The 238,909-nt window shown below is 34.3% G+C and overlaps 35 protein-coding genes and 1 long non-coding RNA gene across 66 annotated transcripts; 12 read left to right on the top strand and 24 right to left on the bottom strand.

The window, feature by feature from the left end:
* Nucleotides 1-5,697: 5,697 nt before the first annotated feature.
* Nucleotides 5,698-9,151, bottom strand: LOC140835922 (root phototropism protein 2-like). Its single transcript, XM_073201337.1, has 5 exons — nucleotides 8,912-9,151; nucleotides 8,732-8,801; nucleotides 7,626-8,003; nucleotides 6,741-7,466; nucleotides 5,698-6,335 (listed from the first exon to the last, which is right to left on the bottom strand). Exons 1-5 carry the CDS (start codon nucleotides 8,971-8,973, stop codon nucleotides 5,856-5,858), a joined length of 1,716 nt encoding a protein of 571 aa, XP_073057438.1. The 5' UTR covers nucleotides 8,974-9,151; the 3' UTR covers nucleotides 5,698-5,855.
* Nucleotides 9,152-14,006: 4,855 nt separating this feature from the next.
* LOC140813405 (uncharacterized) lies at nucleotides 14,007-15,338 on the bottom strand. Of its 3 annotated transcripts, none has more exons than XM_073171895.1 (4): nucleotides 15,023-15,335; nucleotides 14,866-14,944; nucleotides 14,628-14,797; nucleotides 14,007-14,582 (listed from the first exon to the last, which is right to left on the bottom strand). In XM_073171895.1, the coding sequence occupies exons 1-4, from the start codon at nucleotides 15,047-15,049 to the stop codon at nucleotides 14,211-14,213; spliced, it is 648 nt and encodes a 215-aa protein (XP_073027996.1). In that variant the 5' UTR covers nucleotides 15,050-15,335; the 3' UTR covers nucleotides 14,007-14,210. The 3 variants fall into 3 exon arrangements, with proteins under 3 accessions (XP_073027996.1, XP_073027995.1, XP_073027994.1); XM_073171894.1 differs by having other exon boundaries at nucleotides 14,008-14,797; nucleotides 15,023-15,129; nucleotides 15,232-15,338; XM_073171893.1 differs by having other exon boundaries at nucleotides 14,008-14,797; nucleotides 15,023-15,331.
* A 3,484-nt stretch (nucleotides 15,339-18,822) lies between these two features.
* Nucleotides 18,823-26,602, top strand: LOC140835916 (probable LRR receptor-like serine/threonine-protein kinase At1g06840). Its single transcript, XM_073201328.1, is given in 22 exon segments — nucleotides 18,823-19,056; nucleotides 19,150-19,481; nucleotides 19,986-20,133; nucleotides 20,267-20,338; nucleotides 20,459-20,530; nucleotides 20,798-20,817; nucleotides 20,820-20,940; nucleotides 21,088-21,159; nucleotides 21,241-21,312; nucleotides 21,764-21,838; nucleotides 22,134-22,202; nucleotides 22,571-22,639; nucleotides 22,719-22,790; nucleotides 22,957-23,043; nucleotides 23,141-23,209; nucleotides 23,336-23,838; nucleotides 24,078-24,233; nucleotides 24,376-24,659; nucleotides 24,990-25,041; nucleotides 25,140-25,390; nucleotides 25,503-25,637; nucleotides 26,011-26,602. Coding segments are annotated over 21 exon segments (2,856 nt in total). The 5' UTR covers nucleotides 18,823-19,056; nucleotides 19,150-19,369; the 3' UTR covers nucleotides 26,356-26,602.
* Nucleotides 26,603-27,689: 1,087 nt separating this feature from the next.
* On the bottom strand, nucleotides 27,690-32,915 carry LOC140835909 (KH domain-containing protein At2g38610-like). Its single transcript, XM_073201321.1, has 7 exons — nucleotides 32,611-32,915; nucleotides 32,416-32,504; nucleotides 30,687-30,853; nucleotides 29,250-29,366; nucleotides 29,040-29,156; nucleotides 28,460-28,603; nucleotides 27,690-28,186 (listed from the first exon to the last, which is right to left on the bottom strand). Exons 1-7 carry the CDS (start codon nucleotides 32,901-32,903, stop codon nucleotides 28,043-28,045), a joined length of 1,071 nt encoding a protein of 356 aa, XP_073057422.1. The 5' UTR covers nucleotides 32,904-32,915; the 3' UTR covers nucleotides 27,690-28,042.
* Nucleotides 32,916-40,653: 7,738 nt separating this feature from the next.
* On the bottom strand, nucleotides 40,654-42,580 carry LOC140835905 (uncharacterized). The gene is made up of 2 exons (XM_073201317.1): nucleotides 41,289-42,580; nucleotides 40,654-40,783 (listed from the first exon to the last, which is right to left on the bottom strand). Exon 1 carries the CDS (start codon nucleotides 42,241-42,243, stop codon nucleotides 41,572-41,574), a length of 672 nt encoding a protein of 223 aa, XP_073057418.1. The 5' UTR covers nucleotides 42,244-42,580; the 3' UTR covers nucleotides 40,654-40,783; nucleotides 41,289-41,571.
* A 1,244-nt stretch (nucleotides 42,581-43,824) lies between these two features.
* On the top strand, nucleotides 43,825-44,778 carry LOC140809123 (glutathione S-transferase T3-like). Its single transcript, XM_073166610.1, has one exon. The coding sequence runs from the start codon at nucleotides 43,825-43,827 to the stop codon at nucleotides 44,776-44,778; it is 954 nt and encodes a 317-aa protein (XP_073022711.1).
* Nucleotides 44,779-47,174: 2,396 nt separating this feature from the next.
* LOC140835899 (uncharacterized) lies at nucleotides 47,175-53,111 on the bottom strand. Its single transcript, XM_073201312.1, has 6 exons — nucleotides 52,826-53,111; nucleotides 51,029-51,199; nucleotides 50,599-50,724; nucleotides 49,319-49,522; nucleotides 48,463-48,627; nucleotides 47,175-47,856 (listed from the first exon to the last, which is right to left on the bottom strand). Exons 1-6 carry the CDS (start codon nucleotides 53,069-53,071, stop codon nucleotides 47,470-47,472), a joined length of 1,299 nt encoding a protein of 432 aa, XP_073057413.1. The 5' UTR covers nucleotides 53,072-53,111; the 3' UTR covers nucleotides 47,175-47,469.
* A 958-nt stretch (nucleotides 53,112-54,069) lies between these two features.
* On the bottom strand, nucleotides 54,070-56,280 carry LOC140835884 (protein YCF54, chloroplastic-like). The gene is made up of 3 exons (XM_073201297.1): nucleotides 55,911-56,280; nucleotides 55,129-55,373; nucleotides 54,070-54,400 (listed from the first exon to the last, which is right to left on the bottom strand). The coding sequence occupies exons 1-3, from the start codon at nucleotides 56,115-56,117 to the stop codon at nucleotides 54,214-54,216; spliced, it is 639 nt and encodes a 212-aa protein (XP_073057398.1). The 5' UTR covers nucleotides 56,118-56,280; the 3' UTR covers nucleotides 54,070-54,213.
* A 257-nt stretch (nucleotides 56,281-56,537) lies between these two features.
* On the bottom strand, nucleotides 56,538-58,990 carry LOC140835891 (large ribosomal subunit protein bL17c-like). The gene is given in 3 exon segments (XM_073201305.1): nucleotides 56,538-56,812; nucleotides 56,814-57,148; nucleotides 58,697-58,990. Coding segments are annotated over 3 exon segments (609 nt in total). The 5' UTR covers nucleotides 58,896-58,990; the 3' UTR covers nucleotides 56,538-56,737.
* Nucleotides 58,991-59,381: 391 nt separating this feature from the next.
* On the top strand, nucleotides 59,382-62,040 carry LOC140835877 (bifunctional bis(5'-adenosyl)-triphosphatase/adenylylsulfatase FHIT-like). The gene is made up of 5 exons (XM_073201291.1): nucleotides 59,382-59,657; nucleotides 59,756-59,866; nucleotides 60,745-60,891; nucleotides 61,623-61,721; nucleotides 61,798-62,040. The coding sequence occupies exons 1-5, from the start codon at nucleotides 59,484-59,486 to the stop codon at nucleotides 61,918-61,920; spliced, it is 654 nt and encodes a 217-aa protein (XP_073057392.1). The 5' UTR covers nucleotides 59,382-59,483; the 3' UTR covers nucleotides 61,921-62,040.
* Nucleotides 62,001-64,350, bottom strand: LOC140835867 (calcium uniporter protein 5, mitochondrial-like). Its single transcript, XM_073201280.1, has 2 exons — nucleotides 63,697-64,350; nucleotides 62,001-62,934 (listed from the first exon to the last, which is right to left on the bottom strand). The coding sequence occupies exons 1-2, from the start codon at nucleotides 64,102-64,104 to the stop codon at nucleotides 62,449-62,451; spliced, it is 894 nt and encodes a 297-aa protein (XP_073057381.1). The 5' UTR covers nucleotides 64,105-64,350; the 3' UTR covers nucleotides 62,001-62,448.
* A 1,553-nt stretch (nucleotides 64,351-65,903) lies between these two features.
* On the bottom strand, nucleotides 65,904-70,334 carry LOC140835850 (uncharacterized). 4 transcript variants are annotated; one of them, XM_073201264.1, is made up of 11 exons: nucleotides 70,249-70,266; nucleotides 70,101-70,169; nucleotides 69,904-69,949; nucleotides 69,656-69,784; nucleotides 68,137-68,225; nucleotides 67,914-68,049; nucleotides 67,378-67,452; nucleotides 67,072-67,193; nucleotides 66,908-66,983; nucleotides 66,672-66,731; nucleotides 65,904-66,206 (listed from the first exon to the last, which is right to left on the bottom strand). In XM_073201264.1, the coding sequence occupies exons 4-11, from the start codon at nucleotides 69,767-69,769 to the stop codon at nucleotides 66,069-66,071; spliced, it is 810 nt and encodes a 269-aa protein (XP_073057365.1). In that variant the 5' UTR covers nucleotides 69,770-69,784; nucleotides 69,904-69,949; nucleotides 70,101-70,169; nucleotides 70,249-70,266; the 3' UTR covers nucleotides 65,904-66,068. The 4 variants fall into 4 exon arrangements, with proteins under 4 accessions (XP_073057365.1, XP_073057362.1, XP_073057373.1 ...); XM_073201261.1 differs by having other exon boundaries at nucleotides 70,101-70,330; XM_073201272.1 differs by lacking the exon at nucleotides 69,904-69,949 and having other exon boundaries at nucleotides 70,249-70,327.
* Nucleotides 70,335-72,809: 2,475 nt separating this feature from the next.
* Nucleotides 72,810-77,121, top strand: LOC140835835 (ubiquitin carboxyl-terminal hydrolase 2-like). Of its 4 annotated transcripts, none has more exons than XM_073201247.1 (6): nucleotides 72,810-72,956; nucleotides 73,200-73,244; nucleotides 74,449-74,495; nucleotides 75,747-75,793; nucleotides 75,887-75,989; nucleotides 76,076-77,121. In XM_073201247.1, the coding sequence occupies exons 2-6, from the start codon at nucleotides 73,214-73,216 to the stop codon at nucleotides 76,847-76,849; spliced, it is 1,002 nt and encodes a 333-aa protein (XP_073057348.1). In that variant the 5' UTR covers nucleotides 72,810-72,956; nucleotides 73,200-73,213; the 3' UTR covers nucleotides 76,850-77,121. The 4 variants fall into 4 exon arrangements, with proteins under 4 accessions (XP_073057348.1, XP_073057352.1, XP_073057355.1 ...); XM_073201251.1 differs by having other exon boundaries at nucleotides 72,832-72,907; XM_073201254.1 differs by having other exon boundaries at nucleotides 72,834-72,893.
* Nucleotides 77,122-77,354: 233 nt separating this feature from the next.
* On the bottom strand, nucleotides 77,355-95,593 carry LOC140835823 (phospholipase SGR2-like). Of its 2 annotated transcripts, XM_073201236.1 has the most exons (21): nucleotides 94,732-95,592; nucleotides 93,419-93,519; nucleotides 93,064-93,255; nucleotides 87,226-87,381; nucleotides 86,444-86,515; nucleotides 86,210-86,362; nucleotides 85,590-85,640; nucleotides 84,473-84,643; nucleotides 83,248-83,397; nucleotides 82,379-82,444; nucleotides 81,735-82,268; nucleotides 81,603-81,657; nucleotides 81,370-81,500; nucleotides 80,602-80,674; nucleotides 79,658-79,760; nucleotides 79,488-79,581; nucleotides 79,305-79,367; nucleotides 78,526-78,574; nucleotides 78,315-78,418; nucleotides 78,120-78,166; nucleotides 77,355-77,996 (listed from the first exon to the last, which is right to left on the bottom strand). In XM_073201236.1, exons 1-21 carry the CDS (start codon nucleotides 94,934-94,936, stop codon nucleotides 77,768-77,770), a joined length of 2,799 nt encoding a protein of 932 aa, XP_073057337.1. In that variant the 5' UTR covers nucleotides 94,937-95,592; the 3' UTR covers nucleotides 77,355-77,767. The 2 variants fall into 2 exon arrangements, with proteins under 2 accessions (XP_073057337.1, XP_073057341.1); XM_073201240.1 differs by lacking the exons at nucleotides 77,355-77,996; nucleotides 78,120-78,166 and having other exon boundaries at nucleotides 78,314-78,432; nucleotides 94,732-95,593.
* Nucleotides 95,594-97,231: 1,638 nt separating this feature from the next.
* On the bottom strand, nucleotides 97,232-100,131 carry LOC140835810 (CBS domain-containing protein CBSX3, mitochondrial-like). Of its 3 annotated transcripts, none has more exons than XM_073201218.1 (6): nucleotides 99,980-100,131; nucleotides 98,696-98,958; nucleotides 98,499-98,580; nucleotides 97,789-97,862; nucleotides 97,641-97,701; nucleotides 97,232-97,517 (listed from the first exon to the last, which is right to left on the bottom strand). In XM_073201218.1, the coding sequence occupies exons 2-6, from the start codon at nucleotides 98,951-98,953 to the stop codon at nucleotides 97,375-97,377; spliced, it is 618 nt and encodes a 205-aa protein (XP_073057319.1). In that variant the 5' UTR covers nucleotides 98,954-98,958; nucleotides 99,980-100,131; the 3' UTR covers nucleotides 97,232-97,374. The 3 variants fall into 3 exon arrangements, with proteins under 3 accessions (XP_073057319.1, XP_073057324.1, XP_073057330.1); XM_073201223.1 differs by having other exon boundaries at nucleotides 99,985-100,129; XM_073201229.1 differs by having other exon boundaries at nucleotides 99,884-100,024.
* A 1,672-nt stretch (nucleotides 100,132-101,803) lies between these two features.
* Nucleotides 101,804-104,602, top strand: LOC140809114 (protein FAR1-RELATED SEQUENCE 5-like). Its single transcript, XM_073166600.1, has 4 exons — nucleotides 101,804-102,696; nucleotides 102,890-103,966; nucleotides 104,063-104,127; nucleotides 104,202-104,602. The coding sequence occupies exons 1-4, from the start codon at nucleotides 101,804-101,806 to the stop codon at nucleotides 104,219-104,221; spliced, it is 2,055 nt and encodes a 684-aa protein (XP_073022701.1). The 3' UTR covers nucleotides 104,222-104,602.
* A 2,391-nt stretch (nucleotides 104,603-106,993) lies between these two features.
* On the bottom strand, nucleotides 106,994-112,933 carry LOC140835805 (mitochondrial import receptor subunit TOM40-1-like). 2 transcript variants are annotated; one of them, XR_012118953.1, is made up of 12 exons: nucleotides 112,661-112,933; nucleotides 112,465-112,546; nucleotides 112,281-112,380; nucleotides 112,101-112,196; nucleotides 111,974-112,024; nucleotides 111,730-111,795; nucleotides 110,873-110,974; nucleotides 109,401-109,469; nucleotides 109,218-109,301; nucleotides 107,465-107,560; nucleotides 107,241-107,355; nucleotides 106,994-107,124 (listed from the first exon to the last, which is right to left on the bottom strand). XR_012118953.1 is itself a non-coding variant. In XM_073201213.1 (11 exons), the coding sequence occupies exons 1-11, from the start codon at nucleotides 112,797-112,799 to the stop codon at nucleotides 107,299-107,301; spliced, it is 942 nt and encodes a 313-aa protein (XP_073057314.1). In that variant the 5' UTR covers nucleotides 112,800-112,933; the 3' UTR covers nucleotides 106,994-107,298. The 2 variants fall into 2 exon arrangements, 1 of the variants encoding a protein (XP_073057314.1); XM_073201213.1 differs by having other exon boundaries at nucleotides 106,994-107,355.
* Nucleotides 112,934-114,045: 1,112 nt separating this feature from the next.
* On the bottom strand, nucleotides 114,046-114,504 carry LOC140813394 (uncharacterized). The gene is made up of 2 exons (XR_012113933.1): nucleotides 114,437-114,504; nucleotides 114,046-114,326 (listed from the first exon to the last, which is right to left on the bottom strand). It is a non-coding gene; the product is annotated as an uncharacterized lncRNA (long non-coding RNA).
* Nucleotides 114,505-116,965: 2,461 nt separating this feature from the next.
* On the bottom strand, nucleotides 116,966-123,988 carry LOC140835796 (auxilin-related protein 1-like). The gene is given in 9 exon segments (XM_073201206.1): nucleotides 116,966-117,397; nucleotides 118,059-118,235; nucleotides 118,431-118,520; nucleotides 119,347-119,412; nucleotides 119,538-119,635; nucleotides 119,731-119,869; nucleotides 119,976-121,331; nucleotides 121,333-121,672; nucleotides 123,029-123,988. Coding segments are annotated over 9 exon segments (2,874 nt in total). The 5' UTR covers nucleotides 123,598-123,988; the 3' UTR covers nucleotides 116,966-117,358.
* Nucleotides 123,989-126,124: 2,136 nt separating this feature from the next.
* LOC140835777 (cytochrome b561 and DOMON domain-containing protein At3g07570-like) lies at nucleotides 126,125-129,258 on the bottom strand. Its single transcript, XM_073201187.1, has 4 exons — nucleotides 128,904-129,258; nucleotides 128,406-128,808; nucleotides 126,611-126,900; nucleotides 126,125-126,514 (listed from the first exon to the last, which is right to left on the bottom strand). The coding sequence occupies exons 1-4, from the start codon at nucleotides 129,093-129,095 to the stop codon at nucleotides 126,284-126,286; spliced, it is 1,116 nt and encodes a 371-aa protein (XP_073057288.1). The 5' UTR covers nucleotides 129,096-129,258; the 3' UTR covers nucleotides 126,125-126,283.
* Nucleotides 129,259-130,011: 753 nt separating this feature from the next.
* On the bottom strand, nucleotides 130,012-136,013 carry LOC140835784 (uncharacterized). Of its 2 annotated transcripts, none has more exons than XM_073201193.1 (7): nucleotides 135,582-136,013; nucleotides 134,911-135,010; nucleotides 133,868-133,933; nucleotides 132,687-132,834; nucleotides 131,930-132,012; nucleotides 130,982-131,043; nucleotides 130,012-130,561 (listed from the first exon to the last, which is right to left on the bottom strand). In XM_073201193.1, exons 1-7 carry the CDS (start codon nucleotides 135,827-135,829, stop codon nucleotides 130,456-130,458), a joined length of 813 nt encoding a protein of 270 aa, XP_073057294.1. In that variant the 5' UTR covers nucleotides 135,830-136,013; the 3' UTR covers nucleotides 130,012-130,455. The 2 variants fall into 2 exon arrangements, with proteins under 2 accessions (XP_073057294.1, XP_073057300.1); XM_073201199.1 differs by having other exon boundaries at nucleotides 132,720-132,834; nucleotides 135,582-136,010.
* Nucleotides 136,014-138,224: 2,211 nt separating this feature from the next.
* Nucleotides 138,225-141,801, top strand: LOC140835770 (large ribosomal subunit protein uL18-like). Its single transcript, XM_073201181.1, has 9 exons — nucleotides 138,225-138,350; nucleotides 138,960-139,029; nucleotides 139,115-139,206; nucleotides 139,750-139,876; nucleotides 139,959-140,038; nucleotides 140,177-140,293; nucleotides 140,818-140,952; nucleotides 141,095-141,267; nucleotides 141,480-141,801. Exons 1-9 carry the CDS (start codon nucleotides 138,348-138,350, stop codon nucleotides 141,589-141,591), a joined length of 909 nt encoding a protein of 302 aa, XP_073057282.1. The 5' UTR covers nucleotides 138,225-138,347; the 3' UTR covers nucleotides 141,592-141,801.
* Nucleotides 141,802-145,826: 4,025 nt separating this feature from the next.
* Nucleotides 145,827-150,571, bottom strand: LOC140835763 (GPN-loop GTPase 3). 2 transcript variants are annotated; one of them, XM_073201174.1, is made up of 10 exons: nucleotides 150,506-150,571; nucleotides 149,716-149,954; nucleotides 149,436-149,544; nucleotides 149,286-149,367; nucleotides 149,048-149,133; nucleotides 147,997-148,100; nucleotides 147,783-147,913; nucleotides 147,607-147,700; nucleotides 146,989-147,044; nucleotides 145,827-146,197 (listed from the first exon to the last, which is right to left on the bottom strand). In XM_073201174.1, exons 2-10 carry the CDS (start codon nucleotides 149,758-149,760, stop codon nucleotides 146,104-146,106), a joined length of 801 nt encoding a protein of 266 aa, XP_073057275.1. In that variant the 5' UTR covers nucleotides 149,761-149,954; nucleotides 150,506-150,571; the 3' UTR covers nucleotides 145,827-146,103. The 2 variants fall into 2 exon arrangements, with proteins under 2 accessions (XP_073057275.1, XP_073057278.1); XM_073201177.1 differs by having other exon boundaries at nucleotides 149,716-149,781; nucleotides 150,506-150,555.
* Nucleotides 150,572-150,763: 192 nt separating this feature from the next.
* LOC140835738 (uncharacterized) lies at nucleotides 150,764-154,972 on the top strand. Of its 6 annotated transcripts, none has more exons than XM_073201155.1 (5): nucleotides 150,764-150,921; nucleotides 151,682-152,035; nucleotides 152,543-154,524; nucleotides 154,633-154,682; nucleotides 154,766-154,972. In XM_073201155.1, the coding sequence occupies exons 2-3, from the start codon at nucleotides 151,690-151,692 to the stop codon at nucleotides 153,814-153,816; spliced, it is 1,620 nt and encodes a 539-aa protein (XP_073057256.1). In that variant the 5' UTR covers nucleotides 150,764-150,921; nucleotides 151,682-151,689; the 3' UTR covers nucleotides 153,817-154,524; nucleotides 154,633-154,682; nucleotides 154,766-154,972. The 6 variants fall into 6 exon arrangements, with proteins under 6 accessions (XP_073057256.1, XP_073057253.1, XP_073057248.1 ...); XM_073201152.1 differs by having other exon boundaries at nucleotides 154,607-154,682; XM_073201167.1 differs by having other exon boundaries at nucleotides 150,765-150,921; nucleotides 152,543-153,672; nucleotides 154,340-154,524; nucleotides 154,607-154,972.
* A 1,356-nt stretch (nucleotides 154,973-156,328) lies between these two features.
* On the bottom strand, nucleotides 156,329-160,090 carry LOC140835732 (ribonuclease 2). The gene is made up of 9 exons (XM_073201141.1): nucleotides 159,757-160,090; nucleotides 159,134-159,162; nucleotides 158,847-158,920; nucleotides 158,128-158,229; nucleotides 158,021-158,024; nucleotides 157,804-157,895; nucleotides 157,253-157,414; nucleotides 156,932-157,031; nucleotides 156,329-156,633 (listed from the first exon to the last, which is right to left on the bottom strand). The coding sequence occupies exons 1-9, from the start codon at nucleotides 160,059-160,061 to the stop codon at nucleotides 156,578-156,580; spliced, it is 924 nt and encodes a 307-aa protein (XP_073057242.1). The 5' UTR covers nucleotides 160,062-160,090; the 3' UTR covers nucleotides 156,329-156,577.
* Nucleotides 160,091-164,238: 4,148 nt separating this feature from the next.
* On the top strand, nucleotides 164,239-168,254 carry LOC140835723 (uncharacterized). Of its 2 annotated transcripts, none has more exons than XM_073201131.1 (2): nucleotides 164,239-164,692; nucleotides 166,706-168,254. In XM_073201131.1, exons 1-2 carry the CDS (start codon nucleotides 164,451-164,453, stop codon nucleotides 168,078-168,080), a joined length of 1,617 nt encoding a protein of 538 aa, XP_073057232.1. In that variant the 5' UTR covers nucleotides 164,239-164,450; the 3' UTR covers nucleotides 168,081-168,254. The 2 variants fall into 2 exon arrangements, with proteins under 2 accessions (XP_073057232.1, XP_073057237.1); XM_073201136.1 differs by having other exon boundaries at nucleotides 164,469-164,692; nucleotides 166,747-168,254.
* Nucleotides 168,255-168,679: 425 nt separating this feature from the next.
* Nucleotides 168,680-171,645, bottom strand: LOC140835716 (acyl-coenzyme A thioesterase 2, chloroplastic). The gene is made up of 5 exons (XM_073201124.1): nucleotides 170,998-171,645; nucleotides 170,507-170,684; nucleotides 169,591-170,054; nucleotides 169,321-169,449; nucleotides 168,680-169,082 (listed from the first exon to the last, which is right to left on the bottom strand). Exons 1-5 carry the CDS (start codon nucleotides 171,379-171,381, stop codon nucleotides 168,936-168,938), a joined length of 1,302 nt encoding a protein of 433 aa, XP_073057225.1. The 5' UTR covers nucleotides 171,382-171,645; the 3' UTR covers nucleotides 168,680-168,935.
* Nucleotides 171,646-174,273: 2,628 nt separating this feature from the next.
* On the bottom strand, nucleotides 174,274-179,507 carry LOC140835710 (asparagine synthetase [glutamine-hydrolyzing]-like). Of its 2 annotated transcripts, XM_073201115.1 has the most exons (13): nucleotides 179,182-179,507; nucleotides 178,268-178,406; nucleotides 177,017-177,112; nucleotides 176,742-176,883; nucleotides 176,447-176,637; nucleotides 176,197-176,358; nucleotides 176,031-176,111; nucleotides 175,712-175,933; nucleotides 175,495-175,629; nucleotides 175,335-175,415; nucleotides 175,153-175,239; nucleotides 174,738-174,845; nucleotides 174,274-174,636 (listed from the first exon to the last, which is right to left on the bottom strand). In XM_073201115.1, exons 1-13 carry the CDS (start codon nucleotides 179,259-179,261, stop codon nucleotides 174,391-174,393), a joined length of 1,770 nt encoding a protein of 589 aa, XP_073057216.1. In that variant the 5' UTR covers nucleotides 179,262-179,507; the 3' UTR covers nucleotides 174,274-174,390. The 2 variants fall into 2 exon arrangements, with proteins under 2 accessions (XP_073057216.1, XP_073057219.1); XM_073201118.1 differs by lacking the exons at nucleotides 178,268-178,406; nucleotides 179,182-179,507 and adding an exon at nucleotides 177,339-177,481.
* An 11,348-nt stretch (nucleotides 179,508-190,855) lies between these two features.
* Nucleotides 190,856-197,880, top strand: LOC140835702 (cytosolic enolase 3). Of its 2 annotated transcripts, XR_012118952.1 has the most exons (13): nucleotides 190,856-191,168; nucleotides 193,104-193,278; nucleotides 193,460-193,531; nucleotides 193,615-193,731; nucleotides 193,812-193,892; nucleotides 194,286-194,362; nucleotides 194,427-194,530; nucleotides 195,131-195,229; nucleotides 195,348-195,433; nucleotides 195,670-195,756; nucleotides 196,165-196,362; nucleotides 197,340-197,581; nucleotides 197,691-197,880. XR_012118952.1 is itself a non-coding variant. In XM_073201110.1 (12 exons), exons 1-12 carry the CDS (start codon nucleotides 190,909-190,911, stop codon nucleotides 197,406-197,408), a joined length of 1,425 nt encoding a protein of 474 aa, XP_073057211.1. In that variant the 5' UTR covers nucleotides 190,856-190,908; the 3' UTR covers nucleotides 197,409-197,880. The 2 variants fall into 2 exon arrangements, 1 of the variants encoding a protein (XP_073057211.1); XM_073201110.1 differs by having other exon boundaries at nucleotides 197,340-197,880.
* Nucleotides 197,881-199,034: 1,154 nt separating this feature from the next.
* On the bottom strand, nucleotides 199,035-208,484 carry LOC140835677 (uncharacterized). Of its 7 annotated transcripts, none has more exons than XM_073201080.1 (5): nucleotides 208,313-208,484; nucleotides 203,842-204,077; nucleotides 203,631-203,722; nucleotides 201,209-201,753; nucleotides 199,035-199,478 (listed from the first exon to the last, which is right to left on the bottom strand). In XM_073201080.1, the coding sequence occupies exons 2-5, from the start codon at nucleotides 203,879-203,881 to the stop codon at nucleotides 199,259-199,261; spliced, it is 897 nt and encodes a 298-aa protein (XP_073057181.1). In that variant the 5' UTR covers nucleotides 203,882-204,077; nucleotides 208,313-208,484; the 3' UTR covers nucleotides 199,035-199,258. The 7 variants fall into 7 exon arrangements, with proteins under 7 accessions (XP_073057181.1, XP_073057184.1, XP_073057186.1 ...); XM_073201083.1 differs by having other exon boundaries at nucleotides 203,842-204,041; XM_073201085.1 differs by lacking the exon at nucleotides 208,313-208,484 and adding an exon at nucleotides 204,622-204,735 and having other exon boundaries at nucleotides 203,842-204,041.
* A 2,645-nt stretch (nucleotides 208,485-211,129) lies between these two features.
* LOC140835667 (ras-related protein Rab11C-like) lies at nucleotides 211,130-213,694 on the top strand. The gene is made up of 3 exons (XM_073201067.1): nucleotides 211,130-211,405; nucleotides 211,564-211,786; nucleotides 212,946-213,694. The coding sequence occupies exons 2-3, from the start codon at nucleotides 211,622-211,624 to the stop codon at nucleotides 213,426-213,428; spliced, it is 648 nt and encodes a 215-aa protein (XP_073057168.1). The 5' UTR covers nucleotides 211,130-211,405; nucleotides 211,564-211,621; the 3' UTR covers nucleotides 213,429-213,694.
* A 692-nt stretch (nucleotides 213,695-214,386) lies between these two features.
* Nucleotides 214,387-216,415, bottom strand: LOC140813368 (metal tolerance protein B). 2 transcript variants are annotated; one of them, XM_073171892.1, is made up of 2 exons: nucleotides 216,265-216,415; nucleotides 214,387-215,928 (listed from the first exon to the last, which is right to left on the bottom strand). In XM_073171892.1, the coding sequence occupies exon 2, from the start codon at nucleotides 215,797-215,799 to the stop codon at nucleotides 214,675-214,677; it is 1,125 nt and encodes a 374-aa protein (XP_073027993.1). In that variant the 5' UTR covers nucleotides 215,800-215,928; nucleotides 216,265-216,415; the 3' UTR covers nucleotides 214,387-214,674. The 2 variants fall into 2 exon arrangements, with proteins under 2 accessions (XP_073027993.1, XP_073027992.1); XM_073171891.1 differs by having other exon boundaries at nucleotides 214,387-215,799.
* Nucleotides 216,416-218,579: 2,164 nt separating this feature from the next.
* Nucleotides 218,580-220,903, top strand: LOC140835672 (DNA-directed RNA polymerase II subunit RPB7). Its single transcript, XM_073201075.1, has 6 exons — nucleotides 218,580-218,848; nucleotides 219,002-219,167; nucleotides 219,240-219,290; nucleotides 219,732-219,797; nucleotides 219,914-219,982; nucleotides 220,554-220,903. Exons 1-6 carry the CDS (start codon nucleotides 218,733-218,735, stop codon nucleotides 220,617-220,619), a joined length of 534 nt encoding a protein of 177 aa, XP_073057176.1. The 5' UTR covers nucleotides 218,580-218,732; the 3' UTR covers nucleotides 220,620-220,903.
* An 836-nt stretch (nucleotides 220,904-221,739) lies between these two features.
* On the top strand, nucleotides 221,740-225,789 carry LOC140835653 (D-xylose-proton symporter-like 3, chloroplastic). The gene is given in 15 exon segments (XM_073201053.1): nucleotides 221,740-222,187; nucleotides 222,299-222,375; nucleotides 222,909-222,987; nucleotides 223,057-223,116; nucleotides 223,201-223,267; nucleotides 223,357-223,481; nucleotides 223,582-223,683; nucleotides 223,769-224,146; nucleotides 224,329-224,376; nucleotides 224,479-224,541; nucleotides 224,653-224,733; nucleotides 224,844-224,942; nucleotides 225,095-225,232; nucleotides 225,326-225,337; nucleotides 225,339-225,789. Coding segments are annotated over 15 exon segments (1,671 nt in total). The 5' UTR covers nucleotides 221,740-221,968; the 3' UTR covers nucleotides 225,462-225,789.
* Nucleotides 225,790-226,123: 334 nt separating this feature from the next.
* On the bottom strand, nucleotides 226,124-228,751 carry LOC140835657 (transcription factor PCL1-like). Of its 2 annotated transcripts, XM_073201063.1 has the most exons (3): nucleotides 227,682-228,751; nucleotides 227,546-227,582; nucleotides 226,124-226,430 (listed from the first exon to the last, which is right to left on the bottom strand). In XM_073201063.1, the coding sequence occupies exon 1, from the start codon at nucleotides 228,648-228,650 to the stop codon at nucleotides 227,769-227,771; it is 882 nt and encodes a 293-aa protein (XP_073057164.1). In that variant the 5' UTR covers nucleotides 228,651-228,751; the 3' UTR covers nucleotides 226,124-226,430; nucleotides 227,546-227,582; nucleotides 227,682-227,768. The 2 variants fall into 2 exon arrangements, with proteins under 2 accessions (XP_073057164.1, XP_073057159.1); XM_073201058.1 differs by lacking the exon at nucleotides 227,546-227,582.
* Nucleotides 228,752-230,552: 1,801 nt separating this feature from the next.
* Nucleotides 230,553-238,003, bottom strand: LOC140835637 (pumilio homolog 2-like). Its single transcript, XM_073201051.1, has 10 exons — nucleotides 237,856-238,003; nucleotides 236,350-237,087; nucleotides 233,750-235,281; nucleotides 233,531-233,672; nucleotides 233,293-233,400; nucleotides 232,853-233,065; nucleotides 232,638-232,748; nucleotides 231,928-232,122; nucleotides 231,324-231,498; nucleotides 230,553-230,957 (listed from the first exon to the last, which is right to left on the bottom strand). The coding sequence occupies exons 2-10, from the start codon at nucleotides 236,980-236,982 to the stop codon at nucleotides 230,911-230,913; spliced, it is 3,156 nt and encodes a 1,051-aa protein (XP_073057152.1). The 5' UTR covers nucleotides 236,983-237,087; nucleotides 237,856-238,003; the 3' UTR covers nucleotides 230,553-230,910.
* Nucleotides 238,004-238,909: the final 906 nt, after the last annotated feature.

The raw sequence follows: 238,909 nt of genomic DNA, 5'->3' as shown, positions 1-238,909 counted from the left end.
TTTTTTTGTTGCTGAGTTTTGATGATTTCAGGGGGTTGCTTCGTTTCCAGGCACACATGGCGACTTATAGGCATGATTTAGAGTGTGTTAGGTGTTATTGGTTCATTGGTTTACGTCCATACACCCACAAACGAAGTATTGACAGCAACAACTTCATCAAGTTACAGGTTGTGTCAAAATTGTGTTATTTGGTTGGTTACAGGGGGTGTTCAAATCCTGGCTGCCCTAAGAGCCATAGACATGGTTAGAACCCTACCTTAACATGTCAAGGGCGTGACCAAATCATCCTTTCAAAGTTTGGTTCACGGCTTCATATTATTACATTTACATGGCACATGTCCCTCGGTTTTAAAGTTTCTGAAATCTGTAGGAGTGTGTTTCGGTTTTGGGGGTTTGAATGGATTATGGTTGGCTTCTAGCCCATAGCCATAGTTCATAAAACACTTCATCATGTCTAGATCGAGCCTTGGTCAATCAAATGGCCACTGGAACGGCACAAGACAATAGAACAATTCGATACATCTCATTGCACAGGATTGAGTTCTCGGTTGGTATGGTTCTGTTGTCCTAGGTGTTGGCTTGGGATGTGGTTAGCTTTTAGCCCTTAGCCATGGTCTAAGCCATGCCTTAGGATGATGGTAAGAGTCTTTGGGTGGCGGTTCAAGCCCTTGGTCATAAAATTTCAAAGTTACACCTCAAATACACAAGTTGCTCCTGCTGCACGTTGACAACAACTTTGGGTCACGTTTGTGGTGCTTGTTTGAGTTCTTGGTTGGCTTTTAGCCCATGACCTTGGACTGGAAAGTACCTTAATGAGTTAGGAAAGTCATGTTTTTGGCAGTTCGTGATTTGGTCGAGTTTAGAGGTCGTACGAGAATTTACGGCGAAAGGTGCCAAAATGACTCTCGAAAGAGCGTTTTATGTTTTTGGATTCCTTTCACCTATTTTCGTTTTTACAGTTATTATGCATATATTTTTTTCAGTAGGTTTGGGGTATTTTAATCGTGGTTAAACGTCGGTTTAATGTTGGTTTGGGTTGGTACAAATCCATGGTTAAAAATCAAGATATTGGTTCTAATCGTCTCGTTTTTGGTTTTATTGTTAAGTTTTTGTCAAGTTAAGATTTATTTCATGTGTCACATATTAGTAGTAAATCGCAGCAAGCCTGGGAGCGATCCAACTCATCCGGTAAAAATAAGGTTATAATTATATTACATGCATAAAAATATAAAATGTTTAATTTTGAGATATATGCTATATGTCTTGTGGCCACCTTATGCTTATGGGTTTGGAAGTCGGTAGGAACAACCGAGGACCTCTCCGCCCGGTGACTTACGACCGGTTTATGATTATGTATGGGTACAGACATCCAGTCCAAGGGTTGTGATTGATCTCTACCGCCCAGTATACTGTGGTTTAGTCTGATCAGACGCTTACGCTATGTCTACCAGAAAAATTATGATATGTTATGACAGAGTTCTATTGAGCAAAGCTTTTACGTATGAGTTTTCAGATATGCACGTAGTTATAATTATTCATGATATGATTTTCACCGTACGCTCTACGATACTTTATTTTTATGATGCATGCGATTTTATGATATATTTACTTGTTATTCACGATATATACATGTTGAGTCTTTAGACTCACTAGACTTGATTGTTGTAGGTATTGATGAGGTCGAGACCGCGGGCGGAGACCAGTGAGCGATCTTGGGACAGCAGTAGTAAACCCGAGGACCTCATGATTTAATTTATACACCTTTTATTATTCAAACTCATTTTTACATAATTTCCTTACGAAATAAAATCATTCAATTCGACTGACTAAAATTTCAAAACAATTGAACAAAATAAATACTTTTAAAAAGTTTATATTTAATTTTTTTATTTATATTTAATTATCAGATCGTGTGGTTGTAGTTTGAAGTTGTGGATAATTTAAAAAGTGAGTCAAATAATTATCATTATATTCGAAGTGAGTAGGGTTAGGGTTCCATTTTATTTTGGCGTTAATTTTTTTTTCGAATTTAATTTGATAGATTATATTAAATTTTAAAGCTTTTAAAAAAATTTACGATAAAGTTCTATACAAGTGATACGATTATTTGACTTAAAATTCAAAGATATAGATACAACTAATTTTTTTTATTAAGATATGATAGATAGATATTTTGTAATGTATCAATATAATAATTTTTTATTAATATAATATTTTGTAATTTATCAAATTTGATTATTCTAATCCCCTCAACTTTAATAATAAAGTAAGTATAGTATAATATAGATTTTACATTTTTTAAAAATTATTAAATCTCTTATTTTTGTCGATGACTTGTAACTCATTTGACATAAATATCTCAATTTTGTGACAAAGTCTCAAAATCGAGCCTCAATTGTAACAATCGCGTCTAAACTAAAAAATATATTCCTTATTTATATATATTACATGGAGAAAATTATATTTTTTTATGCAACTATTATATATAAAAAATTAAAATGTATATTGATTTATCAAACACTGTACATTTACATGTAATAAAGTATATCTATAGAGCTATACGTACAAACGCGATGTTACGTCCATTGGTTCTGCAAAATTGTGGAAAAATATGAAAGAAAAAAAATCGAATGATAGGTCTCCTTCTACTTGACATTTTCCAGAAAAAAGTCAATCATAGTTGAAGATAAAAGTTTCGGGAAATTGGTTTTCAGTCTCCAGTCGTCGTTTTTTTTTGTGTTCAGTCCCTGGGTATTTTTTTAGTACCATATTTCCACATGAAGTTTACCACATTTCCACATGAAGTGTACCACATTTTGTATGACATAGTACCACAATTTTGTGGGTAGAGAGTGAACCCAAAGAAATGTTTTGATTGAGGATTTTTCACCAACTTCCCTTAAAAGTTTATGACTTTTGAACATTTTATTCGTCTCAATTATATATATATATATATATATATATATATATATATATATATATATATAAACTTTTGAACATTTTATTCGTCTCAATTATATATATATATATATATATATATATATATATATATATATATATATATATATATATATATATAAAAGTATCAATGAGATGACTCTAATTTATTTGATGTGTAATTTTTGTATATTTTATCATATCTAATATATATATAAGTATCGATGAGATGACGCTAATTTATTTGATGTGTAATTTTTGTATATTTTATCATATCTAATTTGTGAATGATAATTCATTGATGTTTACGTAAATATACACGATGATATAAATATATATATATATATATATATATATATATTGTTTTAAAAAAAATTATATATGTATTATAAAAGCTATGTGCAGAAATTTGACTTGTCGGTGACGTACCGCACATTTCGCCCTCATGACAATTCATGCAAATCATTGTTCATTATTATTGTTGTTCTCCTTTGCTGGCATTTGCAAGGTATTTTATATTTTTTTAATACGAAATCATTATTTAAGTTAATCACTTGTAATTGGCAAAAACATTTTAAAATTAAAAATACATGCATGATTATTGATTGACTTTTTATAAATTCGTGATTTATAAACTTGGAGATATTTTCACAATTAACTAAATATAATTAATTCTTATTATTTTCTTTAAATGAAATTTCTCAAACACTAATCTCTTATGGATAGCATATGTATACAATTAAGACAAAAACTTGTATGAGACGGTCTCATGGGTCGTATTTTGTGAGACGAATATCTTATTTGAGTCATCTATGAAAAAATATTACTTTTTATGACAAGAGTATTACTTTTTATTATGAATAACGGTAGGGTTGACCCGTGTCACATATAAAATTCGTGAGACCGTCTCACAAGAGAACTGCTCTACAATTAATGCTTTCTTCTGTTTAATGCATGGTCAAATTCGTCATGCCAATAAATTCAAAAATTAAACAAATTTATAGAGATGGTAAAAAAAACTTAAAATAAATAGAATGAAAAGGCTAAAAATCATGACAATAATTATTGGAATTAAATATAATAGTAAATGCTTGTGATTACATGGTCAGCCGAATCTTTCAAGGCCCCATTATTGGATCTCTGATCTCTACATTTCGACCATTTTCCTTTTGCATTTTATATTCCAATCCCTTCTGGACACAACGATACCTGCCAGAAAATGAATTCTTAATATATATATATATATATATATATATATATATATATATATATATATATATATTTATAAGGACTTTATAAGTTTTAGCGTATTATAAAATGATTAAGACACGATTCCAAGTAAAATAATAATAAAGTAGACGAACGTTTGACAAATAAATATGAGATTGATTCCTTTTATTAATATTGAGTCAATCGCATATGATTTATCCAATGTTGTTTATTCGACTAACGTTTGGTTTACCTAATACAGCAGAAAGATTACTGGTTCATACATCATAATATATATATATATATATATATATATATATATATATATATATATATATATATATATATAATTACTCGTATTTAAATAAATTTCACATAAGCATTTGCATGCAATTTTGTATGCAATTAATCCATAAAACAAAATCAGGCAAGCTTGTCTTATAGTTGCTGGATTGGGACAATTGCGGACCCCATTTTGTTACTTTTTTTAAATATATATATATATATATATATATATATATATATATATATATATATATATATATATATATATAAAGTATTTTTCCTTGTATTTAATGGAATATAAAGGTCCAAGCCTCCAAAAGCATGCATGCATGCATGCATGCATGGATAATGGATGCAGGGTTGAACTAACCCTACTAAAACAATCATATTCATGTTTTGTATTATTTCTGATTTTGACGTGTTCTAAGTTGGGAGCAAGACTTTTTCCCGTTTCCTGTTCATAAACACAACATCCCTTCTCAGACGAGCTAGCTTACCATTTATATCTCGGTGATACTCGTGGATATTTAATTTTCGTCTTGATTTGAGGCCAACAATGAATGATATATTATCTATTTTTTTGAATTTCGATCTGAATTGAAGTGTGTGTGTGTGTGTGTTTTTTTTTTGTTCATAACATCTATTTTATTTTTGTCCATACATATTATAACAACAAATTAATTTAAACAGAACGGTTTCCTCTAATTTTCCCTGTACTCCTTCCAACAAAATGTTTAAGCAGCCCATATATGCTAAGATGTAAATGGGCTGCAAGGCTTTCTAGAAAATGTGACCCCAGCCCAACTAAACATTTGAAAAAACAATGTCAGGCCCAAATACGCATGCACGTCCACAGTGACCCAATGTTTAAACCTTAAACAGCAAGACAGTTATCGACTTCTTGTCATTTTTCAAATCGCTTTCACTTTTCACGAGGGCAAACCCAAATAATCGAAACTGGAAATCAAACAAAGCATGAATGAATGGCACATGCATGTGCTGTGTCTCATTCTGCCCTCCTTGTTTTTTCTGTCATTTCTAGGAGAGTGTGTGTGTGTATATTTATTTTATTATTTTTGAGTGTTTTTAGTACAGTGGTTGATTTCTGATCGTTACCATATTACGTGAATAAGAATTTAAGCATGCGACGCTTTCTTGATTTATCAAAAAATATATCGAGAGTTTTAATTCTGGAGCAGCCTGGATCATTGATGTGGTGCCGGAGGACGAAAGATATGTCGAGATTACAGGAAAATATTCAGCAGATAACAAAAGTAGGTGATCCACATCACAGAAGGGCAAGCCAAATAGTTTATACATTGATGTCTCATCCACATAAGCAAACAAACACATCAAACCCTTTACATAATTTCAACACGCAAGCACAATCCATTGACTCTGAAGAAAATAAAGGGTTCCCACACCTAAGAAATAGAGAACCTCCTCCTTCTAGGCTTGGTGAAATCAGCTGTTCCATCTTCGATATTCGAAGTATCCTTCGATCCATTCTTGAATGAGATCAATTTTCCGAGCGTCTTCGACATAGACGAGAAAAACGTACTCTTCTTCGCACTCCCTTTAGATGATGTCGTCCCTACAGTTGGTTTTTTCATATCTGCTATGTACATTTTCATCTTGAGCAACTCGGTTCTCAATGCTTCGTTCTCTTTGGCAAGTGATACATCCGCTTGTATTTGATTTCTCGTGGTTGTTGCATCCGGCATCTTATGTTCATCTGCACCACTTCTTAACTTGAGTTGATCATAGTAGAGTGCATGTAGGACTATTTGGACCGGCAAGCGCTTGTTTTGTGATGCATGGACTCGTGCTTCATAGGATAGTTTGAGGGCATCCATCACACTGCACGCTTTTTCCCTCTCGATTTCATCTAGCTGTGGATGAGCCTAAAATAACAAGTAGCAACAGTCAACAAAAAGCAGATGGATCAATCCTTAACTAGGATTATGCTAATAGTAAATTATCATGTAATAAGAATCGCTAACTTGTTCTATCTCAAATATTGATCATGACAAGAAGACACGGCCTTTTTACGCCATTCCCTATAGGCATCTTTTGGTAAAACATGGTTGCCCTCCTCTCGCTCCCCTCGTCCATCTTACTCTCATCTCCCACGAAATCATAGATTTCTTCCGTGATCTCAAGATGAACAATTTTACATTTGATGGTTCGAATGATCTTTATATCCAAACCTACTTAGAACGACAAACAAACTACAAATAAAATCATATATGCACAAGGAAAGCAGCAAAAAATTGGATCAGCCAATGTAAGTATAAAACTGTCCTGACCTTCAAGTAAATATCAACAGCCCGGTAAAGATCATCATCCATCTTTCTTGCTGCCTTGGGCACCAAATTTGCTATCCCATTAAATTTTGAAATACTCAGATCACCATATGTAGCAATCTCCCCAAGATAAGCATCAATAGTCTTGGCGACTCTCTGCATAGCTGTTGAACAAACTTCTCGAAGATCACCAGCATTAAAAACCGCAACACTCTTCTCTTTCTCCATGAATCCTGATATGATCTTCCTCACGCTCTCAAGATCGAAAAGCCTCTCACCATCATGGGTAAATGAGACAATTAAAAGATCATCCACTGTCACGTGCTCTAGGATAACTGATATCCTCTTTTCTAGCTCGTTTTTGCAGCTATTAGAAGCTTTCAAGAAAATGGCAGTTCTTAAGAGACAGCACAAGAAATTTATGGGGAATGCAGATTTATCCGAGGGCAAGATGGTGACTATAGATTCAAGGAGTTCCCGTTGGCGGGTTTTAGCATTAGAGTCTCCAGGATCAGATGATTTCATGCCATTTCCAGAGTGGTCGCGTACAAGATCGCTAAGTGATCTCTCGGCGTATGTGATTATAGCACTGGCTAAAGTAAGTCCCTTTGCTCCTCTAGACTTCATTGCTGCTATGATCTTTTGAAAGAAACTTATGTCCAGAATGGTTAGCTCCTCGGTCCACCAATTTGGGGGGGAACGGCTAGGAAAATTTGCCTCAACGCAAGCCTATCAGATAAAAAGTAAACCATATTTTAGTCAACAAGCATACCAGATCTAATAACTTGGCAAACGAACTTTCACCGAGCAGATCAAGCAGCCTCCTATTATTTGATCATACATGTCATAAAATCAAATTTCTAAAGCGCATAATTTTTGATGAAATACCTTGGCACTGACGATTTCAACACATTTTTGAACAATTTTGAGGTCCTCTGCCATAGGTAGAAGCTTTTGACATGATTTTAGCACCACAAGAGCACCAGACAAGCTCGTTAATGCCACTTGGGACAAGAAATCCTCGGTCCTCCCAGCAAGATTACCATCACAATACTTATCCGTCATTTGAAGATAATCAGCTGCGCATCGCAGGGCTGCCACGTTGTGCACGGTGATCTCAAAGTTCACACCATAGCAAAATTTTGCTGTTCTCTCGAAAATTTCAGGTCCCCCCGGTATGTCCGAGAGGTTTATTCTTGTTAGATCTGCTTCCTTAGATTCAATAATTAACTTCCGTATGTGATTGCTCTTAGCTACAAGCATGAACTGCCACAGCCAAAAACTAAATCAGATTCATCATGGTCACATTTGGAAGTCGGATTTGGATAGAAACATTTTTTCCTAACCATAGGCTCAGAACTAGATTCATACACCACTCAAAACCAAGTTATTAATATATAAATGGGATCACGCGCGTAATAGAGATTTGTATATGTGATTTCGAAACAAACTTGATTGAATATAATGAATAGCATATGCATGATTCCAAAGCCATGATCTCTGCCCTAACATACCTACAATTAAAAGCCATTTTCGCCAAAAATCGAGCTCATGTAAGTTGGACGAACAATAGTTTCATAATTTAAAATGATTCAATACCGTTTCCAAAACTTTCAAGACATCTTGAATGGATAGTGTAGAATATCATACAAAGTATTGTTCTTGAAAAGTGGCTTACAGATCTGACACTGATAACTGATTATTTCCATTTTGTTACAAAATTTGGATTGTCTCAAGATCATTGAATGATTCCATAAAAGCATCCACTTCAGCTAACACATTGCTATTGCAAATACTAGTAAATCCTTCGCTTAAGGTTTTTGTGAAACTCGTATACTAATAAAGATCTAAATTTTTACTTGTAGTAAACTACCACCAAAGATCTTTCATAGAAACAAAATTTCCAAGAAACAGATACCAATACAGAACATAAACTAACAAAAAAAACAAGAATGAAGGGAACCAACTTGTAAAAAAGAAAGAAATTTTCATACCTTGTGAAGAGAAAAGTTGGCTTCCCCAACCTCAACAATAACATCTGTAGGGATTTCTTGAGATAATACCCTGTATTCAGAACCAAAAAACATAAGAAAAACAGCAAAGCACCAAAAAAAAAAAAAACAGTACACAAAAGAATCCCACAAGTTTCGTGTAAGGAATCTTGGTATAATTACCACTGCCCAGTTCTCTCCATAGCAACCGAAACTCTACTATTACTTGTGATGGGCGTAGCCATCCAAGGGAGAATCAAGAATTTCAGATGATTGAAACAGCTTAAATGATTATATATAAAGAAACTAATTTTATTTTGAAATATCGTTTTCCATTCACACCCCTATTTTTATATAAAACTTTTGGACTTCTCTGGGGACAACTTTTGATAATTGCAGCAGCCTTGTTGGTTAATTATACAGGCTTAAATCCGTAACTTTTTCACGTAGTTTTCGAGTGAAAAAGATTCCAATCACTATTGTACCCTCAACCACTTTGATGTATTTTTTTTTAAGTATGTTCTGTAAATTTAGTAAACTTTATTTTTTTATTACAATATACTTTACTTTAAGTTGTATAACCTATAGTTTTGGAAGTAAAAAGAATTACTGGGCTAATTTAATGATTGTACTAAATCAACCTATATCAGTACTTGTAAACTTGGGGCTTGTTAGACTTGGAGCCTAATCTAGCTCTGGTATACATATGTATTCAAATACGTGACATTCATCTTTCACCTATTATACATTTTTTAAAATAATGAATAACGATCATAATAGAATCCAGTATAAAGATGATATCGAATCAATATACATTTATATATTGAGTGTACAATTTTTTAACTAAAAGTTAATCTGAACGAACATCTGTCAAATTCACATAAGTTTATGTTATATTGATAGCGCTTCTCCCTGTACTCCTATACCATTTGATCATATATGTCTTCCATATTTTTATAAAAGTTGATATATATATTGATCATTCAAGTGTTAAATTTTGATCACATCATAGAGAAATAAATACCTCACGTGTAAGATAGAATAATTTATCAAATACAATTAAAAACATTGATTGGTTAATTGAGATATTAAAAAAACTTGAAAGGTATGTAGATTTTGGAATATATTGAAAAATCTTAACAATAATTAAAAAGATCCAAAAGAGCTGCGTGTTTTCAAAATCAATGTAAAAATCCCGAAGTTAAATTTGTTAAAAAGGTGTTTTATCCTGTAAATGTTCTATACTTTATTTTTAGGTAAAACAAGTTATTTTTTATAAATGAGTTTTAAAGCGAGTCTATTGTGAGACGGTCTCACGAATCTTTATCTGTGAGACGAGTCAACCATACCAATATTCACAATAAAAAATAATACTCTTACCATAAAAAAATAATATTTTTTCATGGATGACTCAAATAAAATATATGTCTCACAAAATACGACTCATTAAACCGTCCTACACAAGTTTTTGCTAATGATTTTTGAGTCCGAAAAATTGTTTTAAATTTGAAATTTACGTAAATGTACGTGTATAACACAAAAGTGTGAACTGTAGTCCAACACAAGATATAAATGGAAATCATTTAACTTATACTTGTATCGATGAATTTCAAATTTATTTCAATGTAATTTTTGTCATTTTAGAGAAGAAATATCTTAAACATTATATTCGATATTTACATGTTTATATGGATTTTAAGTTCCCCAAATGATAAAAGCATCCGAAATCTATTCTTATTTTTTCAAATTTATTTCAATGTAATTTTTGTCATTTTAGAGAAGAAATGTCTTAAACATTGTATTCGATATTTACATGTTTATATGGATTTTAAGTTCCCCAAATGATAAAAACATTCGAAATCTATTCTTATTTTATGTAATTAATATATAAATAAATAACATATATTATTTTATTATTAATAATAAAAATATAGTTGAAATTAATTTGTCCAAATACAAACTTTAAATTTGACGACTTGAGAAATTAAACAAGGCTTGTGACTGGAGCAATGGAATTTGAAGTCATTTGCCGGGAGTGGATCAGATTCAGCCACTCAAATCACGTGGTCCAGATTCTCCCACCACTCACCAATTAAAATCTTGGTCGTCCGCATTCCACGTCATCTGCAGTCTCCCATTTTCTCGCCCCTTGTATTTCCAAGACTTAGATAATATATAATATAGGATAGATTTCCTGTGAAACTATCATTTTTGTACGTATTTATGAGACGTATAATTTAGTTTATATAATTAATATTTTAATATAAAAAATAACATTTTTTTATAAATTAAAATAAATATAAGATTAATTTTATAAAGTTGATATGTGAAATATTTTTTTTATAATGACTTTTGACAAAAACTTGTGTGAGACGATCTTACAGATCGTATTTTGTGAGACATATATCTTTTTTGGGTCATCCATAAAAAAATATTACTTTTTATTTTGAATATCGGTAAGGTTGACTGTCTCACCGATAAAGATCCGTGAGACCATCTCACAAGATACCTGATGAATTTTTATGTATAATATTTATATTTTATCTCGTTAAATATTTAGGAGTATGTCTCTTGTGAGATGGTCTCATGAATCTTTATCTGTGAGACGGGTCAACCCTACCGATATTCACAATAAAAAGTAATACTCTTAGCCTGCGTTTGGTTTGGAGGATAAAAGATACTAATGATTAGTAAGTAATGATAAAGAAATGATTGTTGTAGGAATGTAATATATGGTGTTATATTTGGTATGGTTTTTAAGTGTAGGATAATTTTGAATTTTTAAATGAAAGGACAAAATTGTCCTTTCTTCTTTTTTTTTCTTCGTCCACCCTGGCGGCGGCGAGGGCGACGACAACGGCGAGGTTCCGGCAACTTCGGTGCGGCCAGCAGTCAGGGGAGTCGACGGCTGCCGGCCGGCCGGAAGTTATCGGTCGGCGGCGACGGTCGGCGGTCCGGCGTCGGCTGGTTCTCTGCGGTTGCTGGTGGCGATCGGCCGGAGACGGCGGCGGTCGATGGTCGGTGGCGGGAAGTGGTGGTGAGTTCGGATATAGGAGAAGGGTAAAATTAGAAAAATAAGAAGGATTAAGAGTTGAATAAATAATCCTAGGGGGTGAGGATGTATTATTTTAACCCACCTAATATAACCTAATCATTCATAGGAGGTATTGACTTGGTTAAATAATCACGCGTACCAAACGAGAGATAACGTGGGTTAAAAAAAATAAAACCACCTTATCACCCCAACCAAACACTACCTTAGCATAAAAAGTATTACTTTTTAATAGATGACCCAGATAAGAGATTTGTCTCATAAAATACGACATATAAAATCGTCTCACACAAGTTTTTGATAATATTTAATATATAATAGTACATTTGTCACGACTCAAATTTTAATCCACTATTCTATTTTTATTAAACTAATTCCTTACAAAATCCCAAATCGAAATTGAATACGTATACGAATTAGTAATGTTTTAAATTTAATTTTTATTCTAAGTAGGAGAAAGAAAAATTGGTATGCAATCTTCTTTTTTCCTTCTTGATATGTGTTTCATTGGCGTCTCTATCTGATCATGATTTGCCATTTTATTTCCTCGCGGAGGCGTAATCCATCAGGCAAGTAGACAGGTTTGGCGGAAAGCTACTACAGATCCTTTGTGGCCAAAATGATTGGATGGTGCCATCTTAGCGTATCTGTTAAAACCACTTAAAACGCTTCAAAACACCCAAAAGTTAGGGGTGTCAAAATCCGACACAACTTATCAACTCGAAAAAAATAAAGTTTGGATTCGAGGCTTTTAGGTTCATGTTTGATCAGGTTGGACCCGATAGCTGACCTAAATAAAATAGTTGGGTTGGATTTGGGTCAAGTCAACCTGGGCTAACCCGAAAATTTATATTTTTAAAAAAATATATATAATTAATAAATACTGCCTATATGTAGAAACATTTTCACCTATAACTGATCAAGTAATTGATATCATTTACCCAAATTAGGTCAGCAACATAGGAATTGCGAAAGTAAGACCAAGGACAAGTTCAAGAGGGAATCGAAAGTGATATTTGAGCTAAAACTCAATAACCCCTTTGGTCCACTGTCCAAGTTGGTCGTGCTCTAACTATATCGAGTGGATGCAAATTAACCCAAATTCCTTTTCATGTGAATATAAAATTAATTATTGATGTCAAATCTAGTTTGTTTTAGGGTAGGGCCCTACCATTTGGTCCAATCCTTTTGTCCGTGTAACCTTGACACCGTTCGGTGGTCCGCCCTCTGTCTAATTGATTATGATTTATCATATGGGCTTTGCCAAGAAAAGAGTAACGTTTGAGGTTTTATTTTCACGTTTGGTTGCTATTTTCTGTATTTTCATTTTTTTCCCACTTTTTGATCCATTCATTCGAGATTTAATCAAATAAATAGTTTACGATTTCATTCGGGTCGAGATTATTAGAAAAACCGAAGTTGTTTTGGGATGATATCGACCAACTTATAACAATACAAAGTGTAAAATAGGTGTAGGTTTGAGGATTTGGAGCACATGTCATTAGTGGTAATTACAATCACAAACTTTATTTAAAAAATATATATAATTTAAAAGGAAATTAAATTTGAACATTTGAATTTCAATTGTGAAGAGGATTAAGTAATCCATTTATTGATTTTTAGTTGATTTGTTGTAAAAATTGAATCTTTTATTCGAGACCTTAATCATAAATGAACTACAAATCATCCGCTTTGAGTGATCCATTTCTCCATGTGTGTCAAAAAGCCAGTGTGTAATCAAATGACCAATAAAATTGTAATGGTTTGGGCAAAAGCTCAATTCTGCAGCTGGAGTATTTGGGCTCAAGAAGAATCCCAACCGTCCACGAGAATTATTCTAAGGGCTCCGCCCAAATTCTCCAACCAAAGATTCTCTGATTTTTCCGTTATTGTCTGTCGATTTTTTATTTTAAAAAAAAAACATCTGATTTTTTGTTTTTTGAGATGGGATTATGGATATCATATCTGCTATTTTATTTTTTTTTGCAATACACAGTGTTTCACCAATGATTTGTCACAATTCGTGAAGCATAGCCTGCATGTTATCATGGAATTGGAGTACTAGAAGTATGCATTAAAAGCAAACAATCGATACTCGCGATAAGCTACATATAAGCCACCGACATTGGAGTACATCTTGTGCAAGGACACATAACGACATTCAACTTATGTTGATAAAGCAAAGCCTAGGAATCTCTCTCAAGTCTTGTTTTTTTACTCCTACAAATTCAAACATCCAACTAATGTCCATAAAATTTTGGTACACGACAAGCTTAATAAAAAGACGTAGAATACATCATTACCGGTACCAAAAAGACATAATAAGAATGCGCCCAGAAGCAATTTCAAGCAAAAATAATTCAAGAACACTATTCTTGGATCATGTTTATTGCCATGCAACGACTAGAAACCCATATGAATTCATCACCGTTAAAACCCATAATCATAAAACCCAGGCATATACCCACCTGAACCGAAGCCGTGCGGCAGCGGCGGCCTCCGGTTGTATCCGGTGTGGCGGCCATAATGCTCCCACGGATTATTGGAGAAATGAAAAGGCGCATCCGAATTGTGAAACGGATGCCCGAACATTCCTGTACTCGCACTAGCAGGCACCTTATCGTGAAAAATCGCTCTCTGTTTATGCTGTTTGCACCAGAAATCTCTGCAAATTCGCCCGTCGATCTCTTGAGGCACGTAGGGTTCGCATTTATGCTCTTCTTCGTCTTTTTCGAATCTGTGGCCGTTGTGGCAAGGATTTCTGTGCTGTCGAGCACGATTTTCGGTGTCGTGCGAGCATTTTCCAGTCTCGTTTCGGTAATCATTTGATTTTTCGTGCGAGCATTTGCCAGTCTTGGATTTTTCGTAATCATTTGATTTGCTGCTCCGACTGAAGTGAATGATTTCTGCATATTTCCCTGTTTTCTCAATTGTTTTAACTAATAAATTTGAATCAACTGATCTGCCTTTCACCGAAACACGATCGTTTTCTAGATCTACGGAGACTGAACAAACCCCTGCATTTATGAAATTTTGAATAAAGATAAAATCATTGATAACGGATGAAAATAAAATCGCTAATTACCATCAAGTTTCCACAACTCTTCCTTCAGTTTCTTCTTATATGTTCTGCAACACATGCTGTTCACTTCCAGAACAATAAGCTGCGATGCAACAAGATTCAATCAAATGAAAATACAAAGCAGATTGAATTTCATGGAATAATAATCAAAATAACTCACGCTCGGAGGTGCACTGGAGCTTTCCATTGGAATCTCGATAGCCTAATGTTGTCCAGGTATGTTGCTTGCTCCGCCACACGATCGCTGTTTAGGGTTCCATGCTTTCACTGCACAATATCGTCGTGGAGATAAATTTAAATTTGTAAATAATGAATTAAAAATGGAAAACGGATTTGATTCTAAAGAGTGGATTTTTCTGGATTCTGTACCGTATCTGAGATTTTTTTGAGTGTGGGTGAGAGAGAGAGAGAGATGCCCACCATCCAACTTTGATATATTCTTGTAGTAACTTGCAATTGCCGAGCCCATATTAAATTGTTGCAAAACCCTAATTTTGGTTTTGTATGATTGCCTTATTTCTTTGCGTTTGATTATTATATTAATCAAATTTCAATTTTATCATCCTATTTTTGTTTATTTTGTTTGTGATGTTAGTAATTTTTTACTGACATGATATCTACCATGATATTATTGTCAAGGATGATCACATTTCACAATATAAAAAATCAAAATTGCAAAAGACATACTTACGAAACAAAAATTTGGAATTTCTCCTAAATTCACTTGTCCGTAAATCGATCTAAATGTTATATTAAAATAACGGGGGCGAGAGCAAATTCGAACTTTTTGTGTCCTAGAAGCTATCAAATGACTATTGAAAGTGTAGAAGTAGAAGTGATAGATAAGAGATAAATATGTATAATGTGATATGTATGACCCTTATTTTTTGCGTGCATTAAGTAACTGTGTACGTAATGGTGTACAAAATGATACACCAGGGATCTAGTAATTTAAAACTTTGAAAAAAATAATAATAGAAGAAGATGGGAACGAAATAATCCAAAATGGGGGTCAATCAGTGATGCAACCCGGCAAAACGGACGAGTCGAGTCGGGAACTCTACCGGGTATATTATCAAAATATGGAGGGAAGTACGAGTTGGACGTTTGGCTTGAATTTTATGACTCCTCAAGCGATTTGAGAGATCTGCGAACAAGAAAGTAACCACGTGAATGGGTGCCGGAAGGGTGTCCAGCGTGATCACTCCGATGCTTAAATTAGCAGGGTACTCAAGCAATAAAACCAATGTAGCAAGGTGATGGCTGTGTGATTGATGTGAAGAGTAAATGAGAGTATTAAATGTGAGAAGTAATGACTGAATAAAGAGTAAATGCAAGTAAAGAACCTGGTATTTATAGTAGATGATGCAATGATGACCTCGTTTTTTGTGTTTGAGCATTAATGATAATATGTTGGCTGATTATACCCTATTATTCTGACATGTCCCATCTCCCACTTGATTTTATCAACAATTAATGTCATTGTCAGATATAGGGAATAATCAGCCACCCTATTATCATTAGTGTTCAAATACAAAAAACGAGGTCATCATTGCATCATCTACTTTAAATACCAGTATCTTTACTTGCATTTACTCTCTATTCAGTCATTACTTCTCACATTTAATACTCTCATTTACTCTCCACACCAATCACACAGCCTCACTTGGCTACATTGGTTTTATTGCCTGCTGACTTAAGCATCGAAGTGGTCACGCTGGACACCCCTCCGGCGCCCATTCACGTGGTTACTTTCTTGTTTGTAGATCTCTTAAATCGCTCGATGAGTCGTAAAATTCAAGCCAAACGTCCAACTCGTACTTCCCTCCATATTTTGATAATATACCCGGTAGAGTTCCCGACCCGACTCGTCTGTTTCGCCCGGGTTGCATCAATCAGGTTTCCTCGTTATCTCTAAAACGAATGAGATGGAGTGGACATTGACCAATTTTAACAAATGGCTCCTCTAAATATATAGTGATCCTGAGGTGAGGTTGGTCACAGCTCAAAAGCTCCAATTTGTATGTTTGTGCCCAAGGGGTCAAGATATGAAAGCCCAATCAGTCGAGACCGGAGGTGGACGGATATCAAGGAGCTAGGTGAACTAGCTCTTAAGTGGTAGGTTCGATGCTACATGTGGGGGCACTGTCCCCACATGGTTTGGATGAACAAAATTTACACACATATGTGAATTTTAAAAAATTAGTGGACCCCATGTATGTGTGGCTAAATTTGAGCCCTTGATTCTATCATGATGACACTAACCCTACATGTAGGATGAAATCAACCCTCTTAAGTAAACAGAGCTAGGAGCCCGTCATGTGGATTTTAGGGGCCGATCTGTTCTAAAGAGTTCGAATATATATATATAGTGATAGATGAAAGTAAGACAATAGTTTCAAGCATAAACCAAATTTGTTATATATATATTTCAGTATTTGACTTGAGCATTGGAAGAGATAAGCCAGAGCACACCTCTGGCCCGTTTCTAATGTCTATTCTTTGGTTTTAGGTGACCAGGTCGTCCAAATCTCTTAGTTTGGACATTTGGTTCATCAAATCGACATCCGGTTCATTTGATGGTTATTCGGAACATTGACCCATATTTTCTCTGTATCATCATATACAATGATATAATATACTAAAATCAAGATGTTATTTGAGACCACCATTCATTTAAAGGACAATTAACTACGAGTTTTTGGAGCACAGGTTCTATATTTGCGCCATAGAATCTATGATATTTATAGAAAAACTATAATGTTGATTAATAAATATTTTTAAAATTTCAGCATTGGTTTATTATTTTATATGTGTTTTTTTTCAAAAAATTAGTCATTTTTCCTCATGTAACATTAAGTCGACGTCGACTCAAATCTCACATGCACAATACTTAATCGTATTCAACATTTATAATGAAAAAAATTTATATTATAAAAAATCTAAAAAATAGACCAAATTCAATTTTGACAATATATATAACTCAAATTACAAAGTAATAAACATAGAAGATGAAAGCGCCATTTCTCATTTTTAACAAGAATCAAAATCGAGACCGGCCAATTGGCCTAACGGTCTCACTATTTTTGCCTCTATTATACTGATTAAAGTTCAAGTCTTCCTTCCCTGAAGTAGAAAATTAAAAAAAAAAACAATATTTTAAATAGAAAATCGTTACTTTTGACACGCAACCCAATTTATTATCAATGAACCACGACTTTATCTTTCACATGATTTATTATATTTGTTTCATATATTATTATAATACCAATTTATAACATATTTATACGTGTTATTTTACTTTTCCCTCAAATGTCGTATTTAATGCATCAGAATCAAATTCGACAACTTAATAATTAGATATGGATAACGTCGAAGTCTAACCACAAACTTGGCAACATTCTTAAATAAAACGCGACTATTCTTCGACTAGTTCGTCCCGCGCAATTAAATACAAAAACTAAGGTGGCGTAAACAAACTAATAAACAAACCTAGTCACTTCTGTTAACATAATGATGTATAAATAACTTTGTCAATGATGAAATCTGCGACCGCTATCTTCGAGCTTGATACGTATTTGATAAACTTCATACTAACACATGAAGATGTAAATCAATCATGTTAATAATGTAAAACACCGTGGACAAATATTTGCGACCTTGTTGAAACTTTTGATTCATCTTCAAGTCGTTTTCTATAAATTAAGTGATTCAATGCTATCTTTTGTCGTAAGCAATTTACAGATCTAAACAAAATAAGAAGAAGTCAATAATCTAACCATTATATTATTTTGTATTCCAAAAAATAAGAATGTTTCCATTATTTTGTATTAAAAGAAAGGGTAAATGCAATACATTATGAAGAACAAGTCAATGAAGGCAGCCACTAGTAATTTTAAACATATTTTTTGTATTAAAAAAGGACCAACACCTGCTTGATTATTCTGTGTACATACATGTACATGGTCGTATATTACTGGTAGTATTCAACGTCGAAGCCTCGACAAATGAAAGAGATGGGTGCTGTTCTCATTATTCATCATCAACAGAGATATATATTCAATCTACGTGTTTACCCGCTCCGGTGACAGACCAGTTACTTGGGTTTATTTATTTATTTATTTCATACTGCTTTTCGTTTCATCAATTTTCAAACCCACTTTTCTGGTCCTACCAAAAATCCCACCTTCTCATGTAAGTATTTCGCAAGTATTTTTGCTTGATATGTTTCTTTTGTAGTTTGAAATTAATGGATTGTATATGATACCATTGGTTTTCTTTTGAAAGGTTGATCTGGTTCACTGGTTGGCTTGTTCGTCTTTCAAGAGCTGTTTTTTCTCTGCTGTGATTTGGAGCTTGACTAGTTTTGTTTTTGTTTATGAAGTGTTTGTGGTTTTGATTGTCTTATTGGAGGTTGTGTTAATTTGTATGTAAATTTTTTATTTTTATTGATTGCTATTTCAGGTGGGTGATATATGTTGTGGAAAATTTTGATAATATCTGATAAATGGCGAATCTTGGGATGTCCCAGTTAGCTTCTGCAAGGATTGGATTGAGTGTAGCTTTGTGTTTGTCTTTGTTTCTTATTGCTCACAGCCAATTAACGGATCCAAAAGAAGGTAACTTCTCCATTTGATATCATCCTTCTTGTTATATTCTTATCATATGTTCTCGTATTAGTGATGTATTCTAATTATATGTCCTGTGGTGGGTGATGTGAATCTCCATCCTATTCAAATTTATGCAATGGTTTTCCTTGATGTTGGCTTTTTGGTAAATGAGCTGGAGACGCTGCAATTTTACAAGTCTAGGAGTCTGGCTTTGTACTGTAGTAAATGTAAGAGTGTAGAGTAACTTGTTTAGGGATCGACGGTACGGTATATATTGACTGGTGGTAGTTTGATGTATAACCATTTAAAGTCCAAGAATTAAAGGCATTTGCATATCTCGTATGTTGCTGTTTATCTGTCCTGATGGTGAATGTCGATGTATAGTGTCATTTGTTACTATTTTGATCCTGAAACTCAGGATGATTCATGCTTTGAGTTAGTGACACCGGTGAATGTAGAAACAAAAAGTCATATAATATTTGATGAAACGATAAAATTTCATGCTTTGTGCAGTGAATGCATTGCGATCCATCAAGAATAGTTTGATTGATCGTGGAAAACTCGATAGCTGGAAGCGCGGGGATCCATGTACTTCTAATTGGAGTGGGATCAACTGCTATGATACGAAATTGGAGGATGGTTATTTTCATGTTAAAGAACTGTACGTCTAATAACTTTCCAGACCTTGCATTACAAATTCATGGCATCAAATGTTATCTTACATAATAGCTTCTCTTTCACATACTACCTTGCATTTCAGAGAATGTGTTACATGTTTTTATTATTCTGAACAGGTTCTTATTAAATTTGAATCTATCGGGAAGTTTAGCACCAGAACTTGGACTTTTATCTAATTTGACGATACTGTGAGTAAAATATTCACACCCCATTACGTTATACAGCACTTTAGAAATTTGGATCACTAAAGTTGGCATTAAGATAAGGCTCGTGAGACTTATAATAACTTTACGTTATTTCTATTGCAGAGATTTAATGTGGAACAACTTAACTGGTTCCATACCAAAGGAGATAGGCAACATATCAACATTACAACTTTTGTGAGTTGTAATGGCTCTTTGTTCAATGTTTCTTTTTCCCAGATGCACTTGTTCTGCTTTGTCCATGGTCTGATAGAGGGTCATGTAGACGAGTTCGTTTAAGTTTATGATGTGCCATAAAGACATATAATGTCAAAATCATATAAAAAGCACATCAAGATTCAAATCATGAAAGTTGTTCTGATCTGGGATTTTTAAAACCGTCCTTTATAAGAGGTGCGGATCAAATTTCATGTCTTGACTGTTGTTTCCACGTCATTTTTGCAGGCTTCTGAATGGCAATCAACTACAGGTTCCTTACCACATGAGCTTGGTAACCTTTCAAACTTGGATAGGATACAAATTGATCAAAATCAGATTTCAGGAGAGATACCACTTTCATTTGCTAACTTGAGCAAAGCAAGACACTTGTAATGATTTATTTCTTTTTGTTTATAATTTATGCATCATCGCGATGTTTATCTTCTCAGACCATTAAAACTTTTTGAGCGATTGAAACTGATGTGTGTGTTGGCTATGCTTTGCTTCTTATAATTCTTTCTCTGCATTCTGAGCAGCCATATGAATAATAATTTACTCAGCGGACAAATTCCCCCAGATTTGTATCGACTTCCCATACTTATTCACTTGTGAGTTGGATATCTGTTTATTCAATCAATGTTGTGGGATTTTGAAGATTATTTTACACATGTGCATGAAATTTTCTGCAGGTTGCTCGATAATAACAATTTATCAGGATATCTTCCACCTCAATTGTCTGAAACACCACGTCTGAAGATCATGTATGCATCATGTTCCTTGTAAAATGTTATTCCTCGTGCAACATTGCAGATTTTTTTTATCCAGCTGTCACTTGTCATTATGCTGTTTCGTTACGCTACACAACTAATGACTGATGATATGAATATTGTTTGTATTATCAGTAGTAAACCTGTATGGTCATCAAGTATTGTTTTGTTTCCTAATTGAGTATGGTACTTAGAGTAATGCCTAGCTCCAGAATTTGAATCCCTATTATCACCATGTAGTTCATGTTCTTTCTCATTACTGTCTTCTACTGGTCCTTCCTCATTTCACTTTTGTTTTTAATATTTCTGTGGTTAAAGAAAATGATTTTTACTCTCTTTCTGGATCTTTATTTGATGAAAAACTTGGAGTATAACTGAGGTGCATCATTTTCTATTTCTATGTTTACTTCTGTCAACCTTCTCTTTTCTTTCTTTCGTTTTTCAGCCAGCTCGATAATAACAACTTTGAAGGAAGTACGATACCTGCTACATACGGCAACATGTCTCATCTGTTGAAGTTGTAAGCGAATGAATGTGTTGCTAAATTTTGTCTGTGCTACACGTATTTTTATTGCAGTTGTTAATGGTACATGATCTCCCGGTTATTTTTACAATTTTCTGTAATTGGGAAAAAAAATATCTCGATTCAACTTCTCCAAAAGAGTCTAATGTTCAATATGTTAACTTGGACAACACATAATGTTACATTGCTTTGTCTTCGTTTCAAAAGATTTGATGCTTCTGAAGAATATGGGCACATTGAGAACTAGTGCAAGGTAATGTTGATAACAATTTGGTTTTGTTGGATATATCAGGAGTCTAAGGAACTGCAGTTTGCAAGGACCTATTCCTGATTGGAGCAATTTGCCTGATATTGCTTACATGTAAGTAGATATTCATTGAACTTGATTCCTACTCTGGACTTCGCTACTTTTATCTTGTAGTTTTGACCTGTTACTAACTTTTGGAGTCCTGCTGCAAGTGGCTCTCATATTGTTATAGGTTCAGAAGGTGCTAGTATGGTTTTCAAATATCTATTTGTTGGCTAATATGCAAATATATGAATGATTCGCCTATAAGAAAAAGCAGACTAGTTTACATGTTGTAAATAATTTGGTCCTAAGCCTAGTTAAATATTGATACCCATGTGGCTTATGGAGTTGATAGTGAGCATGGATCAGTACCTAGAATTATGACCGGAAAACTAAATGAGGTTTTATCTCTTTCTCTAATTGGGTGCGCTGAATTGCAGAGATTTGAGCTGGAACCAGCTTAATGATTCTATACCACCAGGTGCTCTATCTGAAAATATCACAACCATGTAAGCGACATTCACATTTTCCCTTTTTTAAGAACACGCAAATACTTTCGCTGTTGGACCTTTTTTTCCTACTCTGCAGTGATCTCTCGAACAATAAGCTGAATGGAACCATTCCTGCCAGCTTTTCAAGGCTTCCTCTTCTACAGAAATTGTGAGGCTTCATCGACTTTTCATCACTTTTCATGTTCTTTATTTGATGGAGTTTATCTTGAAAAATCTCTTGTTTTCTGGTCTACTTAGTTCAAAAATCCCCTATGTATCTCAGAGTTATCAATCTTGTTTTTACATCCTAAAATAATTTAACTTCTTGGGTGTAGGTCACTTGCAAATAATTCCCTGAGTGGTTCTGTTCCATCAACCATCTGGCAAAATCGAATTTTAAACAAGACTGAGAGACTTCTTCTGTAAGGCCCCTCCTTTGTATGACGATCTCTCTATTATCACTAGACTGAAAGGTATTCTTGGTTTTAATATATTAATGTGTACTTGCTGACATTGCAGGGATTTTGCGTTCAACGAGTTTTCAAATATTTCGGGCACTCTTTTCGTCCCTCAAAATGTTTCCATCGGGTTTGTCGTTTGTATAGCTTTCAAATGTTGAATCTTTATACCTTCTAAAATTGATGTTTTTCTTGAATTAGTACAAGTATAGAAATTTAAGGTTCCATTTCCATTTATACCGCTTAACAATTTCAGGCTTCAAGGAAATCCCGCATGCTCAAGTAGCAACCTGAGTCAATTTTGTGGGGGTCATGATGTAGATTTCAGCAATACCTCGGGCTTTGGAAATGTCAAAATTTGTGATCCTCAATCATGCCCACCTCCATATGAGTATGCGCCAGTATCTCTTACCAACAGTTGCTTTTGTGCTGGTCCATTATATGTTGGATATCGATTGAAGAGTCCTGGGTTCTCAGATTTTCTTCCATATGCCAAAGCATTTGAGGTCTACCTAAGTTCCGGGCTTGGGTTGAATATCTATCAGCTTGATTTCGATTCCCTTGCATGGCAAAAGGGTCCTCGTCTCAGAATGTACCTAAAGATTTTTCCGTTGAATATCAACAACAGTGTTCGGTTATTTAACAGGACCGAAATCCTACGTATTCGTGGATTGTTTGGTGGATGGATGATTCCTGATAATGAAGTGTTTGGACCTTTTGAGCTTCTCAATTTCACTCTTTCTGATCTTTATCCAAATGGTACGTCTGTTTTTCCAGCTACGATATGTTTTTAGACATTCAGATAATTCGAAGGCATGGATTCAAGAAATTTTGCCTCTGCTGTGGAATTGGTTTGATTGTTTTCTGATGAACTAAAACATTGTCTTAATGAAGTTAATAAAAGCAGCCATACTTTTAATATAATTAAGAGCAGTCATCTTCGCTTTCGTAATTTTTTAGAGCTGTTGCTTATTTCCTTTTTTGGTTTTCTTTCTCAGAGTTTCCCTCATCATCATCCGGCACAAGCAAGGGTGCATTAGTAGGCATTATACTTGGGACAATAGCGGGTACAATTACTCTAACAGCACTCGTGGCACTCCTTCTCGTAAGGCGGTACTTAAAGAGAATGCACGCATCTTCGAAGAGACGCTTACGTGAGTATTCCCTCTTTTTCTGTCTTTTTGGTCATGTTAGTGGGTGCAATGCTACCTCTGTTGAATTCGGGGAGAGAAGTTTTTGTGATTGATTCATTGCCTATATCATTTGACAACTAATCAATCATTGCAAACATTTCAGTTGCTAGGATCTCCAAAAAAATTGACGGCGTGAAAGATTTCACTTACGCAGAAATGGCATTGGCAACAAATAATTTTAATAGCTCGAGCCAGGTCGGAGAGGGAGGTTATGGAAAAGTTTATAGAGGTGTTCTTGCTGATGAAACAGTAGTGGCAATAAAGCGTGCTCAGGAGGGATCGCTACAGGGTGAAAAGGAGTTTCTGACAGAAATAGACCTATTGTCCAGGTTGCATCATAGGAACCTGGTATCATTGGTTGGATATTGTGATGAAGAAGGTGAACAGGTACCAAGTTCACGTTTTTATACTCACCAAACCTAGCTAACGGGCGAAAGTCCAGAGTCAGTTCGAATGTCCAATGAAAATTAGGAATTTTGAAGGCAGAATATAATTACTCGGGAAAGGCTTCTCCAGCTATAACTTGATTTCTTAAGTTTAGTAAAGTTAGAACCCAAACATGTAGACAACAGGATTTGGTAGGCTTAAGACCTACAAGTCTTTATTCATGTTCGCCAAGCTTTGTGATTCTCCTAGTTCTTTTTATTCATATCACAAGCTGTTAAATCTTTCTATATGAGATGAATTCTCATATTTGTTGTGCATTTCATGGTGCAGATGCTGGTTTATGAGTTCATGAGTAGTGGCACCTTGAGGGACCACCTATCTGGTAATTTATGAAAGTGGAGTTTTTGCTACTTTTCTGTTGATGCCACAATTACCTATGGTTGATTTTGCTAAAAGTTATATGGTGCCTTGATATGACAGGTAAGTCTAAAGTGCCTCTGAACTTTGCCACGAGAGTGAGAATTGCCTTAGCTTCGGCCAGAGGCATTCTTTACCTTCATGCAGAAGCCAACCCTCCAATATTTCATCGGGATATCAAGTCGAGCAACATATTATTAGACTCTAAGCTTATTGCCAAGGTTGCTGATTTTGGATTATCTCGACTAGCTCCATTACCGGAGCTTGAAGGAGCCATGCCTGATCATGTCTCTACAGTAGTCAAAGGGACACCAGTAAGAACAATTAGAAGAGCTAGCTCAAAGATATAAACACACACACACATGTGTATATATATTATTCGATCATATTCCTCATATATGTTTCGTCGTTGCCTGATTACTGCAGGGATACCTTGATCCAGAATATTTTCTTACTCAAAAATTGACTGACAAAAGTGATGTTTATAGCCTCGGGGTAGTCTTTTTTGAGCTCTTAACTGGGATGCATCCAATATTTCATGGCAAAAACATCGTCAGGGAGGTAATATGCCATTTCGCAGATTACAGTTCAAGGCATATAATGAAGAGCATCATTTATGTTGCTCAAGTGTTCTCCAGCATAATTGCTAGTGCGACATCTCACTGATTTGCTATTCATCCATTATTTTCTTTGACATGTGGTTGCCTGAACCTCTTTTCTCTTAGAAAAGTTAGAAACAATTGAATGTTTGTCTCACTTTTACGACGAATTTTCCGCCTTTGTGAAATTATAATTTTCAGCCATGATAGAACTTAAATTATCTTCCACACACTATCATTTCCACTTTTCACAATTTTCAACAGCCAAAATTATGACGTACAACAAGAATCTCATTTGTATGCACACACGCTAAGCATTTGCTCGTATGCATCAGGTCAACGTCGCATATAATTCGGGCGTGATATTCTCTGTCATTGATGAACGGATGGGATCTTATCCTTCCGAGTGCGTGGAGAAGTTCGTGAATCTGGCTCTAAATTGTTGCCGGGATGACCCTGATGCCCGACCGTCCATGGCGAAAGTGGTCAGAGAACTTGAGAACATATGGTATATGATGCCCGAATCTGACACCAAGATAACAGAATCCTTAGTCACTGATCCTGGAAAGTTCGAGACTCCGGCTTCTTCAGCTTCTTCCTCGAAAGTTCCTTTCTTCTCACAAGATGTCTCAGGTAACGAGCTTGTCAGCGGCGTCTTCCCCACCGTTATCCCGAGGTGACGACTACGGCTCCATGCCTTCTCCATGGATGGATTTTTCATTTTTACATAGCTTCATGTAGATCAATACCATCTAAATTTGTGTTGCCTTTGTACATCATCTGTAGCTTAGCTGTTTTAGTTTGTTTTGATGCTAATATAGGATATTGATTTCTGTGCTTAGTTTTGTGTTTCTCAAGCATTGTACACGGCCATCATGTTCGAACTCGGATTAAGTTGAATTCAGAAATGCAACATACAAGTTTACCATCAAATTTAAACAAATTTGAATGTGATTTCATAATAATTTTAATTTAAATAAACGATTTTATAATTCAGATACAATATCCAAATATCTTTTAATAATGGAAAGTATAAGTTTTTTTTGAGTAGGTCACGTGTGAGACGGTCTCACAAAAAATATCCAAATATTTTTTAATAATGGAAAGTATAAGTTTTTTTGTTAGCATTTAAAGGTTCACACATGCATGTTTGAGATAAACTTCAGATTACTTGTTCCTTTATCCCTTGATGGCTTTCTTGACTCGAATTTGGATATAGTTTACAAATTAATTGGTTTGGTAATATCTGATGGATTCCAGGAGTTTTCTTTGTTGTATTAGATGCACATGGCTGAACCCATTCTTCTTTGGTGTTCTTTCAAGCATTTAATAATTACGTTGATATATAACGAGCCAATGGTTCTCATTTTTTAGTGTTCCAAAGAGTCCGAGCTTAAGCTTGAAACACTGAATTAAGCTGATTAATTAAGTGTGTTTAAACATAATTAATTACATCTATTTATTTTTAATTTTTTTTTATTTTGAAGAAATGTTTTTTTATTTTAAAATAATAAATTAAGTTTATAATTTAGATATTTATTTTTTAATTTTAATTATGATTGTGCATGTTTGATAATGATTTGACAAATATTTAGTATTTTTTAAAGTGATGTAGTTGCAAAAACAAATAAAGATTGTAATTTTGAGATTTTTATGTTTTTATAAATATGTGAATTAATGCATCAAACTTAAATTTATCATATTTATGCATTATTTAATCTATTTATTGGTTTGAGATAATTACAATTACACTAAAGATAAAAAACGTTTTTTCACGTTTAATATGTACTAATCTCGCTTAAGCTTGATAAGCTTAGAGCTCGATATGCTTCAGAACGCTTCACGTTTTTTAGAACCTTGCATTTTTCCACCAATGTTTCATTGTGGGAGGAATGTGAGAAAGTGATGGTGTTGATTTCTTTCGGACAAACAAATATAATAGCAGAATATGATACACACACACACACACACACACACACGAGAAAAAACAAAAGGAAATGGAGAGGTCTAAAGATGCAATGGAAAATTCAATCAACCTTATAGGCAAAAGGCTATATATATGTAGCATAATACAGGATCATAGTTGCTAACAAACATCGCCAACATTGGTTTGGCAAAAACATTGGAACATAAAGATTAACAACAAATAAATCCAATAATCATCCTACTAGTCTACTTTTAACAATAATAAACAGCCACAGAGAAAGGCGTTGTTACTTCTAACCATTGTTTCTATAGTCTCATGTGATTCTTGCATCTGAAGTCCTTCGCCATATTGCTGAGCTCTGTTCAATGGCCGAAGGCGTGCATCACTTTGAAATGCATCAAGAGATTGCCGGCTTCTGAAGAAACTATAGCATGATGTCATTACCAGCCAGTTTTGGGACGCTTCAGTCCACCAGAATTGAAGGGAGATACACTCCCCGTTGGTTGGGGGCTCTCTTCTCTGATGTTGTTCAGCATGGCAAGTTCTCTAAGCTGTTGTCTCTTGTACATATCCTGAGACTCGTCCTGTAAAGGAAAATTCATGATTAATTTTTTTTTAAAATATTTGCAAACACCACCTTAGTCTTTTCATGTCATTTGACCAAAGGAGAAGTTGTATGTCATGGTATTCAATTTCATTGAAAGTTCGTTGTAGATTTTCAAAGTCCTGAGAGATGAAAGACCAATTTCGGCAGCTAGCTACGAGAGACTATGGTTTCAAAGATCTAGAAACTTATGATATTGCAGGACATTTAATCCTTGAACAAAGATTTATAAATCAATGAGCACTGGACATACCACTGGTTTGAGCAGCTCTTCAATAATCTCTTTTGCTTGTTTCAACCGCATATCAGCAATATTGGCAGGCAATTCTGCCTCAATTAAAATATGTAATGGATCATTCAAGTGTTCATATCCCGGCCTACCTCTCAGGCTCTCCTCCTTCAGTTAAAGCATAAATAAGAATTAATGACCATCAACAAAACACATACAAACTGATTACGAGCGGGGCCATATGCGGAAATAAATTAGTTAGAAGCAATGTTCTAAATGTCGGCTGCCTAGGCGCTAGGCAGTAATGTAGGCGGTCGAGATGAGATGGGGCAGGCTAGGCGGGCCGGTTAAGTATAAAAACATTCAACCGCCTAGGCACCATGGTAATGTAGGCGGCCGAAATGAGATGGGGCGGGCTAGACGGTAGGGCAAGGCGAGGCGAGGCGAGGCGGGAAGTATAAAAAATTCAACCGCCTAGGCGGGGATAAGAATAAAAAATTCAACCGCCTAGGAGCCACATGCCATTATTTTTTTGTTTACCCCCGACAGATTGATAAAAACACCCAACAGTTTCTGTCTGAATATAAACAGCAAAATTATTTACCTTGTCAGGATCCTTTATCGAACCTTTTCCCCTGATAAAGACGCGGCAACCAGTAGAAGCTTCTACACGCTTAAGAGAATTGCCTCGAGGACCTAAAAGTCTTCCAACAAAGTTGAACTGTTGTCCAAAGAGAACGTAACAGTCATTAGTTCTTAGCACTTGGTTCAAGAAAGCTGAACTTAAGTTCAGTAGGGGGCTCTCTTCACTTACATTTGGATATCTTTCGACTGGTATGTCTAAGCGTAATATCCTCTTCACGGTGAAAGAACTCGGACTTCCGGGCGCTGATTGCCAGTCTATGGTCATATCCTGTGGTCTACTTAATCTCTGCTCCACAAATAACACAATGACAGCATATAAGTATCATCAACCATGAAGAGGCATACTTTTCATGTCTTCGGAAGTTTGATCAAAAAGAGCATAAAAGTTGAGATATTTTAATTGACAAGTACGATCATGAGTTTAAATCACCAAGTAGCTTAGCTAGTATTCTTCTTTCGCTAGGTAACTTTGCTTCCTAAACCATGCACATGGCGATTTGATGAAAGGAAAAAAAATGGTTAATATGTCAGCTTCTGGCAATATCAGACTCAAAATTCTACTCGAAACATATCATGTAATAATCATTTATACTCCATAGAGCTGATAGAATATAGGAAAACCAAGTTAATATTCAGAAACTTCAGTAGTATAATATGAATACGATATAAAGAGGGTAAAAAGGAACATAGAACACTGCTTCATTTTCTTATCGGCTATCATTTAGTGATTGTTGAATTGCACAAATCAAATCACCGATAAACAGTCAAATGGGGTGTCAAATAGTTCTGACATCAAGCTAGACTTAGGAAACTGCTTATTGGTGGAGGTAATATGAACATGCATAAATGAGCACAATTTGATTCATGTACATGGGCAAGACATGCTGTCGATTTGATTAGTGACGTAAATTCTCCGAAATTGATGTCAGATTTCTTTTAGATGTACAATGGTAGCAAATTAAAAGTTATAGTACCAACGTCAATCAATCAACTTATGGAATATGGTAATAGGTTGGATGAAGAAAACAACCAAATAACCTTCACATTTGTATGTACCTACTATCTATTCTACACAGTATATTCGGTCAAAGATGTATGAAGTAACCACCGGGGTATGCCACATGTGTGTGCCAAAACACCCCGCATATCAATATCTATTGGACATCTATAACATATATCAAGCAAGGAAAAAACTTTAGCCCCTAACCATCCATATGTCGTACTTCTTTCATAGTATATGTTGTGAGAAATGATAATCATTGTGTCAGCATCTATTGCTGATTGAGGTGGAGCAGTAAACAGTTTTAACAATGCTTGTCTGGGCAGCCAATGTTTTGATTTCTACCTTCAAAGATACGTGCACAACAATAATGTTCCAACTGCACGCCATATCTATTCGTGTCAATAATGTGACATAAGCTCCAGAACTAATGTGAATAGTTTACATCAACTTGTTTAAATCATATAAAAGTAACATCAAATGTAACAAGGAGCCATCCACAGAATTAGTGAAGAACCAGATATTTCATAATGATGAAAAGTCATCTTTTGTCCAAGGAAAAAATGTGAGTATTTTAATTTTGACAGCAAACAAAACTTAGCTCACCTCATTCTGAATGCCGCTCCAGCCATTTCCATTCCAGCTACCAATACCTTTTCCACCAATACCCGGCATCAAATCCAAAGAGGTTCCCTGACTCGGGCTACCACGCTGTAGATTGTCATAGTCACTGAACCCTTGGTTGGAGAATCTTCCAGATACTTTTAAAATTTCTGTCATCAAAATGATAATAAAATTATAATACATCACATACATGAGAATAAAACTGAAGAATTGGTAACATTTCAGTGATCTTAAACTCGAAACAAAAATCTCATTGTCAATCAAATAAAGATCTCTATCTGAATGAGGAATGAAACTACCAACAAGGATCTCATATATTTAAGCAATGAGGAGTATTAGACGAGATTTAGAACTATACTTTGAGATTTACTTGGTTCTATACATTACAGGACTTCTTGTACTGAATTTTTGATGTCGATATGTGTCATACCATTGCAAAATTCGAAAATTGAACCCTCACCATCATCTCATAAATCTCAATCACAGTCGTTACAACTTACAATGATGATTTAACATAGTTAATTATACATCAACTCCATTTCCGATAATTTGGTACAATAAAAAGTGTATGAATTTGCCTAGCACTGCGCGAAGAGGAATAATAGACCACACTTTGCACTCCTGAATAACATTATTGTGCTTCAAAACATAAAAGAGTGTCTTAAGGATAATTCATTTTGACATAATGGAGTAAGACTCGAGCTCAATTTTTACTGCGCTCGAGCTTTTATATGATAAACCGAGAGCTCGTGATCGGGGTTGTGAGCTTTTTTTAACATCTTTATTTATGTATTAAATTATATAACATACATTGATGAGTTACTATAATGATGAAAATTAATGATATTGATGTTCATATATAATTAATCATATTTGTTAATAATATAACATATGATTCCTTCATGTTTCTTCGATTTTGATTATGATAAATTATAATTTAGTTCGTTGAGAAACTTGAGCTTGATACAGAAATTCATGGTCTTAACTGAGCCTGGAAATTTTTAAAAGTTCGATTTGAGCTCAACTCGTTCACACACTTAAACACACCCTGAGGTTCTGACTACAACACCTATAATTCTCAATAGGGAGAGGGAAAAAATGCTACCTCGTGAAACATGCCGCCTCCATTTTCTACAACTTCAGGCCATCAACTATGTGCCACTCAACCTACCATTCTCGCGAAACAATAGAATAACTCACGCATTGCTCTGTCACGTGAAGGGTGTGCATTCGTAACATGTATCACTATCACTATATTCTGTTGTTCACTATTCCTTGACACACAACAAAAGCATCTTACAATAGATGCTTTCCTTGAATTTCAATCGCACGTAGCAAATGAAAACAAATCCCAACACCAAAACGCCAGCTACCACCACCACCAATCCTTTCCATGCTAGTAACACTAAGGAATACGATCTATTAAAGCTAAGCAAATTGATGAATTGATTTGGCCAGCAATTTAAGATATAAACGTAGCTTGAAACATCATTAGAAATTCATCACATAACAATATTCAGCAAGGGTATGAGAAACTAATAACCATATGATGAGTCACAATCAATGCCACAATCCAGTTCAAAAAATTGAAAACAGGGGAACCCGATAGGATCATGCATACACATCAAAACACGAAAAATCTCAACAATAAGCCAAAATGAAATTCCTAAAACTACAAAACCAGATCCAAAAATCGATCTAGAGGTAAAACCTTGATCCAGGAGTCGACTGCATATAGGAACTACTTGCATAAAAGGTCCAAGCTTCTGCCTTTCTGCAAGAAGCTCTGTCAAGTATTGGCTGCAATCAATCGACAACACAGACAAAACAAAGAATTAATAAATTCCCAACAAGAATCAAGATTCGAGAATCTTTCAGCATAAAATATGAAGAGAAAAATAAATACTTGTCAACATCAGAATTGGTCCTTAGAAGCGGAGAAGGGATTCTTCGAGCAGGTGAAAAGTTCAAGTTTTGATGGTACAAACTGGACATGACGGTAAGGAAAAATGAAATGGTGGAGCGAGATGCAACAAGTGTACCGAGGAAGGGAAAAAAAAAAAAGAAAATGAGAGAAGGTTTGAACTGGGAAAACAAAAACCCTAGGGAGAAAAACAGTAAATTGAGTGGCTCTTTTTTCAGTTTTTGCGAAATTGTGAGTTGGAGAATTGGAGGCTTGCATTGGTGTGGGGCATTCATATGTACACGTCTGGCTGGCTTTTGTTCATTTGCGGAGACTGTAAATATATTTACTTTCACAGCAGAGGAAGATGTGGCGGCGTCATCATCTCCTGGAAGATTCCTTAGGTTTAAGCCATTAATCTATTACATTTAAGTCAACCTTGTAAAATACTATGTTATAATTCTTTTTATATTTTTTATGAATTGCGGACTCGTTGTCGTTATTTTCAGATTTACATTGAATAAATCATTGGACTATGTTAGCTAAGTAAACTGTCATATTTGACAGATTCGTCGAATAATATGTTGATATAGAAATCGAACTTCTAATCACTATTAACACTCATCTAATTCACTAATTCAAACAATGTCTTAAGTGACGATGTTTTATAATTCTAGTTGGAATAGATGTGCCTATTATATATATGTGTGTGCACTCACACACATATTAATTTATATATTCGTTTGTGTTTTTGATATGTGAGAGATAAGCTCTATATAAATATGTAATATTTTTTATATAATAATGTTTTTTAATAATAAAAATATTTTAAGAAGTCAAAATATATTGTACAATAATTTATAATTTCATGGGTTTAAAAAACGATTAGATGAAAATAATCAAATTATTATTATAATTTTATATTTTTCAATAAATTAAGTCATTTTAGAAAATTTGAAAATGATTTACATGACATTCTATACATTTAAAATATGTTATTATAAAAACATATTCGTTAAACATAATGGATAAATAATCTATATTTTTTCAATATATACCTGTACTTGAGATTATTTATGTATCTCGTACTTTCTTATCATGTATTTATTAAATATTTGTCTCAAAATTATATTTCATTGGGGTACAATGATGATTTTTCTGCTATGGATATTGGGCATAGTGTTGGTTGTGCGATTTAAAATATATTAATCGCATTGTTATCGACAACTATAACATTTAGTAAAACGACAAATGATCGTCTTATATATTACAATTTACATAGTGACATGGTGGATAAACTCATTGGGTACATTGATATTATAATTAACACAAAGACAATTTACGATATATATATATATATATATATATATATATATATATATATTTGATCATTATATATATATTAATACAAATTGATCGATCATTTAAAATACGATAATTCGAATCAAAACGATTCTTGAAGAACAGAATACAACTGAAACTCCTGCATTCATTTAGATCGAAGGCTTAGAACCGAAAGGTAAACAACGACTTATCTAAAGAATTCATCTATGTTCTGAAGTCCAACCTCGAAGTCCTCTCCTCGTATTGCTGGTGCCGCGTGAAGGTATATGTATCATTTGATCATTATATATATTAATACAAATACATTTGTGTTCATTATTATTTTGTCACTCTAATCGAACTTTTGTAATAGGGGGTAGAGCTAAATTGAATGTTCCCATTTTCTTCAAGGTGGTTGCACGATTTAAACACTGGCAAAGCGCATTTAACTATTTACCCTGTTGACTACATTTACATGTATTTTTTTTACTATTCTTTATGAAATAATTAATACATACAAACATAAATTCAAGTTTTAATGGAGCAAATTTAATCCCGGTACAGAAGCTACAATAAATTGGCATATTTGACCAAGTTTTAAATGACTCAAGTTATCACAAACACGTACTACAAGAGTGTTCGAGTTAGGTGGAGTAGGTAAACGCTTAGTAAGTGATCACGATTTTCATTTCTTCTACCAACATTTTATCGTACGATTTCAATGCGATTTACTTGGCTAACACGATTTTGAAGTTACTACGTTAATCCGATGGATTACCAATACAGACCGAAAGATAGTGAATGTTGTTCGTAATAAGAATATAAACAAACAACTTCAAATTTGACACAAATTACATTTAGCCGATGTGAAAACCCAAAAACGCATATAATCAATCATCTGCATTAAATAAACATGTTTTAAAACAATTTGTTTATAAAAATAGACATCAAACCCCTAGCAATTTGTAATGCAGATTGTCAACCCCTACCTAATCCATTAATATATTTTTTTTTCGTAAAAATAGATCAGATCGACTCGTCTCACATATATAGATTCATGATATTGCCATATAATAAACTTACTGATTTTATATGAGATAGTTTGAAAAATGACCTTAATCAAACTTTTTTTTACCCACACTTTTTCTTCAATTTTTTTTTTTTAAATGACATTCAAACGTAGAGGAAAAACAAAGACCAAACAAAATTAGGAACATACAAGATTATATTTCAAATTCATGGTCGAACAAATGTCATTTTGTTAAATATTCCCCATTCTTCTTTTTTATATAGGGGATTTTATTTATTTTTTAAAATATTTTACAGTGGGTAAATGAAGTTTCCCCTATTGGATTTAAACTCCACTTCTGAAATCGCAAGTGCAAGTATTTGGTCTTTAATAATACAAATAAATGAATTGCAAACTCGATCATCAAATATCAATTTGATAATTTTACGAAGCATAAATACTAAAAAATTAATTACAAAACAAAGGATTCGGCATTTATATGAAAAGAGGTGGCCACAGATAATTTATTGGCAAAAACTTGTGTGAGACGGTTTCACGGGTCGTATTTTGTGAAACAGATCTCTTATTTGCGTCATTTATGAAAAAAGATTATTTTTTATGCTAAGAATATTACTTTTTATGGTGAATATCGGTAGGATTGACCCGTCTCACAGATAAAGATTCGTAAGATCATCTCACAAGAGACTTACTTTAATTTATTAACAACTCGATGTACAAATAGAACACGGATTTTGTTCATTAAAAAAAAACTCAATTTTTTTTTTTTAAAAAATGGGCAATGTTTGATTATTCCACTGAGGACCACGAATATCCGACCCGATTTTCAATATATTTCCGAGCATGGACACATGTTAATCATTGAAAAATATTCAAAATATATATTTAAATATTATTAAAAAAAATTCAAATATCTTGAAACTTTAATTCAAGACTCGTAGTATGTAAAATAAATGCAAACTCACACCTACATAAACTAATAATTACCAAACAGTTCAATTATAACAAACATATGGTCATTTAATTAAATATGAAATTGAAAATCCATTGACCAGCCAACCTGCTATTTGCTACATTTTGTACACACCACCAGCTATTGAGAGAGGCTGGCTGCACACATTGTATAAATAAAATCGGATATTTTGGCTTCTATCGTGGTATGGAATGAACTTATAATCATAATTTAAGATAAGGTGTCGTGTTGTCGCGAAATATATATTAAAATTTATCGCATGTTGAATATTTAAAATCGACTTGACGGCTACAAAATAATGTGGAATATGGATTATAATGTATAATGTACAATAGTAAAAAATTTAGTTTCATAACATGATCTGATGGTATTTGGACAAAAATCAATGAATTTAGCACTCAAAGAGTCGCGAAAATGGCGTAATTACATGTACACATTGACTCGCAAACTATGTAAATTTAAGGTTGTGTTTGTGTATAAAGATTTGGATTTGAGGAAATTATTTGAAATGACTCTATGTTGAGATATATTTAAAATCCAACACAATGTTTAAAAAAATAACTACCATGAATTGAGTGAGTCTCATGTGAGACCGTCTCACGGATATTAATTTGTGAGACGAATCAACCCTGCGGATATTCACAATAAAAAGTAATACTCTTAGCATAAAAAGTTATTTTTTCATGGATGAACCAAGTAAAAGATCTTTCTCACAAATATGACATGACCGTCTCACACAAATTTTTGCCTCAGAGAGTAGGTCTCATGTGAGACCGTCTCACGGATCTTAATCTGTGAGACGGGTCAACCCTACCCATATTCACAATAAAAATTAATACTATTAGCATAAAAAATTATATTTTTTAATGGATAACCCAAATAAGATATCTGTCTCACAAATACGACCCGTGAGACCGTCTACACAAGTTTTTGCCTCTTATGAATATGAGACATTGAGAATGACCATTTTCATTGGATCGAACATTCTCATTCCGATATCATACTAGTCATCATGAGCGGAGTCATGTGTTGCTCCGTTCGGACGGTAGTCCGAGTGACTTTTTTTCGATAGCTCGGGGTTTTATTTGTCCATAATAGCTTAACCATGATTTAAAAAATTATAGACCGAATAGAAATAAAAACCTGGCTCCGCCACTACTAGTCATGAGTATAAAGAATCTTACTTCCTTCTTTTCTATCAGACATGTCCTAGAGATTTTAGATCTTTTTTAAATATTAAAAATTAACTTGTGGGCCCATTGTAGGTCCAATAAAAACAGTACTTCTTTAAATAAACACGGGCCCAACCCAATTTAATTCGACCCAAATATTAACTGTATCGGGCCTAATTTGAGCTTCCGAGTCGGCAATAATATTCCAAAGACTCGTGTTATACATGTATATGCTAACGACCCGACGTTTCAAATAATCGTTTTAAATATAATTTTTTTTAAAAAAATGATGGTAAAATACAATAAAAATTACTTTATCAAATGTGTTAAAACTATGTTTGATAGTCATGATAAGAGAATGATTATTAAATAATCATTTTTTATCTTGTGTTTGATTCATTTTTAATTTGGTCTTCAAGCCCTTGATTATGATTGAAAGCCTTCACTAAACATTTATTTGTGTGATTAAATATTCATCCTCAAAGGTGTGATAATATATAATTCTTGAATATTAATCATGATAAGATTGTATATTGACCATAATACTCTTGAATTGTCTTCTTCAGTATAATATGAAAATTTAATAATTAATATAATATCTAAATTTTTATTATATTTTTATAAATCAATTTCATATATTTTTATTATTTTCTATTATTTTAAAAAAACAATAATATTATAATTATTATGAAACTTTATTCAACATTAACATCAAAATATTATTGCTATTTTAATTATTAAAGTAAATGCATGTTTACAAATTTATTTCTAATAAATATATTTAAATTGATTTTTATAAATGTAAATTATAATTATAAATATTTAATTATATATCCAATTATTTTAAGAATATATATTTAATTAGCATTTGGGATATTTTGGTCATTACAATAAAATTTACAAAATTAATCCATTATTTAAAATAATACCAAACACCATGTTATTTATCATATCATACTATTAATCCATATATCTCATTTTTTAATCGATTTAAATATTAATCATTTATTTATCCTATCACACGTACCAAACGGAGCCTAAGAGTTGGTCGAAAAAAATTGGGAGAAAGATTGATGAGATGCATTGATGTATAGTTTTGTATACTGGATAAGAGATATTGATAAATAATCCTCCTTATCCCACGTTTGGTATTTTTTAGAAAGTCCGTGATAATATCATGGGCACGTGATAAATAATTTTATACAATGATAACATATCCCTTTTATGAGATATGGTAATTTTAATCTAATGATAACAAATATCATAAATGACTTAATTACCCTCAATATATAAAATTCCTAAACCTATCAAATTTTTTTTTATTTATATGTATATATTATTAAAATAATGGTGTTTTGAACTCGAGATAATTATATAAATGATTTTTATAAATATTTAAAGTTTTCTGTTGTAAAAAACCTCTGCCTTTCGACCTTAATATAAAATTAAAGTCAAATAAATATTTTTATTTGTTTTTATATATTATATAATATGATAATTATATAAATGATTTTTATAAATATCAATAAAATTATTAATATCATTTGATTAGCCTTAAAAATTGATATTTGACTTGATTTACAAAATCAATGACTCAATTATCATATTTATATAATATATACAATCATGTAAAAATAAATAAATCATGCAAGCACTGTCAGCGTATGAACAGATAAGAAATATGAACTCAAACAACAACTTTGAAATTATAATGTTCGTTCTGATAAGGTTAATTTTGTCATTACAATCTAATATATAAATTTAATCACTCTTATTAAAATCATAACGAACATTAAATATAATATCCTATATCTTATTTATCTTTAACTTATCTTTATATTAGATATCACATGTTTATCCTATCATATGTACCAAACTAGGTCTGAAAATATATACTAATTAGTACATTAAATTAAATTTGTACATATATATTGTTTTGTTAAAATTGTAATAGCCAGACCAAAATGGTAACTCCAACGATCTCAGTAACCCGGGACACACGGTGTGTCAATGTATTTATATTTAATATTTTTTAGGTATCAATATACACAAAAATAGTTTGCTAAAGAGTATACAAATGTTAGATGAAATAAATTATGAAGGGTGTTGTTCTATTGTCACCAGAGAGAAAAATTGATGTCAATGTGCTCACTTATAAGCATTTAGTTAATCAGTAAGTCTTTTGTTATACGATCTTATAGATATTTATCCGTAACACGCGTTCTTGTGAATTGTTTTTTTTTTTTTCTGAAAAACACGACGTGCAAAAGTACGTGAATAATTGATTGAGTAAGTCACAACTCTCGTATCCTAGTTTCTCTTCTTTATAAGATATTTCCACAAAGAAACCTATTCCACAAAGAAAGTAAGAATTTAATCAGGAACAAAACTCTTTTTGAACACTGATATTACATCAAGATAATATTTGAATAATTATCTAAAAAGACAATATTTTATTAAATATTATATTCAATCAAATCAACAAGAAAAAAAATAATATTAAAAAAATCATTTAAATTAAGAAACTATACCACTCTTCAAGAAATATACATGAAAATGACAAAAAGGGTTTCCTCCAAAATAGCTTGATTGCCGGTTGGAATTTTCAGTGAGAAAAAAAGGTTGAAATTAATTATTTTTAAAAAACAAATTATGGGTAAATTCTTTTTTTTTTAGAGAAAAAAAATGGGTACGGTGTTTTGTTATATATACCCATAATATATATATATATATATATATAAATAAATATAAATATGATGAGCTGACATTCATCTATTACATATGATGAAATATAGAAAAATTGTACATCTAATAGGTGAGAGTCACCTCATTGTTGTTAACATAAATATGCATGGTGAAAGTACAATATATCAAAATTATGTATATATATTAGAAAACAAACAGTGGCCTACAGACTTCCATTTCCCTTTTACAAAAAGGGGTAAATAATACTAATTTTGAAAAAGAAAACAAAAAGTAAATTAAGTCAATTGAATGGTGGGGGTTTCACAATTCACACTTAGCATTTGATTCAAAAGTGTAGAATACGTTATAATCATGAGGGATGTCCCTCACCATTTGGAATCAGATGGTAGACACCTTGACATAAGTTGGCCTATTTGTTAATTATTTATTATTATTATTATTTTTCGTCTACCGACAAAATTATATCAACGCTCCTTAAAATTCAAAAAATATTAAAAAATTAATGTGTAAAATGAATTACATTTAATACTCAATTTAAAAAAGATGATATTATTATTGTTTTAAAAATTTTTAAAATTAATTTTGTACTTTTAAAAGGTCCGATTTCCCTAAAAGTTTTCCACTCTTATAAAAAGAGAGACATTTAAATCAAATATTAAACTTACCTCAATTAAAATGAAAGATTGACACTTTATAAAAATTGTAGTAGATGGCAATGCTATCGTTCAAATATTTTAAATTAAACAAACTCAAATACTATGTTTCGATTGCTATACTTGATATAAACAATTATTTCCATCAACACAATCTGATCAAAGTATCAATATCTATTTTTTCAGAGTAAATCTATATATTTCACAGTGTCGGCTTGATAATTTAGACATAATAGCGTCCAGCATGGGATTCAAGTATTTGTAAAGAATAATCCCTTTCACGTGCAGTGTGAATGCTACCCTCTTGTCCTAAAGTCGCCCTCTGCATCAGCAAAAATATTATATTAATAATATATTTTATTTATGCATTTCAGACCTAGCTATATATTTTCTAGCTGGCATTTTGGATTCAAGTATATCATCTTCTACCTTCACATTCCTGGCACAAACAACAGTAAGATGCCTACAAATTTTTCTCTCCATTCATACCTCATAAATTGCTCCACTTAATCCATTTTTCTTAATAACTAGGATGATTTAATGTCTTGAAAATGTATTCAAAGACATGCATTTTACCTAATATGGGTCGAACACTTGCTGTATCAACCATCTATATATCAATAATTGTGTTTATCTACGATTAATCACACTCAAAACTATCGACCAAAGTCCCGAAAAGGGATCATTATTTCCATCGAAATCCCTTTGGAGGGATGATATTTTTGAGTAAAATGCACAAGATACATACAAGTGATGATCAACACAAGAAAAGACTAGACTAGAAAGCCAAAAGAAAATTACACTCCCAATGAGGGAAAGAATTGTACTGAAATCAAATGGCAACCGGAAACCAAGAAAATGCAGCATCCTAACACAACTTGTAAGCGAATCCTCAAGGCACAAATTCAGTCTCCAGCGTTGGCCTAGTCCGTGTCTCGGACGCCACCGGCGCCTTCGTCGTCCCCACCGTCGTCATCGACAAATTTACACCCATGTCGGACGCCTTCTCCATTCGGCGAATCTCCTTTCTACGCTTACATTTCCTCACACAAAAGAATAGCAAAACCAATAAAACTAATACTAGTAATCCTCCAACCACAGAACCGACAATTATCCACACTTTTTTTTCCTCCTCTTTCCACCATTGCCGCCTCCTGCAGGCGCAGGTGCCGGAGGAGTAGCTAGTGACTCCACTACAATGGAAAAGTGGCCCTGGTTTCTAGTCAGACAAGTATTTCCATTCACCACATTGTCGAATCCGACCGACCCATCTAAACCAAAAAACACACATTTTGGCGAAGATCCATTCAACCCAGATCGCACATTCGAAAACCCGATTGAAATCGGATCGCCATAAGCCCGAAAATCAAGTTCGGATACATTTTTGGCAGATAAATCAGTGGCATCATAAGCTAAAAGTCCTAAAACTGGGGTTAGAAAGTTGTAACCAGGCAAAGGATAGTATAAACCTGACCAATTTGCCAGATTATGGTACACTAACACAAGCCTCTCGACATAAGGCTGCTCAATGACACCGACTGGAATACGAAACTCTTTGTACCTTTCCACTCCTTTCCGCCGCAGGCTGCCGCTCCTCAACCGCAGAGCCGCCACTCCAATGCCGGTGAAGTTGGAGGGCACTGTTGCATCATAAACAACACCAGTTCTTGGCCTGACTAAAGCCTCGAAAGCATATCCTTGAAGCAGAGAATCAAGCTCTCTACTCGCCTGAGCCGTGAACACTTGAACACAGAGGATCATGCACAGATATGCAACTTGCATCGAGAAGTAATCCCAGATTCAAAAAACCTCCTGGTATAAGAGAGAGCATAGCACTACAAGAAGCAAGAACACGAGAAAGAAAGAAACTTCTCTCTTGACAAAAAAAATGTCGGGCAACGGAATATGAGAAGATCTGTAGGGAATGAAAAGGGATTTTGGCAGAAGAAATTAGGCAACAAAATCAAAGGGACATTGTATTGTGCACTGGCAAAATATTTATTTTGTATTTATTTATTTTTGGTTAATTTTACGTGGGTTTTTACCAGGAAAATAAATGAAGAACACCAAACCACAAAATCTGTGCTAAAAGTGAAGACGCAAGACTCCACCGCTGTAGCCAATTATAAGACGACAGTTCAGATTCAAGATCAGACCACAAAAAGACAAATGGACGAAGCAGCCCGGATCAGATTCGGATCCGAAATAAAATATAGGCTACTTGAAGAATTCGAGTCCGGAATCCGGATCCGAAGAAATGAAAAAGACAGGTGGCCGAAAGGGTCGAATGGGAAGATAGACAGACAGCGGGCAGCGGCTTATAAAATTAAGTACAGTGTTTGGCATTCTCCTTCCTCAATTTAAATTTATTTAATTAACCCATTTATCAATAAAAAATTAAATACAAAAATATTTTTTCTAAGTATATTTTCATGGAAAATATTTAATGTATTTGAAAAAAAATACAAAAACAGATTGGAAAGTTAATATTTTGGTGAAATATTTAACTTAAATTTTTCTTAATTTTACGATTTTTTTATAAATATTATACGTGTTCGAACTAGAAAGAATCTATGAAATGGGGAAAAAATATTATTTAATTTTATTTATATCTATATTTCATATTTATATTTAATAAAAAGTGTATATAATATTTTGGTCCACTCTAATAATGGAGATATAAAAAAGGAATTGATTGGACTTGGCATCTGTCATCATTTGGGATAATTATTTAGGGCACCCACATTGGTTGGTTAATGGATGTTAATAACACCCATTAATTGGCAGCCAAGAAATTCATCAAAATGAACGGCGTTATTTCGAAATTTGCGACGGTTTTTCGTAAACCATCGCAACGTTGCGACGGTTTTTCGTAAACCGTCGCAAAGTGAAAAGCGTCTGTTTTTTTTAAAAAAAGGTCGCTATTTGCGACGGTTTTTTAACACCCGTCGCTATGTGCGACGGTTTTTCAAAAACCGTCGCTAATTATCACCAACGGCTATTTTCAAACGGCAAAATTATGCACCAACGGCTATATTCGAAATTACTCACTATATATACTAATCAATTTCTACAAATTCATCCCACAACATTTATCTTTTCATATTTTTAAGTCAAATGGGTGACAATAGTCAAAACTCACAAAATCGACCTCGATTTGTTTCTTCTACACAATATCCACCACAATTTCAAAATTGGCCGTTTGTTTCAAATTTCCAAGGTTATGAAAATCATTCGAATCATCCAAATTACACATCCCGAGCTCCGTATCCTCCGCCTACACCTGAATATTGGCAAAGTATAGGCAACCCAGATTTCATGCCGCCTTATTTTTATGGATAATATAATCCACAATCCACCAATATGCCAATCGAAAACGAGCCGCCAACTCCTACGTTTGTCCTAGAGACTCGGTTGTCCGACCGTGAAACACGAGTTGATCTCGAAAATGTGCAAAATACTGATGTAGATGTTGAGGGTACGAAGAAGCGAATAATATGGAAAAAGGAGGAAGACGAGCTACTAGCGAGATCGTATGTCACAATGAGTGATGACCCAGTCATCGGCAATGATCAGAAGGGGAATGATTTCTGGAGACGTGTTGCGGACCACTACAATGAAAATCGTCCCGCTGGTTCATCTCGGAGAGCTTTAAACGTGATTCGATCTCATTGGCACAATACCGTCCAAAAAAAGGTAAATGGCTTCAACGCAAATTATAATAGTGTTTACAATACTTATCGAAGCGGACATAGTGATGAAGACATATTGCGGTTTGCATATGAAAAATATCGTGATGAAAATAATGGAGTTGCATTTAATCTGGAGCATGTGTGGAGAATCATGAAAACACGTCCACTGTTCACTCCACAATCCGATGATCACTTGGTTGGTACAAAGAAAGCGAGAATCTCAGAGTCGGGGGCTAGCAACACCTCATCGAACAAAGATGCGAGTATTGATTTAGATATAAATGAAGAAGAGATTCGTCCAATTGGTCAAAAAGTCGCAAAAATAAAAGGTAAAAACAAAGCAAAATCATCGATGAAGGATTTGACAACCAGATACGACAGTTTGTTCGAAAGTTTTACTCAGTATACAGACATAAAGAAGAACGAATCTGAATGGAAACAAAAAGAACTTGCAATAGAGGAGATGAAAGCAAAAGCGGCTTTGAACAAATCTGAAGCTAAAAAGAGCAAATATTTGCTTAAGGAATACGAAATCCTTTCGAAAGACACTTCACAAATGACGCCGGAGCAGCTTTTAGTTCATGAACATATGTGTGACCAAATTAGAGATAAATGGAATATGTAATTTTCGATTGATGTAATTCTCTTTTCAATTATCGTAATTCGTTTTCTTTGTATTTTATGTTTTTTTTAAAGAGATTATGTTGAATAATATTTTAAATAAAAGAGTCCAACTTTTTTTTTCATTTCTTAATAATATTTTAATGAATATTGGAATTGAGTTATTTCTAAAATAATAATACTATTTATTTTTAGTAATATTTGTTGTAAAATTTTAAAAATATTAGAAAGATATTGAAATATTAAAAATTTAAAAAAAATAGTAAGTGGACAGTGAGACCCATAAATAATGAAAGTTGAAATTAAATGAACGTGAGTGTGTGTTAATAATGGGGAAGTGTTAATGTAATGAATATGTGGCTCGTGGACCCCATCATTTTTGATGAGATGGAGAGTTATTAACATGGATTAATTCCGACGGATGCGGATGCCCTTATAATAAGCACTTCCGGCCTTCCTTTATTTTATATTTGAAAATAATTTTATTTTTATTATTATTTATATAAATTAATTTTTACGTTATTTACATGTATTTTAAAAATCAAACTATTTTTAAAAGAGATTTACATATCAAATCATATTAATTGAAATTTTTTATAATAATTAGTTTATACTTCACAATTTTAACTATATAAGTAAAAAATGATTCTATCATAGTCATGCAATTTTATTATATATTGACAATATTCTAATTTATTCGATTATAAAGCATATATTAAGCAAAAAAAAGTTTGTTACAATTGATTACGTATAACTCATATTGCAGTAGATTTATTTTTTAATGATATTGCAATATATTTTCGTTTTAATTTATTTGTGGGTCAAAATGTTTCCCATTAAGATTGTATAAAGTTTTGACATTTTCCAATTTTAAATTGAGTTACCAATTCTCTTGAAAATGATGTCATCAATACAGAGGAAGTAATTGGCCTATTGGATGTATAATTAGGGTAGACTTTGGAAAAATACTTTTACCTTTTGTTTTTTTTCCCTCCAAAATTTAATGTGGCTATTATATGTCTAACTTGACTGAAATATATAAGAAAACTCCACAAACTCGGAATATAGATTCGTGAAATCATGTCATAATAGACATGTTTTTTTTATTAATATAATTGATCTATTTTTAAATGACAATACTAAGCTCATATCACTAAATAAAATAATGTTTAAATTATAATACTATCTTCATCCCACCAACAAATTAAATCATATTTTTTTATAATAAAAAATAACACAGTCTACAAAATAAATTAGCATATTATAATAAAATAATTATAAATATTTGTAATAAAAAAATCATAATTTAAATATTAATTTAACTATGACATAATTATTAATAAAGAAAATCATGGACAGAGTTAATAATTATTATGATTATTATTATTGGCTTACTGGGGCTCGTTAATTTATTTTTTTTTTTTTTTTGGTATTAAAAGGCTATTCTGTCTCAAATAAAATATTTCTAAGTATCGACAAGTCACTTAGATTTAGGAATGTTATTTTATTTTGATGACCGAATAAAGTTATCTCACAAACTTTTATATCCAATTTAATATTGGCTTGTTTGATTTTTAAAATATTTTCCCATCATGTCAGAATTTAGTAATTCATGTGTCAAACACTATGGATTTGGCTTGAGTACAAAACAACTAATTTTTTTTTTTTAAATGTCGTTGATCAAAAGATGCCATATAATAATGACAAAAATTTGTATGAGACAGTCTCACGAATCGTATTTGTGAGACGGATATTTTATTTGGGTCATCCTATGAAAAAATATTACTTTTTATGCTAAGAGTATTACTTTTTAGAGTGGGTCTCATGTGAGACCGTCTCACGGATCATAATCTGTGTGACGGGTCAACACTACCATAGTCACAATAAAAAGTAATACTCTTAGTGTAAATAGTAATATTTTTTCATGGGTGGCCCAAATAAGAGACACGTCTCACAAATACGACCCGTGAGACCGTCTCACACAAGTTTTTGTGTACTTTTTATTGTGAATATGAGTAAAGTTGACCCGTCTCACAGATTATGATCCGTGAGACGGTCTCACATGAAACTCACTCTAGAATAATTATAAATCAAAATTTCATACAAAATATATTTATTATATAGGTTAGTATAAATTAAATATATAAAATAAATAAATAAATCTTGAATATTTAACCATTATTTTTAAAGTTTAAATAAAACTTGTAAAATTAATTCATTCACTGTCGTCCTGTGGCATGTGAACTCCCAGTATCCGAAAAAGGTTCAAGTTCGAGATCCAAGAACCACCACATTCCCAGCTAGAAAAATAATATTCAATTTTTTTTAAAAAATACACACACACACACACACACACTTATGTATATATATATATATATGTCGATGATGGGGTTAAACATAAAAGCGTAAACTTTATTTGTCAACTACAAGACCAACCGAGAATTTCTTTATTAAATTACATCCCTTTTCACAATTTGTATGAAGCACAATAAGCTTCCAACCAATTGAGACAAAAAAATGAAGAAAAAAAGATGACATGACAAAGTGAAAGCTCACTCAATTTACTCCTCGGTCATCACTCCTCTCACCAACCTCTTTATATACTATAAAAAACATAAAACAGGTGCTTTGATTCTAAAACAAGTTCAAGCCACTTTTGTTAGGATGGAAATCACTCCAAAGCCATCAAATCCAGCTAATGCCTTCGTAAGTCTTCTGTTGGAGTTTGGATGTAAGGATTCACCGGATTGATAATTGGATAAGCCTCTCTGAGGTCTAGCCGCGGGGAAGAAACAGAAGATAAGTTCTCAGTTGTTACCATGACTGCTCCGTGCGGAATTGTGGGAGTTGGGGGGAGAGAAGTGGTAGTGAAAATGGATTGCATGCTGGTGGGAGTAGTTACATTGATGGGGTAAACCTCGGTGACCTCTTCGCTGCCTTCATCCAAGTAGACAACATCCTGCATGGTGAGCTGGTGGTACTCAACAATTTCCCTCAAGAAACGATTCTCTCGTGCATAGATTGAATTCTCTTGTGCGAGTCGAGCTTTCTCGGCCAAAAGGGTCTCAAGTTGAAGCCTTATCTGAGAAGTAAATGTCGACATAATGTTTTGTCGATTAGGTAACTTGAGAAAAACTTCGAATCAAATCTGTCATACTAGTGAATGGTAAACAGCCACACAATTGTACCCACTGTTCTCAAGCACACTCAAACATCTAAATGCACTAAAATATGTAAAGGGAGATAGCTTTCATGTAACTTTGCACAAAAATGGACCCTTGCCTGTGTAGATTTTATCGCAGGCCTAATTAGAACATGATTTAACATACAATCCCATCAGTCATATATCATTGTTGGACATTTAAATATTCTTTAAATAGGTTAATTTTTTCAAAATGTTTGACAAAAAATTATTTTTACTTTTTGAAATGTAAAATACATCATGTCAAAAAATTTAAAACACAAAAGTTTTACGTTTGCTGATTTTCACAGAAAAAAACCACATTAAATAAATTTATGGGTATAATGCACTACCAAACAAAAATGATTTACTGACGGACATATTTGACTTTGGGACTCGCATCAGAAACAATGTTGATGAAAGGAGCCACCTATGCCAAAATTTTCAGCTTATTTTATCTTAGTTGTGAAGGGAAAGGGTTTTGCTTTTCATAGAAGAGATTATTACCAAATCATCATCTTCTGGATTGCCACCTTTCTCACGGCTCTCCCTGAGAATTCTGTTTTCTTCTTCCAGCTGACCACAGCGCTCCTTTGCAAAAGCCAAGTCAGCCTTAATTGTCTTCAGCTCTCGCAGAAGAAGTTTCGCTTTTGCAGCCATAGCCATAGCAACCTGAAATTAAATAGATCTATCTCGCATCTCACATAAATGAGAAGTTTATCATACAATATTTGAATATGCAGTCATATCTTAAGCAGAGTGCAGGAAATGGCCATGAAGGCCACAAGAGCAGGCATATGCAACCACCATTCTGTCCCATAATCATATCTGCCCTACATAAAATAACCCACTGAAAATTGCATGGTTAAATCACAGAAACTTGAGAGTCCACTGATATTATTGGATTGCATAGGATTATTAGTTGCAACAGTGTGTAAGAATGCCCCCACAAATATGTTCAAAACAAGTTTTCTTGAAACGAGTCTAAGCTCTTTTGCAGTAAGACTCCATTTGATTGAATTTTCTTTGCTTTACTTTCGCCACATCCAACTTCTTATTCTGTTATAGAATGTTCCATTGACTATAAAATACTATTAAACCAAGTGAACCCATAAATCAACAAATTACCATTCTTTAGATACCAATATTTTAAGCATCCCTTAGGAAATCTTTAATCTTAAAATTATAGCCGAAATCATTGAACTCTTAATAACTGAATGTGTTATGTTGCTAAATGACTGTGATGGAAACATAGCACACGTTCTACTGTTGGATAAGAACTTAAATTGCAAAAGGAAAGCCAAAACAAAGTCACCACAAGCAAATAAGCTATAACACCACAACAACACAGTGGCCACTTTACATCTCGAGAAGCTTTCAGTTGTGTTTCCAAATCGGTGTGTGTCTGAGGCTGCTCACGAGTCTGCATTACAGGTTGTCGCTGCAAGCTACCAAGACTTGAATCCTGATTCTGTGATACAAGGTTACCGCTCTTTTTCCTTATTTGAATTTTACGAGTTTCTTGAATTATGCCTGCAGTACGGTTTTCAACAGCAGTGATACCTTCCTGCAAAGGAAAGACAGTAAACAAATTTGTTGTATTAAATAATAAGGTTAGTCTGGAGACTCGTGGTGATTGCAACCCAAGGGAAAAAGGACATACATAAAAATCTGTAAGTTTATATTCACTCTCATTATCACTATTTTCGTTACTTCTGGGGATTTCTTGATGATCAATGATGATGTGAAGTGCTGATATCCTTTTCCATTTCAAGATGGCTATAGAACAGGGAACTAGGGAGTTATTTACCAAACAAGCATCCCTCCCAACTCCCAAAATTATTGGTTTCAATCAGACGAAGAAAAATTTCCAAATCACCATAAGAAATCCTTCTATCCATGGTAATGCTACTCCTTCAATTAAGAGGCCTCCCTCTGATTAATTGGCAACTCTTGACTGGATGAAATGTCAAGTTCTCCTAAGGGGACTCAAGATACTCATTTTCCAAACAAAAATTAAATATTAGAAGTGTTATGTCACGACCCATGAACACATCATTTTACCAGAAGAAACATGTAAGAAAATAGAACTTCTTCACGTTTCACAAGCTAATTTTCGAAATTGGCACTCACAACTTAAGAGTGCTAGGATTATTTTATTTCTCTAGAAATCATGCTCAATCTCATAATAGCTGCTACGGAACTCACATACAGTATTTATAAGATCTAAACATGGCAGGAACTCTAAAATGGACGGGATTTGCTTGAAAATCATAACTTGCCAGATTTTGTACCAAAAAAGTATCTTTAAAATAAAGTATCTTTATGCAATTTTTTTGTACCAAAAAAAGTCCTTACTATATCCTTAACAAAATCATGCCTTCTTTCCATCAGCATTCAAGCTCAAAAGACTCAATTTTCTCATCACCTAAGATACTGCAACATTCCGCTCATTTTTAGCATAAGCCCGGCCGCATGTTATGCTATGAGATAATTTCTGAATACCTTATTGATCTCTAACAATCCCTTGAAGTTAAGATCTTTACCCAAGGAAACTAATTCGATTTAAAAGGTTTAAGACAATAAGTAATTACTACAACCCAAAAAATTAACATTGTTAAATAAATTCACTTTAAACCGTACCTCAAGAGCATTACCGATTGTACCACCAATAAAATTAAGTGATGATGCAATCCTATCTAGTCCTCTGTGTAGAGAAGGGCTGTCAATTTTTCGACGATTTTCTGGAGAGTTGTATCCGTTATGGTACTGAAAATCAAGAAGAATGGAAATCAATTAAATAATACTTTCGCGTTTCTGTGAACAAAACCTAGAGAATATTACAGCATGAGAACAGAACATTTATAAAACTAACAGCAGATAATTTACTGAACCTATAGTTCTGAAGAGTAAACTTGAGCTTTCCCAAAAATTAGGACTAGATATTTTAAAGCAAAAATGTTCTTAAAATATAATTGTTAGTCAAAACCCACTTTTGATAAATATAATGCACTATTTGATCAACCAGGTCAACAGCTGGAAACAACTTGATTCAATTTCAACAAATTCTCACCTGCCCCTTTTTGGTTCTATCAGATGTCTGAACTGTAGTTCCTATGGCTGTTTCTTGTGGTTGAACTACATTATCATCATCAAGAACTTCTTTAGCTTTCCGAGCCAGAACACCCCAGAATCCTTGTTTAGATTCACTCATGTTTGTCTTTGCTGTATAGATGGACAAGTCCTACATTCCACGATGTCAATATTACTCGAGAACAATAATATTTCTGGCCTAGAAAACCAGCATATTGCCCTCACAATCAAAATGACACAAAAACATTTCTAACATTCACATCAAAACAAAACAAATCAGTTTTTTTTCCCATAATTGACGGGAAAGTTCAAAGTATAATGAGCTATGTAAAATATAGGTGATAACTGCACCTATATAAACACTCAACATACGTGCATCATTAATTATGAAAGTAAATTAATTCTAAACCAATACTTTGATAAAATCAATTTTTCCTCCACATCAGGAAATGAGGCAATCATAAGACGGAGGGGGTGGGGGGTTTAAGGTGAAGATAGAGCATGAAAGGTTCCAATCCCTAAAAAGACGGCTAAAAAAATCCAGTCATTTGATTAGGTCATACATGGATTGGTGCTATCTAATTGCATTGGATGTACCAACGAATCCAAGTTCACTTCATCTCTTCCAGCAATTTGATAGCCTCATACATGATAAACCTTTAATGTTAAAGTTGATACAGAAATAAGTTATTAGTTGAATTGATATGATATTTAAATTAAAAGACCTTGGAAATCAAGTTTTTAATTGGTGGTGGCACCATCTATCTATACGCAAATATATCCTGCGTTCATTTAGGGCTCAAATGTATACATAAAAGCATAAACACACCAATGCCTACTGCATTTGATAGCTGCCCTCTGCCACATTTTAGCACAATGAAATTGAAAAATTCTTACGCCCTTGGTCCGTTAGTACCCAAAGACATCAATTTTTTTTCCATAGATGGAACACAAAATTTAGCAAAGTGAAGCTTTGATCCCAGAATTAAAGAAAAAGTTCTGCACAGGTTTGTAGTTGGTACATTTTTCTTCTAGACTGGTAGTTCTACAAAGTATGATTCATGTCAATTTACACAAGACACTGTATTATATTCTTCATGATGTAAATATTTACTCAATTAATGATGGCCTTGATTTTGCAATTTATCTCAACATCATCGATTGTTAGCACATCTTATAGATCATATACATGAATAAATCGCATCCTTTTGAAAGATCTGCATGGGACAGGGATAGAAAAATAATCCATTTCCGCCTTTATCAGTAAATCACTGCCACGACATTAAAATCTCAGATCACACCTACTCATATTCTCGGCTTTATTATCCAGATCTAATGCAATCACTCAAGAGTCAATGACAAATGTTATTACTTATTTAAACCTTCGTGATCGTACAAATCAAAGTAACTTACTTCTCTACCATAACCCGGTAAGCAGTCAATTCATTCCTCTAAAAAATACATGCTTGAGACTTAATCAAGCAATGTGGCAACCGATCCAAATGTTCTTTCACCAACTAATGGGAACCAACCCAAAACATTACACAATTCAATTGCGTTAGTATTTAAGAAGAAGGTCGTCCTTTCTGGCCAACGTATAGATTGATTCCCATGATCTATCACATATCAAAGAGAAAGAAAAGGCATTCAGCATGATGAAAAAAGCAACACAAAAAATAACCATCACCTTTCACCCACAAATAATAAAAAGCAAATGGTACTTGAACCTCGCCGACCTAATCAAACATTAAAAAAAATATCTAAGCTGGTACTAAACCTTAGAAGAGGAAGATGAGAAGTCGCGTGGAGATGAGAGAGCGGATTGTTCGTAGGCGGAAGATAGCGAAGAATCTCTGTAAGCCGCCGAAGCTCTGATCGCTTTCGTTGCCAGCGAGGAGGCTGAGGAATTCGACGACGATCTGCCATCCGCCACCGTATTCTGCAGCGGAGGATCGGAATCATAATTGTGGCTTGAAGAGAAGGCATCAGGCCTCCCACCTTGCTGCCTCCTCCTGTAAGCCATTTTCAAGTGAATTAATGCTTTCTTTTCTTTGCTTATGTTATGATTTAAAGATAATCATTTATTTTTAATACGTAAAATTTCCTTAAAATTTTCTCTAATCACTAAATATTCCATTTTTTAAAAATAATTTATTAAAATAATAAGGATCTCTAACTTAAATACATTGTAATTTCTAAGTTGATTTTAATCAAACACATTTCGAGTTCAAATTTTGTCATTTATATTGTTATAATAATAATTCTAACAAATTTCAAATTCATTCAATATTAAACTCGTTTAAAATCTATATTCCTAATACAATATTTTTTGTTCAAATATGATGCAATCCAAAAATTCGCATCCACTAAAATACCTTAAACAGATGATCACGAACTAATATTAATTTTTTCAATAAACCGAATCAAAACACTCCAAAAATATAACCGTAAAATTTGATCTAGGACAATGGATGGAGGACGCGGAGGAGCACAAGGCGTTGGCCCATACAACTTCGTCACTGAGATCCCGAATTTGCCTTGAGTGGAACGAGCCAACTTTCGCAATCGATTCGAGGAGACTAGTGAATCAAACACACTCGTCCGTGCATGAATCTGTGTAAAGTTATAGAATAAATCGATTTTTTCTCATAGTTCTCTTTTTAATTATTTTTAAGAAGGGAATTCACATTTACCGTGGAGGGAAAAAAAATGTTTTTTTTTTTTCACGAGAATCCGAAAATTTTGTAGCAGAATATTATTGTTATTCATAAATAATGTCTTAACTTTGGATGGACTTGTGGAAATGTCCTTGTTATTGGTGATCGCTTGGACAAACATGTCCATGAACGCAACAACTAAAAATCAAGAAATAGTACAAAGCTGACGAAAAGACGGTTTAATATCGGTTTCACGTCTGATCAACAAGGCTAGACATTGCTCCAAAAGGTGAAATAGTTCACCTTAGGCGCCCACAAGGCTAGACATTATAATGGAGTAGTAATAGTAAACAGAAGTTAGAGGTTGAGGGAAGTAATATGAAACAGATCTGAAAAAGTTTAAAGACATGCATTTCGTTTTGTGTCCCTGAAGACACCATCTCATCACTAACAATTGGAATCTACTGTAAAACGTACACTGTCACAAAAAGGGTAAATATATTGCTCTTCATACCGATGATGTCTTTGGGGGAAGGAACGGCTCCCACCACCCATATTCGTATTTGGTATAAGGAGCTGTCCAGTTTTCGGGCTTTTCAAACTCGAGATTAACAGGATTTGAAGCCAGAGCCTCTTCTACATTGTCAGCTTCGAAGCTATCTTGCAACACGCGGTCCAGTCTTAACTTCATGAACCTACATTCAAAACACAAAATCATTCACTCATTTTCACGTTGAAGTTTCCAGACCCAACCTGTTCTTGTCAAATGGAATAGCACAAAATAAGATAAAATGTTAAAAAAAAACCAAAGAGATGCACGAGTTTACACAATTAGGCTCAGTTAAAACCAGTGGCGAAGCCACATTCAGTATAGGGTGGACAACTGCCCCACGCGTAGAAAATCGTTCTTGATTTTTTTCAAAAATCTTCCAATTTTGGTTTGGTATTGTATTTTTCAATCTCCTAAAAATTGTGAAAATAGTTTATTAAAATTTTTTCCCCTCTAACCTCTAGGTACTCGGCTAAAGACCAAGCCAACAAGGAAATCACAGATTTCAATCTCTCAACCAAATCCTCACTCATACACCACCCAACTCTAGCAGCGTGTAGTCTGAGCATATGTAGATATCCACATGTCCATGCTGATCAGGCCGATTGCCTCCGTTTAGTGAACTAAAGCCCATTTATACTTCGGTTTCATTCTTTCGTCAGGGAACAGTTTTAGTCCAAATACACGATAATTCAACGTCTAAGCTATGCCACATAAAAAACGGAATAAAAATGTAGATGAATCTTAATCTAAGACGGACTTCACAATTCATGTTCTTTAAGCCAAAATTTACGCTAAATGACGTATTGACCATTAGATATTTCATGATATAAGGTGTACTGATCACTGCAGTTATTGAACTATCGTTCTTACTTAATCCAAGTGCCATTGGTTGAAACAAGAGCAACAGCAGGTCTCTTGAGTCTCTTGGTAATATTGGGGAACTTGTCCAAGAACTTAGGTTCAGTCACAAGCCAAAAATCTTGCTCTTTGTCCCTCTCCTCGTAAAGCCTGAGACGCTCAGCTAGAAGTTCCTTGAAATGCTCTTCCTCATCCAACATGAATTTGGCATTCGCCACAAGAAAATGATATGCTTTTTTCTTCTCAGCTTGTTCTTCCTGTTCTCACAAAAGCAAACCAACATTTATCTCAGTCAACACATATGACATAACCTTAGGCGATCCTAAAACCAAATATAACCATATCATTTCATAATTTTTCCTAAAAAATATTCACACTCACATTTTCAAAACTCACAACTTAGTCGCCATTTAGAAATCCAAATTTTCACTAAAACCTATTCAATTATTTTATTATATTCTAAACAATGTGCTTACACTTTTAAATTTTAAATTCTAGGTTCACAACAAAAAAAAATTAAATATCCATAAAGCAATATCACACCAGCTAAACAGATTTTCCTATGGCTTTACATCTCACTGAACACATTCCTTTGAAAACATATAGAAAATATATAACCCATAACACTGAAAATAAAACCATGACATTAAATCAAAACCCACGTCTCATTTTCCTAAAAAGAATTAGGAAGTTTCCAAAGCTACGTGCTTGGTCCACCCTGCTTTTACTGATCGACGGCATTAAATAAAGAACAAGAGAAGTTAAAATATCAAACAGGCAGAGAAATATCTAACCGCCTCAGTTGGATCAGAGGAATCAACCGCAGCCACTGCCGTTTTCACTGAGATTCTTGATTTCCAGCTGCTGATGGGTTTCGAAGAATTCAACAAGGGCAGCGGTTTCGTTGCAGGGATCAAGAAAGGTTTACTGGCATTGTGGACGGGAGCATTCAGCATCACGCCACCTAAACAACCCAGGTTCAGTGTAGTACAACCCAACATAGCTGCCAAAAAATGAACTTTACTTTTAACTTTTTTCCTATGGTAAAAGACACTTTTTTTTCGCTATTTCTCTTCGTTTCTCGGTTTTAAGCAACAGCTCTGAATCTGATTGGCAAAATAGCAGCGCAAATGCAACCAATCTTATCTGATGTAATCACAGTCCCCTTATCCCTCGAGTTTCCATCTCATAAACCCCTCCAGTTGAGAAAATTGCCAAATGCCCCCTCTATTCTTAACCCAAGTTTTTTGGGGTAAATTGTATTTATAGCGTCAAATCTATGTCTCGGATTTTTTTTGGCAAGTTTTCGTATGAATGCTATATGCTACTTGCCCCATGATTTTGATTTCATAAACTGGCCGGTGTGTTCTAAAAATAATTACAATTATTTTTTATATATTTTCTAGATATCAATACAATAATAATATTTTTAACATTAATTATATAATTTTTTAATATAAGTTTAGACATAGCAAACAAATATGAGAATAAATTCATATTCACTTTAAAAGCAAAGCCAAGGAAAGAACAATTAAGTGTATCTTTCACATATAAACAGAGTAGAATAATTTGTTACAAAAATTTCAAGAACTGTTAAAACAGACGAGGGTCCTCGAATCAATCAGACAAGCTCAATATAGGCCATGGGTGCATTGTCCCCTCGTCTGGGTAGAGTTCGGATTATCCTTGTATAGCCTACCCTGTCTTTCACTGTATCTCTCTGGGACCTCCGCAAACAAGGCATGAACAATTTGTTTTTCGTAGATGAAGCCAAGGGCTTGCCTTCTCTTGTGTAGAGAACCATCCTTTGCAAGAGTGATCATTTTGTCGACATATTTTCTCACTGCACTGGCCCTGGCTCTTGTTGTTTTTATACGGCCATGTTTCAGAAGTTGAGTTGTCAAACCTCGTAAAAGAGCACGACGTTGATCAGGGGGGCGGTTAAGTTTTGGCACCCTCCTCCCGTGTCTCATGGCGGAAACTCGTCCACCATTGTCAATCACGGTGAATGAATGGTCAAAATTTGTAGAATCTGCAGAAGTACAACTCATTACATGAATTAGAACGTGGAGAAAAAAATTGTCATTGTAGAATTTGGGCAACATTTTTTTTTTTAAAAAAAAAGGTTATCTCAAGGTACAATTTTTGACAATCATTTGACATTGTAGAATTTGGGCACCATCAAGAAAGATGATTTAGATTTGACAAGTTACAATTTTCCACTCTATTGTTACAACCTAAAACAAAACTTAAATTACAAGAGAAATTTGAGGATGGCAATATATAAATTATTACAAAAAATAGCTTAACAGAACACTGCTTATGCAGTTGGGTTCATAGAATATGAAAAAAAATTCGAACTTCATGATTTATTCTCACTCTTGTGAAAGATCCGTAATTAACAAAAGCCTTATTCTTCTTCAATTACTAAGATGCATCAAACAAATGCCCTGTTCAATTCAAATCCATTAAAAAAGGAAGGAGACTTGATGCTGAAACTGTGAAACGTGAAGGATAACACAGTCGCTAGCTCATGAAAAATGCTGCAAATTTAAGTCTATCTCAACACGGTATCTATTCTTCAATATTCCCAAGAACTAAAAACTCAACTAAATACTTCCTGAACCACTTTCACCATAACATAGATACAGAACAAGAAGAAACGATGAAAGAGCTCAAATATGGAGCCTTCTTCAAACAACTTGAATCAGAAGACTCTCACAGCATATTGACATGAAGTTAATTGGCACAACTTGTAGTATATAATCCAGCACTAACCAAATCAAATAACTACCAACAAAAGTAGCAAATTGCATGGCCATGCCCAAAAGAAAGCTAAATCCCAGAACGATTGATATCACACTTAACAATCACTAACACACTAACAAGCACATGGAGACAAACATTTCTTAAAGTTTTTTCACAAGTGGTGCTGCTAAATATGATATCCCAATTTATGAAATAAATATATGGACAGATTATGGAAAAGAACCAGTCATAGTATCATTGACCCAAACTACCTTGCGAGTTGCGAACAATATATTATATATACTGATAAAATATTCCTAATCTGTCACTCATTTCTTAATAAAATCTCAACTTCAATGCCATAAAATTCCACATTTTCTATGTTTTTGAGTTCTAAACTGATCAGCTAAAAAAAGTGGGGGAAGGAGTTTTCATCCACTTGAATCAATAGCATTTTTCAACACAACTCTGCCAATTCTGTGTCGTCGTTTGTATGAATACATATAAAAAACTAAAAATGACAGTCATCGCTAAAAATTTACATCCAATCCCATGTCTTAACACAACTGAACATCAAGAATTGCGACTACTGAACAAAGAATTTCAATGAGAAAGAACAAATAAATTCGAAAAATCACTAGTTCAATTAAAAGGCACGAAGTAAAAGGTAGCGGCAAAAACAAGCATGTAAAAGCATAAAACCCACGTCCTCTTCTATCCAGGTACAAATAACAATCCGGGGATATTCTCGAAGTACATGATAACATTAACTCTAGCATTAAAAAAAATCAACATTCAAACTCAAAACTACAAAAGAATGTAAATGCGGTACCTTGGGAAGAGAGGAGGGGGTGCAAAGAGGTGAGACCCACAAAAGAGTTGAGAGGTCTCGGGGCGGGTCTGGGCTTGGATAGCCCGAGGCGAGATGGGGTGGGCCCGTTTGGAAAGCAAACGGAAGGGCCCGAAGAAGAGGCATGAACAGAAGGGAGTGCAGCCCGAAGAGAACAGAGATTCCACGTACAAGACGCCATTTTTGTTTCTTCTTCCCCGCTCACGCTTTGCGAGTTTCGTTTCCTAGAGATCTGCAAATTGAGTGGCTGCTCCTCCGTCAGTAACTGGATAATTTCAATTCGCTCCTTTTATTTCATTAATATTCTTTTCTGAACCTAAAATATTAGCTTTGAAAAATTATATGAAATTAGTATATTAACAAATAACAGGAAATTTGTACAAGTAGTGATATAAATTATTGTCTTCAAAATTTTCAGAATTAATTATAATTCTTATCAATCTGGAAAATGCAAGTCTTTTGGTTTAAACCTTTAATCCATTTTTGTAATCTTTTAAATTTAAGACTTTTGGTTTAAACCTTTAAATAATTTAAATCTGGAAAATTATTAAAATCCACTGATTTAACAAATTTTTAAAAGTTTTTGTTTTTTGTTTTTTTTATATTTTGTCAATTTTTGTATATGAGTTGAATTTTAAATTTTATGAAGAATCATAAATGACAAAGAAGTTAATTATTCCCAAGCCACGACTTTACCATTGGTGTCGTCTTCTTGCCACGACTTTACCTCGCTAGTTCAGAGACTGCAACAGCGGCGTCGCCCACGCTGATGTTAAAGCCGTTGCCTTTGTTCTCTTCCCTTAAATTCGTCGTACCATTTCTACATTTACGGCACCCCTCCACACCCACGACGTTTCTCCTTCGTTCTACCGCTGCAACTCTCACCAGGGTTCCCTCTAATCTCACCAGAGCTTCCTCTTCCTTCATGCAACCGCTTACTGAGGTAAGTGTTGAGCTTTGACCTTTGTTTTCTCCGAGTACTGGAATGATTGTGTGTGATTGTTGTCTTGTTGATCTTTCTCTTGACAATTTTGTGCCCAGATGGATTCTGAGAGTTACATGTTTGGCCCATACAAAATCGACCCGAGGGAAGTGTTCTACTCAACTCAGCTTTCATTTGCTTTCGTGAATCTCCGCCCTCTTGTTCCTGGTATGCAAGTTTCATCTTTTATATTTGCGATGTCTTGATGATAAGAATATTTTTTTATTAGCCGATCGAAGTAAAAACAAAATCGAATTTTAAGTGAAAGTTTAATCCACCAATTCACGCACGAAATTCACGAGTCGTCGAGTCCTCCGTGTAGTCGGGGTCTAATTTTGTTTGCTATTGTTTGATGATATAACTGCTGTTTTGGCATCATGTCTTTGCTCTAATATTTATGAAAAAGAGAATGATTCTCTACGAGTCAGGGGCAAGAGCTTGAATTCTACCATCTTCGCAAATGTTTTCTGTTTAGAGTCGTTATGAGCTAAATTCATAGGCGTCAATGGTAAGAAAATGGAAAAGCATAAATTTTTATGTGGTCTGGAGTCTGGCATCATTGACATTTGCATTGAATATTTTATTCCATGTGGGTTTGCTGATTTCTTTTTCTGTTTCTTCACATTTCAGGTCATATCCTCTCGGCTTTCCATATTTGAATAGCGTTTAGTGGTAGAGTTGAGCTTGTAGTGCCATACACAGATTTAGAGGGTAGATATATGTAGAATAAATTGATCTGATGATACGATGAATTGTTGCTTTGTTACTTTGCCATTTTGTTTTCTTGAATGAACAGCAGAGTCCTGATTAGTTCTTGAAATGTGTTAGTTCAAGGGGTTGCTACTAGCTTGGGAAGTTTGTGGTTTATCAAATATGCTTCAACATCATAGCACAGCCATGTTTAGATTCTCCTTTCTATCAGTTTTCTTTTGATTTCTTGAACTCTGCATTTTATATCAATCCATGAAGCCATTAAAACATAATTAGATAATACAATATAACCACTCCAGGGTCGTGTTTCCTTATTTGGTTGACTTAACACAACATACACGTGCTTGTCTGCCCGAGGCGTGAAGTCAAACGCTTTCTTGATCTTAGTGCTGATGAGACCAGTGATCTATGGCTTATGGCACAGAAAGTGGGGAGCCAACTTGAGTCATACCACAATGCATCTTCACTTACGTTTGCAATCCAAGTAAGATCACAAATTATTTTATTGAGGGTGATCATTTGTTTTTTCTTCTGGTCTTCGTGTTTCTTCATCTGTTACGTATTAATTGAGTTGAGTAATTTTCCAATAAACCATCTAGTCAATTTCCTCCAAACTGTGACATTATCTAGTGAAACAAACCAAGTACTAGTTAATCCATTTGTTTGTGGCACCTACATGATCTTACCTGCAAAAAGTTAACGATATCATAGGAACTATATGTTGTTTGATTCATCTTCGTTTGAAATATTTGAGATTAAACTCTTGACATTTTGAAGGCATGTAAAGCATGCATGAACACAACCACATTACTGCCGTTCCTGCGATTTTATTTGAAAGAACTAATCTCTCCAGATTTTTCTCCTTTTCCCTTGTTCCAAGATGATATCTTATCTGAAATTACCTTGGACCTCAACATCTCTGACCACAACCTTCATGACAATTGGGGAAAAATCTCAAACACAAAAATCAATCCCAACAAGAAAGAAACAAAGAAAGAAATCAAATTGATATGTATTTTGAGATTCGGCATTGATATGTTTATATATTTTTAGCTGAAATCGACAATTTTTTATGGATACTTAGACGTAGTAGTAAATTCATTATGATTATGTATATGTACTTGTGATGAACCTAAAATTAATGAAATATTCCTTTCTCTAGTAGCTGTCTCTGCTCTTTGACTGTTACTATCTCCATTTTTATTGTGACCTTAGGATGGACCTCAGGCTGGACAGACTGTTCCGCATGTTCATATTCACATACTCCCCCGCAAAATTGGCGATTTTGAAAAAAATGATGAGATCTACGATGCTGTGAGATACAATATTTTCTTATAATCTTATTCATTTGCAAAAGGATTTTGTCTCTTGCTGCTAACCCGTCGTACAGATTGATTTGAAGGAGAAGGAATTGAAGCAGAAGCTTGATCTCGACAGAGAGAGAAAAGACAGAAGCATAGCTGAAATGGCTGAAGAGGCAGATGCATACAGAAAGATTTTTCTTCGAGTATAGTATCTTAAGTGTTGAGTTTATGGAAGTTCCCAGGATTTGGAGTTATTTATGATTGAATATTTTGCCGGTTAGAAGGTGGATTTTCTTTTGGTTTTTATGGCCAGATATGGAACTCTGTTATATGGTTCTTTTGTATTTCTTGATGCGCTATTGCTGTATACTCAGAGACACACAACCTACATCTTATAATAGTTCATATATATGTTGTGAAATAGCTCCTAGTTCATCACTTGTAGGACCAGTGAGCCAATAATTTCATGATACAAAATGTATACTTTGAGAATAATGTCGACGAAGCCGGTATACAAAATTATCTGTAAATAGTTAGAAGCTAGGACAAATAACCAGCATCAGAACATCTTTCCAAGTACTAGCAGAATAGAGTAACATATAATTTTTACTTCCGTTGAATAACTTTGCTGAGGCAACCAACAAGAATTTAGGCGCAATCCTTGTAAAGCAAGGAGCCTTTAGTTTGTGAGGTCAAAATATGCCTATAAATCAATAACATGGATAGATTGCGTGATGTCAGTGACCGTGTAAAAGGTCCTCTGGATCCAATTCCACCCCCGTTCGTCGTTTGATGGATGCACACGAATCCACCGGCAATTTGCATTTATTCTGTAACTCCAAAAACCTCTGAATATCAAAGTTATACTTCTTTATGAGCTTTCGCTGCCTTGAGAGGAAGAGTCTTTTCAGCAGATCTTGGTAGCTCGGATCTCTTGAAGTTACCAGAAAATAAGCATAGCCAATTATAATTCCCGTGGTGGTAGTGAAAAATGCAATTGGCTCCATCACATCCCAAGAAAATTCCCAGAATGTTAGACGAAAGAAAAATCCGACCTGCGCCACAGCAAGCCCCAATCCAGTCCACAAAATGCGGCGTACTTGCTTGTGTGCAAGCACGTCGATTTCTTCCTTTTTCTCCTGCAGCTTCTTGAGCTCATCCTTACATGGGTCGTCCCCAGGTAAAAGATCAAGAGGAACTGCCCTCCGAACCAGATCAACCACCTGAAGAGATACACATTGAAAGAAAAATGATGCTGTGCTCTTGGTATTCGAAACTAACCAGCAAGTCTACACAAAACACATGGCTATGATATTCTCAACAACAAAAAAACACATCGCTATTAACTGCTTCATGACTCTTAATGATGGCAACACACAATCGTAACTCGTTGGTTAAGAATCACAATCTCTTTCAAAAAAAAAAAGTGTACTTTCTGATATCTGCTTAACCAAAAGCTTTCTGATTTGGTTCTTCTGGCATTGAAACAAAGAGGCCTTCTTTGGTAAAGATGAAAAAGTGTTAAATGGTTTGTTTCATTTCATCCTGATATGATTGTTCGCCATTGATCAAACAAACAACTAAAATGATTTCTTGGGCATTTCAAACAATAATTCGAAACATCAAACAGTCCCTTTATATCTTACATCAGAAGCACGAGCTCAACTATTCTTTCCCCAATAAGATAGCATGTAACCTTTGACTCAATCTTTAATTTAAATAAACTCGAGGCTTTAGCAGTTCATCATATTACAAAACAATTATGACCCGGTTTCTTGTTAAGATATCATCGGAGATCAAATAATTCTTCCCCACTTTCTTCAACCCACATTCAACTGTAGGAATCCCAAAGTCTAAATCAAGATCATCTTCACAAAACCCGAGAAACCCTTATAAATAATTCCCTATTGTTGGAATTCAGCACCCCGATTCACATAAAAGTATATAACATATAATTAGATAAATAAAGAATGTGAATCTGATGCCTTATCTGGATGAAGATAAACTTTATCCCGGAACAGCAAAACGATGCCGGCCTCATCCAGAACTCGAGCGAACGCGGCGGCTTCATCCGCCGACTTGGCGACACCCAAGCTCTCACAGGCGCGCAACAGCTCTCTGTAGGTGATCACCTCCTTGTTCTCCATACCAAGCTTCTCCTTCAACGACTTCACATTCACCAACCTCATTAGCCTCTTCGCCTCCGCATAAGTCATCGTAGTTTCACCACAATAATCGTTCTCATTCACACTACCACCGCCGCTCACGGCGGAGCTACAGAATTGATAAAACAATGAACCCATCAACTGGGAAACGGGTCTGGGCCTGGAGCACCGGATGGCTGAATCAAATGCCCGTTTCAGTAGATTTGAGCCGGTACTTGTTCTCCACATGTTGAAATGCAATTCACTTTACGATGTTGAAGATTTGGTGGCGTTTGTGGAGTGGGTGGTGCAATTATATCACCTATATGTTACTCTTTCATTGAAAAATTTCTAAAATGAAAAGTGGGTGAGTGCTGGATTCTGCCATAGGCCATTGATGAATCGTTGAAAATTTTGAAAGGACGACAAATCAAAGGAAGAAAAGGTTATATATTCTGGGAATCCGGGACCTAGCGATCGATAGCGAAATCCAAGATATGAAGCTCAAAAAGTTCACTGAATAAAAAAAGTTTTATATCTTTATGTAAAAATCTCATGATGTTAGAAAGAATTTTTTTATAACTTTGTTTCTTCAAAAACGATGTAATTTTTGAAGAAAGCAACAGTTTGCTCAATATTTCAAGACTATGGGATTTGGAATTTCTATAGTTTGAGTAAATTATTAGTCACGAAGACTTCTATAAGGCTATCAGATCAATTTTATGAGATGAATATCCGACATGATCCCATTTATGAAATTGTATTAATATGTATTGTATTAATATGTATTTTAAATATATTTTCATTTAAGATATGGATCGAATCGATGCATCTCACATGTATTAGAGCTCTCAAACGGATTGGTCCTCCAATCAGCGGAGTTGGGAAAACCTCGACATGTCTCACTGCAAGCTGCAGTCAAGGCGGTTCTATCCGAAAAATAATAAAAATTACGAAAACAACACTAATACTTGAGATTCGAAACAAAAATATTAACAATATTACACATTAACATAACAAATAATAAATGTCACAACCAAACAAATCATATAAAACTTTGATATCAATTATTATACTTTGTATAAAAAATCACATACTCAAATAATATTAATAATATAAATAGAAATTTAATTACAAACAAATTAAATTCTAGTTTAAATTTATAGAAAAACATATTTTTTCTAACAAGCCGCTAAACCGTAACTCAACTTATCAATTTATCACGGCGAGACATGTAGTCTAATAGACCTAATCCGTTTTGACGGCTATAATAGATACAAATATAAATATATGAGATCGTCTTACAAGAGATCTCCTTATTGATAATTTATTATATCAATTGTGTTGTGTACAAGTTGTCTAGTAGTTTATTTTTTAAAAAAACTGAAAATCTTATTAAGTAATAAAATTTACTATTTATCAAGTTAACCCAAATAGATGCCGAGAACAACTATTTTCTGATATATTGTATTAATTTACGAAAATTATACCTTATTTTCCACAAATAAACTTATTAAACAAAACTTTATTTATTTTTTAATTAAAGTAGATAATGTGATTACATCCCTATAAATATGAGTTAAATTAAATTAATGCCTATTGCCCCCTCTTTAGTCGTATCTCTAACAAAATAGGAAAAATAATGGAGCAAACCCTCTTTGACCATTCTATAAACCTTACTTTATTACGCCTTTTGAAGTTCTTGTCAATAAAGTATTTGACCAAATCCCATAAATCAGTTTTGTAAGAAAAGCTACATTTTAAAATGTTGTAATGATGATCTAATTTACTTTTTCCTTAAAGTAATTAACAAGATTATCCGTAACCTTTTTTTCCCAAAAAGATGAATATAATTTTCTAAATATTACACAAATTTCTAATATATTTGTAAAAAAAAATACTCTTATATTATATTAATTAAAACTATTTTGTTACATGTATTTGAGACATTTTATTGCATAAGAACGATTGTAGCTAAATGCAAGAAGTTTATTTTCATGTTTTGGGATCCAATTAATTTTTTTATTAAAAAAATATCTGGAGAGCAATGACAATTATTGGTTGGGGTCGCCTCGTTGATGCAGCTAAACTCGAGCCCAAAATATTTATCTTCCTGAAGATACAATTTATATCTATATCACGAGTATATCGACGCTTGTGATGTTAATACAACACGCAACCCCGCATGCTAAAGAAGTATACCATGAAGAATGTCATTTGCTATGCCTGGCCTTGTTCAAGGTTTTAACCAAACCTCTAGCAATTTTCCAGAACCAGAACAAGTTCATCATTGTCAACACAGGAGGCACTGTAAGCAAACTGTAAAATCCCACTGGATACACTTTCTTGACCTGATAGAAGCAGCAAAAACCGAAATAAGGTCACATATCTAAGGCGAGCTTCGCATTTTGATGTGAACCTTAGAACACCACATAGACCATAGCAGACTCACCCCACTCCACAAAGTTTGGTGCGCGTGGATTTCAAGATCTGTGACTGGATACGAACCAGAATACAGTATTTGACATGGAAACAAAGTTTTACTTTGAACCCCACGTTGACATCTTATGAATAAGGGTTGTGCGGAACTAGTAATTTAGAAAGAGCAATTTCCCGATCACCAAGATTTCTTGTATAGACAGACTCACAGTGTTACCACATGATTGGCTAAGATCCCAAAAGTAATCCGGGACCAACTTTAACTGGGAGAGCAGACTTAGAGCAGCTAAAAATTTTGAGGTCCAAAATAATTCATAAAACTCCAAGCGGGAAAGCTATGCCTTACTAGCAAATACCAAAATTTAAAGTCAATTTACCTGATCAAAATGCATAAACATGTGGTAGAAAAAGTACACGAACAAGATAATCCTGGCAACCTGAATAAGAAAGTATACATGTTACAACAATCTTAATATGATGTACAACCATGGAAATATGAATAGGATTATATCCTTCGCATTCAATACATTTTACAATTGTGTGAATACTTTGCAAATACAGCGAGAAATTAAATTTCAATAATTTGAAAGCCAGTAAAAAGGACTGTACATACCAACCACCCAAAGAACAACGCGATGCCGTTGTAGGTGTAGAGTTTAGAATTCTTCAAGCCAGCAACATCAAGATACCTGAATGTCAGTTGAAACTGAATTAATATAATACCTCAAGAGACAAACTAAAGGAGGATATTGCAAAATTAACATCTCCTAATCTTACCATCTCAGATTAACAAATGGAGTCGTGCTTTCACTAAAGAGAACCATCAATATATAGATTTGTGCTTGACCGCTCAAAAGAGATTGAATGATTGAGTACATAGAGAGTCCATGATGCACCACCTAGCCCAAAAAAAAAAAACACCACATGAAAACCTCTCCCGTGAACTAAGTTACAGCAAACATTTAAAAAAGAGAAAGATATATCAAGACTTTCCGAGTACATAAAACAAGGCAAGATAAAATATTAAGATAGGCAATGATAACAAAAATGGAAAAGCGAATTTGGTGGGATTCCCGTACTTACATACTCCATTCCACCTAAAGTTGGAAAGTAGAAAAATATCATTGCCAAGTCTGAGAGAAAGTAGCCGATGGAAACCTGAATGTTAAAAATAAAATAAAACTGAGAGGATGTATCAATGAGAAATGGAAATAAGATCCACAAAACTTATAATCGCATACGAGGTTAATCTAATGCAAATGTGAAAGAGGAGAATGTTGTCTCAAGTGAGTCTGATAAACAGACAGTTTCATTTGATTTTTTTCAATTTAGTCTTTTTAGAGACATTCACTTAAATGCTGCTGCAAATCTATGTATCAGCACAGCACTGGGGAAAAGATATTTCCTCAAGGCAAGAGAACAGACTGCTATTACAATTATACACATTATTACAGCCTCAAGAAATTAAAAAATGATCACTTTCATGGCTCAACAAACTGACCGACATAAAAGACACATTTCAAGCAATATAGCAATGATTTTCAACAGCAAAAAAAAATCAAATTCCGGATCATATATTACCGTCTCAACTATACATGGTAGTTAACAATTAACATTACCCCCATTATAGTGTCGGATAGATTTGATGTTCTATAAATCATCAACTCGTTTTGTGTGTCAACAAAAAGATCTGAAACAGCCAACAGATATAGAGAACCAGCTGCTACTACAATTGCATGGAAAGTGGAGAATCCCCTGTATCATTATAAGTTGATCACAACAAAATTTGGGTTACAATAATAAACTTTGGGACAAATTGAAAAAGAATCGATTAATCATAACCTGTTGTTCCACTCTAGTTTCTGATTATTGTCAAGCTTGGGATATCCGTTAATGAATATACCGCTGACTACACCTGTTAGTTCATAGACCTTCAACACCAAAATTGTATCACTTCAAAAGGTAAGTAGAGATTCTTTTTGAAAAAGAAAAAGAAGTAGAGATGAGCAAAATACTGGTAGGATTCAAAAGTATAAAAGATCATTCGAATCCAGCGTACAGTGAATGTTAAATCATGAAAAAATTGTTCTTCCTCCAATTAATCCTATATCCTGTTTCAGCATTGGGAAGCTTCTGCTTCCCTTAAACAGAGGCGAATAAAGCTGCTTCAGGGCAATAGCATAAATGTAAATTTATTTATTTTTTCTATGATATTATCACAGCACCACACATTGGGATTTTGATAATAAGCTCAATTAAAAAACATAATAATAGAAGAATCTGTGAGCTCTCTAAATTCACGCCCACGCCCACACCCTCAGTTAAGATCCTCAGTGAAAACATTTCTTATTGACAGTGGTAGGCCATCATTAAACAATGTTGGTTTAAAGTGCATCCAGCACCTCATGAAACCCCCTATATAAAATTTATAGGCATTTTAGTTCCTATGTTTTTTAGAAAGAAGCTAATGCGTCCTACATGAACCCAATATGATATTTTTCATTCAGATTGATTATTTTATCATTTATTGAATATTTTACTTTTCTCATAGAAAAATGAATAACTGTCCCCCTTTCTTACCCTAAAATCCGAAGTGAGAGAAAGCTTATTTATTTTTAAAATCTATTTATTTATTTTTTACAGTTCCCGGAACATAAAATGTGATATAAGCAATACCAAATAAAAGTAGGCGCATGCATATGCAACTATGGATACAAGGTTGTTTGAGCTTAGGGGTTTCTATGCAACTCCAAAATTTCACGAGGAGGCTAGTGCACTCTACCCAACAATGTTGTGTTGATATGATTCCTCAGTGGTCCCACGGGAAATTCTGTAATAATTAATAAAGGTTGCAAACTCTGCCACCAATTACTCAAGTCTCTGAATTTGGACCAACTAATTGTTTAATATTGGAAAGGAAGAGCTATTTTGGGGGAGGCCAATCATTTAGTTGGCGTCGATTGAAACCCACTGAGCGCATCAGCTTTTAAAGGAGAGCAATGTCACGATATGAACTTGGTTTCACGAGCAACTGTCTTTTCGATCTGTACTCTCCTATAGGTGTTATGAGATAACATGTCAGTCCATCCATGTACTTCCATCTGCACAACTTTAGAAACCATCTCTGGGTAACCAGAGAAGCTAAAAGACCAGGAAGAACTCTCCATCTAACAAGCACAAAAATCCCCTCTAACTTTTCCCAAAATCAAATGGTTTCCTCATTCAATCGATATCAATAAAAGATACTGATATCTTATGTTACAAAACACAATGCCCATAAAAGAACCGAACGCAGATAAATCCAGTACAAACAAATATTATACAGGAAATGAGAGAAAAGGCAAGCATCAAACTAACTTACAATTTTGCACATCAAAATCCCAACAAAAACAGAAGACAACCAGTGTAACTGTTTGGTTGGTGTAGCATGTCCCGCGATGCCAATCAACCCAACTCCAATCCCCAAAAACCACATCCCTTTTCCTTTTTCCTGCAAGAACACAACAAGTCCACTCACTTCACAAGAAAACCATTACAAACCTCTCCCGGATAAGCATATGTGGTGCGTTAAGTCATCTATATCGCAAGAAAACAACAATTATAAGTTACCAGAATAATCGGAAGAAGATGATCAAACGCTGAACTGGGCAGTATTCTATTATGGAAGAAAAAAAAACACTGCTAATAAAAAGGGAGACGAATCCCATTTGTAGAGAAGGTGGGCCTCCCCGTCTCACTAACATTCACACAAATGGCATGACGCAGATATCGAAATAATTAAGGAAAAATCAAGAATTATCACTTACCGGGAGGAGTAGTGGCAGTAGTAGAAAAAAGTTCAAAATTGATCTTCTGGGCAACAGTCAGCCAGCAGACTGAAAATCAGAGCAATATTTTTTAAATTTCTATTGAAAAATTACTATCAATAAAGATTATACTTTTACAGCTGCATACAATAAATAAGGCTCCAACTCCCTTCACAAATCACAAGCAAGTAGCAATGTTGCCTACTGAAAATCTGTTCATAATTATTTGCTAGCGGCCATGAATACCAAATTTTCAACTGTTTTTATATGTTTTAGGTCAAAATTAATAGTTTATTTAAATGCTTCTTCCGCGTCAACGACCAAATTTATAATAATTTTGCTTAATAAATAATTTTAATAATGACAAAAACTTGTGCGAGACGATCTCACCAGTCGTATTTTGTGAGACAAATAAAAAATATTACTTTTTATGCTAAGAGTATTACTTTTTATTTTGAATAACGGTAGTGCTGACCCGTTCCACAGATAAAGATTTGTGATACCGTCTCACAAATGTACGAAAACATATAGATGTGATTATTTTTTAATTAATTTAATTTGATCCTATCTGAATCTAGCTATTTGTCAAAATAAATGCAATGATATGGTTGGGAGGTATACTGATTTGATACAACCCTCAACCCTCAACTAGTTGAGGTTGAACTAGTTGTTGACCATGGTGTCACTCATAAAATAAGAGGAATAATTATTTATGAAAAAATTAATCATTTCGTAATTTGTGAATGAAAATTTAATAATCATTTTTTAGAATACTTAAAGATTCGTGGCTACAAACTTGTAAAAAAAAAAGTTCATAATTAGTTTTAAAATATCTGCAAACACATCCTCAATTTGATGAGTAGGTCTCTTGTTGATGGTTTCACGAATTTTTATCTATGAGAAGGGTCAACCCTACTAATATTCACAATAAAAAGTAATACTCTTAGCATAAAAAGTAATATTTTTTTCATGGATGACCCAAATAAGAGATATGTCTCACAAAATACTACTCGTGAGACCGCCTCACACAAATTTTTGTCAAATATGATTATATTTTATGGAGTTTACTCAAATTTAAATTTATGGTTTATTTTAAAATACAACATATACATATTTTTTTTAAATACTATAATATATATATTTTATTTATATATATAAGTATTTTCACGTGACTTTCACTAATGTGACACCTTTTTTTTTTTTTTTTTTGTGAGGTGGGGTTTGAAATGGAGAGCATCTTCGTGTGCAAGTTGAATCCTATGCTATATGTTGAAAACGTATGTCCTGATTTGAAGGACATCCCAAAGGACAATTTACACGACAACCTAATTTCAACGAGCAAAATTAAGAACATTTAAGGCTCCTTTCACACAAGATAAGACGGACACAAGTTTTGATATTTGGGACGGAGAAAATACCATATTTATGATGACACTCAATTTTGTACACCTAAAAACCATAAGTAAATAAATGACAAATTGAATAAGGATTTGATTTATGAGTTAGTAGTTGTTATTGGAATAATGACAAAACTTATGTGAGACAGTGTATTTTATGAGACAGATCTTTTATTTGGTTCATCTATGAAAAATTATTACTTTTTATGCTAAGAGTATTGTTTTTTATTGTGAATATTGGTAGGGTTGACTCGTCTCATAGATAAAGATTCGTTATACCGTCTCATAAAAGACTTTCTCTGGAACAATACCATATGATTGAATCAAACGATCTTTATCCATTTTTACATGTTTGGATTCGAAAAAAATATGAACCTCATATATAAAAATAAACGTGGACGAAATTCATTCATGTACAGAAAATATATTGGTTTTTATTAAGAATCAAATAGGCCAAAAAAATATTAAAAAAATCAGTTAAATTGTTGTTAGATTATTTATTTTGAACCTTAAAAAAATGTATTATATTTTAAAATAATCGATAATAGTGAATTATTTGGTCAACCAACTGTTGCTCCCGTGAGTGGGCAGTCACACGCCTATGGGCTTCAAGCGTTGGGCTTACTCTTAACAATATCGGCCCATATTATTATTAGTCCATTATGATAAATAAGCTTACCACATTAGCGATGGGGCCTTTCATTACATGGGCCAACTATAAATCATTACTCGATTATCATCTAAATTGAACATATTATAGTTGTTCGGATAATTTGATTAAATAATTTTATATTATTACACAATCAAATCCACGAAAACAATTCTCACGTCCAAATTAAATCTAAATAATTTTAAGAATTTTTTTTAATTTTATCATATAATTTTCTATTTTTAGTAATATATACTATCTATATCTATATTATTAAACTTAACAACTCGTATGAACTAAATTTGGTATGCGAACTTGATATCAAAGTTTCTTTATAATTTTTTTTCGTAATATATATTAGTTAACTTCGATGTGACGTGAGTTTATTAGTAATTTTTGTCTATCTTTTTCTTATTTTCCTATCATTTATATCTAATTTATCTAAAAATTTAAATAATCTCAATAAGTCATATTTAATCTATAAGTAGTATTTTTAATAAAATTATATATATTTTTTACATAAAAATTATCAAATAAAAACAATTTATGCATGTCCGCGTGACATACAATTGTATTAACAATAAATTTGTATATTTTTCCCCTAAAAAACAAGTTTTAAATCCTTGTTCCAAAAAAAATTTAATTCGAAATATTTACTACAAATAAATAAAATTATAAATCAGTATTTTGTTATCCACTCTCCGTAGAACTCCAAGCAGCGTAGTAGAGCTTCGGCAACCGAGGCAGGTAATAAACGCGCCGTAAGTCGCCGCCTCTCTGACGCCATTCGCGGCCTCCCATCTTGAAGTGGTAGGTAGTCGAATAATCTATTATTTACTGAGGGACTTCGTATGTTTCGTTTCATATGGATTGACAGTGCGTCTTAGCGTATTTTTGTGGAAATTAATTAGGTTTAATTTTGTTATTGCGCGTCGTTGTGTGTGTTCAACGCTTTCCGCGTCTAAATTGCGAGCGTCGTTGAGAATCTGAATTGTATAATGCACAAAACTTGTGCTTTTATAAACCTAAGCTGTAAAATTTGGAATTTTGCAGTTGGATTAAACATCATGTCTTGGTGCACTATTGAGTCGGATCCTGGTATGTTTTTCTTTGGTGTTTCATCTTATGTTCCTATTTGTTGAAATGGAATGTCATGGCTAATCTGTTTTTCGCTTCAGTGGGAGGTGCCTGAATTTCACTATTTTTGGCGTTCAAGAGTCGATATTTTATAGCAAAAATTCTATTTTTTGCAGCTTTGATAGGAAAATCTTGATTCCTGACATATCCTTATTTCATTTATGTGTACAATGTGAGAAAGAGCTCTACTGAGAACCCAATGGTGTTTTTTGAGCTCTCTTCTATAAAGCCACAATTTAGTGTTCTAATACTTGTTTTGTTGGAGTGTTGAAAGGATGGTTAGAATGAAATCTGTACTCTTAAAGCTGTTTATTTTCATTATGCAGTTCTTGGTTTTCCCATACATTTTTTCAGAGTGATAAGGATGCATCCTCTTCATATCCTCCATTACATATCTCTACTGCTGTAAAGGATAATACATGGTTCTAATGTTTTGTTTGGACTCATTTGATCTTAAGTACTAAAACCATAAAATGTAGCCAAATAAATTGTTTTGATACTTAGGACCAAGTTTAGCAGCCTTGGTGTATAGATAAGGACCCACATGATCGCAGAAGTGTCATCCAAAAGATATACTAACTTAGTAAGCTACAAAGGCAAGTGATTTTGACTTCTGAATCACCAGTTTAGTAAAAGTAGTAAATTATTGCTCTTAAACCAATTGTGAACCATGTATTCAACCTAATTTGAACCTTCTTTTCTGTGAAAATTTGGTCCTCCGTTTTGCAAACACAGTTCAGCAATCTTCTGTTTATTCTTAAATTTTACAAATGAATCTTTTTATCTAGTTGGTAGCATTGGATCACCATCATCTTTGTAATTACTGTGCCAAACAGTGAATACATATTGCCATCTTGTACGGATTCTGTGCCTATGTGCTGAGAAACTTTTTTTTTCCTTTTTGGCTCTTGACGTTTCAGTGGAAGTTATCCCAGGGAGTGCATGCTTTAGCGCATCTTTCTAAATGTCCTCAATGAACTTGAGAAAACCTCTGTTATATTCCTTTCAATACTATGAATTATGCTAAAGTTATTTCTCCTGCATTTGTTTTGGCTTTTTCCTCATATTGACTCTGTTGGAACACTCCCTTGAGCTTCTATCTGGGCTTAGAATAGGAAACCCAAATTTTGCATTCCGTTGTATTGAGTTTGCTTTCTTGCTGCAGGAGTTTTCACCGAACTCATTCAGCAGATGCAAGTTAAAGGTGTTCAGGTATAGTTTTTGATGCATATTCCTCTTGCTAGGTGCTCTGAAATTGAGATTGTATTGCTTAGATACGCTATTCAACACCACCCACTATAGGATTTTCTTTTGTTTTGGTGAATCTTTTTCATTGAATTTTAGATTATTTAACTCGAATACTCTAGTTTAAGTAAACAGTTGGAAATGGGAGATTGGAATACATATGAGTTTCTGTTTTCTTTCTTAACTTGGGGGAATGATTGTAATATGGTCAGATTTGAAGAAAGAAAAGATTATTGCTGCAGTAAGGCATCTCATGTAACATCTGAAATTGCCCTGTGTTTCGCTGCAACAATTAGATGGGTTAAGCTGTTCTGCCTGTTGAACAGATATGACTAGATGAATATAAGTGTTTCCAGACTATAAGCTAGATAAGCTCAAAGGCTGTTGAGTAGTTGGGTTCCTGGGAAGATCCCTCTTTAGACTTGGAAAAAGGTTAATATGTTCACATCTGAAAAGATTATTGCTGCAGTAAGGCATCTCATGGAACATCTCAAATTGTCCTTTGTTTCACCGCAATAATTTCACACTGACTGCATAAATATTAGATGGGTTAAGCTGTTCTGCCTGTTGAACAGATAGGACTAGATGAATATAAGTGCTTCCAGACTATAAGCTAGATAAGCTCAAAGGCTGTTGAGTTGTTGGGTTCCTGTTGGGTTCCTGGGAAGATCCCTCTTTGGACTTGGAAAAAGGTTAATATGTTCACATCCTACTTTCTGGTGATCAGTTTTATTTTATTTCATGGTATTTATTAAATACCAAATCCAATTATTTGTTCATGTATCCAAAAGAAAGACACTATTTTTACCCTCTGGGAAGTCTCTATGCTCTGATGCTTAGAGCCTCAGCCGCAGCTTCAAAAGTCATAATGCTGAAGATTCTGGTAGTTATTATTTAATTTTTATCCCGTTAGAATTATCCCAAGGAAAGTACTACTATTTTGGTGTTGCTTTTACTGGGAGTAACACATAATTCAAAAGTGGAAGTTTGGAAAGTAAATTGGAGTTATCTCGTGACAAGTATTTTTTTCTTTTCCCAAACTGGTAACGATAATTTTTTGTTCTGGACACGACTGAAAAATTATTGTTTGAATGACTAGTTTGGTTTAAGATTGAAGGAAAAATGAAACTCTGTTGGCTGGCCGACTCAGTTCTCTCGAATATTTTAATTTTCTTATTATGGTTTAGCTTCCTTACTTCCTTTGCTATTCTCGAGCAGGTCGAGGAGTTGTATTCACTTGACCTCGATTCTCTAAATAGTCTACGGTAAATCGATTAATCCTAGTCGCTGTTGTAAAATTCTTTCGTCGTATTTTTTCTTTCATTTGTCAAAACTTTTTGGATCTTTCTGTTTTTCAGGCCAATATATGGGCTCATATTCCTCTTCAAATGGCGCCCTGGCGAAAAGGATGATCGTATGGTTATTAAGGATCCAAGCCCAAACTTATTTTTCGCCAGCCAGGTTCATGTCCATACCATATATTTTGGCAGATGTTTGGTAGTAGAATTTTAGGATAATGCAATATCAATTCTCTTTAATGATTACAGGTGATCAACAACGCTTGTGCCACACAAGCTATCCTGTCTATTCTGATTAACAGCCCTGACATTGATATCGGCCCAGAGCTGACCGCTCTGAAAGAATTCACGAAAAACTTTCCACCTGAGCTTAAAGGTTTGGCTATCAATAATAGTGAAGCTATTCGTGTGGCACACAATAGTTTCGCGAGGCCTGAGCCCTTTGTACCTGAAGAGCAGAAGTCTGCTGGTAAAGACGATGATGTCTATCACTTCATAAGTTACATACCTGTTGATGGCATACTGTACGAGCTCGATGGACTGAAGGAGGGACCTATAAGCCTGGGACAGTGCCCCAATGGACAAGATGGTGTGGAATGGCTACAAATGGTGCAACCAGTGATTCAAGATCGTATAGAGAGATATTCAAAGAACGAGATAAGGTTTAATCTGCTTGCGATAATAAAGAACAGGAAAGAGATGTACACGGCGGAGCTCAAGGAACTCCAAAGGAAGAGGGAGCGAATCCTCCAACAGCTTGCCGCCTTGCAGTCTGAAAGAATGATGGATGGCAGCAATATGGAATCGCTAAATACAACACTTTCAGAAATAAATGCTGGAATCGAAGCTGCTACAGAGAAGATTTTGATGGAGGAAGAAAAATTCAAGAAATGGAGAACTGAAAATATACGCCGTAAGCACAATTATATACCTTTCTTGTTCAACTTCTTGAAGATACTTGCTGAAAAGAAGCAGCTGAGACCCCTCATAGAGAAGGCCAAACAGAAAGCAACCAAATCCTAGATGAGTGAGCTGCAGTCATTGACCTTTTTGCTCGATGACAACTGTTAATGATTTTCAGTAATTGCTTATTATCTGGATATGCGTCATATGGAAGGCAGATACTTTTACGTATGGATTGGTATTTGGGAATGCTTCTCTCTCCTCTTTCTTTGTGCGTACTGTTTACCGTTCTCATGACAAAGGCAGTCGATGTATGAGATGTTTAATAAGCAATCTATAATATGATCGAGAATGAAGCATTTATTGTAACTTAAAGATTTAAATTGTGTTCAGAGTTGTTTCAAGTACATTTAGTTCCAGTTCTACTTATTGATGAAAATGCTCTATGAAATCTATATAAATAATATAAAGTAGATAAATGTGAATTGAGCTTGTGCAACTCCATTCATGAATTGAAATCGAACCATTTTCATTCTCGAGTTTGAATGATTTAACAATAGATTTGAGCCACAGGTATGATGGTATTATATTAGTAGAACTCAGTTCGAGAACAGCTACGTAATAATAAGAATCTGCCAAATAACATGATACGAAAGTAGCATTGGTAAAAATCAATTATACACTTAAGGAGAAGGTGAAAGGTGTAGTATCATTAACAATGTGCGTAACCGCATGTTGCCCTTCACACACTTTTTTTGTTTGCTTCACAACACCTAAATGTTTTTTTTTTTGGGGCAAACGAACTATAATTTTTTGATGCTGAATCCCACTTTCAATTTGCTGCCGTAACACTTCAGAAGAACAAAATATACCTAGCTGATTTCGACTGATCGAGCCGACATTTGTATGACACACATCAGTTGTTCCTTGTTTGTTCCACAAATTTCCTCTTACACATGGCTACAAATTTGGGCAAAGCTGAATGTATTGTCGAGAAACAAATTATTTCTGCACGTGACAGACGTGAAATGATATCGTTCAGTCACTCATAATTTTCTTTGCTCTTCGGGAGAAATTTTTTATCAGCACGGTATCACCAAAGGTCAAAGGGAGTTCTTCATCAGCCAATTCCCTAGGATCGGACCAGCCCTTCGTGATACTCTCGTCTTTTGGGTGTTGCTCACTTGGTAAGGAAGGTTCATCTGGTATATCACGATATAAGTGCTTTAACATGAAAAGAACGGTATCGTTATCTCTCCAATAGTTTCTGTGAAGAAATAATCATTCGAAGTTAAAAGTTCAGCACTCAGTACAACAAGCTGCCAAAGCACGGAACCCAACAGTGATCTAAATGAAATTTGATAGGTTATAATCGAAAAGGTGCGCTTACGTATGTGCCCCAATAGCCGATACATATGGGTGGCGAAAGGTTTTATCCTGCATCAGTAAAAGCCATAGAGAAAAAAATAATCAGCCAAGTAGAGAACATACCTGAGGTTTGAACTGGTATAATCAGCAAATTACAAAACATGCCTAAAGATGTAACAATTGCTCTAGAATATATAATCAAAGGAAGAGCACATACTTGTAAAACATGATCAATTTGCCCATCTCCACTTCCTGTTAGCTTCTCCATCATAATCGAGCCATATGATCTCTCTTCCTTCTCTTGGATATGTTCACCTTCCTCTGCATGAGATATTCTAAATCCTTCAGTGTATGAAAGTCTTCCAGCCTCTATTGCATGAATAACAGCAAACAATATGTAGGAATTGAACCATAGAAAGAATGCTTACCACAATGGGCATTTTCACTTCTTGATTGGCAGAGTGTAAGCACTTTAACCTAAGCAAAAATAAGACTTGTAGGTAATATAACAGTTAAGTCTATTTTACATATTAATCATTTACAAACAAAACAGGAATATGCTGACTTGTGACAACATGATACAATCCACAGAATGACAGAAAATAATAAAATCCGCTTGTATAATTGCACTTACCTATATACTCAAACACTAACGATGAGAATTTTACAAGCAATAATCTCATCAAGTCAAAGAAGAAACCTATTATTTTATGCCATCCAAAATCAGCTTTGTACTCCCCAATAAAATATAAGAAAGTATAATCACAGCAATTATGTCTGGAAAAGTAACAATTTATACGTGCTCTATTCATCCGTGTCGATTTCTAATTTATCACAAAAACAGAAGACTGCACAATTATTTGAGCAAGAACTGTTTCTCACATGTTCAAACTTTATATCGATCTTTAATGTTTTAAAGGAATATACACAAACAAAACCGGTTAATGCTTCCTAAATGGTTAACCAATTGAACAAAGTGGATTCCCCGAGTATCAATACCAGGCAGACATAATCTTTACTCCATATAAATAATACTGATGGTGATAACGTAACCTATATATGTGTGTGCGACACAATATATATCGGTAAGAGAAAAAAAAATTTGATTTGTTTCTACCAAGGTTACATCAGTCAAGAGGGGATAAAATACAAAAGGGAAATAACACAAATCATCATCAACGGAGCATCAATAGACAAATCTACCTACCTGAATAGCGCTCATGTGACCCACCATAGACTTAGAATGTGAAGCCAATCCTTCCCTGAATTCCTGAGTGACATTGTATCAGTACATCAAGTGGCATTATTAGTTATCAGTAATCACAACCTTTTGGTTTCATAATGAAAGAATGCAGATCATAAACCATTTCGGACTTTCTAATGCACCAACCTGAAACCCAACATACAGCCGCTTCCCACCTCTGTGGTAAGGGATAATAACTGCCCGTTTGTGTATAAATTCTTTACAGATCAGTGGTTCTATTCTGAAAGGAATTTAATTTATCCGATTAATTAGAATTTATTCATGAATAATCCTGTTCATAGCTGTACAAGACGGACCTATATGCCACAGGATCATAAGGATGAAAGATGTTAAACATTCGCTGACATGCTGGCATCTCCTCGTTTATGTTTTCCTCTCCCCAGTATTCTTTCCCTTCGCCTAGAATCCAAACAGTAGAAAGTATCTTACACAACAATCACAAGCTCAATTGATAAATAGAATGGACAAAAAACTAAAGAGAAATCAAGACATCTTCAAAAGTAGTTCTCTATTGATCAAACCAGTCTAACTTCAAAAAAATGAGAAATTAAGACAGCTTCGCTATTTTATCTACAACAATGTTTTCATAACCAAACCGGGCTACTTTAAAAAACATGGTTCAAGCAAACGGTCGGATCGAAACACTATTATATTATATAAAATAATAATATAATATATAATATATTTTAAACCAAAATATCTTAAATGTGTACATAAATAATAATTAAAAAAATTCCAAAGTTTAAAATCTAAATAATATACATATAATCAAATCATAATATATATATATATATATATATATATATATAAATATAAAACACCAAAAAACGAAATTTTAAATGTAAAAAATAAATTTTTTTGAAAGGGATATAAGAAATAATCAAATTCTAAAAAAAAATTTAAAGGTTGAACCGGTTGGACCGGTTTTTAACTGGTTCACATGGCCGGTGCGACCGATTTGACAGCTAAAACGATTTATGGGCTTGTTCTGGACCGGACCCATAATGGTTCTCGAACGAACCGACCGGATCTACAGAACAGAATCCAGAGAACCTGTATTTCATTCAATTAAGATCTTAGTTACTGCTTTTCCCTGCAACCAAATGGAGTCTTAAAAGATATTATTTTGAAGTAAGAAATGATTCTTTCCCAGAGCTTCAAGATTCCTAGCTCTTCAAAACATGGGAAAAATGACAAAAACTAAAATAGGCGCATGCAAGTATTAGGTCTTAGTTATTACCAATTCCAATGCGAATATTACGAAGGGAAAGAAACACTCCAAGAGGAGACCCAACAGCAAAAAATGTGTCAACCTGAAATAAAAATCCTTGTGTATAAGCTTATATAGCCTGTGCATAAGTTGCATAAAAAAAGAAAGATGATGGTGATATGATATTATAAAGAGGCATGTAAAGTGGGTGTACGACAAAATCATTGGTCACAGAGATATGAGACAAGAAGTTGTGGCTTATCCGCGAGAAACTAGAGTGATACTCCATTTCACATGAAATTGAAATGGGAAGATGGCCTACTTAATACTGTTTTGGCTAAGAAATCTTGTGCAAATATAGAATATCCAGCAAGGGGTGTAAGAGCCCATTTTCAAGTTTCACCAGCTCAATTTTCTTGCCTCCAATAGGATCAAAGACCAATGCCACAATAATAGATATCAGAGCAAGCAGCCTAGGACTTGTGGTAAACAAATTACTATGTGGAGTAAAGTGCTACAAAATGGAGAGCAAAGAACCCGAGGGACAAACCACCGAAGAGATCCATGGCTAAATCCCATTCACTGGAGACGGTCAAATATTGATGAGGCTTAATGTCTGAAGACGCATTGGATCTAAATGAAATTTTTACTAATTATAACTTCTGACTAAAATCCGACATGCATGGTGAATTAAGTGCTCCATATCAAATGCATTCTGTAGGTTACGATGCAAACTCGTGCATGGCTTATACAAGCTACTGACCAGATAGCAAACAACAAAAAATGAGAGAAATTTACCTCAAATTCTAACTTTGTGTATCTTATTAGAGGAGTGTAATTCTTCAAGGAATCTTCAAGCTCTGGCCGAACATTCTTGTAATCAGATTGACTCACAGCTGCGGTAGTCTTTTTAGCATTCTCTGGTAACTCTTTGCATCAGACACAAACATATAAACAATCAGAACTTCCAGAACTGAACAACTACAGTCCAAAAAGAATGTTTACATCATCTTCAATCACACAGCCCATACCATCATTAGCACATTCAGCTTCAATTTTTTTTATTTTTGCCTTTAGCAAACGAATCTGGAACTCAAGTGAGTGGCAAGAATGTCAAACAGTATACCAGAATAAGAAACTCAAAGAATAGTCAAAGGAACCACCTCTTCCTTCATTAATTTAATTGCTTCATCTTTATCATTATCAAAGATATCCTCATCATCTTTATCACCATCACACAGCACAACCTCACTGCTCATGATATTAGGGTCATCTACCATATAACTTTTATAGGAGCCCATGAGATTCGAATTGCCAAAAGAATAGTTAACATTTTCATCTGAGGACAAGGCATCATTTGTTTTCTGGTAATCAATATCTGTGGTATTGGATTCATCAGAAACCGATAATGCAGGAGGTCCCAATGGAATACATGATCCCTGCATAGATTCTTCCACAATATCTTGGTTATCCACATGGCCAACAATGCTCTCAATATCAACATTCTCAGATCTCTCATCCCCTATATTTGACATGAAATTACAGTCAGAAGATATATTATTCCTGATAGAATAATTTGCCTCATTTCGTCGTTCTTTGTACATCCACTCCATCGGGAAATTTGAATACAACTTTTCTTGATGACAAAGGATATCATAAGCTAGAACACTTCCCAAAGAGTGACCATACAGGGAAACCTACAAAGTAGATTTAAAATTGGACAATTCAGTCTAACAAAAAGTTTTAATGTCAGCTTATTATGCTCAAATTAAATTGGCAGCTTTCTTTTTGTTTTTTGCCTCAGTACCTTTCCATCATAACCAGGATTCCTCTTTAAGAACTTCAAATACAATCTATTAAGTTGATTGGATACCTGAACAAGATGCAAACACTTTACAAATTAACAATTGCCCTAGACACATTTGTTAACAGATATCATCGATCAAATAGAAAGAATAAGATGGTTATTTGACTGATGAAAAGGAATAAAAAATTTGAATTTTTTTGGCAAGTAATGATCTTGCCAGTTCAATGAGAACATGAAAATCAATATTTATGATTACAATCGTCAAGTAGCATGAAGGGGAATATGGGGACTGAAGGTGATGTGGGTGTGGGTTTCAGGGGGTTTTAGGATAGTACGGAGCACCAAGTTTTTAGTTATGGCACTCACATCCTGCTGTAAAAATAGACCCGGCCAACACTCATCTCCTTGTTTACAAACACACAAATTTATTATTTCCACCTTTTGGTTTTCCTCTCTTGCACATAGCCCCCTTACTGTCCGATTCAAATCAAAACAAATCCATGTTTTGGTGCAGAAAAAAGGGCACATGTATTTTAAAAGTAACATTCACCAAGCTAAAAGAAAATAAATATAAAATAAAAAGAGCAAACCCCTCATTTTTTAGGTTCTTGCTCAGGTTGGCATATGATTCATCAAACTAGTACCTTGACAAGTGATCAATGATAATTAAACAACCACCATGAAAAGATAGATATAACAACTCCTTATATGATATGACTGCAAGTGTGAGATCCTGATACGGTTTTCAGAGGATGAACAAGACAAGACTTTCAGATTAATACAAGAGTATCATCAAGACATGAAAAGAAATAAGAGACATTCAAGACTTGCAAGGTGCTACAAACAAAAGTGATTAAATGAGGGGGTACCGAGTCAATAATGTCCTGACAATGAACAGGGCTCATGTAGTATAATATGTCATGAACAGTCGCACTCAACATCGTACGCAGCCCTCGGACGCCATCTAAGGTGATTTTTTCAACTGAAGCTTCACCACCAAGCGTCAAGCCCTTCCGCCACTGGAAAAAAGACAAGGAACAAAAAGGAGCGCATGATGATCACGGAGTTGAATAGACACCATAAGATAAATCACAAGAAACATAAGTATTTAAAATACAGAACGTCAGCAAATTCCAAATTCACAGCCAGCAGCCCGATAGTTACCCATCAGGTAGCCAGTTAACACAAAATAAAATTCAACTGAAGTAAATAACCAGTAACGGACTTACAATAATCTCCACAAAGCAATGCCCTTGAATGAAACCTAAATCTACCTTAGTAAAAGGTTCTACGATTAGAAAATCCCTCCGCAGTAAATAAACAGCAAAGTCATGCACGAGAATCCTCATAAATGGCAGAACTTCTGACAACCCAATACAACTAGTGGTTGAGGGTCACCAAAAGAGATCACATTATTTACTACTTCACTACTTGAGATCAACAGCGAGAGGCAGCCAAGCAAGCATTTTCACCACTAAGTTATTTGGTTTACCTCGTTGACAATACCTTCTTCAAGTGGCCACTGATATCTTTTATTAATACCCCACAATAATCCCATTGCTTTCATAAAATGAAATGATCAAAGAATGAACAAGAATGTGGATTACATCTTAGCAGAGAAATCAGGAAATAATAATGGTATACAAAAGATTGATAATTCTGGTAAATACAGCCATTTGTCTCCCCAAAATACTTCTTTTAAGTTAAAAACAACTAGGTTTCTTAATCCTGGGCTCAGGAAGCTCTGACATTGAACTTTATAAAGACTGTTGCTTTCTCTCTCTCTCTATATATATATATTTTAGTATTACCCTCTGCAACACTGAAACAACCATCATATAGTCCTTAGTCTGATAACCCACTTTACCCATCATTACCATACTCTGAGCTTTTCGTAATAAAGTTTCTGTAGATTTTCAGCTATTGGCATCATGAAAATCCCAGCTGTCATTCTTCCGTTTTTTGTTCTGGGAATACATTCTAAAACTTGTCTTACATCAAAGGAGGACAAATGGAAGAACCATAGGACATACGCCAATCCATAAAAAACAAAAAGGTCCACATAACTTTACAATGTTATTGAGTGAACCAGACCTGGCATGGTATAAAAATGACTCTTTGGGTGCCACGTTGGTGAGAAGTTAGGTGTCTTTCGGCGAGCCTTTCCGTTACGTGTCGATGAGTTGCAACATCATCTACCAAATTAGACTTCTCCAGCCTTTGACCAATACCATGAATCACAAATACTAGATGTCGAACAGGAACCTACGACAAAAGAAAGTAGTTTACTACTCGTAACTTGGCAGGTTCTAACTCTGAAATTTTATAATCATCACTAAATGTGAGAGGAAATATAAAAGAAAAAAACAGGAAGGCTAGGTAACTGCCAGGTTGAAATCAGAATATACAAGAATTTTTATCAAACTTCAGAAAATAGAGCAATACACACCAAAGTCAAAAGCTCCAATATATTTACATTCAAATCTACAATTAAAGAACCATCAAGTAAAAAAAAAACAACTTCATTTCAGAAACACTCATGAGCAGACCGACAAGTCACAAGTAGCAACACATACCTAAAAAAATAATATGAGCCAATGATTTGATACACATTTAACTATTTTTATCAGCGTCTTTGTCTTTGAACAACTTGAAAACAGATCCAGCATGTAAAAAAAGTCAGCACAGACTGACAAGATACACATTATTTCTCATTTATCACCAAGTTTTTCAACTGAAGCAATTATCATCAGAAATTCTTGCCATCCGACTGTCGATGTTGAAAATCCTGAGAATGAGAATATAAGATAGCCATGATGTGAAAAAGGAAAATAAACTAAAAGTTAGAGGATATATGATGAGAAATCTGCCAAACTTCTCTCTAAGGTCTTTCAGTCTTAGAAGACACATCAGGGTAAAAGACAAAAGAGTCAAATTCAAAGATAATTTATCGACTCTGCTATTTCACAGTGAGAATAAGAATTTCAAGGACACAAAATGCAGCATACAAGAAGTGCAATCTTCACCACATAAGTCAATTCCATTAATCACCATGATAACTAATAATTCAGAGTAGGATGGGAACCAATAATCAATATCAATAGACTTTTAATTACCTAGTCCAGGAAAATCATTTATCTGATTGAATATACATCAGAACTATCAAAACATGTCAGAACATATAACTACTCCTCAACATTGTTTGGCGTACCTGCGAACAGTAATCGTCCATTTCCTCCTCCTTCTCTTGACGTAATTCATCCTGAAATATGGAAGACAAAATGCATGGTGCTTTTCATTTTCATTTCTGAGAACAAGAAAGAGGTATAAACTCAATTCATCAAGACATCCTATATGTTCACTTCTTACAAAAGTTATAGAGATGAAAAATTCTACTGTGGATTTTTAGAATGAAACTTTCTGACAGTTTTGGGAGTAAGAAACAGAAAAGCCAGCATAGTCAAAGATATCCACAAAAAGTCCAACACCTCTTTATAATGCCTCTATTTTGATAGGAAAAAAAGCTCACACTTTCACATTAATTTTATATCCATGCAAATGTTGCAAACTTGTAGTTCAGAAATAATATATAAATTTACGCGTATAAAATAACAATATCAAATATCTCAACTTTGACAAGTTTGTATTCGAGTTCATGTCGAATAATCAGATATGATTTAGTTCATTATATTACATTTAGTAATCACTAAAAGGATCGATGGTTGCGGTGATAAAAATGCTTCAATAATGTCCACTTAACCTAAGTTCTCTACTTCGCATGGAAATGGCATATTTGTTCATAAAACAACAGTTATAACTGCAAAACAATACTTGAGTTGGTTTTTTTGATTGAGGGGAAGCATATCCTCGTCTTAGCTTAATGTTGTTCCCTCCAAAACCTATAACACTTGAAATCCCGGAAGCATCAACATTTAGCCAAGATTCCCATGTGTCATCTTCCCCGGTGAAAATGGCGTGCAACCCCTGCAACCAGAAAGTGTGTAAAAGACAATTTCAATTTAATAACAATGAAAAATAACCATCAATAAATGAAGAGGATCGTACCGTGGTTGAGCCTTGTAAATCAACACGAGCGGCAAAGAGACCTGATGGTTGAAAGGTCCTTCTATGCCAAACCTGAAAACATGGCACCCAGCTTCATGTATTAGTCTTTTGAAAGTTAATACACCCTAATTCAAAGACTTAAAGCCCAAACCCAAAAATATGAAAAAACAATAATGAAAAACCACGTCATAAATTGATTGAAGGCTTAACACATTATCCCCGAAAGAAGGACAAAATCAGACGAAGACTCTTAGTTTAAAGGTGTGTTTTATGGGGTTGGTAAGATAAGAGAGTGATATATAGTCATATGATAAAAGGTTTGGTAACAAGTTAAGTAAATGTATGAGACATTTAGTCAACTGTTTGTTTGCATGATTAAATGTAAATCACATTTACACATTTATAATCATTCCTCCAAAATCTACAAATGGTTCCATGAGAAATAAAATGAGCGGAAGCCAAGTAATTTACCATTTAATTCAGTCTATTGTAGCTCCGACAAAAAACAACTCACCAATATGGTGAGATATTTTGTCAACAAAATATACAATTTACGAACAACAGCCCATGTATTTATTGAAGGAAATGAAAATGTGAAGCATACATGTGATGAGGGATCAGTGTTTATCTATCCTCCTCTTATTAGGTCAACAAAAAACGCCCTAAATGACAATAATTATGCTCCTGAACTCAAGAAACTCGAGAACAAGAAAGAAATAGGTAGTTGAAGAACAATAAAGAGGACCATCTAGTAATAGAATCAAAAGATAGAATTTTGGAACCTGACTGCGATATGCATATTCCAGTTGCTCAGAAATATCTTCACGTAGTGGAAGCCAGTCAAGACCACCTTTACGAGCAAACCAGTGACCTCGTAACACACGCCGATTCTCACCATTCCAATAAACAGGAAAACAATGTCTCTTGGCCAAATCTACCTGCAAAATAAGGCTATCAGAAATATTGTGGTTTTGACAGAGAGCTGATGCATACATGATGTGGGGGTCCTAGTTTGAAGAAAACAGACATGATCAAGGCTTGGAAAAGTATTGAGAAATACATTCTGAAGCACAGGAGAGAAGCGCAAGCAACTTTCTTCTGGAAAGTGAACTGAATGTAGGGAGTTCCCAATAGATTGCAAATACAAACACCTAGAAAATTCATCAACAGCTCGATTGTCATGGGCTCCTTGGCTTACCAAGAAGATTTGACTGTGGAAATCCAAATAAAATATGATTTTAAGCTGATTGATATCTTTTATTTGATTATTTGTAGGTTGAATGGATGAGATAATTCTCATAGGATTGTGAGTTCGGATACAGTATATTTTAGGATATGATTATCTTTTTATATTTAGTTAGGATAAGGTGATCTTTATTTTGGAGGATTGAATCTATTTATCTTTTAAATCAATGGATTCTCCTATATATTGAAGGATCGAATCAATAAAGGATATAAAAAAATTATTCACAATCTTGTCTTATAAGATCTAATGTTCTCTCCCAACGAGCTTTAAAATCAAGATATAAAGAGGATCTCTTTAACGAGCCTCAAATTTAAAATGTTCTGAATCTTAACAATCAACCCATCAGTCACCCCATTAAAGTGTCCATAATTTAGGTCATAACATTGGCTTCATACCAAACTATTTGCATCAAAAACAAACACAAGTTAATTCGATATATCAGGCTAGTGATGTCAGAAAATGTTAGTTATATTATTTTTCATTAACGACAACTAGCACATCCACATCTCATCAAAATGTGTGTATGAGAAAAAAATTTAGCAGGATCAATTATCTTGTGCGAGCCTTGACAAAGGCATGATGGTAATGGTATGACTTTCAGAAACAAAATTACCCCAAGATTTTTTCCCATGGAGTAAATAAGTTAAAACAATTTTTAGTAGGGTAAATTTTTTCTCGTGCAAGATAACAAAGGCAGAATATTACACTTAGTCTTAATATGCAGTAAATAAAAACCACGAGAGATTTTTGTTTAAAGAATACTGAAGACCAAGTATTTAATCTGGATATAGAATCCCTTCATCATTTGAAATGTCCGCATTGTTTCACCAAAAATACTAATTTACAAAATTCCTTCAACGATGTAGGAATTAGTCGTTGTTCATATAAAAGCTCGATAGGATATCCATATGCAAACAACACTCGAGGATCACTTATCCTAAATAACATATTGTAGTTATAACTTATAAATGCATGGTTAATGTTTCAATGACAAACTTCAGCGTATTGCAACATATTATACAAGATGAAAGCCACGTCCTTTTCTTGGATAATTTGATGAATGGAAAAGTAACGAGACTGGAAAACTAATAGTGCAGATGTGAAAAACTGCAGCAAGTTCAAATGCAAGAATCACAATGAGACAATAATACTATTTTCCAAACTAAATGTTGTCTAATACTAGCCCAGCTCTCCAGCCACATTAACTTTATTCTCCACAGTTTTAAGTATGGTTGATAGAAAAACAAATCATAGTTTGCATTAAAGTGCCTGATAGGAGAACTGTAAAGAATTGCATTATACTTAATTTTCTAAAAAAGAAGGATTGCTGTTATTCTTATCCATCAGTCAAGAGCTAAGATTTGATATCTCTCTCGAAGAGGCCCTTTACCTTTATAAAACTGATGAAATCTTTTAACCTTGAAATAACCTGTCCATTCAAAAAACATTGGAGAAAAACGAATGTGATACACTCGTCTCACATTAGTTGAAATGAAAGTTTAAAATGTTTTATAAGGGATAATACCCATTTTCGTCCTTTTCGTTAACCGCTTTTCTCATTTCAGTCCTTCATGATTTTTGACTGCTTAATTAATCCTTCATATTTTCAAAATATTCCCAAATTGGTCCCTACCGTTATCCTGATGTGAAAGTTAACGTTGACTTGACATTAGCGACGGGTTTTCAAAACTTCGTCGCTAATTAGCGACGGTTTAATATTTTCATAAAATAAAAAAAATTAATTTTAATAATTTAAAAAAAAACTTAGAATCAGACTATGCTAACAATATTAATGATCTTAACTAACACTTAAAAATTTACAAAAAATTAAAGCGAAAAAGTTTACCCTAAGTCGAAACTAAAATCGTGTAAGAGAGAAAAATTTTAAGTGTTGTGAAGTGGTGTAGATAAATGGAAAGAGAGTATTTTTATAGACAGTTTGCGACGGGTTTTGGTAACACCGTCGCTAATTGCGACGGTAATATTATTAACCTTGAAGTATAGACGGTTTTGCAATCACCGTCACTATTTTACCAAAAGCATAAAGCAAACTGTCTATAAATATACTCTCTTTTTATTTTCATACACCCCACTTCACAACACTTAAAATTTTTTTTTCTTACACGATTTTAGTTTCGACTTAGGGTAAACTTTTTCGCTTTAATTTTTTGTAAATTTTTAAGTGTTAGTTAAGATCATTAATATTATTAGCATAGTCTGATTCTAAGTTTTTTTAAAAAAAAATTATTAAAAGTAATTTTTTATTTTATGGAAATATTAAACAGTCGCTAATTAGCGACGGTTTGTAAAAAGTCGTCGCTAATTAGCGACGGTATTAAATAGCCGTCGCTAATTAGCGACGGTTTAATATTTCCATAAAATAAAAAATTACTTTTAATAATTTTTTTTAAAAAAAACTTAAAATTTATTTTATGGAAATAGCAGCGACGCTAATTAGCGACGGCTTTTGAAAAACCGTCGCTAATGTCTACCGTTTTTCACAAGTCAACGTTAACCTTAACGTGAGGGTAACGGTAGGGACCAATTCGGGAATATTTTGAAAACACGAAGGATTAATTAAGCAGTCAAAAATTGTGAGGGACTGAAATGGGAAAAGCGGTTAACGAAAAGGACGAAAATGGGTATTATCCCTGTTTTATAAAGATTACAACAGACTCCCAATTTAGTTTAACCATTTTCGTAAAGTAAGGACGGATACAATGTAATTGCTATAAGGGCTCATTGTGCAGTCGCACAAGTGCGGGCCTAGTCCCAGGGCTTGACAGTATGATATCAGAGATGACCACCGATAGCAAATAAGTGTGATGCAGGGTAAAGTGCAACGTAGCTGAGAACCATCTCTTGAACCTGTAGGGCAAGATATTACATCACAAAAGCCACATCTTGAAATTGTATGATCCATCTCTAGACTCTCGGCTCTAGTGGATTGAGGGGCAAGCCACGACGAGGACGTCGCGTTATGATGGGTTGGGAAGAATGGTTGACAAGGCAAAAAAAGATGATCTGGTACAAGGCCTTGAGGTTGGTAGACAAAAGGTCCATAGTACCATCAGTTTTGCGGATGATACTTTATTCTTAGCAAGGTCACTGGAACATTTGTTGGCAATCGTGGATATTCTCAATGGCTTTGGCCGTCATTCCGGACTAAAAATAAATTGGGAAAAAAGTGAATTGATGGGAATGAATATCTTGTGATTGGACGAAGGGATGTACGATCCTAGCCGAGGGCAATTTGGATGCAAAAAAAAAGTTGGGCGTGGATTATCATACTTATTGATCCTTTGTGTGATGGCAACCAGTGAGGGCCATGGAATTCGGGAGGTTTTTTTACACGGCGGATTGCTCTTTAAAGGATGGTACCAAAAATTTGTTGGCTGAGTTGGAACTAACTTTGTGTATAAAACGTTTATTCTTTCAGATTATTCCGGGGAGGTCGGCTTCATAATTACTTGGTGATAAGGACTCGTTCTTTGATCTGGTTCCATGCCGACCTATTATTTTATGTCGTTATAAGAGTGCCTAATCATGTGGCACTTAAGATTGGAAAATTATGAGGAATTTTTCTTTGGATGGGCGCCGATGGGGAAAATCATGTCATATAGTGAATGGGAGCAAGTCTGCAAACCAAAGGATATGGGAGGATTGGGAATGGGAAATATCAGCTTAAGAAACAAGGCACTACTAGGGAAATGGTGGTGGAGAGGGTCGGTGGAAAAAAAAACCCTGTGGAAAAAGGTTATTACCAGTCTTCATGGTTATCACGAAAACGGATGGGATTTGGGGTTGGCTGAGAAATCGACGTCCAGAAGTCCTTGGAAATGCATTTCTCGATCTTTCCCGGCTTTTCACCAATTGGTTAGAGGAGTGTTCAGAGAGGGTAACATCATTCGTTTTTGGGAGGACGAGTGGGTGGGGGAGTCTCCTTTAAAGAGCGTTTTCATTCTTTGTTTCTGATTTCTACTGTCACTAACAAGCCAATCTCTAATTTTCTAGCTGAGACTTTTAGTCTTGACAGCTCTGTCATCAGTTGGGACTTAAGATTTAGAAGAAATTTGAGGGAGATAGGTACTAGATTCGGTTAGGGTTCAGCGGGGTGTTGGGGACTTTAGATTGTGGTTGGGGGATTCCTCGGGTTTGTTTTCTGTACAGTCTTTCTATAACTCATTTTTCATTCTTCCAAATATTGAGTCTTTTTCTTTCATCCGGAATATCTGGGATGTACCTGTACCACCGAAAGTTCATGTTTTCTCGTGGATTGTGGCATTGGTGAAATTACAGACTTGCGACTCTGTGCAAAGAAGGTGGACAGCATGCGCTTTATGCCTGAATTGGTGTTGTCTTTGCCGGATGAAAGAGGAAAACCAGGATCATTTATTTTTGCACTGTTCATTCTCTTATAGCATCTGGCTGAAGGTGTTACAAGAAATGGGTTTTCTGTGGATTTTTCCGAAGCCGACAAAAGATATGTTTTTGTTGAAACCAAGTTGGCATGTAGGGAGAAGACACTTGAGATTTTGGTCTATGATTGTTCATTGCACATTTTGGTCGATATGGCTGGAAAGAAACTCGAGAATTTTTGAAGATAAGTCGATGTCGCTGGAGGAAGTACGGGAAAAAATAAAAATCAGGGTTGCAAGTTGGTCGGTATTATTGACAGAATATAAATATCTTATTATCTCGGATATAGTTAAGGATTGGAAATATGTTTGGTCGTGATAACGGCGGTGTTATTTTGTACTCTTTTTAATTAATCTGCGGATTGCTTATCCGCAATTGTAAACCTTAATTTCAATCTAATAAAAAGTTGTTTCTACTCAAAAAAAATCCGCGCTATATAAACACTGCTCTATCCAATGTGCTCATGTTCTACTCACTCACACGCTCCTCACTCACCCATTCTAGAGTTGTCTCAAGTCAAACAAACTTAATTTTAGAGTTTTTAAGTACTGAGCACTCGAAAAGAACATACACCTTGATAATATGAGTAGTACATGTCAAATCTTTTTAAGCCCCTCATTTTGGTATGGGGTATGACAACGAATGATATGCCCAGTTCCATATTTAAATTTGAAAAGCAATTTCAGAATTTAGTCTTGGTTCTGCAATGGAGCCTGATAGCCATCCTCACTCCAAGCTGAAGATAGAAGATCTTTTTTTTTTACCAGGTTGTTGTGTAGATGTGATTGTTTTAGAATACCAGCCAACATTCTCATCCCGATAAACAGAAATTTTAAAAATCTATTAGTTACTTTGACGAGAATAAGGAATGGTTACGGCTAAACGCTCTCACATTTCTCACTTTACCGGCCACCATTATACAGTAATACTGTAAGAGGACTACTGAAAACAGTACCTCGTACAACCCTCCCTTTACAGGGACACCAACTCTATCTTCTTCAGTTGCATACTGCTTCCATTTGGAACTCTCCGATGAAAAATGTTTCATCTGCATATTTGAACTGGAAATAATACTAGACTGCCCCCTTGGACCTTCACTACACTCAGCAAACTCTTTCCACCAACTTGAAAGCAACTCGTCCTCTCTCTGTTAAAACGCAAAAGAGCACCTCAGTAATTTTAACAAGTTTATTATAAATAATGAATGCTTTTGTATATTCTTTGAATACACAACATGTTTCCACTTTCATAAGTAAGAACTTGAGCAACGAAAACAAATGAAAAGAAGGAAAATTACATTACGGCATTACCTGCAAAAAAGATGCCTCTACCGCAAGAGAATCCCTCATACCAAATCGAAAATAATCACCTTTTCCCACAATTTCTGTTCGAGGAATTAACGCAGCAAGTTCTGCCACAGCAAGCAATAGACATTACACATAATGTTATACCACACATCCAAAGCATGTGCTTTTTTATCGTATGAATCTCATTATATCAATAAGTTAAGCATATGGATAATGGTCATAAGTAGTTTAGATTGGACACTCGAGGTAGTTGATCTAATAAAAGGTTCCTCCCGAGTAAGCATGCCCACAAAAGCAGGAGTTGCCTCAGAACCCACAATTCATAGCATAAAACACAATTTATTTAAAACACCACAGCTTCCTCCTTCTAAAGAATCGGGGAATTTCAAAGAGTACTTCATAGTATCCTTGTCCCATGTAAAGCATAAACAGCAGTCGGCAAGCCACAAGCTTAAAGTTCCTTAACCATGGCAGGGCTCCTTTTTCACTTGATTAAAGTAGAACTTGCTCCTAAAGCATATTAATAAAATCACACTTTCAGAATCTACTACTTCCTTTTGCTGCCTCCACTATTTCCGGCAAACTAGCTTCCAGCCCATGGATTTTTGCCTTCCTAACTCATGGGCTGACTCTAGATTAATTGATCAAAGCTCTTGATTTGTATAGTCTACATTTTTCATTCTTTCTTCTTTGCTTTTAAGAAGATAATAATTTATTATGTATGAAATATGCCTAAAAATTTAATTAAAATGGAGTTTCTACACGTCAGATGCTAATGCATGCCATTCCTAACTTATTTATTAGTTTAGCCAACCTACCACTATTTAAAATGATTGTTTGTTACAAGAAGAAATCCTCTTTACATATTAGGATCTACATAAATGAAGATCCCTGTGCTTATCACACAGACAAAGAAGCCAAAAAGGTGAAGGCAATCATGATAGAATCAACCAGAAACAGATACCATCTGCTTCATGTCCCTCACATCTCCCTCAACCCTTTTGATCTCCACAGGATCACAAGAAGTTCGTATAAGAGTACAAGATAAATTTGATATCTGTCATTTGATCAGCTATTCATGGGATAATAACATCTGAATATACTGTACACAATCCCTATGTCTGTGGCCACAATTTGGGATGCTCCAATCAATATTCAAATCTCACAAGCAACCTTTGTGGGATAATCAAGTAAATGAAAGCAGTAAAACTATAGATAATGCAGATTAAAAAAGATCCAAACACAATAACTTTCTGAGGTATATTTCCAGATAAAATAAGAGAAATTCCTTCAAAGTTCAATGAATAGGTGCTGACCATTTACAGCCAAAGGAACCTTGCAGAAGTACCACCGAACATCGCCACCATCGGAGGGGCTGTTAGTGCGAGCAAGGTATTTCTGCCTGCCTTCACATTGATCAATCTCATTAGCCAATCTCCTTATATTAGATGGCGTGTTCTTTAACATGTCCGGTGAGGTCTCATCAACCTCCCCAGCACCAGCCCCCACATTCAGTTCCATTATTTCCGTCTTTTTCACCTCAAAATAATCAAATTTATCATAGGTTTCACTCCATATATATATTATAAAAAACACAAGTACTACATTAACGTTGGGGATTCCTTTGCTTTATCCAAAATTCCTTCCCAAACACGCACCTTTTCCAGCTGACTCAACATATACCAAGAAAATAATCAACAACAAACGGAATATCAGCAAAAACACCAAACGGGATCCATCCGCTTTCCTTTTTTCTCACCGCTACTCAACAAATTTCGGATTTTAGACCAAAACGGTATGAATCATGCTATTCCCCCAAACTTCAATCCATAAAACTGGAGGAAATCGTCAATCGAAGTTATTTAATGAAGAAGATCGAGCAATCATAAATCATTTAACCTAAATTCCAATAATGGGATGGGATGATCTTCGCGACATGCATTGAAGAAATTCAATGCATGCTCAAACTATGATACTGTCAGGACACATTAACGTGCCGTAATCAAAGAAAGATTACAGGCCCAATGGCGAATCCAAAAGAAGAAAATCAATGAAGGGAAAACTTTTGTAAATTTCAAATCGTAAACATGGAAAAAAGATCGATAACGGGATGGGGGAGCGGAGCAGGTGTTGAATGTCAGGTTCCACGATCTCCAAATGAGAGTCTCAATCGCCTCATTCGGATTTTAATATATTATTATTTATTTATAATAAAAGACTAACTTCTTCCTAATACAAAATAAATTTCACATGTTCCACGCACACATTTTATTTATTTATTTAATTAATTAATGTCATGTAATAATAGGTTACAAATTATTTGCTTCGTTGACCAACAATAAAATGTGAGCATTTTAAGAGAGTGGACGTGTGACCTAACATGGACATCGCCGATCAGGTTCGATTTTTTCCAATTGTGAATTGACAAAATTAGTCTTTTATGTACAAAAATAAGACATGACGTATATATTTTGGTTTTTTAACTATGGGATCGAGAGAAATGGGAAAAGAAATTATTGACTTGATATTTCTATATTACCGCATCAAATTATTTATGCCAAATTAAAGCAGTTGACCAATTAGGTAATGGGTTGTATAAAAAAAGCAGTTGACCAATTAGGTAATGGGTTGTATAAAAAAGGATTAAGTAAGGTTGTGTTTGGGAGATGATCTGAAATCTATATATTTGGATTATAGTTTTATTGTTTATAATGAAATAATATATCAAATCTTAAATCAACATATTACTTATTTTACATATTAGTAAGACAAAGTAGAATAAATTTCAAATAATATTATTATGGATAATGGATTAACTTGAAATTCACCTATGATTAACATAAAATATTATAAAAAAAACATGCGAGAAGTAAATTTGAAATTTATCATTTTATTGCTCTACCAAAAAACAAAATTAAAATTTATAGATTCAAAATCCATCAATTGAAATACAATCTAACAGACCATCCATAATACCAATAAATTAATGGCAAATCAAAGGGATGTGGCCAAGAAAATTAACTAACTTTGACAATTTAATGTTTCTATATTTTCAGATTACGAAAATCAATAAAACGGTTCTGTTTTACTAACACAAAGCAAGTTTCTGAAAAATCGGATGTCCAATTGTTGGGTAAACTGGATGATTTTCAATCGGGTTGTTTTTATTTTTAGAATTGCACTTTATTCAATTTTAAATAAATATAACTAACTCTTCATATTTTGTCTCTTTTACTTTCTATGAGCTAGGCATCCCATCTTCCTATTCTCTATCATTTTTCAAAGTCTATTTTTTAAAAAATATTTTAGATAGTTCCTATTAAACTTGGAGAAAATACAAATACTAAAAAAGTCAATGGGGTTAAATATAAAAACCTCTCTCTTTTTTCACGGGAAAATTCGTAAATAACCTCGATCAACTATTTAATAAACATTAGAAGGTCATTTTCTTAATTAAATAATGACGGTGGTTAAAAAACAAAATACCCATTTTTTCCCACAAAGAATAAAGGGCCAATGTTTGGTTTCACATTGTACATAAAAAGAACGAGAAAGAATCACGTGGGATGAATTTGTAAGGTCAAAAACATATGATTGGATTTTCTTATTTGAGCAATTTTACCATACAACTCAAATTACTTGAGATTTTTTTTTGTGCCTATTTTTCAAATTTATACTAAATTTGCTTTGTGTTAGTGATATTAAATTGAAGTTGTAATTATGCTGGCAGGTAAAGAAAAGAAAGAAGAAAATAAGTTTTGAAGAATGAGAGCCACAGGTTCATATGAGGTTGTTTGTTGCTGATTTTGAGCATCATTGATCATTCCCAACACACAAGCATGCATCTTATTGCTGATAAAAGTTTTGTAGATTCCATCTTTATCCAAACATTCGTAAGACAAAGCTTGCATCAGACACATTTACAATATTAAGAGGTTATTTTCTTGGCCCTCGCCTCCCTAGTATCCTCCCTGTATAAACGCATTCAAGCGATTCAGTTCTTCCCGATGCTCGCTCACTACAGCACGGACCACATCTCCTATGGACACCATGCCCATCATTCCCGTTTCATCGATCACCGGAATGTGCCTGATACGGTTATCTGCGAACCAAGAATTTCATTTGTAAATCAGAAGTTTTTTTTTTTACTTCAAGAACCGTTTATGTGATCTAAATTTGCACTTTCTTGATTTTGTCATATGATAGCATGTGGGAAACAAGTTACCTGTCATGAGTTGCATTGCTTTCAGCACTTTGGTGTCTGGCGTTACCGTAATGAGTTTGTTCTGCGTGCAATTTACATATAACATGAGACTTGAGACGTGTTTCTAATTTTTCAACGAGGCTCGTTTCGACTTTCGAGTATACTATACCTCTTCGGTCATGATGTCCCCAACCTTTGTTGACTTGGATGACCGTCCTTGAACGATGATTTTCCTCAGATAATCTGAATCCACAGTAGAAAAAAGTATATAATAAAAAATAACTATGCTAGATTCAGTTCTTTGAAGAAATCTAGTGATCTTGTCAATGTAGAATTTCAAACCGGAAGAATCTGCCATACCATCCTTTAAATTCCTTTTTCCATCTACTTTAGCGATAAATGGCATGCAAATAACAAAGAGTAGAACAGAGATTACAAGCTTTAAGTATATTATGTCGAAGGTGAAGCTAAAGGAATCAATGTGAAATGGTTATATATGTCGAGAAAACAATCTCAACCTGTTTGTTTTTGTTTATCAAGTATACAATTGCATTGAAATACCATGGAATGGTTTATTACATGTCATCAATGAATTATCTTGCTTTACATAAAACAGTACAAAAGCATATGAAATTAGACAACTACAAGAAATTTAGAGGTCCCTCAAACCCAAGAATGGTCTCAGAGATCAAGTTCTTTGAGAGGTCAAACTCACATTTTTTATTAAAAAAAATAGATATAAAATTCTTTAAATTATTTTTGGGGGATGGTTGAATCTCTGCTTGAATCGGAGACCTCCAAAATGTAAAAATCTTGAGAAATGCCTCATCCACCGAGGAAGCCTTAGCATTTTGTAGCATTATAGAAATGTATATGTACCTCTTTCTGTGATGATTCCAGCAATTGACTTCTGTTCTCCTGGTTGAACAACCACCAAAGCTCCAACATTGTGCTGTGTCATCTGTAGTAGACTTGCGATATTCAGTCATTTTCATAATAAAGTCGACTGATAAAATGATGAAAATTTATGAAGAAAAGCGAACTGATACAAGACTGAAAAATTATGATACTCTCACCGATTTAACAGCATCATACACAGTGTCATCTGTCGTGCACCAAAGCCAGGACCCATCAGCGCTTTTTCCTTTTCCTTTCAGAATATCGGATATCGTGGTGCTTTCAAACCCATGCTCTTCCATACGAGCAGCCGAGGCTGATTCGTGGCGTGTTAACATAAGAGGCCGCATGACAGAAGGCACTAAACGCACATGACGTAGAACAGCATTCTTGAGCACATTCCCATGAGAAAATATAGCTTGAATTCCTCCTTGCATTGTTCCTATAATAAAAGAATAGAACAGTACATCTCCAAACAAATTAATCGCGGACATGGCATATCACGCAAAACATATGCTAAGAATTCTGGTCTGGTTAGTCTACATATCAGAGTTATATCCTAAGCAGAAACGTTTTAAAGAAGCCAACTAATCTTAAAAAGTTTCATATTATGACAGAAATGGATTCGCGTTATAGACGCCTATGGTATTCACCTCTAAGTGATGATGTCCTTAAATCCCACAATTCGTTAACAACAGTACATAACTTCGATGACATAAAAAAGGTTTAACTAAATATCATAACCCCGATTTGACTAGATAAATCTTGAAACTCATCTTAAACATCATTTCTGGCAAGTACACCAAAAGACTACTCTCATTCATATGCACATATCAGCAACAAATAGTGTCCAGTGAGTCTAGGCCTTTGTGTCCAAGACCAGTACTAAAGAGACCGAAGGAAGGTTCTCTGTTGGTGTTATGAAAGAAGATGGAAAGGCAATCCAAACGCTCAAGTACCTATATACGTTTTGTTCACTCCTTTCTGGAATCGAATCGAGAAATCTATACTCTTCGGGATAGTATCACGAGCTTCCGACAAATTGTTCATAGAAAAAGAGAATTTATCGACAACCATTATCGCAACAGCCGATGAAACTGGACGTCATCCTTAACCATCAACGTTCTTATTAATCTGTATCTCGGCGTATATTTTTGGGGGCATATATAAATACAACATGAATAATTTCTATCCAAAAACAAATACCACATTTAGCAAACCATTTCGACGTCAAATTTCTCAGCCTATCCCGCCGCAGCTATATCTCAATTCTCAGCATAAAATTATGAATGCATTCACTCAAGATTAACGAAGAATCCCACAAAAGAAACACTGCTTTTTCAAAAAAAAAAATTAAAAAAAATAACCTGATTTTCAAGAATCGCCAAAACAAGCAATCCCTTCGCAGATACACAAACACACAGACAAAGAATATGGTAAAGATTTGTGCAAAGGATCGGTACCTCACCCGTTGAAAGTGGAGTCACCTTCACCAGCTGAGTTAAAGTTGCAGCAGAAGTCCCCAGAAATAAAATGTAACCCTCCTTTTAGAATATTATTTTGAATAAATATGTAGCGAGAAGTTCAGTTGTCAGATACGGTTAGTAAAGCAGTTTTAAAGATACATGGAATATCAAAAATTTATTTTTTATTTTTTCGAAAATTAAATAGGTATTTTTGTATTTTAATATTTTATAAAAAAAATATACTAACATCTTTGCACCAATTAAAAAGCTAACGAGCTCAAATATTTTGATGATATTTAATAAATCAATTATGAAAATGACAAATAGACAAAATGATTAAAAAGAAAATTTAATTTGTTATAAGTCACATGTCAATCCGATGAGTAGGTCTCTTGTGAGACGGTCTTGTGAATCTTTATCTGTGAGACATGTCAACCATACCGATATTCACACTAAAAAGTAATACTTTTAGTACAAAAAGTAATATTTTTTCATGGATGGTCCAAATAAGATATATGTCTCACATTTTTGCTCAAACATATTAGACTAGTTCGGACGTTATATATACTAACTGGACATTGTCGATTGTCGTACACGTGTCATCCAGCTCGATCTTTTAGTGTCCAACTAGAATAGATAATGTTCGAACTAATCTAGTCGATATAAAATACGACTTAGTAACAAAATGAGTTTTTTTTCTAACTATTTTGTCCGCTATCATTTTGATAACTAGTTTTTAAAATATCATCGAAACATTTCAGCTATCTAAATTTTTTAACAGTTGTAAAAGGTGTTTGTTCAACTTTTATCGAAAGTTGAGATCTAGGTTTAGATAATGTGAATTTTCAACATTTTACTGTGATTATTGGTGGAAAAAACTCAAAAAGCATTTCCTTTTCCCATGATCTGACCACGACCCTTTCAGCGGACCATTTGTTTGTTTTTATAATCTATTAGAAACACGAATCAGATTATTATACCACCAGCAACTATTCTAAAAATATATATATATATATATATATATATATATAGGAAATTGATATCCCTGGGCGCCCTTTGGTGAGCGCCCAGTGGGCGACAGCTCACATGTGCAGTTTATTTTTTTTTAAAGATTTGACGTTTCGCGACGGTTTTACAAATACGTCGCAAATGGCGACGGATTTTAACAAACCGTCGCGAAGCCCACATGTGCAGTTTATTTTTTTTAAAAATTTGACGTTTTGCGACGGTTTTAAAAATCCGTCGCAAATGGCGACGGATTTTAACAAACCGTCGCGAAACGTCAAATTTTTTTTATAAAAAGAAAAAAGGGGACAGAGGGGCGTTCCCAAATTTCGTGTCCCACCTTCGCCCAACAGCCCTTCTCCCACCTACGCTCAAATCTTTACGTTAAGAAGATTGAGCGAACTTCTGGAGCTCTCGTGCGGGGAAATATTCCGACGACATCAGAAGGTAAATCGATGTAGTTCTAAATTTCATATTCCGAAGAAATTTCCAATTTATGATTTTGAAGGTTTCCGGTGTATTGGCATACATGTTCTTTAATGTTTGTGAAGTGTAAGTCTGCATATTTAATTAATTGCACTAGGAAATGGTGTTGATGATCTAGCTATTTATGTATCTGGAGTATTTATAAATTTATTCATTTCTAGTATGTTTTGTTAAAATATATTTTATACTTGATGTTGTTTCTCATATGATTATATTGTTACCGTCGCTAATCGTGCTCGGTTAATCCCCAGACAATCCTCGCCAGCACCTTACCGCCCGCAAAGATTTTCGAGCACCACCCCACGTCTGCCTAGCGCCACTGTAGATGAAATGGATCAATATAGTGGAGATGAACAATCGTACATCCCCCAAGTCGGTGATGATCAGAAACCCCAGATTGGTATGAGATTTGATTCGTTAGAGGATGCATTCTCATTCTACAACCAATATGCCCGAGAATCCGGTTTTAGCGCGAGAATGAGTAATAGCAAGAAAAGTAAGAAATCAAACGAAATTGTATGGAAGAAATTTGTATGCTTTAAAGAAGGGCATACAGATGATATTCGATGGAGCAAACAGACAAAAAAAGATCAACCAAGAAAAGAAAGAGCCCGTGGTGAGACTAGAACCGGATGTTTGTCCAAGATTTCAGTTGTCAAGGAACAAACAGGTCCGGGTTGGGTTGTCAGTACTTTCGTTGAAAGTCATAATCATTCATTATCGACTCCGTCGAAGGTGCATTTGTTACGCTCGCATCGCGGTATTTCTGCATCAAAAAAAATGTTGAGTCAACAATTTGCAGAAACCAATGTGCCAACTTGTCAACAAATGAGATTATTTGAGATAGAGTCTGGTGGGCCTGAACATGTAGGTTTCATAGAAAGAGATATCAGAAACTACGAGCAAAGTGTTAGGGATGAGCATAAGGGTATTGATGCAGAAACATTGGTCGATTTCTTCGAATCTGAGAAAGAGAAGAATTCATTGTTCTTTTTTGATTATGAGACTGACTCGGACAACAGATTTACCAGGTGTTTTTGGACTGATCATGTGTCAAGAAGGGCATACACTGCTTTTGGTGACGTGGTTGTGTTTGATACTACATACAACACCAACAAATATGGGATGATTTTCGCACCATTTGTAGGAGTTAATCATCATCATCAGACCATTCTTTTTGGTTGTGGATTGTTGAGTGACGAAAAAACAGATTCTTTTGTTTGGTTGCTTAATAAATTCCTAGAAGCCATGTGTCAAGGTGCCCCAAACTTGATTATCACTGACCAAGATCCGGCTCTGACGAAAGCCATATCACAAGTTTTTCCTCGAACAACACATCGATATTGTTTGTGGCATATACTGAACAAATTCTCTGAGAAATTAAACCCAATGACTTTCCGTGATCACTACTGAAAGCATAAGGAATGCCATTCTACATTCCTCCACAGATGAGGAATTTGAGAGTTCCTGGGAAGCTGCTATGTCTAATGCTAACTTGGAACAACATGATTGGCTGTCGTTGATGTTTGATTTGCGACATAAATGGGTGCCAGCATATTTTAATCATGTATTTTCTGCGGGTATGTCAAGTAGTCAGCGGTCCGAAAGTTCACATGCTTTTTTCAAGAGATATATATCTAGCAAGAACTCATTGATGGATTTTATCATTCGTTTCAATAAGGCACTCCGGCACCAAAGACACAATGAGTTAGTTGCAGATCATGTCGATATGAATGAGCGTCCCAAGCTACAGTCCAAATGGCCAATGGAATCTCAGATGGTGACGGTTTACACGAAAAAGAAATGGTTGGAGTTTCTAGAAGAAATGAGTCAGAGTCATGGTTATTACGTGCAAACAGAATCTGTGGGAAATGAGTTTGGGATTTACAAGGTAATGAATTTTCAAGCTTCTTCTTCTTCGAAACCAAGAGTGCTTACACATGTCATACAAGGGGATGATATATTGTGCAGTTGTATGAAATTTCAGTTTGAGGGCATTCCATGCAGGCATATGTTAGCATTTTTTCGTATAAACCAAGTCTTTCATTTGCCTGATAAATATATACTGAAACGTTGGACGCAAGCAGCAAAGAATGTAGAATTTTTTCCTACAGATGAGCCAAATGTGGTTGAAGCTCCAGAAAGATGTTTGATGTCAAGACATTTGAGGTTATCCTATAAAGCTTCTGCATTAGTTGATATTGCATCATTGACTGTTGAGGGAACAAATTTCTTGAATGCACAGTTTGATTATATTGGCAACAAAATGAAAGATTTGAATATGACTACAACAGTAAGCGGTGGAAGTCAATGTAGAAGAGCCACAGATAGGGCTGTTGATATCGTTGATCCTCAAAAAATTAGAACAAAGGGATGTGGGAAGAGATTAAAGTCATCAAAGGAGAAGGCAACCACACAGGGAAGAAAATGTCGTGGGTGTGGACGCCGAGGTGTGCAGCATGACAAGCGTAACTGTCCAAATTTGCAAGACGGGTATGTGTTTATCAACAATGTAAATTTTTAGTATTTTTGTATATATTTGGTTAATCATCAAAATTAATATATGGTGGCATACTCAACGTTCTTCAGGTCAACTATTAATAATAAAAACGAAGAAGAAAGCTCAGATGACGAAGATTTTGGATCGATAGATGGTAATTTAAATCTCTAAATATATGTTGTTAATCATCAATATTTTTTTTATTCATAACTGTTTTGAATTTTACAGGTTCTAACAACTGGATTTGATAAAGGTTATTATTTTATCAAGTTGAATATGTGCGATGGGGTAACCATTTTATAGTGCTTTATCAAACCTCTGTCGTGGATGAAACATCGAGCTTTGAGGTTTCTGTCACCATGAGAAGGATCCTCTGCTTAATTCAAGAATTAGCATTGTAGAATTTTCAAATTCAATATGATAACCATTCTCTGTCAAGAAATCTTGGTGTTTTAATTTTCCTGCTGCCATATTGTTGTATCGTTCTCTTTCATATGACTTATGGAACATGTATAAAAACCCGCTGTGGTCGACGTAAAACATCATGTTTGTGTCGCGTAGTAAATTATTTCTAATTTCCACCTGTCTAATGCATTTGTGGGCTGTTGGGCGAAGGTGGGACACGAAATTTGGGAACGCCCCTCTGTCCCCTCTTTTCTTTTTATAAAAAAAATTTGACGTTTTGCGACGGTTTGTTAAAATCCGTCGCCATTTGCGACGGATTTGTAAACCGTCGCAAAACGTCAAATTTTTAAAAAAATAAACTGCACATGTGGGCTTCGCGACGGTTTGTTAAAATCCGTCGCCATTTGCGACGTATTTGTAAAACCGTCGCGAAACGTCAAATCTTTAAAAAAAAATAAACTGCACATGTGGGCGACAGCTCAGCTGTCGCCCACTGGGCGCTCACCAAAGAGCGCCCAGGGTATCAATTCCCTATATATATATATATATATATATATATATATATATATATATATATATATATATATATATTTCGAAGATAACTACGTTCTGAATTTCTAGAATAATTAAAAGTTAAGTGATTTTTTAAGAGATGGTCAACCTTATATACAAAAAACAATTTCTTTTCAATAAATCGGATCAAATCGAAGATTTATCTCACAAAATTTATTTTCGATAAGTCTCACAAGAGTTCCTGTACATTCATATTATATGAGAGCATAAATAATTTATGTGATCTTGTTTCCAATATTTTAAAAGTGAACAATATTTGCTTTATAGATTAGATCTATAACTAAAACATAACATAAAATTGATACCAATACATAATATAAAAAGTAAATATCAGTCATACGAGTACTCGACTTGATTCATATTTACATGGAAAGATAATTTTTTGACGTGAAAGTATTATTTCTTACAATAAAAAGTAAATATCAGTGAGAAGAGAACTCGACTTGATTCATATTTACATGAAAAGATAATTTTTTGATATGAAATTAATATTTCTTACATGAATGAGATCAAAACTTCTTCTCACAATCGATAAGATGTTTCATGTGAGTTTATATGTAATATAAATCTTACTAAACATAGTATAAAAACATTTTAATAGATGTTATCTAATTTTTAAAAAAATTATATATATATATATATATATATATATATATATATATATATATATATATTTTCATTCAAGTATAGAAAGTACAATGAAAGTAGGGTTTCACTTTTTCAGTATATTATTATCATACACAGTGGAGGGGGAACAAGTTCGGATAAGGTGGATTGCGTGGAGCGATTTTTTAGGTAAACTGTCGGTGGGTCCGGAGGCATGGAGCGATATTTTCGGTGGTAGGTCCGGTAATTGATATCGACTAACAATCCAACTATATCGAATTAACTAAACTTAATTATTTTAACAAATAAAAAAAGAGTTAAATATTAATATTAAATTATTTTTTGTTCGAGTTATCATGTGTATTACGGAAAAATCAAAGCAGCGTTGAGTTAATACATTAAGCTTCTTCTCCAGTCTAGACTCTAATATCAACTTTACAATATATGAAGCTTGCATACGCAAATTATAGTATTATACTACACATTCTCACATATTTTTCATGAGTAGATTTTGGTGAGACGATCTCACGAATTTTTATCTGTGAGACAAGTCAACCTTACCGATATTTACAATAAAAAGTAATACTTTTAGCATAAAAATAATTTTTTTCATGGATGACCCAAATAAGAGAGCTGTCTCACAAAATATGACCCGTGAGACTGTTTCACATAAATTTTTGTCATTTTTAATATATAATTATTATTATTTGTACTATTTATTTTATATTATTTAGTTTGAGTTACTTAAAATAACTAATTTTGATGTCATGATCTATTTTAATATTAATAAAATGTTAAAATTTTAAAGTAAATTACCGTAATTTACTAGATAGAATCTTTATTGAGTAGGTTTCTTGTAAGACAATCTCACGAACCTTTATCTGTGAGATGAATCAAACATACCGATATTCACAATAAAAAATAATACTCTTAACATAAAAAATAATAATTTTTCATATATGACCTAAATAAAATATCTACCTCACAAAATACGACTCATGAAACCATCTCACACAAATTTTTATCATCTTTATTATCTAAACATTATTAATTTGCAAGTTCTATTCTTACTCATGTCTTTTTTCTTTTCTTTTTTATATTTATTTTTTTAATTCAAATGACAATCTAATCTTTCATTATTTTTTATAATTATATTTTGATTCTCATTTAAATATAAATCAAATAAATTATAAAAATCATTTTACGAGCAAGCGTATGTGGACTAGATATTTATTAAATATGTATAAATCAGAATAGAGCATACGCAAAGAGTAGACTCCTAAACAAGAGCGATGCACTAAATTTATTAATTTAATGTTATACGACGAAAATATAAGCGTAGCTCTAGCGCCCAGAGAAGTAATCAAACTCAAAAGGATGATAATGGAAAAGAAAGATTCAAGTAACGAAAACAAGGAATCAAGGATTCTCATTGCTGACCAAAACGCCAAAAAGCTTTTATTGATCCTACCACGCAAGTAACTGAATTTATGTATATCTTTACGCATTTTAGCAGAGGTGATGAAATCTACGGTGCCCCAGGAAACGAATTACACCAAAATTCAACCTGTAAAAATCAACTACAAACTGATTCGAGTCGATAACTGTTGCTGCCAGCGAATAATTATACTCAAAAAAAGCATGAAACCGATTCCTTAATTCTCGTAGAAAGAATAGAATCACCTGACCCAAATGACGCCCGCGACAACAATTGAAACTCAGAACCAATATGGTACCTATTCTATTCTCCAACAGTTAATCCGAATCCGAACTTGTAATCTTTCTTACGGTGATCTATCTGCAAGATATAGTAGCAGAACATGTTGACAATTGATGAAGTGACAAAGGGTAAATGGAGATAGATTCAAGAAAATAGAAGGAAGAAGTTGTCGCGTGTCAATCCTCACCTCAGCCGAAAGAAGAAAATTAAGACCCATACTAAACCGCTCTTCCAGCAAAGCAGCCACAACACCGTTGGAATCTATCTTCCCTCTTAAACGACACTGCCAAAGATACAAGATGTGTTAGTAGGATACATATGGAATTGTATTTTCTTTATCCAACGAATCTAAAGCTAGTAAACCGAAATATAATACTGTGTCATTGAAATTCAAAAGCCTAGATCGCATGAGTCCAGTCATGATTTCACCCTATTCTGATCTGACCAATCATTAAAGATGTAAAACATGTTGAAGAAAATTCAAAATAAATTTACATTAAATTGATATTAAGAATTGAATTGGGCCCATTGCAGACAACAATGCTATGCACAAGACTGATTGTTCTGCAATACAAGCAGTTCGAGTGTTTCTAGTCTAATATAAATTAACACGACAGATATGATGCAGATGCTCTCAGCTGATAGTATGAATGATAATTCTTAGACAAGGTGATGGTAGCAGAGGACCTTGGCTTAAGCAAAGTGTAAGATAATCTGAAATCATACACCAATATAAAAAGCAATATGCTCAATTTTTTTTAAACAAATCTATTTGACACAGCAAATATAACAAAATAACAATACAGTCATTGAAGTTGCATTGAGTAAACAGTATTAATCTCTGTTGAATCTACAAATTTCTTCCTCAAAATAAAATATATTCATTTTGATCTGCACTTGACTAATCTAACTCCATGGATTAGCCACCAAAATTATTATCAAAATAAGAGTGTCATCATAAGGTCTAGAAGTTCGCAAATAATTCAATGTCAGAAGCAACTAAGATTGAAGAAAATGCAATATTTGCTGCATTTGTTTAAGAAAACATGCTTCTGATTTATGTTACAAATCCAGACACCATAGTTTCTACACAAGTCCAACAAAACTTTCACATTAACAGAAAAAATCATTAGAATTTACTTGCCCGTAGGCATATGTAAAAAGTTGGCAATATAAAATGATAGAATAAGGTGATATTGCCCATACTCATAACATATTGCTCCTTGAAATTAATACAAAATTATGAAAGTAATCGAGCACTCTCATCAATAAAATAATTTAGTTAAAAAGGGATGCATGGTCATGGTAGTAAACCAGTAAACAGAAAGTTGCGATTGTATTTTAGATGTAAAATCAGATGCTAAGAGAATAGGAATATGTTCTAAAATCTCTACTACTCTCTCAATATGACAGGAATAGGGAGATATCCAGCATAAAAAATATACAGATGTTTCCACAACGCATAGGCCACAAGGTTGAAAAACCTTCAGGTGAGAGAAGAGAATGAAAGGAAACAAAAGCTACAGCACAAAAAGGTATCAATTGTATATCATATGATTACAAGCATGAAAGCTGGAATTCATCCTTAGTTTACCATGTAACACAAAAGAAATCATATTAACCATAGAAAATTAAAATACCATTATGAATAATGTGAGTGGTCTCAGTCTCACAATACTAATCATCAACCAAATAGCTGTAACACCAGAAAAATTCCAGCTGTCTTTTCATATGTTCTTGATAAGATTATCTATCGGATAAAGTATGCCTATACAACTTGGACATAACAGAGCCTCTTTTACAAGCACATATGCCATCGCCTTAGATAAGTCAAGATTATTATATCCACATACACCAAAAAAAGGAACTGAGCTCAGGAAACTAGCACCAGACTACAGAGTATTGAGTCACGAAACTTAAATTAGTAGAATGAGAATAACCTGCCGAAGGACATAATCATAACCGAAGCTAGCCGTGGCATCCCTGGACATATAGTTGTACATGAAATCCGATGCAAGAGAAACCTAAAAGCAAAAGACCAACGATGATCTGCCAGTAGCAAGAGACAAGCACAAAAAATTTAGACGTAAAAGCTTATGCTATGGATTATACGCTAATGTTACCTTCTCAGATACTTTTTGCACATAGCCTAGAGCAACCATTCCAGTGCTAGCAACTTGTCCGGTTGCAACCTGCATGAGATATAAGTTAATTACGCGCCCTGCCCAAGCATCACTAACAGAGAAAAACAGCAAGTAAAACTTTCCGAGTTTGGTTCTGTTCAACATATTGTCATTTTCAATATAACTGTGAACAACTTGGTAGTTCTTATCATAGTTGTCAAGGGTGCAAGGCACACTGAGGTGCACAAGGGTCATGGACCCAAAAGCGCAAAACTAGGCGCGTGGCTTACCAAAACAAGACGCACATTTTTAAATTTTTAAAAAATATATATTTATCTTAGAATAATTATATTAAAATATGAAATAGTTATGTCACATTGTGACACAAAACAAAAAATAATTAATAAATTCATAGTAATTAGTAACGTGATTAAAATTCTTCAATCATCCAAATTATGTTAATCTTCTTCGAACGAATTATTAGAGTACCCAGAACTTTCGAACTTATATTCTTCTTGGACTTCATCATTTTCTTAATCAACATCAATTTCTTCTTCCTCTACCTCCAAAAGATGTGAAATCACTCTTTTTCTTGTTGTTTTGGATGTAGATGTCATAACCTTGTTCTTCTGTTCACATCTATCTTCTTCTGATTCCGATGTTAGGGCATTGGGTTCCTAGGGTTTGGGTTTGGCTATATGTTTTAAACAAGTAATTAAAAAATGTTCACCAAGACGCGCTTGAACTTCCAAGGCTAGTCCAGGCGAGTGCATGGGCTTGCCTAGTGAATCGCTGCTCCTAGGATGACTCCAGGTGCAGGGTCCTCGTTTGGTAGTGCCTCTTTGACAACTATGGTTCTTATCAGATGAAATCCAGATTAGCAGTCCTAAGCATCTGTAATTATGTCTAGCAGTTCCAGTTGGCTGAAATTCTTTGATTATCATCTGCTTGTTTCTCCACCAATTCAACTGGTGCTTTTTATTTTAATTCACAGGGTCAGAGGCCTGTTATCCTGTTATTCTTGTTACTAGGAAGAATATCGATTCTTTATGATTTAAAATTCATTCAATTTCGATTTAAAAACAACAAAATAATGCATACTTCATCCAGGAACGTTATTCAGCTATTACACACACAGTATAGAGAAGCATTGCTCAATTATAGACAAGATACGAGAATATAGTTTCATGTGCAAGGCCACCTCACTTCAAATAGACACAAGTTTACTTATACGTAGGCAAGTGCTAATGTTCTCAGATTCGAGTTTTACTGTCCCTTCAACTCTGTTGAAAGCCTTTCAATCTACCGAATGGCATTTAGGACTGCATACTTCAGGCAGTAAATATAAACCAAGCTTCAATGAAACTAATTGGGAGACTACATGAAAAAAATGTTGGTAATGAAACTGAAAAGAAAAGTCCCGAACCAAAGCATGTATCTGAAGAAAGAGTGAAAGACCCAGTAAATAGTACCATCTTGTCGGTGTTGTAACGTGCAGCATAGCCAATGCCAGATTTTCGATGCTGACCAGCCCAGAATACTTCGCCACCCAATGATAAATGAGGAGTCACACTCTGCAAACATAATGATCGACTAAAATTCTATCCTCTATAAATGCACAACATCTTTGATATTTTTTATGCTTCAATTAATCATTGTGCTCACATAAAAGAGTCGATAGATACATCTGAGAGGACATGAACTTTCATCCTTTTTCTATAACATCCAATTGGATGCCTAATCTCAGTATGAAGAGATTACAGACATTAATTTAAGCTATATAGGTTGCCATCCGATTAATAAAAATCTAGATGGATTTTCTTTGAAATCATTGTCCAGTTGTGCCAAAAGTACAACTCATTTTTTCATGTTCTCCCATATAAGATATCAATCCTTATATTTCTTTAAATATCCAATTATTTCTTTCTTTCCATAGTTCCTTTTTAAAGTGCTAATATCACTATTTTATTTGGGATTCTCACTCCCAACATTTATTTCACAAACTGTTATTTTCTCCAGTAACAAATGAGTTTTCTAAGTTGCATCAACAATGATATATATATATTAGTATCCTTTGGCACACAATCTGAACATATATGTTAACTTTTATATAGAATATAATTTTAAGTGTGTTAAATTTTTATATAGTATAATTACATTGCCATAATTTTTTAAAATATTAATTTGAATTTTCATTTTATTATATTTAATTTTTGGGTAGATAAATTTTATTTAACCATTATTAAAAAAGCACATAATAGGAAACCCACATTTGGTGATCGAGAACACCACTCGTTCTTTATGTATAGTATAGAATCAAACCATTCACCTGGATGTAGCTTGCACCAAATAAGGCACCGTTTCCTACTTGAAATTGAGTCCTATAGTCAGATCCCTGCACATTATTCGGCATACTATTAGCATCAACTTTTTAATTCAACTAAACACTGGCATTTATTGTACTCTTGGCCAGTGATGAGTATGGAGTTGGACAAACCAAAATCTAAATCAAAACAATACACAACCACCGCCATCCAAAAAAAGGTACTCAAATGATCGATATGCCTATTTACCTTATAATCAAAATTGAACATGCCGTGCGACATATGCGGCTCATTCGTAAGCTACACAAAGAAAGATTGAGTATTACTTGACTTCGTGATATGAACAGATGAAGGAGAAAACAGCAAGTCTGCATACTTGAGCATTTCCCTTAAGTGTAAGGTTCTCAGACAAATCACACTTCAATCTTGCATTTAGTCTACCATCAGTCATCATCCTCCCAAAGAGCATCAACTGAGAAAAACCAAGTAACCTTCTCATGGTCATATCAGGTAATCTCGCTATAAACTGAAAATGTAGAGTAGATCAGTAATGCACCTTTGGGTCTATAAAGTTGGCACCAAATTCATAATGAGCGGTGGGGATTTTAATAGTTTCCGATGACTGAGATGGAATTTCTGTAGGTCCCATCATCACACTGATGGCAATTACAAACCAATTAGTAGTTCACAACACAAAAACAAAAAACAGAAATTCCGTAGAGAATAAACAACTAAGCCACCTATGACTGAGAGAAAATTTCTGGTTTAGTCCTTTAGTAAAATCAAAACGCATTCCCTCAAAAAGCTCTGGCTTCAAGGACACTGCCAATAACAATAAACAAGCTCAGCATTTTTAAAAACAGAATCTTTTTTCACTATTAGATCCGCCATCCAAAACACGAAAATTACGGATGAGTATGACAGTAAAAAACTGACTAAAAGCTTCGCGATGGATTTCCTCATATGGAATGGGGCAAGGCAAATCTAAGTAATCCACTTTCTTCTGCTCCATGGAGGTTGGATTCGACGGTGTCGGGGGAGCTGCGGCAGTCGGCGGAGGAATTAGAGTCGCCATAAGCTAAAATCTTTTCCTGAATAATGTATGAGAAGAAGATTGATGATTAGCTGATTCCTTCTCTTCAGCTGCTGCCGAGAGACCTCTCCCCTCCGCTGTTAAAACCCTAAACCCATACCCGATCAGGCTTTGGTCCACTTTACATATTTTTTATTTTATTTTTAAAAAATCAGTAATATTTTCATTCTTTTTTGGAAATGTAATATTTTTCATTTTATGCTCATCTTCTTTTCTTTCTTTTTATATTATTATAAATTAAACGAAAAAGAAATATAACTATAAAAATTTAATTTAATTTATTAAATTTATTAAATCTAAATTTGAGCACATTATGGCTCAAGAAATAGATAATGATAATTTAATACATAAAAATACATAAAACAATGAGTGTGTCTCATGTGATACCGTGAGACGAGTCAACACTACCGATAGTCACAATAGAAAATAATTATCCTAGCATAAAAACTAAGCAAAAACTTGTGTGAGACGGTCTCACGGGTCGTATTTGTGAGATAAATCTCTTATTTGGGTTATCCATAAAAAAGTATTATTTTTATGCTAATAGTATTACTTTTTATTGTGAATATGGGTAGGGTTGACCCGTCTCACAGATTAGGATCTGTGAGACGGTTTCAAATGAGACCCACTCTAAAAAGTAATATTTTTTCATGGATGACTCAAATAATATATCTGTCTCAAAAATACGACCCGTAAAATCGTCTCACACAAGTTTTTATCAAAAACAATTTAGTCAAGTGATTTCGTGGTCTTCATAGGTTTCATAAAAATAAAGGTTGTTATTTTGAAAAAAAAAATTGGTTTTTATCGATTCGAAACTTCTCACTTGAGAAGTTCTTCTATGATGTAACCGCATCACTTCTGGCCGAAATTTTTTAGCACAATTTCTAAAAATCTTACACATGGATGGATTTATAAATATGATATAAACCCCAACTTTGTTGATCTGAATCGATATATAATTTATATTTGTGAGATTTTAGATGCACCAAAAATTGACTAACAGCATAGTTTGAGAATGAATTTTAAATTATCAAAATTGTAATGTGGCCAATTCCATCCCTTTATGTATTCACCTCAATGTTGCAAACCTTCACTTATGGTTTTGGATCCGTAACCAGGAATGTTTTAAAATACTAAATTAAAGTGTTGAGAGGGGAAAAAAATTATGGATACAATGTTTAACAGAGAAAGATCAAAGCAAATATTTTGTAGCTTGCTTGACAGATTCTTGAGAATAAAACCCTCCATTAATAATATATATGCACATGATATGGATAAATATATTCGAGATTTGTGCAGATATATTACATCAGAACATGCAAAGAAGGTTAACAAGCAGAGAGACAAATTCTATGGCTCAAAGGCTCCTGAATCCAGCAAATTCAAGTTTATCACATAACAAATCTTCACTGGTTTTAGTGTTTGTCATAGCCCAGAATTTGCATTGTTCGTTGCCTGTTGGAGTTCGTTCGAGAAATCCCTCCGCAAACCACTCGAAACTGTTGGCTGCATTATATGAAACAATTAAACAATAATCAATACTACATGAGAAAGGGGATGGAGATTTTTATCTTCAGGTTGGAGTTGAGCGATTGCAAAAGTATGTTCCATCATACCAGATGAGGAAGAAAAGCTTGGCCCCAGGCTGATGCACTCTTCTTGTGTACAAAACTGGTCTTTCTAGGGGACAATAAAAAATTAAATACATTAAAACTGTAAAGATCTGTTACAGCCTCACAGGATGGCACTAGCTGAAATCTCAAATACGATATGCGGGTCTTAGGTTGGCAACAATTAAGCAAACCAAGGCTTATTTCCATGAATAGATGATGACATTGCAGTTATTCCATATCTCTACTTTGGCTTCTAAAACAAAGGCTTTTTATGATAAAAACATAGAACCTAAATCAAGCATGAAAGCCATCAACCTGGCCTTACTTTGAGGGTCAAGGGAAGACAGAGCTCAAGTTGGTTTATCAGTCGATTCTTTGAATGATAGCAGGAAATATTCAAGACACGTGTAATTCCAGTAAATAATAATTGAATGAAACATACGATTGTTCAAAAGCTGAAAAGTCTCACTGTCTGAGCATCCATGCAAAGGAATTAGTCTCGAGCAATGAATTTCACCAGAAAGTTTGTTGACACCAGCATCTCCATGATCCACCATAGAATTAGCTTTCGTAGAAATAATGTGGTTTTTCTCTCCATCATTAGCATATGTACTAGCCGGTTCTAGTCGATCCGTAGAATCACATCATCAAAAGTGTCATGAATGAAGACGACTGTAAAAGAATTTATCTACACAATTCTAGTTGGATACCACCTTGAATCATATAAACTATCCTTAAAGTTAGATAAATTACATTGTATTCTAATGCCATGTGATCCAATCAGTTTATCGTTTCAGAGTTATGAATGTAATGTTTTTTTAAACCCACCCAACCGACCCCAGCGGGCCAGCACTAACGGACATGGAAAACTAAAGCTATATCAATCTTGTTCAACCCATCAGAAAAGCCGGGTGCTGTCATGGAAATTAAGTAGTGTCTGTTCTTCCACAATTCAGTCGACTTAAAAAAAATGAGTTGCCGTTAGAATCCTCACACCAATTGCAGTAGTACCGAATAATAAGATGGTTTACAAAAAATATTTGTAAGTCTCAAAAGATCAAGCTCTACTTGGGAGAACTCGAAAACTATGCCACTTCTTCTTTTTTCGCATGGATGGATTCCATAACGGCAGCTTTCAGAACTTGAATTAAAAACAGGAAGGATGATCAATAAATAAATGACCAAAAGAAGAAATTTCCAAGTATTGAACATATGAAAGTTACACGCATCGGATTAAGATAGAGTTGTACTTGATCCCAACCTGGCGCTTTTTAGGACCGTCAGATGTACGGAATCCCCCGGCCCCGGATTGAGACAATGAAGACTATAATGACACTTGTACAAAAATTTCGTGAAACCTTAATCATATGGTTGAAAGCATGAATTTGGAGAGATTTGTGGAAATTTAGATTTCTAGATCTTGATATTATTCAGTTGGTTAGTTAGATTTTACAAATGGAATTAGATTTTAAGAAATTTGATTGGAATTTATTGTATATAAACAAATATTTTCAAAACTAGTAGAATTGATAAGATTTGGATTTGAATTAAACTAAAAAATATTTATGACAAAAAAATTTAATTATTATCTTTATACTATCTTTATTTATAATGGTTGAATTAAACGATAAATTTATTTATTTTTACATATTTTATTCTATGATAATTTATTTTTATATTTATAAAATTAGGAGTTAGGACGTGATTGAATATTTAATTTTGAAATAATTTTCGTAAAATTTAAATTTGAATATTCAGATGTTATGTTTGATTATTTTATTTTAATAATTCATTTTGTGTTCATCAAAATTAGTTAATTAATTATATAAGAGTTTATGTAATTTGTATAACACAAATATATAATTGAAATGATATAAAGAATAAATTAATTTTTCATTTTTTTGATAATGTGAATAATATATTTTAAATCTTGATTTTTGTAAAATATAATTAAGATTATTAAATAAAATTTTAAATTTTCAAATTCAAACCCTATTTTTTTCCAAACAAGAAATGAATTTTAAAATTTCAAACTAAATACAAGATGGAATTCTAAATCTATGAATTTCTAATCCAATCCTACTTTCAAATCCAAAATTTTAAGCATCCAAACACACTCTAAAATTTCAAAGATATTATGAAAAATAATAATTTTAAGTACTTTGTTTCATGGAACACTCAAGTTTCACAGATAACCAAAATTATATATATTATTTTATTTATATATTGATTTATAATCAATCTCACAATTCTTTCGGACTTATCGTGTGAAGGTTTCTTTTTCTTGAATTTTTCATGTGGTTTGGAAGTTAAGAAACCTCTGCCTCTAATGCATGAGTTTGTCAAGGTTAATGGTTTTTTTTTACCAAAAAATTCAGATTTACCGTGCATTATTAAGAAGCTTAAGAGAATTAAGCCAACAAGAAAGGTCATTGAGTAACCTATCTGATACAAAATTAAGTTGTGACATAAAATATATAGAGAGCAGCCAAACAAATACTGAAATCTGAATAATGGAAAAGAGCCACAACATAATAACCATAATATAATTTGGATTTCGATATTTCAAGAGCTAAAAACAAAACAAAATACAATCACCTCAGGTACATGAGAAGGGTAATTGAATAAATCATTACATTGTATCACAAGATATTTGGATAAATGCTATTTCGCGTAAGATGCTTCATATGTATCAATGGCATAGACAACAATATACAGTCCGAACACATGTACAAACCAATCAAATATATCGGCAGCGCAAAGGTCTCGATTCATAATCAGCACTTTCGAAAGACCAAAAATGCACAATATCCGGGTGCGGCTCATTGAAAGCGCATATATGTTTCAAATAGAAGAGTCCAGTGTTATTTCAATCAAACGGTTGGGAGGTAGCAGCAGTTCAAAGACGAGAGCTTGTGACGCCATTTAGAAGAGCTCCTCTGAGTTGAACTTATTCCAGGCCTCCTATTTTGGCTCAATATTAAACTCAAATTAATGAATCATTCCCTTAAAGGCGATGCTAATATATTGGCATAGAAAACTTCAAAAACAAGTAAAGTTTCAATTTTTTCTTTGTTTCTTCGGCTATATAATGTGTTTCAGTCCTTCATGTAAGTGATAATATGATTCACAATTTTAATCACATAGCAGTTCTCCAACAATCACCTTTCGCCCTTTTCACCAAAATATTTCCAAATTTCTAATCAAAGCATCCAATTTAGGATATATAGACGAAATAATTAATTTGATTACCATAAAAGAGTAATTAAAGTAAAATTGAAACTCGCATGCATTTTATTTGCTAAATTACGCCAACATTTTAAAGAGTAACATATGTAGAGTTTATTACAAATTCATATAAGATTTTCGATTTTGACTTATCATAATTTTTCAAGGGTCAATCCCTTAAATTGGAAAGATTATATTGATTTGGGATATATTCACGGAACTAAAATTGGCAATTGACACAATAAACTACTGAATGACATATTCCTATTAATAAAACTTTGCTGGAATAATATTCTCTCTCATTTCACCATGCTAGGCTTAACACTGAAAAAACCCACGTACGCATAATGAAGAATTAAAAATAAAAAAATTTAAAATTAAGAATTTGAAATAATACCTTGAGCAGGTCAAAAACCTTTTCGGCAATGTACTTCTGTTGGAGAGTAGCGCCCTTTTGCTGCACCTTGTCAGGATGAATGCAAAGAGTAGCTTTCCTATATACTTTTTTGACAGAGGCACCCATGATCAAATCCGTCAATGAAACAGGCTGCCAGCCACATTCAGGCCAGAGCACCTGTCCATCCAGGAAACAGTTCACGACTTTATAAGAGACGGGATGATTTAAAAAAAAAACAATGCAGTTTAAACCCAAGTTTGATTTCCCGGTGAAAAAATCACACGCATATATCTGTGAGAATGATAGCCGAATGAAAACTTGTGCGCCTAGATAGTGTCAGATTCTGTACATAAAGAAGAAAATTTGACGCACATATTGCAAAGTTGACAGAAGAGCACGTAAATTTCCTTCTTTGCCAGCAGCCCAACGCTTGATTTCACTATCTAGTGTTTCAGAAATCCTCTGTAAACAAGAAAGTCCCAGGTTAGACAGGTAAACAATATGGTCACCATATGAAGTACATTCTGATAAATCGACTGGAGCACCTTCAACTGAAAAAGAGATCTAAGCTGAAGCCTAAAATTATTTTAAATCCTGAGGCTAAACAATGTTTTATATTGCTGTTTTTTATTCCACCAAATTTTTTTTTACTTAACATCAGGAATGAAGATTTCTAAGCTTTTTTTTATGGCACGGCATAATCCACAATCTGAGTAAACCATAAGCTGAAGTTCAGGAAGTCCATGACAAGAAGAATAAATAGAACATAGTTTTCCTATTACCTGAACAAGGAGTAATACGCATCTGGTTTTCAACAAATTTATTTTGGTCAATAGACATAGAAACTATGAAACAAATAAGAATAGGAAGCAAAAAATAAATAAAAACAAAACAGATAACAAATCAAAATTCAATAATAAAACATATTATGTTATAAAATTCAAACCATCTAGCATGATCCCAGAGTTCGAATAAAAGAGTATCAATTTTACAATGAAGTCAAGTCCAAATCAACATCCACAAATGTATGCAAAAAAAAAGGCAACAAAAAGAAAGGGAAACCATAAAAGACAGCGTCAAAAGAAGCACTGTACAATTAGAATACAAAAGGGCAAAGGACAAAGAGGCACTATATGTGCAGGATGAAGGCATCAGCCTTCAAGTGATAAGTAATAGATGGTCTCACATCCTTCTCATGTATACAAACCAATAGAATTAAAGGAAAATATAAAATATCATTGCTAGCCAGTCATAACCACCAAGCATTGACCATTCTGCAGGAACTTACATGTCTTTCTTCCTGATCCCTTTGAGCTTGAATGTCCCTCTTATTCTTCTCAGCAAGTGCTTTAGCCTGGGCAAATGTGGATCCAGATCATATAATTGCAACGAAACAACACATATAGAAAATCAAACAACAGGAACTACTAAATATACTGGCAAAAAATAAAATTATCGTTTATGAGATGACAAACATACCGTTCGCTCCTGAGTGCGTTGTTCGCGCTCCGATCTAGCTCTTTGTCTTTCTGCAGTTTCCCCTTCGACCTCTTGGAATTCTCCAGATGATGGGGCAGCTTTGAGGGACAAATCATTCGGAGATCAGCACAGGAAATTAACAGCCACAGATGTTCCACAACATTTTAATGCTAAACATTATAAGTCAACATACCTCCAAAAATAGAAGATAGATCATCGATGATATTAGTAGTGGATGAAGCTCTCTTACTATTGGATGACACACCACTGGACATCTTCTTTGTAACTTCAGATGCTCCCTTGTTCGGAAATTGCTGATTGAACATAGAATCCTGAACAAGAAACAGAAAGAATAAATAACAGAAAACTTGATCATGTAGAATACAATCACATGAATTTAAAAAAAAAGTATCTCACAGTATCAGTACAGGCACTTACAGTTGGATTTTCGTGTGCCCTTGGTACACTGCTTGCTCGACCAGTGCCAAAAATGGAATCAAGATCATTATCATTCTTCCGCTGATTTGCTTTTGCAGCTGCAGCCCTTTCTCGGGCGTCTGCAGCAGCTCTCTCCCGAGCCTCAGCTGCAGCCCTTTCAAAAGCAGCCCTTTCAGCTCGACGCCTAGCTTCGGATTCAACCTTTGCTGCAGCAGCTTTATTTGCTGCTTCTTTTTCCCTAGCTTCAGCAGCAGCTGATCTCTCCCTAGCTTCAGCAGCAGCTGATCTCTCCCTGACTTCAGCAGCAACCCTTTCTGCTCTTTCTTTAGCTTCTGCAGCAGATGCCCTTTCCCGGGCTCCTGCAGCAGCCTTTTCTGCTCTCTCTTTAGCTTCTGCAGCAGCTCTTTCCCGGGCCTCAGCTTGTGCTCTCTGAACTGCTGCTCTTTCACTTTTTAGCCGTGCCTCAGCTGCTGCTCTTTCACGTGCCTCAGCTGCTGCTCGTTCACGTGCTTCCCTAGTAGCCCTTTCCACGGCTTGTCTAGCCTTCTCCCTTTCAATCTCCCTCTCCCTCTCAAGTCTCCTCTTTTCTCGCTCTTCCTCTTCCTTTTGTTTCTTTTCATGGTCCACCCTCTCCTGGGTTTCCCTGAGTTCTCCATCCTCACAATCTTGTTCCTCTCTTTCAATCTGCACTGATTCCTTACTTTTTGCAACCTTCGCGTATTCTCTTTCACGTACTTCCTTAGCGTATCGAAATTTAGCTTCAGCTTTATCCATAGCATCCTTCATAGCAGCTGCAGATGCAGCTGCTGTAGAGAAGGTATTTGCTTCTTCATTGGAATGAAGATTGGTGCTTTCGTCAAAGCTGTATCTGGAAAAACCCTTCGCAAAATCCTCAAGTTCATCAAATTGTGAAACTGTTTTACCCTGGGCAGCAGATGGAGTGAGCTTGGGACTTTGAGAAGACTGAGTGTAACTTGGAGGTGAAAAGAAATCACCATTCTTCTTGTTTGAACTTGAAGAAAAGTAACGTGTTTCCAATTTTGTACCTTGCCGAGGAATAGGAGGAGGAGGTCGTGATGGAGGCGGAGCATTTGTTGGTTGCGTGAAAAGGGGGATTTCTGATACAGTTAACCATATTTCATCATATTGTTGTCCCTGCCCTGATGATGAATAAGCCATATCAACCTCTGTGCCTGTTTCATGATATATATGAGATGAAGTAGTTTGACCAGAAGATTTCTGGAAATCAACTGAAGCATTTGGCACATCAAACAAAGGAGGTTCCTGGAAGTGGTCAAGAGGAACTTTCTTTTCCATATTTCTCTCTGAATTCCCAAAAGAGGAGTTTCCCTTCAGGTTCTCTGGTTGTACCAGATTGTGATTTTGTTGGTCTCGACGGACTAACATCCTTCCCTCCAATTTCCCTTTCGGTGGAATATGTGTGCAAAGAGTTTCCAAAATTATTTAGTGGATCTAAGTCATCAAATGCTTTACCACTACCAGATGAGACTTCAGCACTTGCACTCCTAGATTTTTCAGACTTATTGGTTTCCTTCAGTGGATCTGTAAATAATCTGGACGATGAAGAACCTTTGGCTGAAGTTGATTCCAAAATGACAAATGGATCATCCGCCACACCAGGCCTTTGCTTTGAACCAGCAGCAGGTACAGAGCCCCAAGTTGACTCTGGTATTGGTCTGTTCACATAATGTAACAGAAATGTTGACAGTTCTTTTATAGATGTAAAATACATAAAACATGAAATGTATTTTTGATTAATCAATTTATTCCTTCATCCGAAGAAAGTATAACTTCAACACTTAGGACTCGGAATTAGTTGTCTCCCCACTACAATTTCAAATGCACATAAAATGACGGAACAAAATATCACCAGCCAAACAAAATTAGAGAACTTACAGGCATTCACACTTAAATTAAAATAGTCGCAATTAGGTGGTTAAGAGATTAAAGTTTAGGACCCAACTGCAACAACATGAAGATGGATATTCAACTACACTCACTACAATACAAACATATCAACCTCGGACATACTAAACAAACATCTAACAATTTAACACACCATCAAATTAGTTGATTGCCAAAGAAGCGATCTTCTCGATAGAGAACAAATTTTTTTCTTTTGAATCATATCTCAAAATTCAGCCTCTTTGATTTCCTTCCTTCCAGCTCATATCACCTCCACCAGAATCCGGATTCAAGACCCTTAAGGCAGCAAGACCTGTTTTAATTTCCTCTATCATTACCAACTTGCTCTAGGATAGAAGCACACAGTACCATGGCTGAAATATGAACAAAAAATTAGCACAAGTCAACAGACTTGATGCTCAACAATCTATCCACCGACTTACAATACTTAATTCCTATGGACGTATCTAGTGGAGATCTACACCGTCATCAAATTACTATTAGAAATTGTAGAATAATGAGTTTATAGAACAGTGAATCAAAACATGGGTAAATTGATTGAGATCATATGTAGTTATCTCAGAACAACTTGGGCAGTTATTTACATGATAAATAGAGAAAGGGAAGGCAAGAGGCTATTTACTTCAATGAGCTCTAATTATAGACCTCAAACTCACTAGCCAGCAGTCAAGAGTCAAAAAATGTTACTTCTGAGCTGCTTAAACCATTAGCACAGGCACTATGAACGTACAACTTCAATGTGACAAAAGTATTTTGAATAGAGACCACAAAGATTTATATCACTAGTTCATGCATGCTACTCTCATATGATATGCCTTCGGGAGTGTCTTGCGTGATAATGCAAGAAGGGTATTAGAACTAATCATGAAGATCATTAATTCCATGACCAAAGATCTGTCAACCACTCTACATAAGCTAATGATAATATATTTGCATAAAGGCCAATAGCCATGTCATATACTAGTGCTATTTGTTATAGCCTCGTGTCGAACATTTAACTACATTTCCCAAACTAATACATATCAATTCAAGATCAGCATATTACTGATTGAAAAAAAAAACAACTAAACAGTTCATCATTAACCAGCACAACAATAAAATAATACCTGTCTCCAGTAGCAGAACTGCTGCTTCGAAACCTGTCTAACAAATCGTCAAAATTTTGTGAAGCTGAGGTTTTCTTAGCACTACTGCTTTTGTTGGTCTGCTCAACCTTTTCATTTCTCGTCAAGTTCCCCAATAGATCATCAAAATTCGTATGATGGTTTTTACTCTTATCTGTACCCAAAGAGTCGGTATCAAACATCGCCGTTGTAGTTGCAGGTTTGCTTTTCAACCCTGGCAACCCATCAAATATGTCATCATCGTATACCGGCTTATCATACACAGGTAGCGACGATTTCTTACTATTGTTATCGTTGCTCTTTTGCTCCGACGATTTGAAAATTGTATCATAATCGAAATCATTCATAGCCGATTGCTTGTTGCTGTTAGCATTGGACTTTAAGCTGGAGGAGTACTTGGAGGGGGCCCCAAAGACGTCGTTGAACAATGGTTCGTCAAAGGATGATTGGGCGGCAGGACGGGAACGATCGACCGGGTCGGACCTCATAGGGTTCGATTTTCCTCGAGGCCCAAACCCGAAATCTCGTGCCAGCATATCCAGGTCATCCATTCGTCAAATCAAATCAACACTACACCAGCAACGGTAGATCTAAGCCAAATATTGCCCCCAGCAAGCAGAGCAACCGTAGAGAATAACCGGATCCGAAATTTCGAAGGAATCGAAACAAAATATCAGTTCAGCTAAATCAATTTGAGCTCGATTACAACCGCCCAATCACCGAAATTTCTGCAACCTGGGTTATGGATTGTGCTATAAGAAAATGAATCCGAAATTATACGTGTCCAAACAGAGTGTGTAAAGGAGAAATATAGAATTCGGGGACTGTTATTACACGAAATTTGGAAAGAGAGGAGACAAAAATTCGATTAGGGTTTTCTAACTACATCCGTTCCCCGAATTCTTCTCCCTAATGGATTCCAACTTTTTCTTTTTCTTCTTTTTTTTTCTCTCGTTAAATTTAACGCCACATTTGATTGGCCACTTGTGTCATATTTGCATAAAACCCCTTAATTTCCTACATATTTCTAACCAGTCTTTAGATTTGTCAATCAACCTAAATATTCTACATATATACATATTTAAAATTTAAAGTCCACACGTTTCCCAGAATTCGACTTTTCTATTAAGATCAATAGTCTAATGACAAGATTCCTCGTTCTTGTTCTTGTTTTTGTTAATATCAAATTTGTCCATGTTATTAAAAAATATCTGAAACCGATTATGGCATCATATCAAAACGAGATGACGGGACGGGCCAGCCCACAACCCGCCATTAGGCGGGGCGGGGCGGGCCTCTAAATGGCCAACACAGCCCAATCCACCTTGGGCTGCGGGTTAGACAGGCCAACCCGCTTATTATTTTTAAAAAAAAATATTAAACAATATTAAAATAAACATAGAAGAAAAATATATTTCAGTCAAATAGTTTCATAAAAAACTTAAAAACATTGAAATAGACATTAAAAGCATACAACAATAAACATAATCCATAAAAAAATAAAGTACTTATTCTAATTCACACAAGATTTCATCGTACACATGTACTAAAAATTAACTCATGTAATATCACCAACCGTAAATAAATGAAACCTTTAAATGTGAATTCCAAATCTTTTTTAGTATACACTTTCTCTAGTTTCTTAAGGATTTGTCATCACAAGAAAACAAAAATTAACGATCTTAAGGGTTTGTCCGCACAAGACACCTAGCTCTTACCATCCACATTTTTTTAAAAATTGAGAAACATCGGAAGATAATAGAAAGTCGAGTAAACAGACGGTTGTAAATTTCGAAAATTTACTATATTATTTTGATAATTCTTGATTAGTTTGAGTTAAATATTAAAAAAAAAAAAGAGGAGACTGGAGAGTATAACATCTTCAAAAAATAATTAGAAGCATAGAGATTTTAACAGAGTGATTGAAGTTAGGCACATGAGAAAAAATAAGGAAGAAATATGAATTTTTATATAAAACTTAAAAATATAAAATTCTACCATAATTTGGCGGGCCAACCCGCAACCCAAACGGGCTCAACCCGTTTGGCCCGCAACCCAAACGGGCTCAACCCATTTGGCCCGCCTCCAAACGGGCTACTATTTATCAACCCAACCCGCTCAATTTTTATGGCGGGGCGGGTTGACCGACGGGCCTGACCCAATTTGACAAGCCTAACGATGATGTTGTCTAACTACTTGCTTGATTATAAAAATAGGCAAAAACTTGTGTGAGACGGTCTCACGGGTTAAATTTGTGAGACGGATCTCTTATTTGGGTCATCCATAAAAAATATTACTTTTTAGAGTGAGTCTCATGTGAGACCGTCTCACGGATCATAATCTGTGAGATGGATCAAACCCTACCCATATTCACATAAAAAGTAATACGCTTGGCAATAAAAAGTAATACTTTTTTCATGGGTGACCCAAATAAGAGATCCGTCTCACAAATACGACCCGTGAGACCGTCTCACATAAGTTTTTGCCTACTTTTTATGCTAAGAGTATTACTTTTTTATTGTGAATAGGGTAAGGTTGACCCGTCTCACATCCGTGAGACGATCTCACATGAGACCTACTCATAAAAATATTGTTTTTGGTTACTTGAGTTGAGTTTTTATTTATAACAGTATTTTTTATATGCTCGTCTTGGCAAAAAAATGTGTGAGACGGTTTCACGGGTCGTATTTTGTGAGATAGACCTCTTATTTGGGTCATCCAGACAAAAATATTATCTTTTATGCTAAGAGTATTATTTTTTATTGTTAATATCAGTAAGATTGACACGTCTCATAGAAAAAAACCGTCTCACAAATGACATACTCGCTCGTCTTATGCTGTGGCTCAGCCAAGTTGTTTCCAAAATATATAGCAAAATGAGTCTAGTACAATTTTTTTACAAAAAATATCAGCAGATTTAAGGTGTGGTCAACTTCCCGTGTACCCAATAAATTGATAAAAACAACTGCACTCATTGCAATAAATCAGTGTGTAGAGTGTCGGCTACACTCATTGCAAGAAAAGGTCTACAGTGTATAGACCTATGATATAATCATCAAATTTTAATATACGCATATATCAAGTGTCGATGATAATTGGTATTATATCGATCGCAACCACAAATACAAAACGAAATTGAAAAATGAAAACTACCAAAATTATATATTATAAATTGGTCTGACGATGCAAAATCACAAATTATAAAACAAAATAAATAAACAAGAAAGAAAGAAAGAATCATTTCCTCATGCAAGCCCTCAACTCTAGAATGAGAGTGATGATGAAAAATAGTACAAGAACACTAGCAAAACCAGCATTCCATCCTGCCCCAGCCTTTCCCAAATGTATGCCATAGAATACATTGACAGCCGCCGCAAATATCAAAACTCTTCCCACAATGAAGTGATACCAATTCCAATATTTCCTCACTTTGGATGTCTTGTCTGGCCTAGCCAAGAATGCAATCACCTGCACAATGAAGTAACAACTACTTCATGTAATTTTTCAAATAAAAATGGTAGCTAACCGATTGATATAAAAGGAACAATATCTGTAGTTTTAAACCTGTAGACAACCGAGTACGAGGATGAAAACGCCGATGCCTTTGTGCCGTTTAACCGGTGTTTTGAGACGATTTTGCAGGACGAAACCACAGATGACCCCGATGACTCCCAAGACGAATCCGCAAGATTGAATGGCGACATGAGAATAAAACCAAATGGGATCCCATTGTCTCATATATCTTGCAACCATTACGCCTATCGGCAACAGAATACCCCAACCCAACATGTTCAAGATTCCATGGCTTCTCCGGAGACTCGCTTCTGCGGTTTTTTGGGTACTCACAAATTGACCTGAAACTCGACAACAGTGACTCGATCAACGCAAGGAGATGTCAAAAGGTCGCATATTGTATGTGCAAGATAATGAAAAACTTGTGGAAATTCCTAAGTTGACCTTTTTCAAATTCAAGCCTAGTTTTAATTCGATAAATATGATGTCCAATCACGGCTCAATTTTGAGAGATGGATCTCTAATCCTACCTATGAAAATTTATGTCAAAAGTACTATTTTTCATTGTAGATATGGACTGGATTGAGTCGTTTGACTGATAAAAATTTGAAAGATCGTTTCAATGGAGACCTACTATGATATCTAAACCACGTGCTGATTGTATGGGATTGACTTCTACAACCTATTGAGTCCACAAATCCGTAATGAAGAACGTGACGTTTTTTCAAGCTTTGTTTAATTAATATTGAATAAATTACATAGATAAAAACTTACGTGAGACGGTCTTACGAGTCGTATTTTGTGAGACGAGTCTCTTATTTGGGTCATCCATGAAAAAGTATTACTTTTTATGCTAAGAGTATTACTTTTTATTGTGAATATCAGTAGCGTTGACCTTTCTCACAAATAAAGATTCGTGAGACTGTCTTACAAGAAACCTACTCTATTACATAATACAACCTAACCAACCTAATTTAATGCTATATTTTGCTCCATAAAACTATTTTATCCTCTTAACCCAATCGTTCCGTTGAATATATTTGGTACATTATATAGAATTGAATACAAATAATATCTCAAACCCCAATAACAAAAAATAAAGAAGTAAAAAAAATATATACTAAATATTTTAAAACCTAATCAACTTTTAGGTGGGTTAATTGATTAATTACGCAACTTTGGAAGTTGGGAGAGAAAAGAAAAGAAAAGCTGCTTTTTGTCTTATTTTTCATATTTATTTAGTATGTTAAGATGTAACGTTAGAGTTAAGTTTGGGAGAAAAAATTCATTAAATATGGTATCTATTGTATGATTAGTTCTTCCTTTATCATCTAATTATTAACTAACAACATTGTCTAAATCAAATTAGTCTTAAATATATACTTTAAATCTCTTAGCCCCTTCATACATATTTAATGAACCATTCTTCCATGATATCCTAGCAACATAATTATTTTATTACATGCCATCGACCGTATCAATTGAAGTGATATTATGAAAAGTGTATGTGACATGGACAAACGTCACGTAAAAAAAAATATATTAAAATTGAAATTTGATAACATAAATCTTAAAATCTCGATTTTTCCACCGTCACCAACTCTTTTTATCCAATATTATTTGTGAAATGATGTCAAGTATCCACATTCAATATTTAAGTAATCGACAATGCACTCGAGGGTATGTGACCATCCACCAACTCCCACGATGAAGCCAACCATACCTACTCCCACTAAACATTTTTCCCCACAAAGAATCAAGTCCCCCTTAAGATATCACTACCTAATTTGAATCACGGTCGAGTATCCCACATTTTCTTGAAATAAACAATGTTTGCAGTACTTACCTGTAGTGTAGTCCAAGGCAAGGGAGATCCTCTCTTGATGCTCGACGAGTGTGTAACTGGATGAGGCGGGCAACCGTCCCCGCGGCCCAAACGAGTATAGCAGATTCGTGGTGGGCTTGTCGGAGGTCACTTGAAAAGCCATGTAAATTTGGTTTTGTACCAGTTGGATTGATGAGTTTGAGATTTTTAGTCTACTGTCGGATGAGTCCAGTGTGACAGCATCTGATGATTGCCCTCCTAGATAGTACCTTTTAATGTTGAGTGTACCATCGGCTTCAACCCAACCAACTACGGCACTCGAGCCCACCATTTGCCCGTCGGGTGAGAATCCCATCGCGACGTATGAGTTTGGATTGGGCGCCGACAGCACAAAGCTCCATACGTTTGGTGATGCTTGCCCATACTGAAACGAACACACGAGACAATTAGATGGCTATGATTCTTGAACTTTTCCATCTGCCAACACCAAAAAAAAAGAACTTTGGAAGTGTGACTTACCCTGAGGACGAAGCTTTGAGCTGGCCACACGAGAAGACATTGGAGGGAAGAAGTGTCGAAAGGGAGTGGGTTTACGAGGTTGAGTGGAGAATCGCAAGAATTTGATGATTGTGAATGCGCATATAATATAAAAGAACATAGAATGAGGATTAACAAGAAGGGATTGTCCTTGAGACTTGCCATGCTCCCCATCTCTCTCTCTCTCTGTCTAAATTGCAAGTTGCGAAATGGGAAATAACATCGGATCAATGACTCATAAGAAAGTGGTTGACAAAGTCTGGTTGGTAATTGTGAACTAACATTGTGGATATATAATAAATGGGGAGTGGAAACAAACTACACACATCATTTGCGCTGGCCAAGTTGACCATTAATTAATTTAGTTCTCCTCGGTTGGGTTGATGATGGATTTGATTTAAAAAATGGATGATTTCGATTGTAAAGATTGTTCATGGGATTCTCCCCTCTAATATATCTGAATACAAGATAATCCACGAGTACGAATGATATTTCTTTAAAATCTTAAAATGACAAATATTTATACACGAACAAAAAACGAAACAAATCCACCCTTGATCATATGATTGTTTAGTTTAAAATTTTGAACGTGATTTCGTTTTAGATTAAGTGCACAAGATAGTTTTCTAATGATAGTTTATTTCTCCTGCTATGAATTGTTTATTAGATCCAAATTTATCGTGAGTCTAGTTTAAATCGAGCATTTTCTTTTTTGATCCCTTTATTGTGTTTGATTGGTATCTAGTAGATACGCATATACAATGCGGCACTACAAGTGTAAGGACGTCTTGTCGTGTCCCTGTGGCCGGCTTGCTCATGATCCGTGGCCCGCGACAGCCGGCAGCGACACCCTTCTAGGAACGCCCAACGTTATATACCCCAGACTTTTAATTTCTAGCACCTAACTTTTTACTTCTTTGTATACCAAATAATTAAATCCAAGAAGTTCAATATGAATGCTCAACTTAGGAATTCAAAAACAATCGGTCCTTTCAAATTTTCACAACTACCTAATTTAAGAAAAGGAAAAGCGAGAAAGTGATTTATTTGACCCTATCTTTAGGGCACATCCCACGCAATACATACAGCCTCCACAATCATAACCTTGTAAATTCTTATTTTTGTACAAGACCAATAAGAGCAGCAGCTACAAAATGTGCGTTGACCTAACAAGTATTGACACTAGATTCAGAAGTAATAATATTATTTCCTCGACAGCACTTCCGAAACTATTCAAGGACATACCCTAAATAAGTTTACAAAAACTAAAATCAGTTCTATGCTACTGAATGTAATTGGACGCTACAAAGGCTACTTCCTTGGAGAACTGAAGCAACTGGAAGAACGAAAAGGGAGAAAACAAAAGAGAAACAAGTGTACTAAGATAATGAAGAAACGAAACAACTTTAATGAAAATTTCAAGAGGACTTGAGTGGACAGTAGCCAACTTATTTGCAGTAGATGTATTTCAGAGGCCGAACTCGGTAGAGGCAGAATGATCATGAATCGAAGCATGCTAAGATGGACCTCGAGATTAATTTGGCTGGGGTGTTCGAGGAAGAATGGTATTAGCAAGATCTTCATTCAGCTTTACAGGAAGTGGCGGCATCTGCTTCATTACTTCTGGCATGTCACTAAAGCTGGAATACACAATTCATACAAGGATATTTAGAATATTATGGATTCAATACGAAAAATGAACTTAAGAGGTGCATTGAATGCGTATGCCAAAAGCATGTATAAGAGAAACCACACTCTTCTGAATTATTCTGGCAGGATTTAAAAAATACAGCAGATAGATTGGAAACAAAGAACAATTCACCACCAAGGACAAAAATATACAACCAGAAATCAATTGATGATTATTTATGGCAATGCATTCAAGATTCATTAAGTAATCAAGAGTATAAAAAGAACATCGCAAAAAAAATACAGCTGAGTAGTGAGGAAATATAGTAAACATTAGAAAAGTCCATAAATGCAGAAATTTTTGCAAATGATCGCACATAAATCAAAATGAATGAAAAGCTAAATATATAGGTAGGAAGTCCAGGACGTACTCATCTAAGATAGAAAGGATATTATTTCGAGCTTGACAGAAGAGATTGATGTTCTCATGAATCTGCAAGCAGAAATGAAAAAAAATTATGTCAACACAACTAATCATATCTAGAGATGAAGTGTCCAATGGTGGAAGCTAAGACAATGGCTGAGGAATGCCTACAGCTAAATTTGGATTGAAAGCAGAAATCAGTATCAGACAAATGTGTGATTATTATTACATCATAATCTCTGCATCATATAGTCGGGCATTTAAAAAACAGCCTTACTTGATTTCCTGTTAGTGGATATGTTCCGACAAAAAACTACTAAAATTTAGCCCTCCAAGACACAGCAACAGTCATGCAAAGCAGGAAACGTTTATTATTTATTAGGAACCTGTTTGCAAACACTTAAAGAAGGGCTTCTTCACTGACAAGTAATTTTTTTTTTTTTTTTGCATTTTGTTTGCAAACAGCTCCTAGGGTAACTCTTACTTTTTAGTATTTCAAAAATCTGTCCCGATGACAGAAACTGTCTCCTTCGTGCTTTTCCAACTCATATCCATGTTTCAGCAGTTTTTAAGCACACTCTGCTTGGAATAACAACCACTACAACTGTTTGATTTACTCACAAGTTCTACTAATACAGAAGCCCTTACAAATAGGCTCTAAAAGTAAAAAATAAATAAAAAATTTGTTAGGCCATTTGGAGTCCACCATGTGATAGCATTCATCATTCTAAGCATCCAGCGTCAAAATATACTATAACCAAATACATCAACCAAGTAAATTGTCATGGTGAATTTAACCTTCCATTAATGTGCACACAGTTGTTTACAGGAAAAATCTCTATTAGTGACAGAAATGTTGGTTCTCATCTCATCAAAATACACATGAAACTATCAAATAATTACCATCTCTTAGACCCTTACAAATAAAAAAATATGTACATGAAGCGGCTAGTACCTTGAAAGTAGCAAAGTTGGAAGAAATTTGATCCAAGGCCTGAGCATTTTGCTCAAGAAGTTGTCCACAGGAACCACCAATCACTGAAAACACAAATTTAAAGTTCTAAAAACAATAAATAAATAACAAACCATCCAGAAGATATATGTAAACTTTATGTAAACTTTGTCATTTGATCCAATCAGTTCTATACTAACAGTGTACTTCAGTAGTTTCAACAGTCTAGTTCATCATAACGGTATTATCTTATAAGTACTTATCCTTTTCATAATCATCTAAAAATTATCCGATGAACTACCAAGAACTTGTAGCATCAAGGAGCTAAGTTGGAATTGAACTGTAATTGAGGATATGAACTACAATGAGAAGAGACTATGATTTTTTCTAGACATGGGACTGTATATTGGATGCCCAGTTGGATTCTGAAAGTTGAGATCTCACGAGCAATATCCACATGCACCAAAACACTTTGAAGATCTTTAGTTACCCTTTTCCATCTCAAGTCATAATACAAAAAAGGTAATTATTCAGCCATATGTCATTCTCACAATCCATAAAAAAACTTAAGTTCAATTTATATTCATCATATTCGTGTGCAGCTGCAAACAAATATAAACTGAGGGAAAGTGCGCACTGAGACACATGATTTCAGGAAGATAACCAGGCAAAATAGAAATTGGCAGAGGAATTATTAACATAAGGCTATACAGAGAAAAAGGCAATAAGCATGTCATGTCATACAAAATACTTCACTTTCTTTCTAGAGTGAAATTCAAGATTATGTACTGACTCTTGTATGAGATTCCATCATCACTGTCCATCGACATCATTGAAGAAACATATGGAGGATCATTGGAGCGATTTGGAGCTTGAGAAGATTTTGGCAGTGAATCTGTAATCTTTTCCTGAGAAAAATTATTTGGATAGGATATAAAGTGAGATGGATATAATTCTCTTCGGTGTAGATATATCAATTTCTTAAAACCACTATAATGTCTAAATCTAAAATATAATATTTTTATTCAGCAATCAGCATTAAACAGTGGAATTGAAAATAAAGCACACGGCAGCACTGTACTTTTTCAAAACTAATTACTTGCACCTCTCTCTTATTATTTATTTTAACCAAGACACCATTAAACCACTTATAATTTGTTTTTGGACCTTTATAAACGAGGAAAGATTCTAAATAGGATATCATAAACTTAATTCTAACACCAGTGCAAATAATGTGAGTCATCATGATAGATACTAGTGTCCAACTAAAGCAATCACAAGATTTTGTAATTATTTGGATGCACATTCAGAAAGCTCTTATTTTTTAATAAGTAGGAAATGAACATGTCCAAGAGAAATTTTTTTCCCTCCTTCGTTTTCTGTTTCGTTTTTTTTTCCTCGTTTACTCTCAAACCAAAGTACCAAAGAGAGATATGGGAAAATAATCACAATTGAAATGAAATTTTCCATTAGAGAAACATCTTTTGGCAGTAGATGCATCATATGACAGCTGAGGATTTCTAAGGAACCAGACAGATCACAGAAAATTTTAGACATCACCATCACTATTTCTTATCATCACTGGCCCATTAGCTACAAATGGCTATACAACCACAAAATATATTGCATCAAGTGTTTCATTTCTTATCGCAAAAAATCTGCATATGTTGTTCAAATATGGTTAGACTGAAGAATTCTCATTATCTAATCATCAAGTGATTCCTGCCTGGGATTATTATTTGTTCTGCTCAATCTTTTCATGCAAGAATAATGATAAGACTACTTATATAAATTCAATAGATGATTTCCTGTATAGCGATACTAATTTTCGATCCATTATTAAGATGAAAAAATGTGATACAAAGAATTGAACTGAGAGGCACTCATTTATTGTGTAATAGACAGGTGAGGGAAAAAGATAGCATGAAATAACTTAAATACCTTTTTGTCTCTATTTTTCTTCGAAGAATTTTGATCATCTTTCCTTCTCTTTCCATTTTCTTTTTTCTGCCAAACATTTGAATCAGTATTTACAGAATTAGCTTTAAAAAATATCAGTTTGTCACGACTATCCTTTTCAGTCACTCTTCTTCCCATAGTACACCATTAACCATAATTGAGACAAATCCAAATAGATTTTTTAACTTCTACAACAGATCGAATACATCTCATCAAACACAATCTTGATTTAATATTATAGTTCACCCACCGATAGAAGGAAATAAGGGAAAAATTAAGCAGGCAGGCTCTTCAGACTCTTTGAGACCTCTACTCGAGCTTCAGGATTTTCATAACCCTCTCAAACATTCAAGGGAATGAATTGTTAACCATCTTAACAAACGAACTATATATTAAGAAGAAAACTGCAGATCGGATGGGGTAACTTCTTAGACAACTTCAATTCTGAATAGTGCAAGAATATATCTTACGCTACGAACTGTGTCGAAATTTATCACCATGTGCAAGCGCAACCTCATAATTGAACGGAATATACCACTAAAAAACATATAGTGAATTCAACTTTTTTTCAGTCCATTCACGCATACTCCGGGTTCTAGATTAATGCACCAATCAACACTTTAAAAACAATGGTTAGTGTAATAAAGAGACAGAAGGGCGTCGTATTCGCCAGTGTATAATTTCTTGCATGCAGAGAGATCTTTTGAATAATAATATACAACAATTGAACTTCTAACATTCCATCATAGTCGAGAAATCTTGTCTGTGACACCATATCCTGCATGGGCTTACTTTATTTTTTCTTCTCTCTCGGGACAAATATGAAGTGAAAAGATGTAGGTCACCAGCATGGCTCAAGCCTAGTAATAAAATCTGATTTATATTTGATGTTTTGGAACCCAATTCAGAAGGAAAAAAATCCTACCGTGTCAAACTTTTAAGATAATCTGATTGTGGAATATTACAATAACAGATTAAAAGAAGCAAATTAAAGAGAACTTTAAAAATGGAGTAAAAAAACTCACATTCATCCATCTGCATCTTAACGCAACATCCCGAACTGTCTTCTCTTGTAATGCCTGGGCAATTTTAGCATATCGAACTATTGTGGTTTCTGAGGCATTTCTGGCAGAAGCGGTGGCATAAACCGTATTAACATAGAACTAATGCAACAAAAGATACTGTAACCAAGACACTGCTGGTCACAAGCTCGGCAAGTACATTTTCTGCCATTTCAATTGTCATACGGCAGAAATTTCCGACCAAACGAGATCAAATTTGCACTTGTATCCATTTTTAATCTAAATTTTATCAGTTTACCGACTAATCAAACAATAAATTCCGCGGTTTCGAGTTACTGCAGAAATTGACTTGGTCGCTTGAACTAAACGGATAGTATAAACAAAACTATGCTCGGAGGACAGCCCTGAATACGTAGATATTACTAAAGTGGGTGACCTCTCTCTCGGCCGCCAAAAAAAAAATCTAAAAAATAACACAATACATGGTCCAAACTTCATTGAAAATTTTCCATAACCGGAATACGAATACCAAGATAAATTGAAGGAAACTTGAGCCGTAGTATAAAAAATACGCATCCAAACACAAAGTAATAATGTTGACAAACAAACAGCAATCAAAACATACAGAGGTCCATAGACATAATTGCTAAAGAAAGAACCAGTGAGAAACTAACTTCGCGAGTAAATCTTCGAGCGTAGACTGTTCTTCGGGGGTCCAATCGAGCGATATGCCAGGATTGTGGCGGAGGGCGGTCTGAGCCGGTCCCACCGCAGAGTTCTCCGTCACCGAGAGACCTCCGCCGTTACTCTTGACAGCATCGCCATTTGCATTCTTCTTACCTCCACCACCACAATTCCCGTTGTTGGTATTCCCATTATTATTGTCACTCTGACCCCCTGATGGGCTAGCACTAGCAGCCATGAAAAATCCAAATCAACAACCAAGAAATCGGAATTTCGATTCGATTCCGTTCGGCTGGGGAGTTCTAAATCGGATTTGATGAAGATTACTCTGGTACGCACGAGAAACGTGAATCGATGAGATTGTCAGGATCAAGAAAACAATAAGATAAATATAAGGGACCGAATGGAGATAACACTATATATACTTTGAGAAGAAATAATCTATTTGGAGTCTTTCCAATTCATATATAACGTAGAAAATAATATTTTTTTATAAAATATAATATTTTTACAAATTAAGTCGAGTCGAAAACCTGTTTCATGAAATTAAAATACCAGACGATCTTAACAAAATATTTGTGAGACGGTTTCACGAATTTTTATCTATAAGACGAGTAAACGATATTAACAATAAAAATTAATATTCTTAGCATAAAAAATAATAATTTTTCATTTATGATCCAAATAAGAGATCTGTCTTATAAATTACGACATATGAAACCGTCTCACATGAGTTTTTGTTTTTATTAAGTTTGTGTATAATCTAATCTTTATCTATACTTTTAAATTTTTAAACGATAAAATATCATATCATCTATAACAGCGCAAAATTGGTTCAAGTTTGTATTATTATCGTCCGTAAGAATAATGAATTTGTATTATCACTTCGACCCCTCTCCCCATAACAAAATCAAGTGTGGCGTACGTACTTTTAGCTTTGACACTTTTAATAAAATGTTATTATTTTATAATTTTTTCGTAATATTAAATTGGATGTAATTTTTGAAAGTTATGTCATCACGTTCTCCTTCTATATTATATTTAGATTAGAATGCGATCGAGACTTATTTGATATTTTAATTAGGATCGATTATTTTATTTCAGTAAAAACAACATAAAAATTCTTGTGAGACAGTCTTACGGATCAATTTCGTTGATCGAATTTCTTATTTGGGTCATCCATAAAAAATATTAATTTTTATGCTGAGAGTTACTTTTAATTGTAAATTTCGGTAGAGTTGACCGATAAGATAAAGATTCGTGAGACTGTCTCACAAGAAACTTACTCTAAAAACAATTATATTAATTAATGTCTAGGTTATAGATTTATTTATTTTTTAGAAAAAAATAAAAAAATTCCCGTCCATATATAAGGGTGGAAAAAAATACCGAAATATCGAAAAACCGTACCGAAAAAAATATCGAACTTACCGAAAAAATCGGTATACCGAAAATTTCGGTATGATACCGAAATTTTCGGTATAGGTACAAATTTTTTTTCGGTATTTCGATTTATACCGAAATACCGAAAATAATTTTTATTATTATTATTTTTAAAATTTAAGTTCGGTATACCGAAAATGTTTTCGGTATACCAACAAAATTTTCGGTGTTGATACGGTACCGGTATGAACTTTTTTCATATCGAAAATTCGGTATACCGAATGTGCGGTATACCGAATTTCCGGTATAAGTATCAACATGAAAAAATTTCATATTGATATTTACGGTACGGTATACGATACCGTAGTTCGGTACGGTATACCGTACTATACCCACATCGGTCCATATATATTTGAATTTGTACTAAAAAATGAATATGGTCAACCTTCATTCAAAATTTAAAAAAATTTGTGAAAATAAAAAATGTTCAAATATGAAATATCTCGTTGAGATTGAATTGAAAAGTAAACCACACTTTCGATTGTTAATTGTATCACTCTTTGGATTACTTTTCAATAATATATATATATATATATATATATATATATATATATATATATATATATATATATTGCTCCTTCGTACGTATATAATCTTATTCTGGTTTAGTCTGATATTGAATGAACTTATAATACTCAATCATCAAAATACTTTTTTTGCTTTTGCAGTTAAGCTGTGACATTCAAATTTCGATAGAGCTAACCTCACGACGGAGACTCCCGTTTTTCCTAAAATCTCTAATTTGCAAGTACTTTACTGTTATTTACTATTTTATAAAAGCTAAGCCTTAGAAAAACTGTTTTGTTACGTCATATCACACCAAAAATTTTGTTCCCTTTCTGCCCCAAAAATCTTTTACCCATGTCACTTTTTATTGCTTTGATTTTGTAGCATTTATTTTGGTAAATTTCAAACCCCCTACAACTTAACAATCCCACGTTTTCCTAAACCCTTTTTCAATTCAACTACTTCGTTATTTTCTTTCAATTTTCGTATTTGATCATAATTAACAATAGATTTTGTTTTAATCAATTTTATATGATTTGATATTTTAGTTTTTCTAATATTTCTCATTTACGAAAATTATTTCTTATTATGTAGTTTATAAAAATATCATAATTAAATTAAACATTTAAAATATAAAATAATGTCACACGCCACGCGGTTGTGAGCCCAGTTGCAATATTAATATTTGGGCTCAATCTCGGCCCACATTTTCACTAGGGTTTAACTCTATATTACACCTTACCGAATTTAAGGTGTTCGTTTCGTCCTCTGTTTGCAGGCTGCGGCATCGCGAAAAACGGTCGACAATGGTAAGATTTGGGTTCTGAGATGAGAATTGCGGCGGCTTCTGATTTTTAGATTATGCTGTTCTTTTGTTCAATAATTTGTTGTGTGATTTGATGTTTCTCTTCAGAACATCATCTGTATGTACTTAGATTTTGAAAGGAAAAATGACAGCGAAAGCTCATTGTTAGTTCGTTAAATAGATTTCAACTGAGGTTGGATAAAAAAACTGTTTTTGTTAACTTTTGACGAGATGTGGTTACCACTTATCTTTTTTCTCCTTTAATGTGTTGTTACTCGTATATCTCAGTGTTTTAGTGAAATCATGACCGAGCATCAATGGCTTTCATTTAGTTTAATTTTGTTAGTTTTTACATTTCTCTGAGTTTATTGTGCAAGTGCGATGGTATGGTTTTTAGTAACATTTGGTGAGCTCTCAGGTTGATATGACGTATGGCTTATGTTATTAGGTCATCATTTGAATTATCTCGTGTTGACAAATAACTTTTGTTTGATCTTTTACATGATTTTACTTGTTCTAGATGTAGTTTAATGTGAGATCGGGTGGAATTTACTCTGTCCATCTTTATGTTTACTCTAGTTCGAAGTTTTAACATTCTATTATCTATTTACAGGTCTTTGTCAAGGCGCAGAAGACGAGAGCCTACTTCAAACGGTTCCAAGTTAAATTCAAGAGAAGGAGGCGTAAGTAATTGACAACCTTTTATGTACGGCTTCCATGTTAAGTCAATAGCCTGATGATGATCTCGATATTTTTTTTCTAATTTAGAGGGGAAGACTGACTATCGGGCAAGGATTCGACTGATCAACCAGGACAAGAATAAGTACAACACTCCGAAATATCGTGTTGTCGTGCGATTTGTATCCTGAACATTTTTCATTTAAGTGACAACTGAAATAGTTTATTTTTAAAAAAACTAATTTAAGCAGATATGTTTTACTTTGTCAGAGTCCCAGTCACCTTGAATGCACCATCATAATTTTTAAATCTATTTCATATTTCTCTTATATTGTAAATTCTTTTTGAAGTGTATGAAGGGCTGTCGTAGGCAGTGTATCACGTGATATTTGAAATCCGAGAATGATAACTAATTTAAGCAGATATGTTTTACTTTGTCAGAGTCCCAGTCACCTTGAATGCACCATCATAATTTTTAAATCTATTTCATATTTCTCTTATATTGTAAATTCTTTTTGAAGTGAATGAAGGGCTGTCGTAGGCAGTGTATCACGTGATATTTGAAATCCGAGAATGATAACTATCTCAATGAGTATGCTGTCTCTACTGATTGAGGACTTGGAATACGTTAAATGTGTATTTGTGTTGATGTTATTCACACGGCATCGATGTGTTCTGGTGTGCATATATCTCTTTGGATAGTTGGATCTTTAATTCATTTTTAGACCAATAAAGATATAATTGCCCAAGTTGTCTCTGCAAGCATTGCTGGTGACCACATCCTTGGTTCTGCTTATTCCCATGAGCTGCCTCACTATGGCCTTGAAGTCGGCCTCACCAATTATGCTGCTGGTATTGTTTTTAGTAAATTATTATTAACAGATGTCTTAGACTTGCTGATAAATGTTGTCTAACACAAGGTGTTTTGATGTAGCGTACTGCACTGGACTTCTGCTCGCTCGTAGAGTTCTGAAAAAGCTTGAAATGGACGAGGATTATGAAGGAAATGTTGAGGTAATTAATCTATTCTCTGCATATCTTATTTTTCTTTTGTGGATGTGTTTATATCAGTGTCAGGCGACACATATGGTGTGAGGTGTTTACTTGTTACAAGTGTTTTGGATGTATGCAAATGGCAAATAATCTTTTCAGGCCACTGGAGAGGATTATTCTGTTGAACCAGCCGAAAGCAGAAGGCCTTTTCGTGCTCTTCTCGATGTCGGACTTTTAAGAACTACCACTGGAAATCGGGTTTTTGGTGCCCTTAAGGTATAATTGTCAGTGATTAGCCTTTTGCATAGTGGACTTTACCCAATGCCTGTGGTAGCCATTTTCTGGGCATTTTGTATTTTATATTATATTATATATATATATATATATATATATATACGGTCACTTGGAAATTTTTATTTTAGGGAGTGATTTTATGGGATGATTGTGAGGATCTTTAATGTTTCTGGTTTTATGTGACTTTCTTCATTGCCCACCCACCTCTTTTGATTGTTTGGTTTTGAGGCTTTTAAGGGGAGAACCTCAACCTGTCAAGCTCATTGCAAATACTTTGTAAAAAGAATTGAGCTGCTCATATATTCTGAGTTATTTATGAGCATTGTCCCTACATCAAAATAAATAAGCTAGAGTCCTGCATCAAGCCCTATCCTTTGACCTTTAATTTTCCACATGTCAACCGTTGGTTAATTATTACTGGAGTATGGTTATATGATTTGGGAATAAATCGTTTTATTTATTAGTCAGGCTTTAGTGCATAACTCTGCTCCTTTATCTCTTCACAGGGAGCTCTGGATGGCGGACTTGACATCCCTCATAGTGATAAAAGGTTTGCTGGATTTAACAAGGACAAGCAGCTACTTGACCCTGAAGTGCATAGGAAATACATTTATGGAGGGCACGTTTCGTCCTACATGGATGTAAGTGTTAACTAGAGCTCTTTGCTCTGTGTTGTAACATTTTTATTGCGTTCTCTCGACTTTCTTTTGGTTGGTCATTCTACTAGTAACAATTTCTTATTCTGCTAGTGCTTTAAATTGATTTACAACGGTAACCGTGCAGAATTTGATGGAAGATGAGCCCGAGAAGTACCAATCTCACTTTAGCAGGTTTATTAAAAAGGGTATTGAGTCAGAGAACATAGAGGAGATGTACAAGAAGGTTCATGCTGCCATTCGTGCTGATCCAGCAAAAACGAAATCTGTAAAACCACCATCGAAGTCGCCTCACAAGAGGTAACGAAGATCTTGTTATCTGATAAGACCATTTCTCGAAGTATCTTATTCCCTAGAGGCTAGAACATGCTGTGATGAATGGTTTACTATCATGAATTCCATGATAAGTTGAAGTAATCGCGGTCGAGAAATTATCTAATCAAGAAATCAGTCTTATTTTAACTCAAACTATTTTCTCACTTGCGATTTGTGTTTTGGAATCATTTCCACAGATACAACCTTAAGAAGCTAACTTATGAGGAGAGGAGGGAGAAGCTGATCCAGAGGTTGAATGCTCTGAATTCTGCAGAAGCTCACAGAGAAGACGAGGATGATGACGAGTGAACAGCAGCACACCCTGCATTTTACGTCATTGGAAATTTTTGCTTTTTCCTTGCACCATCGGATTAAGTCCTCGGAAATTTTTGCTTTTGTCAACGCCTCAAATGCAATGAGATTTAGCAGTTTCGTTATTGTTTTTGGTCACAATACTAATTGTGGACTGGATAATTTCGTGTTTCCTTCTGAATTTTAAATCAGTTATTTATGGTTTTAGTTTTGGAAGAAACGCTGTCCAACCGGCGCCAACAACGGGTATTCGGCTTACGCTTCACGAAGATTGGCATGATATGGTAAAGAGAAATTTGTGAAAATTTTATGGCACACGATGCGGCAAGGACCTGTATCATACTATATTAGTTAAACTGTCAAAATTCTAATAAAGCGTACATCATAAGGTTCTGTTTGAGCTTTGAACAGTTATTTATAAAATGGTTTTATAAAAGCGTTTGTTGCAAATCTATATAAAATTTGAGTAAACATCTGTTGGATAACAATTTTATTTTAAAAAACGATTCATAGGTAAAAAATAATTTAAAAATTGTTTGAATAATTATCTACCAAATTTTTTAAATTCTCGTTTAATTTGCGTTTTTATTCTAAAAATACCTCTATCGTTCTTTAAAAATTATGTTTGAAAATCATTTTTTAAAAATATTGTTCAAAAAGGTTTTACACGTTTTCAAATTACTTTTTCAAACGAAATAAAATTTTAAATTAATTTACTAATATAACTAAAGTTTAAGATAATTTGGACTGTAGATGTTTGTAGATACGTAATCTATTTTATGATTCGGCAATTGGCCGTAATAGTCTGGCATGGAAAAAAAAAAGAACTAGAAGAAGAAGGTATTTTTTGTGTTTTTTCCTTATTGTTATAACCAAAATTCGTCGGTTGTATGTATGTATCTGTCCGAAAAAGAGGAAATGTATATACCATCACAAAATTTGATTTATTTTAAAAATAGCTCTTGCACGTGTACTTTTTATTTGAGTTTTTTAAAATTGGTTACAACTTTTCTGTTCTTGATTAATAGATGTTATTTCAATCGTGAGATGAATAATGATGCATGATATATCTGTATGATAATAGATGATATTATAATTTATAACTCTAATATTTTATAAAATTTGAGTCAAAAATCAAATTGAATAAATATGTATAATCAATTATTGCTCCATTTTTCACATCAAGTCATTCTTTAGGTATTTCGATCAGTTAAAGTCATTAGTCAAATGCAGAAGGACAGAAGGTGAATTCCCCGCTTCTTCCGCCACCTCGGACAGTATGCAAAGAATGACATAATTTATAAAAAAAAACTTATATGAGAAGGTCTCACGGTCGTATTTGGTGAGACAGATATCTTATCTGGATCATTAATGAAAAAATATTATTTTTTATGCTAAGAATATTACTTTTTATTGTGAATATCGATAGAGTTTACCCGTGTCACAGATAAAGATTCGTGAAACCGTCTCACAAGAGATATACTCCATAATTTATAGATTTGAGGAAAAAAAATGGTTTGGATACTGATTCATTTCCCTTTCTCATAATCCCGTTCAAGTTTCAACAAACAAATCCATTAGAACTTCAATACAATCGACATTTTCCGAGACTTGCATTATCTAAACTTAACGCTAATTTTAATGTATTTTCTGATCATTTTAATGTATTTTCTGAGCACGGTTTTCTGGACCATATCAAGACAATCGTTTATTTTCGTGCCTACGCGGTCAGCATCTAGAAAACCCTATATTCGAGAGATGGTTCTATGAAACATTTACGATATATTTCTACAAGAAACTTTGGGAAAATCACTTCCGGTATTTTCCTACAAGATGTTCGTGATAGCATCTTGCTTGAAAACAAAAAACCAAAACGTTCGTGATAACCTCTTGCTTGAAAACAAAAAAATACGATGAGCTTCACGTAGGAATGTAAATGAGCCGAGCGAGCCGAGCCGAACAGTATCAGGCTCGGGCTCGGCTCGTTAAACTATTTGCTCGGCTCGGGCTCGTTACGAGCCTTTGGTTTGAAGCTCGGGCTCGGCTCGTTCGGAAGTTATGAAGCTCAGGCTCGGCTCGAGCTCGGCTCATTAATGGCTCGTTTATCTTGTTCAATGAGCCTGGCTCGGGTTCGGCTCGTTAAACAAGCTCGTTAAGCGAGCTCGTTTTTGCTCAGAAGACCTCGCGAAAAAACCGTCGCTATTAGCGACGGATTGTTTGAAAAACCGTCGCTGATTAAATCAGCGACGGTTTGTTAGCGACAAACCGTCGCTAAATGTTCATTATAGTCTTCGTTAATCTGCGCGGTTCATCTTATTACTTCAGCATGAACTTATTTTCTTATTTTTTTACTTCGTCAACATTGATATGCCGAAGTAAAATATAATAAAAAAATATAGTGAAGCCCGTGTTTTTAAACATCCGAAGTAAAATATATTATTTTACTTCGCTGGTGTTATTACTGAAGTTATTGGTAATGTATTACTTCGTAATTTATTATTGTCGAAGTAAAATCCGATTTTTCTACTAGTGTTATAACATTGTAATTTCTGTAAGATACACTTTAGAATTTTGAATAAATGAATATTATATATATATATATATATATATATATATATATATATATATATAATGAATTACGTGGGCCTATATAATTTTGGACCATATCATATTATAATATGATACTATATAATGTATCACATACGTGGCCTTGTATTTTTGGACCTCACAATACTAAGGTTTCTTCTATGCGGCGACATTAGATATCTAATCGGTTGTTTTTGATGTCTGATATTCAGTTTATTATATTAAAATATTTTAATTTTTTATATATATTTACTTTAAAGTATAATTAGTTTCAAACCATAATATTTTTAAATAATAAGATTATATACGTATAATTATATGTAGAATTAATTAGGAGTGAAAGCGCATACGCTAGATTCATTGCCGTAGCAGCAATAACAGATTGAAACTTTTGAACTTTGTCTCTACATACGTTAGAATTAATTTCTACGGAGTGAGAGTGCATACGCTAGAATTAATTTATATCATTGCATTAACAGATATTTATATCATTGCATTAACAATCCAACAAATATGAGTTCTTAAGTAGACTAAATTCATTGCCGTAGCAGCAATATTCAAACATACCTGAGAGGCTGAAACTTCTGAACTTTTGTCTCTAATTGTTTTGCCCACTGTATTTGGAGATGAAACCAAACCACACGCTCAAATCTACCGATTTCTGCTTCGATAATGGTCGACCGGACCTGGGCTACGACCGGAGACCCTCGGCGACGACGGGCGGAGGTCGGGAGGCGCGGATTCGGGGGGAATAGGTGAGGTTACGGGAATAGCCGAGTAGGGTTTGGGATTTGGAATACATGAGGACGAGGTTACGGGAATGTGACATTATTGCCATAACATTCACATTTTTAATATAATTTTTAATTTTAATTTATTATTTATCATACATAATTATTTTAATATTAAAACTCATTAATTATCTCAAATTCGAGCTCACGATCTACCTAAACGAGCCGAGCTTGTGAACCACTTAAACGAGCCGAGCTCGAGCTCGAGCTCACGAGCCAGCTAAACGAGTCGAGCTCAATTTTGAGCTCACGAGCCTATTATCGAACATATTCACGAGCTAACGAGCCGAACATTATTAATCTCAAGTTCGGCTCAACAAAATTGTCGAGCCCAAAATAAGGCTCGGGCTTGGCTCGATAAGCTTAACGAACGAGTCCGAACGAGCTTTTAACGAGCCGAGTTCCGAAAAGCTCGCGAACAGTTCGGTTCATTTACATCCCTAGGCCTTCACGTCTCACAAAAAAATACGCACCGATAGTTTTTCTCGATGTAGCATAGAATCGACCTTTGAATCGGCTTCTCGTACATAAACTTTTTACTCTCAACTCTTTTTAGGACGTAAATTTTGATAATTTGAAACATAAATACCTCTTACCCATGTGGTTTTCATGTATCGTGACGAAGGTTAGTTTGGCCAAGTGCTTATTTGTGTGGCTTCTATCTTACATCGTTGGTGTTTGTCTTGAAATTCAAAGATTATATTCAATCTAGGTGGCTATATGATATTTGATGCATTTTCAGATGCTTGGCAGAAAGTACATAGAATATTCATTCTGTCAGTTTTCAGGTAGGGGAGGAAATACCCATTCAAGTTTCTGCTCAACCTTGTTATAAATGGAAAAAAATGAATTAGGTAGTAAGACAAACAACCTAGCAATTACTCTCTTCAAATGCATTTTTTACATGACAATATTTGGTTGGCAAATTCACATGGAGACAAAACCATTTTCTTGATACTAACTGAAGTTAGCAGCCAACTAAGAAACACCTAATTCTTCATCTGCACCAGAGACCAGAAACGCATCACACTCTCCGACCATTTGTTTCAGAGGAACAAAAATGATATACAGCATATAAGATTTGAACCATTTTAATTACTCGTCCTTGAAAGCAAAAGAAACACGGAAAGCTTCAATCATTGTCAGGGTCAAAATCCTTAACCTTCACATCTGCATCTTCTCCATACTGAATGCAGTTGTCGATTTGTGACAATATGTACTGAATACTGCACAAAACGAGGAGATATTAATGTTTGCCTTAGCCATTACTCGAAGCTTAGAAGTGTTCTTTTTTTGCTTACCTCGGACTCTGCGTACACCACTAAAATGTAAATGGGAGAAGCTTCAATCATACACACACCGCAACCATTTTCACATACATATGCATAAATTTAACCGAGGTTTATCCTCGAGTTTAAGGTTCCCCAGACAATGAAGACGAAATCACGGAGATTGGCAAAAGGAGACTAAATATGTAGAGCTAGAGGTCTCAAGGAGCAGATCATGAATGAGCCAAAAAAGTGAGTTCCAAGTGATAAAGAGCGATAATATGGATGAATGTTTTAGATGAGCTAGAATTGAACAAGCATGCCTTTGTAAAAAAATATCCTTGATTAGGGCTTCTTTTACTTATGAAGCAAACAAGAGACTAAAAAGGACACGACAAAAGTAGAATAAATTCTCGAGATGTCTTGTAGAATAAATTCAACCTTCATTCACATCAACTTATATAATTACAAGTTGAGGATTTGAGGTAACTACTAATATTGTATAGTTTGAAAGAGGTGAGAGGGAATCAAGGTTAGGAAGTTTGGTATCTTTATCATGATTTAGTTGGTCATAACTTACACCTCATTTTAAATTTGAAAATTCCAATCAATAACGTAGGGAAAGTTGGCAACATAACATACATGATCTCTTTTCTCATGTCAAGTCACGATTAAGTTAGTCACAACTGACACCCTCCTTTTAAATTTGAAAATTCGAATCAATGATGTAGGAAAGGTTGGCAACATACCTGCTCTCTTTTCTCAGGTCAAGGGGGAAAAAGCTCACCATACTATACTGATCAACCTGATTCAAAGAAGTTAAAGGAATGATTAAGAATATAGTTAGGTAATTCATAATTGGAGTCTTAAAATACTTGATGGGGATAATATGCATTGATACTCATGCAAAACACAGAAATATACAATTATATTTTATAGATATGCATGCAATCACACAAAAAACATACCAATAGAAATTGCAATGGCATAGTCAGAAACCACCATCTTCAACACCACCATGTTTAATTAGAAAGGAACTAATTATTTCTTTCATTCAACTCTAGAACCAACACAAATATTCTTGAAAAGATTACTGAAGGACTGACGAAAAACACACCCACATAAAGCTAAACAAATCAAGAAAATGCCAGACTCGTTCCCTATCACTACAGGCTGTCAGGCACCTAAACATATTACTTACATCATAAGCTCTTCCAAAACTTGACGCTATTTCCTCAAAAAAGAATTTTAATGGTACCGATGTCGGGAACATACCCTTTTCTTAATGAGGGAACAAATCCTTTTCAAATTTAAAAAGTTCTTTAGAATGGAGATCAACACATAAATTGAGGCATGCTCAAACTTACCAAGTCGATTAAAGATTTGTTAAGCTTTCCAAACTGTGGAGCCATGCGCTGGTTTAGCTCTGCCAGCAGTGTCCGAGGTTCTGGGTTTAAATAACTGAAGGAAAACAAAATCATGCAAAAATCCAAGGACAAAATAATATGAACAAGTGTTCTTTATAACGTAAAAGGGCACTGACTTTTCAATGTCTCTCTTGTTCGTCACAAGGTCCATTTTGGAGAGAACATTAACATGAGGTAGCTCCAGTTGAACCATGGCAGAAAGTGAAGTCATGCAACCACTTATAAACTTGGTTACATCCGTTATAAACTAATGGTAAAACACAGAATTCAGTATGCATAAAGGCAGCGGAAAGGCATGACAGTAGATGGTTAAATTTCAGGTGTAAATACCTGAGAATCGAGTAAGTATACAACACATATATTGAAATTTTTTCGTCTTAAATGCTCCACAAAGTTCTTCAGCACAGGAACATGGGAGAAGAGCTCTATCTGACCTGTTTTATTAGAACATTTAAAAAAAAGATCGATATACAGAAAGTCGGGGCATATAGATGTTTACTGATGACAACGATTCCCCATTATCATTTTGACATTATTTTAGTGAAGTAACCGTATTACAAATCAGAAATTTAATTCAAAATTTCTCATACTAACGAAGGGAAATAACTTAGAAAGATAATCAATGAAGTACAAACCAGAAATCATAGAGTCTGCTGTCAATAGGATCATGATAGCACCCAGCAGCAATTACAAAATCTGAAGGGACATGCCTAGGAACTAAGGGATTTGAACTCAATAGAATTTCAACAACCACATGACAATTTTTTTCATAATGAGTAAATGACTATCAAGACATTGTATTAGTAAGTATTGCTGCCAAGATGGCCACATTGCTCATGCTAGTTAGAAAATGAACAGAAAACGAAAATCAAGGCAATTTGAACGAATGGAGAGATGATTCCTCCAGAAGAAAAGATCCACATTCTTCAAATGGGTAAACTGTTTTGTAAAAGATGTGAAACCAACACAAAAGAAAGACGATTGGTCAAGAGTAATAACAGAATTCTTTCTGATATAACTCTATATACAAAAGAGAAAATGAAGGCAAACAATCCAGCTGGTAGTGCAACAAATACCAGAAAATCCAAACAAGCTATCTTGACTGTAATACTTGAAGGTATTCCGTATATAATATGTTCCTTTTATACAACTTATTCCACTTCTTTGGATGGTTACATGTGAGGAAACTACTTCAATGTTTTGCCAAGATGAATTCATCAATCAAAAAGAGAAGGAACAAATTTATCCCAGGCAATACTTCCATGTTCACAATTCATAAATAATTTAAACTAAGAATTGATAAGGAAATGCTTCAGGACAAATAATACCGAGGACACTGGAATATCATAATATGAGCAATGAAGCAGCTAAAAGTACATACCTGGGCAGTCAAAAACTAAATAATCATCATCCAAGTAGTTATCTAACTCTTCTGTCAGCCAATCATCCAAATTTTCTTCAAGGTGTCTGGAAGTAAATATTAAGGCCCCACATATTGCAATAAAATTATGTAAGATCAAGATTCTAGAAGTAGAGATTTTAGTTTGATGGGTATAAAACAAAACAAATAATATAAAAAATTAAATGCCAAGGAGAAAAGTTGGGTGATGACAGGATACTCCATGCAGTAAATAAGGCCTCCATTTGGACCCAATCCGAGATCCTCCATCACATCCTCCAGAGAAATGAGGTCCCTAATATCTACAATTAAAAACTCCCATATTAGAGTTCACAGAAAGGAAAGGCTAATCATGATTCAGCATGCTTACCCATGGCTACAGGATAGTCAAAGTTCTCAGCAGCAGGATCTAAGTTTACAATATGCACAGAGCGGCCAACAGTTTCACAATGTTGGTGCAAGCTAGAACAATAAGTAGACTGCATAAAGCAATTAATCAGTGTCTTAACGTGTATCAGAACTGTCAACTTCATTATCAAAGACACTCTTACACATCATTCTTTCGAGAAAAATCAGATTGGAAATTGGAATCAATATAATGACGTTTTAAGCACATTTAATGGACAAGGTCACATGATTCAATTAATAACCTTTCCACTGCCAGCAGGGCCAATAACTAACTGTGCATAGCCCATGGAGACGTCTTCTTTGGTTCCCTGCTATATATTTCGCAAGACCTTTACAACGAAGGGGAAATTGAGTATTTGAATATATAAAAGACAGCAACGACTCCGTAAGTAGCAACCCAAATAGCAGCCCCAAATAACAAGCTCAGTGCATCATTGAAGCCCATAAATCATGTCCGCCAAAAATTAACATACTATACGACCTGAGTGACCAATGAAACAAGCAAAGAAAAATAAGAAACGGATGAAAAGATAATAATAATTAATTCAGTTTCACTCTAAGTAGCTAAGGAACCAGCGCAGCCCAGAAGAACAAAACACGGTGCCAACTTTCACAGGTGATGGTTTAATAGTCCACCCACTCCCGAAATATTTTAGTAAACTTATACAAAATCATTTTTCTAATGTTACTCGGCCCCTACCTCGCTTCTTCGAAACTGAATAAGCTCACGAAACATACCGTTGACAAGCAGAAATTATTATCATGATATAAAAAGCTTCAAAACTTTTTATACAGCACAACTGTCATCTAAAACCAACCAAGAACAACGCGAATTTTATCAGTCACAAACAAAAAATTTCAAGATAGCACATTCCGAAACCCAAACAGTATTCCATTTTTTCCGATTCTTCAACACATATTTAACTCAAAATGTGCAGATATACGATTTTTTCTGGAACTTGACACTTTAGAAAAAAGAAGAATCTTCGATTAAATTAAGAAAAGATGAACGAAAAGAGGGGGGAAGGGTACCCTAGGTTTCCATGTTTTCCGTAGAACAGAACTGGACCTTTTGGCAAAAACACAACAGCTCGAATTAAACATTAAACAAAATGGAATATATCTGCTTAAATTGGGCCACTTACTGGGCCATAAGTATTGCTACTCAAACAAGCCCAACAATAAATTATCACAAACTTTAACGAAATTAAACGATTCGAACTTTTTAAAATTCAAGCCCAATATGAGGTTTAAGGCCCAATTTCTCACCTTCACCCTCTCTGTTGAAATCTGAAAATTCTTTGCCTTCGGTTGTTTGCCTCGTATTCAGTTTTTAACTTCGACGCTGCTATATATATTATTTCCTTTTAAAAAAAAGAATTACTGCAATTCTCCAAGTTTCGGTTAATTTTCCGAGAGGATTTCGACGGAGGCTTTTCAGATTTCTGGTAAGTAAATTTCATCTGATTTTTTGTTCCGTTTATTTAGCATACTGTTTTAATTTGATTGGGTGAGCCAGACTTGTTGATGAGGGAGGGTCTCCAGGAGCTTTGGTATTAGATTATACGTGTAATTTATAAATTGATTGAGAAACAAGGCAAAAAGTTGTAGCTTGACCGAAAAAAAGGAAATATATCCATCTTCTTCAGTGAATTCCTCTTGTTGGTGTTGATTTGGCTTCATTTCCATCCTTTATTACGTTTTCTAGGCTTCTTTCAGTTTTTTAATAAGATTGGCTCTCGGTATTCTGGTAATAAATAAGAAAATACTAAAGATCCGAGTCATAGAATTTTTCAATTATGATACAAGGTACTTAGTAGATTAATGTACTTATTCGATCTAATAGAAATAGAATTATTTTAACGGATCCAGACTAATAACAATCCAAGCCATTTCATGAATAAAATGTGACCAATTAACCAACCAACAAAGTTGTTACAAATTACGTGGGGGTTGGGGGTGTCATGGATTAATGTTCCAATTCAGTAGTTTTTTTAGCTCGATTTGAGCTTCTAAGTTTCCAGACTTCAACTTGTACCAACAATCTTTGTGTTGAAGTTCTCCCTTTCGAATTGTAAAGTTTTTACTATTTTTCGGCTGCTATTTCTTAGGCTTGTTAATTGTTTCTTGCTTTCAGTTCTTTCCTTTGATGTCTCGGGTAGTATATATTGACGTACTTTTCTCATGTTGATATTCTTAATGCTGCAGACCCAGAAATGCTTCAGTTGTTTCTATCTGAGCCCACATGGGCTGATGGCAATGGGAGTGATGAATCTTCCGCGTGGAGAAAATCTCGGCTTGATGAGTTAGAAATAGTAATCTGGTCTTTGATGTCATCAGATGGCCGATCTGAAGCTCGGCTTTGGCTTTGTAACACTCTCTCGGGCATAAGATCTATCAGCCACCGTTGCCAGAGGGAGCTGTTTGTGAGTCTATTGAGATCCATGCCAGTGAAGCAGTATTTGGCATCACAACTTCTTCAACTTATCTTTGAGAAGTGGCCACAAAAATTCGGGCCCATAATAGCCAAGAGAAGTAAAAAATTGGAGAATTTTTTCAAAGGTGCTGACCAAGTCATTGAGGAAATGTGCTTTGTATAAATTTTTTTTAACGTAGTTTGGTTTAATTGAGGGGTTGAATCTACAAAATCATGGATGAGTGTTCATTTTCATCACATGAAATATCTGTAACGCCGGATGGGTTCAGAGATTTGTTAATCAAAGAATATTTCTGTTGTTTCCCCTGTTAACAGAGTAAATAGTATCAAGAACTCTTAATACCTTAGTTTCATACAGCATGGGAAGAAACATTTCCCCCATGATGCAGTAAAAACCAAATTACTTGTTTATCATGATTCTCAGTGTTGATAATTTCTGTGCAAATAATACTTGGAGAGAAATAGTAATTTACTGCTTGAAAATTTGTTTATTTGCCTCGTAATTAGTTGGTATTTCAAAATTTTCTAGAGTGAACTTGGCAGTGCATTTTTTATTGCTTTCAGTGGACTACATGTGTTACATATTTCTGTCCAATATTCTATTTGAGCTGACAATTTTTTAATCTATCCAGGTCATCCAAGGAGGATCTTGCAGTGGTTCTCTAATTTTTCTGAATCTGGTTATTCGGAGCATGGAAAGGGTGCAAAGGCATTGTCCAGATTTGCTTTTGTAAACCGAGATATTTGTTGGGAGGAACTTGAGTGGAAAGGTAAACATGGACAGTCACCTGCCATGGTTGCGACAAAGCCCCATTACTTCCTTGATCTGGATGTCCAGCGGACTGTTGAAAATTTTCTTGAGTATGTGCCTGAATTTTGGTCATCTCAGGAGTTCTCTGAGTCGTTAAAGGATGGTGAAATCTTGTTGATTGATACTAAATTTTTTATTGATATGTTTATTGACTTGATGTATAACAAGGAACTTGGAGAAGTGTGGAAAGTTGTGGAGGATTTCCTAATGGAGGAATCTTTCTCTTTCTTGTGTAGTCACCTTCTAATCATTCTCGAAGAGCAGGATCTACATCTTTTCCTAGATTTGATACCTAAATATATGGAACCAAGCTCAGAATTCTTAGGGTTTCGTAATGCATCAGAGTGGTTCGAGATTATACTGTCAAAGTACTCTGCTTCTATTTCTATCGATCAGCTACTGTTACTCAATGCTGTGACAACTCAAGGTCGGCGGCTCCTGCGACTTGTTCAAGAAGAAGGCAGCAAGGGTGACATGGTTAAAATAAAGAATTTGGTCTCTCAGCTTTGCAATCCCCCTAGCCAAGGTCATGATTTTGTCCTGCTAATGGAAGAAGGTTATAAGAAGAAACCATTGGAACTCATTAAATGGTTAGGTGTGCAGTCTTGGGCTTTACATTTTAGGCTGTTGGAGGAATTTCATTCTCCTGAGACCTGGGAATCTCTTTTTATCAGTAATGGGATAGGGTTTCGTAAGTCTGACAAGTATGATATATTACATGATGAGTTTGTGGAAGATTATGGATCAGATAGGAACGAGAGGTCTTCAATAGGCCTCAAGTCCAAAAAGGGCAGGAAAAAAAGAAGAAAAAGGAGACGGGATCATTATCCTGCTGAAAACTATGAAAATGAGAAACTTGATGTTAATTTATCAAGTAACATGCTGGCTATGCCATTCAGGGCTGGTGATTGGTTGCTCTCTATTGATGACTATTCCACAACATGGAGTAGTGTAAGTTCTGAACTGATCTTTCACAAAATCCTTCTCAATGTTTCTCTCTTTGTATACTATGGTTTAGATTGCTATGACATTCTACTGCTCATAAATGTTGCCAAATGGTATGATGACAAGAGTTCTTGGCAATCACCAAGATAGGAGTAACTCCTTTTTATGAAGTTGAAACTTACCAGTTTCTTTTGTGAGGGGTGTTTTCTTCCATTCAGAAACACGGAGGGAAACTTGGATGTTAGATACCACGCAAAAAAAAATTCTTTCAGACATTTGTTTCTCCAGTTCAATCAAATGTAAAATGTCCCAACTTGTTTGCTCATCTTTTTCAGCAGGTTGCTCCAAAAATTGTCGGCACTTAGTATATGGCCGCTTCACCTTCTGACTGCTTTATAAGAATGCTGGTGCATTAGATCGTATTCAGCCTTCAAAGTTCAAATGCCATTTTGTCCTTAATTTGTTGTTTCACTTATCTTATCAATTTGTTGTTTTCACTAACCGTACTCATTTTGTGACTGTCCACTAGCTTTGTGATTTGTGATCCCTTTTTGCCTCCCTCCCTCACGCTTTCTCACTCACACACACTGAGACACCGACTCTAATTAGTATCTGATTCTTGCTCATAACGTCCAAATTCATTGTTATATCCTTAGTTTACTCAGCATAACAGTGTTATCTAGGTGGATCTACCTGAACACCTTTCACAGCATTGCTTTTCAACTTGGCTAAAGTGGGTTTTCATCAAGATGAGGTAGTTGCTTGATCCGTTTGGCCTGGGACTTCTGTCAAAAGTTTGAGTTGGGAAGTCCTTGCTCTTTCCTCGTCTGACAAAGCTCAGGATGAAATTTTTTTAAGGTTTGTATTAAAACTTGATCCTTTCGTCATTGTTTCTGTTGTATTTATTCGACTGGTATTGATTATGATGTGTTTCGTGTAGCAATAGGTGACCAATGTTCCTGGCAGGTTCTAAAAAAATCTTGAGTATGAAGATGAGAATATACTTCCCCGGCCAGGTATCTTGCAGGAGAAAATGCCGATAGGCCTATTTTTAGACCTTGTACATGTTACTAAAGCGATTGCTTATACCTTGTATCAGTCCGGGTGAACTTAAAATTCGAAGCCCACCTGAAGTGCTGATCATAGGACTTGCCAGCATCTGCTTCAGGCACATTTGAGTTAAATCCTACCGCGGGTGGGAGTTGAATTTCACATCGGATTTTTTTGTACTTTGTGTGTTGACTGTAATTTACTTGTTTTTTTGTTACAATAATTTAATTTCGACGATATTTCTCCATTTTGGTCATTTGCCTTATATTGTTCAGATATCTAGTATACTGATACATGCATTGCGTGTTTATAGAATATTTTTATAATTTATTTTGTTTATATTTAATTAAGAATCAAAATACAATTAGAAGAAATAGTAAGAGATTGTATTATAATTTTAATATATAAATAAAAGAATGAGAACAAAAAGGAAAAAAAAATATAAGTAGGAGTTCAGCCTACAACTGAATGTTTAGAAAACAAAGTTATATGTACTGAGCTACATGCGATTTTTAACATTTAATTAATATTTATAATATAATTATTAAAATAAACAACGACATTAAAAGAATAGGTGTCAAACTTAACAATATAATATAGTATAGATAAACTAATGTGATCAAATACATAACTGATTTTTTATTTGATCATAAAATTTGAATTATTGTTTGATGTAACTAAGTGTTTACTTTAATCACATCAGATAAAAATAATTACATGGTGGCTTACTACATTCGTTGTATTTCACTTTCAAACAAAATAAAGATCAATTGGCAAAATATCACAGCATAGAGTTTTAAATGTTAATAACGACAGAAAGAAAGATTAGCAAAGACATGATCGCGGAAATATGTCACACAAATGATTTTTTATTGTCATTTTCTTCATGTGTACATGGAAATTTAAACCAGATACGTTGTTTAATATTTTTTGCTCTAGGAAGTAGGGGTCCTCAGGCAACATCACTCTCCGCCTTGAATCCATCGATGGACCCATTATAGAAAAGTTTTCCCAAAACAGACTTCCTCCCTTCAGAACATTTGATCTGGAGATTTACTTTAAACGAAACCTGGCTCCTTATTGATTGGATCAACAAATGTTGTCATATACTCGCTTAGTCTCAAATAAATATTTGTTTTAATTTTTCACATCACACATATTAAAAAAATCATTGGAAATACAAAATTATACATTCAAAATTCATATTTCATCCTTATTATCTTTATTTAGTTCATTCGAATTTTAATTCATTCAAAAATATACATGTTTCCCATAACCTAGTTGACAGAGCATATGGTAAAAAAAACAAGAAACGATATTACTAAATATAAAAACTAGACTATATGTTTGGGATAACCGAAAAAATAAAAGAAGTCTATGTAATTGGGATGGGGACAAAGGCAGCATAATTTTCTGAAAAACACAACTCTTTCAACACCTCTGGGTCTTCTAACTCATCAATCGGATCTATGCAGTATAATTTATTACCTTCTTCAATATATCTAAAGATCCAGACACAACTTAAGCAAAAAGATCGTGACGGAAATGCAAGAGAACATATGAAGCAACTGATCAAAGCTCTTGTTAAAACAGGGCGAAAAACAAAACAAGAAAACGAAACATCTTCAAGAATATTTATAAGGGCTCCAACTTATTTCTGGTTCAAAATTATTCACAGCAATTTTATGACCTCAAATCTCAATATTGATAAATCAACGACAGTTGCAGTAAATCATCAAAAGGGATCGTTTGTATATACATATAACTTACAACACAAACATATCCAGATTTTTCATAATATAGGTAATTAACCAACGGGAGACTCGTGGTTGATCGAGTTTGTTACCCCAGGCAACATAATTCAAATAGATGAGAGTGAAGGCGATTCAGATGCATCAATTATATTGTTTCCGTGTGCTGCAATAAAAAGAAAAGCAGTGTATCAGGCTTAACTAGATGCTATGAAATATATATTAAACGCACTACACTGAACAAAAACAATCTGAAAAATTTGGAATCACATGTAGGTGGTGTGTAGCATCTAAAGCTAGATATTTACGACGTAAGAAAGTGGATTCAAAACAATGTAGTTGTGTTGTTCATGTTGGACATTTATCTTGTCTATATCTTGTACATACATTCACAAAATAAGAAACTCGGATGAAAATAATGCTAAGATTTAAAGTGGCTAAAGTGCTTGGAGAATTGAACTCACTTAAGGAGACAAATGCTGGCAACCTAACATAATTGGGACATGACTTTTTCGAATTAACCATGCTACTGAGAGAGTTGGAGTCGTTTGCACAATCCCGAGGCTGCACAAACATCTCATGTTTAGAACTTGATAAAACATCTTAGATAGAAAATTTTAGAGACACGCAAATGATACTTACTACCTGGGATTAAAATCTTAATAAGAGAAAACACAAGAAACATAAGATATTAACTAAGTCAAGATGATTAATAGGGTATCGAGGATCTTCATTAAAATAAAAATGACAAATAAAATATAAATTCTCGAAAAGGAGGTTTGGACCTTAAAATCCTTATAGAAGCATAACCGAAGTTCCTCCACAGAATCACCAGTGCATTCAAGTTCTGGAGTTAAATGAAAAGCATTTTGAATGGCTGAGATAATGCCTCCCAAAGGATACTTTTCAGAATCTGATGCTACATATCCTTCATTTATTAGAACTTCCTGCATTATGTAAATAAAATTGAAAACCAATTAAATGAAATACAAACTATGCTGGTAAAAAGGGACCAACAAATGTTTGAAAAGTGCTGAATGCAACTAGTATCTTCTACGAATGTCCAGATTTATATTGTCCTTGGGACGGAAAATGGAATAGCAATGTAGTCCCAAACTTCAAAAGCAATTTTAATGTTAAGTTTTTAAAGAGAATAACAAGAATTTTAGCAATTTGTGCATTGTAACAAGGATCATGTCCAAACCCCACATACTCTAAAGTGTTTTATTTTCTCTTCACTAAAAATCCACAAAGCAGAATAACATATGGTGGCATCAGGTGCTGATGTAAGGAATTTTACAGATAAAACGAGTGATCCAATGAAATAATCCCTTACCGTGACATTATAATGGAAATAAGTGTTAAGTGCCGTCACAAAGTAGTCATATTCATTCCCGGTAACTGCAGAGGAACAAGTTCCATGTTTTTCTACAAAACAAGGAAATAAAGAAGTTAACACTAATATAGCCAGCAGATTAAATGTATTTAAAACTTTAAAATGTAGTTGCAGTACTCTGACATAAACGATTAAAGACCATAAGAAAGATGCTTACCCCACTGTCATCATTGTCGTCCCGATCAAAATAAGGTAAAAACAAAATGAGATAATATTAGTTCCATGTAAAATCGCCTGGAATTGAAAAAAACACAGTTGAAAAACCTCATGTTCCCAAAATAATCCTTTTCCACCATGGCAATTTGATGAAGAACCACAGCTTAGCGATGGCCAGTACTTATTAAGGTCATCAAGCAATGTTGAAATCTGCAGTTGATAAACAGTCAAAAAATAAAAAGGTGCAAGGTTATTCCCAAAAATAAGCGTCTATATGTTGTTGACGGTAAATATTTGTCAACGTTTTAAAAAAAAGGCAGTCTAGAATACAAAATACAGATATAATCATACAATAAAAAAACCTACACTTCAAGGTATGCACTGATTATTTTACATCTAACTAAACCTATTGGTTTAAGCATGGATACAAGATCAAAGCTTCTTATCCGCTGCATAATGTATAGATCATGTAAGCTTCTAAGGGATCACATCAGTTGACATAGTAATTGAGACCTATAAATCTCACGCTGATTTCTGGGTCAGGATTCTCATCTCTATATAAAAAAGTGATTTTGGTAGACATATACACATCCAGTAGTTCTGTATCAAAGTTATTCAAGGATGCTCTTAGCAGTGACACTAGTAAAGCTCATAATTTAATGTAGATCAAGCATCATGATGTTCCAGATTCAAACTGCGTATGTTTCAGATTCAGTCTCTTCGGATGCGTTCAAAGTGCAAAACCAACATATCAGGATGTCACATGTTCTAGAATATAGAGCATCTCTACATGTTCAAGCTGCACAACAAAAATTACAAACTAATACCTCTTTAACATCAAATCTTTTACCAGAGCAACATGCAGGCCACGTGCCATCATTGTAATCTGGCCAAAGTCCATCTGGAAAAGAAACATTGTCACATGAGGATATCCTAATTAGATCAGAAGTCTGGATGAAAAATATTTACAACAATGTAACTGAAATTCCGACACACTTCATTGCTAGAAATACACAAAGGAGGCTAAACATGACGAATGCATAAATAACATTTCAAATGATAAAACTCTAGCTTGATTATCATATGCAAAAGAATGGGTTACAATTGGACTTACGGATTGTAAATTCTGCAGGTGAATTTGAACTGGTGCAAGTTAAACAGAAGAAAGTAAGTTTCCTTGACATTCTCGTGAAAGTGTTCACATTTAAAAAGCAAAGACTGTTAAAAGCTAAGAGCAGCAAGAAAAAATAAATCGAAGCCAGTATAAGCACGTGGATGAACCATGTAAGCCTCCTTTAAGCGATTGGATCTTAATCCGCCGGAAATATTTTTGAAATATTAAGCAAGCTGCTCAAGAAAGTCCACATATTCGTTATGAATGAGAATCAAAACACATATAAAAGAAGCAGGATAGTTGCGTCAAGAGGAACATTAAGGAGAAGAAACGTTAAATCGAATTTTCAAAGGATTAACGAATAAATAGATTCATGAGGCTGAAGTAAACTTCGAACAAAGGGAGATCATTTAACCCAGTTCGGAAAAAAAATTCAATTTTACCACAACTAATGGCATGGCCGAAATTAAAAAAGCCGGCATAATTTAGCCCTAAATGCATCAACATGCATCGACTTCAACATTTTAAATTACTCAAAAATTGGATCCAATGAAAGCAACCACAACCAACAAAACACATAAGACTTGCACAGTATCTGATAGCACAGCGAGAAAATAAAGTACCCTCGGCAACAGCCATTGGAGGAACAACACCGGTGAGTCTTGCGGCAAAATGTGCCAGGCCACTGAAGAGCGAGCTTAAAATAATCGAATTCTCTCTGCTTACTTCCTCCTTTTCGCAACATTTCTCCAAAGTCCCCACCTGCGTTAGTTTCTGCAACGCATAACAACCGAATCCAGAAAATCAAGACGAATACGCAATGGACTGTGAGACGAAGGGATCGGGTGGGGAGCGAATCCATGGCTATAGCCGAAGAATCGCACCGCTCTCTGGTTTGACGATGGAGATGCGTGTTGAAAATGGACATAGAAATTTTATATGGAAGCCGAAACTCCGTAGGAGGAAACGGAATATTCGGGTCTGCGTCGAAAATTACAATTTTGGTTTTTTTTTTTTATATATATTTGAGTTACTAATTATCGATAAATACTTTATATCTTTCAAATTTCAATTTTAAGAATTATATGCAACAAAAACTAAATAAATTATTCAGTATAATAAAAAAATAAATAAATTATTAATTTAATATACACACATTAATGATCGTGTTTAGACCACCATGAACGGACGAGTTTAACGCGGAGTCAAATTGTAACCGCTCATTGACATCTTTAATAAAATGTATTAAAATTACTGAAAATTAAAAAAATATAAGATTAATATTCGATCTGACAATATTATTGATAAAAATTGTGAATAAACAATAACAAATTTTCAAAATTGTTATTTTCTCATATTTACTAATAGTAATCGGAAATAATTGGTTTAAATTTTTACTATTACATTCCAATAAATTATATAGGAAGAGGTATGTAACGATTATTATGGACCAATTTAATCCATATGAGAATTTATTTTTGGATCGGTGGTGCATTTTGAATCTACTTGGAGGATAGAAACACCTTAAATAAAAATCCATGTGCCTATGTTTTTAGTTTGTTTATTTATATATATTTTTATATATTACATACAAGTAATGAATAACAACAACAAAAAGTAAACAACACACATTTTTTTTATGACGTTTACAACTAATTGTCAATGTGTCGAGTAAATTTTTGATCTAATGCAATAGTTTGCAAATCAAGCAAGTCAAGTAAACTATATTCACTAAGTCAAGTGTGACAAGCTCGTCTCAGAAAAAAATTGATAGAAAAAATCGAACTTATAATCATTGATCAAATACACGTTTATTTTATCAGTCATATCCATAAGACAACACATGATCATTTTGTATCACATGGTGTATGCACAAAAAGGAGGACTTAATATTACAATCACATGTTCGCCTGGTCCAGCTTGTTCCTAATTCCTATCATCGTAAATAATCACACTCAGATGCATGACAAAAACTTGTGTGAGACGGTCTCACGGATCGTAATTGTGAGACGGATCTTTTATTTAGGTCATTCAGGAAAAAGTATTACTTTTTATGCTAAAAGTATTACTTTTTATGGTAAATATGGGTAGGGTTGATCCGTCTCACAGATTGAGATCCGTGAGACGGTCTCACATAAGACCTACTCCAGATGCATAGAACATTAGGCCATGCCCATTCTTACCTAAACATTTATTTGTTAAATTTCCTTTAAAATTAATCAATTTATTTAATAACTTGAGTATAATGAAATTACTGAAGAAAACCTGTGGATGTCGAACGTTCCATCCATCTAAATTAAGGTGGAAGATCAGTCACTCGGAAAATATATATATATATATATATATATATATATATATATATATATATATATATATATATATATATATATATATAATCTAATCTAATCTAATCTAATCTAACATACATCTAAATATATGACTTCTAATTGTGAATTTTCCAATATACCCTTATTCATTTAATGTAGTAAATTAAATCAATAATTTATTTGATGAGTTCTTTTTTAATTTATTGTTTATCTTAAATGTTTTTAGATATTAATACATATTAAATTTATCAATTTATCCATAATTTTTCTTTATTGTTACCTAAAATTAGTGTATTTCTTTATGGTTGCTAATGAGTATTTAATATTTATATCTTATCTTTTACTTTATTTTATAAATTGATTTAAGTAATAATTAAATAAATAGTTACTCAATAATTTAGTGATTTCATTTATGATTCATTATGTATTATGATAATATTTTAGATAATAATGTTTTTAAAATTAAAGTTTCTATTATTATATAATTTGTTATCAAGTTTCAATTGTGTTCTAAACATAATACAAAGTATGATTATATTAGTATTATTGTATTATGAAATCATCATATATAATATATTGATTTGTTATCTTGTTTGTTCTTTTCGACCTATTAATTAATTTCTAATTGTATATAATGAAATTACATACATAAAAAAACAATTTTTTTTTTCTCTTTTCTACATATTAATTAACTTGTCATTATATACGATGAATTTATATATATATATATATATATATATATATATATATATAATTATATTAGTATTATTGTATTACGAAATCATCATATATAATATATTGATTTGTTATCTTGCTTGTTCTTTTCGACCTATTAATTAATTTCTAATTGTATATAATGAAATTACATACATAAAAAAACAATTTTTTTTTTCTCTTTTCTACATATTAATTAACTTGTCATTATATACGATGAATTTATATATATATATATATATATATATATATATATATATATATATATATATATATATATGACTTCTAATTGTGAATTTTCCAATATACCCTTATTCATTTAATGTAGTAAATTAAATCAATAATTTTTTTGATGGGTTCTTTTTTAATTTATTGTTTATCTTAAATGTTTTTAGATATTAATGCATATTGAATTTATCAATTTACCCATAATTTTTCTTTATTGTTACCTAAAATTAGTGTATTTCTTTATCTTTGCTAATGAGTATTTAATATTTATATCTTATCTTTTACTTTATTTTATAAATTGATTTAAGTAATAATTAAATAAATAGTTACTCAATAATTTAGTGATTTCATTTATGATTCATTATGTATTATGATAATATTTTAGATAATAATGTTTTTAAAATTAAAGTTTCTATTATTATATAATTTGTTATCAAGTTTCAATTGTGTTCTAAACATAATACAAAGTATGATTATATTAGTATTATTGTATTATGAAATCATCATATATAATATATTGATTTGTTATCTTGTTTGTTCTTTTCGACCTATTAATTAATTTCTAATTGTATATAATGAAATTACATACATAAAAAAACAATTTTTTTTTCTCTTTTCTACATATTAATTAACTTGTCATTATATACGATGAATTTATATATTTAGAAACTATTTTTCACATTTCAAAATAACAAAATTGTTATTTAATATTATTCACTTATTAAATTAACTAAGTTATGTTTATCAATTCATTGTGCATTATTACTATGATTGCAACTTAATGAAGCATAGGTGATGACATAGAGTGAGCACCCTAACAATTAATATTTGTGTTTAAATTATTATTAGTAATTAAAACTATTTTGTGTTCGATGAAATTATTTGATTAGTGATAATAAATTTGATTTAGAAAAATGATTTCTAGAATGTAAAATAACAACTATATCATATTTGTTATGTGCAATAATTGTTTATGTAAGGTATAACAATCCAAATGTGACGTTTGAGTTGTTTTACGATTCTAAAAGATTTTAGTTAATGTTGCATCGTTACCTCGGTTATAAATTTTGGTAAGGCGTCAAATGAATGATCTTACAATTTGTATATACAAGAGTCAAAGTCATGAGATTAATTCTCATATATTGTAATTAGTGTAATTATTGATATTTTTGGAGTGCAATAATTGTCTTTGTTTGATACATCGATCGAATCATGTTAACTACTATACCGTTTAAAATATTTGAGTTGATATGTATCTATTTTAAAAAAGAAAAAAGTTAAACAAAATTTGCAAAGAGTTAAAAGTTAGTAAAAACACAATTAATATTTAACTTAATAACAAGTATAGAGGTTTTATATTAATATCATTATGATAATTTAGCTAATTAAGATAATTTTATTTGACAACCATTGTATGCATTCCATTTAAATACATTGTGATTTTGGCTTAGTAAAATTTACTATTCTCTTAATTTTATTTTTATTGTTTTTTCATTGTGAATGATATTTCGATGAAAAATATATTTATTAATTTGATAGAGCTGTCATTATGTCATAATCGTGCAAATTGAAAATTGTTATATAAATAAGTGAATATATTTGATTTATCGTCATTGTGTATTTTTATTTATTGTGTTTTTGATATATTTAGATTAATAAATATTCATAACAAAATGTTATTCAAACGAATTTAAAAATTATCTAAATCTCGTTATTATATTTTTTATTATTAATCACTCATGTGCATCACACATGATCATTCCTAGTATATATATATATATATATATATATATATATATATATATATATATATATATATATATAAAGTTCTGTTTTTTTTAAAAAAATGATAAAGATCTGGTTTTTCCCAGCTATTATTTATATGGTTATGGCTCACAGCTAAGTACACATTCAAGTTCAAGGTGAGAGAAAAGTGTACTGACGAACAAAGAAATGCGCTTCCAGTCCCAGCTCCACATTTTGGATCTAACAATTTTCGCCTGTTTCGTCTCCTAAAATCTGTTGTCATTATCGGGATAGAAGATAGGATGAGGGTTTTGGGGGAATCCTGGTGTTTCTGCAGCGGAGGTGGCAGGTCGGAGAGAATGAAGGCTGCTATTTTCTCCGGCAAGGCAATGGCTATGGCTAGAATCCACGGAGGAGGCACCGGATTCTTGATCCACCGGAATCTTCTGCTCACCACCCACGCTAATATCCCCTCCGTCGTTTCTGCGGAGACGGCCGACATTAGGCTCCAGAATGGACTTTCCGCTAGCCTTTTTCCTCATAGGTCAGTTTATAAAGTTTTTTCGTTCCTTCTTTTTAGCTTTGTGTTTGTGCGGAGCTAGGGATGAATGCATGTGCTCAATGTGTGGCTTGTCGGGGATTTATGCTGTTTGATGTTTGTTGAGAGATGATTGATGAAATCTTGGGAAGTTTCAAGAGGCGCTAAATTTTATGGATAAATGAAGTTATTTTGTTGTGTCCGTTGTTGGGAGCCTGGAGTTAATTTTGGATCTGGTAGAATTTGGCTTTTTAGTTTTGAATAAAGATAGTTGCTAAAATTATTATCCTGGCGAATTCATCAGTTATTATCGGCGAAAAGTTTGTCAGTTTTATATGGAAAGAACGTTTTTATTCTGGGATATGTACTGATAATGAAGTCGCCAGTTAACTGTCGAGTTAACTGATATTCAGTTCTCCATAATTACGATATATTATTGGCTGCTAGTATTTTCATTGAGATAAAATTGGTTTATAAGATGTTTGAACATGGATTAATTCGTGAGTGTGTGATACAGGTGTACCAAACACGTCAATTTTCATGCATAATCTTCCTGTTCCAGCTTAAAATACCAAAAATACCAGAAAAAGACACATGAACTAGTCAGTTCCAGCGTAACTTTATGTAAAGTGTTTGATTTGATGATTGTGATAACAAAAGCATGTTGGTACAAGTCTTATAAACGAGGAGATAGGTGCTAGAAAAGCTTCACCCCATGTAGTTTTCTGACCTGGCTTTTCGAGTTAGTCAGAACCTAAATTCTAATGTGGCCTAGACCCAAAAAAGTAGACGACCATCCTATGTCTCTCACCATATGTTTTAGGCTTGTTACACCATATGTTTTAGGCTTGTTACAGTTGCCATAACCCATGGTCTCTTAATCATCCCACCCTGAATCTTGAGGTATAACCAGTCTAAGACTTATATTCTTCATGATACACAATTTTTTCTATGGAGAAAGAAACAATGTTTCTATCAGGTAAGTTGAAATTTCAATGACTTTTGAAATCTATCAACCAGAGAGGTCTCCACTCTTGGATCCACTGTCCTTCAGTAGAAATTGGGAGAATCTCACAAGGGAAGGTGGTTGGCTAGCCTCCGGCCATTTCTTGTTGGTTAATGCTGTCCTATGCCACCACCACAACAACATATTTTTCTTTGTTGGTAGTTGACAAAGATACGAAGCTTTATCAATTATATGCTTTGAACTTTTGATCATTAACTGCTTAGATTTGGAAGTACAACCCAAACTGAAATTACAGCTGGAAATTCCATTTTGTGCCTGACACACATAGTTGCATCTCTCATTATTGATACTTTTCTAATTCACAATTGTCTCTCAAAAAGTAGAAAGTTGCAAGCAATTCAGATCCTTCTGTTTTAGCATCCAAAAATCAGTACTAGATGAAAACTGGAAAAAAAAATTACCAGCATTAATCATTGAATCGTTAACTATGCATCTAAGGTTGTCCTCCACAACATATGAAAAAATAAGAATCGTGTAACAGCTTTTATATTTTATGTATCATTTGGTGTAAGTATCCTCAATCATTAGTGATTAGTTGTGGTGGGGAGGGTGGATCCTGGGACTTTCATGTCTAAGAATGGCATCTAGCTCTAAACCAACTCACTAGCTTCACTTTTCCCCTGATGGAACTGGAAAACAGTATATTATGGTGCCATTTATACTCTATAATAGCCTATCCACCAGTAAACATCGTATTTTACTCTCATTCCTTTTTTGGCTCCAAGGGGTATGTCAGATTCTATGTTTTCGGAATGTCTCAGGACATGGTTTTAATTGAGTCGAGGAACTGTGAGTCGAGGAACAGCTCCTTGGATTATTTTTACCTTGATTGAAATCCCGTGACATAAATCATGATTCGTTGTGTGCTAGTCTCCCAGAAGTGAATTTCCCCGGCTTCTCAATGTCTGATTGGAAATATTATTTTTTTTAAAGGAGCATAAATGCATTTTCTGATAACTGATGCATGTTCTAAATTTTTTAAATTTCTCCAGATTCTTTATTACGAGCTCTGTTCTTGATCTGACCATTGTAGGGCTTGATGCCCTAGATGGAGAGTCGAATGCACAAGCACAGCCTCACTACTTGAAAACTTGTTCAATGCCAAATTTGGAACTTGGAAGTGTGGTTTATCTTTTAGGATATACGGAGAAACAGGAGTTGGCTGTGGGTGAAGGAAAGGTAGTTATAGCTACAGACAATCTGATAAAGCTGTCAACCGATGGAGTGACTTGGAGCGCGGGCTCTGCTGGTTTTGATGTTCATGGCAACCTGGCTTTCATGGTTTGTGATCCTATGAAGCTTGCGACATCACCGAACACTAAATCCTCTTCTACGTCAACGTCTTCAACTTCATCATGGAAGAAAGACGTGCCCATGCAATTTGGTATCCCTATCCCGATCATCTGTGATTGGTTAAACCAGCACTGGGAAGGCAACCTTGATGAACTTAACAAACCAAAGTTACCTTTGATACGGTTGATGTCTACTGGTCAGAAAAGTGAGCATTCTTGTGCATCACTCACAATGCGACGAGTTTTTAAGGCAACCGAAGGTGAAAACATGGGGACTCCAACATCCTCAAACTTGATATCTAAACCTGTTGAGCAACCTGGATCAAGTTCTGCTGCTGGGCCTGGGACTTTGACTCTTGACCCACAAGCTGCAACTCATGTCCAGGGGATTCCAACTCCGGATATTTCCGAGTTCCCATTGCTAACTTCGTTCCCAGTAAAGAACAAGGATGTCACTCAGATTCAGCTTTTGGGCATCAATTTTCCACCTAGAACTGCTAAAGCTTCACTGTCACCTCAACCATCAAGAAAAGTACTGACCAACTGTGATCAAAATTATGCCAAAAACTTATCTCAGCTACCAGCCGAAGGACAACAGCTTCATGACGTAGGACCACCCTGCCCCATGGTAGACGCGGAATCAACAGGGTCTGTCAACGGGGCTGCTCATAGTGACATTCAGTCAAGTTCTTCACCCATTGAGATAGCAGAAGCACCACATGAATACAGCAGCGAAGGAGAAACAACCATGTACTCTGCCGAAACGGCTGAAAGCCGTAACTATACCAGTCCTAGAAAGGGAATGTTTTATCAAGTAGGGAGGAGCCAAAGTTGTGTCAACTACAACCGATGGGGGCCAATGCCGAAAAATTTAGTTGCCCGTGGGGCAACGCTGGAAAAGCACAGGAGCTTTATGCAAGGAAGGAAGGTTTACTCTCAAGGGACAACTTCTCATAGGAGCAATGACTACTTTAGCCCAACGGTTTCTTCAATTATGAAGAAGCGGAACAATTTGGAGCAACAAAACAGGCCAAGGCAAAGTACAGTCATTTCATCTCCACGGTGGTTTTTCTAACATCATTGGTACATTAACTATTCTTTATATATGATGAAATATATATGGACTGCACATATCTCCAACTCGCCTTTAGCCTATACATGTAACTATTACATCTTGTTGATCAATAAGGAAATTGCACAATGCGCTTCTCTGAAATGGAAAATGTCATCGAGAGTATGAAAGATAGTAGAGACAGTTGTTTATAAACATACATTTTTTTCCATTTGACTCATAAGATGAGACGGTGAAAAGATATGGATACATAATATGAGTGATTGAAAATGGATAAATAAAAGTTTTTATGGTAAAATTATTGATTATATGATATTTGATTTGTAGGTTAATTATTAGATGAATAATCAATATTTATCTTGGAGTCACGAATCTTTATCTGTGAGACGAGTCAACATTATTGATATTTACAATAAAAATAATACTGCTGTTAATCTAAATAAGAGATACGTCTCATGAAATACGATCCGTGAGACCGTCTCCCATAAATTTTTGTCATTATCTTTTCATACACATCAAATAATACATAAGATTTAACCGTGTTTTAGATTTATATAGATTTGAACTTGAAAGTATACGCAATTTTATTCAATTCAGTCGTATAACTAAAGTTGAGATCTTATTATTTTCAAATGTTGAATATATAAAGGTTATGTTCATTCATTCATGCAAATATGAAAATGATTTATAAAACAGACCAAAATGACGTGGGATTTTGATTCTCTCAAGAGTGGTCGATATTCGTATTCAGATACTTTGTTTTTAAACGTTAGATATAAAATTATATTTCCTCCATTCCTCAAATTTTTGTAGCACGTATGCTCTTAAATCTGCAATGAGGTTCATTAGTTGAAACAGCTACAACACATCGGCGTCCATACGCTCAGCGATTCTGTGTGCCTCCTCCTCCGTCGCTGGAACTACCTTTCGAATCCTATGACCGTTGTTCATCATCGCCTTTGCCTCTGAACGAACGGTGAATGTGAAGTAAAACCTATTCGACACCTATATCATCAAAAGCACATAGCATATCATTTTTACTATTGTTAAAGAGTGTTAGTTGTTCTATCTGATGAAAGTTGCGGGTCAAAAATCACGAATGGGACCATCGGCTCTTTTTTGTACATCTAAGCCGGTATCGAGTATATGCGCGTGTCGAGTATATGCATGCACAGACTGTTATTAAATGAGATCAAAACTTGGAAAATATGTGTTTTCCACTTGGTTAGTGTAGAGGGCATACCTCACTAGTCCTTAATTCAGGCCTCGTAACATGAGCGACAACTTCTACGTGGATTAGGGGCTGATCCGAATCCTGGAATTCTGTGTACAATACACATGATTTAAAACGTAAGAAGTCCCCGACATCTACCTGCGTTGTTCATCAAAATGACAATTGATTAGCAATAGAACGACTAATGTAGCATTTGACAAATAAATTACTTGTCTTTTCATATTTCACTAAATTTCATGATCAGAATGACATAAAATAGATTTAACCATATACCCGTACCGGTTTCAAAAAATCAACATGATCAACTTCCATAAAGGAAGGCATCACTCCAGCAAACACATAGGATGTTGAAAAAGCTAATTCGAATGCTCGGAGCATCAGAAACCCTCCAAATATACGACCATGTATGTTTCTTTGCTGTGGCTGACAAATTAAAGAGTTCTCGAGGCGAGTATCTCTAAGAAGAATGCAGTCTCTATCTGCCAAGGCTGGCATGTCACAAAAGATGCGTCCCTCAGCTAGTAATTCTTTGAATTTATTCACCTCACCATTTTCAATAACTTTTTTATCACCATTTAACTTTTTTTTTCTCAGTTTGCTTCTTACTTCTGCGGCCTCATAGAGCAACTTCTCTAACTCTGTTTCTGGTGCTAGTCGATTCACAGGAGCAGCTTTGCCCGTTTTGTAATCACGAGCCACGAAAATGAAGTTCGCGGTCAGGGCAACTGAATCGGTGTCTTCAGCTACACAGTGAAGAATAACTTCTTTTAGTTAAAGATGTGCACGAGGTTATCTTAATTAATTTGACTTTGGGCTGAACTTTAAGCTTTTAGTTTTATCCTCCCTTTTGGGTCGGACTAGACATTATGTGAGATCGAGTATCGGTCACTGTGTCACTCAAAAATTTTGAATCATGGCCAAAACGACCTATTTTAATCATTGTGCCACATAGATGACCACATAAACTTGATTTTGATACCAAAAAGTACACTTCAGGTGTTAGTTGTGTGGCAAATCTTTTCCATCGGAGAGCAGCCTGAGCACTATATTTTGATAGTCAACTCACATAAACAACCACACGAACAACAGGGTAGTGATTACTGCTCCACACGTCCCAAATAAGGTAGACACGAGGATAACAGAATCAAGGGAATAATTTCAAGACAAAACGGGTATTGGCTAGAAAAGAAAGTACCAGTAGCGGGCTGAGTCACATCGAGCTGAATCTCAATTGAAGACCGGCCAACCCAAATTACAGCACCGGATATATTCAGATCAACATCAACAAAAATTGGCTTCTTTAGCACCATTTTGTCGACAGAAGCAGTCACCAGATAGAGCGGTCTAGTGGTGCTATCATCATCTGAACAGTGCTACATAACACAAGGAAGAAACGAAAGATTTCAAGATAACACAAAGGTCGTTTTCTACTCCAGCCTTGACCCTTCTCACAAACAAGGTTATTCCTATAATGGCTCGTATATTTTAATCAAATACAGCAAACTATAATGGTATAAAACTTGCAATCTGAGAAAATTCGAGCCCTGAAACAAATCAATGTCAGAAATCACCAGTGATAGAAAATGAATACACCGTCCAGATGCAAGGTTGAGTACAAGCATCGAAATGACGTGTGATAGACATACTGAAAAAAGAAAAAAAAAAACTATCTTCAAAGCATTTAACCTTGACAGATATGGTTCCTGCAAGAGCATCAAGATCTTCGAGCAACTTTCCAATTCTGACCTCGTTCCAAGGATCCCTGTATTGTTCTCTCAGCGTATAATCACTAGAGAAATTGTACAGAATAGTCATTCTGCTCTGTGATGGCTTTTTCGTGAGCAAATCGCTCTGTGGGGGTGCATCAAGCGGAGGATCAAGAAGCCTTTCAAAGATCTTAGACCTTGTCTCCCAAAGGGTGCTTGTAACAGGTGAGTGGTACATTCCAGGCCACAAACTAAGGGGCTTCCTTGAAGAATTGGATTCACTTTTCTTGGGAGAGTAGTCAAATGGTGAGGTAAAGTTGGAAAAGATTGGGATGGGAGTTGGGGAAGCGGGATTGTTCTCCATTGAATTACAATTAGAACTGAGAATATCACCTGACAAGGGCAAATGAATGGGGATTCTTGAATATTGATTCTTTATGAAATTTCGATATAAAACAAGGATCTTTGCTGAAACTAATCTGGAGGGTGGTAAGAATCCAGAGGAAAACAGCAAAAACGGTGGGAAATCGGAAGCGGAAGGGGAAGAGCCGGGGCTTTTACGCTGTTTACCGCAAAACCCAAAACAACTGACTGGGTGTGTGTCATAAAAATGAGAGTCGCGCCACTTCAATTGGCGAGAGACTTTCATGGGAATAAAAAACTAAAAAATAATTCAGTCCCGTGATTTGTTATATTATATATAAAAAATATATCTGATACTAACTTAAATAATAATAATAATAATAATAATAATAATAATCATAATCATATTTTTTGATATATTACTTATATAAAAATAATAATTAACATATTTGATAATAATAATAATGAAAATTTTAATATATCAAAACTTAAATCATAAAGAATAAGATTTGAAACTAAATGTGTCATTTTGGGTGTGTCGAGTCAAGGTACGAGAACTACAAAAAAAATTCGATCTAAACTCGAACCAACATGAAAACAATGAACCTGAGCCCAAACCAATCCGGCTAACTCGACCCACGAGACAAACCTTAATTTTTTTTAAAAAAAATATGATATTTGTAATATGCAAGTAGCAAATTTTATTATTTTATTATTTAACATAATAATTAAATACAAGAAAATATTACGTAAATATATGATAATTATGTTTTTGTTGATTTAAATATTTATATATAAAAGTAAAAGTTGTGTAAACTATTAATTACTTTTATAAAATAAACAATTATTTAAGAAATGTTAATTTTTCACAAAATAAACATTACATGATAATAATTAATCAGATCAATAACGATAAATAAAAAATATTTGATTAAACATTCTCATTTATGAATAAATTCATAAATTTGAAAGTTAGTTCATAGAAAGTGAATGGTTTAGTGGCTAATTATACATGACTTAGTGGCATAAAAATGTGGCTTAATGGTTGAATGATCATGGAATAGTGGCTTGAGACATGTGATCATAACATGTAGTGAGATGTCATGCCAACTCTCTATAAAAGAGCATCAATTGTCACACATAAATCACATTCCACAAGCTTGAAATCTCTCATGTTCCGAAAGCAATTCAACAACAAAACATTTCAGCAACACTCTACTCATTTTCAAGCAAAGTTCTCGTGCAAGAAACAAGCCAAGCAGCACCGAATTTTGAACAAAACTCGACCCTTATTCGAGCCAAGTTCGAGCATCAAGGGAATATTATTTCGAGTAGCAAGTCATTCACACTTATTTTGAGAAAAGAAAAAGTAATTGGACTTATAAGTATGTTTTAAAATAATGATGTTTATGTTATTTTTGAAAACTCGATCGTGCACTACATGTTTATGACATTTGCTTCTGTGTTTGTTTCATTCCACATGATCTTTTTTGTTATGCAATAAAATCTTGAAAATGCACTGGTATGATTCAAAATATAGGTGGTAAGGAAATTTTAGAAACATGATAAGATAAGATAAGGTCATGATGCAGTAGGTTACACGGTCTCACCCCTTAGAGGGATAACAATTAGAGATTGATCAGTATACCATGAATAAGGAGATGAATAACAGTGTTGTGTATAAGTTCATATTCTGATTTCGATATGTTTTGATGCCTTGTTTCGAATTCTATTTATCTCATATATTGATTCATGTTGCAACATGTCACCTTTGAACTCAAATTGTGTGTATATTTCGCATTCTTGTGTACGATTGACCCCCACATACTGAGTGTTTCTCCAAACACTCACCTTCCTACTTCCCTCCCCAGATAAGGGCGAAGATCAAGTGAAAGAAGGTGAACAACAAATGATTTGAGATTGGTGATAAAGTTCGAGACATAAAGTTTCAAGCACCGGTTTTATTTTTATTTTATTTACGTTATCGCTTTCGCAATTGTGTTATGCACTGTAAAAAAAGTTATGGTTCTGTAATAAACTGGCTTTTGGATAAATTATGTACTACATGGTTTGTTGTTTTGCGATTTTAATTGTTAAACAATGTCGATGACGCGTCTCGATTTTGGGGCATGATATAAAAAATTTAAAGTATATTTGATACAAAAAATAAACAATTGTTTAAAAAACCAATATTTTACAAAATAAATATTATATGATGAAAATTTATGATATCGATATACAATAAAAAAAAAAAAAAATTGAAGCACACAAAATATAAAATGTATCCAATATTTCTTAATCCTAGAATTTGCAAGGGCCCCGGCCGGTTCGGAGAAAGCTAGGTGAGCAGCATTTGCTACATGATCAACCAAGGAGTCCTACTTTGTTTATTTGCATCTTTGACAAGAGTCGAATATGCAACATTCCTTCCTTCAAAAAAAAAGAAAGGAAAAGGCAATTTTCCCTCAATTACAAGAAAATTTATGTATATCAATTGGATAGAAAATGATTTTTTTTTTAATTTTTCAGTTTTATATCAAATACTAATTTAATATGACTAAATAAAACGTTCGTTTTGAAATTAGTTATTCTACTAAAAGGAATTGAAATTTTAAAACTTTGCATTGGTAGGACCAAAATTTTAATGTATAGATATTTTTTTTTTTGACAGATATTTTTTAGCTTTGTCTAATTTTAGTTTTATTAGATCTTTTGAAGGTTAATTTACAAAAATGACAAATGCTAAAACAAGTGGTTTTGTATATTCATGTATGTGCGTATATTTATATATAGATTTTGAATTTTCATGTTATATTTAGAATGTATTTTGCAATGAAAACAAAATACGGACAGCCAGCAGTACAGAGGTTGGTGTATAAATTCATTTACTATTTAACACCAGCAGTACTTTTATTGAACTGAATATATAGTACAGACAGCCCAAATACAGCAGCAATTATAATAGATACTGCTGCTGTTAATATTTCTAACTTATACGAGCAGTTGCATGCTAGCCCCGAATGGTTAGCCCTGGTGTAGTCTCCATCACTCGTGCCACAGGCTCGGTGACTTTAGTCGTCAACTTTCCATTAGTGACAACAGTGGTTGCACGTTTCTCATAGGGCGAATTATGCACACCAATGGCAGCCCTGCCTGATGGGTCAAGGTTTTTCGACCAAGATTCATCCCATGCCACAGCCGTAGCAGTGCTGCACGCCACACTTGCACCACCTGGGACAGTGAGGCTGGCTGAGTTCTGCGTTGAAAAATAATGGTGATGTATAATGTTATCGCCCTTTTCAATGCCAAAAAGTTGGCACAAAATCTCTTCATTCGCGCATCTGAAACAAACCATACCTGTGGGAAGAGTCTGTCGAATATCATTCTGTAATAATAGGCCTCCTTCGTGATTGGAGTATTATGGGGAAATATATGCGCAGCATTGAGCATCATCTTATCATTGACCTGTTAAGAGAACGTACCGCTTCCAGTTTGTCAATTTGTATTGCAGAAATGCCCGATACAACAGGCTGAGGGGCAAAAAGAAGAAACTATCTCAAGTTTTCACACACAAAAAGCATGATTGGATGTAGGCAAAAGTTAAAATACTAATGTAGTAGTTCTTCGCATTTGTCGTAAATTTTAGCCAGAGGGTAGGCTGTTCTTGCCGCCTAATTATGTTTTACAAAAAAAAAAATTAGTCTTCGCAAAGATTGGGAATACAGAAAAGTCGAGATTCAGCCATTTTAGTGAAAGCTGATACAATACATACATGGTGTTCAGCATGAGCTTTGAGTCCATCAATCCAACTATAACCCACACCATCACTAAATTGTTCCTTCTGCCTGTACAGAATATGCTGCAAGAATCAAACAGAAAATTTTGTGAGACAACTTTTTCAAATTATGAATATTTAGCTACACGCAAGCACACGAGAGGATCAATTTTAAATACCTTTGGAAGATATGGCCGCTCTTCATCATCGAAGGCTTGCCTTAAAATCCACTTCTCAATACGTTTTTGCTCTGGTTTGATCTGAGACAGTGTGAAAATATGGAAATTAATTGGATAATATGAAAGTTTATAAATGAACAACTATGAAAAATGGCCTTACCATTTTCCACTCAGGGTCGATGCTCATTGCGACATTCACAAATTCCTTGTCTAAAAACGGAACTCGCGCCTCTAATCCCCAAGCAGAAGTTGCCTTATTTGCTCGCAAACAATCATATTGGTGAAGGGCCTTAATCTGAATTTATATAAAACTTAAATAAATTTGACATCATCAAAGTTCTTCAGTTTTTATACAGAGTAGATTCCACATTTCATACCTTACGGCAAGTTTCACGATGGAATTCATCCTCGTTAGGTGCCTTATGGAAGTATAAATAACCACCAAAAATCTCATCCGAGCCTTCACCTGATAAGACCATTTTTACTCCAAGTGATTTGATCTTACGTGACATAAGGAACATGGGAGTGCTTGCTCGAATTGTAGTTACATCATATGTCTCTATATGATAAATGACATCCTCGATTGCGTCGATACCATCCTGCAACATAGCATAAAAGATTAGTTGTCTCAAAAACAGGAATAAAATTCAGATGAAAATCAAATGAAAAATCCCATGTAGGCTCGAAAAAGTAAACCTGAACGGTGAAATGAAATTCATGGTGAACAGTACCCAAATAATCAGCAACTTCTCTTGCAGCTTTCAGATCAGGTGACCCCTGAACAAGAAAATATTAAAATCTTTTCGCATTGACGAAAATGAGTCTCGATAAACTCTAAATTTTCAGGATGATGGTGACTGACCTCAAGGCCAACACAGAAAGAATGAAGCTGTACTCCCCAATGTTTCGCAGCTTTCGTGCCCTCCAAGTGACGAGCAGTAACAGCAGCAACTAATGATGAATCAAGTCCTCCCGATAAAAGAACTCCAAATGGAACATCAGTCATTAGCCTTTTAATAACAGCCTGAATGATTTTCGCCGAAAAAATAATCATCTAAAACATCTTTTTAATTCACTAAATCAGCCTTGAATAAATCTGCAAAAATTCTCACTTTTTCAAAAGCACGCCTCAGGTCAAAAGGTTCATATGGAGTCGATGGAATGGCCTCCGAGAACCATGGAGGATTATACCATCTTCGAAGACCGCCCATCTTGCTCGAGTACAAGTGCCCTGGAGGGAAAACTTCAAAATGCTCACATTCATCGTTCAACCCTTTCAGCTCCGATGATATCCAAACCGAACCTATATCAATAAATTGAGTTTAAAATACCCCAACTCCATTGTTTATGGCATTACAAATTTCATTCACTATGAATAAAGGGTCATAGATTACTGAGAAACACTACCATCAAGTCCCCAGCCGATATACAAGGAAGTGATCCCAATAGCATCACGGGCAGCAAGAAAGCTGTTGTCACGAGTATCTAGCAACACAAATGAGAACATTCCATCCAGCATATCCAAGAAATTTTCTCCATGCTCTTCATACTGAATGTTTTTTTTTTAAAAAAAAAGATAACATTTCTTGGTTTAGTAAATTAAACAGGTTGACATCTAGAACTAACAAAAACAAATTTCTTGGTTTCCAGAGACTTTTTGTGTAACAAAATGAAATACTCACCAGATGCGCAATAACATCGCAGTCACTTCCAGTTCGGAACTTGTGATTAGGCAAGTTCTTGCGCAATTCCTCGTGGTTGTAGATTTCTCCATTTACCTGGATTCAGGAGAAACATATCAAGTCTGAATATAAGTTTTCAAATCCACACCTCCTTGATTTTTTTAATCAAACAAGGACAAATCTCAAGGACAAATCTGAATCACGACAACGTAAGGATATATTTTGGAATTTGTATTATTATTTATAACCGTATTCAAGATGTTTTGCACTTAAATTATCCAAGGAGGTGGCATGAAAGATTGTGAATATCAAGCGGATTTACGTGTTTTGTCGGTTGTTTATGTAATCGAGCATGAATGCATAACCTGTTACCAACAAAGAATAAATTAAATTTCGAAATTGAAAAATGAAGTGAACAAGAAAGCAAAAGACGGCAAAAAAAAAATTGAATGAAAAGTAGCGCGCAGCGCAGAAAACAGAAGCTCGCGCGCAAGAGCAAATCCGACGTGCTTTTTCTTGGACTTTGGCAACCATTAACGCACTTATAAAAATGTAAACCCTAGCCACGGAAAAAGAAAGCCACAGTCACGCACAAAAATCTAGAGAACGAGAAAGGGAGCAAGAACGAAGACGAAAAGCGCATCTACCGGGGACGGAGTCACAACTCTGATTCGATTCTTCTTCCCAGAACATGAATTTATTTTGTCGTTTTTAATTTACTAAATCTGGAGGATGACGTAATATTTATTTATGAATCGTTGATTTATATATACGAATTACTTCTTTGTTTATTTATATTTTTCGGATTTTATTGCTTTCAATTACTTGATCACTAATTAGATTGTCATATTTATTTGAGATATATCACTCGAGAAACTCGGGAGAGAGGATTTTGAATAGGATCGTAGGAAAATATATAGTTAATGTTTATAGAATTTTTGGATAGTGAACGAGTTAATATTATAAATATAAATTTCAACGATAATTTAATATACTGAAGACCAAACCAAATCGTACATCTTGATTCTTGTGTTGCATTATTTTAACTTTGGTAATTAATTCATAATTAAATTGTGGTAATTAATTCATAATACTTTTAACTTTTTGTGCTCTATCGAGTACTAAATCTTGACACATAGCAAATAATGCAACACAAAGAAAAAAAATTTGAGTCAATCTCCAAATTTCCCCCCCAAAAAAACGACCAAAACCACTGCAGTGTAATAATATTCCAAGATAAAAAAAACTTGCCGTGACTACAATCTTGCCATCTTCGTTGAATAGTGGTTGGTCGCCAGAAGCCGGATCCACAATCGCTAGCCTTTGGTGGGACAAATAGCAATCCCCATGCTGATAAAGTCCACTCCAATCAGGTCCCCTGTGCTTCAATCTATCCAACAATAAGATATCAGCTACTGTTCAATTTATGCAATCTGACACAAATTTGCACCAACAAGACAAACCAACAAATGTCAAATACTTCATTCCAGTTTAGATTTTTTTTTTTTGGGAAAATATTCCAGTCCAATTACAATTTCATCTCTTGTCCATAAATACATACACATACATACAAATGAACCCAAGATTTGGTGTCACGGGGGCGAGACTTTTCGAATAGATAGCTATTTGTACATACATAGAAAGATAGACAGACACAAACGACTCGTAAATTGATGACAAGTTCTTTATTATGAATTTAAAAGTCTTGTAAATCCGTAGAACCAAAAATGGAATATTGTAACTTTTGTCTTGGCGATTTTTATCCTATAGGTTCATCAAAATTGGATTTTAGTCGCGCATCTTTCGATTTTTAAGAATTTTAGTAGCTGATCTATCTCTGTTTAATGTTTTTATAGAACAATAGAAACAAGTTGGTGTTTTTAAGGAGATGACGAGAAATCCAGACCTGACTTTTCAACTTGAGAAGGAGTAACGTTTCATGCATGAAATAAATTTGGACTACGACAACAAGGTAGAATAAAATAATTCATCAGTCCACACAGTCCATCCAAACTAGTACCATTTTAACAAAAAAGATCCTCATTATTTTTTGCGAGAATCGAAACTTTTCACGTTCCCAGATCCATACGTCCATTACCCAGTTACGAAAAAGGATAATGCACACAAAAAATTCAGTAAACAAAGCAAAAATCACAGGGAATAACCTGCGTGAAAGCTCGAGGACCCGAACCCTCTTGGCTTGACAGTCATCGGAACAACCCAAAACTGCTAGTATTCCACACATCACTACTTACCGGCTTAAAAAATATAAATAAAATCAATATCTCCTTCCCCAAACAAACAAAAGTGCAGATTCCAAGAATGGAACAGTTGCAAAACGGAAAACAGAACCAAGATAAACTTAAAAGTCGTGATTTGAGGAGGGAAGCAAAAGACTGTGATCCTAAGATTCGAGAGACGTACGCATAAAAAATAAACAAATAGCTTTGAATCAGTCTCTGATATTGTTTTAGGTGATTAATGCACCGCTTGAAATTGCTTATTTATAGCCAAGAAAGAGGGGGCCAAAAAATGACCTCCCATGCGGCGACACTTCCTCGCCATATTTTTCCTTTTTATGCGGCGACACTTGAGTTTATTCTACTTTCTAACACCAATTAGTTTTTACGAAAACGAATAAAAATAATTTTCATATAATTTAGTAATTAAAACTGTGAAAAAAATTACGAATCAACTCGATCTATTATATATAAATCATGATTAAAATTCATATATGAAAAATTATCATTATTTTATACACATCGTGTATGTGTTGTTTTATGGTCTCCATAATGCATTTCAAGTCATTTATTAGTTATTATTTTTATTAGAGTGACATTGTTTCAAAAATTTAAAAAAATAGTCACAGTGACATAACGACATTGTCTAGGACATTATCACGTGTGGCACCCATCCACTGATGAATGGATGATATTTGTCATGTCCCAAGCTCGGGTATGTGGCTGCGTGATTGTACAATAAGTCTTTATAGCAACTATTTCATATTTGTCATCTCTTACGAAATGATTAACCCAAGTTTTTATATAAGTCAATTGTAAGCCTGTTATTAACTCATTTTAAATCTTTTAATTTTTAACATGTGAGACAATGATATCACAAGCACCCTCCTTAAGAATGCGACGTCCTCGTCGTAGCCTGACCACTCGATCCACCAGGACCGAGAATCTAGAGGTAGCTCCTACAGATTCAAGCGTAGCTCCAGTCATGTAGCACTTCGTCCCGCAGGTTCAAGAGGTGACTCTCATGCACGTAGAACTTCTGCCCCGCGTAGCACTTATTTCCCCGTGTTCCTTGCTAGTGACCAGTTCTGATACCATTATGTCACGCCCCGAGCCCGAGGCCGAGCCCGCGGCTGCGTGACTGCACAATATGACCCTATAACAACTACTATGTATCGCTTTACGAAAATGATTAGCCTAAGTTTTTATAAAAGTTCATTTTAAGCTCTTTTAAATATTCTGATTTTTAAGTGACAAAGGTATCACAAAATCCCTAAATCCAAACTCGTTCTAATTTTTTTTTAAAAAATATGCATTTATTTTTTGATTATATTATTACCGTCTTATTCGCCTTTCTATCTCAAAATTTTATACAGTCGAGTTTTATAGAGTGCCAAGACATTTTAGGCAACCTTTTATTTCATATTTAGAACTCCATTTTCACTCGGTTCTCCTTGTTATACATTAACTTGGCACAACATATGCTAACACGACAACATTAGATGTTGATACTTCGGAAAACCTTTAAAATTTTGATTGAGTTCTTACTATCTCAAAATAAATGGATCAAACGTGCATAATCATTGGATTTGTAATAGAGATAATACGGCCACGTTTTAAGATCTGACTCCTTGGCACAAGAAATATGCCGTAGCGTTCTTGCTCTTGTACCAATCAACCCTAAGAAATTGACAATTTTGAGTTTATCTTATCGTTCTTTTTTTAGATGCCGATCAAAAATTGGACAATCCACATCATTAATGGTTTTTACGAGATAATCTTTTGCCGGATTTAAGCACTAAGTTTAAAGTTTAAAATCTGTATCTATATATCTACATAATTATATTAAAACGCCAAAAATTCCCACAAAAGTACCTCTTCCTCGCATTATTTTGTTTTTTTAGAAAAAAAAATACAATAAAATAAATTCTGTTAAGATCACGGATTTGGGTCTAATTCTACCCAAAAACTAGCTTTTGAGGATTGTCGAAATACATATATACAACTTTCAATAACTTAATTCAACAGATGTGAAACATCTAACATACTCCAATCAAGTCCAAGAACATACGAAGCGTGGAGTTTACAAGAAACCAATAGGTGACACATACCGACATTTCAACACTTCAACACATAACGGGGAGTTTAGGCACTGATATCATATTAAGATCAAGAATTTGAACCTAATTTCACCCCAAAAGTTAACTCAATGGAAAAAAATTGTCTAACTCTATATTTACAAATAAAAAAAACTGTCTAACCCGACGTCGGACATCTAATAATCTCAAAAGCAAAATTTAATAAGATCAATGGCACACGAAAAATGTACCAATTTAATCGTTTTATATGTATATTAAAAAAATACCACTTCTTGTTATATAAAAAAATAGGCATATGATGTAAAGTCTTCATAGTTTTTAATATTATAATTTTCATGTTCTTTGTTGCTGTTTTTAATACATTTTTATAATCAAGTGTTTTTGTACGTAACAAGATACAAGAGTTTTTTTTTTTATCTGAAAATACGAACATGTTTTTTTTTTACTAATATCTTTATTGAATTGTCAAATTACACGACAATTCTATACATGTTTAAATTCATGCAAATTACTTTTAAAATCAGTATCACTTTCGAATCCGGCAAAAATTTCAAAGAGAGAGATGGATAGCCCAATTCCGATCTCGATTTGATTAAATTGCATGTGTAATGTCTTTTAATTAGAAATAGAGTGAATATAGAACCACGTTTACTATATTATTTCATAAAATAAAATAAAATAAAATAAAATATATTATTGCACTCTTTAAAGGAAATAAGGGCATGTTTTTTCATATTTACTCTAATTTGGAAAATATTTAGGAGAAAAAAATTGTCGAATATGATGTTTGCTCCATCATTTTTTTTTAGAAAAAAGACAAATATATTTTTTGCAGCTATCATCTCGTATCAATATATGTTGATGATTTTTTCCATATTTTATACAATTGTATAATGATTTTTTTTAAAAAAAATCAGATATATTTTAATGTGCAATAATAATTAATATTAATATATATTTGGAAATAATTAGTAAATAATGGGTATATATATGTTTGAATTTTGGGAAAATAAAATATTTTATTTTTAATTTCTATTTTTAAAAAAATGGATAGAACTTATAAAATAAAATTTATATATGTTTGTTAGTTTACTCTTTCATTATCAGACAAGTAACCGTGGAAGTTGGACAATGTTTGTTGCCTACACGATTTCTCTTCTTCACAACATCAATTTTTAAATCACAACCTTTTATCGTCATCTTTGCGTCAACTATCATTTTATTGTGTATTTTAAAAATAATAATTTTATTATGTATTTTTTTAAAAAAAAATAATTTTATTATGTATTATCCAAAATATAAAAAATAGATTTTTTATTACGAGTTTTTTATTATTATTTTTTGGGTTTTGGTCAAAGGGGCGGACCATCAGGCATTAGTCATTGGTTGTTGGAGTGGACCAGATATGCATGGCCGATCTTAACGATATTTGAGATTGAGTGTCTGAGTTTAACTTTTAAAAAGATGTCTCTGAATCATAATGTGTGTCATTTTTTTTTAGTTCCAGAAAAATTTTTCAAATTAAATCAATACGTCAAAGATAATATAAAAAACTAAAAGAATAAAAATATCAAGTATGTCCAAAATGATCACTAAAATACAATCCGCCTAACAGTTTTAGAACTAAAAATACTAATCAAGTCTGTATAATCAAGTTGTTCAGTAATTTCTTTCTCAATCGATAATATAGCCAATCCATTCAATCTTTCTCGTGATATGGTTGATCGGAGAAAAGTTTTGATGATCTTTATCTTTGAGAAACTTCGCTCTGCACTTACTACTGTGACCGAGACAGTCAACAAGATTTTATAAGCAATATGAGCATTTGAAAGCCGGATAAGCACAGCAAAAAGCGTAGATTATAGATACCACATAAAGCCCCGAAGAAAGTAAAAAACTACAAGAAAAAATTAGAAGACCGAACAAAGCAAATACAAGAAAATAAACTTACAGCTTCTCACGGGTCTTTCAATCAAACCTAGAGACGACGCAACGACTGGAGTCGATTAAGACTTGTCTGCAAATGAATATTGGAGAAGATTGGGAGAATAAATCGATAACAGGCTAAGTAAGTTTCATTTAATAAATACTTAGGTTTTGGGTTATCTAGTAAATAGTATTATATATAATAATTTTTTTAAAAATTTTTGGCCCTCAAAAAAAAGACGAGCCTGAGTCATTGGAGTCATTTACCACTTAATAAGCACGGCCATGCATACACGTGTTCCGTTCCCGTTAAACCGGCCCACCCGAAATATGTCAAAATAAAATATGGTCCCTTATGTTACCAATTGGCACCGATAAATGTTGAAATTTTTAATATCGGAGTCGGGTTTCAAAGGCTTCGTACACGAGACATCTTCCTTTAAATGAACTACGATTGTCACTTGGACCACAAACCCGTAACTAGATATGAAAGTTCGTATAAATCCATGAGATATTGTGTGACACAGATTTGGTGTATAGAAAATATAATACAAAATTTGCTATATATATATATATATATATATATATAGCACATAAAATGACTGAATTCCGATACATTGAACTAAAGAATCAGAGTTCGATGGTTAAAATCCCAAATTTACTAAAAAGAATTTGTTATTTGTTGTTTTTTTAAAAAAAAAAAACTTTTATGAGATCATTTTCAATGTTAATTTTATAAAATTAATATGTGATTCAACTAATGAAAACTATTATTTTTTATGTCAACAAATATAAATCGGATCAGTCACAAGGTTGTAAGAGAATCTCAGTTACGTAGAGTCAAATGCTACAGATATCAGAATTCTCCTGGACTCCTTAAGTAACACTTCACTTAGCCATATTCGACGATCGGCGAATGTAGTTGCACACTCGATCGCTTCTTTTGCTATTTCTTCCTCCTCTCATTTTGTGTGGGAGATTGAAGATTTTCCTATTTGGTTGATATGAAAAGACGGGTCGATCAAATTTTTATTTGTCGACGACAAATAAAAATCTGATCGACCCGTCTTTTTATATGTGAAATAAAAAAAGACCTATTTTTAAAAAAATACTTTTGACTTAATCTACTCGAATATTTGCTCAATGATAGTGATACCTCGTGGATGGGTCCACTACCCCTTGTTCATCTCTAACCCAAATGAAAGACAGACTAATGAAAGGCTCATGTATTCTCCTATAAATATCAGGTTCGAGTGTTTAATACATTCATTCAATATACTATCTTTCAGCAGCAACCTTAGATGCTTCCTTTTATATCTTCAGTCTCTGACTTGAGCGTCGGAGAGGCTATGTTAGGACACCCTCTCGGTCTTCTTCTAACTGTCTTATTCTTGATATCAGTCTCAGGACAAATTCAAAATCTATGTTTGGACTAGTGATACTTGTTGTAATCGAACATTAAATTTTTCATGAGTATCAGATAACTTTTATTTTTATTAAAAAAAAAAAGACAACACCAACTTGACCAATAATTGTTCCGCTTCCCGAAAATTTATGGATAAGCTCGGACCCTCGAACAATGTCTTACAAAATATCGGTCTAGCATGAATTTTTTCAGGGTAGATGGAATTCCAAAGAATATGCATTTTATTAGACACTTTTACGAATTTTTATTCACGAATTCACGGATCAATTTTATTCATATTTATAATAAAATATAACATTTTTTTGCATAAAAAATATGGTTGACTCAAATAAAATATATGTATCACAAAATTGACTTATATACAAAAACTGTGAGGATTAAACACAATTACTGATCGAGTGGGATTTGAAAAGGGCAAGGTTATAAATATCTATTTATTGTTATAGGAAACAGACTTAACCATTAGTCACTCTTATTCCCGTGGTAATTTATCGGAATAAAGTAAATCACAAATATGATATCTTATTGAATATACGACTTCGGTCTCACGAATATTTATCTGTGAGACGGGTCAACTCTACCGATATTCACAATAAAAAGTGATATTTTTTCATGGATGACCCAAATAAGAGATTCGTCTAACAAAATACTACCCGTGTGACCGTCTCATACAAGTTTTTACCTTAAATATATAGTCAAGTTTTTATAATTTGTAGGATTTTTTCCTTTTTTTACTAATATATCATATTAATTAAGTTTTGGAAAAAGTCAAATCATTTTGGCAAAAACTTGTGTGAGACGGTCTCACGGGTCGTATTTTGTGAGACGGATCTTTATTTGGATAATCCACAAAAAAGTATTACTTTTTATGCTAAGAGTATTACTTTTTATTGTGAATATAGGTAGGATTGACCCGTCTCATAGATTGGGATCCGTGAGACGGTCTCACATGAGATCTACTCAATCATTTTTAAGTGAACCAGGACAAAAATAAAAAGCTTGTTTTCAAAATCTGTTTTTCAAAAAAAAAAATGCTTAATGTGTAAAAAAATTCTTCTACGTTGGAAATAGTAATAAATATTAAAAGGGAACTGAAATTATTAAATCATGCACATGCACGTTTATCCCTCCCATAAAATATAGTATATAACCATCTATAATTTAGAAATATATCTACTTACTTTCTCAAGAAATTAACTTTAATATCTCAAATGTCACCTAAAATAATACCAAATACATTTAAATTAAATTTTAAAAATAAAGGTATGCAAATAAGCAAATTTTTCTATAGTATGCAAAATCTAACAATAAAAATAAGATTCAAATCATAAAATTTAGAATTTTAATGTGAAAAGTTCCTCGTCACACACGAACTTTATATTGGAAAAAAAAATTAACTTAAAATTACAAAATATTTGTTCTGTCACAAACATTCTTATGAGACTCTTTAACAGATCAATTTTGTGAGATGAACCTTTTATCTGACCCGACCGTGAAAAGATTTTATTTTTTATACAAAAACTATTACTTGGTCCAAATATGAATCAAATCGATCTGTCTTATAGATATAAATTCGTGAGACCGTATAATGGGATACTTACTCTTGATTTATATGATATTTGTACCCAGGATTATGTTTTTTTTCCCATTGATGATGCCAGAACTCATAACTTTTTATTTTTTGTTTGAATTGAGTAAATTCTCGGATTTCTATAATAATTTATAAATCATATTACTAAAATAAATTACACTTAAAAACTTCATGCGACAGGCTGGTCGGACCACATGCCTTTGTGTCCGTATCATAAATTTTAGGCACCCACCAATATTAATTGTAGTGGATAAGAGGACGCATATTCTTCTGAATCTCATTTCTGACTCTGTTCGTTCGGTCTCACCTATCAAGAATAGATTTAAAAAAAACGTCATCTCTTCGTTTGAAATTTGACAAAAACTTGCATGTCACGGTCTCACAGATTATATTTTGTGAGTCATATATCTTATTTGGGTCATCCATAAAAAAACATTACTTTTTATTATAAGAATGATCCGTAAAATATTTAGGCATCAACCAAATTATTTGGGTCATCTACGAAAAACTTACTATTGAAACTATTTTATTTTTTAATAAATGAAAACATTGATTATTGGATAAAAAACGTAAATTTTATTCCACCTCGCTTCAAATTTTATCCTGTAAAAATATTCTTAGGATATTCCCTATTACTTTTTATACAATAACTATTTTATTTAATCAAATGTCTATTTATAAATTTGCAGTTTTTCATTTTTTATTTTCAAACAAAATCCATTTATGATTTTCACAATCTATAAATTTATTCACTTATATAAAAGTATGCGTAAGTTTCTTGTGAGACGGTCTCACGAATCTTTATCTGTGAGACGTGTTAGTCCTACCGATATCCACAATAAAAGTAATACTCTTAGCATAAAAAGTAATATTTTTGCATGGATAACCCAAATAAGAGATTTATCTCACAAAATACGATCCGTGAGACCGTCTCACATAAGTTTTTACCTAAAAGTATAATACTTCCTAACAAAACTTGAAATGTGGGGGGAAAAAAACAAAACAAAACTTGAAATGTGATTTAATTTCATAATAATAATAATAATACTAATAATAATAATATCATTAAAATTCGGTGTTACAACTATTTGCATGATTTAAAATTGATCAAGATAATTAAATGTGGCACTATAAATGGGCGTCACTCCTCGGGTAAAGGATGGAATTGGGTACCATTTCGGAGCTGGCCTTCACGGTTGAACGTAGACATGATACAGTCCAAATTAAAGATTGTAACAATTTCCTTGTTCTTTTGAATTCCGACTTAAATTGGTCCAGATTAAATTGGGTGTTTGGTGCCGTCGTACGGACTAGCGTATATATTGCATTTTTTGAATCTAAACTTAAATTGGTCTACATTAATCTTAGCAAGCACAATATGTTGTTGTTGTTTTTTTTTTCCCGAATCTAGACTTGAATTGGTATATATTTACACCTATTTGGGTTTAAATCGCGTGCTTTGAATTTAGACTTTAAACGGGCTATATTAATTTCTCACGTGTTTTGGATTTTGAGTGTTCCTTAAAATCACAACTTTTGAACCTGGTCTCAAAATTGATGTCACGTTTGCAATGGTAAAAGATTAAATGGTTTAATAATTACTATTTTTTTGAGTTGTTTGATGTATTGATTATTTTTAAATTGTAGTTATATGTTTTTTTTTTCTATGCTTTTCTTTTATATCCTAGTTCATTTTTCAAATACTATACCATCAATTCAGCATTCAAGTACAAAGACAAAAGATACATAAACTTTTAAATTCAAACTTTGATTCTTTACGAGTTCCACCTTTATGAATGAGCTTCTTAGCTCATCCTTCTAATTAAACGAGTTTCTGTATAATATTATAACATTTCAATTTTGGTCTACCATATTTTTTTTAACAATTTTATTCATTTTTATATTTGGCGTTGACATGGCACTAATGCAGTGTTGATGTGACGATAATATGTATAGTTTGATATCAGCACTTCCGATGAAAAAGACTAACATTGCTAAAAAAGCAAAAAAAAAACAAATTGAAATTTGATTGTGTAAACGATCAAAATCACAAATTGATAAAAATAATTAATCAAAAATGCAGTTTTCCATTCAAAAACTGTACATACATGCTCGTGGGCAAAGGTAAAACAAAAAACAATAACTTTTGTGAAACAGACTCAATGATCATATTTTGTGAGACAGATTTCTTATTCGGGCCATCTATGAAAAAATATTACTTTTTATACTAGGAGTATTACTTTTTATTGTGGATATCGGTATGGTTCGTCTCACAGATAAAAATCCGTGAGACCGTCTCATAAAAGACCTACTGAGACCAAAATGGCATTGTTGAACTCTAACACTGTTTGGTTCATATTGGGTTTATCCATTCCAATTTCTCGAAGCTGAGTCAGCTTGCCTTCTCCGATCTTACCTATTTATCTCCAATGGATATTTGTACCACGAAATGACACCCAAAAAAAAAAAAAAACTAATAATAATAAAAATCGCACATTTTTATATTTAAAAAAGTAAAAATATATTCTGACGAATCACATCACTACACGTCAATCATATGTAGGATTAAAATTCGTAACAGTCAACCATTACGAATTTATTTAACATATAAAATTCACTTGCGACGTTAAACTATAATTTCCATTGTCATGGAATTCACATTTTTTTAATTCTACTTGGAAAATGACTGATCAAGCGTGGCTTTTGATGAATTAACACTTCTGGAAGGCAATATGTTATTATTACTGGGAAATGTTTTTAATAAAAGCAATAAGTTTTATTAAAAAAAATTGAAGATGGTATTACTATAATTGAAATAAATATAATTTATTGTTTTATGCGAATCAACATTATTATATCATTCTGAAAAATAATTAGAGTTTAAAACTAATTATGTTATTCTTATTTAATCTCACGAGTTCCACGACGATATATTTACATATCTTTGGTTCCGAGGTCCCTAACATTTAAGATAAAAACTTGTGTGAGACAGTCTCACAAGTCGTATTTTGTGAGACGGATATCTTATTTGTGTCATTCATGAAAATGTATTACTTTTTATGCTAAGAGTATTACTTTTTATTGTGAATATCAATAGGGTTGACCCGTTTCATAGATAAAGATTCGTGAAACCGTCTCACAAAAGACCTACTCAATATTTAATAATGTTATGATATAAAGTTTAAATGGATTTATGGTTAGTTTTAGGAGAGAGAGATTTTTTCAATCTACAGGACAAATATTTATATATATTTTTATAAAAGTGTTTTTTTCAAAAGATTTTAAAAATTATTTTAATAACAAATATATGTTTGGACGACTATTTTATAAAAAAATATTTTTTTAGTTAAAAATTATATTTAGAGAACATTTTTTGAAAAATATTTTACAATTTTTTTTTAAATCGAAACACGTATTTTAAGTTTTTATAATTTGTGAAATTATATCGGGTTCTAGCTCGAGCCATTTATTCAAATGAGGCCTAACTAGAGAAGTGGGCATTTTTTTCTGGCGTTCAACTCGATCATAGCCTATAGCCCATGTTTTTATTAGACTGGACCGAGATATCTGATTTCTCAATTCTTTTAAGGTGTGTTTGGTTGATTGGATTAAATAAGGATAGATTAATAGTCCAATATTTATCGTTAAAATTTTAAGTTGTTTTAATAATCATTTTGACCCGTTTTAAGATCCAATTTTATGGATAACTATTTGATTAATAAAATTGAATCTTAAACCGAGTCAAAATGATTATTAAAACATCTTAAAATTTTAACGATAAATATTGGACTATTAATCTATCCTTATTTAATCCACTCAATCAAACACACCCTTATAGAATAGATGCTTGAATATCAAATTTGGAACGGTGGAGTTTTCCATTAGAGCTCGGGGTTAACAATTCGCTCACAAAAGTTTTAGAAAATAGAGACTATTTTGGCAAAAACTTGTGTGAGACGGTCTCACGGGTCGTATTTTGTGAGACAGATCTTTATTTGGATAATCAATGAAAAAATATTACTTTTTATGCTAAGAGTATTACTTTTTATTGTGAATATGGGTAGGGTTGACCCGTCTCACAGATTGTGATCCGTGAGACGGTCTCACATGAGACCTACTCGACTATTTTTGGGTAGATGGCAAACACTCGTTTATTTAAAGAAAAATATAGAAAACTTGTTATAATGTTGGGTCAATTAATACAAAAGCTCATGTAAGAGAGTCTTACAGATCAATTTATGATACATATATTCTATTTAGGTCACTAATCGAAAATATTATTTTTTATACTAACAAGAATTTTTTTTTATTGTAAATAAGTATAATTCGTCTCACGAATAAAGAAATGTCACAAGAGAGATCATCTCTATCTTGTATCCCATATGTCATTCCTAGTATAATTTTTTTTTTTTTAAAAAAAGATTTTTGTATACTTTATAACTTCCATATAATAAACGTCAATTTTTTTAAATATATATACGTATTATTAATTTATAAATTTTAGTTATTAGAAACATTTTTTCACCTCACTTGCTATAAAAGGGGTTTTGATTGGTACTAAAATAGGTATCGTTCGACTCTGTGCAAACGGATTCGCGCAGGGAGAGAAAATGTCGGTGCAGGAGTATCTGGACAAACATATGCTCGCTCGGAAGATCGAAGACGCCGTCAATGCCGCCGTTAGGGCAAAAACGCCCGATCCCGTTCTATTCATCTCCAATCACATGAGGAAATCTGTTCCCTCCGTCATCACCAAGGTTAAAGCCAGGCAAATCCTCGACAGCAGAGGAATTCCTACTGTTGAAGTCGATTTGCAAACCAACAAGGGCGTGTTTCGTGCTTCCTCCCCCAGTGGTGCCTCCTCCGGGATGTAAGAGCTGTTGGATCGATTTTATTTATAATTATGTGACGTGGGTTGTCCATCAGAACAAATTGATCAACTAACAATTCGGGTTATTGAGCTTTAACCTATCTAATAGGTGGTGGTTCATGAATGCTTTAACCAATCAAGGTTGAAATTATTTTGTTACTTGGTAGTTTTGGAATGGTGAAATGTTGGCAACCATTTCTAGGGACTCCAGCTGAAAGCGTGCTTTGTTTTTCGCTTAAGCTTCTTCGAACTTTGTTGAACGTCAATCGATTGGTGCTCAGACACCATACATACTTGACATGATTCTTGTAAAGTACTCTTGGGCTTTTAGTTTAATGCTCTATTTAGTGGATGTGGTTTATTGGCAAGAACTTGTTTAATCCATCATCTGGGCTCCTAAATAATTAAAAGTTGATCGTATTACTCAACCAAGAGCATTAAGCATTGTACAAGACAGTGCTGTAGGAGTAACCCATTACCTTCTGGGTTGAATTGCCACAACATGATCGTTCTTCTTAGCAAGAATTATTGCAGTGGGACAATGGCTAGGAGGATTTGAAAAGCATTATGACATTAAGATTTTCAAGGCTTAGCTCAAGACCCCAAGTAATAAAGAATATGATGGTTGATGAATTCATATTGTTGAAACATGTGAGCTTGTCTTAGTGGAGTTAAACGAACTTTGAAGAATTTGAGCATAGGTGCTCGGGGCTATTGAAATGGTGATGTGAAAAATAAATGTGAATGTAAGCAGATGGAGTTCCTTGATGAGAAGCAAGGTTTTGCAAATAACCGTGGACATAGAGATGGACAAAGACTTGGTTTTCAAACTTAAAATTGTAGAGGCATTACTAGAATTAGTTTCCTCAGAAATTTTATCGAAAGAACAAAAAAATGGATAACACTGTCTGGAAAAACAATTATTCGTATGACTCGGTGATTATCTGTTTGAAGGGAAATTTCGCATGCCAACTGTGGGGTTCACTTCTAATTTAGTCTAGATGAAAGATGTCATAGAGAAATAAAAGTAAATTACAATAGTTGAGAAGTTCTTATGCGAAATGCTATATTTCTGGTGTGTGGAATAAGCTGCAAATATTGCATCTACCTCCCCGGAGTTTCATAAAAAGTTACACAAACTTCCTCTCCTAAATTATTGTTGCATCTACCTCCAATGAAGTTTAAAAATGTACGCATATTGATATGAAATTACTACACTATTTTTATCTAATTCCTCCAAGGCAGGCAGATGTAATTGGAATTTTTATAGGAGAATTTTGTGTGATTCAATGTATAAGATTATCGGGGGAGATAAGATGATGTTTCTTTTCAACCCTTATGTTTCAAGTATTCATGTTATTTGTAAATTAGAGTACTCTGGAGTCTGGACAAGTATAACCAGAGTTCTTCATCCTAACCTTAGTCTTATTAAATGCCTCTGTTTGTCTATTGCTTTCCTTCATTTGCTCAATCCAGTGGCTTTTGATCTTCCTCTTGTTGTCTTTATGGAAGTCAAGGAAAGCAGCAAATAGTTGATGCTCTTGTTATTTGTTGGTCACAGAAGCAGTAGTTTGTTGAGGATAATTGAAATTGCTATAGAAAGCCGGAAGGGCAAAACATTTTAATCTAGGAACACATAGATGGTTAATTGTTACGTTATTGATGCCCACTACAAAGGATTTAGTGTTTGTTGCATTGATTTCAGCCAGTTTTGTGGGGCTATAATTTTCAAATCTTGGTTGATATCGAGTAATTCTCATATGTTTAATTGTCTCTGCGGTCTGCATAAACGTTTCATTTATTCTTGTCACATGAATCAACTTGTTTGCTCAGTCACTTATATTTCTTCAAGCTTTGTTTGATAGAAGATACTGATATTATCCTTGAAGTCTTTTAAATCGTGCATGAAATCAAAATATGTGCTCGAATATCAAGGTATGAGGCTGTTGAATTACGTGATGGAGACAAGGGTACCTATCTTGGGAAAGGTGTGAGTAGAGCTGTTAATAATATTAATGAGAAAATATCCGAAGCTTTAATTGGTATGGATCCAACTCTTCAAGTTCAAATTGATCAAGCCATGATAGACCTGGACAAGACTGATAAAAAGGTAGCGATCAGACTTATTTAGTTATGTGTGTATTGCTGCCTGTTTATGCATGTGCATGCAATGACTAAAATTCATATAATATCTGTCACTGTCTTAGATTTTGTTTAAATGCCTTACATTTACGCTGGACTCTGGTGAATTATTTGGTTCTCTTCATTAAATTTTGTGGTTTACTGTTTAGGTTGAACTTGGAGCTAATGCACTTTTAGCAGTTTCAATGGCTGCTTGCAAAGCTGGGGCTGCTGAAAAAGAGGCATGCATAATGGGACATGTTATTGCTTTTCTTTTGCAGTCTAACTGTCTTTTCATTATCCTTTTCTTAATGTTCTCCTTCAGGTTTCACTTTACAAACACATTGCTGATCTTGCTGGTAGAACTACTTTCAATGTTCCTGTCCCTGCTTTCACTGTAATAAATGGTGGAAAACATGCTGGGAACAATTTGTCAGTACAGGTAAGGAACAATTGAATATGGGCCTTAATTGTTATGTTTTGTTTTAAACTCATCAACAATGACAATAAAAATATTGTCAGGATATTATGGTTCTTCCCGTCGGAGCACTCAGATTTGAAGAGGCATTGCAAATGGGTTCAGAGACTTATCATCATTTGAAGGTTAGATTTTCTAACTGTAATACACCTCGTTTTACTGTTATATCCGCCTAGTTTATATTCATCTTAATACTTTGCTTTAATCATCTTATACTCTCTTGCAATCATGTTTATCAGAATTAGTTGAAATATAGCATCGATTCTTCATCCGCTTCATATATTGTGATACTTATGATTTGTTCCATCAATTTCTGCATATGATTTATAGTGCTTCTTGTGGATTGGAACTTGAGTTCTTTGTGATCCTTGTGGGTCTCTAAGATCTCTTGTCTATCTGTTTTTTGTATCGTATAACATTTAATATGTGTGCTAAATTACTGTTGGCTGACTTTTTGCTGAATGAACTGTCTGTTGCTTGCATCAAATTCTCAGTTGTATTTGTAATCTTTTCCTCAGGCTGTGATTACAGAGAAATATGGATTGTATGGATGTAATGTTGGGGAAGATGGTGGCTTTGCTCCAAATATATCCAGGCAAGTTCTATCATTTAGTTTGATCTGTTGAACAAAGTTGGTAATTTTGATATCTGCACTGCAGTTTGAAAGAAGGTTTAGATCTTGTAAAGGAGGCAATTGGAAGAACAGGCTATAACGAGAAAATAAAGATAGCAATTGATATAGCTGCAACTGAATTTTGCATAGGTGATGTGTCCTTTTCTTGCGCAACCATGTGAATACAGAGCTTCAGCCCCAAGACATCAGTCATTCTTTTGTACTTGTTTACATCTGTATTTCATATGGTACTCATGTTTTTGAAGTACATGACATGCAGTATGGGTTTTAAACGTATAAGTATGCATATCCTGGCATTTCAACATATTTGATAGTGTTGTATTCTTCTTGCATTTACAGTGATGTAGTTTGCGACATGGAAACTATTTTTTTCGATTCGTTAATATGTCTCTTTCCAAATTAATGAGGCTTGTGCAGTCTTTTTGCCTCTAAATTGCGAATAAGGAGTTTTAATACAATTTATCACTTATATTTTAGTTTTCTCTAGGCACACATGCAAGTTATACTTATATTTTATTTGACCATGTGTATTTAATTTATTGATTTGTAACCTTATTAGAGTATACGTAGATATATTTAGAACTTTTATTCGTATTCGATACCATATTGAAACATGTCCTTCATAGACTTCGGGGTCATCAGTATATTTGATACCATATTTCTCCTTAAATATCTGTTGTTCAGGTCTAGCTGGGGAAAAACTGATTTTCTTTTATCCTGCTTATTTAGGTACGAAGTATGATTTAGATTATAAATCACCAAATAAATCTGGTCAAAATTATAAGTCAGGAGAGGACATGATTGCTATGTACAAAGAACTTTGTGAAGGTATTTAGTTGCCATTCAGTTTTCTGTTGTAGTTCTTTCATTGAATATTAGGTTTTAAATCTTCATTTCTTTTGTTCTTTTACCTTACATTCATTTCCCTAATGTCTGGCTATCTCAGCTTACCCGATTGTGTCAATTGAAGATCCATTTGACAAGGAGGATTGGGAACATTCCAAGTATTTTACTAGTCTTGGGATATGCCAGGTTTATTTTTTTATTCTTACTGATGAATTTTACTTGCGATGTCTATCCTGCCAAAGTTTTGGCCTAAAAGCTTACAATTTGACCAACTATCACATCAGTTAAAGAGTTATTTGTAATCTCAATGCATAACTCAATTTGGAAGACGAAAAATTTGAAATGGTGATCGTGTTATGTTTCAACATTGATGTGTGATCGACTTTGTTTCAAGATAACCTGACAAGTATTTCTTCTTTCAGGTTGTTGGAGATGATTTGTTGATGTCAAATCCTAAAAGAATTGAGAGAGCCATGCAGGAGGCTGCTTGCAATACTCTTCTTCTAAAGGTCCTTACTGATTTGTATTTATACATTTTTGCTGGCTTTCCCCCGTGTTTTTGTCCATACCATGTTTGTTTTTTAATACAGTCCACTGCTCACTTTGTTTTTAGGTGCTCACTGCCCATGACAAATGGACAGTGAGAAACTATATGCTTCACTGCTGGTAGTTTAATTGAGTTCATGGTTCTGCACATGTGAATATATATTTGTAAATTGGCGAGGCGCTTGTAACTTTTTTGCTTTCTCTTTTTAATGTCTCAGTTCTCAACATGACTCTGGCTTTCTGACTGAAAACAATATCTGTGGATTTCCTAAGGATTTTTCTAGATAATGATTTGAAAATAGTTTGCATGCTCTGTGACAATCATTGCTCAAATTTGTCCGAACTTCATTTGCTGTTAATTTGAATTTCAGGTTAATCAGGTGGGCACTGTGACTGAGGCCATTGAGGTGGTCAAATTGGCCAAGGATGCTAATTGGGGTGTGGTGATATCTCAAAGAAGCGGTGAGAGTGAAGATTCTTTCATAGCTGATTTGTCTGTTGGCCTTTCAGCTGGTCAGATTAAGGCCGGTGCACCTTGCCGGGGGGAGAGATTAGTGAAGTACAATCAGGTTACATCTAGCATCATGTCTTTTGTATTTTATTATTTTATTTTTTAAGACATTGGGTGTGGGTACTGTACGGGGTTTGAACACGAGTTGCTAATCAATTCCTGTAATTGGGAAGATGGGTACCATTCAACCAAAGGATCATGACCTCATGTGGTTTTTTGTAATCTAGTACTGTACAGGATCTACATGTCAGAAAATTAGATCCTTTTCCAATTCTATTGGAAGAAAGTTAAATACAATTTTTTCTAGTAGTTACCTTTTTCCTTTTTCTTTTTGGCCTGTCCACAAGTATGAAATTTCTTGAGAGCTGCTCTTAATTGCGTTCGGGTGCTCAATCTATCTTCTTTAACCATATTAACATGTAAAAACAGGAGAATTTTCCAAGATCTTGACGAAACTTCAGAAGAATGTTGGGGGAAAATAAAATTCAATACAGCAAATTGGATTAGACTAGATAAAAAATTTCATGGATTGTCTATTTCTGATATTTTGAGAGATTGGTATTATGTGTATTGCTAGAAGTTTTAGAGGTTACGATTAGTGGACCTCTAGTCCGCTTAATGTAATATGGATTTATCATTATTAATAAAATATTGTTTCCTATAAAAAAAAAACATGTAAACCAAGGGAATAAATGATTGGATGACTAAAATTAGAATTGTGAACTTGGTAACTTAGGCTCTACACCTGTCTTGTTTTTATATCAATTTATGTTAATAAGGTTGTATTTCAATTTAATTAGACAGTGGTAAGTTCAGAAGATTCCAAATTGTTCAAAATTTAGGCTTGCGTGATATGATCGAAAGGTTTATTCTTAGTTTCAATGGGATTGAATATTGGTGCATATTTGAGTTCCTGGTTCAACCGAGTTGCAAAATATGTAACTAGTGCTGTTTGTGCACTTCCTGGTGTGTTCTATGCTGGCTTTGAAAGATTTGAAATTCGAACACAAGCTAACGGCGAAGTATTTGATGCAGTTGCTCAGAATTGAAGAAGAGCTTGGGGATCAAGCACTTTATGCAGGAGATGACTGGAGAAATTGCTGACAGTTCCCACCATTTTGTTCTCAAGCAATTTGCACCCCATCAAAACCTCCCTGAATTATCCAGTATTTGTTCCCAGGAGGATCAGAAATCGAATTCTCCAAATGCCCTCAGGGGGACTCAAAACTCCCGAGCTTTGAGATACCACCCATAAGTTCGCAATGTGGTTGCTAGAGGTTGGAAACTTTCATTGTTGAGATTCGAGGGTTCTGTACAATTTTGTTGCGTATGCCATTTCAGGTATTTTGTATCAAAGTTGTCTCATTTATCGTTTTCTAAATGCAGATGGATGATATCTGCATATTCAATCAATGTGAAAACACGTCATTTACCTGTGTTAAAAAAACATGAGATGAAATGATTGTGAGCCTGTACGATTTCATAGTGAGTTCCATATACAAAAACTTCAGTATGATGTGTTGAGCCTGCAATTTTTGAGGCTATATTGTATCAGAAATTTGATGACTCGTTTTTAGTGTGTTTTGGTATAAATAATCATGTTTCAGTTGAGGTTTCAATCAAAAGCGATCATGCTGCCGTGGGGACTAAATTAAGATTGGACTTGAACTTAATATAATATATATATATATATATATATATATATATATATATATATATATATATTGTAATAAGAGATATTAATATGAAAATAGTTGGCAAAATGATCTTGGTATTTTTTTTTTAAAAAAAACTATTATTCCTAACGTATTTGAAATAGGAGAGTTACTTTTTCTAAAACGAAGTTCAACCAATATCATTTTTCAAAATTTATATATTATTTAAATTAATATGTAACCACATAAAAAACAATATTTAAAAAATTTTAAAAAGAAATGGCTTGTACTCGGTGGAGATACTAATGTCTGAGAGAATTAAAAAATGAAGTGGTCGATAACTTTAGCCGAAGTATAGGTCCGTCCTTGCAGTGCCGCCGATGATTCTGGCTTTTTATGTTAGATGTATGCATGCGTTACGTTATAGTTTACTCGATCAATCGAAAATTGCAAGTGTGTAGTTTTGTGTTATTTTTCAAGATTTTTTAAAATGTTATTGAGGTGTAAATTTCGAACATTGATGAAGCCTGTTGGGAGTAATGTTGTGAGTTGTGACGTTGCTTAAACGGATGTCTCAATTAATATTATAGATGGTTAAGCAATTAAAGAGGGAAAATGCCATAATCAAGTAGGAGCCTGAGACAAATTGGGCTGAAAATTCATGATGGATTTATTATTATTTTTTAAAAAAAAATAGGAAGATTAAAATTTACTTGTACGAAAACCTAGGGAAAATTGGGCTGAAAATTCATGATGGATTGGCAATCTGGAGGCTTGGGATCGTTTCAAATAATCAAGTAGGAGCCTGAGACATATATGTTTGTCAAAATAAAACCTCAAACAAAAAAAAAAAAATCGAACCACATGTGCTTGAAGTGTGCAAATTCTTGAACTGTGGAAATTTGGGCTAGAATATAAAAAATTACATATTTAACCAAAAAGAGAATATAAATTACGACTTCTACCACAGATGATGCAGACCTCATGCAGAAATCTGACTCATAGTGTGCAAAATATGTGCTTGAAGTGTGCGAATTTGGGCGGATCAAAAAATGTGCAAATCTGGGATTATGTTAAATAAGCAATGTACAAATCCAAAAATAACATAAGCAGGGCAGAATACCATACAAAACAGTTATTCATAGTTTCTCAACTTTGAACCATTGAAATAGAACCACAAAAGGTTTACTACCCCTCGAGATTCATACCAAAAATAAACAAAACAGTCCCAAGGACAATTAGAAAATGTCAGAAACACAACCCCACGAAGAAAGTCATCAAGAATTCCCCGAGTTTTTTTTAATCTTCTCCATTAAGGTTTTTTGTATGAAAAATATATGAAATGACAAAGGTCAAAACCATGAAAGCAATCATAAAGGTCAAAACAAGATGACCGTGCTTAAACCCATGGGTCTCAGAGCCGACGTCAGAAGTCTGTGATGCCACTTCTATGTTGATTACTTCATTTCCAAGCTCAACCATAAAGTTCAAGGCAATGGAACCACAAATTTCACAAATTCTGCATTCAATAGATTTCATGAGATAAAAGAGATGTAAAGTCGAAGAGTTACTGTATGATTGAAATAAAACAAGTCAAACAAAGCATAGCTTCACACGACCAATAATCCCATTTCAAGAAGTTGCGTAAATCATAAATAGGTACCAGTAGATTAACCACAGTACATACACAATGAAAAATCTTCAAAGCCAGCTTTGTTGGTATCTGTGTGAAAGTTCATTTTCCAGTAAATAGGAAACATGCAGAACAACAAAAGACTGAAACAGACAATCAAACTGCTGAATTGAGTTCTTAAATTAAAAAATGAACTGCTTTTAGCACATAGACAATGAGAGAACAAGGATGTACTCCCTAATCTCATAAATGCCAGCATTTTGGAAGACAATAATATTTTATTTTGGACAATGAAATGGAAACGATATTAACAGGGACAAACTTGAATTACAGGAACATGAGACAAATACAGAAGTTATTGTAGTCTGAACCTCACTGCAAAGCAAAACATAAGAATTCATCAGATACTAAACCCCAGGAATTACAACTGTCTCTGTGCTAAAACATCAAATTATAATGAAACATGATGTGCTGGACATCACACTTAACCAGTAGATCACGGTACTTTTGAGATAATTATTTTCGCAAACATTACTACCACAAGAAATGAATAAAAACACTCTTTTCAAAAAGCGAAGCCATCCCACAAATAAGAAACATAGTACTGTTTGTTAAAACATGTTTATTTATTTAAAGCATTAACATAGGCGCGTGTGATACTTTTCCTTTTGAATGCATTATTCGTATGCCTACTATAACGCTCATTGGTGCTACAAACAAATACATGTCAAGTTTCCACTAACAATTCAGGTTTAATATTCTAAATATTTTGGCTGATTTTTATTCCATGAGAATGTCGCAACCAATCAGATATGGAATAGTGATCAAATCCAAATACGCACGATATTTGCACTGTTTCCCAAAGTTCAGATAAATGATTTAATCATGAAAAGGGGATTTATCCTCTAAATCTATTTTTTCCGCTATAAAGTTAAAAAAAAAGGTTTTCAATTAACAGATGCACAACCATTCTAGTAAGTTATAAAATCCTCTTCAAATGATGGTGTTCTGTTATGTCATCATAAAATAATTTCGGTTGTCATTCCCATAACTCTATATCTTTATATTCATAGATAGACATTCTAATAATTACTAAGTAATTTTCATGTTAAATTCAGGCTGGTATTTGGTTTAAAATGTGAGAAACAAAATTAATACTTCTTGCAACATTTAGGGGCTAACAATGGAGATTTTTCTAACTTGAGTTGGACTGTTGGACAAAAGCAAAGTAACAGAAGAATTCACATAGTAATAAGGAGGTTCTATGTTTCCAGAAAATGATTTTCGACAAACAAAACAATTACAAAATACATTAATAGTATAACATTTTTGCATCTTATGCACCAACTGCCATTGAAAAGGTATGCTGTGGTTTGGAAATTGTTTTCCTGACAATTACATTCAAAATCAGCTTCACATTCTTCAACACCAAAAATTTATTGGCATACTCGGTTATTTCATTAAGAGTAGGTCTCCTGTGACAGTAGATCCGTGAAACGGGTCGTCCTGCTCCATACGTGCAGTAAAAGTAAAAAATGATAATTTTCATTCAATATCCATTTTTAAGATATTCAAAGAAGTAAATAAATATAGAAATAATATGAATTGGCACTCACGGATCTCCCTTGATTTGGAACCAATTTTCAGCACAGTGCACGTGGGCGATCCCCAAATCTCCTTTACAGCTACAGCCCAATTCAACTGGAACCCCTGTAGAATCCTCATCTCCTTGACTATCATCGTAATTTCCCTCCAAATTTAAATGACAAATCCTACATCTGAATCCTCTCTCATCTCCATTATTTTGCAAATTCAGCTCTGATTCACCACGTTCCAGATCAACCTCTTCTTCCTCTGAAATTGGGAGGACTGGACAATCTAATTTCTGTTGGCCTCTTGGGACGACAAGAGTGCCGGGAGACCCTCTAGAAGAGTCGCACATGAGGAGGGGATCATCTGTCAGGGCAACAGGCAGTGAGCCATCAGCAACCACATCTGAGTCAGTTTCTGAAAAGTAAAGGCTGTTGCCATCTGTTACAGTCCCGCTACTGCTAGCCATAGAGGACCTCCGAGCGCGACGGCGGTGGTGATGGCGAAAATCACCACCATCCGCATGGCCATTGGGTTTTGCGTCGACGTGGATATCATCTGCAGTCGACATCTGAAAGAAAAAAGCCACAAAGAAATCTAAAGCAAAGACAAAGGGGAGATTTTGTTCACGAATGGTAAAGATAAAAGATTGGAAAACAAAGTTGGTAGATTTTCTATTCCTTGTTTCCCAATGCAGAGAGTGTATATAATCTAATTTTAAATGCGTGCGATATTGTGCGAATCCCTAAAGTGAAATTGTATATCCACATTTAATGTCAGTCTAAAAAGAGGAAGCACGACATCAAAGGGACAGCACATACAGGGTACTATTAAGTATGAAATTTTTCAGCTATTCTTCTGTTGTTAAATAAATGGCTGCTGCATGCTAAATTCTTTCGGAGTTTACGACTATGGTCATAAAAGTAAGTAGGAAGACTAATATTATTTTTAATGCAAGCTATTGTGGCAAAATATTAAGTAAAACCATTCTATCAGGATTAGTTATAGCACATATCATTTAGGAAAAACGTACAGACATGCCTTTTTGCCTCAGGCGTATCAATGCATCACTAGTTCGCAAAATGCAAGGAAAGTTATATCAAGTGCTCGCTCAAATTTCGTTAAGAATGTGACTATAAGAACATTAAAAGAAATTTATGAAAGCACTTCTGGTATTTGTAGACTCGTGATATATTTGCACGCACGACACACTTCCCACAATGGTGATATTAATTCGCCATTACTAATTAAAAAGTTAGAAATCTGGACTCTATACGTGGACATATCGAAACTGTCAATGTCACATGCAAATTTTGATGCAGCAGTTTAAATGCAACCTCTGAAATTCTCAAAAGTCACCAAGGGGATATCACTGAATGAATTCTCTAAAATTGGTCTCCTCAAGTTCATCTGGATACCATACTAAGAAAGTTATCACTTTGTTATATAACTTCCTTTCCCCTCAAAGTCCACCCAATGAGTGCACCACATGCTACCTCACGAATAAGCATACATATTTAAGATTTCCATTGTGGAACCGTAGCCTAATTTAGTGAAGCCTGTGTGGGACTGTATCCTAATTTTATGAAGCCTATGGTCCCATGCATAGAAAATATTTGAATATTTAAAAATCCATTCATGAAGCATCTATCCATGTGTCAACATGCACACACATTTAATCATTTATACAGGTACACAATAGTACTTCCTTCATAGTGGGATGTATGGGTATTTGGTTTCTGTCCATGCCTTTAATCCAGTATTTGATAAATTGCAATGTTTGATAATGCAAAAAGATACACAAAAGAATTAAAATAAATTCTCAATTTTTGTGAGATAAAAATAATAATTTTCCTTCAAATTTACCAGTATTGGTCAAGTTCGCCTGCCAGCCTGCCAGCCATAACAAAATACTGTGGTAAGTGACAAAGAACTCTTTCATAAATTTCTATGCATCAGGTCCACCAACAATTAATTAAAAGAAAGGGACAAAATGGAAATATAGTTTCAAGACACATAGAATAACACTTCGTTTCCACTGGTAAAAGAATTGGTTTTCTCTTATTGGATGCACAACAAAACTGCTATCATAACCAGGCACGAGTGCACTACTCCTGTTCCAGTGCAACATTAGTTGATGCCAATTATCAACTATACTCAACTATATAAAGTTCTCCACCTCATGAATGATGAAAGTATTTAACTATCCAAGAACATGACAGATTATCAAGTATTTTCACGGTAATGAATTTCACAATGGAAGAGAGTTTTCTAATGAATAATGCGCATTATTGAATGTTAGATTAACAAAGTTTTTTTATTCATACAGATTGGCCACAAACGATTCGATACAACTGAAAATTTTATAGTTTATGGTATAGATAAACTTTAAACATAATTCAACACATACATCACTAAAATAAATTACCGATAAGTGGCTCAACATACTTCTCCCAACTGAAAATGAGGGAATTTCGTCAAATTGAGCTGAACATTCACCACCAGAAAGATCTCATGATATAGTTCAGCATACCCAGCCACTTCATATAGAAAGAAAAATGCAATCCCACTTTCAAAAAATTGGCCCAAAGCAACAATCAATCAAACAGATGAAAAATACGTGGAAATAATTCCTGGGTCAAGGCATATAATTTCTTACATTCATCCCCATGCAGGTCACTATAGGGCCATTTCATCATGTTTACAAAACACCAGCATCCAGCCTCATCATTGTGATGGTTAGGTGCACTGGAAGCAGATTAGCACTTAGCCAGGAATTCATGTTGCCATCTCCAATGTGAAGGAGCGGAAATCCGTGAGAAGGTTCCAATAATTGAGAATTTCTTTTTTGAAGCAGAACTGCAATTTCATAATGCCACTCCCTGCTCCATCAACCTGACACGAGTCATCATCACATTAAAAAAAAGCTACCTAAATGGAAGAAAGTAGGTAGGAAACATCGTGTGTGACAGATAAAAAATGCTTCTGGTCAGGAAAAAATAATAACAATAAACATCATATAATAAGATTCAAGGTCAATTCATAACTGCAGATACTCCGGTGAAAGGGAAAAGCATCAAATTCAGTCAAATCTTGAAATTGCTTGAGATAATTCATTAATGATTGCGTGCAACAACATTTTGGTCTTGGCATTTCTTACATATACCAATGCCCAAACACGACACAATGAATGAGACATAATGATATATGTGCTCAGGCCATCTCCAACCCATAAATCTATTTTGGTGCAGTTTCTGCACCAAATATAACATTCATCTTCAGCCCATTTACTTCAAATCTTACGCTAAAAAGTATATTCCTAGAATATTCTTTTTGTTTACTATTTATTTATAAATTTAACAATATAATTAATGCTAATATTAGTATCATAATTTTATTAATAGTTAAATATATTTATTTGATTCTTATATATATTAACTCTAATATTTATAATACGAATCAATACAAATGCTTCATTATTAAAATTGACATAATTTTAATACAAATAATTTATTTTTAAAACTTAATATGAATCCAAATTCAAACATCTGAACAACTATATTCCTCCCACAAATGATCAATTAAAGCATTTCGTAGTGCATAGTGAGCATCTTTGTCTTTTATCCTTTTATATCGAGCGAAAAATTTTTGAATCTGATATTCTCATCGACAACCATTTCTACATCCGGAGTTGGTGCTTCTCTCATATCTTCAATGGGTGCGCTAAGGTCACGTTCATCTTCGATAATCATATTGTGCATTATAATACATTCTGTCATTATATCATGTAAATGATGTTTCTTCCAAGCACGTGCTGGAGATGCCACAATCGCAAATCGAGATTGGAGAACACCAAATGCACGCTCCACATCTTTTCTACAGGACTCTTGTTTCATTGCAAAATATTTCTTTTTTGGACCGTTTGGATCGTGGATAGATTGTACAATAGTTGACCATTTAGGATAAATACCATCAGCCAAATAATATCCTGTATCATATTCTTTTCCTCCAATTGTATAATGAGCTCGAGGGGCAATACCTTGTGTGATGTCGGAAAATAGATTGGACGATCCCAAAACATTTATGTCATTATTGGATCCGGACATACCAAAATATGCATGCCATATCCAAAGGTCGTAGTCACCTACTGCTTCTAAAATTCTGCATATTGACCCGCCCAAGCCGTTTGACCATTTTTCCACTTCCAATGCATGCAATCAAGACTTCCCAACATTCCAGGGAATCCGCGTTTTTTACCAATATAAAGTAACCTGACAACATCATTGGCAGTAGGAGATCTCAAGTATCGCTCAGCAAAAACTTCCACCACGGCTCGACAAAAGCGTTGAATTCATTGAATTGCAGTGGACTCTCCAATTTTGATATATTCATCCGTAGCGTCCGCGGGTAATGCATAAGCTAAAATTCGCAAAGCAGCAGTTGTTTTTTGAATAGTCGGTAGACCGAGACGCCCCACACTATCACTTCTTTGTGTGAAGTAAATATCATGATTCTTTACTTCATCAACTATACGAAGAAAAAGATTTCGAGACATTCGAAATCTCCGTCGGAACATTGCTTCGTTATATCTTGGGTTATCAGGCAAAGTAATCATTGAACAGATTACGGTCCGCAAATTCCCGATCACGGTGAATTACAATATGATCTGGTATTGAACCTCCGTGTGTGCCTTTTTGCTCATGGTGGATAATGTAGGTAGCAACCAACTGTTGATCTTGTGCTACAATATTCAATATTACATTTCGTGTATTATCCAAATTCTCAAAATCATCCATTTAATTAATAGGTGTTTCATCTTCATTATCAGACAATGAAGATGAACTAGAGGATGATGCGTGAAATTGGAAATGAGAATTCATTTTCAAGTTTGTGAGAGCGTAGAATGTTGTGTGAGAATCTATGATATTTCGTCGCATTATATAATAATTTATCAAAAAATATGACCGTCGGATGAGATTGCCTTATCTACAATCTGTCCGTTGAATTAGATTGCGTTATCTACAACCTCATCAGTATTATGACCGTTGGATGAGATTACATCTAATCTTGCCTGTTGGATGAGATTACAATCTTATCATCTTCTTGACCGTTGGATTAGATTGCCTTATCTAGAATCTGGCCGTTGGATTGGATGAAACACCTATTAATAATTGAATAGATGATTTTGAGAATTTGGATAATACACGAAATGCAATATTGAATATTGTAGCACAAGATCAACAGTTGGTTGCTACCTACATTATCCACCATGAGCAAGAAGGCACACACGGAGGTTCAATACCAGGTCATATTGTAATTCACCGTGATCGGGAAATTGCGGACCGTAATCTGTTCAACGATTACTTTGCCGATAACCCAAGATATAACGAAGCAATGTTCCGACGGAGATTTCGAATGTCTCGAAATCTTTTTCTTCGTATAGTTGATGAAGTAAAGAATCATGATATTTACTTCACACAAAGAAGTGATAATGTGGGGCGTCTCGGTCTACCGACTATTCAAAAAACAACTGCTGCTTTGCGAATTTTAGCTTATGCATTACCCGCGGACGCTACGGATGAATATATCAAAATTGGAGAGTCCATTGCAATTCAATGAATTCAACGCTTTTGTCGAGCCGTGGTGGAAGTTTTTTGCTGAGCGATACTTGAGATCTCCTACTGCCAATGATGTTGTCAAGTTACTTTATATTGGTAAAAAAACGCGGATTCCCTGGAATGTTGGGAAGTCTTGATTGCATGCATTGGAAGTGGAAAAATTGTCCAACGGCTTGGGCGGGTCAATATGCAGAATTTTAGAAGCAGTAGGTGACTACGACCTTTGGATATGGCATGCATATTTTGGTATGTCCGGATCCAATAATGACATAAATGTTTTGGGATCGTCCAATCTATTTTCCAACATCGCACAAGGTATTGCCCCTCGAGCTCATTATACAATTGGAGGAAAAGAATATGATACAAGATATTACTTGGCTGATGGTATTTATCCTAAATGGTCAACTATTGTACAATCTATCCACGATCCAAATGGTCCAAAAAAGAAATATTTTGCAATGAAACAAGAGTCCTGTAGAAAAGATGTGGAGCGTGCATTTGGTGTTCTCCAATCTCGATTTGCGATTGTGGCATCTCCAGCACGTGGTTGGAAGAAACATCATTTACATGATATAATGACAGAATGTATTATAATGCACAATATGATTATCGAAGATGAACGTGACCTTAGCGCACTTATTGAAGATATGAGAGAAGCACCAACTCCGGATGTAGAAATGGTTGTCGATGAGAATATCAGATTTCAAAAAAAAATTCGCTCGATATAAAAAGATAAAAGACAAAGATCCTCATTATGCACTACGAAATGCTTTAATTGATCATTTGTGGGAGGAATATAGTTGTTCAGATGTTTGAATTTTGATTCATATTAAATTCTAAAAATAAATTATCTGTATTAAAATTATGTCAATTTTAATAATGAAGCATTTGTATTGATTCGTATTATAAATGTTAGAGTTAATATATATAAGAATCAAATAAATAAATTTAACTATTAATAAAATTATAATACTAATATTAACATTAATTATAATTATATTGTTAAATTTATAAATAAATAGTAAACAAAAAAAATATTCTAGAATTATACTTTCTTATCGTAAGATGTGAAGTAAATGAGTTGGAGATAAATGTTATATTTGATACAAAAATTGTATCAAAATAGATTTATAGGTTGGAGATAACCTTAGGAACACCTTCAAAGTTCAAACATCTAATAATTTTCCAGGTTCAACAACTACAGTGGCTTTAATCGAAGACCATTCCGTTCATTTTCTGCAAGACCACGTTTTATTCTGGTGAAAATTCGCGGTGACTGTCTTTTCTTCCCCAACCCCGAATAGTTAATATGATTTCTTTGTTCGCAGAACTCTCGAAAATTACCCTTTGCCTCCCAAGTTAAATAATGGCTTGTATACTATCCAGTCTTGCAGCTCCAGAATATACATAAACCAAAACCAGTTACTTCCGGGTATTTGTACACAAACATACACACAGTAACACAAAGCAATGGTTTATTGTCTGGAAAAAATGTGATTTTGGAACATTTACCAGTCAATGACGAGCTAAGGAGTACATTCTCCATTGTGGGGCCATCAGATTGGCCGGAAGATGTGGGTATCTCCACGCCATTAGCCATGGAATCGTGGAATATTTCTCTGCTGCACCGCATTCTTCCCGAAGCTTGCCTCCTCCACTCCTCTTCCGTTGGATAAATAAATTAATTAATCGTCTCTTGTTTGGTTAGCAAGGTAAAGGAACCATATATCTAATTTTGAAAATTAATATTTTTTCCTCAAATATTTGAGTAAAATAAGATGTTGTAGCCGGAAAATTTTAAGAAATTAAAAATTGTAATAAAAAAATTGAAATAAAGATGAGCATTGGATTTATTGCGATATTTTTTTGGATTTACCAAACATTTACAAAATGACTTATAAGTGCTTAAATATTTCAAGAGTAGGTCTCTTATAAGACGGTCTCACGAATCTTTATTTGTGAGACGAGTCAATCTTATCGATACTCAGAATAAAAAATAATACTCTAAGCATAAAAAGTGATATTTTTCATGGATGACCCAAATAAGATATATGTCTCACAAAATACGATCCGTGAGACCGTCTCACACAAGTTTTTGTCATATTTTTCAAATGACTTGGAAGCATATTTTTATTTTGACATTCAATATATTTGCATCTATTTTTAAGTACAAATATGATACTTCTTTCGTTCCCAATGTAAATATTTTATTTTTTCATATGTTTCAATATATACTGCAATATTATTTTACCAATATACTCAAATTCATTAAATACATTAATTACTCTCAACAAATTTTTCTATCATATTAAAATACTCATTAAATGAAAATAAAATGAGATTTTTCTTTATAAAACTTGTTTTCCTAATATTTTCTTGATTGTAAGTGTATACATAAACCTAAATATATGAGACGAAATGAATTCAATATAAGGAATGAAAAAAAAAATCCAAGACAAACATGACCTTGTCAAGATATGTTGGTTTTGTTTTTTTATTAATTGTAATAACTCATATATTATAAGAATCCATGCTAGTGGCTTTGAGCATGATGGACTGTACTTTTAGGCTGCATTTGGTTTAGAGGATAAAATAAACTAATGATTAGTAAGTAAATGATAAAGAAAATGATTTTGTAGGAATATATTATATGGTGTTATGTTTGGTATGATTTTTAAGTATGGGATAATTTTGAATTTTTTGATGAAAGGACAAAATTGCCCCTTTTTTTTTTCTTCCACTCCGGCGGCGACGGCGGCAGTTCGGCGGCGACGTCGGCGGTGGGTGGTCTGGCGGCGACGGCCGGCGATGCTGCCGGTGGGTGGTCGGGCGGCCGTCGACGTCGGCGGTGGGTGTCGGCCGGCGACGCCGGCGGTGGGTGGTCTTCCGGCGACGGCCGGCGGTGGTCATGGCAGGAAGTGGTGGTGAGTTTGGATATAGGAGAAGGGTAAAATTGGAAAATAGGAAGGATTAAGATTTGGATAAATAATCCTAGGGGTGAGGAGGTATTATTTTAACCCACATAATATAACCTAATCATTCATATGAGGTATTGACTTGGTTAAATAATCACGCGAACCAAACGACTGACTAGGTAGGATAAAATAATCAATCCCTCCTAAACACCCGAACCAAACGCAGCCTTATCGTTTTAAACGTTTGATTGCCAATTAAATTATTGATACTAAGTTTGACTTTAGAGTTTAGATTATAACTCTATTTGCGTGCTAATAAATGTAATTAACATATTTTAATAATATTATTATTTCAATCATATAAAATATCAATTCATAATTGTGACTTCATAAATGTATGAAGTTATCTCACCCAAAATAAAGTTGTTGGGCCATTTTTTTCTATGCAAAAACTCGTGTGAGAAGGTCTCACGAGTCGTATTTTATGAGACGGATCTCTTATTTGGGTTATCAATGAAAAAATATTATTTTTTATGCTAAAAGTATTATTTTTTATTGTGAATATTGATAGTTCACCCAAAATAAAGTTGTTGGGCCATTTTTTTCTATGCAAAAACTCGTGTGAGAAGGTCTCACGAGTCGTATTTTATGAGACGGATCTCTTATTTGGGTTATCAATGAAAAAATATTATTTTTTATGCTAAAAATATTACTTTTTATTGTGAATATCGATAGAGTTGACTCGTCTCATCAATAAATATTCGTGAAACTGTTTCTTTCTATTCTTCCCTTTTAAACAAACTCAAATGTCAGGCCACCAACCCGTATACATCAACATACTTTACATTAAAATTATCAAATCAATTTTTTTTTTTAAAAAAAAAGAGATAAAAAAGAATTTATTTGACATAATTTAACATTTAAAAAAAGAACACAAAAACTATATCTCACGAATCAATTTTTAAGACAGATCTATTACTAGACCTGACAAATGAAAAAAATAATATTATTTTTATGTTAAAATTATTATTTTTCATTATAAGTAAGGACCGGGTCACTCGTTTCGCGAATATAGATCTGTAAGATCGACTCATATCAGACAGACTCATTCTATTAAAAATAATAATAAAATAAATATAATATTACTAAAAAATTGATTTTGATTGTGGATGGCTATAATTCATTCATCATTCTAAGTCATGACCAAATTACAACATACTCATGGGTAAAGTAGACGCTGGGTGTGGGGGCAGTGCCCCCACACCATATCAAGGGCCCAAAATTCATTTCATGGGGAGGGGGGAAAATAAAAAATAAAAAAAAATGGGTCCACTAAAAAATGATTTGAATGAATTTAGGCACAAAACAAATACACTACATAAAGTTGACGTCTTCCAATCATGTGAATTAATTGGACATTAAGACAATGTTTGATACATGGGAGGTCAGTCATATTCCCACGATCCCAACTGTCACCATTGACGCCACCATAAATTTTGTCTCCAAGATCCCATTTTTTTCAAATCAAACCATTTATTTACCCTCTTCTTTTTTTTTTCTTTTTTTTTTTTGCTTTATGAGGAAGTTGTGGTGCGATAGTTCGTCCCCATTTGAGTAGCCATTTCAAACTTGGTAGCAACACTGTTTGCTTTTATATTTTAATCTGAACGCTCAAGATCTTTTCTCCACGGTAAGTCGCGTTATTCGTTTAATCTTATGTTTGCCTGCCTGGGTTATTGTGATTTCTTGGTGGGTTTGGTTGATATTTGGATCTGAATGCGTAGATCTGAAAATTTTTGGATCTAGGAATTTCATTTCTGAGTTTTGTTATGGGTTTTGTGTATGAAGGTGTAAGGGGAGTTGAAAATTGAAATAGACGGTGATAATAAAGTAAGAAAAAAATCGGATGGCGAATAGAGTGGATAACGAGTATGATTACCTATTCAAGATCGTGTTGATCGGGGATTCAGGAGTCGGGAAATCCAATATTCTTTCTCGGTTTACACGAAATGAGTTTTGTTTGGAGTCCAAATCAACCATTGGAGTTGAATTTGCTACCAGAACTCTTCAGGTCAGTAACTACTATTTTTCTGACGTGTATGATTGATTTCTGGCTAGTTTTTTTTTATTACTGTTTGATTAACTAATCATATGCATAGCGTGGTGAATGATTGGTGACTTAAGAAATGTTTCTGTGCACTTCATGAAGTTTTGATCTTCGGATATGATGTCTGCGACAAACAGTTCAATTCCATGTGAAAAAGAGGCCAAATGTAATGTTGTCGGGGGGCTGAGATGTGCTGTCTGAATATTTTAAATTCATGATATGGTCATAAAAGGTTGTGATTTGGTTCTACAGCAATTAAGAGTACTTGGTATTTATGCTGTTTATGTATATGGGACAAGAAAATGCTGATCCTTGTGGCACTTTAGAGGAAGGATTACAACCCCGAGCTACACTAGGTCTAGGTGGTTCCGCTGCTGATTGTTGATTGGATTAAATTAAATTCGGTTGGTTTTATGTTCATTGAAGTTTAGAGAAAGCATCATAAAACCAGATCATGTTAGGTGGTTAGAATTCCTATGGGATTTCGGTACTTTTAGATTTCAGTTGGCCTTTTCTTACGGGATATTGTCGGTATATATGCATATATTTCTAAATGTGTACTTTGAATGTGTGTAATAAATATAGTGGTTGGTATGTTTGTGCACACTATTTTGTATCTATTTTGAATTTGTATGTGATGTATCCTTTATTTATTACTTTGTAAACATGGTTAATATTATGACTTGAATCATCTTATGATGGATGCAATTTGTCATGCGTGGTCAAATGTTGCTTTGTCTATGATATGATGTAGGAGGGTCCTGGTATAACTTTATGACCGTAATTATCCTTTATTCCTGTGACATCATCATGGAAGCCTGCATTGTGCTTTGTTTGAAATTGAAGTCTCGGTTAACTCCTTTCATAAATCGTGCTTAATAATCTCATTTCTATGAGTTTACTATCCATACCTCGTAACCATTTCTTGGGTTTCTTTAGTTCTCATTCTGAAAATAGGTGTCTATCTTTTTTACCGCTCAAAAGTCATGTTGAATCTCATCCATTTCTTCTCTTTTTCCATAAATTGTTGGTTTGTGTTGATAATCCATGTCGCGAACGGTGACGAGTTTGGAAGCACCATTGGTTCTCTTATTAACTCCGGTATACTTGACATACTATACAGATAGAGGGAAAGACGGTCAAGGCCCAGATTTGGGATACTGCTGGCCAGGAACGATATCGAGCCATCACGAGTGCCTACTACAGAGGAGCCGTCGGCGCACTCCTTGTTTATGACATTACTAAGAGGCAAACTTTTGACAATGTTCAAAGATGGCTTCGGGAGTTGAGGGAACATGCAGATTCCAACATTGTTATCATGATGGCTGGAAACAAATCCGATCTCAACCATCTCCGAGCAGTGGCAGAGCAAGATGGACAGACTTTTGCCGAGAAGGAAGAACTTTCATTTCTTGAAACATCAGCCCTGGAGTCACATAATATTGAAAAGGCATTTCAGAGTATTTTAACGGAAATATATCATATCGTTAGCAAGAAGGCATTAGCAGCACAAGAAGCTGCTGCAGCAGCAGTCCCTGTTCACGGTACCACCATCAATGTTAGTGATACTTCTGGAAATCTGAGAAGAGGCTGTTGTTCAACTTGAGCTATATCATTTCAGGGTGCAATTTCGGCATCCATATGATCCGAACTCTTGTTCGGTTCCATTTTTTTTTGTTACAATATATTCTTGTGCAACACTTTCTTACTTATTTTCTGTGTGTTAGTTTAAAGGCGGTGTTGGTGGTCAAAGAGTTTTAGGTCCAAATGACTAGTACTGGTGATGTTTGTTTGGAAGCAACAATTTTTTGTCTTTTGGTCAACCTTTTGCCTTTCGCATTCTTCGGTTGGAATTCATTACAAATTTGGATACTCCCTTGGGTCTTTGCGATTTCACTTGACCATTTCTTCCATGTGGTTGCCTATATGACTGGATGATTCAAATGTTGAAAAATCGAGTTATTTGCTTGTTACTGTCGTCTTGATATATCAATTAAAATTGGGGAAAATTACATTGCCCTGTAATTCATGTTTATCACAATTTTGGTCATGTTAATAGTGAACATGTATTATTTGTCATGTAACTTGCGTGTTTTTTTTATCCGATTAACGGCAAATTTGGATTTCAAGTCTTTTAATTTCCATGTTTTTCATTTTTTCTCGTTTTTTGTGGAAGTCACTTGTATCTGTCGAAAATTGATAATGTAGCGAATATGGATGTTGATATGAATTTTTGATATAGAGCTTGCATGTGTCGTGATTTTATTAGAATATAATTTGGAAGAAATACAATGGATTTTGATTAAAAAGAATTGACAAAAAATAGAAGAAAAAAAAAACATGCAAATTAAGTTATTAAAAGAGTAAATTCATCAATTAATAAGACCAAAAAAGAAAAATATGCAAGCTGAATTAAAAATACAAATTCATGATTAAACAACTGAAAATAAAAAAAATATACAAGTTTCATGATTAAAAACTCAATTTTTTTTAATACGAAAAAAATAAAAATTAAATTAAATTACATGATAAATAATGTAATTATCCCATCCCATAAAATTGGGTTAAAATAGTAAGTATAACCAACATATATCATGGATTTGACTTGTAGGTGTTTCGTTAGGGGATTGTGCAGTTTGTACAGACAATCATTAAGCTTTGCCTTTTCGAACAACATAGTTTCAAAGCATGAAATCTGCGGCGACCTTTACCAATTCACTCAACAAACTCATCAGACTCGAGCATGATTTCACGTCTTAGCGCGAAAAACTTTAGAATTCATTTCTCCATTAACACGCAGAAACTCGAAGAAATCCTGTCGTTTTTCGAAATTTTGATGCATTCTTCTCGTATCATAATTCTTGTTCGATCTGAACTGTTACATGACGAATCCCAAAAGTTCGTTCACAGTATTTCCTAATAGTATCCAAGATTTCATTTTGACATATCCCAGGTTCAATCCTAACATGACATGCCAACACATGTTTTCCAGCTGTAATTGCCCAAACATGAAGGTCATGCACATCACAAACTCCTCTGACATGCTTTAGTCCATTTGCAAGGGTATCAGCATCAATTTCACTGGGTGCACGTTCCATCAGTATACCGAATATATTCTTCAGCATCGGCAACGTTGTACTCAAAGCAACGACAGAGAAAACAAGAGTGCACACCAGATCAACAACCAACCACTTGGGTTTCAACCAAATGATTGATCCAGCAATCATCACCCCGAAAGACTGTATAAGGTCGGTCACAAGATGCAAGTACGCCCCTTGAATGTTTATGTTTGTCTTCTCAGTCTTGTGAACTAGATCCGTCGGTACAAGTTTCATAATTTCTTCCCCGTTTCTTCCTTGACAAGGTTCATCCATTTCTTGATTATGATCTTTGTTTTCGCAGGAATGGTGAGAATGGCAATCGTGACATGAATGGCCATGTCCAAGCCATAAAACCATCACAGAGTTGAGGACAAAGCCCAGTGCTGAAACAGCAAACATGAGCGTACCGTCTACAGTTGTAGTCTTGGTGAGGAGCCTGTTAATTGCCTCGTATGTCAGAGCTGCAGAGACAAGCCATATTAGCTGCACGGATATAAGGGCTCCTAAGACTTCGAGACGGCTGTACCCGAAGGATTGTTGAGTGGTTGCCTCCCAACCAGATGCTCGTACGGTGAATATGGATATGCAGAATCCAGCAATGTCAGAAAGCAAGTGAGCCGCATCAGTTAAGATTGCTAGGCTATTCGCTTTCATTCCTCCAAAAATCTCAATTATCATCACTATCGTGTACAAGATTGTAAGCCCACAAAGTTTAACGGTAGTTTTTGATTGTTGTGCTGCATCGAACTCGGTAAATTCTTGGTTCGAAAATGGACATGTTGAACTGCAAGAAAATCGGTTTTTCTTGCCGATTTGTTCCAAGGGTTCTGGTACATCGGTTTCTATCTGGCGCAGCTCAGCCGAGTCATATGCCATCTGCGAAGGGGAAAAGATTTGTTATCTCGCAGATCTCTTCACCAAACCACGTTTCATAACATGAACTCAGAATGATTTTTCTCCATAATTCTTGCAACCATTTTCATATCACTCGATTCATGATTGCTCCTGAAAACAATAGGACGAATATCTCCTAAATCTGGACATCTGGATTAACAAAAATCTATAACATAAGACGCACATATCTTGACATTTTCATCAGAAACCAAAAGTCAATAAACTCGAAATGTTCAAAACCACATATAATGCTCAAATGTCGACAAACGTTCCACAAGAAATTTTACACATCGTAGCCAAAATCGAAAAAAAAAACCAAGAAAGTTAAAACTATCCAACTACTAATCAAACTCACAATAGATCAACCGTGTACATATAATAAATTCAATGAATTCACGTAGAATATACGAACAAATTTAATCCCAGTTTTGGGCGAGAAACTCATACCAGATAACCGATGGATGAGAGGAAGATTTAAAGAGGCAAAACCCAATAAGTTTTTTGCACGCAGACCACATCCATGCGTTTCTTTGTCGATGGGGAAATTATCGCATTTAGCATATTAGGGAGATCATGTCAAGAATATGTTAAAGAATAAAGAAGCAAATCCTTTTTTTTTCTTTAGAATTTTAGGAAATGCATGAAAACCGGTAAGAAAAGAAACGTGAAACGGTGGCTTCTTTGACCAAAACGGTTCAGACATTAAAATATATCAAATATTTCATACGTCGATATTTATAACAATTATATCTTGAGATTTATTATTATCTCGTTAAATTTTGTATTAAATTTATCATTAAACTTTGATAAATGGATTCTTTTGGGTATAAATCACGTTATATTTAAACTTCAATTCGAAAAAAATTGAATTAATATTAAAAAAAATCAAAAAAACCAAATTAAACAGCAAAAAAAAAAGTCACTTTTTTTGCTGTGAGAAGTGTTTCTGGTAAAATTCTATGCATAAATTTTATATTTTTATTTAAAATGAAAGTAAAAAAATATGTCAACTGAGTAAAAAGTTGTCTGAGACAAAAATAATCGGGGAAATTCTTCAATTTGTAGTAAATATTTTTCCCTTTTTCCCTTATATTGATATCTATTTCTAGGATCCATTTTAGGTGCGAGATTATTAACAATGCAATAATATAAAGGTTGTATTTAGTAGAATGGATATATTTGGAATTTATTTTTTTTGTTTGGGTAAAAAAAATTTACATTCAATTTTAAATAACATATTATTTTATCAATACATCCTCGTATGGAATCCCCCAAAAACTTCATTAAATCCAAATGCGACGTAAGATTGCAAATGATGAAAAGATTTGATTGTGAAGAAAATGTTTGATTTGGTCAATGTTTCGATAAATGAGTTCCAAAGGACACCGATGTTTGACGAATTTGAAATACTTTATAATCACTATTAAATTAAATCGAAATAAGAGAATTTCAAATATTTTTTATTATATAAAACAAAAAATGTTGTGATATATTTAAAATCACATATTTCAAATGACTCGATATGATTGTATGCTATAATATTTTTAGTTTATTTACATTTTTTCTTGTCTAACATATATTATGTGGGAGAGATAGCTCAAATAACCTTAGTTAGTGATATCACATGGACATTAGGCCCAAATCACATTTGAAACCCCTGACCCATCTCCAACCAAGGTTAAAAACCCAACATGGACCCATGTATTCTCCTATAAATATCAAGTTCAGATCTATAACTTATAGATTCAATATATTATTTTTCAGAAGCACTCTTAGCTGCTCCCGTTTATATCCCTACGCCGGGACACCCTCTCGGTCCCCTTCTAACGGTCTTTTTCGTGATTTCAGGCTCAGGGCAAATTCGAAACCTGCGTCTGGATTAGTGACAGTTACTGGAATCAGACCTTAAATTTTCCGTACGTATCACTTAGCTTTCGAACATATTTAATTAAGGGCAATTTTATATTATATATTTTCAAAAGAAAATTTCGGAGCACAAATACGAGTGCTTGAAATTTAGGAGCACTAATTGCTAAAAAATATATATGATTTTTTTATCAATTATATTGTATTATATTATTGATTATGACATCATGTACAATTTATTATAAATTATATTATTCAAATATCTAAACTTATTTTTTAAAATAAATTTGAAATCTGAAACAATTAAATAAAAATTATTATCTATGTGCTCAATAATCATTGATTTTTTAATCTTAGGGAGACAACACATTTGATATTTTTGAAGGAAGAAAATTATTAAATGTTAAAATGAATTAGGGTTAATTACATCCACTTTTCTCATAAATTTTTCATATTAAAAAAAACCCAAAATATATTTAAATATTAAATATATATTTCATTTGATATTAGTGAAAAATAATAAATAAATCCCATTATTTGTAATTTTCTTACATATAACCTCCTAAAAAGTGTAATTTATAATTTGAATGTAAAATGTAAGGTAAATACTCTTTTAGTCATATGTATTTTGAGTTGTGTTTGTTTTCATACAAATTAAGAAAATTATTAGAAAAATAAGTTTTTTAAAAAAAATCAATTTTATTCTTATTTAATAAAAGAATGAATTTTTATTTGATATGTAAATTTGACAAAAACTTATGTGAAACGATCTTACGAATCATCATCTTTGAAAAAATATTATTTTTTATACTAAAAGCATTCTACGTCTGTTTAGAAGTATTTTGTTTTTTTAACTTTCATCAATTATTTATTTAAAAGAATAATAATCACGACGACGGACGACCAGTTGGACGGGCAGACCTTTTTTCCTTCATTCTCCCTCGTAGACACTGCAAACCCTAAGCCTCGATCCTTCTACAGTGCTTGTTCCCCCGTCCATATCCTCCCGGGAAATCATACTTTTCTACAATTGGGTTCGGCTGAAAGAGATGTTTTTTCACATAGTATTGGAGCGGAACATGCAGTTGCATCCCCGCCACTTCGGCCGTGACCTACGCGATAAGCTCGTGGCCAAGCTCATGAAGGACGTCGAAGGGACTTGCAGGTTTTTCATCCTCAATTGAATTGATTAGCCTTTTAATTAAACTTCCAGACTCTATTCTCATTGATGTCGCGGTTACTTTTTTGATAAATTATTCAATTGAAGTGGGATTCTCTGTTAAATTACGGTTGTGTATGACGTTTTATAATTGGGCAGCGGTCGACATGGGTTCATTGTGGCGATTACCGGCATTGAAAGTGTAGGGAAGGGATTAATTCGTGATGGAACGGGATTTGTCACGTTCCCTGTTAAGTATCAGTGCGTTGTGTTTCGACCCTTTAAAGGAGAGATCGTGGAAGCTGTTGTTACGATGGTTAACAAGGTGAAATTTTTTCCTTCGGTTTGTATTTCTCATTGTATTTAAGTCAAGTGATTCGTAAGAAGAATTTTGCAGATGGGTTTTTTTGCTGAAGCAGGTCCCGTCCAAATTTTCGTGTCTAATCATGTGAGTTTCTCCATTTCCTCTCGTGTTTGAAACATTCATGTGCTATTTTTGCTGCCGCTGTTGACAGTTATTGCTGACTGTCTGTTCTGGCTGGTGGTATGGATATTGTCCTCCAAGGATTTTTAGGGTTTGAGGTTTTTAATTTATCATGAGTTTGTCCCTGTGTTTTCCTCTTGCTTGCAAATCTTCACTCCATATGGTAACATCGACTAGTAAAACATGGTGATAGACTTTACTTTATATATATATATATATATATATATATATATATATATATATATATTGGGATATCTCCTCTGTTTCTTGGGGCCTTAATTGTTTAGATAATTTATTCCGAACTCATCTCCATCAAAATGCAGTGATCTTCTGATTTTCTGTTTCAAAAGTCTTCTCTTCCATCAACATATAATCTCTGATTGTCACTTCATTTTTTGAATGTAGTTGATACCAGATGATATGGAGTTTCAATCTGGGGACATGCCTAATTACACAACTTCAGATGGTTCTGTACGTATTATCATTTATCACTATCGCTTCCATCCTATTTCTTGATGCCCAAATGTGTAGTACTTGTCTAAAGTTTTTAAACTCTCATTAGCAATTGATTATCTGATAATTGCCAGGTCAAAATTCAGAAAGACAGTGAAGTTAGGCTGAAGATAATCGGAACCCGGGTTGATGCCACAGAAATTGTATGTCCTCCAATTGCCCTTTTGTTGCAACATGTCGTTCAATATTTCTCTTGTGCTTAATATATAATGTAAGAACTAAAATTCTGTTGATTTTAAGATCCCACAATGAGTATAATCATTTATTTTATTTTTAGGGAAGTAAGAGCTTCCCATTATTACTCTGACAACTATATAATTTCAGCACACATGATTCCAAAAATTTTCTTTTTGTCTCTTTCAATTAATATAGCTCCAATTCTTTACCAGGGAATCAAGCAGTTCACAGGGGTCGGTTTTTCCACGGGGTTGTCGAGAAACATGCGAAACTTTATATAAGAAAATTATCCCTAGTTTTTCGTGTTTCAGATTATTTTCCGTTAAATTTTCTGGTGGTGGACAAGTTCCCTGTATCTAAAGTCTATACAGCGGAACTGAAGAGTGATGAGTGGCATCCTGTTTTGATGAGTAATTTATTCCGGGATCTAGTTTTATTCACTTGAAAGACTCATTGTCATATTGAATACAACATATATCATAGATATTGTTCAATCCCATGACCTTGAGCCTTATCATACTTACTCTTCTTTTGCAGTTTTGTATTGGCACCATAAAAGATGACTTTTTGGGTGTGATTAGCGATCCAGGTGCGACCTCATAAGGGACTTGGCAACCAACACAACCAAATTGGGTTCTTTGGTGGGAAAATTGACATTTATGGAGCCGAGGGATGCATCAAAGTGAAACCATTTTAATTGCTGGGGTGCTGTGTGAAGTTTCTGCAGAAGTGAGATTGAGACTATCCATCCAGAACAGCTGATATTTAAATGTTGGATTATTAGCTATGATTTTTAATGTTCTCTATGTCCTTGTCTGAATGAAGACGAACTAAATCATATGTAAACACAAACCGTGATCCTTTTAATGAATTAGCATTACATATTAGTCTTGTGCAATAGTTTCAATGACCTTGACAGTGGAACATGTCCAATTAGTGCATGGTATGCGTGGTAGCAAATTGGATGTATTTTAGATTTATATATATACATCTACTTCGAACCATAAACTACAATTTCAATATTTGAATATCGTGTTTTACCAATATAAAGCTATGCATTGTCTATAACATCGTGTACGATGTATTTAGTGGTTATTTCACTTTGGATCATAAATGCAAGTGTTCTGTAAATACTGCATTTGTTTATTTTCATGATATATTGATTGATAATAAAATTTCTTTTCTAGTGTTCAATTTCTATTTATAATGGGAAATAACTTTGTATCTATTCTAGGAACTTCACTCTTTGTTTATCTCTATTTTTTTAGAAAGAATATAAACAAATGAGATCTTTCACCTCTTTAATGTAAATTTTAAAAGATAAATGACGAGCTTAATTTTCTATTTGTTGGGATTTCACCTTCTCTGATGACCCGTACAGACTACGGTAATAGTGGGATGACATAAAAAGATTAAAAGACAATTTGAGATAATCACAAAATTTTTATTTGACACATCTCGTGAAAAAATACATTTTTTATGTTTAAAATATTACCGTTCATTATAATTATGAATCGAGTGAACCAACATCACGAATAAAAATATGTGAAAACGTGTCAGAACTACTCAAAAGATAAACTACATGGTAGAGTGTTGAGTGTGGACCAGTGTTCCCACTTCCCAGTGAAATTCTTCAAACGTTCAAATGAGAAGAAAAAAAAATGTATGTAGTATAAGTGTAATTAAGTTCACCATCATCCTGGATTAGTTATAGATGTATGTATGTAAAATAGTCGTTTGACTCTTTTCCAGTGAAATTCTTCTAGCTGTACTCTTTTTCAGAAAGATTTTCAAGATGCATCCCGATTTCTTTATCTATACATACAACACATCATACTTTATGGGCCACTACTGATAGCGAAACGGGTACTATAACCGCAAGACTGTATACCACAAGAATCGTCCAAATTCCAGAACGATATTCTGTTCTATTAGCAAACCTTGTCTTAACAATGGCCTTGACTTATGCTCCTCCTTCGTTCGATATCCGTCTCACAAAGACCCTCTCAAAAACCCCTTTCTGCAATTCCGTGAAATCCACTCGTACGACTAGTACACGTGCAGGTGGAGACCCTTTTAATCTGTGTTCACAAAGCCGCTCATTTTGCACCAAGGAAAGAAGATTTAGAATGCCTTATTTGCTCTCAGCTGCCAAACCCAGTTTGTTGAAGGTAATGAAGAAAGATTAATTTTTTTCTTGATATTTTACTCGGGTTTTGTTAAATGGTTGGTTGCATTTTAATAGATTTTTGTGAAGACTTTTTTTTATTTCTTGTTGGAAGGTTAGAGCTTCGTCGGGGGAAGCTAAATCTGAAGCAGCACAGCAAGAAGTTTTTTCTTGGTCTTCTGTTATCTTACCGTAAGTCATTCTTTTGATTCCTTCGTTGTTTATTTGCCCCGGTTCAATTTTGGATAAATTGTCCGGTGTAGTGAAGCCTGATCGGGTTAATTTCAATTTCCTTTTTTTTCCTTTGGCCCTTTTGATTTTGAACTTGTAGGTGTGTCCATGAAACGCAGCAAAATGACGAATTTGCTTGTAAATGATATCTAATTTGACTCAATGAAATGTTCTCTCATTTCGATCAATATATGCACTAAAATGTGTTGAATATGTTCTGCCTCACCCTAGAGTAAAACACATATCATGGTGTTCTACAAAAGCTGTGAGTATTGCTTAGTTGGTGAAGATTTGAGAATGCCCATCTAGGTATGACCTTAAAGAATAGAAGAAAAGTTCCTCGAGTTTGGTTTCCTTCAGTTCTCCAGAGTTGATGGAGTTGCTGGTTGGGACTGGATTGTGAAAATATATTTTCTGCATTTTATTTCTGTCATATCTATGTTCCCACAATTTTATTGTTTCTGTATACGGTGACTGCTATACTCGATTGTCAGATTTGTGTTCCCTGCATTGGGTGGTTTGTTATTTGGCTATGATATTGGTGCTACCTCCGGAGCTACCATCTCATTGCAGGTAACATTCCCACTTGATGTCCTGGATCTCTGTTGGAACTTTGATAAAAAAAAAATTCTCATTTTACAGTCACCTGAGCTAAGTGGGACAACTTGGTTCAACCTTTCAGCAGTTCAACTTGGTTTAGTGGTAAGCTTCAAATTTTATTGAATGTCTCGTGCTTAATTACATGGAATACTTCAGACTCTTTTTCTTTTTGCTTCTTTTATTAAGGTTAGTGGTTCCCTTTATGGAGCTCTTCTTGTTTCTCTCATTGTTTATCCCCTGGCTGATTTCCTTGGTATGGTTTTCGACCAGTCATAACATATTTTTTCTTAAAACTTCTGTTGTAACTACAGTTTAAGGATTATGTTTGATTGATACATATAGGAAGGAGGAGAGAACTTATCATTGCATCCCTCTTGTATTTAAGTGGTGGTTTGTTGACTGCCTATGCTCCTGGCCTTGAAGTTCTTTTGATAGCTCGGCTTGTGTATGGTCTTGGTATCGGCATGGTTGGTTATCTAATATTCTCCTGTACTTTTTGTCTTCAAAGTCAAAGTAATGTGGTGCTGATAAAATGATAATACATCAATTAATGATCATCTTGTTTAGGCAATGCATGGGGCGCCTCTTTACATAGCAGAAACTTGTCCATCTCAAATTCGGGGAACTTTGATATCTCTAAAGGAGCTTTTCATAGTTCTAGGGATATTGGTTAGTCTTCTCTCCAACCCACAACCTGTTCCATTATTTTTAGTTCAAAACGCAACAATACATTCAAGCATGTTTCTTGATGCAGTTGGGCTATTTCATTGGAAGTTTTAAAATTGATGCTGTTGGAGGGTGGCGTTATATGTATGGATCCAGTGCTCCAGTTGCCTTTATTATGGGTTTAGGTATGTTGAGTCTGCCGCCATCTCCACGTTGGTTGCTTCTCAAGGCAATTCAAGGCGAAGGGTCCTTAAAAGAATACAAAGAGAAGGCTATCCTTGCACTGAGAAAACTAAGAGGCAGATCTCTTGATGACAAAGTATCTGAGAAACAAATCGAGGATACGCTTGTCTCTCTAAAATCTGCTTATAGTGATCAGGAATCAGAGGGAAATTTACTTGAGGTGTTCCAGGGACCAAGTCTGAAAGCCTTTATAATTGGAGGTGGATTGGTTCTGTTTCAGCAGGTTGACATAATGTCTACAACTCACATATTTTAGCTGGTCATGTTTTCTATTGTCTTGTTCGAAGTTCATGTGATACTTGTGTAATTGCCTACTATGCCACTGAATTCTAGAAATGTCGCATCATATATCGGTTCATATAATTCAAATATTTGACAAAGATTTCTGGATTCAACTGCATACAGATCACTGGGCAACCAAGTGTTCTGTACTATGCAGGCTCCATACTTCAGGTACTTCTTTTTATAAACTGGATTGACTTCAGTTGGTTTCAAATGCCAATCTTGTACCTTTTTCTTTTCTTGTTTGATCACACTCCAATCATTTTTCGGAAGAGTGCTGGTTTCTCTGCAGCTGCTGATGCCACAAAACTTTCAGTTGTCATCGGTGTGTTTAAGGTGCTTCTCGAGGAACAACCAAAATTATTGAATATTTTTGTTGGTTGTCTCAAAATCAGTTCATCATGCAATAATGGTTGTGACGTTTATATTTTCCTTTTTTATATGCAGTTCCTAATGACTGGGGTAGCCGTTCTGAAGGTTGATGATCTTGGGAGAAGACCCCTGCTCATTGGAGGTGTCGGTGGTCTTGTATGTGCCATCGTCATCATTGTCCCAAAGCTAAATTTGAATTTAAATTCTCATCCCAAAATTCAAAGCCAAAGTATGAATATCTTTTAACTTGGTGTTCGTGTTGACAGGCCTTCTCTCTGCTGCTTCTTTCAGCTTACTACCGATTCCTCGGAGGGTTTCCTTTTGTTGCTGTGGCTGCTTTACTTCTCTATGTAGGCTGCTATCAGGTAATTGACAATGACCGCCTAAAACTATTTTATGACACAAATAAAAATGGAGATAGAGTATCAGTATCAAAAACCAAAAACTTGCCTCGTAATATTTTCTTGAACCGGTCATGCCGATGAAATAAATGTTTCGATATTCATCCAAAATTTAGATATCATTCGGGCCTATCAGTTGGCTTATGGTATCAGAGATATTCCCACTTCGCACTAGAGGAAAGGGTATCAGTCTTGCAGTGCTCACAAATTTTGGCTCAAATGCTATAGTGACCTTCGCGTTCTCCCCTCTAAAGGTAGCAGTCATTTTGCATCTTTCGGGCTTCTTTCATCGCAAATTCAAGGTGCAAGTAAATTGTTATATATATTGAATGGTATCCCTCTCTCAGGAGTTACTTGGATGCAGGGAATCTGTTTCTTCTATTTGGAGCGATTGCTGTACTTGCTGTTGTGTTTGTGACAGTAAATGTTCCTGAGACCAAAGGCTTGAGCTTAGAAGAAATTGAATCCAAAATTTTGCAGTAAAAGCCTTCATGTGGGAAAAATGTGATCACGGATTTCTGGTTTTGAAGCAAAATGGTATTTGTCACACAACGTTTATATAGTCCGTCAGAGATAATTGTGTAGATGTTTGTGCTGTAAATTTAAGAACATTGGGCTTGCCGAGCGTGTTGTCATTTGATGATATGTTATGGTGTATGTAAATTCACGAAAGATTTCACTAAAGCCCATTAAATTTGTCCCAGGCATCATCGTATATCGAGTCCGAATGTATTCCAAATCTTTTAATCCAAGTCTGATTTTATTTTAGTGACATATTAGGTCTTAATTCCTCGAACAAATGAGGGTTTCATTCCACGACTTATTTTCTAAATTTTTTTTAGCATTATTCTAACATTATGAAAGATTTGGAGATGAGAATCGAAGAAATCAATCAATCTTTGCATGTATATTACTGGACTTATTTCATCAATAGCACGAGACCTTGACTAACATACTGATATGTGATCATATTCATGAGTCGAGGCATGTTCACGAGTTGGGTTCAAAAATCCATTCTTCCAAAACTGAATCAGCTCACAAAATAAGGAAGCAACACCTTGTTAAAGTTCCTTTCTTTAGTACTTCATTGTGCGTGCACTTGAGATGTTTTCTCGTTTACGAGCTGCAACATCGCACAGAAGACATCAAGTGTAACAGTTCTCATCAATACAGAAAAACGACCAGATACTCTGTTAGTGGTGATTGTTGCAACTTTTAAGGGCAAGAAAACATCAGGTTGCTAACTGTGGCTGGAAAAACATTCGCCTAGGATAAAAGATAGCTAACAAAAAAACCGTTAAACTAATTGTATAGATAGATAGATAGTGAACGCAATTCTAGATCATCAAGGGCGCTTGTACTTGGTCCCTGCTGTGTCCAAGACACGTGCATTGTCGCCTTTCCCTGAGGAGATTCCATGTTGGTAGCCTGATATCCTTAGAAATCCATCTCCTGACAGATACAGTAAAACAAATCCAGGTTATCAGGAGATGAAGTCAACAATTTAATTATGAACACAAGAGGACTAAAATGAACAAATGATGCTCCAGATTTTAGGAAAACACAGATTTTTATTACTCGCCCCCACCCAAATGTAAACAAACTTCAAGTTTACATTCATAGCAGCATGAAACCTGAGAAATTTTAGAACCAAATCTCACAGGATTTTTAAACTTCACCTGATCGATTGTATAGCATTTCAGTAAATATGCAAGATTTTCAGTAGTTTCTTATGATCCCATAAGATGGGACCAAGAAATTTCATATGCCAGAATAAGTCCACTTTAATCCCAACAATCCCCCACAGACAATATTAATGTTTAACCAACTGAATTCCAAGATATTTCGAACTTGACAATACTAGAAACTGTACATATTCGAAGTTCGGGGTGAATTTAGAATTACATATCAGTCTAAAACAAAGAGACATTACAAACGAACAATCATTAATAAATCTTAAATTAAGAAACTCCAATGTTATTTTGCATGTCAACAAAATTGGTTTTTCTCATGTAAGTTCCTGCTAACTAATTCATCTCATCAGTAATTCAAGGTCATGAATTATAAACGAAATGATGGGGACATAAGTAGCATCAGAATATTTCAAAAAGTATACTTCTCCCAAACAAAAATAGAAATAAAAATAACTAGGTACTAACCAAATCAGTAATCAGTAACTAGTAAAATAGGTAACAAGTAACTGACAATTTCAATTAGAAAAAAATTATATGAAATAAAGTCCAATGAATCAAGAATACAATTTACCCTTCATTTGAATATATATAAAAGACAGAAATTGCAATTCTTTGCAGATATGACATCCTGAAGCAACACGACAGCCAAAAATTCTCAGTAATCAGAAAGTACATTCGAATTATCTTAATTTCCTTTCCAAGAAAATCGATCTTGAGTCAAAGAACTAATCTTTCAATGGGAACGCTAAATTATGGGGTTATGTTGTAGACCAAATAACAACAAAAGGGAAATCTTCTAAACCACTAGAAATTTATCATTGTTGAAAATGAGCATCCAGGATTTAAAATAAGAAAGTATTAAAAGTTGTTCACCTAGCCAATTTCCCAAAACAAATGAATCCACCAGACCCTGTATTACCAATTTAAACTCGAAGCAAGTAAAATAACGAACAAACAGGACAACATTTAACAAGAAACGACCAGGCGTGATAAAAAAGGTGTTCCTCACCAATAAATCCTCATTTTTATCCTCTATCTCCACTCCCAACACCATTTGCGAACATTTTGGTTGCTTTTGATTTTGATTCATGACATGTTATGGAATGCTATTATACATGTTTCCAGACCAGTCTCTTTGCTGCTGCTGCATCATCATCATATCATTATGCGGCTGCTGCATCATCATAACATTGTGCTGCTGCTGAATTCCATGATACCCGGAGTTAACATTCTCAGCCGGAACGGGAGTAAAGTTTAGTGGTAGCGGATATGGCATTTGAATCGGTAGTATTTTACCATTGCACGCTTCATGATTTCCACTCTCATCACTGTTGTGAAGCATGTTTTCATTTCGATTCCCGGTCCCCTGGATAGGACCACCTCCGTTGGATGTCGTCTCACTTGAAGCAAATAAATAATCCGACGGGGAGGGCCCCTCGTTGGAACACCCCTGCATCCTCTTAATATACAATCTATACTTCTGCAAATGACTGGCAACATTCTCCCTCGTCAAACCCTCGACGTTCATGAGCTGCATGATCGTCTTCGGCATCGCGTTCTTCAAGCCCAAGTGCACAACCACTTCGACAAATCGCTTGTGCAGCTGAGGGGTCCACACAAGCCGCGATTTCTTCACAGCCTTCTCCGACACGTCCATCGACTGGTAATCCATGCAATCACCACCGCCCTCCTCATCGATTGGGCCCATCAGCCGGCTCTTCTTCGGGTCGGATCCTTCTTGTTCGTACACCTCGCAATCTCTAGCGGGCTTAATATCACGAAGGGAGGTAAGAGTAGAGTGTGAGGCACGGTTGACATCACCCGCTGTCCGCAGCGGCTCCGGTAAGATTCTAAACGCCGACGCCAGATCCACCGGTATCAAAGACAGTGACAAGGACGCCAGTTGGTCGACGGAGGGAAGGCCGGCCTCCCATTCCGCCACTCCATCATCCTCCTCGATCCTCAGCTGATCATCCATGATTAGATTCTTATCTTGATATCTGAGTTAAATAGGAGAGAGCGAGTGGAGTCAGCGGTGGGAGATTCCAGACTAGCCACGCTCAATACTTTTTACCCAGATATTTTCTAAAATATCTCGATTCTTAGTTATTCTTTATTTATAACATATAAAATTGTTGTAACAATTATTAAAAAGCAAATTATCGATAAATCACTCTCATTAAATGTGTTATCGAATTTTTTTCTCTAGAACGTGACTAATTCAAAAAGACAAAAACTTGTGTGAGATGGTCTAATTGGTCATATTTGTGATACGGATATTGTGAATATGGATAAGGTTGGCCCGTCTCACAGATTAAGATCCGTGAGATGATCTTACATGAGACCCACTCATTCAAAAAATGTTTTTCACTGTTTGAGCCCATGTGTGGTTTTTTTTTTTTCAAAAACGTTCCGAACTAAATGTTTTAGATTTTACCTAACAAATTTTGATATTAATGATATGTTTTTTGGGATGAAAATTCGATATAAAACCTTGAAAATCGAATATTAAAATATGATATATGAGTAATAAATATTTCAGATCAGACATTAATATATGATTTTTGAGTACTCAAACATGTATAACAAATTTTAGTGTTAATGACATGTTTTTTCAAGTGAAAATCTGTACAAAACATTAAATATGTGGTACTGATATATGATATTTATGTTTTATTTATGAGAACTTATTCACAATTAAAAATAAAGTTTCAAGGTATTTATTTACGAGAATATTTAATCATGTAGTTAAATGTGCGTTCAATCCTTGTTTCACCAAAATCGACTAAAAGATAATCATTTATGAAATATATATACACACACGATGCACCATTCGTGCATAATATTAGGGACATAGTGAGGAAAGAGATGCGGAATTTATTTTTCATTTCAGAAGAATAAATGTATCTATATATGTAAGTGTATTGTTGGGCTAAGAGGGAGTTTAAGCTAAGAAAGAAACTAGTTTAGGAACTGGAATCCCTAAGTGAATTTAATGCTAATTTTGTCATATCTTTTTTAGTTTACACATATTAACTAGTGTGACTGACATATTAAAAAAACATTATAATTGAAAAGTATTATATTCAAAGTAAATAACTTTAAAATTAATTTTAATAATCATATTTTATGTTATGTTTTATAGTTTTAAGGTAAAATATTTTATTAAGATACGTTCTTTTTGTCCCATATATTTAGATTTGAAATAGGTTTTCTGAAGACACGTCGATCTTAATTCATATATATAGTGAAAATAATATTTTTTACACGAATAAGACAAAAACTTGTGTGAGACGGTCTCACGAATCGTATTTGTGAACCGGATCTCTTATTTAGAACATCCATGAAAAAGTATTATTTTTTATGCTAAGAATATTACTTTTTTTGTAAATATGAGTAAGATGGACATGTCTCACAGATTAATATCCATGAGACGATCTCACATGAGATTCACTCAAATGAAAAATACATCTAACATTAACGTGATTAATGATAACCATATATTAATAAATAAAATAGCTACAATAATAATAAAAAATATTAAAAATAGACTATATCTTTGAGATGATGAAAAAATAAATGACATTTTTATTTAGAACGGATGAAAATAATCATATATAAAATTGAATTTACAAATTTAGATTATTATGATATTTTGTAAAAATAGAAATTTAGTATTTGTAAGTTGAGAAGATGATATTTTTGGTTCGGACTAAAATTTTTGCTCGTTGCCATCAAAATAAAATTAAAAAATAATTTAATAATATCTCTACTGTAAATATTTTTAAAAAAATTATCCATTAGAATTTTGAACAAAAGAAAATTACAAATTAGTAAAGCTGGAATGAAGTCATGATGGAAAATCACATCAAATACAAAATAAACAGGAAGAGCAAGAAAAATGTTAAATTTACCGTACATAATGGCATACATCCTCCCAGTTGGTTCTACACGGGGAAACAAGTTTCCGCAAGGCCTCATTTATACATGAACCCCACTCCCTCACCTCTGTATAATACACACCCTCTGCATTTGTATTCGTAAATTTAAAATCCACATGCACCAGCATTAGCAACATTCGGCCTCTAAGCTTCGTCGGCGGCTCACTAGACTCGTATATAGTAAGCTTAAAACTGAATGTACAGGTTTGGGTACAAACCATGACTTTATTTGCAATCAAGAAAAAGACGATGGGTAGTTCAAACTAGCCTCGGTTAGCTGTACAATGACTTCCTTTCCTAAAGAGTCGCAGCAGCATGTGAGGATTGAGCAGCGCTTCTCCTTTCTGTCACCAAGAAAAGCGAGTTAATTGGCGTAGAGAAAGTGTATCAATGAAGAATAATTGTGTCAGCACACAAAAATTAGTTCCTAAATGGTCGGAGTTGACTGCATTTAGACTCGTTAGAGTCATGTGTCTTCTTTTTAAAGACGAGAATGAAAGATTCAGTTTTTGTTTTCAAAACACCACTCCAATTCCAGGCATCCAGCCGTTGATTTTGGGGCGAGCTGGAGTATTACATGACCCATTGAGATGCTGAAGAACCTAAGTCAGTCTCTGAGGGGGATATAGATGAATCGAGGTACTTTCACATCAAAAGCTTGTTAAAAGATGAACTTTAAAATAAACGGCAGCAAGCCAAAATATGCGTACCCCCAGCAGCCACAAGTTTCTCTACACGAGCTACTATATGCTTTCCATAAGTGTACTTCTTTAGGGCATTCAAATGGACTTTGATTCTGGACATTATCAGTTCACGCTGCTGATCACTACAAGTTTCTAGTACTTTCTGTACGACGTAATTCGCAAATTGATCTTTCATCATTGCCTGGTTGAAAGGAAAAAAATTAGGTCACTTTTTTATCGCATAAGCTAGAAAATTGAGGGAAAAAATGAAAAAACATGTATGGTGCAACCACTCTGAACGCCCAACCATCAGAGTAAGATAATCTGATGCTACTTTAAGTTCCAATAATAAGAAAGAACTGCAGATATCATTTCACAAAAAACGCTAAGCTACTCTGCAGGAAACTCAGTTTTAAACTAACTGCAACAATGGACTGTTTAGACAACATATATGGCTAACTGATTTTTTAACTCTTTGGATTAACCTAAAACAGTTCTCGGCATTCAAGCAATAAATCCTAAGACAAAAAATGTATCTATGAATGCTGAAATGAAAAGATAAAAATGCAATTAAATCTAGGAAAATAATCGCATAGCAAAAAATGAAACAGTGGGAATATGCTGACATCACCTGAAGAGGCTCATTTTCATCAGTTGTTCCAAGCATCTCATTCACCAACAGTTGGCATTCATTTTGGTCGCCAAAAGCTAAGCATTTCTCAACCACATTCGATGCAAACTTCTGCTGGCTCATTTGAACTATCCTTCCAGCTAACTCCTGGATAATGGCAGACCGTTCATGTGGCTTTCCGTGCTCCAGTACATGCTAATAACAACAATACATGAAACAAATCAGAGGAAATCTATGTGGCCTCTTCTGACGACCGGATCGCATTTCGTCTAAGAACATTCACAAGAGCACAGCACCATCAGCAACTAGAAAAGTTGAATCCTTTCAAGACCTTTGCAACCAGTAAAAGAACGGCAGTAGAGTATATGAACCGGAAAATCTTGGAATAAACGCCAAACAATGAATGTCTCTAAGATGTTAAATTTATTCAACAAAAAAACCTGACACAGATTTCTAAAAATAGCGACTGCTTATTCCATGGAAGAAAAGAGACACATAAGGAATAATGTAAAATACATGGGAAAAGAAGGAAACTGTGATCAAAGTACATTCAAGTAGGCACTCTTTTAGGGGAAAAATCGGAAAAGAGATATTAAAAACCAATTAAATCAACATAAGACTTCTGTAGACCTTCACTAAAAGTTCCATAATGGCAAAAGCATATACTATAGTACAAGCATATTTAACAAAGTAATCTTTCAAAAAAGAACCTGTATAACATAATTCCCATACTGATCCTGTGCGAGCATACTAACAGACCCCAAGATCTCTCCCATCACTTTGCTCTGGGTTGTTTCATCCTCACAATGCTCCAGAACTCGCTGCCGAACAAAAAGCGTAGCTCAGAATGCATGTTCCTCGAAAATAACCCAAGCATCCCACCCCCACCACCCCAAAACTTACGAAACACCATAATTTTGCTGACCTGTATCACACGACACCCATATGGATGAGTGGAGAGGGTCACGAATTGGTCAAAAAATGTTGACACGATAAACTGAATATGCGCCTCTGGGACACATTCGATGCATTTTTGAATGACATGATTCCCGTTTTGATCACGCACGCAACGCATAATATGCCCCTCTAGCTCTTCTACCATTTTGATCTTTTGATCCATATCGACGACTTCAATCGCCTAAATAATTGGAAAAAGTCTGTCACTTAGGTTTTTGAGCAAGTCCTATTTTGAATTAGCTATAACATTTCACGAGGAATAACAATTAGAATAAATTCAACAGAGTAGGCAATTATGTCCTGACAGGGTAATTATACAGTCTCTATCACCACTGGACAAAACTAGTCAGAATCTGTCATACAAAAACTTTTGATTAGGGTGGTGGTTAGATCCATAGGTAACTTTACCTTTTGTATCACCCGACAACCATACATTTGGAGGCTTAAGGTAAGAACATGTCCAAGAAGCTTGGCGGCCATTTCTCTTCTGTGAGGCGCCATTCCATGTTCAAAAAACTGGGAAAAGATAATACTAGAATCAGAGATAAACTAACATACTCAAAAAGCTCCAAGTCAAAGGTCCAATTCCTGACTTGGTATTACAGAGGCATGATTATTGCAGAATGACTCCCACATTTCTGGGTACCTTTTGGATTACATAGTTACCAAACACATCGGTCATTAATGTAAGAGATTGAGGAAAAATTTCTTGGAAAACCATGTTCTTCTCATCTGAAGTGGCAGTTTCGAGCTTCTGTTGAATGAACCGGCTTCCATATTGATCCGTACTAGTCACAGATAACATAATTTAGAAAATCAGATCTGAACGATAATATAATATAGATTCTCTGATGAAAACACATACCTAAACTCCACAACATGGCCGGCAATCTCAGAAAGCTCAAAACATTTTGTTTTATTACACTTAAACTCCTCTAGCAGAGATGATGCAAAACTACTGTCCATTTTGTCCAAGTACCATGGTCCCATGACGCTACCAGCTACATTTCTCATCCCACCAGAAAATCTAGGGTTCAACTCTCCATGCCTCATAGGGCTACCAGGTCCTCCAGGTAAATTTGTAACAGCAGGATTGGACAACGAGCTTCCAGGGTAGGATAACCCGATTCCAAAGGCATGATTCCCATAGTAGCCATGTGGACTTGAGCCACCAGTCTGGCCACCAAGTGGAACACTATACTGTGATTTTGGAGAAGATATAATATTACCAAGATAAGCTTTCTGAAGCAGGTCCATATATGAATCACCAATGTAGTTCCGATCAACAGAAGGATCGTTAAGAGCTGCAACTTGTGCAGCATAATCAGCTGTCCTCAAATATTGCAGATACAGAGGGTCAACATACTGTGCTTGAACCGCACCCCCAGCCATCTGATTTCCCATTCTACCGAGGTTCTGATGTGCAGCAGCAGAACCAAGATCTGATCCCCCCAACATTAAAGAGTCCATTCCAGGAGCCGCCAAAGCGGATGCAGCAGCATTCTCAAATAAAGGTGGCAAATTGGGAGAGCCGAGTTGACCTGATATTGGACTCATAGGATATGCACTTAATCCATAATTTGAATATGCTGAATTAGGACTTCCAAAATGCTGATACTGAGAAAGTAGACCTCCACCAAAATTGGCAGCAGTTGCAGAAGATTCTTTCAGATGTGAGTTATTAGAAGGAACTATATTATTTGGCAGTTCGGACGTAAGGTTAGTCTTACTGAAATTTGACACGCCGCCATAGTTAAAGGCTGAAGCGGAACGGGTTACTTTCCCTGGCTGAGGAACAAAAGATGCACTATACTGATCACTTTCATGTTTCTTGAGATACGTTTGCTGCTTTGACTGATTCTGGTCACCATGAAGAGTCAAATGATAATTTTTATGGTCATCAGAATCTTGTTCAATCTGGGATGATGGAAGATTCTCAGCATCCATAGAATCATTCAAAAGATTCATGCCAGATAAAGCAGCTACCAGATTTGCAGATTCGTTGGGGTGAGCAGACACACCATTATAGGAGCTAGGACTGCTAATGTTTCTTTTTTCTATGTTTCCTACTCTGCCTCCTCCAATAGTAGTTAGGCAAGGACTAGGACTTCTTGCAATACGTTGAGGTCCTTGAGAATCGGGGGTTGAGCTTCTAGACAAGGATGAACCCAGCGCAGCGGCATAAGAATATGATGCAGGTTGCCTAGCATGATGAGTAGCCGAAGAATTTTGAATACTAGAAGTAGAGTGTATAGGGTCACAAGTTGCCAAACCATGATGCAGATGAGCCAGCTCAGCTTCCGCAGAACCCATGGTAGTGGTATTTTCATCAAAAGCATTTCTACTAGCTGGGCGTGAAGGGTTTCCAGGAACCGGAGTGGCACGATTCAAGTCATCCTGCACAAATAGAGAATACCCTGCTGAGTAAAGAAGACTTGAACGAACTTCATCTGTGATCTTGCTCCGGGACAGGAATATAAGAACGTCATAAATAATTAAAATCATATACAAAACACTGAGTGGGGTGTAAAAATGCTTGGTAATATTCCTGTCACATAGGGGACTACAGAAAAACTTACACACACATTCATTTGCCTAGCTATCCATTCATCGATCGCATTCACATCACGAGGTTTTGATTGGTTGAAACAGAGAAATCAAACTATGCCAGTCGATTTAAGGTGGGAAGAGAAGATAAGAGCAACATAACCGTATGCAAGCATATCAAAATGAATGCAAATGCTATAAAGGATTAACGCCCACGAATTCACTCACATGATTGTTCGATTGATAATAACTACTCAGCGTTGTTTTTTACTAAAACATAAAAAAAATAATCTTCGCTAGCTTGAGAGAGAGAGAGAGAGAGAGAGAGAGAGAGGAGGGGGAGGGACCACAAGAAAATAAACACATGATGTCTAATTATTACAAAATCTTTGAACTCGTGGGGTAAAGATGATTAATGGATATGGATAGGTTTCACACATAAATAATGTTGTTGCACTGGGAATGGGAACTATAATTCTAATTTTTGTAGGTACCAGATTTAAGGTATGTTTGATACTCAAAAATGAAAGGATGAACTTTAATTTAAAGGTTACATTGATTGTGATGATATAAAAGCGGTGACACTTGTAGGAACCAAGTTGAATTTCAATCTAATAAAAAAATTTGCTGGAAAACAGGCAATGCCCAGAACGATATTCAAATGCACCAATCGTCTTTATGACAACAGCCCATGATGCAGCATATTACATTCATACAATTCAATTAACCACACAAAATTGCATTTTTTATGCCATTGCATATCTATTTTATATGCAAACCAACATAACAAACATCAGCATTTTTTGTATCGACATACCAGATCAATTTTTTCTAAAGGAAATTAAATTAATCAGCAATAATTAATTTATATTCAACTGCTATATAAATACAAAATCGCAAACGATACAGGTGACTCACGTGAAACATCTTCGCAATACTTTTTTGGTTGCTATGAAGTCCTAATCCAGGCAAACCAATAAGTCCATCACCTCCCCACTCGACAGAACCCTGCAGTTTGTCCATATCCTTTTCACTATCTTGCTTCTTTGGATCAAAACCCGGTGGCATTGAGAACATTGATCTTCCAGTGTCACTATCTGTTCGGTTCACCTTCCTCCTATCCCCAATTGCAGAACTCCCTCCTTGTAACCTCTGAGCAAACCGCCAATCCTCTCTTGACAACAGAGGTGGCGGCAACCTTGGGTTCAGATTGACATTTGAGTAATAGTAAGATAAGTACGCAGGATCAGACCTAAGCTCCTCCTCAGACAAGAAAACACTGCCACTCTTATTCCTCGCAAACTCAGCAAACTCACCCAAGCCGCCACCACCTGCACCTCCCCGGTTTAGCAGCCCTCCAACTGCACTCAATGAACCTTCCACAGTAGGTGGAGCAGACCCACTTCTATACAGGTTCAATTCCTTTTCATGATCATCAGCCTCGTGCCTCCGCTGTTCACGGAGCAACAACCCTAACTCCTTTTCCAACTCGTCTCCAAAGGAACCTTCATTATTTCCAATCCTTGGCCTCCTACCCAATTCAGATAACATGTTTCTTCACAGAATTAAAACCCAGATAAATTTACTTGCACATCCCGCGAGTAAAACAAGGTTAAATGGCCACCAACAAACACCAATCCCTAAAGCCCTATAAAGCTATCAAGATCAAAGCTTTATATCCATTTTATAAACAAAATCAATACGCGCATATTGAACAACATAGCTTCAAACACATAAAAATTCGACCTTTTGACCTTCAAGCTTCAATAAAGCTCGGTTCTTAAAGATGGATATCAAATATAATGATTAAACACAGAGAACAACCTTCTTTCACGGCTTACGAACTAAATAAAATTGAGCCTCGCAAAAGGTCCATGTTCTTTTCACAATGAATTTCAAGAAAAATAAGCATATAAATTCAGCTGACAAAAACACAAAGTGAAACAAACAAAAACAAAATAAAGTTGAGCTCAGCAGTGGGTGAGACGAAAGTGTTGGTGGGGCAAAAAGCCTGCCGGGATAAGATCAAACTGGCGGCGAATTGTTCTTACAAAGCCCCATTTAGGGTTTTGCTTCTCCTTACTGTGACTGTATCTAACATACTATATATATTCTCTCTTTCCAAAAATGCATTAAAAGCATTTGGTAATTCTGGGCAGGTTTTTTTCCGTATCATTCATACAAAATTTCAACAATTTCCCTAAATACTAGGACGCCTAATTGACTCGGTGATGGATAACTAACTCCAAATGCCATTTATTACTATATATAATAATAATAATAATAATAATCAGAATAATAATAATAATAATAAAATGAAATTAGAAAAGAGATTATCAAGTCTCAAAAACGATGCATGAAGATAGAGATTGAAGAAAGAGGAAGTGAGCGTGTTCCAAAGGAAGTATCCGGATGACACGTTACCTTTTGGAGAATCTTCAAACTGCGAACACCACTTGTTGCCAAATCACTGCTGCTAACTTACCTAAAAACTAGGCTCCGATATTATTATTATTTTTTTTATACAACTATCCAACATCCATTGTCATTCACATACGGAATCACACATTAATTCATCCGGATGGTTTGGTTCGTTTCCGATTCGCTCTCTCTTTATTCATGTGGGGATTTAGTTCCTAAAATTTTTGAAACGGCAGGAAATAACTACATCATTTTTCTTCATCTGAACGATAAATGAAAATAAGAGTTCCATGGGTTTTTTAATGTTAGGGCGGAATAAATAATGTGAGACTCACTTGTTCATAGCATTAATTTTTTTTATGTTTGAGCTAGCGTCGATGATTATTTCAGACACATGAATAAATCGAGAGATTGAATCGAAAAATGAACTCAAATTATAATAACCTGTTAAACAATACGACTTTAAATAAAATTAAATATTGTATCCAATAAACTTTATAGTATGACAATAAAATCATCAATCATGGTTTTTATCGACAGGTAATGTTATATTTTTTTCATTTTGCTTCTCACTTAAATTTAGCTTATTGTGCTTTTTTATCCATTTTTTTTCGGTTCATGTTTATATTTACCATAAAAAGTAATACTTTTATATAAAAATAAAATTTTTTATGAGTGATCTAAATAAAATATGCATCTCGTAAAAATTATCTGTGAGACCGTCACATTAATTTTTTGTGAAGTGTCAATTAGTTAGTGGAAGAGTAAGCTAACTAATAGGGATGAAGTTAAATTATAATCATTTTGTCGTTGTAGATATAAATCATCGATTTTTTTTTATAAAATTGCAAAGTATCTTTTTATAAATCCAACTTAGTCAACTTAATTATTGTCAAAAGATGGCAATCTTTTTAGTTATAAATTTTCGATTCGACCCATTACGTAATAAGATAAAGGAATAGAATTGGGTTTGTAATTGACTTGAGAAACGTACGGAAAATCACAAGATTGCCAATGAAATATAATGGGATTGTGGCTGAAATAAATCCTTTTACGT

Source organism: Primulina eburnea, chromosome 1, assembly GCF_022965805.1.
Source record: "Primulina eburnea isolate SZY01 chromosome 1, ASM2296580v1, whole genome shotgun sequence".
In the NCBI taxonomy this organism is placed as follows: Eukaryota; Viridiplantae; Streptophyta; class Magnoliopsida; order Lamiales; family Gesneriaceae; genus Primulina; species Primulina eburnea.
This window is presented reverse-complemented; position numbering and strand designations above follow the sequence as displayed.

Excerpts from the sequence above, each read along its gene's own strand:
- LOC140835710 (XM_073201115.1), bottom strand. The coding sequence starts at position 179,261 with ATGTGTGGAATACTAGCAGTTTTGGGTTGTTCCGATGACTGTCAAGCC. Across the intron at positions 176,638-176,741 it reads TATCGGCTGGGGACTTGATG|GTTCGGTTTGGATATCATCG; the intron begins GTAGTGTTTCTC and ends TTATTGATATAG. Across the intron at positions 175,416-175,494 it reads TCGACCCTGAGTGGAAAATG|ATCAAACCAGAGCAAAAACG; the intron begins GTAAGGCCATTT and ends ACACTGTCTCAG.
- LOC140835805 (XM_073201213.1), bottom strand. The coding sequence starts at position 112,799 with ATGGCGACTCTAATTCCTCCGCCGACTGCCGCAGCTCCCCCGACACCG. Across the intron at positions 112,197-112,280 it reads CCAACTTTATAGACCCAAAG|TTGATGCTCTTTGGGAGGAT; the intron begins GTGCATTACTGA and ends GGTTTTTCTCAG. Across the intron at positions 107,356-107,464 it reads ATTTTCTTCTTTCGGCTGAG|ATAGATCACCGTAAGAAAGA; the intron begins GTGAGGATTGAC and ends TATATCTTGCAG.
- LOC140835877 (XM_073201291.1), top strand. The coding sequence starts at position 59,484 with ATGTTAAAGCCGTTGCCTTTGTTCTCTTCCCTTAAATTCGTCGTACCA. Across the intron at positions 59,658-59,755 it reads TCATGCAACCGCTTACTGAG|ATGGATTCTGAGAGTTACAT; the intron begins GTAAGTGTTGAG and ends TTTTGTGCCCAG. Across the intron at positions 59,867-60,744 it reads TCCGCCCTCTTGTTCCTGGT|CACGTGCTTGTCTGCCCGAG; the intron begins ATGCAAGTTTCA and ends TAACACAACATA.
- LOC140835905 (XM_073201317.1), bottom strand. The coding sequence starts at position 42,243 with ATGCAAGTTGCATATCTGTGCATGATCCTCTGTGTTCAAGTGTTCACG.
- LOC140835763 (XM_073201174.1), bottom strand. The coding sequence starts at position 149,760 with ATGGGCTATGCACAGTTAGTTATTGGCCCTGCTGGCAGTGGAAAG. Across the intron at positions 149,134-149,285 it reads GGCCTTATTTACTGCATGGA|ACACCTTGAAGAAAATTTGG; the intron begins GTATCCTGTCAT and ends ATTTACTTCCAG. Across the intron at positions 148,101-149,047 it reads TTTAGTTTTTGACTGCCCAG|GTCAGATAGAGCTCTTCTCC; the intron begins GTATGTACTTTT and ends CTAATAAAACAG.
- LOC140809114 (XM_073166600.1), top strand. The coding sequence starts at position 101,804 with ATGGATCAATATAGTGGAGATGAACAATCGTACATCCCCCAAGTCGGT. Across the intron at positions 102,697-102,889 it reads AAAACAGATTCTTTTGTTTG|CATAAGGAATGCCATTCTAC; the intron begins GTTGCTTAATAA and ends CACTACTGAAAG. Across the intron at positions 104,128-104,201 it reads AGATTTTGGATCGATAGATG|GTTCTAACAACTGGATTTGA; the intron begins GTAATTTAAATC and ends TGAATTTTACAG.
- LOC140835702 (XM_073201110.1), top strand. The coding sequence starts at position 190,909 with ATGTCGGTGCAGGAGTATCTGGACAAACATATGCTCGCTCGGAAGATC. Across the intron at positions 193,732-193,811 it reads GGAACAATTTGTCAGTACAG|GATATTATGGTTCTTCCCGT; the intron begins GTAAGGAACAAT and ends AAATATTGTCAG. Across the intron at positions 195,230-195,347 it reads GTACAAAGAACTTTGTGAAG|CTTACCCGATTGTGTCAATT; the intron begins GTATTTAGTTGC and ends TGGCTATCTCAG.
- LOC140835850 (XM_073201267.1), bottom strand. The coding sequence starts at position 69,769 with ATGTGGTTTTTGGGGATTGGAGTTGGGTTGATTGGCATCGCGGGACAT. Across the intron at positions 68,050-68,136 it reads AAACTAGAGTGGAACAACAG|GGGATTCTCCACTTTCCATG; the intron begins GTTATGATTAAT and ends ATAATGATACAG. Across the intron at positions 67,194-67,377 it reads CTTTAGGTGGAATGGAGTAT|GTGGTGCATCATGGACTCTC; the intron begins GTAAGTACGGGA and ends TTTTTGGGCTAG.
- LOC140835835 (XM_073201247.1), top strand. The coding sequence starts at position 73,214 with ATGTCTTGGTGCACTATTGAGTCGGATCCTG. Across the intron at positions 73,245-74,448 it reads CACTATTGAGTCGGATCCTG|GAGTTTTCACCGAACTCATT; the intron begins GTATGTTTTTCT and ends TTCTTGCTGCAG. Across the intron at positions 75,990-76,075 it reads ACTTATTTTTCGCCAGCCAG|GTGATCAACAACGCTTGTGC; the intron begins GTTCATGTCCAT and ends TAATGATTACAG.
- LOC140835723 (XM_073201131.1), top strand. The coding sequence starts at position 164,451 with ATGAGGGTTTTGGGGGAATCCTGGTGTTTCTGCAGCGGAGGTGGCAGG. Across the intron at positions 164,693-166,705 it reads GCTAGCCTTTTTCCTCATAG|ATTCTTTATTACGAGCTCTG; the intron begins GTCAGTTTATAA and ends AAATTTCTCCAG.
- LOC140835672 (XM_073201075.1), top strand. The coding sequence starts at position 218,733 with ATGTTTTTTCACATAGTATTGGAGCGGAACATGCAGTTGCATCCCCGC. Across the intron at positions 219,291-219,731 it reads AAATTTTCGTGTCTAATCAT|TTGATACCAGATGATATGGA; the intron begins GTGAGTTTCTCC and ends TTTTGAATGTAG. Across the intron at positions 219,798-219,913 it reads ACACAACTTCAGATGGTTCT|GTCAAAATTCAGAAAGACAG; the intron begins GTACGTATTATC and ends GATAATTGCCAG.
- LOC140835884 (XM_073201297.1), bottom strand. The coding sequence starts at position 56,117 with ATGTTGGGTTGTACTACACTGAACCTGGGTTGTTTAGGTGGCGTGATG. Across the intron at positions 55,374-55,910 it reads CCTCTGATCCAACTGAGGCG|GAAGAACAAGCTGAGAAGAA; the intron begins GTTAGATATTTC and ends TTGTGAGAACAG. Across the intron at positions 54,401-55,128 it reads ACCAATGGCACTTGGATTAA|GTTCATGAAGTTAAGACTGG; the intron begins GTAAGAACGATA and ends TTTTGAATGTAG.
- LOC140835677 (XM_073201080.1), bottom strand. The coding sequence starts at position 203,881 with ATGATGAAATGGCCCTATAGTGACCTGCATGGGGATGAAT. Across the intron at positions 203,723-203,841 it reads TGACCTGCATGGGGATGAAT|TGGCTGGGTATGCTGAACTA; the intron begins GTAAGAAATTAT and ends TTCTATATGAAG. Across the intron at positions 199,479-201,208 it reads TTCCAAATCAAGGGAGATCC|AATTTGTGAAATTTGTGGTT; the intron begins GTGAGTGCCAAT and ends TATTGAATGCAG.
- LOC140835784 (XM_073201193.1), bottom strand. The coding sequence starts at position 135,829 with ATGGCTGCTAGTGCTAGCCCATCAGGGGGTCAGAGTGACAATAATAAT. Across the intron at positions 135,011-135,581 it reads CTCGAAGATTTACTCGCGAA|AAATGCCTCAGAAACCACAA; the intron begins GTTAGTTTCTCA and ends CGCTTCTGCCAG. Across the intron at positions 131,044-131,929 it reads CCAACTTTGCTACTTTCAAG|ATTCATGAGAACATCAATCT; the intron begins GTACTAGCCGCT and ends TTCTGCTTGCAG.
- LOC140835899 (XM_073201312.1), bottom strand. The coding sequence starts at position 53,071 with ATGGCTTACAGGAGGAGGCAGCAAGGTGGGAGGCCTGATGCCTTCTCT. Across the intron at positions 51,200-52,825 it reads TCTCATCTTCCTCTTCTAAG|GACTTGTCCATCTATACAGC; the intron begins GTTTAGTACCAG and ends CGTGGAATGTAG. Across the intron at positions 49,523-50,598 it reads CAATCGGTAATGCTCTTGAG|GAAGGTATCACTGCTGTTGA; the intron begins GTACGGTTTAAA and ends TTTCCTTTGCAG.
- LOC140813368 (XM_073171892.1), bottom strand. The coding sequence starts at position 215,799 with ATGGCATATGACTCGGCTGAGCTGCGCCAGATAGAAACCGATGTACCA.
- LOC140835667 (XM_073201067.1), top strand. The coding sequence starts at position 211,622 with ATGGCGAATAGAGTGGATAACGAGTATGATTACCTATTCAAGATCGTG. Across the intron at positions 211,787-212,945 it reads TTGCTACCAGAACTCTTCAG|ATAGAGGGAAAGACGGTCAA; the intron begins GTCAGTAACTAC and ends CATACTATACAG.
- LOC140809123 (XM_073166610.1), top strand. The coding sequence starts at position 43,825 with ATGCCAATCGAAAACGAGCCGCCAACTCCTACGTTTGTCCTAGAGACT.
- LOC140835909 (XM_073201321.1), bottom strand. The coding sequence starts at position 32,903 with ATGAATGCCCCACACCAATGCAAGCCTCCAATTCTCCAACTCACAATT. Across the intron at positions 32,505-32,610 it reads ACCAATTCTGATGTTGACAA|CCAATACTTGACAGAGCTTC; the intron begins GTATTTATTTTT and ends GATTGATTGCAG. Across the intron at positions 28,187-28,459 it reads AAGAGCTGCTCAAACCAGTG|GACGAGTCTCAGGATATGTA; the intron begins GTATGTCCAGTG and ends TTTCCTTTACAG.
- LOC140835732 (XM_073201141.1), bottom strand. The coding sequence starts at position 160,061 with ATGTCCATTTTCAACACGCATCTCCATCGTCAAACCAGAGAGCGGTGC. Across the intron at positions 159,163-159,756 it reads TCCAATGGCTGTTGCCGAGG|TTCAAATTCACCTGCAGAAT; the intron begins GTACTTTATTTT and ends AACTTGCACCAG. Across the intron at positions 158,230-158,846 it reads AAAGATTTGATGTTAAAGAG|ATTTCAACATTGCTTGATGA; the intron begins GTATTAGTTTGT and ends TATCAACTGCAG.
- LOC140835922 (XM_073201337.1), bottom strand. The coding sequence starts at position 8,973 with ATGGCTACGCCCATCACAAGTAATAGTAGAGTTTCGGTTGCTATGGAG. Across the intron at positions 7,467-7,625 it reads TTGAAATCGTCAGTGCCAAG|GCTTGCGTTGAGGCAAATTT; the intron begins GTATTTCATCAA and ends TTTATCTGATAG. Across the intron at positions 6,336-6,740 it reads CTGTTGATATTTACTTGAAG|GCTCATCCACAGCTAGATGA; the intron begins GTCAGGACAGTT and ends TTGTTATTTTAG.
- LOC140813405 (XM_073171894.1), bottom strand. The coding sequence starts at position 15,049 with ATGGAAAGCTCCAGTGCACCTCCGAGC. Across the intron at positions 14,945-15,022 it reads GCTCCAGTGCACCTCCGAGC|CTTATTGTTCTGGAAGTGAA; the intron begins GTGAGTTATTTT and ends GTTGCATCGCAG. Across the intron at positions 14,798-14,865 it reads AGAGTTGTGGAAACTTGATG|GGGTTTGTTCAGTCTCCGTA; the intron begins GTAATTAGCGAT and ends TCATAAATGCAG.
- LOC140835738 (XM_073201155.1), top strand. The coding sequence starts at position 151,690 with ATGCTTCAGTTGTTTCTATCTGAGCCCACATGGGCTGATGGCAATGGG. Across the intron at positions 152,036-152,542 it reads ATTGGAGAATTTTTTCAAAG|GTCATCCAAGGAGGATCTTG; the intron begins GTGCTGACCAAG and ends TAATCTATCCAG.
- LOC140835657 (XM_073201063.1), bottom strand. The coding sequence starts at position 228,650 with ATGGATGATCAGCTGAGGATCGAGGAGGATGATGGAGTGGCGGAATGG.
- LOC140835823 (XM_073201236.1), bottom strand. The coding sequence starts at position 94,936 with ATGGAACTGAATGTGGGGGCTGGTGCTGGGGAGGTTGATGAGACCTCA. Across the intron at positions 87,382-93,063 it reads TAAAGGGAGGGTTGTACGAG|GTAGATTTGGCCAAGAGACA; the intron begins GTACTGTTTTCA and ends CTTATTTTGCAG. Across the intron at positions 78,575-79,304 it reads GTCACATGAGCGCTATTCAG|GTTAAAGTGCTTACACTCTG; the intron begins GTAGGTAGATTT and ends ATTTTTGCTTAG.
- LOC140835770 (XM_073201181.1), top strand. Across the intron at positions 139,207-139,749 it reads ATCGTGTTGTCGTGCGATTT|ACCAATAAAGATATAATTGC; the intron begins GTATCCTGAACA and ends ATTCATTTTTAG. Across the intron at positions 141,268-141,479 it reads TCGAAGTCGCCTCACAAGAG|ATACAACCTTAAGAAGCTAA; the intron begins GTAACGAAGATC and ends TCATTTCCACAG.
- LOC140835637 (XM_073201051.1), bottom strand. The coding sequence starts at position 236,982 with ATGTTATCTGAATTGGGTAGGAGGCCAAGGATTGGAAATAATGAAGGT. Across the intron at positions 233,401-233,530 it reads GTAACTATGTAATCCAAAAG|TTTTTTGAACATGGAATGGC; the intron begins GTACCCAGAAAT and ends ATCTTTTCCCAG. Across the intron at positions 232,749-232,852 it reads ATGGGTGTCGTGTGATACAG|CGAGTTCTGGAGCATTGTGA; the intron begins GTCAGCAAAATT and ends TTTGTTCGGCAG.
- LOC140835777 (XM_073201187.1), bottom strand. The coding sequence starts at position 129,095 with ATGGGGAGCATGGCAAGTCTCAAGGACAATCCCTTCTTGTTAATCCTC. Across the intron at positions 128,809-128,903 it reads CTCAAAGCTTCGTCCTCAGG|TATGGGCAAGCATCACCAAA; the intron begins GTAAGTCACACT and ends TGTTCGTTTCAG. Across the intron at positions 126,901-128,405 it reads TGCCTTGGACTACACTACAG|GTCAATTTGTGAGTACCCAA; the intron begins GTAAGTACTGCA and ends GTCGAGTTTCAG.
- LOC140835810 (XM_073201218.1), bottom strand. The coding sequence starts at position 98,953 with ATGCAAGGAGGAATTCAAGCTATATTTTCTCATGGGAATGTGCTCAAG. Across the intron at positions 98,581-98,695 it reads TGTATGATGCTGTTAAATCG|ATGACACAGCACAATGTTGG; the intron begins GTGAGAGTATCA and ends AGTCTACTACAG. Across the intron at positions 97,863-98,498 it reads TGGAATCATCACAGAAAGAG|ATTATCTGAGGAAAATCATC; the intron begins GTACATATACAT and ends CTGTGGATTCAG.
- LOC140835867 (XM_073201280.1), bottom strand. The coding sequence starts at position 64,104 with ATGTGGAGAACAAGTACCGGCTCAAATCTACTGAAACGGGCATTTGAT. Across the intron at positions 62,935-63,696 it reads TTTATCTTCATCCAGATAAG|GTGGTTGATCTGGTTCGGAG; the intron begins GCATCAGATTCA and ends GTATCTCTTCAG.
- LOC140835716 (XM_073201124.1), bottom strand. The coding sequence starts at position 171,381 with ATGGAGAACAATCCCGCTTCCCCAACTCCCATCCCAATCTTTTCCAAC. Across the intron at positions 170,055-170,506 it reads TGTGACTCAGCCCGCTACTG|CTGAAGACACCGATTCAGTT; the intron begins GTACTTTCTTTT and ends TTCACTGTGTAG. Across the intron at positions 169,083-169,320 it reads CTGAATTAAGGACTAGTGAG|GTGTCGAATAGGTTTTACTT; the intron begins GTATGCCCTCTA and ends TTGATGATATAG.